At 38.2% G+C, this 205,771-nt stretch overlaps 1 protein-coding gene across 8 annotated transcripts; it reads left to right on the top strand.

The window, feature by feature from the left end:
* The first annotated feature begins 31,624 nt into the window (after positions 1-31,624).
* On the top strand, positions 31,625-203,438 carry RGS7 (regulator of G protein signaling 7). Of its 8 annotated transcripts, XR_004593070.3 has the most exons (20): positions 31,632-31,973; positions 33,056-33,181; positions 116,852-116,948; positions 143,197-143,247; positions 156,701-156,807; positions 158,196-158,247; positions 171,250-171,314; positions 173,462-173,538; positions 173,646-173,727; positions 180,322-180,396; positions 183,442-183,540; positions 185,303-185,364; positions 185,579-185,689; positions 186,367-186,492; positions 190,978-191,164; positions 196,044-196,133; positions 198,936-198,989; positions 199,386-199,466; positions 200,204-200,249; positions 202,751-202,830. XR_004593070.3 is itself a non-coding variant. In XM_034428270.3 (19 exons), exons 2-18 carry the CDS (start codon positions 33,104-33,106, stop codon positions 199,458-199,460), a joined length of 1,488 nt encoding a protein of 495 aa, XP_034284161.1. In that variant the 5' UTR covers positions 31,625-31,973; positions 33,056-33,103; the 3' UTR covers positions 199,461-199,466; positions 202,751-203,438. The 8 variants fall into 8 exon arrangements, 6 of the variants coding, with proteins under 6 accessions (XP_034284161.1, XP_034284162.1, XP_034284159.1 ...); XM_034428270.3 differs by lacking the exon at positions 200,204-200,249 and having other exon boundaries at positions 31,625-31,973; positions 202,751-203,438; XR_015731461.1 differs by lacking the exon at positions 198,936-198,989.
* Positions 203,439-205,771: the final 2,333 nt, after the last annotated feature.

The raw sequence follows: 205,771 nt of genomic DNA, 5'->3' as shown, positions 1-205,771 counted from the left end.
CTCAGAGTATAAAAAGGAAACAAAACTAAGCCTTTTTTAACAGCTGTGCTTTGATTATGAAAGGTTGCTAAATCCTGCTGGAATTAAACATTTAAAAATTAAAACTTGTCTCAGTAATGAAAAGCAACACCCACTCAAACAAACAGGAAATGTGTTGATAAATGTGTCCAATATAATTGAGCCCTAGGGAAATCAATGTCAGTATATGATTCTTTCCTTGGGGACTAAAAACCAATTCCTTTAGAAGACACTTCACATTTCTTGACATTTAAAGATTTCTGTGCATACATTTCTTTCTTATTTCTTTTGTTTTCCATTTTCACTCCCAGACAAATCAGGCACCAGGAGATTAAAAAATATTTTTGTAAATATTAATTTACACACACCAAGAAGCCACCAAGACAAAATATGTAAATCCGGATGCAACAACTGTAAACGATTGTAAACACACACAGAAAACATCCAAATCCTTTAAAACCTCTGTATATTTTGAAAACATCTCTATCTTCAGTTTTAAAGTTGTTTAAAATCACTTATTTTATATTGTGAATCATGACTGGGGCAAAGCTTTGCTATTTTTTACATGATTACAAATCATGCAAGGAATATTCAGTTTGTTCCCCAATCACTTATCTGGCAAGAAGTACGGTGTACTTTATTCTGCTTTAGTTAGATCCCACTTTAGGAAAGATTCAGAGAAAGGGGAAAGACTGAGGAATAGCAAGGATGAGTAAGCCCTAATAAAAGAGATAGGAACAACTGGGAATGTTTACCTTTGAGAAGGCTGAGTGGCGATATGATAGCACTCTTAACACCTGAAGGGATAAATGTCTATGGAGATTTCCAGTCATTCAAGTCATGGTTGTCCCAAAGGTGCTTTCCTCAGAAAGTCCAGATACATTCCAGAAAGTCCAGTTGCCTCTTGAAAAAAGCACCTTTGGGACAACCTGAAGGGATAGTATATAGCAGGTCAAGACCTTTTCTCTATCATTCCAAAGTGCAGAACGTGATATAATAGATTTATGGCACAGAAAGATAAATTTCAATAGAATGGCATGGAAAAAAAAATATCCTAATGGTAAGAACAGATCAACTGTGGCATCAATGTGCAGCATTCAGTATGTGATATCCAAAAATGATTCAGGACATGCAAAGATGCAAACATAGCAAAACTTGCTCTAGAGCAGGTGTGTCAAACTGGCGGCCCATGAGCCAGATGCATCACATGCAAGCCACTCCCACCCCAGCACTGCAAAGGCAAAAAACATTGCTCTATGTCATGATACGTCATGTGACTCAATAGAGTTTGACACCCATGCTCTGGAGCACCTGTTTCCATTAAAATCCAAAACAGTGCACAATCCTAGAGCCAATATCCCAGAAAAATGGTGGATTAGACAGATGGAACAGCAGATTACATTCAGTGACCTATATGGCCCTTTACAACTATAGGATTTTAGGACAACTGTTGAAAATGGCATATATGATAATTTCCCACATCTTTCCTGCTAATAAGAATTGCAGAACTTCCCTTAGGATCAATCACAACCCACAGCGTATATGTTCTTAGTTTCTTCCATAGACATCACAGGATAATAAGAAGTGAAAGAGAGAAACCAAACCCATAAATAAGCTTATGGCATCTTTCATTAACTTAAGGTCTAATATCCATCTTAGATGAATAACATACAGTAAATGCCACTGCTTACATGGATATGCGCATGCAGCTCTAGCAAAAGGTTATATTTTTACCTACGTAGTTACAGAAGAGCCCATAGCTGCACACTGTTCTCAAGATATCCATCAATTAATTCTTCTATTGTTATTTATTTATTTATTTCAGTTTCTAAGGCCACCTACACATACATGACTCTAGGCATCTTGCAAGGATTAAAAACAATAGAATGGTTGTCCTTTAGCTAGAGAGATGTAGAAACATAGTTTTGACACAAAAAAGAGCCCAATTTTACTTTTAAAAAATGACATACAATATACAATTCAAATTCAAATGGATATTCTTCTACATCTTTTCTTTTACTTTGAACTGCAGCCTTCTGCCTATATGGAACTAAGGACACAATACTCCTTTTTATTAGCAATGGGAGGAAAATACATTCTATTCTATTCTATTCTATTCTATTCTATTCTATTCTATTCTATTCTATTCTATTCTATTCTATTCTATTCTATTCTATTCTATTCCATTCCATTCCATTCCATTCCATTCCATTCCATTCCATTCCATTCCATTCCATTAACAGAGATTCCGGGAATTTTTTTTAAAAAAAGCATGAATGTGTAAAATGTTTTATATGTCAGAGTCCTTCAACCATTCAGAGAAAAGTCCTTGAACCGGATCTAGCAGTTGGTTTACAATTTCTCACATAGCATGCAAGAATAACATTCTCATATATGTTTTCATGGAAATCATTGCAAAAACACTTCCAAAAAGATTGCCTCTGAAGGAAATTTAGACATTTTCCTTTGGCTTTATGAAAGAAACATGGAAAATTAAAGTTGTAAGTGATATAAAGTGTCCAATGCTTATCAACAAATTTTTCCAATTGATACACACATTTCTGCAAGACAGATGGCAGCAATTCAATAATATTGATACAAAAAAAGTGCTAGGGTTCCAAATATATTCTCAAGGTCACATTGATTATGAGTTCTGGGAAATGCAGTCCCAACATAACTAGAGGGTATTAGCTTGGGAAAGTCTGATAAAGACTGACTTTGTGGAAGACACTTTTTAAAAATCCATTTCTAATATTAAGAATAGAATAGAATAGAATTCTTTATTGGCCAAGTGTGATTGGACACACAAGGAATTTGTCTTTGGTGTATATGCTCTCGGAGTACATAAAAGAAAAGATACATTGTCAAGAATCATAAGGTACAACACTTAATGATAGTCATAGGGAAACAGTCAATATAAATCTTTAGGATACCAACAACAAGGTTACAGTCATACAGTCATAAGTGGGAGGAGATGGGTGATAGGAACGATGAGAAGATTAATAGTAATGCAGACTGAATTATTCAAGCTGAAAGAGCTGTAGTGTTCCCTTTTTCACCACGTACACTTTTTTTTTAAAAAAAATCATTTGGCTTGAACAGAAATCAGTGGTCAGCTTTGTGCGTTTCCTCGTAGGCAGCATTTGCATCAAAATGACAGAGAAGAGATACATCAGGTTTATACAGTAACCTGCTTTTCAATTAAACAGAGGTTTCATTATGCTGATTTATCAAGAGTTTTGAAGGAAGAAATTAATTACAAGGCTATTGATTGTCATATTCCACAAACACTGCAATGTTGCATTTTGACAATCTTAAACTGTTTTAAGTGGATGAGAGATTAGAAGAGAATGATCATTCTTATCCCTCAAAGGGAAGATAATGTAGAATCAGGCTGTGGGCTGAAGACAACAGGAATCCATTGTACAAAGGCACTGAACAATATTCTGGAATTTTAGGGACTCAACTTTCATCTGCAGAGTTTTTCACTGGGACAAATAGTAGGGGCAGCTTTCATTAATCCTTGAATGAGGTACACCCATTACGAAATCACTTTATCGACACATTTCCAAAGCTGAAGCATGTTTTTCAAATCATATACATTTTAGATCCTGACACTGTGAATCACAGAAACTCACTGGGAGAGTATGAGTCAATTCCTCTCTCTTCCAGCTTAACCTACTTTACAGGATTCTTCAGGGGAAAAGGAGGAGGAAGTACTGTGTACTACAGTATGTGCTTCTTGGCTTGAGTTCATTGCAAAAAGTAAGATGTACTGTAAATCTTGTAAAGAAAGAAATCACGTACCTGATTTATCAGTAGGGCTGGAACTTTCCTGCTGTTTTAGACCTGGGGGTGCTTTGGCTTTTTCCTTTGTTTTTAAATTTGTTAAATCTGCTATAGTTTTACATTATAGTTTTGTGTCTTTCTTAATTTAAAATGTCAGACCACTGAAATTTGGTGGCGCATTTAGAGAAGATGTCAGGCTTGTAAATTCCCAGTTTAGGAACTGTATGGGCCACGGGGCGGCAATTTGCTGACCATTCTTCTAAAGGCTTGCCAGATTCTTTGTCTGCTGACATTGTTAGTAATCTTATAAAAACTTCTAGACATATGATCAGACCTACAAGGCTGTAATTCTGTGGTTTCCAAAAATATCTGTGAATAATCAAAAAGTACTTGCTGTTCAGACTGTAACAAAGGTCCGCCGATATTCCTGTTTGAATCTTTTGGAGAACAAAAGAGAGAGCTGATGAGAAGATTGACTGCCAAAAACTTAAAATATGTTCTCAAGTTCCTTCTGGAGAAGCTAGAGAAAATACACATTATAAGAGACAGTAGAAATAAATTATGGATCATATCCAATAATTAACTATCTGCTGAGGAAATGAATCAATTGAATAATTATTTTTTCCTCATGTTGTATTTCCCAAATCTGTTTTAGTATATTGAGAGAGACTACAATATGAAAGAGATAATCTGGAAAATTCACTGGACCAGCTCAAAAAATCACAATACTTTTCCAGTATTTCTAGGCGAAGGTTATTACATAAACATTGAAAAAAGGCCTTGTTATTCTTTGCAGAATGAAGTTGTTCAGCATCAAAAAAGCATTGTTAAAAACTAGCAATGAAATGGCATGACCCAGTGAGGAGAGATGGAGAGCATTGGTATGTCTTGAAATGAAAAGGTGAAAGGCAACATGACTGCCCTTTTCAAACAGCTCACCTGCAGAGGGGAGAAGGAATAGAGTCCCAAGTGCCAGGGAAGAAAATTCTATTAGCTTGGGGTAAACACCTTTTTTCAAGGGAAGTAAAATCACACCTCAAGTCCAAGTTGTGTTTATCATTCCAGAGTGCAGGATACCAAATAACAGGCTTATGCTACAAGGTACACAGAGTTCTTTCAGTGTAGCTAAGAGTTAAAGATGAAGATGGGTGTAGCAACCAGTAAGAAACTTAAGATCTCGAGAAAATTATAAATGCTCAAGTATGGAAGGTACTTAGCTTGCATTGTCAACCATTCAGTTGTGTCCAACCCTCAACCACTTTATGGATCAGCATTCTCCATGTTCCTCTGTCTCGCACTGCCTCCTTTACATCCACCATGGTTATTCTGGTGTCATCCTTTATAGGGTCCAGCCAACGGGTACTAAAGTGGCCCCTTCTTCTTTTTCTGCTACTCATTCCAGCATGGTTGACTTTTCAAGTGAGTCAGCTCTCACAACATGAACCAAAGTGTGATAGCCTCTTTGGAGAACTTGGCTTTAAGTACTACTGGTTTCCCTGAAAATAAGGCTCTGTCTTATATTTTTCTGAACCCTGAAATAAGCACTTGGCCTTATTGCCATGCACTCAAAAGCCTGATTGGGCTTATTATCAGGGGATGTCTTATTTTGGGGGAAACAGGGTATTTTTGGTGAGGTTCGGTCTAGAACTTCTTTGTTATTTTGGCAATCCATGGGATACTTAACAGTTGTCTCCAGCACTACAGAACGCAACAAAGAAAAATTTAATGGTTATATCAGTAGGAAAAGAAAAAAGAAAAAAGGAAGGTGTGGGCCCACTGCTGGAAGAAGGTAAGAAAATAACGGGTGGGAGAACAGAGCTCCTCAGCTTCTCCTTTGTTTCATACTTTTCTCTAAAGGGGAGTTGTGTTCGAATATTCAAGAAGAATACCTTATACAGCTGATAACGCTTAGTTTCCTTGAGCCAATTCAAGTCTCCAGAAACACATCACTTAAACAAATTTTTAAGGAAATTGTGAGAGTCCCTTTTTGTAACCTTTGAGAAATCATGGAAGATTGGAATGTCAGAAAATTGGCAAAGCAAACACTGTTTCGGTTTTGAAACCAGGAGGGGGGGAAAAGGACCCAGGTGTTATAGACTAGCCAGCTTAATGTCAATTTCAGGCAAAATTTTGGAACAGATGATTAAGCAGTCAGTCTGAGCATTTGGAAAAATGCTTTGCTGGGCAGGAAACAGCACGACATTATGAAGACTAAATCATGCCAAATCAAATAGATCTCTTTTTGATAGAGTGACTAGTTTAGTTAGCCACACGAATGTGGCATGGACACTGTATCTTGATTTCAGCAATGCATTCAGTGTTTCCCATAAGATTCTAGAAAAGAAAATGGCAAGATGTGGGTTAGACTTTGCAAGTATCAAGATGGATGGAGAACCGGTTGGACAATAATAGTCATATATCCATGGCTGTGCATTAAGCCAGGAGAAAATGCTGAGTGCATACTACCAGGCTACAACCTGGTGCTGTTGAACATACTTGTAAACAACTTGGATGAGGAGGTAGGAAATATGATTATCAAACCTGTGGAGAGCACAAAGATAGCTAACACCCTAGTGGAAAATATCAAGAATCACATAGGGGAAAGTATCACAATTCTAGAGCAAGTCTGAAGAGCTTGTAGAGCAAGGGTGTCAAACTCAAGGCTGGGGGCCAGATCTGGCCTGCAAGGTACTTAGATCTGGTCTGTGGGGCTGACCTGGAAACAGCGAAAGACTGACCCATGGTTTCTCTGCCAGCGAAAATGGAGCGGGCCTCCCGAGCTCCATTTTCACTGGCAGAGGGTTGCAGGAGGCCATCAGAGCTGAAAACGGAGCTCAGGAACCTGTTTTCACTGGCACAGTGCTCAGGCCATCACACACACACCCAACACAAGTGATGTCAAGCTGGCTACATGCCCCCCGAGGTCAAACACAACCCTGATGCGGCCCTCAATGAAATCAAGTTTGACACCCCTGTTGTAGAGGGAAAAGGGCAACATCAAAAAATTAAAAGTAATTGCAAGCCATAAGGGAATGTCTGGTGCACCAATCAGCTAATTGATGGTTAGCAGAATGGTGGTAGAATAGAATTGGCAGAGGCAATTAAGTCTGGAGGTGGTGGCAATGAGGCTTTTGGGGTGGTATCAGTGAATTTATTGGATTTTTAAAAATGTTGACAGACTGCAGTAGGTGCTTGGTGGGCCTACTATAGAAGATTCTCCCAAGTTGGAAAAATATACATAAATAGCAAGGTGAGTTTCAGCATTCAGCATTTCTCACATTTGGGCAAGAAAAATCTAAGGCATGATTATAGTATGCTGGGCAATGGTGGGTTGCTACCAGTTCGCCCCAGATCAGGCGAACCAGTAATGGTGGTGGCGGGAGGCTCTGCCCACCTGCCCGGATGCTTCTGTGCATGTGCAGAAGTGTTGCGCATGCGCGAGAATGTGCACGTGCCCACAAGTGAACCAGTAGCGATGAGATTTGCAACCTACTACTGACGCTGGGAGATCATATTCAGGAGCAGTAGATGCAAAAAATATTTGAATCACAAACTGAATGTAAACCAAAATTAAGAAAAAGCTACAAAAAAGTTATAGTCTTAGCCTACATCAAGAGAAGTACAATGTCAAGATTAACAGCAATTAATCTTACATTGCTCTCAGTGCACATACAAATACCCTAATTCCGATTACTGCATTTTAGGTAATGGCGAACCGGAGTATGTCCAGAAGAGATCAATCAATTATAAGAGTTCTGGAAGGAAAAACCTGAGTATCAGGTGCAAGAAACCAAGAATGACACAAGGATTTATTTAGAGTAATTTCTTCATTGTTGCTTGCTCATAGGAAACTTGCCAGACTAAAGCACAATGTGCATAACTATTAGATATACTTTGTAAAAGGTTAGGCAGGGTCCATTCTGGGCTTCTTCCTGAATACCAAGGATTCCAGGCAGATTTGCCTCTTAGCTCCTTGGGAAAGATTCACTCCCTTCTGCGACTCAGCACCACATTCCAACACAATGAGGAAGAGTTGGCGATGACAAATAAGTTTAGTCTGGAAAAAAGAAGACCATGGAGAGACTTGATAGCTATCTCCAGACATCTGAAATGCTGTCATGTAGAAGATGAGGCAGAATTGTTCAAAGTTGTTCTACAGGTCAGGACAAGAAATAATGGACTTAAATTACAAGGAAGTAGACATTGGTTGGACATCAAAAAAAATATTTAACAGTCAGAAATCAGTTGAGAATATTCATATCCCTGTGTAGGTGTTGGAGTCAAATTGTCCATATGGTTTCTCCAATGATTAATAGAACAGCAGGTATGAGGTCACTGGTGTTCTCTGAGCTTGGTTGTTTTCTTGCCAATGTTTTATTACTAAACTAGATAACATCACAAGAGCACTGATGTTACCTAGTTTGGTAATGAAATGTTTGCAAAAAAACACCCAAGCTCAGAGACCACCAAAGACCCCACGTTTCAACCCTGAGCTAAAATATTTGCTTCCATCACTGCAGGTATGTGTAAATGTTTCATTAGTTGCAAAGACACCTATAGTAAGCAAACCCATCACAACTTGTAAATTGGGCAACTCAGGAAGGAAAATAGCCCATTTACAACAGTGATACAGACTACCTTAGGAGATGAAGGATTCTTCTTTGTAAACAGAATAGGTATCTGTTGTTGTTTTAATAGTGTAATTCTGCAGTGGGCAAGGATTACCCTGTTTCCCCCAAAATAAGACATCCCCTGATAATAAGCCCAATCGGGCTTGGCAATAAGGCCAAGCGCTTATTTCATGGTTCAAAAAAAATATAAGACAGGATCTTATTTTCAGGGAAACACGGTAGACTATATGAATCTCCAAGGTGTTTTCCACCCTTTATATAATTTTGAAAGTCAGATTCCTAAGAAAAACTCACAATAATAGGAATAATCAACTTCAAAACCAATTACCCAGCGAGATGACGGCTCCTGACGCTGGATATGTTCAAGCAGATGCTAGATTAGTGCTTTGAGTAGAATGTCTGTGCTGAGAATGGGATTGATGATTTAAATGGTCTTTCCCAAAGCAATGGCTCTATGGTAGTCTCTCTTACGTTGTTTAGCTGGTTTAATATTGGCACATAAAAATGTTAAAAGGAAGTTACATTGCCACAGTAACAAGTAGACTTATACAATATCAAATGAAATTAGAATATTTGACAATGAAAATATGTAGCTGTACTCAGGAAATTATTATGTTTTAAAGCAGGGATGAGCATTGGAGCTCTGGACTGGAGGAAAAAACATTTTTGAAAATTATATGCCAATCGGGGTGAACTACTCTGAAGTCTGCTACCGGTTCACTTTGCTATTGGTTTGCTGCGTGTGGGTGCATGTGCGATGTGTGCCAAATGCACACTTCGCATGCACATGCACAGTGCATGCCAAACATGCACTTTGCATGCATGTGCACTGCAGGCCTACTGCGCAGCGCTGAAAAAGGAGGAAAGCCTTTTCTAAGTAGAACAGCGCGGGGGGGGGAACAGCTGTACCACACGATTTAGATTCGCTAGAAAGCAGGATTTCCTGCTTTCTAGTGAATATAAATCGCACGGCACAGCTGATCATCGGAAATACCAGTTTGCCCGAACCGGTAGCTTTTATTACTACCGGTTCGGGCAAACTGGTAGCATTTCACCCCTGATGCCAATGTAGGCAGTGGCCATCATTAAAAGTGAGTGGGGACAACGAACCCCTTTTTCTATGTCATTCTTTTTCCTGTTATGTTCTGCATAGCAGGCTTTCAAGAACAGAACACATAGCTTTGGCCAGATGTTTAAACTAAACATCTGGCCAGAGTATTAGGCCATTGCTTGGTTAATACTTTCTTAGAGTTTCTGGTTTATTAAAAAAAAAAGAGACCTTGGATATCTTTCACTCAAATATAGATCAAGTTTGATATGATAGCTACAAAGCACTGTAGGCACATATGGCAAACTTTTTCCATCCTCCTGAGTCTACTGACTATCGCTCAATCATGATTAATCCCATGTTTCTCCCCTTGATATTTTGAACAGAATATCAGAAGGCTTAGCCGGATGTCCTAAACGCCAGACGCACAGGAAAGCACTGAAAAGCAGCTGCTGTTTGGAATGCTTACATTAGAACAGTTTGATCAGGCAGCTAAGCTGAAAGATATAATTACTGGTCTTCAGTTTTTCTAGCTGAAGAGACTGAAATACTTGTGCAAAAGCACTGAAATCCATTGTATATTTACAATTTTTCAGAGTTATTTACTGCATAGCATCCTCGCTCATAAATATTCTAGGGCAGGAAGAGAATTTTTTGGGGTGTGTATGCTCTTAATGAAGGTGAGGACATCAAACATGTAGGAAAAACTTATTTCTTTCAAGTATTTTGAATCTGTTCTTCTTTTTTCCTCTTCTAGGACTTATAGTACAAATTTTGAAGTGCACCAAGATAGCAATAGCACTTAGACTTATATACCGCTTCACAGTGCTTTACAGCCATCTCTAAGCAGTTTACAGAGTCAGCATATTGTCCCCAACAATCAGGGTCCTCATTTTACTAACCTTGGAAAGATGGAAAGCTGAGTCAACTTTGAGCCATCAGGGAAACCATTCATTTATATCAATTAGGGTCAGGGGAGTCTCCAAGAGCCACAAAAAAGGTACATATGTCTGAATCTGTAGGTTGCTTACAGTAGCAAGAAATAGTCAGGGCAGGAAATTAACTTTATTGTAAAGCTAAACCTAATTTTATTGAAGTTAGCTTTAACAACAGACTCTTGCAAGTGTGATTATGGTATACTCCTTCCACCTTTTTATACTCCAGGGAAGTAGAGAGGCATCTGCTAGAGCTGCTTTCAAATATCATTTCATTCTGGATTTTAAAAATATTTCAGTCTCTTTTGCCTAGGTAGATTCCTGCATACTTCCATCAAAAATTGTCTTCCCTACTCTCTACAATGCAGAGGTGGGTTTCAGCAGGTTCTCACCAGTTCTGGAGAACCAATAGTGGAAATTTTGAGTAGTTCAGAGAACTGGTAAATACCACCTCTGACTGGCCCCACCCCCATCTATTCTCTGCCTCCCGAGTCCCAGCTGATTGGGAGGAAATGGGGATTTTGCAGTAACCTTCCCCTGCTATGCTCACCAAGCCACGCCCACAGAACCAGTAGTAAAAAAATTTGAATCCCACCACTGCTACAATGTCACAGTCAAATTGACCATGTAAGTACAGAGTCTAGAGACTAGATATCATGGGTAATCCTACTGCAAACTGCTGGGCTAACTGGATCGCAGCAGAATCACCAGCCTCCAAGGCTCCTCCACTACCTGTCCTTAAAGGTCCACAAGAGGTTCTGTGTTGGGATATGAAGAACATCACTTTCATCAGGGGTGGGTTCTACTTACCTTTACTACCGGTTTGCAACAGGAGCGCGCACACATGCTTGCTTCGCTCGTACGCATACGTGCACTTGTGCGCATACACAGAAACTTCTGCACATGTGCAGATCACCCTTGATGATGTCGGGGCGGGTGGGTGGAGCCTCCCATCGGTTTTACTACCAGTTCTATAGAAACGAACAGAACTGCGAGCAACCCACCACTGAATTTCATGCCCTCTTAGGCAGGTGTCTAAACAGTGAACTGATGAAGAGGCGGAGGCAACATCATAAGGGTATCATTTGTATAAATGGTTGATGGGTGTTTTCATATTACAGCAAACAAGACATGTCGATGAGCCTAGGTGAACCAGAGGGATTGATTCAGAGTTTTCCATTAACCCCTCTCACCCAGTAGAGCAAAACTTGATGAACTGCATATTTTATTATCAATGAGCAAAATTAAACTATTGGAATAGCCATTTAAATCTCAATACCCTTGACAGAAACATGCATAAGATGATAAAGAAATTTGTTTCTCATGATGAGCAAATAGTGAAAACTAAGACATTTACATAAATCAGCCACCTGTTGGGCTGCTTACAACACATCTTCAATTTGTCCTCCAATATTTTATCTGGTTATTTAGAGATCCAGAAAAATAACAATGACAAGAAAAAGAGTAAAAATATTGAACTGTTTGAGAGGCAGGAAACTAGGGCAAAACACATTGTGACTGGAGGCAGATTATTTTTTAATGTACAGAATTTGTTATGATCCTCAACACGTCTATGTTTTTCCAGGGATTATTGTACAGTTTTCCCCCCCAAACCCAAATTTTAGCTGGAAGTGGATAAGAAGAGATCTATTTAAATTCTTCAGTATAATTAAATATTCATTGAAAGAAGTCATCCCACTTTTCAATATAAAATTCCCAATTTTACTTCCTACAGATAGTCCTCGACATTCAGATCTGGAATTTTGGTTTCTAAGCAATGTGGTGATTGAATAAGTCATCATGTTGCTGGGCCTGAATTTACAACCATTTTACTGTGGTCATTAAGCAAATCACATGATCCCTAAGCAAATCTGGCTTCCCCCATTGATTGTTTTTGCTTGTTAGAAGCCGTCTGGGAAGGTCGCGAAACATGACCATGTGACAGCAAGATGCTACAACTATCAAAAATGTGTGCTGGCTGCCAAGTGTCCAAATTATATCCATGAGGGTGGTCTGTCAGTTCTAATTTTAAGGATGGCCCAAAATCCACTTTTTTCCCCTGGTGTTAAACAGATAAAAGATTATCTATGATTTATAAATAAATTGTATATATTATACAACTAGCTTTTCTTCTTCAATTTATTCATTAAAACTTGCCAGAGCAGACATGTTAGTAATTCTAGAGCAACTGCATCATAATGAACACATTCTTTAACAATGTTTTGCCTTTTTAAAGTGTTTGTGCCCCAAATAAGCAAAAATTCATGCTCATTGTGATATTTAAGATTCCCAGGAAAGACACTCAGGTAGGATCTCTATGTATTTTCCTGATCCCTCTGCAGCATGGATTTTAATTTCCAACATCCCAGTGTAAAAGGAAAGATCCTCAAAATGATGAACCAATAATTTGCATCAGAGCCTGAGGATGGGCAATTTTTTTGTAGAATACCATCCCTGCATTAGATAAGATACTTTCATTGTAGACTATCACCTTCAAAGATCCTCATACACTGCAGACACTTTGAAAAAGAGCTTCATTCTAACCCATTTTTCTCTTGAAATTTCCATGATTTTACGAAAATTTCTATTCAGTCATAATCTTACAAACTCTTCTGACAACTTTCTATTGGCTTGGATATATTATTTGGATACAATTCTTTTGAAATGTGTATGGTGGCATTTCAGAAAAAGAAATATATTTTCTGTTCTGACCTAGGCTCCCTTAACAAGCAGAAGGCAGGAATTGGTCCCAGCAAAACCTCTTTTATTTACACAACTGTGAATTACATTCATTCACAGTCAGCAAGTTTTGTCCAAACAGTTTTACAAAGGAATATTTCTCAACACACCTTATCTCATTTGGCAAGCTGCCACGTAACTCGTTTCCAACCATAGTACAAGACAGAGCCTGGATAGCTCTGCAGACAAGGCACTGTAATTTAACACCAGCTGTCTGCAATTAAAGTAAATTCGAATCTTGCCAGGCTCAAGGTTGACTCAGCCTTCCATCCTTTCTAAGGTAGGTAAATTGAGGACCTAGTTTGTGGGGGCAATAAGCTGACTTTGTATAAAATATACAAAAGTATGAAGGCTATTGCTTAACGCACTGTAAGCCGCCCTGAGTCTCCGGAGAAGGGCTGCATATAAATCAAAATAAAAAAATAAAATAAAATAACCCGGCACAGAGTCTCTCAGAGTTATGGAACGAATGAATTGTTTCCTACAAAGCCCACTCCCTGTTCGCTCCTCTTTTATTTCCTATGGGAGGGGCCAATCACCTCCAAGGTATGGCTTTACTCCCGAGTCGACCCTGGTTTCTGAGTTGTTCTTGTCTTCTGGCAGCTCTGCGCATCCACACACTGGGAACGGGTCCAGCTGTTCCTCTGCCTTGCTGCTGTCTAACACCCTCTTTGCCTCCGATGCAGAGCCCTCGTCTGAGCTTTCCCCAGCCCCCAGGACTGGCCCAAGTTCCTCCCCAATCTCCTCACTGTCCGACTCTGCTGCCACTTCTGCTGGCTGCCAGTGGGCCACAACACTTGAAGTGACAGATTTGTTCTGAGACAATAACCCAGTAAGAAAGGATGACTTGACTGAAGACTCATCTCTGAAACAAAATGTGGGAAAGAATGTCCAGAAAACATCTGGCCCAGCCCTTCTTATTTGATATGCTTAGTTTCTCTTTACAAATAATATTTTCTTTCATGGCAAGAAGATCTTAAGTCCTTTGGTCTACAGCCTCTTTTATTATTTCCTCACATGCCATCTGAATGAGCTTGCTCTTCTTTGCAAAATTCTGTCCTGAATTCCCCTCTTTTCATCATGATTTTCCAAAAAACAAACAAAACAAAAACAAAAACAAAAAACAAAAAATACCAACACCTTGCAAAAATGCACATTTCCAAAAAACATCCTGGCCTTTAAGAGACTAAAGAGCTAAAATGCACAGGAAATAGTGAACAAGCTCTTTCGGCAATATTTTTAATTCAGATCTTTCCCTTGTAAGCTAGTGAACCAATTCCATCACCAGTGTAAAACGTACGGAGGCTTGCTTTTGTGCAAATATGCTTTTATTTAGTCTCAGATGATGCTTGAATGCCAAACAGCTTGGTCCCCAGATAAAATATGTTATACCACCCCAGAGGATTAGGCTTAAGCAAAATGTCAGCTACTGACAAACACTTTAAGGATAAAATGATATGTCATTATTATTTTTGCCTTCTTGTTAAGAGGCTTTGATTTAAGGCCTTGACATATTGAGATGACAAGCAATGCATTTAGCCTACAGTCTAAGATGCCTATTAGAAGGAGGCTATCTCTGCCCAGTGCTCCAATTTTCCTTTTCAGACTTTTCATCAAGATTAATTAAAGGCTAATATTATAAAGTAGGAACAGCCCCAGACATTCAGTGACCCACCTGGTCAAGCAATGTCTATTTTCCTAATGGCTGCAGGGGGTTTACTATATTATTGCTCCCAACAGAAAGTGATTAAAGCCAAACAGGATTCTCACAGAGTTTTCTTTAGCAAGATTTATTGAGATGCGTGGATGGAAATACCAGCATCTGAATATTTTCCATTTATAACCGATTTACTCTCTACTAGATTAAACTTTTGAGCATTTTCCCCCATCAACTTTGCTGTCACCTGGCAGGGAGGAAGGCCTTTTCACTAATAACTGAGAAACTTGAAATTTCAACAAGTCAGGGAAGCAATTATTACAATTTTTCCCTCTACCAGTTTTAAAAATCACTTTAATTCAGGTATGCACTAGTAATAACTGACTATGGTATACACAACCTGCCAACCAAACATTGTGGCTTAGCAGGAGCTTGTTTACATTTTTAGAGAGCAAAGTTAAGAGTTAGACATACCAGATTTGTGTCTTGATATCTTGGATCTTAATATATAAGGAGGAAAAACAATATTTTATAATGATTTCTATTTTAAATACACAGTATAAACTTCTTGGAGTGCTCACTCATCATAATAAATTATCTTTATTTAGCACAGCTTTTGCTGCAGATACTATATGAACTTCTTACACAGAAATAACATGTGAAGAAAACTAGAGTACCGTGCCTTCATCCTGTCTCCCTAGACAGCAAAGCCAAGATAAAGTCTGTGATGCCCCCAAAGGGCTACCAGTACCTTGTCCAGAGCAGCTCATATCTATCATCTTTCAAAATCACATTACCCTGGAAACAGTGGTGAAATCCAATTTTTTTTACGGTTCTGTGGGCGTGGCTTGGTGGGTGTGTTGTGGCTTGGTGGCATGGAAGGGAAGGATACTGCAAAATCCCCATTCCCTCCTCACTCCTGGGGGAAGGATATTGCAAAATCTCCATTCCCACCCCACTCTGGGGCCAGCCAGGGGTGGTATTTGCCGGTTCTCCGAACTACTCAAAATTTCTGCTACCGGTTCTCCGGAATTTGTCAGAACCTGCTGGATTTCACCCCTGCCTGGAAAGTCATTGCGACAAGTCAACTACTCATTCCTGTACAGACGTAGTAGAGAAAACTTGGGACCCCCAGAACGTGGCATTATTTTTCACAGCTGTCTTTCTACCCTATACGTATAATTCAGTGGTGAAATCCAAATTTTTTTACTACCAGTTCTATGGGCATAGCTTGGTGGGGCATGGGCGTGGCTTGGTGGTGTGGCAGGGGAAGGATACTGCAAAATCCCCATTCCCTCCCTACTCCTGGGGGAAGGATATTGCAAAATCTCCATTCCCACCCCACTCTGGGACCAGCCAGAGGTGGTATTTGCCGGTTCTCTGAACTACTCAAAATTTCTGCTACCGGTTCTCCAGAACCTGTCAGAACCTGCTGGATTTCACCCCGGTGTAATTATGCTACTTTTTCCATCTAACTTTCTAACCAATACAACAGTGAAAAGAGCCGATTGAAAATAATTAGAATTTTCTTGAGTCAGCCAAGAGGTAGTTTATTGCCAGCACTAATTATGAAAGTGCTAATGTTAATTAAAATCTATTTTCAAATATGTTTCACAGTTTTGAGCATGGCAGGAAGTGTTAATCATGTGAACTTCCATACTGTATTCAAAGGGGAAAAAAAATCAGGCAAGGCTTTTAAAAATCCACTTGAAAAGAAAAAGCAAGAAGTAGGAAAGAATACCCAAGTTGACAATTCAAACATCTCAGATAATTAATATGTATGTGCTTGAAGTGCTTATCATAACTTACTGTTCTAAGTTATTTTCTGAGATTTCCTGGTTTCTGGATTTCCAGACCACTCCTGATGATCATCTCCAGGAGACTATGCACTATATCAGGGGTGTTAAACTTGTGACCAACGGGCCGGATGCATCACATGCTGGTCACGCCCACCCCCTTTACAGCAAAGGGGGAAAAAGTCACAATATGTCATGAGACGACCACATGACGCCATGAGTTTGACACACCTGCACTATATTATCTACTCTGGCCGTTGAACAACATACCATATTTCTTGGAGTATAAGACACACTGGAGTATAAGACGCAGCTTAGTTTTTGGGGAGGAAAATAGGGGAAGGGGGGAACCTGCCTACCAGGTAGCATCCTTTGTCTGGTCAGCTTCAGCACATTAGTTTGCTGGTTTTTTAGCCCCTGCTTGGGGATAAAAAACAGCTTCTAAGGCACAGCTGAGAGGAAGCAGCAATGACAAAAGCAGGCAAAGAATGGGGAGATCGCTTCACTCGGCTAGCGCCTAGTTAGGGCTGAAAAAAAGCTTCTAAAGAATAGCTGAGAGTCAGAGCAAAGCATGGAGATCGCTTCTCTTGCTAGCGCCTTGTTACAGCACAGCGTAGAGTCAAGGGAGCAGGCAAAGCTGGGAAGATCGCTTCACTCGCTAGCGCCTTGTTAGTGCCTCGTTCAGGCTGAAAAAAATCTTTGAAAAAGCTACATTCAGAGTATAAGACACACCCAAATTTTTAAGCCTCTTTTGGGGAGGGGGAAAGGTGTGTCTTATACTCTAAAAAATACAGTAAATAGGGTAAACAGGGTTAGACTTTCATCTAGTATTGTTGTCAGGAAAAGATCACAAGATCAAGTTCAACCTACAAAACTTGGCACCAGGGACTGGTTTCGTGGAAGACAAATTTTTCCACAGAGGAAAAATTTTGCTCACTTGCCCTCAGCTCATCTCCTGCTGTGTGACCAATTCCGGACAGGCCACAGACTGTTACCCGGGGGTTGGGGACCCCTGGTCTATAGTATGATTGAAGAAATGTTAAAAACTTCTTGTTCTCCTTTCTAATAGTAGGTTCAGCAACAGATGACCCAAGCTCTCTTCTAACACTCAATGGATATCCCAAGTCCCAAGTATATATCTGCAGGAAAATGTGTGACTGATGCAGATTAAGAAGCTGAAGCTATAGCTGACAAAGCTCTTGACTCATTGGAAACAACCAATGTATATCAGTCAAAGGGGGCTCTGTTGGTATAGCAATTTCATACCTAAATTCAGTGCCCAGTGTAGAGATCATCACATATTGTCAGATGCATTTTTTGCTCCATTGGATACAGCTTCAACCTATAATCAACTAATTATTTGGGATATTATCTGAACTAATGATCTAACATGGAGAACTACAGTTAAAGAAGAACAGAAACAAACACATTAAAGAGCCAAAGTTCTAGCAATTGTAGAGCAAGGAGGATGGGGGGAATGGACAGAGTTCAAATTAGAAGAGGAGAAAACCAAGTGAAATTATTATTTTTCAAATGGTTTCTTTCACAGAATTGTACAAGTCTTAGCTACTAGGGTTATTCAAGCATTCCTACTTAATTTATTTATTCACTTAATTTCTATGCCATCCATTTCTAGAATGACTCTGAGAGATTCACCAGATTATAAACACATTTTTACCATAAAATAACACATAACATAATGTAGAACACAAGTGGCATATGTGAAATCATGTGGTATAATTCCATGACACCAGCAGCTAGAAGAGGACCCATCCAAGTCCCAAACCACCTAATCCCAGTCTTAGGGAGGGGGAGCTATTTAATGATTGCTTGTAGGCAGGTAAGGTAGGGGGTCATACGGATCTCCAAAGGAATACTCTTCCAAAGGACAGGTGCAGCTGCCAGACTGCAGCCCTTAAGAGGTACTCCAAACAAGAAGCACCATAATGCTTCTGATTATGGTACTAACACTACCTTTAGTGTAAGGTTTCAGTAATGGAATCTTGTTAGTCTCATTGCACATTTCTCTCCCCTTGCCTTTTCAATCCAAGGAACTAGGAAAGGTCCATTCTTGCTTCTGCCTTTTACCTGACCAGACTGCTTAGTCTGCTGCTGTCCTCCTCCTCCGCTCTCAAAACTGGTACACCTTTCTTGTGCTGCTGCATTCTAGACTTATCTCTAGAATGATGCTGAAGGGCAATCTCATGTAGAATGCAATGAAGTAGTCCAGCTGTGAGGCAGCCAAGCTCTGAATAACCATGAGGGAGGAGGACTCTTGACTCAGGAATGGGAGCACCTAGCACGGAAGCGGAATCTATGTAAGGCCTTCCTGAATACAGTTGTCACTTGCTTCCTGGACAAGAGTAGAGAGTGTAGGAAGACCCTTCCATCCAGATCACCCACAGGCCCCGAGTGGAGGAATGCAGGTTCATTCTGGACTAGAGATGGAAGATCCCATAAGCACCAAAAGCCATAAGCGCCAAAAGTCTTGTTTCTCTTTATAAAGGAAAAAAAAAAAAACCCAAGTAGTTTTATATAGGAAAGCATTAATGAAAAGGGGATGCAACTTACTTAAATTAGGGGTCTTTTTGTTTAAACAATCAATCAACTAGCTTTTAATGCCTCTGAATTCTATGAGACTTAGAGCAATTTAAGCATATACAGGATTGTCCTGTAAAGCTCCAGTATTCTTACTTATGAATTGCTTTGCAATTCTATAGAACTTACTTTGAATAAGAAGTGTTTAGGCTGCAAAAAAAAAAAGTATAGTTTTGTACTATAAAGTTTGCAAAGTCATTTTATAAAGAGCCCCTGTCTTTAGTATAAATGATGAATGAAACATATTGTTTCCTTCTCTATAAAATGAATACAACAAACAATAAAAGGGCTTTAAAAGATGGGCTTATGGGATTTTACTGACAATACTGAATTTTAAAAGTGATTTATCATGTGTGGTGCTGCTTAGCCAAGAAGAAACAAAAGCCATTATGATGATTTTCTATTTATTCAAGACAATACTTCAAGTTTGTCTTTGAAATATCAAAGAGATAACAACTAACTATAGAATTATCATCTTGTAGCATTCAGCTTACAATTGTACAGTATTAAGTTAGTACAACTTACTGCCATTGGTATTAAAGTCCCTAAATCATACTCACATAGGGAGGTTTTTTTTCTCCTCAAAAGACAAAAGTAACTACAGTACTTCCTTTTAGGCCAAGATTCAGAATAAATCTAGTAAAGTGAATTGCCAGGAATACAACTGAGCCATAACACAACTTCCACTTACTTCAGCTGGACATAGACAAGAACCTTCTTGCTGAATCCTCATCTTAGCAAATATGCTTATTTCTTTGTATAAGTGGCACAAAAAGTACTGTACCTACAGTACTGAACTAAAACCATAATCTTCTGCAGCAAGAATGTCCAGAGACGTCAAGTTGGGAAAATTTTACTATTTCTTCTATTTGCCTTCTTTTTAGTTTAAAACAATGGATCTGGATTTTTATATATGAAAATTAAAAAAATATGAGATTGCTTCAATTTATAGCTACTGATTCATAGCCTCAATATCCCTGTGAGTCTAATATTAAAATGTGACTCTAGTATTTTGTAATGCTTACAATCCAATACAATTCATCTCTCAAGGACTTCTTCAATCGGTAGCAAGCTGGTTAAAAAAAGCCTACAAAATCCTTGGTTATTGCAAAGGAGAGAATGAATGAAGAGGAAGGAAAGAAGAGGGACAGAAGGGAGGAAAAAAAGGGACAAAGGAATGAAGGAAGGTACAAGGAGGTGGAAAATGGAGGGAGGAGGGAAGGATAGAAAGAGCAAGATGGGAGGGACAGAAGAGGGAAGGCAGGCAGATAGGCAGGAAAGAGGAGGGAGGAAAGGACAAAAGAGGAAAAGAACAAGGAGGAAGGAAGTGGGGAAAAGGAAAGGAAGACTATTTCTGATACTCATTTTCATTTTCTCATAAGGAAACTCCATAAGGAAGAGATAGGAAGTTGGAAGTTGCTCTCGCCCCCACTAATTTTTTGCCTGCCTATGGTCCAGTGGTGAAATCCAATTTTTTTTACTACCGGTTCTGTGGGCATGGCTTGGTGGGCGTGGCTTGATGGGCATGGCAGAGGAAGGATACTGCAAAATCTCCATTCCAACCCCACTCTGGGGCCAGTCATAGGTGGTATTTGCTGGTTCTCTGAACTACTCAAAATTTCCACTACCGGTTCTCCGAACTGCTCAAAATTTCTGCTACCGGTTCTTCAGAACCTGTCAGAACCTGCTGGATTTCACTCCTGCTATGGTCATTCTGCTCCTGTTTAGATCAGGAAATATCTCTGAAATGATAACCCAATGGTCACAGGTTGTTTAGTAATTTCCTAAAATCAAAGTTCTAATTAACTCTATTTATTCCAAAGTTCTTAAGTTTATACCAGTAGTTAAATTTTTCTTTTGTTAAGGATTTATTTATTTATTTATTTATTTATTTATTTATTTATTTATTTATTTATTTATTTATTTATTTATTTGGCAGTATTTATATGCCGCCCTTCTCCTGAAGGACTCAAGGCGGCGAACACAGGTTAAAAACATACAATGATAAAATAATAAAAACCCATTAAAACCAAATTAAAATCAATAAATAATAAAACCCAAGAATCAGCATCAGCCCATTTGTTGAAATAGCCAAGTCTTCAGGCCTCGACGGAAGGAACAGAGATCCAGGGCCGTCCGGAGCTCGGTAGGTAGTTCATTCCAAAGGGTAGGGACGCCCACAGAGAACACTCTACCCCTGGGCGTCACCAGATGGCATTGCCTGGTCAACGGTACCCTGAGGAGAGCGGCTCTGTGAGAACGGACAGGATGGTGGGAAGCAGGCAGGAGATGGTCCTGAAAATACCGCAAGCCTAAGCCATGTAGGGCTTTATAGGTCAATACCAGCACTTTGAAGTGAATCCGGTGGACCACCAGTAACCAGTGCAGGTCGTGCAGGAGAGGTGTTACACGAGAGTAACGAGGAGCTCCCATAACCACCCGCGTAGCCGCATTCTGGACCAGCTGGAGCCCCCGGGTGCACCTCAAGAGCAGCCCCATATAGAGGGAATTGCAGTAATCCAAGCGGGATGTAATCAGGGAATGAGTGACCGTGTGATAGTCAGCCAGCGTTTTCAGACTTGTGGATCCAAAGTCCTCATAGTTGAAACATAATTAAGCAATTTCCACATATGATTAGAAAAGGTAGTATGCAAACTACCTTTACCATCCTTTTAAAGTCACTGACTAGAGTTTGAGCAAGATGGCTATTCTTTTGTCTTTCATTCCTCAAAAGCTATCAGAAACCCGTAGTTGTGCAGTCTCCTCCCGAGGAATTTATAGATTAAAAAATAATTACAGCCCAGCTATATCTGAATAGTACCCACTTCTTCTCTGCTTAAAAACAGCAGGACATGTTACCCAGCATATCCTCACCTGCCCAACTAACGGCTTTGAAAGGGGTGTGCACTTTTCATGTTTTTTTTTTTTAATTTAGTACTTGTGTGGCTTTAGAAAGAAGAGTAAGGAGAAAATGTACAAAAGGCTTGGAGTCAGAGTTGGCATATAGTTTTTAAAGGCTAAGGATGACATGCCACCATAAATACAAAGCTGAATAGTCCTGAACAAGTAGTGAGTTAACTGTGTTTTTTTTTTTTTTTTGGTGTGCCTTTGAATCAGCCTTGATTCCTGGTGATTGCTTGGCTTAGTCCCTGCAGTTTTCTCGGCAAAATTGCAGAAGTTGTTTTCCTTCACCTGCTTCTGAGTGGTGAGAGTGACTGGCCCAAGGTTACCCAGCTGGCTTTGTGCCTAAAGAGGACCAGAACTCACAGTCTCCATGCTTCAGTCTCTGAAGTGCTACACACAGGGCCGGATTTAGATGAAAAGAGGCCCTAGGCTATTCCACTTATGAGGCCCTTTCACCTATAGTGAAAGTGTAATTTTAATTTTGCTAACAATTTGAATGTAGGCCCCTCTTGATCTTGAGGCCCTAGGCTGAAGCCTAGTTAGCCTATAGGAAAATCCGGCCCTGGCTACACAAGCTGTTTCTTCCTTACTGGGTTGTTAATACCAAGCCACAAATCAGAGCATCTTAAATGAAAGAGAGAATCCAAACGAGAAGAAAAGAGAAGGAGTTTATTCTTTTAATAATAAGTGCTTCTTGGTCTAGCTTTGCATTTCACAGCATGTAATAAAACAATATAGCGTGAGAAATGACATAAAATATTTCCATTTCTTTAGTATATTCATTTGACCTGCAAGAACTATTCTGTATTTTATAACTAATTCATGTTTGTTTGTTTGCTTGCTTTGCTCGTTCCAGCCCAATCATAACTAGTTTTGTCAACAAACGTGATCTTCAAAGGGCGTTTAAGGAGCTCTACTATTTTCTTTTGAACTCCTTTTAATATTATTTAAAAATATCACTTAGCATTCTTTCGGGGCTCGGGGGAAGAATTCGTTTCCCGATTCTTCCTGGAGCAAGTTCAGTTTTCCAGAAAGAGAAAAGTGGAGTTTGCATGATCTGTGACTTCTGAAGATTTCTTTAGGATTGAAATGCTACATTGATCCCCATGTGTTTCCTCCTAATCAGTGTAGCTGAAAATACATGGAGGATATGCACAACGTAAAAAGGGATTAATTCTCCCCCACCCCACAAAAGGGGAAGGATAATGTAAAGCCACTCTACGCGGGGGGCAGGACATTAATATAACAGTTCTATCTCTCTCTCTTTATAACTCTCCGAATGGTAGATAGCTTCGAGATTGAAAGGGATGCCATCCAATCAGCAAAGATCAGGAAGGTAAAATGAATTGGAGCAGCGGCTGCGCGTTATAAGGACTGAAGCCAAAGCTGTTGCCCATTTTTTCTCCTGGGGAGACATTCGGAAGAATCTAAATAATCTGCTGCCCTTCTGCAGGAGAAGGGCAGCAGATTCCGGGATCCGAAGACAGGATTTTATACAATCGACAACAGGCGTTTATCAGTCATTGTTTACATATTTTAGAATTCGGCCCTGAGATTGAAAATAATCAGCATATAGAAAGTCGTTGATTCTAAAAAGGGAAGTTATAGTTTCCCTCGGTCTGGATGCCAGGATCATCTCTCCTCAAAATATTTTAAGGATGCTCTTGAAAAAAAATCTCTGGTCCTGTTTTCATTAATGGATCAATCTCTACATATGGTTGCTGAACCCACATAAAAAAAAAAAATCCCACATCTTTATGTGCTATTAATATTGAGCTTCCTCATGTCCTGGCTCTTTACAGCTCAGAAAGTAAACAAGGTGGATTTTTGTAACAGCTGGGAGGAGTTAGGAATTTTAAAAGTCTTCATCCAAACTCTTGTTCAAATTCCACCCTCTTGCTCCTTCTATTTCTTCGCTTTTAGAGATCGCTGAGACTGGTGGTCTCTATATGAAGAATGGAGAAAAGATCAGGGTTAGGTTTTTCTGCTGTTGCTATTTTCTTGATAAAAGTCTCCACACAGTTACAGGACAAGACAATCATCTGGCTCATCCTGTATATTATATGAAATATACCCTTTCAATACTAAAATACTCATTGTAAGGCTCCAAGTCTCATTCAGGGAGATGCGAATACAATCACTATACTGCAGCATAACATCTCAACCAACTGTCTCTGGGAAGCTTACAGTTCTAAAATAATAAAACAGTTAAAAACAATGAAAACAAAATAAATATATAAGCAGCACAGATAATTGACCAATTAATAATAAAACTAAGAGATGGGCCCATAACATCTTTGGAATTCCAGGTCTGGACACATAGGCAAAAACCTTATCCCTGGTATGTCCAAATACCCATAAGTCACACACTCCTGATAAGATTGAATCGGAGCCCATTTCACCCCCTCCAAACCCCAACTGCCTCCAGACACAAGGATTTTGTCTGACAGATGCCAGAAATATTCAGCATAGCAAAGCCATAAACCATTAAAAAGGTGAAATAACAATTGCAGTAGCTCCTTTCTCTCTTTAAAAATTAATTTGACTCACCAGACTCACAAAAAGGTAGGGGCCTGTTTGACCATGTTTCTAAATCTAGCATAAAAGAGCTTGGTTGAGCTTTGATTTTCTTTTAAAGTCAAGGTCGTCTTCTGTAGACTTGTCATTTGATTCACTTTTCTGCCAGTTATGCAATAGTACATCTTGCATCTTTCTTTATCATGAATGGGAGCTACACAATTGAATGGGATCTTTTTTCTTTTTAAAATCTTACTTCCTGTGCATTGACTTCTCTTTGAAGGCCTATTCAAACTTCCTTCAATAGTTCTGTACATTGTTCTGTGGTTTTATGTTTTCATTAATTAGGTCATTGTAGCAAAGCCTTTCTTTCTATACTAAGAAAGTGTAAATTTTTATGAGTCGAGAGAATAATTTAAAAAACCCTCTAACAATTGGTGAAGTCACTATTAATAGTCATACATTATAGGATAGTTTCTTAGTATCACACTTCTATTTCACTTTCCAAATTTGACACTTACGAATATCATTAACACCCAAACGTTAATCTTAGAGCCCTATCAATGTGTTCTGATTCTTTACATAATCCTGGTCTTTCTCTGATGTAAATTGGCTTTCAATATTGTAATCACTCTGACACTGAAGATATGTAAGAACATAAGAAGTGTCAATGATCAAAAACTGAGAAGTGTGGGGTGGTTTTTATGCCAAGCAGGTGATGCATATAACATACTTTTGCTTTTCAGCAGATCATAGAGAAATACGGGAGTGGGAGAAAAAAAAGTTTGTGCTATACTGATTGAGAAAGCACTAAAGTGAATAGGCTTAGCTTATGGAATGTTTTACATAAATATAAAGTTGTTAGTTGGTGACTGAACACTGGTATTTGATGTAAATAAAGTAATCACAAGAATAAATTGAATGTAAGTTCAATACTAAGCAGTGAATAAGGCAAGGTGTGCAATATCTTTTTAGATGTTTAATATGGATAATTAAAATATAATTATGGATGTACAAGAATGTTTGTGAGATGTCAAATGTATATTGATTGGAATGTGAATGTACTTTTGTATGCAGATAGCCAGACACCAAATTTTGCTTGGCGTAATCTTTCTGAACAGAGATAGTGAGATCACCTATTTACACTCGGGACAATTGCTACTCCTGAGGAGACCCTAGGAACTGAGATTTTTGCAATTGACCTGTGAGTTGAGTGGCTAGGCTAAGGATTTCAACCAAGCTCACAGCCATAATGTACAGGTAATCCTTGACTTACAACAGTTTATTTAGTGACCGTTCAAAGTTAAAAGGGCACTGAAAAAGTGACTTAAGACTGTCTTTCAATTACAACCATGGCAGCATCAGAGGTGGTATTCAGCAGGTTGTGACCAGTTCTGGAGAACCGGTAGTGGAAATTTTGAGTAGTTCGGAGAACCGGTAAATACCACCTCTGACTGGCCCCGCCCCCATCTATTCTCTGCCTCCCAAGTCCCAGCTGATCGGGAGGAAATGGGGATTTTGCAGTAACCTTTCCCTGGAGTGGGGTGGGAATGGAGATTTTACAGTATCCTTCTCCTGCCATGCCCACCAAGCCACACCCACCAAGCCATGCAGACCAATCCACGCCATGCCCACCAAGCCATGCGCACAGAATCGGTAGTAAAAAATTTTTATGTAGCATCCCTGTGGTCACGTGATAAACATCCAGGTGCTTGGCAATTGACTCGTATTTATGAGGGTTGCAGTGCTCTGGGGGTCATGTGATCACCTTTTGCGACCTTCTGACAAGCAAAGTCAATGGGGAAGCCAGATATATGGCAGTGAAAACTGAATGTATTCAGGAGAAACAAAAGTAAATGCAGTAGGATATCTTAGCAGTGTTTATATGTATACAAAACTGGATGTCCAGGACAAAAGAAATAAGTATTTTGAGGGAGGTTGGTCATATAGAGAAAGTGAATGTGAGTCAAATTGCAAAGCAAAAATATAAACGAAGAATGAATGCAAGGCAAAGTCCAAGAAAGTCATGTTTGGATGAAATTCAAAAATGGATTTTCAAAAAGGAAAAAGAAAAAAAAGGCAAATTATGAAACAGTATGTGAATGAAGTGGTTGATTTCCAAGAATAGAAAAGTATGGCGAGGCTTAGTTAATTGTGTTGGCATAACCTAAATTTAACTATACTTCCTTTCCTTATGTCATTCCTTTAATTTCTTTGATTTACTGTTTCTGACTCCCGTTTATTTACCCTGGAAGGGAAAATCATATAATGGTGGATATCTAGGTATGTATATATTTATTTAGAAAAAAAGAGCAGCATTCTTTGTTGGCCAAGATGTGCCCTTCATCTTTCGGGATGGAGAGGAAGAAACAATGATGCAAAGCAAATCCATATTTATATGCTCTACATGCTGTTTGGGGAAGCCTGAGAAGTTTAAGTCCACACACTTTAAAGTTTCTGAGGCTCTGTAGGCTAGTCAAATATCCATTCAGGATACCTAACAGTTACTTTAAATCACTTGTTCAAGACCAAATGGATTAAGGAACAATCAGTTTTGTGAGAGATCCAAGAATCTTCTTCTTCCTAGCATTATTCCTGCACTCTGGCATGGTCCACTTGTAGGCAAAGCTGTCTCCATTTGGGTAGAGCCAGGGCATCTTCATGTCCTCGATGAAATCCATCCACCTTTTTTGGGTCTGCTACCGGGTCCAGACTCATGGCTGTCCTTGCCACCGAGTCTTCTTTACCGCATACAATGTGTCCTTACCATCAAAGTCTTCCTTCCCACAACTTTGCTATGATTGGCATGACTCCCAGTTGACATCGGATGTCATTGTTCACAGCGTGGTCAAATTGCATTAGTCCAAGTTAGCACCATCGGAGCAGTCGCATTTCCATCACATGTATGACTGCTCATGCTTTGCCATTGCTGGCCAGCTCTCTGATCCATAGAGGGTGACTGGACTCACTACTTTATTTTTATTTATTTATTTGGTTTGTCGATCATGTACTAGATAACAGGTATAAGTATAAACATGGACATGAACACAAGAAATGAGTACAAATAAATGGGGACAGTAGGCATGCTGGTGCACTTATGCACTCCCCCTTTACGGACCTCTTAGGAATGGGGTAAGGTCCATGGTAGACAGTTTAAGGTTGAAGCTGTGGGGTTTGAGAATGTAACAACGGAGTCAGGTAGAGCATTCCAGGCATTGACCACTCTGTTGTTGAAGTCGTATTTTCTGCAGTCGAGTTTGGAGTGGTTTACTTTGAGTTTGTTTGCCTGTGTATTGTTGAGGTTGAAGCTAAAGTAGTCATTGACTATAAGTCTTTGTCTTGAGGTATAGGAGCAACCAATGGATTTCATTCACCTGGCACCACTTCATCCAGGCAGTGTTGACACAGGCGCTGGCATCCGGAAAGCTATCACAATTGCTGAATATGTGGGAGCTGAGGTACTTGAATTGCTCTTCTTTCTTTAGGTCTTCTCCATCAATGCCGATGGTTCCACGAGTAACAATTCCATAATTGCGTAATATGGAAATAACATGGAAAAGAAAACTCTGCTACTGTAAGCCAACTGAAAATAAGATTATGATATTTCAAGACACCCCCCCCCCCATGCCTATAATTAAGTTGCATTAATTGCATTAAATACACATGCATACACACCAGGCATCCAGGACACTTTTCCATGCCTGCTGATCACGTTGAGAGAAAGAAATCCACCCTTCGAAACCTTTCTGTAACAGTATTTTTCTCTTTTGCTATTGCAGTCTGTCTTGACTCAACACAAAAGGTTCCTGCAGAGGCTGATTGAAGAAAAATAAAGGCAGTTTCTGTAAACATAAATATTTTGTGATGGGAGGGGGGCTGAAAGGGATTAATTAGTTTTGGAATCAAATCTCATAATGTAACTAAAATCCTGATTGGTTTTGGAAACAGTAATTTTTAGCAGCATGAATAATTACTGTTTTAAGCATGCAGTGCAAGTAATAACACATCCCTGCTCGCATTGCCTGGATCTAAACCAAGACATCAACTAATAACAATAATGATAATTTTGCTATTGCTGCTCATTCAGTCAGAGAGATGGTGATCTTAAGCATTTAATCAGGGTTTCTGGGAATACATTAAAGAGGTTTATTTTGTTTTTCTTTTGCTGCATTGGAGAAAATCAGTTGCAGAAACATTTAAAATAATAATGGTAACTAGTCTTTAAAAACACAATCTCCTATTGTGTAAGAATATGTTTATTTTAAACATTTAATAAGGCACCTCTACCTTTGGATGTATTATCAATAAGCATATGGAAGCTGTGTTTACTAGATACTGAAATGGAAGGTCTGAAATTGTTCGAAGCAATGTCTACCTTTGAAAATTATTATATAAAAAAGAGACATGAGACATCACTTTGAAATGTTGCATAACATCTTAAATTTAATAAATAAATAAACATCTTGAACTGCCCCTTTTGTTGCAGCTCTACCAGTTTCCTAATGAAATTATTAGCTTGAAAGCAAGTATTTTTGTATCCAGTAAGTTTACTCTCGGGAAATTATATAAAGCATCCCACTGTAACATTATCATCCTACAGAGTGGATAAATTAACGGGATAAATTAAATCCCATTGAATTCAATTGACCTTATTTGTAAGTAATCAGACTGAAGTTTAAACTGGAAAATGCCAATCTTAGCTACTTGCTGACTCCATGCCAAGGATTTTTTAAAAAATGAGGTCAAATCTTTTTGAAATCGGTAGAATGTCATCACAAAGTCCAGGTCTTGTTCAAGAATAGGTCAATCCACACTTCAAGAAGAGGGGGGAATCAGTGTGTACAGAATTATGGACTATTGGAAGTCCATAATATTACTTTGCTTTTCCTTGAGGGAATGGAACAAAAATAATTCAACATGGAGAAAAAAAAACAGCTAGATGCATCTCAACTGATATAGAAGCCAATGTCTTATTGAAGAAGGCTATGAAGTGTATCTGGCCTCACGGGAATTAAGGCAGTGTGACATTTCACCCTTTTGAGATCTTTTAGACTAAAGGAGAATGAAAAGTGAATCAGAGGTCAGCTTGTCTACCATTATTCCACAACTGACTTTCTGCATATTGGGTGGCAAGGATATGAAATGGAAATGATTCCTGAAAGATACTGTACTTTTATCTCATACTCATAACATATGCCATAAATTATAATCCCTTTGTTTTATTCTGTTTTGTTTTTAACAGTACAGCATCCAATTGTCCCAGCATCACATATCTTTTTCCACAACCAACCATGGTTCTTTGTCATTAACTTTCTTGAAAGAAACTATGGCTTAAAACAGTAAATGAGCCTGATTTAAATAAAAGGCTCTCAAATTGGTCTCCCACCCAGGGAACATTTGAAAAAGCCTCATGGTCTTACTTCTTTGTTGTTTATAAAGTAGAAACATATCATTCATATAACATAATTACCCAAATTGTGGTGTTGGAGATAGGGCTTTTAAATTATCTTAATAAATAAAATAAAAATGAATAATGAGAGAGGGAAACAAAAAGATAAATCATGACAAACAAAAACCCACCAACAACTTCTATCTATCTATCAAATATTTTCATCAGATGTCTAATGAGTTTCTAATTATACATTTTCTTTAAAAAGATGGTACGTTAATGTTCAAAAAGTCATAAAAACTATGCCAAAGAACATCATACTGAATCATATTTTAACACTGCCTTTTCAAGATAAATTATACACATACTGAATCCAGTCCTTAATATCAAGAATATCACTACTATTCTAATTTCTCAATATAATTGTCTTAATGACATCCCCAGCCTGAAATAACTCCTAAAAAAACTCCCATCAGATTCCAATGTTTGTGAATATAATTCAACAATCACCCAAAATGTAAAAAAAAAAAAAAATGTGCAACTTAATCTAGGCTACCGGGAAGGGCCTCAATAAATAATGTATCATCTCCATGTTTTATTATGAAAGTCATGAATTATGGGCCAGAACCTCTTTACTGTATTTGAAAATCAGGCAGGGGTCAAAATTGCCTCATCCCTGGGGAGAGAGGAGGTGATCAGGTTCACTAAGCATACAACATTCGAACCCCACTTAATTGATTTGTAAGCCACATTTTGGGAGCTTTTAGTATTCATTCCTCAACATAACATTGCTTGCATTTAATATAATGAACACTGATCCATTATGGAAGCTTATGGGATAAAGATGCACATTAATCTCTAGAATGTTAGGATCTTTAATTTTAGAGGAAAGTTGTGATATTATCATAATGCCCTTTGACCAGAGGATTTGAAATGGGGAAGAGTAGACCACAGGACCCTCATCATAGCAAGGAATTCCACAAGAATTTTTATTACACGATAAATCACCCTTCTCTGCCACACGTTTATTTTGCAACGAAATGTTTTGACGTTATTCTCGATTGTCATCCGGCTCAGACACTTTCTCAAGTTTTCTCGGAATCCTAGATTTTATTCTTTTTTTGTCCCCAGCTCTTTCCAGCCTATCTCCACGTTTCGCTCTTTCCAGCTCTCCACCCCTCACCCCGCCTGCCAAAGTGAACTTCGCAATCATTGCCAGCCGCATTTAGAGAAAATCGATGCCTGCGGAGGGCTTTCTGAACGAGCTTTCTAATCGGGCTCAAGCGGCCGTTTGGTCTCCTTTCAAAGGCGGGTTTGATGCAGATTGACTTAATTTCCCGTTGCGTTTCGGCGCGCAGATGAGGCTTCTTTTCAAAGGCAGGCAGGTGGCCACAGAGGCTTCTCTCGCTTTCTTCCCTCACCCTCCCGCTTACTTGCCCAACCCGCAGTCAATGTCAGTCATTTCTTGCCGTCCGCCCTCTCCGTCCAATCCCACCACCCCCGCGGGAAAGTCGAGCGCAAAAAAAGGGGAGCTTTTTTCGCAGTTGCCATGTGGCGGCGGCGGCGGCGGCGGCGGCACCTTTGACGTTCCACTTTCCCACGTGACAGACAGCCTCGCTCCATTCCAGGGAGGGAGGGAGGGAAAGAAAGAAAGAGGGAGGGAAGCGCTTCTCGCCGCTGCCGCTGGCTCCGCTTCAGCAAAGCTTTGAGGGAGTTGCAAACGCCGGAGGAGCGGCGGCGGCGGCGGCGGCGGCGGGAGAAAGCAGTGCAGCGTGTGTGTGTGTGCGCGCTGCTTGTGTGATGAACGAGCCTCGCTTCCTGCCGTCTTCTGCCGGCTGAGACCTCTTGCACAGGGCTTTGGGTGGGTGGTCCAAGGAGCTGAGGAGAAGAGAGCCGCCGCCGCTGCTGCTGCTGCTGCTGCTGCTGTGCGCCGGGTGACCTTGGCCCAGGAGGTAAATAACGCCAGGCGGTGGGAAGTGGGGGAATTTTGCCTGGCTGGCTCGGCGCGGGGTTTGCGTTCGGGTGAAACCAGCCGCGGGCGGGAGAAGGAGGAGGAGGAGGAGGAGGTGCCCGAGGCGCTGTCCTCGGTGCTGAAATCTCAGGCAGCTTCTCCGCTTTCACTGCAGGGCAAAACAATCTCGCGCGCCTGCCATTTGCTGCCGAAAGGCACAAGGCAGACGCCCGCCTAAGAAGGCTGCTCCCAGGAGGGGGCGGTGGGAGGAAGGAAGGGAAGGGCAGGGCTGTTTGAGGACCACTGTAGAACCGAGCCGGCGAGCCAAGGACTGCCAAGCAACCTTTGTGTTGTGACTGTTCGGGTTTAGAGGGGGCAGGGCCGTTCTCAGAGTCGAATCGGGTCCCCCAACTCACATGAGAAGAGCGAGGCGCAGAGGGCTGCTTCGCCTTGGTGAGCCGGCCGGGTCATGGAAGAGTGTGGTGGAAGAGGAAGAGGAAAAGGAGAGGAGAGGAGGAAGAGAACAGGTCCATAGATTGGTCCTGCCAGGGAAGGATGTGGATTTGAAAGCAGGCACGTGGCTGACTGTCGCAGAGTCAAAGGCGTTGGATCGTTTCTTTGTTTTTCTTTGTTTTTCTTTTTAACGTGGCACAGAAGTAGGTCCACTTTGAACAAAGCTGCGGGGAAGTGGTTGAAACTTAGGGCGAATTTTGTAGTCCAGTGGCCAGTTTTGTTTTGCTGGGGGTGGGGTGGGGGGAAAGCAACCGTTGCTAGAAAAGATGCTTACATCACTGTGATGCTGGTTCTAGGATGTTGATGCTAAAGCCTCCTGAATGGCAATTCAAGCAAACTCTGCTGGGTTAGCCAAGAATGGAGTGGCAAGATGAAACTTCCAGTGGCCGCTGGATGGTGCTGGAAGGAAAATTACTGCGTTGGTTTAAGGCAAGAGTTGGGGCAGGGCCACAGGGCTAAGTGAAAAGGACACTTCCTGTTAAGGAACTGGGAAAAAGTTAGAGCTGTCTACTGCGGACATGAGCTGCTTACCAAAGAATATCTGACTGAGATAACTTTCATTCTTCACAGAGGCTAATTGCTCTTCAAAAAAGTTACCAGGAGACCTAGCCTTAAGACATGGCACAAGGAAATAACTATGGACAGAGCAACAATGGGGTCGCTGATGAATCCCCAAATATGTTGGTGTACAGAAAGGTAGGCAACTGGATATGGTATAACAATGATTAATTTACCTATTAGATTGATCAGCTGCCTTTGTTTTGAGAACTCAGCACAAGTACATTGAGGTCTCCCCCCCCCCATTCCCAATGCCACAGCAACAATGCTGTGAGTAGGTAGGTTTGAGAGAGAGTGACTGGCATATAGTAAATATGAAACATATCATATTTCAATCAGTCACACCACATTTCAATCAATAAAGCTAAAGTCCTAATCTTACATCTATGTTGCTTAGCTTATCTGAGTGGTCCATATAGTGGAAAGAGAGAAAACAGCAATGTTGAAATTCTTGATTTCATTCACTCTTCATCTATAAACTATGTGGAAATACAAGGGCACTTTTTTGCACACAAGATTTAATTTGATAGGAGGTGGAACATCTTAACAGTTTCAGCTTCAGTAAACCCTTGTATTCTTCAACAGAACTTTTAAAATCATCACTCAAATGAAACTCCTTTTGTTGGGAAATGATGTAAGATATTAAATAGAGGAAGATATATGGCAGTGATGGTGCGCTTGTTGGGGGTGTGCTCCAGAAAAGCCGAACTTCCGGGTTCTAGCATGCATGTGCGCCCGACAATCAACTGGCCGGAAGGCATGCGCATGCCGGTTTTCAGCACTGCCTGCGCAAAGGGATCACACTTCAGAAAAGCCAAACTTCTGGGTTCTGGCACATATGCACACCCAACAATCTGCTGGCCAGCATGCATGTGCACACCAGTTTTTGGCACTGCTGCATGTGCGAAGGACAGCTGATTGTCGGATGCATATATGCGTCAGAAACCTGGAAGACAAACAGGCAAGGCCGTGCGTGCCGGGTGACATGGCTTTGCATGCAACTTTGGGCACATTCCAAAGTGCATGTTCAAAATTCTTGTGCCAATGCCACTCATTTTTACTGAGCTCTATACCCTTAAAACTGTCCTTAAAAACCCAATAACTACATTAGCATAGCATTTTTATTAGGTTGTGTTACATTTTGTTTTGTGGGGAGGAGGGTTTAGACTAATATGTAAATTTAGCTTGTTTGCTTAGCTTATGTACAAAAAAAATCTCTCACCAGCAACAATGGGTTAGAAAAAAGTTAAGTATATTTTGTTAATGCAGAGAAAATATATGAAATACCTTGTGTCCTGTTTTTTTATAGGATTTTTATAGTATCATTGCAATGAGAATTATATTTAATAAACAAACTTTTAAGCACTAATTATATATAACTAGGGCTTTCTTAATGAAAAGCCTTTTATTAATGCCAGGGCACTTGATTTCCAACAGCTTTTCAACATATTGCAGTTGTAGGCATCCTAAATACTGTCTGTTGATCCTCCTTCACCAGTATTTTCTTCTGATAAACTTTCATGGGATGCTCATGCTAGTTGTTGCTGTGTTCCAACAACTATACCTGAGAGAATTGTCTTTTGGAGCCAGAAACTATAATTAGGACCAATTCATCTGCTTGACCAGACTGCATGTGATAGAGTGTCATACACACCACAATAGCTTGTTTAACTTAGTTGATAATGCTTTGTCTATAATGTTTGCACAGAATTTTACTGAAATATGTTACTACAAAACATTCCCAACACAAATTAAAACATCAGTGATCATACTGTTATGTAATTGTTATAGAAAAGCTAACAGAGTTGTGCTTATATTAAGCAATATAAAACAAAAAGGTAGCTAAAATTAATTGTGGCATTGCAATTGGTGTGTAACTGTATGTACGTAATTATAATTTTCATCCATGAACACAGTAATCACAAACCTGCTAAGAAATACACAGGGAACCCACATGGACTTACCTCTAAGCAAATATACCTAGATTTGCACATTTTATATAACAAATGTTGTATGAAATACACAAATATACATTTAGATAGATAACATTGCCTCTGATGATAGTGCTGTATTTATTATGACTTTAGTGCCTGCATATTGACTGTTTTGCAAATATGTATAGCATTTTGATATGTCTTGAGTCCTTCACCACCTGCGAGAGATATGTATTTGAGTTTGGTGGACATTATTTTGTTAACTGTACTTCCATTTGTGCCAAGTATAAATTATTATTGCTAATGAATGAGTAGATTTAAAAAAACCCAGTCCAAAATGGTCTCCTTCAATTCTAACTTCACTCTTTCCAGAGGTTAGTGGACAACTGGAAGGCAGATATGAAAATGTAGTCCTGGAAAGAGAAAATAATTCCAACAAGGAATCAAATCACCTTAGAGGATCTCCGGGTAGAAAAACCGTCATGCCTGTGTTTTGCTTTTGTAGGAAGCATCAGAAATAGGAGCCATAACAGCATTCCAGTAGTGTGTTGGGTTGGTTGCTGGAGCCAAAGTTTTTACAAAATATTTTCTTCTGACTGAAATGTTGATGGCTGCCACAGGAGAATTCTCTCTGAAATCTTCACCAAGTGTGTTTCAGGAAAATAATTTATGCTTTGCAATATTTTGCCATTTTATCAGGCTGTGATGTTAGGAGTTGCTCCTTCAGGTAAATGATCTCAACTGACATATAGCATTGTGGAGCATTATAGGTCCTACAAGGCAACCTTGAAGTCAGATATACTGTACTTCATAACTGACTTCAGTTAACATTCTGATACATCATTCTGAACTAACTAAAGGTTATGAACATTCTTCAGAGGCAGCACATGTTGGAGAAGTAAATATGTGGCAGTGTAACCGCAGTCATTTCTGATAGGTCCAAGTCATTATTATCGATCTCCTTAAGTTTGAAGAACTAAAGAATTCCTGTAACTGGAGTTTTACCTGCTGGATAACGAATGGTTGTGAAGCAGGAAGAGAAAATTTGGAATAAATAAAAACAGTGGCAGAAAGTGAATGTGCAGAAAAATGAATATGTCTCTCCCCACAATGCTCATCTCCCACCCAAGATCTCTTGTGCTGCCATTTACTTGGGAGAAGCATGACAGCCCCACAGGGAGAGAATGATTAGCTCACATTCATCATTTACTTCGAAAATTATTTATTGGTTCAATTTATATGCCGCCCTTTTCCGGAGACTCAGGGCGGCTTACAATGCGTTAAGCTATAGCCTTCATACTTTTGTATATACCTGCTTAGTAGGGCTTTCGGGGGGCCCCAAGCGGTGTTCTTTTTTATACAAAGTCAGCTTATTGCTCACACAAACCGGGTCCTCATTTTACCTACCTCGAAAGGATGGAAGGCTGAGTCAACCTTGAGCCTGGTGAGATTTGAACTTGCAGTAATTGCAGGCAGCTGGTGTTACTTAACAGTGCTTTAGTCTGCTGCGCCACCAAGGCTCTTGAATGCAGTTCTCCTATTTTGCATGGAAATGCAACTGGCAATGCCCATGAAGGCAGTATTGGACTTGAGAACTGAATTAGGCACTTAAAATGTTAGCAAACCATGCAGCAGTTTTGCAGAAATTTTAATATATATTATATCCATCTAGCCTGCTTGTTCTTTCTCTTCCATTCTTTGTGGAACTTTGAGAATCACATTGCCACTTGTAATGGGGCCTTGCCAGAATTAGCCCTGATTTGCAATCTATTGCTTGTACTATTCTCTCAGAGGCTTTCACCTGGATTTGTGGCACTTCAGCAGCTGGAATTCTTTCCAAAGGGCTTTCTTACTTGCATTAACCAATTTTCCTGAATCCCTGTTGAGGCACACAAAAGCCTCATTTTGGTATATGTCACATTAGATAAACTTTTATTTCAAAGCTGAAGATGTTTAGATGCAAGGAGGATTGTGCCTGGAGGATAAGTTTTTCTTTTAAAGAGAAGAACAGTTGCGTTACTCTGATAAAATGTTGCCAAGCTGGATAAAATAATGCTGTTCTATCTTTCAAAAAATATATATATCTTTATTTCTTTGCTTATAATTTGGAAGGACATAAACATCCTAAGACTATTTCTTTCATTTTATATTAAATTCTTTCGAGTATTTAAAAATGGACTGAATTTTAGGAATCATGACATTGCTGAATGCTAGGATAATTTGCATGGCAATCTCATTTATAGATTTCCATACCTTATATAGTATTTGCAGGTATTGCAAAACTGAATATAGGCAGGCAAACTATAATTTCTACATGTTAGGAGTTTTGGACTGGTATTTTTTCAATAACAAGAAAAGGTTAAAAAAAAGGTTTTTGTTTACTGTTTTTTGTTCTTTAGTGTAGATCTATAGTGACCTTTTACTTCACTGAAAATTATGAGATATGATTTATGATTTTGTTTGCTGTTCTATCAGTTGGTCAGACTTTCAACTAATCTCTAGATATTTAATGGCATGGTCACACTTATTTGTTCACCAATAGCTTCATTGTCAATTTTGGCTTTGGTTCACACAGAATTTGCTACCACTGAATACATAGGCACATTACAGAAAACATAAGCCTATAGAAATCAGTCAGCTTAAACATATTTTAATTCCCAGTCCTTTAATGGTTTCTTAAATCCATTCCAAGAGTAGGAAATACAATACCTAAACATATTAATATGTGTTATCTGCCTGTATAGCTAAAGCTGTGGGGGTGCTGTCTGATCTTGGTGTTTGCTTGGAGACATTTGTTACCCAGCTAGGTAATATTATCAGTGCACTCACACTGATTATGTTGACTAGCTTGCATAAGGAAACATCTGAAAGCTCAGAAAGCACCAAGGATTTCACAGTTCAACCCTCAGCTGCTGATATTCTCTTCTATAGAGAGATAAATCTACTTGACTAGGAATTCTGAGAACTGTTGTTCCAATTGTTGTTTGGAAGATTTGGAAGATTCTGTTAATGATTTGGAAGATTCTGTTAATGTAGTCTTACAGTAAAGTAGAAGTAGCTCAGCTGGTCATGATTCTGGGAAGGCTGACATTAATCTTGCAAGTCTAACTATATATATTTCCTGCCATTTTTTTTTACAGCCTTAGAAATTAGAGATGTTCCCTTCTGAGGTTTTTTGTCTGTTATGCAATTACAGGCTATGCCTTCTCTTATGTTATCATTTCCTAGGCAGCATCTTTTTCTCCTGTCTCCCAAGATTGTTCCCACATACCATGGGTGTCAAACTCGATTGCATCATGTGATGTCACATGACATATTGTGACTTTTTTGCCTTTGCAGAAGTGGGGATAGGTGTGGCCTGCGCGTGATGCATCTGGCCTGTGGGCTACCAGTTTAACACCCTTGCCATAGTTTTATAATTTTTGTAATTTTTATTGTAATATTATTATTTTTAATATTGTTTGCCACTCAAGAGTCACTTGTTGAGATGGGTAGTTACTAAATTGTTAAAATAAAATAATAAAAGACACAGCTAAAAAGTGTCACAGCAAAAATATAAAAAGGCTGGGAAAATGAAATATCTTTACCAGTGACAAATGAATTAACTCATTGACATATAATTAATGTGATTCTCTCCTATTCTTCAATAATCTCTGTTGTGTCACTCTATACTACATATCCAGACCTAAAAGTATCTCTCTATTATAATTAAGCTTGATTATTCTTATAGTTTAACTTAATAATAGATAATTAAGAAATGAATGGGAAACAGAAGACCGAGTCATCTGTGGTCACTGACTCCGATATTGATCCTATGAATCTTTAACATTGACAAAAAAGAGAATACAAGCTATTAGAATTGTTATGGAAGTGTAGTGTCATAATATTAGATGATGCACCTTAAGTTATTGTGTATGGAGATTCTCAGTCACCCAGGTCATGGTAATCTTAAATTATTGTGTAATCTAATGATATATGGCAGTGTATCATCATACATGCTGTATCTGGACAACAAATGTAAATAACTGCTGGCTAGAAGATGGTTCACCCAAAGATCACCTCTCCATGTGCCAATAACACAGATTAGGGAATGTGCTGAAAATCAGTGATTGCTGCATTTTCAGTCTCCCCATATGTTACAAAGAAGGTTAAGAGATTCATTTACCTTTCTATTGTTGGACATCTTTTCTTATTTAAATTAGATTAAACAAATGTAGGTCATTATACAGGTCATACTGAATACACATATTTCTGCCCCCCCCTCATTTTTTAAAAAAAATCATATTTCTGCAAGGGCAGTAAAAACCAAACTGGGCACAGAGATGGCATGCCTAAAAGAGCCACATTTTGTGGGATCTCTTTCGAGCTTCATTTTGATTATTGATCAGGAGAAATTCATTAACCTTCTAGTCAGCATTCAGGTGACACATTTGATGGGGCTGATTAGTTTAATCCCGAACAGACAAATCTATTTAAGGCTAACTCTAACTCCTTTAGGTTTAATTGACTTGGTCAACTGATTCAGCGTTCTTCACACCCCATGATCTAGTTAATGTGTTGTACAAATAAAAAATATTCTGTAATAGAAACAAGATGTTGATAGATGGATGGGATCTGAATCTCTTATGTGTGCCACCTGGGTGGTTTTTTTGACCACAAAACTATTGATATTAGCACTATATGAAAACCAACAGGTAATATCCATTTGCAAGTAACATTAGAGAATTGATCTCTATATGTTATTTCAGAATAGACCACATGAACAACCACATCTATGCATTTTGAATCTACATACATGTAGATTTCATTGTAGTAAAAATAAAGAAGACTCAAAATATTGTACCATTACATCTCATAATATAGCACACGCACTTTGTCTAATACTTTATCTCTAAAGTAGGTTTATATGTGTGTGTTCACCTTCAGAATGCGGATGCAATTGATGTTATGGAAACAAAAATGATACTAGTAATTCATCCAATTAAGACTTAAATTATAATCATTATTTCCATAGTTCTACAGGGATTTGTGTGGAAATGGTGGAATAAAAAAGGGTGCTCAATTATTTCAAGTTAGAGATCACTATTTGGCTTGAAAGATTTTGTGTGGGCAAGATAACTAAAATTACCAATGTGCCATGTTAATAAGTGTGCTCATCTCAAAACATGCTTCTGAAGAGAGTTTTCTTTCCTTCAATTAAAGTGTTTAACCACTAAAATGGAAAGGCTAACAATTTGATATTTTAGAAAGATCATTAGTCTGTTCCAGAAATAGCTCTTAAGCTTAGTTTTCCATATAAAACAGTCTGAGAAATTTATTTCTAGCTGTTAGCCCCTGATGTAGTTATTTTGGAATGCTGCCATGGTTATCTATATTTTAAGATTTATATTAGTATTCAAAATTTATATCTAATTTCCCTCCCAGAGGTTATAACTTCATATCTAACAAAATAACCTTAGAAAATGGAAAAAAGCTAAATGTATATATTATTTGTAGTTCTAAATGTACTTTCCTCTTAAAAGAAAAAAAAAGCATACCTAATTTTCTACTTTTTCTTGTAATTGTTACCTAAACATGGAAGAATTCTAAAATCCCATTTTCATCTAATTCAGAGGTGGTATTCAGCAGGTTCTGACCAGTTCTGAAGAACCGGTAGCGGAAATTTTGAGTAGTTTGGAGAACCGGTAAATACCACCTCTGACTGGCCCCGCCCCCATCTATACTCTGCCTCCTGAGTCCCAGCTGATAGGAAAGAAATGGGGATCTTACAGTAACCTTCCCCTGGAGTGGAGAGGGAATGGAGATTTTACAGTATCCTTCCCCTGCCACGCCCACCAAGCCATGCCCACCAAGCCATGCCACGCCCACAAAGCCACGCCCACAGAATCAGTAGTAAAAATTTTTGAACCCCACCACTGATCTAATTGTCAATAGTTTCCCTCCACCCCCGCTCATGATTATTTCTCTCAGTTCATATTATTTCAGATGTTGCCTTATTTATTAATGCACAATCTTATGTGGTTTATAAATTTATACAGAACAACCCATGATACTTCACCACAAAGGAGATAGAGCTAAGCATAAACAAGAAAAGGATAGGACTTTTGGAGCAGTGATGTTCTTTCTTTAATAATAATAATAATAATAATAATAATAATAATAATAATAATAATAATAATAATAATAATAATAATAATAATAATAATAATTTTATTTCTATACCACACTTCTCCCGGAGGACTCAGGGCGGTGTACAGCCTATTAAAAGCACAAAGACAAACATCAATTAAAAATAATTAAAATTGTTAAATAGTTTCGGCTCAAATTTAAAACCCCCAAAATTTAAAACACTAATTTAAAATCATTGCATTGATAGCCCAGCCTGGCAGAACAGCAGGGTCTTGAGGGCACAGCAAAATACACGGAGGTTGGAGATCTTACGCATTTCCGGGGGCAGTTCATTCCACAGGGCAGAGGCTCCCACAGAGAAGGCCCTCCCCCTGGGTGTCACCAGCCGACATAACTTGGCTGATGGCACCCTGAGGAGGCCCTCTCTGTGGGAGCGGACTGGCCGGTGGGAGGCTATTGGTGGCAGAAGTCGATCTCGAAGGTACCCGGGTCCTATGCCATGGAGCGCTTTAAAGGTGGTAACCAGCACCTTGAATCGCACCCGGAAGACCACTGGAAGCCAGTGCAGCTTGCACAGGAGGGGTGTCATGTGGGCACAACGAGTTGCGCTCATAACCACCTGCACGGCCGCATTCTGGACCAGTTGGAGCCTCCAAGTGCTCTTCAAGGGGAGCCCCATGTAGAGAGCATTACAATAGTCCAGCCGGGAGGTGACAAAGGCATGAGTGACCATGCGCAAGGCGTCCCGGTCCAGAAAGGGCTGCAACTGGTGAATCAGGTGAACCTGATAAAAAGCCTCCCTGGCCATGGCCGTCATATGCTCTTCTAAAGATAGCCGTGCGTCCAGGAGGACACCCAGATTGCGAGCCCTCTCGTGAGGGGCAGAGATTCACACCCAATAGTCAGCGATATGTCGTGCCATTGAGAGATAGCAGAACACATGTTTTTCTTTGAGGTTTGCACACATAATGTACTCAGCCATTTTTGCATAGTTTGGATCATTACTCCTCCACCAAGATGACTATAAAATGGGTGGATTTCCATTCCCAGAATTTCCCAGCCAGCATGAGGAACTGAAAACCATCCATCTTAAAGTCACCATAGTTGAGAAACACTGGTTATATAATCCAGCAGATTCCTGCTCATAGCTTTTGTTACGGAGATGAAAACAGGGGTGGCTTTTAGAGACCTAGCAACTCTGCTTTATTCTACTGTATATACTTGCTTCTATTTTTACAAATAGGGCATTGGATTGAGATGTCAAAAACCATAATATGATGGAAGACTGGTTGCCTCAAATTAGTAACTTCAGCTCGTGGGGAAGCCAGTACTATTGGCAGCCCTAGAATGAACTAAATGAAACAAATGAATCAGATGTTTATTTCCTGACTGTATTGAACATTACTCTGCCAAAAAAAAAAAAACATTAAAAAAATCCCAAGTGATAGTTGGAAGAGAAATCATAGGCCTGATGTCCATATACAAATGTGTCATTGATTTTCTGTGCTATAATTACTGTGATGGAATCAGGATAACTTCATCTGAAAAGCATTATCTGGATTTGTTAATTGCACCAGGTCAAAAATTGGTTTCTTTGCTCTCTCACCTTAACATAATACGTGAACTCAACCATGGAGTGATGGTCTGTGCAAGTTGAATCCAAGCAATTATTTTTTCATCCAACAAATCCTGGTTTAAAACTTCTGGCTTAGTGTTTTATCTATGTTCACTGTTGTGCTTGTTATTACAATAAATGTTTCATTAGAAGTCTTGTATATGTACTGCCCTATTCACTTGTTTAAGTTATTCATGTTTAGCCATCAGGCAACGGAAGCATAAATGAGAACTGGCCCATAGCCAATATTCAGCCTATTGTATAACAAATGATATTTTTCTTCTATGGCTTTAGTTCATTGTCAGGTCCCATGCATTTATATTTACCCAGTGTATACTTGCTTTTTTTAATCAGAAATTTAAATGACCCATACATGCAAAATTAATTACAATTCAAAATGTATTCTTGCGTAAGTCTGGCAAACCTAGTTTCCTTGCATGCTGATTGTGAATGAGTCATAATTAGCCATAATTTAATCATCATGAAAAGAAATGCTTGCATTATAGTGCATTTGCATTCATAATAAAAATCTTTTTCTCAGCCAATTATCTGAGAAATTAGGACATTTGTCATTGTGAAGTATGCCATTCACAAGTTAAACTCTCCTGATTGTATTCTACACACACACACACACACACACACACACACACACACACACACACACACACACACACACATGCAAGATAAAAATAACTTGATGTTCCTGGAACTCCTGAGATTTTATTTAGCATAAAACATGAGCAAACTTACTTGCAGAATTTAACTAGATGTTAACTGGCATACATATATCTACATACTGTCAAGTACACAGGTATATATCTCATTGTATGGACTCCCCCCCCCAATCACAATGCATATTGTATAAGCAGAATGAATACACAATACAATTTTTGTAAAGCAGGGAACAAAAATAACTACCGTATTTTTGGAGTATAAGATGCACTCCCCCCCCTAAAAGCGGGTGAAAATGTTGGTGTGTCTTATACACCAAATGCAGCCATTTTTGGCCTCCCGAAGCCCCGCCCCACTCGTCCCATTTTTGCAAAAAATGGGCCTGTTTTTTTGCAAAAACAGGGTGTGCAGAGGGTTTGGGAGGCCTGCAGACTGCTCCTGGGGGCTGGGGAGGACAAAAATGCCCCTGTTTTTGCAAAAACACCCCCATTTTTGCAAAAAAATGGGGCACAGGTTTGGGAGGTCTGCAGAGTGCTCCTGGGGCCCAGGGAGGGCAAAAATCTTTTTTTTTCTTACTTACCTCTTTGAAATCTTGGTGCTGTCAGCCTTGGAAGCCATATTAAGCCGGAAGCTTCAATGCTGCCATCCCCTCATGTGTGGGAAAATAGGAGGGGGGATTTAGGAGAGGGGTGTTAGTAGACATAATAACAGTTTTTCATATCGGTCAAGGTCAGGGCGGTCCAGCATGTGGAGGAGGAGTGGTCAAGTGCTGGGCTGAGGTGAAACTGATGGTGATTGGAGCATGTGACTGAAAGAGGAGAAAGGGGTTGGTTTTGGAAGCTTTGTATTAATGAAGGAAAGCCCGGGTTTTTCAGATTCGGGATTTCCCAGATGTGCTAGTTTACCTATTGCTAGTAAAGAGAACTTTGGAAAATGCCTGCTTCCACGTCGTTACTGGGAGTCGGGGGTTTTCTGGAACGCTGACAGGTGCGTCTTATACATCAGTGCATCTTATAGTCTGAAAAATATGGTAATATCTTTTTCAATAGACTTTCTCCATTTACTGTAGATTCTTAGAATTCATTCAGGTTACACATGACAGTTTTTATTTAGAAAAATAATGTTCTACTTTTGGATATTACTTCCCTTGAATTTTAGTTCTATTTCCATGTGAAATAATACTAGCCACCAATAGAATTGTTTCCCCAGTATTTAGTATGTAGATAAAGCCAATTTCAAAGAACATGAGAAAACAGATTTGAGAATATCAGACCATTTTGTTTGGTATACCAATTTTAAAAAGTATAGTATTTTAAATGGTTATTAATAGACATGTTTACCATTTAATTTTTAACTCTTTAAGGGTAATTTCCTAAGTTATTGTCCACTATTGTTTTTAAATGTCTATGGAGATTCTCAGTCATCATGGCCATGTTTGTCCCAAAGGTGCTTTTTCAAGAGGCAGTTGGACTTTCTGGTTTTTCTTTGAAGATGTTTTGCTTCTTATCCAAGAAGCTTCTTCAGATATAAAGAAGCTTGTTGGATGAGAAGCGAAACGTCTTCAAAGAAAAACCAGAAAATTCACCTGCCTCTTGAAAAAACCCCTTTGGGACAACCATTGTTTCTAGTACATTAACAGTTTTCTTGTCCCCTTTTTCCAAATTGTAAGTGCCAATAAATAGAATTGAATAAATCTGAATTCTTATATTGCTATTTTCTCTATACTTTCATATATTTTCACATTGTTTTGGTGGTTTCCTCCATCCTCAATTTACCCAGGTATAAATACTTGTGTTTGAATACATGGATTATTTTGATTGTCCTGTTCTGCACTTTTCCAGTTGAGTGGTAATTATTCTTAAAACCAGGGTTTCATGAGGAATTCCAAATGGGGTAGCAGCAAAGAATTAAATAAAGACCATATGAACTCAGGTTCACCCAATTCTTTGACAATCCCTTTGAATTTTTAATAAGATTAATTTATACTTTTAAATTACAATTTAATCCTTAGATATTTGCATAATATTTGCCATATGTTACTAGAACCTTGATCATTCAAATAACCTGATTGATGGGAGAACAAAGTCAAACAGAACAATATGCAGTTTATTCTACATACAGTACTACATAATGGTAGTTAGCAATTTAAATCACTTTAAAAGGAACTGAGGGAAATTTACAGATGATAAGGCAATTAAGCACTACCAGTCATGTTTTCTACCCTTTACCTCCATTATTAAAGGCTGTATGTTCTGAATACCAATTGCTAAATAACAGAAGTAACTGGTATTCTTTACTTAAGGAAGTTGTCCTCAAAGTTGGCCCAGGAGCTCCCTGGCCACTGTGGGAACCAAAACTGCTCATGGTATAATTTAGCAGGTGCTACACTTACCCAAGCTTGCCTGGCTAGGAAGTTATTCAGAGTTGGGCCTGGTTAATACTTGGATGGGGACAGCAGGGGCAGAGGTGGGTTTCAGCAGGTTCTGACCAGTTCTGGAGAACCGGTAGTGGAAATTTTGAGTAGTTCAGAGAACTGATAGTAAAAATTCTGACTGGCCCCACCTCCATCTATTCTTTGCCTCCCGAGTCCCAGCTGATCGGGAGGAAATGGGGATTTTGCAGTAACCTTCCCCTGGAGTGAGGTGGGAATAGAGATTTTACAATATCCTTCCCCTGCCATGCCCACCAAGCCACGCCCACCAAGCCATGCCATGCCACGCCCACCAAGCTACACCCACAGAACTGGTAGTAAAAATTTTTGAAACCCACCACTGAGCAGGGGGATACCTTAACCTTAACCTTAACCTTAACCTTAACCTTAACCTTAACCTTAACCTTAACCTTAACCTTAACCTTAACCTTAACCTTAACTCATAGAATAGACTGAGAAATAAAAGAAAAGGAAAGCATCCTGAGAGGTCTGTTGCCAAGAAAGTTACATGAAATCCTTGGAGCTGAGCTCATCTCAAAAGGAAACATCACCTTGTTTTAATAGGTAACAGCACCCTGGCTAATCTTGTCTGAGTTCAAAGGTTATGTCAGGAGTTGGGGTTTTCTGGAACGCTGACACTGTCCTTACCACTCTCTGTATGGACTTTCTATCTGAGGCACTGCAGCCACCAAACCAAACAAACTGGTTAGTACTTGGCTGAGAGACTACTAAGGAATGCCAGGGCTGTAGACTGGATGAGGAAGTAGAAAAAAAAAAAACCCACACCCCCAAATGTGACTGCAGCAAACCATTCCTACAACCTGGTTCTAAATGTTAATGAAACAAAGGAGATCATTGTAGATTTCAGAAAGAGCCGGCATGGTCATACTCCACTCAGTATCAAGGATGCAGCTGTACAGGTTGTCAACAATATTAAGTATCTGGGTGTGCAGATAACTAACAATCTGAATTGGTCTCTCCACACATCATCTTTAGCGAAGCGTGCAAACTCAAACTGTGTTGGATGAAGAAAGCACATCTTTCTGTTTCTGTCCTGGCCACTTTTTACAGAGGCACGATTGAAAGTGTTTTGGTTTGGTGGCTGTAGTGCATCAGATAGAAAGCCCATACAGAGAGTGGTAAGGACAGTGTCAGTGTTCCAGAAAACCCCAACTCCAATTAAAAGCTCTGAGGCAAGCATTTCCTCAGAGTTCCATTTATTAGAGTAGGTATACTGGCACATCTGGGAAAACCCGAATCTGAGAGTTCTGGGTTTTCCCTCAGTAAATCAAAATCCCCAAATCCCATCCCCTGCACCCATCAGTCCATCACATTGTCTAATCACCATCCCTCCCATCTCGAGATATCACTCCAACCACTCCTTCTCCAGATGCAGGACTGTCATGACCTTGACTGAAAAGAGGAATGCTATTTTGTCTAACTACATTCCCTCTACTAAATCCCCCCTCCTACTTTCCCATACACAAGAAGGTGGCAGCGTGGAAGCTTCCGTTGCTAATATGGCTCCCAAAGCTGACAGACAGCTGAGAAGATTATAGGAGTCTCTTTTCCTGTTATTCAGGATACTGCTCATAAGCGCTATGTGCTTAGAGCTCAAAGCATTGTTAGAGACCCCACACACCCACTTTACGGTCTGTTTCTGTTGCTCTCTCCTGGAAGGAGGTTTCTGAATATTTCTAGTAGGACTACCAGTTTCTGTTTTAGCTTTGTTCCCTATGCCATCCGTCTGGTAAACTCACAAGATTCGTTTTTCTTGCCATGTACATGTATATATCCGAACTAGACTGTGTTGTTTCTCTGTGTCATACAGTATATATGGGTATATGCATAATTATGTATGTATGTATGTATGTATGTATGTATGTATGTATGTATTTATTTATTTATTTATTTATTTATTCTGTCATGGTTATGTAGTGCATATTGCACGTGAGCTTTGAGAGCTATATGCAACGAAATTTCATTTTAATGTATGCTGATTTGTGGACATTCAAAGTGACAATAAAGTTATTCTAAGTACAAAGACTGCTTTTCACATAGGAAAGATATATCAGGCCAGGTATACTCTGATATACAAATAGTGGTTTTGTTGGCAAATTTTTGAAGGGGGAGTACCATTCCAACTCAACCGCCCACTTGTAGTGCAAATTTCCATAGTCCAACAAGAACAGCAGCATGAGATTATTACTCTATCTGTTGGCTATGAGGATCTGCTTTATAATACTCATGGATATTGGTGTGATGAATTGAAGATGTGAAGAAAATAGAATTTGTGGCTGCTGCTGTTTAATCACACATTTCTCTGTGTGAGGAATAATGCAAAAAAGCTGAAATACACAAGACTCTTGGGGCAACTCATTTGGAAAAGCCAGATGACATTTGTAACAATTTTCCCAATGATTTGGCAATTTTGGCCATTTCATCTTCTTAAAAAAAAATCAGTGGAAAACTCATATGTTGAAATGAGCAAGTACAATGGAGATACTGACCTTTTACTGATAGAATGAAAATCAGTATCTTGTTTCGCATAAGGGTGATCTTTTTTTCTCTCTTAATGCTCATAAATGCTTTTATCAGCAGTTAAAATACTTTCATCAAGACAATTCCCCTTTCCTTGCAAATGAAGGATACTTAAAAAATAGGGAACATTTAGTCCAAATATGAAACATTGGAAAAGACATTAAGGAAAATGAGATATATTGTGTAACCGCCCAGAGTCACCTTTGGTGAGATGAGTGGCTACATAAATTTGATTAATAAATATATTTTTTTAAAAATGTAAAAAAAAAAAAAATCAGCCTGAGAAATGTTATCCACAAACATTTTAACAGATTATTAAACACAGTTACCTTTAATTCTTATGGCTTGATTTTGCTTGGAACCATTATGTTATTTCAAATGGCAATTTCTTTTAAAACAATTTACCTCAATTTATGGATGTCTCCAAGCAATCAAATCCAGTATTATTTATGGCAAAGTTATTCCAATTATGACTGTAATACTGTAATTTTTTCTTAAATGAGATCTTGTGGTATTTTAGATTTGAATGGCACAATCTGATGAGAGGTTAACATAGTTTGTGGGTTCATAAAATCTTGGGGATGAGATTTCTGGCAAGACTTGATAATCTCAGAAGTTTGGGGCATTTTTTTAAAAAAAAGTTGCTGCCACATAAGGTGATAAAACAACCTCTTTGTCTGAAAAAGTGGCTAGCCTCTGATGTTTTTAAATTTATGTTAAAATTTGCATGCACCTGAATTCAGGATACTTGACCAATATTGTGGTACATATTGATGGTACCATAGTTTTTCCAAAGCAGGGGTCTCCAACCTTGGCAACTTTAAGCCTGGCGGACTTCAACTCCCAGAATTCCCCAGCCAGCTTTCTGGGAGTTAAAGTCCGCCAAGCTTAAAGTTGGCAAGGTTGGAGTCCCTTACTCCAAAGAAATCCTAGAAGATATATTATTATTTTTTTAAAGTTATAATAAGACCCATCTTAACCATGAAAGCCAGCTGGGTGACATCGGGTCAGTCACTATTTCTCAGTTGGATATATTTATCACCATAAGTTATTTGTAAAAATAATAAAGGAACAATACAAGTAAATAAATAAACAAACAGATATTTATGGTATGTTTACTTAGTTTAATTCTCACTGAGTTCAGTGGATATTATTCCCTCATAGACTTATTTAGCCAACAGAAGAGAATATTTATAGATCAGGGTTCAATTGTGGAACCTTTGGTGCTCTGTGAGCTCAGTGGTTTTATGCACTAACCATGTTACCTAGTTTGGTAATGAAACATCTGCAAGAAAACCACCAAGCACAGAGCACCAAGGACCCCACAGACTTGTTTAGCCCGAACACTTTACGAATTAAGTCTCATTAGAATCATTGGAACTGAATCCAACAGTTGATGTCTTAATTTTATATTCTGACTGAATTTTCTCAAGACTTTGAAACTGAATGTTCCAAAATCCAGTGGTTCTTTAACATTTAGGTTTTCAATAAGAAGACTACACCACGCAGTCCCACACAGAACAGTTTAGTATCAAATGACCCCATATAAAACACCTTGTGCTGTTTCCCAATCTCTATTCTGTAATTCTAGATTTATTTCAGGGTTGTCAAACTGGACTTCTTCAAGGGCTGGATCAGCATTGTAGTTCTTTCCGCGGGCCAGTTGGGTGGGGGCGCGGGGGCAGGGGTGGGGGGAGATAGGACGGATGCCTCCTGCAGCACCCTGTTGGCCAAAATGGGGCACGGCCCCCCCTCTGCCCCATTTTCAGCCTGAATGGCCTCCTGTAACACTTTACTAGCCAAAATGGAACACGGGGGGGGGGCATGCGTTTTGCCCTCCATGGCCTTCAGCAGCACTCTGCCAGCCAAAAACGGGCCTCTCTGTGGTCCGTTTTTGGCAGGCAGAGTGCTGCAGAAGGCCAGGGAGGCCGAAAATGGGCTGTGGGGCGGCCGCACGTGGCCCGTTTTGGCTGGCAGAGGCACTGCGGGCTGGTCCTTTGATATTTCCAGGCCGGCCCTGTGGGCCTTGAATTTGACATCCCTGATTTATTTTATGCCAGCTTTTTAAAAAAATCCTTCTGCATAGTGATATGTTGATAGTGAAATTATTTCAGCTAGGAAGCTGATAACATTTCTGTCATGTTATGATTTTTTTCTAGCTATCTATTTTGATGAAACTAAAACCTTCTGAATTCTATTTATATACTTATTCAGCTATGTTTTTCTAAAGCAGAGAAAGGCATTTCAGGAGGAACACAGTGCAGTGAAGTTCTCTTTGCCCTGAAATGTCTGCACAGGCATTTTGCTATTTTGCCCCTTGCTGACCCAGCTTGTGTCTTTTTCATATAGTGCAAGTTATTCAGCATTAAAGTTTTATGTACAAAATAGATAAAACAATGGCAAAAAACTTCAGGTAAGCATTTTTGAGCAAACAAATCAGAGAAACATGACAATTCTCTTGCTAATTTTTTCTGCTTTGTTAAATGAAAAAGTTTGTTGTCACTCTGTTTTTAAATATCTGGACATCTGGAGAACATCTGGAGAACCTTTTTAATAGGGGTCCTGCAAATATAAATAGTAAACTAAACAGATGGAAATGCCCAAACTATTATACTTTTTGTGTGCTTATCATAATTGTCCAAGTAACTGATATTTCATTAATGCAAAAAATAACAGGTAAAATGGCATGTTTCTTCACTTCTTAGACAATAAATAGCTAGAAGTGTACAGTACAACAATTCAAGGTGGTGAACATACCTAATACTCCAGAACAACAATATTTTGAGATGAGTAGGGCTGAGAAATAATGACTAATCTAAAGTCACCCAGATGACTAAGCAGGACTAGAACCCACAATATCTTGATTTCTAGTGTTGCCTTAACCACTAGATTCAAATTGGCTTTAGGATGATCCTAGATGTCCTATACAAAACATCCTTTGCCTGGGACAAATTTTAGATCAAATACAATACACTGTTCTCAGGTAACAGGCCGGAATGGTTTGTAATTGGGAATGACTTCAGGAAACTAGTGTAGTTCACAGTGACTGACTTCACAGTGAGTATTGAAGATCAACTCTGAATAAAGTTCAGCAATCATACAATATTGTACCATTAGGTAAAACTGCTTTTTAGAAGTTGGGCTAACCTTGCAAAGGCACCAATGATGACTTCATGGTTATCTTTCAGTTCTGTTCATACTGCAGCTGAGTTCAAGAATAACACACACACACACACACACACACACACACACACACACACAATTCTGCAATATATATTGCAAGTTGAAAGACTATGCTGAGGAAATCCTATAGACCAGTGGTGTCAAACTTGATTTCATTGAGGGCTGCATCAGGGTTGTGTTTGATCTCGGGGGGGGGGGGGGGAGGGCAGGGAGGCGTGGCCAGGGTGGGCATGGCCAGCTCGACATCACTCATGTTGAGGGCGCCTGTGGTGGCCTGATCACTCTGCCAGCAAAAACAGGCTCCTGAGCTCCATTTTTGGCTGTGACAGCCTCCTGAAACCCATTGCCAGTGAAAACGGAGCTTTTGCTGGGAGAGGCACCATGGACTGATCCTTTGCTGTTTCCAGAGCGGCCCCATGGGTCAGTTCTAAGCACCCTGTCGGCCGAATTTGGCTCCTGAGCCTTGAATTTGACACCCCTGCTATATACACACAATATTGTATGCTGCTGAGGTTGAATTATTTAAATTGTCCCTATCTCTTAGTTAAGCACTCTATTGCATACAGAAGTCTCAAACCTCCTGTGACATGTAAATCCAGACAAACAGCCCTTAGTCCATTCAGAAAAAAAGAGGTGTCAGTCTGAAGTAGTTGCAATATAGAGCTATTGCTGAAGTAGCTTCTCCTATCTTCTGCTCATTTTTGAGGTTAAAGATTCATCTATTGAGGAACAAAGAAGTTGAGGGAAGAATTAGTTTTCAAACCCTCTGCTTGTAAAAGCTCTACCTCCATCCTTATATATAAAAAAAATACTGTAAAGGTGTCTTCTCTGGCCATATGTTTAAAACACTACCTCTGAAGGAAGGCAGTTTTCCAAATAATTTAGTGCCCTTAAAAACAATTTAACAAGTTTAAGTAGGTCCCATATAGTTCTTGGGGTGAATTTTATAGCCAATTTTTTAACATTGACTTTTGTAACATCCTGATAAATAAGAAAGCACTTACTTGTACTTACTTGCTTGAAAGTTCATCATCTTTTGCACGTAGACAATGATTGTGAAGAATCGTTGACAAAATGCTGTTCTCACTCATGAAAATAAATTTAGACCAGAATTTTCTGGTATTAGAGAATATTGAAGCAGGGAAACCTGGTTTTGGTCTCATAACATTTGTGGTGCTGTGAGAGCAACTTCAGTGCAAGTGTCATTACTTTTAACAGATGGATAAAGTGTTATTATGAACCACAGAAAATTATTTTGTAAAAGCTGCCAAGCTGCCACTGCAAGCAGGAATTAATACTAAAGATTTTTTTTTAAAAAAATTACAAGATATTGTTTCAGAAACATCATAACAGTAGCACAAACCCATATTTCTCAGACTCCATGTGTTGAACATGACTTAGGAGAATTGAGGATTAAGGCATATGAACAGCACTTGGTAGGGAAAGCTGGGTCTAGAATATAACTGGAATTTGTTTCTTGCTTTGCCAAAGAATATTTGCTATTGCTGTAATGACACCTAGTGATATCTAGTGGTGGTATTTGGACCGGTTCAGTCGAATTGTTAGTGGCGACCCGCACCCCCTCCCTCGGCACTATGCCATCCTATTTAGCTACATTTTCTAAGTTGTGTACATGCGTGCAAGCCGCACGTGTGAGCAAAGCACATGTGTGGAAGATGTGCGCGCACAATTTTGGTCCGCGGCGAACCGGTGGTAAAATTATGTGAAACCCATCTTTGCACATATCCTATCTATGATTTGATAAATTTAAGGACAACTAAGCCTTATTTGAAGGTAATGTTTATTAGTCAACTTTAACATGAAGAGACTGGCACAATTCTCCCAAACAAATCTACTCAGTTCTACTTTTATATTTGAAATGAACACTTTGGATAGTTCTTTGAATTGGGACAATAGGCACAAAGGACAAATAAGCACAAAGCAACAGAGCTCGTCTTCCATGAAACTTGTTTTTATAAATATAGCATTTCATTTCTAGGTCCTTTTTCCTTTTTTATCTTACAAGAGACATCAGCTTTTGTAGTTAAATTACAGTCCAGAATTCCAGGAAAAGAAATAGAATGACTTTTTATCTTATAGCCTTATGAGCTGATTTGCTTTGCTGAGTGCTTTCAGTTCCCAGCATTAGTCAAAGTATAAGAATACACTTTGATGTCTTCTTAATGCCCTGTATCTATTTTTGGCCTCTTTGGGGAAAAAGTAATATACTGAATTACATTATATAGCTTTTGCTGCCAAAATCTGCCTTTGAAAACTAGCAGTTTCCAGTTACAAGACTGGAGGAAGTGGGATTAATAGATATTGACAACATTATACATCCTAATTTAGGAATATTTAGAGAACCATGCAAAGTAGAAAGAAGAACAAGGAAAAGGCCAGTTCTCACTGTGGGTAAGCAAGTGATTTTAATAGAATAGAATAGAATGGAGTGGAACGGAACGGAACGGAACGGAACGGAACGGAACGGAACGGAACGGAACGGAACAGAACAGAACAGAACAGAACAGAACAGAACAGAACAGAACAGAAAAGAATAGAATTCTTTATTGGCCAAGTGTGATTGGATACACAAGAAATTTGTCTTGGTGCATACGCTCTCGGAATACATAAAAGATACATTCATCAAGAATCATAAGGTACAACACTTAATGATAGTCATAGGGAAACAGTCAATATAAATCTTAAGGATACCAGCAACAAAGTTACAGTCATACAGTCATAGGTGGGAGGAGATGGGTGATAGGAACGATGAGAAGATTAATAGTAATGTGGACTTAGTAACTAGTTTGACAGTGTTGAGGGAATTATTTGTTTAGCAGAGTGATGGCGATCAGGAAAAAACTATTTTTTTTTTAATTTGATTTATATGCTGCCCTTCTCCGGAGACTCAGGGCAGCTTACAATGCATTAAGCAATAGCCTTCATACTTTTTGTATATTTATACAAAGTCAGTTTATTGCCCCCACAAACTGGGTCCTCATTTCACCTACCTTAGAAAGGATGGAAGGCTGAGTCAACCTTGAGCCTTGGAGAGATTCGAACCAGCAGTAAATTGCAGGCAGCTGTGTTAATAACAGGGTGCTTAGACCACTGTACTATCAAGGCTCTTTTGTCTAGTTGTTCTGGTGTGCAGTGCTCTATAATGTCATTTTGAGGAGTTGAAACAGTTTATGTCCAGGATGCAAGGGGTCTGTAAATATTTTCACAGCCCTCTTTTTGACTCGTGCACTATACAGTATTAATATTGGCTTATTAGCCAATGTTTTTTTTAATTCAAAGAGTACTTTCAGAAATGTTCACATTTTTTCCCCCAAGTATGCTGCAGGAAAGCTTAGGGAAAAAAATTAAGTGGCACAATGGATTACTGTTTTTATGATATTACAATTCTGTACTTCTTAATTTCTAATTCATTATTTTTTATTTATTTATTATTTATTTATTTATTTATACATACATACATACATACATACATACATACATACATACATACATACATACATACTTTTTCAGGTGCATGAAAGTTATCAAAAATGAAAAGGCTGCAAGAGAATATGACAGAGGCTACCCTTTCAGCATATTCAGTTTTTTTTTTAAAAAAAAGTCAGAATGGTGGCCCAAATAAAAATTTGCAAGAATAAACAGGATGGTGATTGATCTGTGGTAGTGTAAACACTCTGCTCATAATACAGCTTCATAAGGTCAGATTGTGAGTAGTTGAAAAACGTTTTAAATATTGTGAAACTCAGCATGGATCTGTAATTCTGTATGGCTCTTTTCCATCATCTGGCTGTTGTCCAGATTTCTGAAGCCCAGGCATTGTAGCTCTCTGAAGGATGGCAGGTCAAGTGGTTTTGAAGTGTACTAAAGGAGAATCTCATTTTCTTACACAATTGTTACCTGTACACAAATACAAATAACAAATCCAATTAAAGCTGGCTTCCTGAAGTAGCCAGTGCTGTTAAGAGATGACAGAAGGAGTAAGATATAATGATTCTGCTAACCGACTGCTTTATATATTGGAGTTGTCTTGACACAGAACTGAAAATGTTTACTGAGTGACAATTGGAGGAATTAAGGGCACTATGCACAAGCATGTGAATCAATGCAGGCTATGTGAGTTTCCTGAAATACTTTCATCATGGCAGAGTAGGAAGAAGACAGTAGTAAGACGTGAAGCAGTTCTTTATTTCATATGAAATTGAATATTCATCTATTCTTTCAGATCCCTTGATCTGTAAGAAAAAAACACACCTTGAGTTCCTAATTGGATATGCCACTATATTTTTAAGTTATCCAGTAATTAATAATCATTCCCTAAAACATGGGGTTTGATGCTGTATTATGAAATAAGAGCAGGGAACACATTTGTACTCGTTTGCAGTTTTGAGGATCTGCTGTTGTTTTCTCTTACAGCCGCTTTGGATGGGATAGGTTCATTTGGGAGAATTCTTCACTAATATTAGCAAATATTTTAGCTTTAGAAGCGGGATTCTTCACAGTAGGAGAGAAAAGGATTACATAGTTTTTTAATAATGTGGCACAGTGGTTAGAATGCAGTATTGCAGGCTAATTTAGCTCATTGCCAGGAGTTCGATCCTCACTGGTTCAAGGTTGACTCAGCCTTCCATCCTTCCGAGGTTGGTAAAACGAAGTCCCAGATTGCTGGGGGCAATATGTCTCTGTAAACCGCTTAGAGAGCAGTATAAAGCACTGTGAAGCGGTATATAACTCTAAGCGCTATTGCTATTGCTATTCTTTCCGTATGCCTGCTCTGAGATCAGTTTGTTATCAATACTTCCTTGCAATTTACTTTTGAAAACATCTGCAAGAAGAATTTAACCTCATCTATAGTTTTACCTTTCATCCCTAAGTGCCTCTTTCAACCTATACCATGGAATTGTTTTGAGCAGAAAAGATAAGGATCTGGCAGTGAAAGAGCAGAGGGGGCAGAGTAAATAGATAGGGATAGTTTGTCTTGTCATTAATATAGGGCCACCATAACTGGGTTATGGTGGCCCTATATTAATCTGGACCAGTGGTGAGTTTCAAATTTTTTTACTACCAGTTCTGTGGGTGTGCCTTGGTGGGCGTGGCATGATTTGGTGGGTATGGCAGGGGAAGGGTACTGTAAAATATCCATTCCCACCCCAATCCAGGGGAAGATTACTGCAAAATCCCCATTTCCTCCTGATCAGCTAGGACTTGGGAGGCAGAGAATAGATGGGGGTGGGGCCAGTCAGAATTTTTACTACCGGTTCTCCGAACTACTCAAAATTTCCGCTACCGGTTCTCCAGAACTGGTCAGAACCTGCTGAAACCCACCTCTGATCTGGACACCCACAAAATGGTAGCAAAGAGATTCCAAAACACCTTTGCCATCTAGTGGTCATCTTTATTTTTGCAGCGCACAGTCAAAAAGGTGGATGGAATAGTGTGCTGGTTAGCTAAGTACCACTAATGTACCATTCAAATCTGGCAGCAAAAATCTGGATGACACCTGCCTCCCCAGGAAAGCTTGAGAGCTTTGTTTTTACATAGCTTTAGAGAGAAAGAGTACTATTATAACCAGCCTTTTTCTTTAACAATTTTTTTTGTAGTCGTCATTCTGAATGATGTTAAAATGTGGACATGATTGATTAACAGAAAAGGCCATTTCTTTGGATGGTTATAATTCTCTTCTTCTTGGTACCGTCTGCCCATGTCCCTATTAACATTGCAGTAGAATCTCATCTGGTTAAGCTAGAGAAAGCTCCATAAGGCTCCAGGGAAGCCGAAGGCTTTGGCAGTCTTTAGTATGCAGCTGCCACTGTCGATGGAAGCTGGCAGGAGTTTCCTTCTCATGATGTTACATTTTGGGAAAAACACAGGGTCTTTGAATTGCATATCTAAGAATGTGCATCACATATGAGGTTGAGTAGTGATGGGAACAAGCTTAATTATTATATATCATAGCTGTAGGGATGCATGAACACTACTCTCTGAGCTCTGCATGTGTTTATTGTAGGAAATTGTTGCCATGTGAGTTTCAGTAGCTAGCTTAGAAACAAATCCTTCTCAAAAGAGACCCGTGTTCAGTTTCGCAGTACATTCAGTGTCAATTTTATGAAATCTCATATAGTTGAGAACTATAGTGGAAGGCAATCCAAATAGATATTGTTACTCACAATATATAGATTCATTATATATTACATGTCTATGCAGAATAAGAAACCAATGAGATAAATATTAGACCACACAGGTGGATGAGCATAAGAAGTTCAGTTAACATAACATGCTGCATTGCATCTCCTTCCACTTATGACTGTATGACTGTAACTTTGTTGCTTGTATCCTTATGATTTATATTGATATTGTTTCCTGATTGCTTATTTGTACCCTATGACTATCATTAACTGTTGTACCTTATGATTCTTGATGAACGTATCTTTTCTTTTATGTACACTGAGACCATATGCATCAAAGACAAATTCCTTGTGTGTCCAATCACACTTGGCCAATAAAAAAATATATTCTATTATAAGGAATTATTTATTTGTATATCTCAAATATTTTTTTATCATTTTCATCATCCCTTTTCCCATCATCATTCCATATGTTCTGGCTTGGTGTCCATTTTGGAATTTAATATATTTTGAACAAAATGATTTTTTGGTATCCACACTGTATTTTTGCATCTGTGTTCTGAGTTTTGCTTTCTTGGCCTTCTTTACCAACTGCACCAAGGAACAGTTTTTATTTTTATTTTTAGTTCTGTTATTGTTTGATCTAAAAGCGAAACATAATTGAAAAAAGAGAATGGAATGAAAATAGATTAGGGATGAAATGTTACCTGTATATAACTGACACCATCGTGTTATATATGGGTTAATAGCACAAAATGTTTACAACTGTTGTTGAGTTTCTGACAGCAGGATTAATTAGATCCCTGCACTTCATTCTTATAGATGAAATTTGAAGTGATGTGGAATCTCGTTTTCTATATAGCAAATGTGATTTTCTAGAACATGTGATTTTCAGTGTTGTTTGTTGCTTTTCTTAGCATTTGTCCTGTATGACTACACAACCCATTTAGTTTTGCAGAGCATTTGTCTACTTCTTACAATGAAACTATCAATTCCTGATGCAATGAAGGGTTTCTCTTTGAGCTGGCTTGTCCCAGAGTCTGACGCTGATTAGACATGAGAAGGAGTGTCTGATCCAACCTCCAGTGGTGGGATTCAGCCAGCTTGCACAACTTCTGGAGAACCGGTTGTTAACTTTCTGAGCAGTTTGGCAAACTGGTTGTCGGAAGAAATCATTAGGGCAGAGAACCGGTTGTTAAATTACTTGAATCCCACCACTGGGTGTCACGTGATGTATTGGGACTTTTCCCCCTTTTGCTAAAGCAGGTTTGGGCATGGCCAGCGCATGATGCATCTGGCCCATGGGCCGGGAGCTTGACAGCCTTGGTCTAAGGTCACACTGACAATCACTGCTCACCTGGAATTGTGGCTGCACTCAAATGTTTGCCTTGAAAAGAAATATATAAATATTTGAAGCAGTTTTGATTTTTTTTATTTTCAGTTCCAAGAGTTTTGGTAAAATTAATTCTAATAGTCTTGATTTATTTTCCTCACTTTAATCAGGAAAAGTCGAATTATATACTGAAATATCCAATGTTGAAACCAGGAGTTTATTAAGGTGGGAAACCTATCCTGAAATATATTTAACAAAGCTCTACATTTTTCTTGAAGATAAATTGGTTCTACTTTTAAGGTAATACATTAAATGGAAGATGCTTACCACTCTAATATTAGACGATGTTGGTGGCAAAGATTATGAACTAATACTTTGGAAAAAAAAAGCCATCAGTAAATGCACATTCTAGGATAATGGATTATTTTTATCAAGTGAACTAATCAAAATAATGGCTATGATCTCTCAAGTAGGTATATTTTATGCAATGCTTTGGATTTGATTAAAATCCTTTAGAACACAAAGTGTACTGATAAGAGTACACTTGGTGGTGCAGTGGTTAGAATGCAGTATTGCAGGATAATTCTGCCGACTGCAAGGAGTTTGAGCCTCACTGGCTCAAGGTTGACTTAGTTTTCCATCCTTCCGAGGTTGGTAAAATGAGAACCCAAATTGTTGTGGGCAATATGCTGTAACTGTAAACCACTTAGAGAGGGCTGTAAAGCACTGTGAAGCGGTATATAAGTCTAAGTGCTATTGCTATAGCACTTTCCTGCAACCCTTTAAAACAGCCATGTGTTTACAGAGATCTTGTGACAATTGCAATGGACAGTTGCCTAATCCTGAGAAAAGATGCAACTGCTCTAAAGAGTTATAGAGAGGTGCTACATTCATGCTCCCACATACTTTGAGGCATCTTTTTGAAATTGAATCCAAAATGCTGCACAATTCTATTATATCTATTCCAAAGGTTTTCTTGTTTCATCTAAGTACTTATTTTTTTATTTTTTTATTTATTTGTCAAGTATATATTAAATAATATATACAAGAATAAGCATGAATTGAATACATAAAATGAATACAAATAAAGGGAACATTAGGACAGGGATGGTAGGTACCCTGGTGCTCTTATGCATGCCCCCTCCTTTTTTTAATTTTAATTTGATTTATATGCCGCCCTTCTCCGGAGACTCAGGGCGGCTTACAATGCGTTAAGCAATAGCCTTCATCCTTTTGTATATTTATACAAAGTCAGCTTATTGCCCCCACAAACTGGGTCCTCATTTCACCTACCTTAGAAAGGATGGAAGGCTGAGTCAACCTTGAGCCTGGTGAGATTCAAACTTACAGTAATTGCAGACAGCTGGTGTTAATCACAATGCTTTTAGTCTGCTGAGCTACCAGAACCTTCAGACCTCTTAGGAATGGGGTGAGGTCAACAGTAGACAGCTTCACCCATTATACAGCCATTGACAGTCATCTTGATTTTTTTTGAAAAATAACCATTAAAATTGGATAATGTGGATTGGACTGCTTGTAGGGAAGTAAGCTATCCATAGGTGTTCTGCCCCAGCTACGGACCCCAAAGAACGCAGCACACACAAAGTCTGTACAAACCTTAGTTTACTAAAATAAAATCAGTTTTTTCTTCAAACAAAGGCTGTTTGTTCTAATTTGAAAGAACAGGCAGGGAGACTGAGGCAACGGTTAACAGGAACGGTTTATTAAAATCTTAACAGCAACAGCAAATGTCAGAACTAACTCAACTCTCTTTCAGTCACAGCCGCTATTTATATACCGGCTGGTAAGAGCAGCAGCCAATGGCATCTCTTTAATTGTCCCGCCGGCTGAGCTGTCAAGTCTCAGCCAATCGGGAGCGCTTCCGTGTTGCCGGGTAGCGAAACATTGCGTCTGTAACACTCCTTCCCCCTTGGACGGCACAAACGTAATCCTTAAGGAAATACGGATGACTGCGCATTTGTCCTGACCGACGGAGTTCGCTGTCCAGGGATGGGGCTAGTTCCGGACTCTCAGAGAACGTCCCTGAAGGTTGCGCTAGCCCCTGAGACATTGGAACTACCGGCGACTGCGCGGATGCAGTAGCAGGAGGCTCAGAGGTCGGAAGAGACACCGATTCATCAGGAAAACAGGATGGCCGTGGCACTATTGTTGGTGAAGCATCGTGGGCCTTATTGTCCCATGGGAGTGGGGGCGAGGTCGTCTCAGGCGGATGGTCCATGGTCGGTTCCGCATCTTCCGGAGTCTGGTTGGTAAGACGACCCCTTAATTGATCTATATGGTGCCGCCAGGCTCGTCCATCCTCGAGCTCGACTCTGTAAGAACATGGCCCTGTTATTAGAATGATGCATCCAGACAGCCACGGAGGGTTGCCCCCATAGTTCCTGGCATACACACAATTGCCAACCCCGAAAGACCGGGGGCGGCTAGATGAATCTACGGGGGCCTCAGGCGTGAAGCACGGGTGTAGCCTGTCCAAAGTGGTCCGTAAACGCCTGCCCATAAGGAGTTTGGCAGGGCTTCGATTGGTCAGCGGGCAAGGGGTCGAGTGTTGCGTCGGGCATTTTTCAAAGCCTTATGGAGCGATTATTACAGGGAATCCCACCTTCGTCGCCAATGTTCTAATTTGAAAGAACAGCCAGGGAGACTGAGGCAACGGTTAACAGGAACGGTTTATTAAAATCTTAACAGCAATAGCAAATGTCAGAACTAACTCAACTCTCTTTCAGTCACAGCTGCTATTTATATACTGGCTGGTAAGAGCAGCAGCCAATGGCATCTCTTTAATTGTCCCGCCGGCTGAGCTGTCAAGTCTCAGCCAATCGGGAGCACTTCCGTGTTGCCGGGTAGTGAAACGTTGCGTCTGTAACACTGTTAATTAACTTTCTTAACAGCCTGCAAGAATCCAAAGAATAAATAATCTTAATCTTACTATGGTTGGCAGAAAGCCCAGAAGCAATTTGCAAAGAACTAAGATCAAGGCACGAAGGTATGTGAACTAAGTTGTTCCGTGCAAATTGCTTCAGTCGGCGTTCCTCCTTAAATAGCCTAAGGGAGTGGCCAATTAGCCCCAAGCCTTACTCTCGAGGAGACCTCCTCCTGAGGAGCCACTCCTGCCTTTTGACAGCTCTGTGTGCCCATGAATCGAGAAGAGGCTCCTCCTCTTCGTCCTCTTCACTTAAGGGAGCTTCTGGAGGTTCTGAAGACCCTGGCTGAATCCCCGCTTTTGACACCACATCTTCTCCAGCCTCATTGTCCGACTCGAGTGCCAGCTGCACAGGCTGCTGGCGCAGCACCACAACAGGCTCCTTGCTGTCCAAATCAGCTGCCACCAGCCGCAAGGGCTGCGTACGGGCCACAACAATAGGTAGGCTTAAATGGAAAATAATTCACTTAAGAAAGTTCATAGAAGGAAAACTTTCAGTCTCTGTTCCAGTAACTCAGTCATCTAGAGATGCTTGCAGAGCACTCCACATTTGTAACAAACCCATTAAATAACTTGGTATGTATATCCAAAGGTGTAATTCAATTAGTAATGTGTAATATTAAAAGATGATAATATTGAAAATGATAATAAACATAATTTCTTATAAGGTAACATGTTAAGTTAATAGATATTGTTGCAAAAGGAAGCCAACTTGTTACCAAAACAAGTTGAAATATTTTTTTTGAGAGTAACCTTCATAAAGGTACAGAAGTAAGAACAGTTTGAAATACAAAAAAAAAAAAAAACTTTTATAAAAGGATATTTTATGCAACGTGACAGTGAATTTAACAAGAAAAGGCAAAAGACAATACAAGTGAAATTGTCCGAGATTTTTTTTTTAAAGGAAAGTTAAAAAGTCCCCAGAAAGGACAACTATTACCCACCAAATTAAGTTTCTGCACAGGTAATTATCTATGGTAACAGGGAAGACATGCAAATAAAAATGAATTATGCAAAACAAAGAAAATTCGAATTTGCAGATAAAGTAGAGATATATATATATGTACATTTCAAAAAGAAAAAAAGAAAGTCAGTGGTGGGATTCAACTGGTTCTCTCTGGATCGCATGAACTGATAGTGGCGACTGCGGGAGGCTCTGCCCACCTGCCCGGACTTAATGTGCGGCTACTGCACATGCAGAGAAGGCCATGTGCATGTGCAGAGGTGGCGCGTGCGAGTGAAGGGAGCATGCTGGCGCAGGCGCTCGTTTTCGCAAACCGGTAGGGAAGGTAAGTGAATCCCACCTCTGAAGAAAGTGATATTAAAGTTCCATAAAGAAAATGCTGTAATAAAATATGAAATATATGAAAAGTGTTTTATTCTATTCAATATAAAGGTCAAGATATGTCTTAGAAAAAAGTGGATGAATATTTACATAAATGGAATTTACCAAAAATGACAAAAGAATCGGAGAGTTATTTTGAATGGGCTTATAACAACAAGGGACATTTGGGATGCCAATAAAAATACTAAAATAGGAAAGCACATGATCCAGATGGTGTGCTGGCCTCTTACTATAAATGTTTTGAGAATGAACTTTTACAACCTTTATAACAAACAATAAATATTATTTTACCTAATGGGAAGATTCTTGACTGTTGGAAAGAGGCTAGCAAAGTATTAATACTTAAGAGGCTAGGACCTGACTTTAACAAGAAATTATCAACCAATATCTCTACTCAATGCAGCAATGAATATAAATTGTTTATCACTATTTGGCTGAAAGGTTGGAAGTAATTTTGTAGGACTTAACTCAAGAAAATCAATGTGGGTTTTAACCTAAAAGTTAACTATGAGATACTATTAGAAATGTGTTGGCTTTTCTGGAGTATTTGGAGAAACACAATGAAAAACAAATTGCATTGATCTTAAGAGCCAGAGAAGATCTTTGATAATTTGGACTGCATTTTTATATTTGAGTTCTGGATCATATGAACCATGGAGATAATTTTATTAAGTGCATAAATTAATTTATATTTCACAGAAAGTACAAATAATTGTAATGGAGAACTAACCAAACTTTGGGAGATTCAAAAAAAAGAAAGAAAGAAAGAAAAAATCTTTAGTTTCTAATCATATTTCACCAACAGCTTGTAAATTAAGTCCCCCTAAAATGTTCTTAATTTTGCCCTCAAATTCAGCATATGGTAATATTTTTCTGAGCTCCATTTTCACTGGCAAAGGCACTATGGGCCGATCCTTCGCTGTTTCCAGGGTGGCCCCGCAAGCCAGATCTAAACACCCCGTGGGCCGGATCCGGCCCGCAGGCCTTGAGTACCCCTAGGGGATACAGCTAGTCTGGCAAAATTCGTATAATATAGGTGATCAAAAATAAAGAAACTGCTTTGGCCTATTCATGAAGTTGTTTTGGTTCCTTGAGCCTGACCGATGATCTCTTATAAACACAAGTTTCCATTTCTAACAAACCAAAGATATTTGTGCAAATACTCCCTCAATATAATAGCCCAATGATAAAGTGATTCAGTCCAATTTGCAATCCAAATTAAGCAGTTATCGTGATCATTGGCTTTGAAATTTGGTACTGTTAATCCACCACATTCTTTCAAAGTTTGCAAAATCTTAAACCTGATTCTCAGTCCTTTATCGGACTATATAAAGTTAGTTATCTGTCTCTTCCACTATTTGATATGCCGCCTTTAATGTTCATTGGAATAATATGAAATAGGAAGTTAATTAATTATTCTTAAATAAATGTTTTCTGTTAACTAAATTCCCAGGTACCTGAGCTTGTTAATAGTGATATGAAAGACTGTTATTTGTTACAGATGTTCCTTTTCTTCAGGTGAATTCCTTGTGATAGAGGATAATTGCTGTAGCATTTACAAAGCAAATGACAAGCATCCCAAAAGACCACTTAGCTGGATTATTCCATCCCTCCCTCCCTCCCCTTTTGGCTTGTTATACTCAACAAACCCATGGGAAGAATCTCTATGGGAAAGATCAGAATGCAGGTGACAATTACTACCATTTTAGAACTGTGTTCAGCCTGCTATTAAAAAGAGGGAAAAGACTCCCGCCTGGTGGAATAAAAAGGTCTTAAGAGTGCGGCGGAAGGTGCACAGATCCGGGATCCTCCATATCTCCGGGGGGAGCTCGTTCCAGATAGTAGGTGCCCCCACAGAGAAGGCTCTCCCCCTAGGGGCCGCCAGTCGACATTGTTTGGCTGATAGCACCCGGAGGAGCCCCTCTCTATGAGAGCGTACCGGCCAGTGGGAAGCTATTGGTGGTAGTAGGCGGTCCCGTAGATTTTACTTTTCTTGCCATAGCTGTTAAGTTAGTACCATGATTGTTAAGTGAATCTGACTTCCCCATTGACTTTGCTTGTTAGAAGTTTAGAATAGGTGTTCACATGACCCTGGGACACAACAACTGTCATAAATATGAGCCAATTGTCAAGTGTCTGAATTTTGATCATGTGATCATGGGCCGTATGGTCATAAGTCACTTTTTTCAGTGCCATTGTAATATTGAATGGTCAGTAAATGAACTGTTGTGAGCCAAACCTGTATAAACTATTTACTGTGGCATGAGCTTTCAGGCAAAGATGGTTCCTGAGCAGAATACCTGTGCGTGTGAGAGATTGGTTTTGTGTTTATGGATTCTTTCCGTAGGATAGACCAAAATATTATGCTCTGCATCTATATATTGTAAGATGACACTCCTATTATATATATAAACACCCATCAAAATGTATTTCTATTTAGTGGTACTACACCAGAGGTGGGTTTCAGCAGGTTCTGACCAGTTCTGGAAACCGGTAGTGGAAATTTTGAGTAGTTCAGAGAACCGGTAGTAAAAATTCTGACTGGTCCCGCCACCATCTATTCTCTGCCTCCCGAATCCCAGCTGATCGGGAGGGAATGGAGATTTTACAGTATCCTTCCCCTGCCACGCCCACCAAGCCACACCCACCAAGCCACACCACGCCCACCAAGCCACACCCACAGAACCGGTAGTAAAATTTTTTGAAACCAACTAGTGTACTACATGCAATATTGTATTGCATCGGAGTAGGACAACGTTCACTTTTCATTTGGTTGCAGGTTCCAGGCGCCTGCTACCTGAGATACCTGCCTCACACTTGTATTTTAACAGGACTGATTCATCTTAGCACAAAATAGGAGCCTTGATAGTACAGTGGTCTACGCACCCTGTTATTAACACAGCTGCCTGCAATTTACTGCTGATTCGAATCTCTCCAAGGCTCAAGGTTGACTCATCCTTCCATCCTTTCTAAGGTAGGTGAAATGAGGACCCAGTTTGTGGGGGCAATAAGCTGACTTTGTATAAAATATACAAAAGAATGAAGGCTATTGCTTAACGCATTGTAAGCCGCCCTGAGTCTCCGGAGAAAGGCGGCATATAAATCAATTTTTTTTAAAAAAATCCTTAAAAAACTCTAAGTATCTGTGCTGCATCTCTCTTTCTCTCCCCAAATATTGTTTGAGAGACTTTGATGCTTCCTAAGAACGATACCATAATTGGATGAAATATCTATTTTAATTAATATTTTATCTTTTAGGCCTTTGCCTTCTAAACTAACCCCACCATTTGTTTGATGATAGATGGGAGCCATCATTTTGTCTAACGCTGGCAAAACCCATTTCCTTTCCATCTTTGGATAGAAGGCCAGATGTTGAACCAAGCAGTGCCGCCTGAGCATGCAAAGTCTTTCTTTGTGTTACAGCATTATGTGTAAATGATACACATTATTTCATTTGTGTCATTTGCACAATTACATTATGGCACACAAGATGCCATTTGCCTGGTTCATGGATTCTCATGAGAATTCCTTTTTCAAATGGATTTGTAACAATAGAAAACACTCAAGTCACTCAAGGCTCTGTAAGTTCATTTCTTCTTAAAATAGATGCTAGCTAATATATTAAAATATATGCAAATATATAACAGGCAATATTTGACCACTGTGAATAAGAATTGTAATTAGAAACACTGCTTGATGCATTCTGAATAATTATACATTCTGCCCTTCTCTCCTCCTAAGGAGTAAATTGTGATGAGACTTTTATGATATTATGGGTAATATCATATTACAGTTTGCTCCAGCCAGATGGAATTTGGCTGTGCAAGCTTGGCCTAGTAAAAGCATTTTACTTGGGGCAAAATGACCTCAAACTGTACATAATGTCTTATAAAGGCTGAGAGTAACATTCATTTTACAGGTGCCAATCTTAGAGTCAGACTAACCAAATATGCTTTCCATGGACAACACAATTGTTTCAGTCCTTAATCATACCGAGGCCTAGTGATTGGGATCTCTAGGAATGTATGAAACAGTACTGCAATCAAGCTTGCTGGAGTGTGAAATAGCACCGTGACCCAGAAAATGAAGGCACTCCTTGATTCAACCAGTTGTAGAGCTAAGATGAAGTGTTTCCCCCTGATAGATATTTATTCTGTTCTTTCCAGCAAAACATTGGCTTTAATGTCCCACAGGGGCTTTTTCAAGAGGCAATTGGACTTTCTTGTTTTTCTTTAAAGACATTTCACTTCTCATCCAAGAAGCTTTTTCCTCTCTGACTGGATGGTGGGGAATGGAAGGATTTATATTTCTTGAAGACAGCTGGTCATTTCCATTCTGTTAGAGAGTCATTGAGGCCACCTGGAGATTTATCTGTATCCTCAGGGTTACCTGAGTAGTGCAAATGGGCATGGAGCCTTCTTGGAACTATTGAAAGGACAGTGTTGTAGACTGTAGATAGATGGTGTCATATCTGTCCCCCTCTGTTAGGAGAGGGCAGTTCAATTTTGACATAGATGGCCTCTTTGATCCGTCTTTCAAACCAGCGGTCCTCTCTGTCCAAAATGTGGAGTTTGTTGTCTTCAAAAGAGTGGCCTTTGTCTTTTAAATGCGGATGGACTTCAAAGAAAAACAAGAAAGTCCAGTTGCCTCTTGAAAAAGCACCTTTGGGACAACTATGACCTGGATGACTGAGAATCTCCATAGACATTGGCTTTGATGCTATGCAGTAGTTCCAATCAGCACCTGGAAGAGAGCATCATTTCACATGGAAGGGTCTGTTTGTTTAAAATTAAATTGGTAAAACATCTCTTTGAGTTTAAAATGTATCACAATTGGTTTGTATTACTCCTTTACACTCCTTAGTGATCTAAATCACAGCTTGTAGCAATAGCAATAGCACTTAGACTTACAGTATATACCACTTCACAATGCTTTATAGCCCTCTCTAAGTGGTTTACAGAGTCTGCACATTGCCCCCAACAATCTGGGTCCTTATTTTACTGACCTCAGAAAGATGGAAGGCTGAATCAACCTTGAGTCGGTGAACCTTGAACTGCCAAACTGCTGGCAGTCAACAGAATTAATATACAATACTGCATTCTAACCACTGCACCATCACAGTTCTTGTAGCCATGTATCTTGTATTATTCTGAATGTGCATAAAGCAGGCCACATACTGTCTCCAACAAACTGACTCCAACATTGTGTAGTTGAAATGTGATGAAAATAGTACCTGGTAAGGAATAAAGAAAACAGTTATGTCTGAATAATAAAAAAGTTTAATTCCCCAGACACAGGTGGAATGAAGCAGTATATGGTAGATGGCTGCCTCTAGATAGATGGCTGAGATGGCCGGTGGTTAAAGATGCTGAGCTTGTCTGCTGAAAAGCTGACAGTCTGGGTTCGAGACCCAAGTGTTACACAATGGGGTGAGCTCCCGTTACTTGCCCCTAGTTCCTGCCCACCTAGCAGTTCAAAAGCATGCAAATGCAGGTAGATAAATAAGTACCCCTTTGGTGGGAAGGTAACAGTGTTCTGTGCACCTCAGTGTATAGTCATGCTGGCCACATGACCATGGAAGTGTCCTCAGACAATGCTGGCTCCCTCTGCTAAGAAACAGAGATGAGACATGACTGGACAGGGGAAACCTTTACCTTTACTTTAGATACCAAAGAGAAGCACAAAGACTACCTTTAATTAAACTTCAAACACACAATACTTCCTTTTTTTAGAGAGCACCTAAACATTGGGAATAACAGTTGCTTGATTCTGTTGGTGTGTCATAGAGGGGAACAAAGCATAGCATTTTCAATTGTGGGTATGAGTTATATGCAGCAATGCTTCTTTGACTTCTGATGCATGACTCATAAATCGGCTTTCCACTTCGTTTTAAATCTAATGACTGCCACTTTGTAAGCACTTTTCAGGCCGTATTTACAGTTCTCACTTGCACTATGACATCTTTTCTCATCCTTATATGGAGGGAGAGGGAAGGAGGGAAATAAGAGCGTAAGTGGAAGAGCAGATGCCTTGCATGCAAAACGTTCAAATATCCAGGAAGATCTGAAAAGTCCTGAATGCGGAAGCCCATCAATACAGAGCAAGGTGATCCATTGAGCAAACTTGTGATCTTCTTGTGTCTCTAAATATTTCCCTTGATTCAAGGTGAACTATCTTTTGCAACAACTGCTTATGTGTCTTTGATAACTTTATCTGTTCAGTATCCTGATACTGTGTTGCATTGATACAAAATCATGATTCAGTACATTGTGAAACTTCAGTCAGCATTTTCCTGGTTGCATTTGCTTTTTGCATTGAAATTTGAGCAATTCCACCCTAGCAATGCCCTGAATACTCATGACATCTGATCAGATGCATTTATTGCTTAGGAAGCACATTTCTTTTCTTTTCTTTTGAGCTGTTTCATTGCTTAGAGATTGAATTGACAACCCTGAAGAAAAGATAAAGGACTTGCTGAATTCTCATTATATAGAGATGCAATTAAAACTTACAACAACAGTCGAGACCAGGATTTCCATCGTTAAGGGATGTGGTCATAAAATAAGGGTGTGCAAAAAGCACCAGTCGGGAAGGGAATTCGAAAGACCGGTGGTAACCACCATTCAGTGCCATTGTAACTTCAAATAGTTGCTGAATGAATGACTGTAAGTATATTAGAGAAACAATTTGTGGCCATGTCTTATTAAAATAAGTTAAGCTTCTGCCACATATATTGCCCTTTTTGTCATGTGTGGACCATCTCTGCAAGTTGAATGGAAATGGGTCTTCATGTAAAAATTATCATGAAATGGTTAACAGGCCTAAAGTTGATTGTAGTTGGTTGTTAATCTATAAAAGCAGATTCTAATTTCCTTAAATGATTTTCATAGTGCATGGATAAGCTTTATAAAACTTCATAAGTGCATGGATAAGCTTTATAAAAAATATTTTATTAAAAAGATTGATGAGATTTCTGGTGGAAGCTCCTAATATTAAAGGTGTATAGACCAAATGTGAGTTTTTAACCATTCTACCATTAAAGATTATAATACAAGTTTTCATAGAGGATAATGATCAGCTGTTGAGGTCTGTATTGTTATAGTACATTGTTCTATATTGCTCTATTTAGCTTAATTTAAAAAAATTGATTGCAAAAAAGTATGTACTGTATCATTGTATATACGCTATTGGATTAGGAACCTCATGACTCTTCCCCCCAAACGATGGTTAGATTTTCTCCTCTATAATATGGTGTGAGAGCCTCATTAGCTCAAGCTCACTTGAAAAGTAAAAAGAATAGCAAAGTTGTTTATATACATAAGCACTATGATTGGTCTACTGGCCAATATAGGTGGATTATAATGCATTATTAAATTATAAAATTAAATATTTGAGGGGAGAAGGCAAGATATATTTCTTACCCTCTAAAATGGGAAGAGCATATAATACATTGGTTGCATTAAACCTGTGTGGTGGTGTCCTTACACAGCTTCCAAATTACATGAGATGATGCTAGTTGATAGATGTTGGAGCCAATTTTTCCCAAAACCTATTTCTAGAGGTTAACTTGAATATTACCTTCAGATTTGTAAAGGCCACATACAGTTCGTCCCTGAATATGAAGGGTAGTCTTCAGCTAAATGCTGGGAGACCAGGCAAAAATCTAATATTGATCATCACTCCTTGAAGCCAGCTCATTCCTATAACATATTATTCTGCAATAATCAATTCTCTATTAAGTTGTCTCATGTACAGTTTGCATATAATTCTTAGCAGGCTGATAGGGTGATAATTCAAGGCAATGCCCTTATTAATTGAAACATAAGCATCCCATTGCAACCTTATACAAATAATTTGCATAAGATATTCCCAAATTTTCATTTTCAAAAAACATTGTACTATACTACAAAAAGCTCTTGCATTTGGCCACAGGTAATACATAAACACACAAAATATTATAAGCCAAAGAAGAACAGATATGCAAAAGATAAATAGGTTATGTTTTTCAATATTTTGAATTTTTGACTGAATGTTATATTGGTAAAAGTTTGAGATTGATGTGGATGTCCTTTGAGAATTAACTTTCAACTCTAAATTCTTTTTGTGGTTGGTGTTAGCATGAGTCACTCTGATGCAATCTCAAACCTATTGAAGTACTCTTGACAGTCAGCAATAGTGTGATAAGGGGAGTTAGGCTGGCTCTAAAATGTGCACTATAATCCACAATAACTCAACCTTATTGCTTCCCAATATAGAGGAGATGGAAGTAAGATGTGTGTGTAAGAAAGAGACAGTGGAAGAATCTTCAGGTTTTAGAGCCAGTCTGAATGAAACATAGGCTGTTTCCAGGTGGTCCAATATACATAACTAGTAATTTCTCAGGATAACCAAACCTATTAGTCCATTTTTTCTCTCCATTCTCTTAAAAGGGATCAGCAATTCAATTCTCCAAACATTAAACATTTCCTAATGGCCTTCCTCTCTCCAATCCCCTCCCTCTCCTTCTTCCTATACATGCTTTGTTAATTCCCCTGAACATCCTAGCAGTTGTTAATCTGTTGGGGGATTTTTCTGTATACTGGTACACCTATATTTTTGAACATTGGAGCTTGGAACTTTGAGATAAAACTTTGCCATTTTAATTTTGAGAGTCATTCTGTGCCTGGCTGCTACCTATCTTTTACCTTTTGTATTCAGACCTCAAAAAAGAAAAAGACCCTCTCTGTGTTACAGAAGTAGGTAGTCTAGATGGTCTATCAGCAAAAATTCATATTTCCTTTCATTTGCAAAGGCCTCTCTGCTAGCATTGAAATTCAATGATTGAATATGAGAAGAAATAAATGCACAATGCAATTATCAGTTACATAATGTCCAAAACATTGCTCTCTTATGGACACTTCTATATTTAATAGTATTTTTTTTCCTTTATGCATTCATTTGCAGTTCCACATGCAGGATAAAACAGAAAATCAGTAATAAAATGCCAAGAAAACACACATCTGTATTTAGCTAAAGAAAGTGGTTTCACTTTAGTCTGTAAAGAAACTCACAGATTTTTGAGGCTAGCTGGGTCCTAAAAATCGACTTCATTGGAAGCAGTGAACTTAGGGACGTACATTGAAATAATAATGCAAGGACTCATTTTCTCAGCTGATATATTTGTAAAAAAATGAAAACATTGCAACATGTCTTATTGTTGTTTTCTATGGAAACAGAGTTTGTTCATATAATAATGGTTTCTATGTGGCTAGTATATATTTCCACGTTTATGCTGAGGAAAAATTCCTCCAAAAGATCTTTCCTTTGGAAAAGTCTTCTTCTAAAGAGTAATCACTGAGGTTACTTATCTTAAAATAATGAGATCCCTAGATTTTTGTTCCTTTCCATGAGGTCTCAAAACCTTTGAGGTTTTATTGGTTTGGAACTTCCAATGCTTTCCAAATAACTGGAATGGAATGGACTATATCAAGTTTGATTATTTGAATTCATCTCTCATATTTCAAAAGTCCTGATAGTTATGGAAATTTCTGCTTAACAATCTTTCTTGTTTCCATTCCACCTCTACTCTTACTTTGCTCTTTCCTTTGAAGTCAGTGGTTTTATAATAATAAAACGTTGTATCTCAAATATAGTTCCATTTTTTTCCTTTCACAATTTCAACTCAAATTCAGTGTTCAATTTTTAAAAATTATATCCCTGGCTTCATTTTATCTAAAATATCAAAGCAATTTACTAAAACATAGTCTACATTTTTCAGTAAGGAAATAAAAATAATGTTAAACTACTACTCCAGCCATTCATAGGATAGCAGATGATTGCTCAGGCAACTGGGAAAATGTCTTTAATTGTCTTTAATTGTCAGTGTAAAACACTTAGTAGGGGAACTTTTAAAATCTCAGTGAGATTCTTCCAGATTGCCAGGGCCAGATTTATAAAGGCCCTCCTCACTGGCATCACTAACAGAATGTTGCTAAAACATTGGATTTATATCCTCTTTGATGTATGTTTATTAGGGTAAAGCCAGCCATAGGAGAAAGCAAACTATGGATACAAAGTGCCCAGGTTTGTAAGAGGGCAAAACAGCCTGATAAGAACTAAGCATGTCTGGTGACTCTAAAATAGTCATTAACCATTTGGGAACACAGAGTCTTGGGAAGTCTTTGACTTCAAGGAAAGCAGGAAACAGTGGCTGAAAGCCCTTCACATGGCAACCACTTACTGCAAATCCCATTTACCTGCATTGCGAGTTGTATATTTGTTCCCTTGTGGGGGAAAAAAAGGGCAAATAGTTTTAACCAGGGAGAAAGCCAGGGATCTGGAGTTGCTGACTTGAAGTCAGTAGATTCTTCCTTTATGGCAGGGATAGGGGTGACATGCATACTGTTTTCAGTCTGTAATCAGCCATGAATCATCATGTACAATGGCTAACATATATCAGAGTAGTGAAAGCAATATGAATAAATCAAAGGTCAGAGCATTTAAATAAAGTTTAATCAAATGAGATAAAGGGTCTTTGATACTGCTCGGAGCTAATCACAGCACATGGTTATTTATTGATGTGAAAATATGACAAGCTATCATAACAAGAAAAGGCATGGCTTTAACAAAATTAAATAGTTCTATCTGTCCTCTTATTATAAATAGCCCCTTCTAGTTAATAAATGCCTGTAATAGTCAGTTGAAATCATTTCCTAAATATTCCTGTTGCTATAGCACCAAGTGCTGATGATGACATTTACATGCAAAGCACTAAGTGAGAATATTTGCTGGAAAGTCATCGAAAAATGGTCAAGTTTATCAGCTTGTTCTCAGCCCACCTACAAAACAGTTCATTATGCAAAATTGAAGAACCAAAAGATTTGTTGAAGCTGTACGTCCAGAGGTGCAATAGAGAGAAAGGAGCCACTTTTATGGCAGCCAATCTCAACATTGTAAACTTTAATAGTGTGGGACAACAGGTCCCATGATCCTCAGTCCTGTGAATATATTGGCTGGAGAGAATGGGATTACAGTCCAACACATAGGTGGACTGTAGGTGGAGGAAGACTCAAATAAAATATATTTTATATTGAAGATTTTATTTCTAAGAACATTTCACATTTCTACCTTTTTTTGTTCACTAGATTTCTTTCGAATAATGAAAGTTCTGGGGGAAATGTCGATTAAATCAGTTGTTTTCAAGAAAAGACATGCTATAGCTGGTCTGTTATAGTAACTATAACATAAATCAACCTGATGGGCATATTTATTTTATTTATTTATTTAATTTAATTTATATACCGCCCTATCTCCAACAGACTCAGGGCGGCTCACAACAATAAAATCCACAACAACCACAGTACAAAGTTAAAATACCTAATTAAACCAGATAGAAGTTGAAAACCCATATAAACCCCATCAGTCCAGGCCGGGGGACTTGAATAACCAAGTTTTTAATTCGCGGCGGAAAGTGCGAAGGTCAGGGGCCAACCGGAGCCCCATGGGGAGTTGATTCCAGAGGGTGGGCGCACCCACAGAGAAGGCTCTACCCTGGGGGCCGCCAGCCGACATTATCTAGCTGATGGCACCCTGAGCAGGCCCTCCCTATGGGTGCGAACCGGGCGATGGGAAGTTGTTGCTGGCTGCAGGTGGTCCACCAAATATCCTGGGCCTAAGCCATATAGGACTTTATAGGTCATCACCAGCACCTTGAATCTCACCCAGAGGGCAACTGGCAACCAATGCAAGTCGCGCAGGAGAGGTGTTACATGGGAGTATTGGGATTCTCCCATCACAACCCGCGCAGCTGCATTTTGTACCAGCTGAAGCCTCCGAGTGGTCCTCAAGGGCAGCCCCATGTAGAAAGCATTACAGTAGTCAATACGGGAGGTGACTAGCACATGAGTAACTGTGTAGGGCATCTTGGTCCAAGTAGGGATGCAACTGGCGCACCAGACGGATCTGGGCGTATGCCCCCCTGGTCACGGTTGTTATATGGTCTTCTAAACTCAACCATGAGTCCAGGAGGACACCCAAGTTGCGTGCCCTGTCTACAGGGGGTAAAACTTCACCCCCTATAGCCAACGATGGAACCTCTCCTTCGGACCGAGATGCCGGTACCCACAGCCAAATGTTGATTAAATCAGTTGTTTTCAAGAAAATACATGCTATAGCTGGTCTGTTATAGTAACTATAACATATCTCAACCTGATGGGCATATAAAACAAGGGTCAAAAAACTATGTGCAAAGCTATAGTGAGTGACATTTTTTCTTTAAGTTTCTCTAGCAATCATGAAACCAAGGTTACTTTTTTTTTTTACAGTCGCTTCTTCTCATTTCGACTCCATTTTTCTTTTTTTGTGTCCAATCTGTTTTCCAGTCTGTTGATTCCACCTTCTTTTTATCCAGTTCCACTCAGAACAGAAAGGATGACATAATATCCATTACTCTTCTCTTCTTCTACAACCCCTTTTGTTGCTTTCCTCCAAAACAAATCAGATGTGGGGGACTGCAATGAGAATTGACACAGATCAATCTACCTTCTTTCTACCAGCAGAGTCATCCACCAGATCAGCAGTGACCTATAGCCAGAAATAACCCATTTGTTTGCAGGTACCTTCACACCAAATCATTTGTATTCCCCACAGCAGTTAGGAGCAATCTCCAGCTGTCTTTACAGTGCTGAAAACAGTCAATTAACGCTCACTCTCAGCTGACAAATAGGAGAGTGGAAAATAAAAGTTAACCAATCTGCATCCTGACCTTTAAGCTATTGCAGATAATAGTATGAAAAAAAAAATCCCTCCAAGGGATGAGGAATATAAACTAGGTAAATTGTGAATGCCCCCCTCCCCATTGTCATGTTTCTACATTACTATAATGAAGAGTGCAGACTCCTATGCCTGAAGGTCCAGACACAAATGAATTAAATAACATTTATATCTGGTCCTGTCAGTCTAGAGCAAGGGTGGGGAACTATGGCTTCTTTTATGACTTGTGGACTTCAATTTCCAGAATTCCTGAGTCAGCATGGCTGGTTAAGGCTGCAGGAGTCATGTTATTTCCTTTTCTACCAACTTTCATTTAATTCCTGGGCCTTAATCTGCATAAGCTTTGTATCCCCTTGTAGAAGCACTACTTGCATTCTAGCAGGAAAACTCTACGTTGCTAAACTGCAGGTTTCCCCCCACTTTCTTCCTCCGCAGAAGCAATGTGCACAGATGGACTTTCTCTAGAATCAAAGTGAAATAGTGGCAGCATATCAAACAAGCTCTTTCCAAGAATGTGGGAGGAGGATCTAGGTCAGTGTTTCTCCACTTTAGCAACTTTAAGGTGTGTGGACTTCAATTCCCAGAATTCTTCTGCCAGGATGTTGGGATCTAGATACTGATCTTAAGACTGCCTTGCAGAACTAGGGAGTGGAAACCAGTACATTCCTAGGCATACTTGCAAGCAGCAATGCTCCCATAGCAATTCATTTAATGCTTTCCAGTCTCTTCTGAGCTGCTGCTGAGAAACTTCTAGACTGTGAACAAGCTAAACCTACATGCATTTAAAAATTGTGCTCACCGTAAAGGAGAGATAACAGTATTTTTGCAACCAGGTAGTTTCCTCAACATGTGTTGCTAAAAGGACTGCAGGAGGGGGTGGAGAGGTGTTACTTAGAATGCTTGGAGACACCAGGGAAATGATGCTAAAACTCTGGAGATAAGAGGGATAGAGTAATGTTTGCTAAAGGCCAGGAAGCACAGTGAAACACAAAAGAAGATATCACAAACTCTGGAGACATTTTAATATGATTCTAGATACTGCATACTGCAGCTGAATGAGAAATAAGTCAGCTTAGTTGATGAACAAAAAGAAAGGCATAAGACCATACAGTAGCTGTGGACCTACTTCTGGAATGGTGGAGAGCATCCATGGTGCTATGTCTTATGGGAGAAGCTTTTGAGTCCCATCCAAAAATGATTCCATTATTCCCCTATTTCAGCATGTCAACCACAGATTCAGAATGGTTTTTGGAAGCTTCTTCCATTTAAAAACGGTTTGCTCAGCAGTGGAAGCTGTAGTTCAAGAAACACAAGTCAAAATGGAGTGATACTCTTTCTATGGGTCATTGAATCCTTTCAATATAGCTAACATCCTTAGATTATTAAGAAAAGAGATGATGTGGGGCGTGTATTTATTGCCCACATTTATTGTCAGCACAGTAATTGCAGCCCTTTGTTACGTAGCCAAGTAAGCATATTAATGTTTATTCTCAGGGTGGCTGTACATACTTTATTCATGAGTGCAATTACTACTACAAGATGGGGTAGTATGACACAGTGACTTATGTATAGAGGAACAGAAGGGTCAGTGCAGGAGATTAAAAAAACCTTAAAGTTCTAAATGAGAATCTCCTAGTGGATATATCATATACGATTTATCTAGGCTCTTATGCCCTTAAGGAGTTCATGATGGTGATGAGCACTGCCACTTGACTTTCTACTAGCAAAGCTTGGAAGGAAAACAGCATCTTGGAGGTAAGTGTGGCTCACTGATTTCTGTAACTACTTAATCCTTTTGTTATTTATTTCATGGATAGATTTATAACACCATCATTCAGGAGTTTAAGAAGGCATATCTGGCATTCCCTCTATTTTTTACCACATCAACAACTCTGGCTTAAGAGAAAGTGACTAGCCTAAAGGAATGCAGAGAGCTTCTGTGATTGAGGGTGGATTTGAATCTTGGTTTCCCCAGCATCTTTTGCAAATCATCGATGTGGCCCTCATGAAAACCTTTCCTCATCCCACAGTATATTTCCATGCAAAGGATATGCCAACAAATTATGCTTGGTGTTACTTCACATTGGAAGCTAGGACTACCTGTGAGTCAAATTTATATTAAATAGGATATGGGGGAATCCTGGAGCATGTATATTAAGCAGGTAATCACAGGCTACTGATTAGTCAGCTTGAATTTCCAGTTTCTCTTGTAAATCTCCAGTTTTCCATAGGGATGGTTATGATTGTGAGATCTTTTATATGTATGGTTTTAATGGCTAATCTATTCATTTAAGCTGTAGATCCCAAAGACTCCCATCATATATTTTTTCAGGTTTATGAAGCTGCTCCATAAAACACTACCACTTGTCTCTATATACACAACTATTTTGCTTTGTAAATTTAGAATAGAATAGAATAGAATTTTTTATTGGCCAAGTGTGATTGGACACACAAGGAATTTGTCTTGGTGCATACGCTCTTGGTGTACATAAAAGAAAAGATACATTTGTCAAGAATCATAAGGTACAACACTTAATGATAGACATAGGGTACAAATAAGCAAATATATTACAAATAATTTGAACCAAGATGCCTCATGCTCCTGTGTATTACAATATATGTATTAAGAATTCTACTTTCAATATATAAAGTGAAGATTGCTGTGCTCTCTAGCCTAGCTTCTAGAGGCTAGAACAATTTGTCATGTAATCTTTATGTCAGAATGCTGAAATCTTATGAAACTTTAAAAAAAATTGTGCAAGATTTCAGTGATCTCATCTTGAGATTTGAGCAATTGCACCATGCCATCAATAAAATATAGCCTCATTAATACAACTACGGACAGTTACAAAATGACTTGGAAAACAGACTGCAGACTTGATGCAAACCCAGAACTTCTCAGTTATTCATTTAAGCAGCTCCACTTTGCTAGATTTCTATGTGAGCCTGAGAAAGAGATGCCACTGCTGTAAAAATGTAATGCAACTCTTCAGGTTACATTGAAAAAAGTAAGTTTTTTTTTTAAAGGCTGTTTTTAAACGAAGGCAATTATAATAATAATAAAAATCTCCCCTCTGAGGTGCTTTAAATATTCAAGGCTTCTTTACTGCCCACCCAGACACAACTTTAGTTGCTCTGATTTACTGGAATAACAGAATAACTGAATAACAGAATTGAAAGGAACTTGGAAGTCTTCAACCCTCTGCTCAAGCAGGAGATCCTATACCATTCCAGACAAGTGGCTCTCCAGTCTCCTCTTAAAAGCCTCCAGTGATGGAGCACCCACAACTTCTGAAGGCAAGCCCTTCCATTGGTTAATTGTTCTTGCTTTTCTCATTTATTAGTTTCCATCCATTGTTTTTTGTCTTGCCTTCTAGAGTCTTGGCGAATAGGTTGACTCTCTTTTCTTTGTGGCAGCCCTTCAAATATTGGAAAACTGCTATCACGTAGAACTCCTAGTTCTTTTTATCACTATCCAATTCTTGCAACCGTTCTTCATATGTTTTAGCCTCTATCTCCCTTATCATCTTTGTTGCTCTTTTTTGCACTCTTTCCAGAGTGTCTATATCTTTTTTTTAATAATATGATGACCAAAACTGGTCATTCTAAGTATGCAGTATTCTAAGTGTGGTCTTACTAAGGCTTTATAAAGAGGTATTAATACTTCATGTGATCCTTGATTCTATCCCTCTGTTAGTGCAATCTAGGATTGCACTGGCTTTTTTCACTGCTGCTGCACACTGCTGGCTCATATTTAAGTGATTGTCCATTAGGACTTCAAGATCCCTCTCACAGTTACTGCTATTGAGCCAGTTTTCACCTAAATGGTATCTGTACATTTGATTTTTCTTGCCTAAGTGTAAAACCTTTCTCTACACTGAACTTCATTTTGTTAGATAGGGCCCAGTGTTCAAGTTTATCAAGATCCATCTGTATCTTAAGCCTATCTTCTGGGGTATTGGCTATTCCTGCCAGTTTAGTGTCATCTGCAAATTTGATGAGTTCTCCTTCTATTCCCTCATCTACATTGTTTATGAAGATGTTGAGGAATATGGGGTCTAAAACGGAACCTTGGGGTACCCCACTTACTTCCCTCCACGTAGATGTAGTTCCATTAAGGACTACACATTGAGTGCTGTTTGTCAGCCAGTTACAAATCCATGTGGTGGTCAATGTTTCTCTTCCAAAAGAACCCAAAAGGTGACTTGCAGCCGTGTCCTTACATTCCCAGAAAATTAACCTAAACTGAGAGGAGGTGGACTGTGTGGGAGAAAGAGGCATACACAGTCCAACGGCCGCTGCTTACTTGGCATGATGATGTCCAGTCCACTTTTTTTTTAAACCAAGAAGTAGGTTGTGGTCTACTTTGTCAAATGCCTTACTGAAATCCAAGTCTGCTGCATATCACTGGTCCACTGATCAGTGACAAATCACTTTGTCAAAGAATGAAATAAAAAACATAATCTGTTTTGGACAAATCTGTGTTGGCTACTGGTTATAACTTTGCTTGCTTCTAGTGTTCACAGATCTATTGCTTGATCATCTTTTCCACAATCTTCCCAAGTATTGATATCAGACTTACTGATCTGTAGTTTCCTGGATCTGTTTTTTTGAGGTGCATCTTCTGGCAAGCGAATATTACTGTACTTCCCTTATTATTGTTTAGCTACTGGTGATGTTCCTCAGGATTAAGGAGCCTTAACTCAATGTCTCAGGTCAGAAACTTTTATATCAGGGACAAGGAAGCAAGGTTCTTTCTCTGCTAGTTTATGGGGTTTGGTTCTTTGATTGCTGATGTTATGAGCCTCTTGGTGTGCCTCTTGGTTCTCCTAAGGAAGGTGACATAGCTCGAAGAATATTGTCATCCAGATCCTGAAAGGTTTATTAACTTCTGCCTTAAAGAATGTATATTGGTCTTCAAGATAATGGTGTTGCTTTAGTCATATGGGTGACATTTAAAATTTTGATAGATTCTGAATAGTTTAGCAAAAAGAGCAAATTTTGTGTGTGTGCAGGTATGTTTGATTTTATGTTGTTCTTGTCATGCAATTTTCTTGACAAATGTCAACTTGCAAAGCATCCCTGGTCTGTTCTCGAGTTGCCATAGGCAAGGGGGATGGGAAAACTAACTCTGCAGCTGCGGTGAGGCAGCACGTCAGTAAAAAAAAAAAGCACATTCCAGCCATATCTCTGTCAAGGTTGTCTCTGTGGTTACCCACAATGGCCAGAGGGGAGTGATCTCTCCAACCCGCGAAATTGCTTCATTGGAGAATGTGACTGATGACACACCTTGGGGGGAGGGGAGAAATAGGGTCAGAGCTGGAACATAAATTATGTGGGGTCAGAGTTGGCTTCACTTGGAACGTGCTGATATGAAGCTCCTAATTAATAACTGGGTTTCTTTTGAAGCTTGACTTGAGGCTCATGATTTAATTAGGGCATTGGTCTGACAGCAAGAGTTTCAAAATGGTTTACTACTGCCTTCATCCTAGGGTTGGCCCAAAGTCATTTAGCAAGCTTTGTCGCCTAAGGCAAGATTAGAATTCATAGTCTCTAGACTGGTGCCTTAAACCATGACACCAGTTTGGCTCTCAAGGTTTCTTTAGTGGAATCAAAAAATTTGCAAGTTTGCATAGTTGAACAAAACATAAAAGTCTAGTAAATTACCTAATAATCATAGGTTTTCAGCAGAAAATTGCTTCGCTTGCTTTGAGATATATAATTATGAGAGGTTGGATTTAAAACTTAGGAAAAATCCTGGGTTGAAAACTGGGACATATGAAATATATAAAAAACCTATTGATAGAATTAGACATTGACTCTCTTTGCAATACTCTTTCATCTCACCAATGGTGGAACTAATTAAGGATATTTCTCTTGGCAAGATGAAGTTTGCATCCTTCTCTTGTGATAAAATCAACAAATATCTTTTTGTTTCTTCAAGGAGATTACTGAGTTTTAAGATCTGAGGATTTATATAATTCTAATGTTGCAGAATATAATGCATTACCTGGAGAGAAGAAAAAGAATGAGGGAACAAGATATAATGAATAATTAGGGCTTTCTCTGTCTAGGCTGCAAAACTCCAAATGACCACTCTATGACAGCAAGGAGATGGAGAAAATCCTTATTCTTCACTGCCTCTTACTGGTCATCTGAATTTTGCAGTCCAAAATATGATATCCCTATAATAACCCAAATCTCATCATATAACAGTCATAATCAATGTTGAGTCCTCCATATGTATGCCATTGTCTGAATAAAAAATAGAGACTACACTATACCATAAATATTCTGACCTTTTGATTTGGTTGGGAGGAATTAGCAAAAATTTCTGGTTTAACTTGCACAAAAAGAAACATTTTCCTTTAAACAACAATGTTAAAGGACATAGTTGTGTAATAAATTTGAACCGTTGTGTACTTAACTTGAATCATTATGTGTTTGTATCATTATGTATTTAACTCAAATTTTGCTGCATTAAGGCTCTATTCTTAAGTGGGTTTTTTAAAATCTTAAATGTTTTCTTAAACTCCATTCTTGATGGGTCCTCCCATAACTGGGGCATTTTTACCCTGAGGAGTGGCTGTATTTTGATTATAGAGTGACATTCTGATTAAATGATCAGATGATGATCATTTAATCAGATAATGATTCTGATTTGCGGGACCGCCTTCTGCCGGCGATAGCTTCCCACTGACCAGTACGCTCCCACAGAGAGGGACTCTTTAGGGTGCCGTCAGCCAGGCAATGTCGGCTGGTGACCCCCAGGGGGAGGGCCTTCTCTGTGGCAGCTCTTGCCCTCTGAAACGATTTGCCCCCGGAGATACGAAGGATATCGGATCTCCGGGTTTTTCGCCATGCCCTAAAAACTTTTCTTTTCCATCAAGCAGGGCTGGCATGAACACCCCCCCCCCATTTTTTAGTCTTTTTAGCTTTTTAAATTGTCAAATGGGTTTTAGTTTTCAATGTTTTAAATTTTTGGGCCACAGTTATTTAATTCTTTTAATAATTTTAAATTTTGTATTAATATGTGTTTTAGTTCTGGCTGTGCACTGCCCTGAGTCCACTTGGAGAAGGGCGGGATATAAATTGAATAAATAAATAAATAAAAAGAGCTGACTTGTTAGCACTTTGCTGTGGGGATGGAAGGTTATCTTACTGAAGACTAAGTACCTTCAGAAAACATGAACTCTATGCTGGCAGGGGTGGGGAACTGTTTGCTGGCCAGGAGCTGGAAGTTCTCTGAAGCTGAACAGAGAGAGAAGGCCTTCTGGTATTGTGGCATTACTGCAAGTAGTGGTGTGATTTTTGCCAATTTCTTTGCATTTTTGGAGTGATTGAATGGCGGGAATGAGTCAGAGGCTTCTAGGAAGCAAGCCCTTCCATTTCCACACATTAACCTCCTAAAAAGCAAAATTGTTGAATTTCAGCAAGATAATTTTGGAAATGGTTTGTCTCCCAAAGGCCTCTTTCATCCAATTCCACTTTTATTTGGGGTGAAATGAAGAGCATTGGGAAATGAATTATTCTGTATTGAATTTATACTGCCTGATCTTCCTGCTGCTGGGAGGGAGTGGCACTTTGCCCATTTGTGGGTTGCATCAGCAGAATATAACAGAATGCGATGCTCAAATCCTTAGGAACGGACTGTATATTTTCAGAGAAAAGTAGGAAATAATTTAAAGTGGGGAACTATTTAACTTTCTTGGCATTTGCAACAAAAATTATGGTGAATTAATTGCAAAAATTATGTATGCATATGAAATTATTTTGCAGCATCAGGAAGGCTAGTTTTCAATTTAGGAATATGTTGGAGTGGTCAGGAGGCCAAAAAACTCCAAAAACCCACCTTCAATGTGTAATTGATTAAAGTCTTGTCGCTGGCAGGCAGCAGGGCAAGTGTGTGTGTGACAATATTAATTAAGGTTTCATAGCTGAGCTCCAGCTGTGCTTGATATTTATTAGAGAGGCACTATGTCACAAAAGCTAATCAGGAAGGGAAACTGAGTAAGTATTAAACAGACAATAATATATTTTAAGGCTATGCCTGCTGGATGGAGGATGTGAGGACAAAAAGGAGGACATATCCTCCTTATACCAGATGTCTGGTAACCGTGCCCGGGTGAGACACTAGAACCACGTTTATCTATAGGAAGGTCTCTGGACCCTACATGGGTGATTGAGAACATTTCCTGAAGCTGGTTTAATGTTTGTAAAATGGATGTTTGGTAACTGCCTATCCTATGTGGCAGTCATGTTGTGCATCCAACGGCATTTTTGAGAATGCCCACCAAATATTCTCAGAATTACCAATACAATCCCGGAGCTTTAACAGTTGTCTTTGCCTGCAATTTGCTAAGGAGTATAAACACAGACATATCCTTTGAACAAGGCATTTTAAATTCCCTGCTAACTGAGAAATAATTTATCCCTTAGAATATATGATCTTTTTTTTCCTGGTGGGTAATGCATTTTTGCTATTTATATGGTTGTGCTGTGCAATGCTATGCTTGGAGGCTATTTTTACCTCCAAGAGCTGAAGAGAGTCTAGCTAATGTTGAAGATATATTACTTGTGTGTGTGTGTGTGTGGGTGGGTTGTTTGGGCATTTTTTTGGAGGGGGTCCTCTTATGATGGTTTGGACCATCATAGTGGGGTGAGTGCAGTTTTTAAAGCACCATGGGAGCATGTCATGCCTCTTTTTTTGCTCTTAAAATAAATACGGAGGTACCAAATGTTGACGGTGCAATCCGAGGATGGTATAATGGTTACGAAAATGGAAACGGGAATGATAGGGGACCTGATTGCCTAGCTTGCTCATTCCTATGATAAAAGAAAATATTTGATGATCTGAAAGTAAAACACTCACACATACACTCAGAGCTAATCTACAGATTATTTATGAGGAAACCTCAGAAAATATAAACAGTTTGAGATTAAGATTTTGCACTACCTATACCATACATATCTTAACTTTGATATAGGCCAGTAAATCTCACTGAAATTAATGTCGCAATCTGTACGATGTATTTAGTATGTAAATTACTTATTAAAGAATCTATTTTTCAACTTGTTGGAATAGCTAATTTCCAGGCATGCAAAGTAAGTCTAAATGAATATGTATTGTAATTCAAAGAATCAGTTCAAAGGTGATCCCTTTGAATCGACACAGTACTTTAAGTTGTATAGGAGAGCACCAAATGAATTAGAAAGTTGAGATCTGGTAGCTTTTTTTTTTTCATTTGTACAGATTCATTTTTCCCATAATTATTTGACAATCTGAATTAGATCATTAATCAAATCAGTTCGAAATGTTTCCATTGAATCAATGTAACTTTTCAAAATTAGTAGGAATTCACACTGATTCTAGACTGATTTGCTCACCCAGAAAAAAAAAAAAAAGTAATTTTCTCTTACAAGTACCGTTTCTTGCATGGGGTGGTTAACATAAAAAGCTTCTGTGACAGAAGAGTCAACGAATAATTTATAGGAACAGCACAGATACATTCAGATATATGACCATTGTGCTGTTCGTATCAGATGAACAATTCTGATTAATTCAGTCCAGTATGTAACCCTGGCGCTTTTTCAATGGGAACCACATTATCATAAAGATAGTTTTATGGTGTATCCTGTTTCTGTTTCTCTCTTTTCTCTTCCTACTCCACTGGGTTTGTGGAACAGCAGGAAGAATTTCAGTCAGGCAGCTACAGGAACTGTTGGTGCTGGGCAGCCAATGAAGCCTACATCTTGCTCTTCTAAATCAAGGATCTCCAACCTTGGCAACTTTAAGCCTGGAGGACTTCTGGGAGTTGAAGTCCGCCAGGCTTAAAGTTGCCAAGGTTGGAGACCCCTGTTCTAAACAGCAGCATTGCATGCAAATCAGTAAACATGAATAGATTGCTGCTTCAACACATTATTGTTGTCATTGTTTTATTGTCAGGGCATTCTTTATACTGTTTTTTTTTTAATGTGAATTGCAAGAATTGTTGCTCTAATTACATGCCATAAATTCAGCCTCTCTTGATGCAAAAAGCAAAATTGGTTAATTAAAAAAACCCCTGCTTTGCTGGCTTCTCTGAAAAGCTGCAGACATTTACTGTCATTGATGGCTTGGCTGAACGAGCTTTCTTGTTAGTCCTGAGTTTCTGTTCTTATTGACATGAATCTGGTTGCTATATAAACTAAGACTTAAAACAAAATTAATGGAAACTTTTCAACTAATTTGGTTCCTTCCTGGTATGATAGTTATCCTGGCTGGGAATTCAAGGAGTTGCAAACGCAATATCTCATGAGGATTTGTTAGAGATATTGATTTGAACAAATGCAGTTTTAGATGTCTAACCTTTATAATGTGTAGGTCAGAGTATGAGCAAACAGAATGATTTAAGCAGATTCCATTCTAAGAGACCTGCCACAAACTGTGGTTTATTGCTCCAAGCATAAATTAATAATAGCAACAGTTATAATTATTTCTCCAGGGAGAAAAGAACAAAGCATTTCCTCCCATTTTAACATCTAAATGCTGTAAGGCAGGGCTGTCAAACTTGTGGCCCGTGGGCTGGATGCATCACGCACTGGCCATGCCCACGCCCGGTTTAGCGAAGGGAAAAAAAATCATCTGATGACGCTGTGATGATGCGAGTTTGACACCCTTGCTGTAAGGCAAAACAAGCCATGTAATAGAACAAGGTTTAAACTTCATGGTCATCATGGCATAAACCATGATTGGTTGTGTTTACACATCATGCTAAATCATAATCCATGGTTTACACAAGTACTGCAACTGGATTTGCTCAATAGTTTAAGCTGCAAATAAGTATGTTTGGTTCAGTGTGAATGATGATTCTGGATAATTGTTTTGTTCTCCTGTTTTGTTGTGCCAAGCCATAATATAATTAATTGGTTTTGGCCTATCCTGTGGTTGATCCAGCCAACCATAGCTTAGACAAATTATAGTTGAACAAATTATGGCATATCACAGAGTGTAAAGCTGAACTTTTTGTTGCATTATTCACATACTTCCACAAGACCTGTGATTCCATATGAGGATTCCTATAACAAATCATATGTAAGAGGTATCTAATAAATCATTAGCTTAACTTAATTAGTGCCACCCAAGAGATCATAAGCACAATTGCATCCTCATGAAACTTCACATCTGAGATTTGCTGCTGAATATACAGCAAATCAAACTTTGTCATCTAAATGCTGCAGAACGAGAGCTGACTTCCAACTGCAAACTTCCAACTCAGCTGCCTTTCCTAAACATTGTCGCTCTTGGAGCACTTCTGACAAATGGGCCCCAAAAGATTTGTGATGCATAAGATGCAGCCAGCTATGAACAGACAGTCAAGTGTTTTCTTAATCTCAGTGGCTCTAGAATGCCTCACTGATCATTTTTAATGAGTTACATAAATGGTATTTTCTGATGGTCTACCTGTGCAGTCTGCTTAGGTTAATGATTTTTTTTTGCAACTTCCATTAGACTCAGATGAATTGCATAGCTGTTCAATCCCACAAAAACATTTTAGTGAAATGGCTTTCTAAAAAGCAAAGTTTTAGCATCTTTTGTTTTTTATGGGGTTTTTGAATGACGATACCAGCATGACTTTCAAAATTAAGAAATGATATTTCATACACGGAAACATACAAACCTATTTTAATTTCCCCATTGTTTATTTAGCACATTTTGCTTCTTTCTTGCACATTTATAAGTAATTGTAAACCCCCAACTGGTATCATTATGACAATTTGCCTGCACTAAATTATAATTTCTTACCTTAAATAAAAAAACATTGGAAGCAAAAATCACATGCTTGCTTGAATAATTTGGATATTTAATTCAAGCATCCCTTTTCTATAAGCTGTTCAGGATTTCTTTCACGTTGTTCCTTTGTTAAATTATATTTTATGTGCAAAAAGAAAAAAAGCCAATTTACCCAAAAGAAGATACTTTTCTTGAATTCTGATCAAAACAAATCTTTGCATAAGTATTCATGTTGTGTCATACAATTAAATTACTAATAATGAACTTTGATTGTTATGAAAAAAGGGAAATGTATAAATCAATACACATTTCAGAATTCTAAACGGTCTGCAATTAAGACTTCTAGCAATGATCAAATATTGAAAATGAGGTACATTTTTCAAACTATTGGATATTCTTTGAACATCAGGTTTTTGTGATCAAAAAAATACACAAGGGGTCTTCTCTACTGATCCTCTGTTAGTTTCCTACCATTGATATATAATTTAATAGAACATGATCAGCTACCAAAAGAGAAGTAGAGATTTCCATAATAACATTAATATAGGAAATTTATATCCAAAGCAGAGTTACTGTAGCAGAAACAGCATCATCTGAACATATTTTCCATCTTCATTCCTCTTCTTTTTGTTTCTGTTCTTTATAAATGAAGTCTTAAATTATAATTTTTTATTATAACCAGTGTCTGTGTGATTAGGAAAGGGTTTAATATTGTAAAATAAAGAAATAAGTAAAGAATCATATGATTCTGTAGAATAGATCTCTCCCTGAACAGCTTCCAAAAATAATGTTATGTTATGTTCTACAACATTTTTTTAGCTTTGTACAAAAAAACATAAGCAGTTCAGGTTGCAAAATAAAAACTGATCTGTGCATTAAAAATCAGAAGGCTTACCTCTTGTTGAATCTTAATAATGTTCATTTTAAATAGTTATATAGCACTTCCAATTTAAACAATTAAAACACTGCAATAATTCTAACAAAAACAATTGGTCAAAATAATTAGTGAACACATATTTTACAAGATTTTTTTTATAAAAAAGAAAATTTAAGCAGTAAGATAAGTGTGAAGACAATAGGAGAAATTAAAAATAACCATTGAACTTCTACTTAAATAATCGAACTGCATTTGAAATTGCATGCCTAGCAAATGTGAATTCTTGGAAATACCTTGCAATTAAGGAATTGGCTTTTATATTAAATTCATTAGTACCACCCACAAATATCTATGATATTAAATACTTGTGACAGTTTCAAAGCATATCATAAAGGTTATTTGGAATGCTCTCGTGCTTTGATACTATATGCTACAAGAACTACAACATCAAGAATTGTTATTTATTTTGTTCCTTCAATTTCACCTCCCACATACATATATGGCAACCACTCCTCACTTTTCAGCCTAAATGCTTCCCCCATTTATCTTGTTTCAGCACATATTATACTAATTAGAACATTACTTTTGAATTGATCATTAAACTGAAACTTTGAAGGTGACATAAAGAGGAGAGGCAAAATCGTATCAGCACTATTTAATTTTTATTTATACTTTTAATTATATGTAAAGGAAATTAAATACAAGTTGTTCTTAAATCCTTATTCAATGCAGTTCTACAGTTTGGCCCTGTCTACTCTAAACTATGGTCCAGACTTTCTAGTCAGTGGGTAACTGTAGCCCACAGTCTGAAAAAGTGTCACCAGTTCTAACCATTTAAATTAGAGGTGGGTTCTACTTACCTTTACTACCAGTTCGCAACAGGGCCACGCACGCTCACGAAGCACAGAAGCTTCTGCACATGTGCAGAAGCATTTTCATGACATCAGGGTCAGTGGGTGGGGCCTCCTGCCAGTTTTACTACTGGTTCTATAGAACCGGTGTGAACCGGGGGCAACCCACCACTGATTTAAATGGTTAGAAGCAAATTAATGTACTTTGCCTACCTTGAAAGTAAAATTTTGGTCTTGGAGAGACCAATGGACCCCAGTGGTCGTTGTGGGTGATGTGCTATTGTGGATGACAGTAAAAGTCTACAGTCTCTCAGCCTTTCCATCCTTCTTCTTTCCAAGTGGACTAAGGCTGCATGCCAGTGGTGAAATATGAAACAGTTTGCCAGCAGTTCTCTGGCCGTGCATGCGCGGTGCGTGCTGCATGTGCAGTGTGTGCCAAACACATGTTGTGCATGCATGTACAATGCACACAAAATGCATGCTGCACGCAGATGCGCGGTGCACACAAAACATGCGGAAAAAGGTGGCTTGGGAAGGTAAGTAGAACAGTGAGGGAGGGAACAGCTGTGCCGTACGATTTAGATTCACTAGAAAGCAGGATTCCTGCTTTCTAGCTATTTTAAATTGCACGACACATCTGATTGTTGGAAATACCAGTTCAGAGGAACCGGTAGTTTTTTTTTACTACTGATTCACCCGAACCGGTAGTTTTTAACACTACAAATTCACCCGAACCACTGTGAACCGGTAGGATTTCACTGCTGCTGCACGCCTGTAGGAATGGGAATGGCTCAGGGTTTTGATTAGCATTTAAATATTAATTTGTAAGATATCTGTCTTGGGAACATGGGCATTAAAAGGAACTTCTTTCTATAATTAAATTAGTATAATTTTCATGGAGATATGCTATTTCACCGTTGCAAGATGTTGTGATCTGGTATGTACCATTTGTCATGGCAATATAATTAACATTAATAAATTATATCAGAATAAAGAGCAATGAACATTTAATTTTACATTTTCAGAGTGCTTTAAAAATATTCAGATCACAATCTCTCATAATGTTCTTCTTGTTTCCTGGAATCAAGAGGTGGCGCTTACATACTTAGCATACACTGTTTCCTAAGAGAGGTACACATAAATTGCTGATAATCAACTTGAAAAAAGGGGCATTTCTAATATCCATACAAAATGATTTGGCATGGGACATTATTGAAATGAAATCATACTTTCAATATTTTACTAGCACCTTCTACGTAATTCTGTTTATGTGTGAATGTCCTGCCCTATTGTCTTCAGATAATATACCAGCCTTCTTTTCTACAGGCAGATGTTATTTAGCGTCCAGACTTCTGAAGATAATTTACCTTTTCTGAATAATCATTTCCTCTGAAACAGTGGAAAAGCTAAATTATCTCAACTTGCTGACAGTAAGTCGGCATATGAAGGAGCAGTTTATAAATCAAAACTGTTTGTGTGAAAAAGATGTGATTTAAAAGATTGCTTCACTCAAGCAGTCTTCTAGTCTTCTCAGCAGAATGCCATCAATCAATCAAACCATTAGAAAAAAAAATCCATACAATACATCATAGTTTTAATATGCGTGGTAATTTTTATATAGTTAAATTTTAAATTATTTTTAAACCTTTTAGATTTATACAATGTTTTGAAAACTGTTATAATTGGCCACACTGTATTATGATTGGAGTCAAAACTAAATAGTTAACTCCAGCATGGGAAATATTTAAATGTTAAGTACTGTACTTTTCGGAGTATAAGATACACTTTTTCCACCCTAAAAAGGATGGAAATGTTGGTGTGTCTTATACACTGAATACAGCCATTTTTGGCCTCCCGAAGTCCTGCCTGTCCCATTTTTGCAAAAAACGGGCCCACAAAAACAGAACATGCAGAGGGTTTGGGAAGCCTGCAGAGTGTTCCTGGGGGCCGGGGAGGGCAAAAACTTTTTTTTCTTGCTTACCTCTTCAAAATCTTGGTGTGTCGTCTTCTTTGCTACACTAAGTGGAACCATCCATAACCAACTAAGACATTCATCCAGAACAATCCCAAACTTAATAGTAGTGACACCTTTCAAGAACTTCAGGAGAATCCAATCATTCTTCCCTTGTTCCTCCTGCCAGTCAAGAAAAATTAACATACTATACTTACACTGTCAAATCGAGGCCTAACTTTTGATTGAATTAGATCTAGATCTGTTTGATCCTTAGGGGCTAATTGTCAGGTGTGAAGAATCAGTTTCAGTTCAGATTCATTCCCTAAGCTATTCCCACAACAATGTAGTCAACTAACAATCAGCACTATATTGGTGCTAGACAACCTGCCCTCTGAAATGAATTGCCCCCGGAGATACGGATGATCCCTGATCTACGTGCCTTTCGCCGTGCCCTCAGGACATTATTGTTCCAACAAGCTGGGCTGGCCTAAACATGAATTTTAACGGTTGTCTTAGTTTTTTTAATAAATTTGGGGCCAAATTATTTAATATATTTTAAACTGTTTTTAAATTTTATGTATATGAGTGTTTTATTGCTGGCTGTGCACCGCCCTGAGTCCCTTGGGAGAAGGGCGGTATAAAAATTTAAATAATAAATAAATAAATAAATAAACAGTTAACGGAATTCAAGGGCTAACTGGAGTTGGAGCATTTGTGAACATGTCATCATGATTCTAAGCTGAGTCCTCTCTTGACTCTGTCTCCAAGCTCTGCCTCTTCTCTTACACTAATTGAAACCAATAGGAGGGATTATTTTCCAAAAAGATATATTTACATCTATGAATATCACCTTTTTTTATAGAAGGCTAAGGCAGCACATGCTAATGTCTTCTTTGTATTATCTTAACTCTTGGAGTTATTAAGGTCAACTGAAATGGGGGGTAGTATTTAACTAAAGCTGTCCTGAGTACTGAAGATACTGATTTTTATTTTATCTTTCTACTCAGTTATTCAGCTGAATTAGAAGAGTTAGTAAGTACAAGGTCTGCTGGAGACACAAACTTGGAACAATCCCTGTACTTAGGCAGCAATTTAACTACTATATCACAACAGCTGTAACCAAGGGAGTATTAATGTTACATAAATCTTATATAATGTTGCATAAATTGTTATGTCCTTGTACTCAAATGCTAATAGTAAGTATTTAGCAAGTTTAACCATCTGCTGGGTTTTCTCAGTATTTCACTAACAGCTTGTGCAGTGTGTATTATCTTATTGTTCAGATCTGAGATGTATCTAATATTGACAGGTATGAGAAAGTTACTGTAGATGTATGACAATCAGGGGCATATGTTCATACATTTCTAAATGCATATATGGAAGAATTCATGGAGCTAATTCAGGTTTCTATTCTGGTCATCAGTACTGAAGCAACAGTGTAAATAGGAAATTAAACTGAATGTCTTGAGAAAGGTAGCGATTTCTGGTATAATCTGCCACCAGAAAAATAGTAATAATAATAAAATAATCTGCAAATTTATTTCAATTCTCATTGAATTTAAAGAACAAGAATTTAATTTACAAGCCATTTCCATTTTTTAAAGAAAAGCATTTCTGATACACTTTTCATGAGAGGTATGTGCCATTCTGGCATCTCTTTGGTTATGAGGCAGCCAAGGCTGTGTGTAGACATCCTCTTGTTCATTGTACATTGGTTTCTTTGACAGGTTGCACCCTTTCTGACTTCCAAACAAATCCCAAGGTAGGGCATTATGAAGGAATCAAATGAAAAAGTGTAGTCAGTCAAAGGGCTTCAGTGAAGTGAGTGTGGAACAACAAAAAACATGGGTGGTGACTAAAGTTTGGGAATGGGTGGTAATCATTACCAAATGAACTGGCTCTAGAAGAGCTACAGTTATGCTAGATATAGTTATAGAAACATGCTCCTTATGAACTTTTATTTGCAAAAATAATGACAGCTGCAGTCCCTTCTAAAGCAGGCTTCACCTCAATCTTCAACTCCAATTTTCATTTTACAAATGGCATTTTCATGGACAGAATTTAAATGTACTCTTAGTCATCCAACTCATTATTGGGAGTAGGGAACAGCCATTTAAGAAAAAAAGGTTGTCCAATCTGTTCTTAAAAATCTCTAGCACCCACAACTTTTGGAGGCAAGTCATCCTACTGATTAACTGTTCTAACAGTCAGGAAATTTTCCTTAGCTCTAGGTTGCTTCTCTCCAATGGTAGGATCCTCCCGGTTTAACAACCGGTTCGGTGATCACGTGATTTGCATGCGTGCAGTTTGAAGAAATCTTCACTTCCTAGTTTCTTTGGAGGAGTAACACAGCTGATTCATGCGGCAATCCGTTCTACCGTGCGAATCAGCTGAGAAGATAAAGGTAGGAAAATAGCAAAGGCGGACGGGCGGGCGGGCCCATCTGATCATCGGGGCGAACCGCTTCACTCCCAGCTGATCATCACAGCTACCGGTTTGCCCCAACCGCTCCGAACTGGTAGAATCCCCCCCCCCCACGCTTCTCTCCTTGATTATTTTCCATCCATTGTTTCTTGTCCTGCTTTCAGGTACTTTAGAGAATAGGTTGACTCCCTCTTCTTTGTGGCATCCCCTTAGATTTGGAACAGTGCTATCATGTCAACCCCTAGTCCTTCTTTTCATTTCATGAGGATATTAGCATAGGATAAGAAAGAAAATCCCAGGTCACATGATCTAAGCATTAAATATGGTTCTTCTGCACAACTCTGCAGAAATATTTCAATAGGAAGGATTAGAATCACTGCAAATCAGTGCCTCAGAGGCACAGAAGGATGTTGAGAAAGCCTCAAAGAGAATTAGCAGGATTATGTACCCTATTTAATTTCTGGTGTTGATCATCCATCAGAGCAATGAAAGTATTCTTAGTACTAGCAGTATTGTGCTATCTGAAGCCAAGACCTATTTACTCTAGTATTTTGTTTTTCATAGTGGCCAACCAGATGCCTGGGTTTCTTTGCAAACAGGAGAAAGAAACGTACCCTTCTTCCCACATTTATTTATTTATTTATTTATTTATTTATTTATTTATTTATTTATTTATTTATTTATTTATTTATTTATTTATTTATTTATTTATTTATTTATTTATTTATTTATTTATTGGTTCGATTTATATGCCGCCCTTCTCCGGAGACTCAGGGCAGCTTACAATGCGTTAAGCAATACCCTTCATACTTTTGTATATACCTGCTTAGTAGGGCTTTGCCCCTCCCCCAAAGCGGTGTTCTTTTTTATACAAAGTCAGCTTATTGCCCCCACAAACCGGGTCCTCATTTTACCTACCTCGAAAGGATGGAAGGCTGAGTCAACCTTGAGCCTGGTGAGATTTGAACTTGCAGTAATTGCAGGCAGATGGTGCTACTTAACAGCACTTTAGTCTGCTGCGCCACCAAGACTCTTAACATTGTTTCCATACAACTGGTATTTAGAAGCAACTGCCCCCCCCCCCCAATGTAGAGATTACAGGATGATTGATTATGTGCCATCCAGTTGAGGTTAGTAACTACACAGATGACTTTTTCTCCATGATGGTAAGTCTCTAACCTAGTTTTTCAGGTCTTCAATGGTATAATCATCAACATTGTAACTGAGTCTATCCACTTTGCTGCTGATCGGCCTCTTTCTATTTTTCCCAGCATAGCCTCCTCCAGAGAGTAAGTCCTAGTTCATAATACGTATGAAATGAAAAATAAAGCACAAGATTCCCTAAACTCTTTAATGTGCATTGCTTTAAGGAAATATGTGCAAGCCAGATTTTGTTCAGTGGATCACTCAGAGTAAAATAATTACAGGCCCATCACATCCTGGACATAAACTGTTTCAACTCCTACCCTCAAAATGACACTATAGACCACTGCACACCAGAACAACTAGACACAAGAACAGTTTTTCCCCGAATGCCATCACTCTGCTAAACAAATAATTCCCTCAACGCTGTCAAACTATTCACTAAGTCTGCACTACTATTAATCTTCTCATCGTTCTCATCCCATCTCCTTCCACTTATGACTATATGACTGTAACTTTGTTGCTTGTATCCTTACGATTTATATTGATATTGTTTCCTGATTGCTTATTTGTACCTTATGGCTATCATTAAGTGTTGTACCTTATGATTCTTGATGAACATATCTTTTCTTTTACAGTATGTACTCTGAGAGCGTATGCACCAAGACAAATTCCTTGTGTGTCCAATCACACTTAGCCAATAAAAAATTCTATTCTATTCTATTCTATTCTATTCTATTCTATTCTATTCTATTCTATTCTATTCTATTCTATTCTATTCTATTCTATTCTATCAGATTTAAACCTGGTTTGATTTTCCTACTGATTGTTGAATCCCTGTTTCCTCTTTTCTCTTCATTATTGATGGCCTCTCTTTGGGTTTACATGTGCTAGTTGGCCATTATAATGGTACCTGCAATCACTAAGTGAGGAAGAAAATTGCATGAATGAATCAAATCAAGCATTTCACAGTAAATAGGCTGCACATGATTACTCTGATTGAACCCAAAACTGAATCAATGGCCCAAATAGCTGCCATATTTGGTTTGCTTCCCATATATTTAACCACTATATAAGTTGTCTATTTATCATCAGCTGTAGTTTACTGTTCGTGTTGGATGGAAATAAATAAGTTGGGTGAAAGCAAGCAATTACATCTGCCCTTATTGTCCTTGCAGCAGAAGGTGAATTATTTCTAGGAAATCTCTCTGCTTTTCTAATAGTTTTCTGCTAATAAGGGTAGACATGCATATTCAAAGCTACACATGAGTGCACAATTCCTTTGGAAAAAATGGCAACAATAATTGACTGACCAGCTCCATGGCTTTGCTGCTTAGGATGCCATAAGGTTACATTAGCTACTTGATTGTGCCATCTGCAAAGGGGAAAATCTAATCTCATTTCTGAAAATGAGAATTGGTGACTCCGGAGAGGGAAGAGAAGAGAACTAGTGAGCTTTGGCCACTTGATAAATCTTCAAACGTATGTAAAAAAAGGCATTTCAAATGAAATTGGCCATTTCATATGACAGATTATTTCACTAGCCAACAACTTGTACAGATAGGAAAATTCCTCCTGATGTTTAGGAGGAACCTTCCTTATAGTTTTAACCCAGTAGTTCTGGTTCTGCCCTTTGAGGTAGGGAGAATAAATCCCCTCTCTGTGGAACAATACTATAGAAAATGTCCATTCTCCCTGAAGGGTAAGACAACTCATTAGATTTCAACTCTTCTCATTCAACTCTTCTCATTCATCTCTCTTTTGTAGGTCAAACATACCCATATGGTTTAATTGTTCCTCATAGGCCTTGATTTGCAAACTCTATACCAGCTTGATAGTGCTCCTCTGAAAAATTTGCCGCTGTCCCTTTAACACTGTAGTGTCCATGACTGGACATAATATTCCAAATGGGATTTTACCACCAGAGTGGTAATATTATGTCCAGTCATGTCCAGAGTGGTACATTTATTTCTTCTGAGTTGGACTGTTAATGCAAGCAAAAAAGAAGAAATGTGTGCCTTCAAATAAGTCTTGCGTCCTAGCAATGGCCTGGACAAGTCTCTGGGGTTATTGCAAAATTTTTGGAAGTGATTTGTCCTTGCCTACTTCCTAGAGGAGGGAGGGACAGAGAGGGGAGGGGAAGTGAAGAGAGAATGAATGAATGAATGATTGATTGAATGAATGAATGAATGAATGACCAGCCCAAGATCACTCAACTGGCTTTCTGCCTAAAGCAGAACTAGAACTCACAGTCTCCCTGTTTTTAGCTTGGTAACATCAATATCACATTGGGTAACAACATTACTTTGGGTATTCCTGCAGAAGATGAGAAATTCTTTCTTAGGGGAGCAAACTATCCAGGACAGAATATAATAACTTATCAGTGAATACCATACCTTTCACTTAACATGTATTTAAGAGGTTCAGTTACTTCATCATAAAAGACACTTAAGCTGATTTGACATCTTGTTCATTAAGCTCATGTTGAGTTTTGCCCAGGATCTTATTTTTTCCCATTTCCTCTTATTTGTTCTAATACTTTTTGGGGATCATGAAGCATCACTATTTGGTTCTTTTTATTTCCTCTCCTTTCAATCTATCTGGATCAAATACAGGATTTATTTTCTTAAATTTAAATATGATTGTCCTTAAACCTTCCCAAGCTAAATCTCTCCAATGACTTCCACAAATCCTTAGAACACTCATCAAAAGAAGCCATCAGTTTGGAAAGAATCCAGCATCCCTTTCAAGCTTTTCTGTAGTGGGTTTCCTTGTGTCTGAATCTGGATGAGTGAATCATTATTTCTACCTAAAACTGTACTCCCCCCGCTCAAATATTCGGAAGGAAAAACATTATCTCCTGTCCTGTCTTTCAATATTCCATATACAGTACTTATGTTCTCAATTATAAATGTTTTTATGAACCAATAATAATGTTCTCTGGATGGGTTATAATAATAGCATCAAGAAGTACCATGGCAAATAATGAAATACAACCAAGATATGAACAGATTTCTAGATCAAAAAATGCAGATGTTATAATGTCTGGGAAAATAAGAACTTTACTGCTGCAGGAAAAAAGTACAAAGAAGTTGCAAGCAAATCTTTTTGAGCAGAGAGAGGCAAACCAAAAAAACCCCCTCAACTCCAACTATTTTTCAGAACATCTTTTTGAGTACCAGGTTTCACCTATGGCTTTCCAGGTGTAGCTTGGAAGGTTTCTCCTCTGAAATCCTGGAGGGGCCAATTAGACCAATAGCCTGGATCTATATAAGAGACCTTCCCATATTCCCTTATTAACTGGACCTAAGCCATTTAGAAATTGATATTTTAAAATCAGTATTTTGAATTAGGTCTGGAAATAGACTGCTATATCACAAAGTATGTGTTTTATTAGACTGAAATGTCCAGATTTATTTTCTCAACTTGCTTCGAGCAAACTAGCTTTTCTGGACAATTTCCAAAAGCAGCAGCTACAAGGCATTGCAATAATCCAAACAGAAGATTATGGAGCATGATTTACCTAAACCAATTTATCTTGTTCTAAGTAGGCCTTAAATTAATAACAAAGGGCATTTAAAAATTAAATTAAAAATTAAAAACCAGCATGGGTTTGTTAAAAACAGATCATGCCAAACTAATCTTATTTCATTCTTTGACAAAGTGACTAAATTAGTAGACCAGCAAAATGCTGTGGACTTAGTATATTTAGACTTCAGCAAGGCATTCAATAAAGTAGACCACAACCTACTTCTTGGTAAGCTAGAAAAATGTGGGCTAGACAACATCACCACCAGATGGATTTATTACTGGCTGACAAACTGTACTCAATGAATCATCCTTAATAGTACTACATCTACATGGAGGAATACCACAAGGTTCTGTCTTAGGCCCAGTACTCTTCAATATCTTCATAAATGGCTTAGATGAGGGAATAGAAGGGGAACTCATTAGATTTGCAGATGACACTAAGCTGGCAGGAATAGCTAACACCCGAGAAGACAAGCTCAGCATCCAAAAAGATCTTGATAAGCTTGAACACTGGGCCCTATCCAACAAAATGAAATTTAATATAGAGAAAAGCAAGGTTTTGCATCTGAGAAGGAAAAACCAAAGGTACAAGTACAGATGAGGTGAATCTTGGCTCAAAACCAGTAACTGTGAGAGGGACCTTGGAGTCCTAGTGGACAATCATTTAAATATGAGCCAGCAATGTGCAACAGCAGCCAAAAAAGCTAATACAATCCTTGGTTGAATAAACAGAACATAGAACAAAATCGCATGAAGCATTAGTACTGTTTTATAAAGCCTTAGTAAAGCCACACTTGGCTTTACTAAAACTGCATCCAATTTTGGTCATCATATTACAAAATGTTGAGACTTTGGCAAAAGTGCAAAGAAGAGCAACTAAGATGATTAAAGACCTGGAGACTAAAACATATGAAGAAAAGTTGCATGATTTGGGTTTGGCTAGTCTAGAGAAAAGAAGGACTGGGGAGATGGGACAGGACATGATAGCAGTAGTCCAGTATTTGAGAGATTGCCACAAAGAAGGGGGGGGGGTGTTCAACCTATTTTCCAAAGCACCAGGAGGCAGGAAAAGAAACAATGGATGGAAACTAATCAAGGAGAGAAGCAAGCTGGAATTAAGGAGAAACTTCCTAACCATGAGGATAATTAAGCAGTGGAACAGCTTGTCTCCAGAAATTGTGGGTGCTTCATCACTGGAGATTTTAAAGAAGAGACTGGACAGCCACCTATCTGAAATGGTATAGGGTTTCTTGCCTGAGCAAGGGGTTGAACTAGAAGACTGCCGAGGTCCCTTCCAGATCTGTTCTGAGTGATCGATTTTTTTTCTTTTTTGGGATGTGTGTTTCCCTTGCTCACTGTACTGTGATTTTTGCCCTAGTTTAGTGGCTGTATAATTTATCTATTTTCTCAGTTTTCCTGCTTCCTCCTATAGGGAGGGAGTTTAGTGTCAGAGCACACCCTGAAGATTCAGTCAAGGATATAAGGTAGTAGAACAGGTCTCTTTGGAAAACTGCTGTCTGGGAGATAGCAAAATACTAGATAGTCAGGGGCATGATACAGTGGGAGCTAACCTTTAATATGTGTTGTGGCCCGTCAGCAGCCTGTGCAGTTAGTAGCTGATTCCGACAGCGAGGAGGCTGGTGTGGTGCTGCGCCAGCAGCCTGTGCAGTTGGCACTTGAGTCAGACAATGAGGAGGCTGGAGAAGATGTGGTGCCAGAGGCGGGGATTCAGCCAGGGCCTTCAGAACCTCCAGAAGCTCCCATAAGTGAAGAGGAAGAAGAGGAGGAGCCTCTTCTCGATGCACGAGCGTGCAGAGCTGCGAAAAGGCAGAGTGGCTCCTCAGGAGGAGGTCTCCTCTAGAGTAAGGCTTGGGGCTAATTGGCCACTCCCCTAGCCTATTTAAGGAAGGACGACGACTGATGCAATTTGCAGGAAACAACTTCGTTCACATTCTTTTGAGTCTTGATTCCAGAAACATTTGATTTCGGCTCTTGTTTTTCTCTTATTAGTTTTCCTGCAAATTGCTTCTGGGCATTCTGCCAAACACAGTAAGATTATGGTTATCTGAAATACTGTGCCTCAGAACTGAGTTATTATTCTTTGAATTCTTGTCAGCTGTTAATGAAGTTAAATTAACAGCTCTTGTTCAGAAAAGACTGATTTAAATTGTACTTGTGTTCGAACAACTACTAAGAAAGCTCATTAGTAGTCCTTAATTAGTAAACTAAGGTTTGTACGGACTTTGTGTGTGCTGCATTCTTTGGGGTCCATAGATGGGGCAGAACAATATGTGACAGTTTTAGTAAACGTAATCCTCCACAAAAGGATCCAACACATATATGTCTAATGAGGATAGCTGTCTCTATTGAAGAAACACAATCTGAAAATGCCTTTTACAGAGCTTGTGGAAGTGTCGAGAGAGAAAGCACTAATGAATTATGGTTTCCTGTTACTATGCTTCTGTGGGAAGTACAAAAGGAGAAGCCATACATCTTTTCTGTAGGGGCAGTGGTAGATCTTGTTAAATGAGTCTCAGCAAGCACATTAAGATTTTTTCCTCCTTGCATTGTCTAAAGAGCATTAGATACATGAAGAACTTGGAAGAATACGGACCTTTGGAAGAACAGAGCTATACAATCAGAGTTTTGTAATTCCATATTTTTTTAAAAAAAAACCCTACTTTTTTTTTTAATTTAATTTATATGCCGCCCTTCTCTGGAGACTCAGGGCGGCTTACAATGCATTAAGCAATAGCCTTCATACTTTTGTATATTTTATCCAAAGTCATTTTATTGCCCCCACAATCTGGGTCCTCATTTTACCTACCTTAGAAAGGATGGAAGGCTGAGTCAACCTTGAGCCTGGTGAGATTTGAACTTGCAGTAATTGCAGGCAGCTGATGTTAATAACAGTGCTTTAGTCTGCTGCGCCACCAGGGCTCTCTTTTTAGCTATCTATTTCTTGCAAACATGCAAATCTCTGCTTGTTTACCTGAAAGCAAGCCTTCTGGGTATAAAATAATTTACCGATAGATGCGCCACACTGCACCGTATTAATGCTTCTGCTATTTACTTGAAAGAGAGTACATTCAGTATTTATTTTTCAAATATTTTTTGAATGCAAAACATTTGGTTTTGGAAGTATAACAACAGTTTAATGTTGGAAAGGTTTAATTTTTCAACCTATCTACAGCAACAAAGCAAAACGTTAATCTGAGAAGAATAGGGTATCCCAAAAAAGTCCTTAAAAAGTTGTGTTAAGCAGGCATTATAGAGAAATATTTTTAACCGGGAAACCAATAATAAACATTATACAGTGTTTTGCTTGAGAAATATGAAGGAACCTATTTTTTATATATTCATGGAGAAAGCCATATTTGTTTTAAACAGGCTGCATTTCAGACAATAAATTGTAAAATGTTTTAAACTAATTTAGCAAAAAACTAAAAATACACTAAAGCCTTTGGTGCTCATTTTATTGATTTCATTTTAATGTATGCCGATTAGTGTACATTCAAAATGACAATAACGTTCTGTTCTGTTCTGTTCTGTTTTGTTCTAGTGTCATGAGATGGAGTTGTTTTATCTATTTTAAGAGGGAGTGGAGATCTTTCAGAACACTAATAAATAGCAGATTCCAAAAAGAATGGTTGACATTGAAAATATGTATCTAGCTGTGATTGAATTCTTGTAGCAGATATTTATCTTTTAAAGGAATTTAGGTATAATAATCACCTTGTTAAAAAGAGCACACCATTGGGTGTTTAACGCTGAACTGGATCATAAAAAGCAAGCAAGCAGTTGATCAATTAATCAACAAAACAAACTGGAAAGGGAAGATAGATAGGAAATTACCTGGCAACTGATTTATATTGAGCTTTTCATTTTCATTGTTAATATTTTCATTTAAAAATAGCCTCCATTAATTCTATGAAACAGGTGCAAACTTACCATCACCCCATCCGGCTCAAATAATGCTATTAGACAGCAGAAATGACAAACAAATTTGCATGACTTGATCAACATATGGCACTATTCTTTAGGAAATTTCAGGATTATATTGCTGAAAATTAGGTCATCTGAAACAAGAAATTGACCTCAATCTGGCCTAGATCTGTTTACCCTGATTTTTTGTGCTAATCCTCATATAGTATTAGGATAGAAGCATTATACCACATGATTATACTGCTCTGAGAATATTGTAACCAGTTATTAAGAAAAAAGACAAAAGCTACCATCCTAAACACATTTCTCAGATGATTAATGTATATGAGTTATCAGCCAGTGCTGATCCTTATTCGCCACCTTCTAGAATGTACATATTTGTCTATTGGGAGTCCTCTTCCTGACTTTCTTCCTGACCATGACAACATTAACACATTCATCGAAGAGCTGTTTGTCATTCCACTTAAGCAACATTCTTTCTTTCTTCTTGTTTTTTGTTTTATTTTATTTTTATATCTTTTCACAATAGTTATTCAAAACTCCTTAAAGTTATTTTTTAGGACAACTTGTTGTATTACTGTAGACCAGGGGTATCAAATTTGCATCATCATGGCGGCATCACTTGATGTATTGGGACTTTCTCCCCCTTTATTAAACTGGGTGTGGGTGTGGCCAGTGCATGACACATTCAGCCTGTGGGCCGCTAGTTTGACAGCCCTGCTGTAGACTATGTTCTTAAGAGTATTGTGAGCCGTGGTGGTGCAATGGTTAGAGTGCAGTACTGCAGGCTATTTCTGCTGACTGCTGGCTGCCTGCAATTTGGCAGATCGAATCTCATCAGGCTCAAGGTTGATTCAGCCTTCCATCCTTCCAAGGTGGGTAAAATGAGGACCCAGTTTGTTGGAGGCTACATGTTAACTCTGTAAACCACTTAGGGCTGTAAAGCACTGTAAAGCAGTATATAAGTCTAAATCCTATTGCTATTGTGGGACCTAAAGTCTCCCTTTGGATTGGCATAAATGAAGTCTTTTTCCCCTGATGAAGTACACGCACACTTGTGAACAAACTTTTAAGCAATTCTAGTACCATCAGTCTTGAGTTCCTCTCTGTAGCTGGCTATGTTCAATTGTGCTTTCAAGGGTTGCACCATTGAGGATCTCTCCAATTTGTACTATCTAGTCCTCAACGGCTCTTCTTCAGGCACAGAAGGGCTGTTTTGAGATATGTTCCACTGGACCATGTTTTAACTATCAGGATAGTCAAAACAGAGACCACAGTGAAGGAAGACTGATAACTTACAAAAAACTGCAGATGCAAGATAATAACTAGATCATTGTCACATGTTATGCACTGCCGAAATATCATTGAGGCTTCCTGCTAACAGCTGGTCATGTGTCTTAAAACTTCTGGTCTAGGAAGTGAGGGAGAATTTTTTAAAAGTGCATGCAGTATTTGGGGCTTTCAACTCATCAGTATGGTGTAGAAATTCTCCTTTTTCCTTCCTGAAAATACGAGTCCATTCAATTTCTTTGTAAATCTCCTTATATTTGGGCTGTTGGTCTGAGCCCCGAGCTTGGCAATTTGGTGGCAAATGTTTCATCATCATTTGAGGAGACATCATCAGTGTCCTTTGAAACATTTGCCACCAAATTGCCAAGCTCGGGGCTCAGATCAACAGCCCAGCTACCAAACTGAGCTACTGATATTCAAATACATTTCAACCTCCTTATATTCCTTTAGTCTTCCTTGAATGATGGACCTATCATAAGTTCCCCTTGTTCCGTGTCATTGGAAAAGTCACTGAATGAATGGTTGTAAATTGAGGATTACCTGTATTGACACCGGGAGACTGTTTCAAAAAGGTCTCCTTCAGATGTGCTCTTCTTTTACCAGGTCTTGGTCCTTACTCTTCTTTTCTTTTACAATTCTAGTTCTCCTCCAGGTTTTAACTGGAGCTATAAATAACTTGAATTCTGCCTTACTCAAATTATTAAAATTAAATAAAAAAATACAGCCAGCTGCACAATTAAAGGGAGAAATGTATGTAGAGAATTCACAACTCCAAAGAATTGCCAACTATAATAAAATTCTCGTCTTGCATATTACAGCACTAGCCAAGAATTAATTTGTATGACAAATCCCCAGCATCTGTTTGCCTAGAATGGGAAGCCTGCACTGATATGATAACTCAGCTGAGCCATTTTAAGCACTGTAATTGCAACTCCAGGAGAAGTCATGGTGATTGCCTTTGGATCAGGACTGGAAACAATAGGGATCAGGAAGTAAAGCTTTGCTTTTGAAAATGGGTAAAATCAGGCTTGTTTTCCTTTGGAGTTTGCCAGGAAGCCTTCTCTGAGGTGTCTGCTCAAGCCAATTCATTCAAAGAATAACATATTTACATAGCCTAGAGGAGTATCTAGAAGAGAAACTGGCCACATCCCCAAAACGTGGCTAGAGAAATTCATGCACATGGCAGCTTTGTTCTTGCTTACGAATAGAGAAACCAAACATGCTGTATCTTTTGGGAGAGTATAAAGGAAATACAAGACATACAATTGATGGTATAAAAAGCAGAATAATTTCCTCATATTAAGGCAAGCTCTTGAATCAATTTATTGAAGAAAAATCGTTCAGTTTTTAGGTCCATTTTGTAATTCCTATTTAGGTACCTTTTCAGCCTCCTAGATTAACCATTTTTTCCTGCATAGTGCCACTAGTTGTATCTTAGAGTTATTAAGGAAGCAGAAATAGTAGCATTAATGAGTATGGTAAGGACTTATCAAAACATAAACAGAAGACCAATAATGCACTTGCAAAGCAACTGATAATAGTACGACTGATGGATCTTACTAATACATAGTATGGCTGATGCCAATTCATGTTTTTTTCAAACTTTAATCTAAGGTTGATCAAATCTGGGTTTGATCAGTAACTGGAAGAGAAAAATTGCCATTTCACTCAAAACATCATGGAAAAATTGCTGATGTTAAACAAGTGATGTTTAATGCTTTCATTTCCTCTTCACCTACATTCTTTAGGGAATGCTTTGTCACTTCATAATGGAAGAAAGAAGTGATGGCATGTGGTTGAGGATACACTCTAAGTTTGGGGTCAAAATTCACTGTTCTTGGGCCCACTTCTTAGTAGAGACTTCACATCTTTGGAATTACCTTCCTAGGGAGGTCATTGTTGTTTTAAATTAAAAACATTTGGAGTCTATTCAACATATGGATTATTTGCAGGCTAATATTTCAATTCTTTTCAATTCTTTAAAATCTGCATTCTGCATTGTTTGTGGTATTTTTGCTGTTTTATATGTTTTCTTCTTTTCTCTTTTCATTGTCAAAAAATTGTTGAAATGCCAGAATGTGTTATTATCTAAGAAAACAATGTTGATGGCAGGATATATTTTATTTATTAAGCTTATATCTCAACTTTATTTTGTATATTTCAAGGTGATATATGTGCTTCCTCCTCTTGTTTTCCCCATAATAACAATTGTGAGGATGGGGGGGTTGAACTAAGAGAGAGAGGCTAACTCAAAGATGCTTTCTAAGCCTAAGGGAGGAATAGAATGTCTTGGTTTTGAGTTAAGCATCTTAACTACAACACCATGTCATAAGCTTAAAGAGTTCAATTTCTTACATTGTCAATTTTGAACCTGGGAACTAGTGGTAAGGGCATGATAGAGGGGGATTGTGCGTGCCTCTTGTTAAATTTTGGACTGGAAAGTTTAATTTTTTAATTAGTTCCCCTCGTGCACCAACTTTTCCCTCCTATTTGAAGTGACATGATGTTCTAGTATATACCATTCAGACTCATCGTTTAGATTTTACAGCAGCAAAAGGACACTGTCAACTTTGGCAAATGGCACCTTACATCCAGGTACAACAATCGTATTTACTACTGGATGGTAGCTACACATATTCATCATAAAACAAGGCTATGACATCATCTCCCTAAAAGAGCAGGGGTCCCCAACCCTTAGTCTGTAGACTGGTACCAGACCGCGGCAGGCCAGAAACTGGGCTGCACAACAAGCAAAATCTCATCCATGGATGCAGGCAGCACCTAAAACCACGCCCCCTTGGTCTGTGGAAAAACTTCTTTCTACGGAACTGATCCCTGGTGCCCAAAAGGTTGGGGGCCACTGTAATAGAGTATTCAGTGAAAGGGTCCATCCAGCCTATAATATACTTGTAGAGTAATCAGATCTGTGAAGATTTTTTTTTTACTTGTAGCGCAACCTTACATGTTTATTCAAAAGGAAAATCCCACTGCTTTCAAAGAACTCACATTCAAGAAACGTGAATTAGAGCTGGCCACATGGGAAAGAAAAACTGGACAACTTCCTCACACACCTCAACAGCTTACACCCCAAAATACAGTTCACCATGGAAACAGAAGTGAACAACCAATTTCCCTTCCTGGATGTCTTAGTCTACAAAAAATCCAATGGCTCCCTAGGACACACCATCTACCAGAAGAAAACACACACAAACCGCTATCTGCAAGCACTCTCACACCACCACCCAGCACAGATCAACTCCTTAGCCAAAACACTCATCTCCAGAACAAAACGCTTAGCTGACGAACAACACCTAAAAACTGAACTACACACTCTCACTAATGTACTAACATCCAATGGATTCCAAAGAAATAAGATTAGCAACCTAATCCAAAAAGAAACCCCCACTAAAATCCAAGACAGAGAACAAGAAAACGGCAAAGCCCTCCTCCCATACATAAAAGGCACCACAGACAGAACCAGCAAGATCCTCCACAAACACAACATCAAGACAGCATTCTGCACCATCCTAAGAAACCCGAAAGACAAAATTGAGTTAGAAAATCAAGGAGTATATGAAATCCCATGCACTGCCTGCCCCACCACATACATCGGACAAACCAACAGAATAATAAGTGCACGCATTGAAGAACACAAGAACTCAGTCAGAAAAGAGGAACCAACTTCTTCCCTGGTCCAACACCTTAAAGCCACAGGACATGAAATTGACTTTAAAAAGACCAGCACTATCGCCAAAACTGAACACTTTAACAACAGAATAATCAGAGAAGCCATCGAGATAGAAAAACACCCACACAGCATGAATAAACAAGATGATACCTCCCGCCTACCAGCCATTTGGAAACCCACCCTTATTGACAAACGAGTCCCTAACACAAAGAATGACACCAGACCCACACTCACGAAAACCACACAGGATGTCACCACCACACATCCACGCAAAAAGCAAACCCACACCGATGAGGCACGACCACAAACCAGAAGCCAGATCACAGCTGCATCATTAGCCACTTTAAACCCCTCCAATCCATACATGAAGCAAACTGACACCCACCATGAAGATGTGGCATGACCACAAACGTGAAGCCAAACAACAGCAACACAGCTCACCAGCTCAAATCCCCCTGCAACTCAGACTAACCCGAGCACAACCAAGCCCCCACCTAAAGAGAACACCCCCCCATCCAATCAGAGCACAGCCAACCCCCCATCCAATCAGAGCACAGCCAAACCCCCAACCAATCAGAACACACCTCCACCCAATCAGAACACAGCCAAGCTCCCACCCAATCAGTTCACACCCACACTGGCAGTTAAAAGGAAGAAACAGCTGCGATCATACATTGCTCCTAGAAGCACGAAGCTGAAAACACCAGCCTGAAGATGACGAATGAGACTTCGTCGAAACGCCGCCAAGACACTTCCAATTTTACGCGGGAGAAAACCTGAATAACCAAAGACCTACATACAAACACCCGCGAAAATCTCAGAAAACATATATATATCAATAGACTTGATGGGACCTTCGATTTTCAAAAATTATTAAAATTTTAATGGGACACCTTAGATGTATCACACTTAAAAATTGTGCCAACTCCTAAACTAGAAGAAGTATAGCCCATTTCTTTGTCTTCTTCTTTTGAGGTCTCTTCATGATTTGTTCAAACTATGTATCTTTTTTTCCCCTTTTTCTACTTGGGACCAAGTTACCTTGTATAGCATAGATTACAGTGTTCCTATTCATAATCTTCCACTTCCTGAAAAACATTCATCCACTCAGGTGCTTTTTTGAGCAGAGGGGGATACTTTTTCAAAAAAAAATTTGAAATTTTATGTGGACCTTAAGCCTCCTTTACAAAAAAAAAAAAAAAAAAAAGTTATGTAAGCTAGGGTCCCTTGTGTTTTGTTCTAGAGTTATTTTCAGGTTTATTGAACAAACAGCAGTGCAAATCTGAAAACAGAATACCTGAATAATACCAGAATTTATTCCCTGAAACCAAACATCTTTGAGACATCTGTAGAGAAGCTCACCTCCCCTTTCAACATTTGTTTATAATATGCAGTTAATCAAAAATGAATACCTTGAGATCCAATTAATTTCTTCATAAAACACAATATCTATTAGCCTATCCTGGTAAATGTGTACATTTAGCATTGAATGAGAGAAATTCAAATTAAATTTGGTCATTTACAAAGCATTTGGTTAGCTTGCTAATAAATGTTAGGATTTTTCAATTCCATCCCCCATCTCTCACAAATGTTACAAATTAGAGCATGTCGAATTTTGAATCTTTGCTAGAGCATCTCCTTGGCTTGTATTGTGGCATGTCTGTGACTGCTGCTTTCTCAGTGATACCCCCCCCCCCATTTTGAAAATGTCAAATTCCCTTATTGGTTTCAGAACTATGATTTTCTTTTTCCTCCCCATGGAAGCTGTTTTGCACCTTCTACACAGGTAGGATTTGTTGTCTTTTAAAAAGACAGAGTGTAATACTGCATTGTCAGAGCGGGTCTGGATGAAACTGATAAGAGATAAACAGACCACTACACAGGAAATGCTGAAGCAAAGCTAAGGAGCTAATTCTTTACTTTGTAGTTTCAGAAGTCAGCAATGACCATTCAGGGAAAGAGGTGACCATGCTAGAAAGCAACACTTGTCTGATTTTTTTTATTATTTGATTTATATACCGCCCTACTCCCGAAGGACTCAGGGCGGTGAACAGCCACAAGATAAAACACATAAATACAAAATTTAAAAGCAAAGTAAAACCGAATTAAACAATTTGGCCCAAGACAGATTTAAAACACCCCAATAATTTAAAACAGATTAAAATTTACATTTTAAAAAGGGAAAAAAGGGAAAAGATTAGGCCAGGCTAGCCTGATGGAATAAACAGGTTTTAAGAGCGCGGCGGAAGATGCGCAGATCCGGGATCCTCCGTATCTCCGGGGGGGAGCTCATTCCAGATAGTAGGTGCCCCCATAGAGAAGGCTCTCCTCCTGGGGGCCGCCAGTCGACATTGTTTGGCCGACGGCACCCGGAGGAGCCCCTCTCTATGAGAGCGTACTGGCCGATGGGAGGCTATTGGTGGCAGCAGGTGGTCCCGTAGGTAACCAGGTCCTAAGCCATGGAGCGCTGTAAAGGTAGTAACCAAAACCTTGAAGCGCACTCGGAAGACCACCGGGAGCCAGTGCAGCTCGTGCAGGAGAGGTGTTACATGGGAATGCCATGTCGCTCCCATAACCACCCGCGCGGCTGCACTCTGCGCCAGTTGGAGCCTCCGGGTGTTCCTCAAGGGGAGCCCCATGTAGAGAGCGTTGCAATAGTCCAGGCGGGAAGTGATGAGGGCATGAGTGACTGTGAGTAAGGGGTCCCAATCCAGAAAGGGACGCAACTGGCGAATCAGGTGAACCTGATGAAAAATCCTCCCGGTCACGGCTGTCAAATGCTCTTCTAAAGACAGCCGTGAATCCAGGAAGATGCCCAAGTTGCGAGTCCTCTCCGTGGGGGCCAACGATTCGCCCCCAATAGTTACTGATGGCGCCAAATGACTATATCGGGACATCGGAAACTACAGCCACTCGGTCTTGGATGGGTTGAGCCTGAGCCTGTTTCTCCCCATCCAGATCCGCACGGCCTCCAGGCACTGGGACATCACTTCAAGGGCATCGTTGGGGTGGTCCGGGGTGGAGATGTACAGCTGAGTGTCATCAGCGTACTGGTGGTACTTCACCCCGAAACCACGGATGATTTGCCTGTTCAGTCAAAACTTGACAAGCATTTCAATTTACAGTATTCTTATTCTTAATCTTTTATCGTAATTCAGCTGTAGCAGATTCTAGGCAATCAGAATAGAAAATGGCTTTAGTACATAAAGTTTGGCTTTAGTACATTGTGACTTTAGTACATTATGTTAGTGAGAACATAATGATTGCATTTGAATAAAGCATACCTTTGTTGGAGATACTGAATTTATCTGAAAGAAGGATGAATTTAAAACAATTTTGGCACCATATTGATCTGGAAAAAAATTAAAAACGTAAATGATTTTTTCATATAAAAGAATGTTCCTCCTATTACAACATATTCAGTTAATCTAAAGATGCTAACTGTTTCTTTAGGAAGTCAACGTTTTTAAGGGGAAAATAATATTCCTTTCGGATACGTTGAATAAAGCAGGAAAAACTGGGATTAAATTAATTGGTAATACAGTTGTGGGTTTCTGTGAACTCAGATTTAATTTTGCAATGCAGAATAAATTCAAGAATTTATACATCTATATACAATTAACATTCTCATTATGACCTTTAAGTGTGTGAAACAGTGTATCATAGGCAACAATGTTACCTCAATTTACAGAATTGTAAATTCTGGGACCCATGACTCTGGAGGGAATAAAATTATGGGAAGTTGTAGCTGCTTCAGTGCTACTGGCTGCTGCTGCTGCATTGCTGGACTGCTTCTGTGATCACATAATCTTCATTTTCAATATTCTGTGACAGTTTCCCAGCCTCTCTTGCAATCCCTTGCTCCCTCTTCCACCCAGCAGTAGTCATTTACTTGTCTGTTGGGAAGGGAAGGAAAAGGAAGGGAGATTTCCAATGCTTTCTACCAAATTCCCACAAGAAAACTCAATGGGGAAACTGACAGTTTCCTTGCTCCTGCTGCTCACATTGCTTTTTTGCCTTAGGTAAGGAAATATCTTTGAAATGATTGCCCTTCAGGTTAGCTAATAGCATTTATAGATGAAGTGCTTGTTTACTGAGAGTCTATATTTGAAGGAGTTCAAGAAAAAGGACAGAATAGTTTGCTCACCTGTCAGAATGGTATCCCTGTTTACGTTCTGTAGGCATTGGTGGCAGCATGCCTTTTGAGATGCCAATGATGGTGGCGGTGGTATTTGTGGTACTGGATTAATTGAGATTTAAAAATATACTGATAGGCTGCACAGGGCTGCTTTTGGGCCTCATTCTGTGCAGTCCTGAACTAGTTTCTTATGAAATCACCTTGGGGAGGATATATTCTCCAAGTTGAGACATTGGTGTGGAAATTCACACTTTTAAATCTCTGCATATTTATATTCCTCCCTAGCATTTGGTTTAAGAAGACCTTAATTTTATATACATTTTAGTTCTTGCTGAACTGTTTTTTTTTGGGGGGGGGGGTGTCTGTATTTTTAATCTGTTTCTAGCCTGCCTGGATATTTTAGATGTTTGTTACCCTTAGTCTCTGCTTTGTAAATTGCAATTCATGCAGCATTCTGTGTTTAATTGATATTATGATAGTATAGTTGTATCTTTTATCTGCATTATCCTCAGGTTTATAGAATTATTCTTAAGCTGAATGAATACATAATATTGATGCTTCTAATGGTCTTAGCTCTGCATGGTTTTTTTTCTTTTAAATTAGCTGTTGTATTAATGGGTTAAGTTTGTTTTATCTTTGTTTGTTCCCTTGTATTCCTCACTTGGAGAACAATTTGTTACAGGAAACTATAAATAAGTGAATGCAAGTGTGAAAAATGGCAACTAGAGACCAGAGAACATGAGAAAAGAAAGTTGTATTGCTCAAAGATGCAATCTTTCCTTTGGAAAGGGGAAGGGCAGGGTTTTACAACTTGATTGAAAATTATTTGCAAAGTGTGCAACTGTAGTTTCAGTTGGCATTTGACTCCCACGTATATTGATATCAAAAACACATATTTCAATGTGTTATTATCAGTCATTATGGATATGTGAGTGTGTGAGTGAAAAGGGAATATTCTTCGTTCTCTTATATTTAAAAGAAGGCTGCTTTGCCTTGATCAGAAAGGAAGACTGAACCATATCACAATGACATTTCTGCAAAAATACACATACAAACAACATGCTATAGAGTTTGGAATACTTTCTGGAAAGCTATCATTCAAATTAAAATCTCTTCAAAGATGAGTCATGTTTCTTCTTTTCAGGCTTTCCATTTTTTAAATGTACATTGAAAGTGGACTGTTTTTGATATAACATCTACATTTTCAGTGTCAAAGGGCTTATCTGAGAATTTCCCCCCAACAAACTCTGCAAGCCAACACAGGCCTTTAATAAGAAATTTTAATTTTCCAGGTTTCAAGTATCAAAGATGCTATGTTTAATAGAAAAAAAATGTAGCATTAAATAATCAACTCTCCCAGTCTGTGATATCATAGAAATAGAGCCGTATATATGACATCCAGTGCCATAGTTACGTACGAATGAGCAAGTCATTTAAGAATTCAACAAAGATGTACTCAAAATTATTAACTGAGAATTGTTTTACTAACTAATCAAACAAATGCTTACTACTATATTCAATACATTGATCTTTGAAGAAGGATGTATGTATGTTTAAGTGCTATTATTTGAAACTTATTCGTTGTGGAGAAGCTGAAAACAATGTTGAGTAGTTTTTAATAACATTAGATGAAATGATTAGCTTGGTAAATAAACTTTGTTCTTAGCCTCATTCCTGTCTCTTCCTTCAGTTTACAGTATCATCAAAGCTGTATTTATGGACAGTTGTCATGATAGCTTTGACCTTGAGCGTTAATTGCCAGTATAGTGTTTAAAGTCTTGGATCTGGTTCAATTAAGAAAAGGGGATCTGGGGAGTGCCCCCACTGTATCCAGCTGGTGACGCCCTCCGGCCCCCTGGCCTCATCCTGCTTCCCCGGGGGTGTAGGAGAGTGGAGCCCTGGGCTCCGGCTGGTGTATCTGAATGCCAGGTCCGTGATGAACAAGGCCCTCCTTGTCCGAGATTTAATTGACAAGGAGGATGCGGACCTGACTTGCATTACAGAGACCTGGTTAGGGCCGGAGGGAGGTGTCCCTCTCACCAATTTATGTCCCCCAGGCTTCCGTGTGCTTCACCAGCCGCAACTCCAGGGTAGGGGTGGGGGGGGCGGTTGTTATTAGAGAAAGCCTCAGTCCCAGGGAGGTCACTGTTCCTCAGATTGGTGGGTGTGAATCCCTCCTTTTGAAGTGGGACCCTGGAGTTCAGTCGGGTCTGTTGGTTATGTACCTATCTCCCAGCTGCGTAGCCTCAGCCCTTCCCGCACTGCTAGATGTCCTGGCCGAGTTGGTGGTTGAACTCCCCAAACTTTTGGTTGTGGGAGACTTCAATTTACCATCGGCCAGGGAGACATCTGAGTCAGTCTGGGAGTTCATGGCATCCATGACGGCCATGGACCTAACTCAGATTGTACAGGGCCCAACTCATAAGGAAGGACACACACTCGACCTGATTTTTCACTCTGGACAGTGGATAAATGATAATGGTAGGGGGGACTTGTCAATCTACCCCCTGTCATGGACCGATCATTCCCTCCTCAGGCTGGACTTTCTCTCCGTCATCCTCCACCGCTGGGAGGTGGAACCAGTGAGATTGTTCTGCCCCAGGCGCCTGATGGACCCGGCAAGTTTCCTGACGGAGCTTGGGCCATTTCCCGCCTCCTTAACCCATGATTCGTCCTAGGCCCTCAGCAGCTTTCGATACCATCGACCATGGTATCCTACTGCAGCGACTCGGGGGGTTGGGGGTAGGAGGCACCGTTTTATGGTGGTTCTCCTCCTACCTCTCGAGCTGCCCGCAGTTTGTATGGATGGGGGGAGAGAGATCCACCCCAAGGCCCCTCACATGTGGGGTGCCTCAGGGGTCGGTTCTCTCCCCCTTGCTCTTTAACATCTATATGAAGCCACTGGGTGAGATCATTCGTGGTTTCGGGGTGAGGTACCATCAATATGCTGATGATACTCAGCTCTACATCTCCACCCCAGATCACCCTAGGAATGCTCTTTCTGTGATGTCCCACTGCCTGGAAGTGGTACGGGCCTGGATGGGAAGAAACAGACTCAGACTCAACCCATCCAAGACTGAGTGGCTGTGGATACCGGCATCTCGTGATCTAGTGGCCCTGTCACTTGTGATGGGAGGGGAGGTCCTTACTCCCTCAGAAAGGGTTTGCAATCTGGGTGTCCTCCTGGACTCACGGCTATCTTTAGAAGATCATTTGATGGCCGTGACCAGGGGGGCCTTCACTCAGGTATGCCTGGTATGCCAGTTGCTCCCTTTCCTAGATCGGGACGCCCTTGCCATGGTCACTCATAATAATAATAATAATAATAATAATAATAATAATAATAATAATAATAATAATAATAATAATAATAATAATAATAATAATAATAATAATTTTATTTCTATACCGCCCTTCTCCCGAAGGACTCAGGGCGGTGTACAGCCTATTTAAAAACACAAGACAAACATCAATTTAAAATTTAAAATTATTAAATAAATTTGGCTCCATTTAAAACCCCAGAAATTTAAAATACCCCAATTTAAAATTATCATGTCGATAGCCTGGCCTGGCGGAACAACAGGGTCTTCAGTGCACAGCGAAATACCCGGAGGTCGGAGATCTTACGTATTTCCGGGGGCAATTCATTCCACAGAGCTGGGGCTCCCACAGAGAAGGCCCTCCCCCTGGGTGTCGCCAGCCGACATAACTTGGCCGATGGCACCCTGAGGAGACCCTCTCTGGGGGAGCGAACTGGCCGGTGGGAGGCTATTGGTGGCAGGAGTCGGTCTCGAAGGTACCCGGATCCTATGCCATGGAGTGCTTTAAAGGTGGTAACCAGCACTTTGAATCGCACCCGGAAGACCACTGGTAGCCAGTGCAGCTCACGCAGGAGGGGTGTCACATGGGCACAACGAGTTGCGCCCATAACCACCCGCGCGGCCGCATTCTGGACCAGTTGGAGCCTCCGAGTGCTCTTCAAGGGGAGCCCCATGTAGAGAGCATTACAATGCCCTTGTTACATCTCGATTGGACTACTGTAATGCCCTCTACATGGGGCTGCCCTTGGGATGCACCCGGAGACTACAGTTACTCCAGAATGCGGCCGCGCAGGTTGTTATGGGAGCTTCTCGGTTCTCCCGTGTGACACCTCTCCTGCGCGAGCTGCACTGGCTACTGGTGGTCCTTCAGGTTCGTTTTAAGGTGCTGGCGCTCACCTATAAAGCACTACATGGCTTAGGCCCGGGGTACCTGCAGGATCATCTCCTGCCATCCTCCCATCGTCCGGTGCGCTCACACAGAGCGGGCCTCCTCAGGGTGCCGTCAGCCAGACAATGTCGACTGGCAGCCCCCAGGGGGAGAGCATTCTCTGTAGGAGCGCCGACCCTCTGGAATGGGCTGCCCACCAGCCTCAGAACAGCCCCTGACCTCCTCTCCTTCTGCCGCGAATTGAAGACGTGGCTTTTTCACCAAATGGGCTGAATCCATAGGGGTGATTTTAAATAATTTTAAATAATTTTAATTAATTTTAAATTGATTTTAATGTTTATGTAATTTTTTATTCGTTCTTGTAAGCCACCCTGAGTCCTTCCGGAGAAGGGCGGCATATAAATTACATAAATAAATAAAATAAAATAAAATATAATCATTAAGATCTTGGATTGGGAAAATCCTGATTCAAGTCAGCACTTGACCATGGAAGTTACTTGTTGCTTTGGCCACGTTATTGTCTTTCTATCTAGATTTTTTAAGAGCTTTCTCCACAGCTTTCTTAATAGCATGAGAATTAATTTTAGTGGAGATTCTTGCGTATGTTGTTTTAAGCTCTCAAGAGAAAATGTAGGATATTAATATAGTTACTGTCAGTCAATCAATCTATCAGAATAATTAAAATTCAGGACAAAATGTGTTTCTTGATACAGGAAATAGTTATCTTAGAATTGATGCCACAAGATGTGATGATGGCCTCTAACTTAGATGGTCTTGATTTAGCTATTATTAGCTATTGTTTATGAAAGCTACATATAATTGCAATATCAGAGGTTATTGTCTTCACTTAGGCATTTAGTTTGGTCACTGTGACAACACTGTACTGAATTAGATCAACTCAAGACTCATCCAGTCTGTTTACTACTCAAGAACATAATATGTTTATTTGTTCCTTTTTTGTCCAGATGGAAGATGTCATAGCTCGTATGCAAGATGAGAAAAATGGGATTCCTATTCGTACAGTCAAAAGCTTTCTCTCCAAGATTCCCAGTGTTTTCTCTGGTAAGATTCAAAATACAGCATTGCTTCATTCAGTACTGGAAAAAATACATGAGAACAATGATAAACTATAAAATGAGTACAGACAAGATTAAAAATAAGTCTGTAGTAGTTTACAATGAAGCTTCATTATAGTAAGTTCTGTAAGTTCCATGCTGGGTTACCATATTACTTTGTGTAAGCATTGGGAGTGGATACTATGCTTCCCCTGCCTCCAGCACTTTCTTCTTTCGAAGAAGATTTGGAGCATCTCAAAAAGCCATGTGTTCCTGGAACATTAATTAATTAATTAAGAGACAAGTGTCTCTTCCTCAGAAAATAGAAAAATAACAAGAAATAAAAAAGACTAGTACAAAGAAGGAGCTTCTGATCTTTTTGACAATGGATTTAAGTGCATTTAAATTTTACCTTCTTTTTCTAAAGTTACATCATAATTTCTTTCTTCCATTAGCTGTTGTTTCTAACTTATAAATTGCAAACTCATTTTTCTTTTTTTTTCCAGCAAAAAGACCATTAGAAGTTTCCAGTCACTTTTGTTATGCATAACTTATTTTTATTTCCATTTCTCTTACTGTTGGCAGTATATCTCTACTTTGTAAACACTAGTAAGCAAATTCTTAGTTATCTAAAACATACAGATTTTTGAAAAATATCTATGGCTTTCAGAAAAATAACTTTCCATCATATTAAATATTTTTTGCTAATTTAACTTGAGTCATTTTAATATCTTTATCAGAATTTTTTTTGTGTGTGGACAAATTATTCTATTCCAATCTTCCATTAAACCCCAATTTCCATATGGTTAACGAACTGATATAACTAATTATATTAGTTAATCCATAATTCCTTGTAAAATGTTACCTTATCCGCCTATATTCCAATTATCAAAGTCCTGGCCCCATGCAAAATAGCTTCATCCCTGACATATACATAATAATCAACAGTCAATTTCAGTTGGGGTCATAATTGGTGATTTATAGAGATGGTGAGATGTCTTCTGATTCTGTCCCTTCACTTTTTATCTTTTCATGGAATAGATTACAGAAAGTAACAGTAGGTTAGGCAGTTTGACTGAGGAACAAAATGGAAGGAGCCAAACAGATGCTACATGATATCTAGAATCTCCCATTCTTTGTGTATTAACCGCATGATGATTATTATGGGTGATGGAGTGCAACTCTTATAGAAGTCTAAACACATATTTCCATTTAATATATGAGTGCTGGAGGAGAGGTGGAAAATTAGGCAACACCAGAGGAAGAACTTTGTATAAATCTGTTATAGTTTCTCTACACAGAATTTTATTATATAATGATTTGTGCAGAGTAATGATTTTTATAGAAAAATGAGAATGAAGTTATTGGTGGAGTGGGTTTGATGAATGAGCCTTTTGTTATTTATTGTACATCAAAATCAGAGTCCATTTTTCCAAGAATATAGGAAAAGCCAAGCACTTGGGGGAGGGGTGTATTTCAGACTTGGTCATAATCATACTTAATCATATGTATGCATGCACACATATACACAGAAACAGAGAAACCAATTTGTCAATGGAAAGTTTCATGGCATGTATTGCACACATTTGATTGTAACTCTAATAGCTGCCTTTGCGCAGCCTTATTATGCAAAGTGATTATTATAATCTGCCATTTTTTTCATGGGAGCACGAATTTAAGCAATTGGTATGTGTTTGCTGAACTTTTGTTGACCTGGAACAATTTCTATTTCAGTTGAATCAGAACTGAAATTAAATGCAAATGTAATAATTTTACTTTGTTTTTGGCTAGTGATGATATTAAACAACTGAATGCTATTCAATATTCCGTGCATCTGTTTTGGACTGTTTTATATTTGCCCAAAAAATCAGTAGCAAATCTGAAAATATAACGTATTTAGTGGGTAGGTATAATTGGAGTCCAGAAGCTCCCTGATAGCGATCTATCATTCATATTCTTCATCATTTGACATAATCAGATATAATCATATTGCAGATTAGATGTGTTCTTGTCTGACACTGATTGAAAGTGAGTATCAGTAATAAGGAAAGCAAGTTGATTTACATTCTCAAAGGTGGTGATTACAGAGAGAATTGTCTAAATTAATGATAAGGTAAGAAAGTCAGATCTATTAATTATAAAAATAGCATGGAAGGGTGCACAATTTTTGAATGTTTAAAATGTGATAAAGAACAGTTGTATAAACATGTTCCCAAAGAGTAACTTTCTATTTCCTCCTGTTTACTTGAGTTTTCATAGCTGGAGCTAAATGTTAAAAAAATTGACCAAAGAACGAGGGGGAAAGAAACAACTATTATAGTCAGTTTCTGCATGATCTGCTTTGTTAAACAAAGTCATACATCCTAATTTATTTTATCCCCATCTTTAGTGAGTGAGGTAAATTTTAGTGAATGATTTTTATAGATGGTAAAAGATCAAAAAACTTAATGGGATCTTTTTTCCGGCTTAATGGTTTGAAGATGAAAAAGTCTACATTTGAATTCAATCATTCAGACACCTTCACTATGGATTAAACTATCTATAATAAAGCAACATCTTTGGTTCATTCAGATTGCGTTCTGCAATATACAATAGCTTTGGATAGCACTTCTGGGAATTGTACTGTGAAAACTATTGGTGGTAATCAACCCCTTTTTGTGTTATGTCAACATTTAACCTGCTGTTTTACAGGTTTGTTGACTTTGACTCCTACAATCTTTCAAACAGTTTGACCTTTGGGAAAAGCTTCTCTAAGCACACGCTGGAAGTTGTCCAGATTCCCTTTTCTGCTGTCAGTACAATTCAAGGACAAGAAGGCCTCATATTGCCAAATAATCTCTGTAATTTCAGGGCTAGGATTCTAGTCAAGCATCTCACCACTTCTGTGGGTGAACCTGGAATAGAGTGAAATGCTGAAACCGGTCAGGTTGCATACATCTCAATATTCCTCCAGTCTTTTTTTTAATAAATCATTTCACAGTCTTTTGTTATTGGATGCATTTTTAATGCAAGCCCACCAAGTTGGAATGTATTGACTCTCTTGAAATGTTAAGATTAGTATTGTTAAGAAGGTAAGTGTAGCCACAAATTAATTTTCTGGCTAGACCATCTGCAATAATGGAGAACACTGTGCTATTTCAGACTCTAAGAGACTGGCTTTTATTGAACTTATTCCCATAAAAGTGTTATATTGGTCGCACTACTGTCTGCCTAGCAGCATTTATTAAAGTGATCAGCATAAATTTTCAGATTTTTCTCTCTGCAATATGTTTCCAACTTACCTTATATTTTATTCAGATAAGTGACACACAAGTCACTGAACTGATTTTATTTGCTTGAATAAAAAGCAAATAAAGATTGCAGCCTTTCATTGTTTTTCTAATTTTCCCCTTTTTCAAGTGAACATTTTTTATATCATTTTTGGTTATGAAATTAACTTTCTTATTAAAAATTTCTTCCACGTAAGAAATTTAAAATTTCGTTCACTTAAGAACTGAAAAGATTTGAGGTTGTCCTTTATGTTTTGTTTCTGCTTTTCTAAGCTTTAGGTTTTTGTTTTTAAGTTATTCAAGAGCTGGGACTAAGGGAGGATTCGTAATAAAAGATTCAGATCACTAAATGGGACAGGCTAAAGAAGAAGGGCATGAATTTACTAGGGGTAGCAATCTCTCAGAGTTAACTTTTAGGAAACTTTTGTTTAAAAAAAAAGATATCCACCAACTGTGGCAACCATTGCTCTACTCACCTCCAAATTATTTCCTGCCTTTATTATTTTTATAAATAACTCAAGGCAGCAAACATACCTGATTACCCCCTTCCTCCCCCTATTTTCCTCACAACAACAACCTGTGAGGTGAGTTGGATGAGAGAATGTGACTGTCTCAAAATCACCTAAGGAGAGATTTATAGTTTTAATTATATAAAATCACTTAAAACACATCACATTTAAAAATAGTTTAATGTATAAGACTCTTCTCACACATTTATTAATAGATGTAACTTCTGCTGATCTAAGATAGATAGTTGTTAACTTGACAGAAATATTTTGGGATTCTGATTTCAAAGTGTTTGGCATTTTGGCTAAGCTTATTTGAGGAGGGGAGCACTGTTGCTTGAATGGCATAGAACAGCAGGAAGACAATAGCTAAGCTATTAGCGATTCTTGATATATGGTAAAAGAATTTGGTAGAGTCTCCGATTTCCAGTAAAATGTCAATATAATCTAGTAGATGCTGATGGATTTGAATCTGATGTAGCCTTTGGCTTCTTATATATTGGAATTGCAAACTCCATTCATCATGCACTGCTGCTAGGAAAAAAACAGATGTCAGAAAATGTGTACTGACATTTTTACAGTAATACTTATAGAAAACATATGTTGCACAATTTACCCTAGTGAGGTGTAGTTCAGATCTTGTAAAGGCATACATTATGTGTAATTCATGCAGATCTGTGATCTTCATTCAATAGTTGTTCAAGAGAGATTTTTTTTCCATGTATGGATTGTTCTAATTTAAAGATTGTATCCAAGTCTGCTTTTTTTAAAGTTAAACTATCCTTACTTTTCATTCCTTACAGCTGTTTTCATTAATTAACTAGTTCTATCTCTACATTTTATGTGTTTGTGTGTGCGCACACGCACTTGTGCATGTGTGTATCTCTCTATGCATATTGTTTACATGCTGCCTTTTTTCTGAAAACCCAAAGTGGCATGCATAAAGTCATCCCTCATTTTATCAGGTTGAGAGATACTACAAAATTACCTAATGAATTCTGTAGCTGATTGGAGACTTGAGCATGGATCTCCTTCTTCTCAATGTAATATTCTGACCTACTTCTATTCCAATCAGGGATGAGAAACTTGAATCAACATTTGAACTTGATGAGTATGTATTTTAACTGTTTCCCATTAAAAACTTGTTTAAAAATTATGTTGCTCTATAATGGTTTACTTCATGATCAGTGGCACTGTATTAATTGCATCCTACCAAGCCATTTTTTTTTTTACTATGGTTTGTTGAAGTGTGGCTAATCCAGTTTGGCTAATCCAAAACTAAACAAATTCTCATTATAATTTAGTGTAATGCAACTAATGTCTTGGTTGGTTAAAGTACCTCTCCACATATTTTAATAAAGTTACTTGTGATGTCAGTTTTATGACATTTTTATATATCACATTTGTTGTAATAAGACAACACTACAATTATCACTTATGTAGTAAGATATTCCAATTTATGACGTATAGCACATTGGGGGACAAATAATGCCATGACTGTTTAACATATTTAGGTCAGGGGTGGGTTCCACTTACCTTTACTACCAGTTTGCAACGGGAGCGCGCATACGCGCTCGCTTCACTCTCTCTCTCTCTTATGTTTCTGAGCATGCGCAGATCACCCATGATGATGTCATGTCGGGTAGGTGGAACCTCCCACCGGTTTTACTACCAGTTCTATAGAACCGGACCGAACCGGGAGCAACCCACCACTGATTTAGGTTCTAAGTAAACCAGCAGAGTCTCTTTGGATAGAGAAATGGGCAACATATAAATTTAATAAATAAATAACTACAAGTTGTCAACTGTGTCTTTACATTATTTGTTATCTGCTTACAGGACCTCATTTGCTTGTTGTAATTTTACACAAATTAGCTTTGCTATCAATATGTTCCTCCACTTCCTTTTGATATCTTTCTGTGTTGTGATAAGCAATGGTTCATTTTGACCATGATTTCTTAATTAAGTCACATTGATTATGTGTCAAGCCCTTCAACTGAACAGCACAATCAGGAAAACACATTTCACACAGACATTGTTTAATGGGTTTTAATGCCAAAAATAATGCCAAAAATTAGTACAGAAAATTAAGAACTGAGATAAGAATCCTCCAGTTCTCCTTTATAAGTGAGTTATTACCGTGGGATTTCTTTGAAACTTTTGAAATTTCTTTTTCACAGGATGTCTCCAAGATGGGCTATAAATCCATTTCTTTGACAAGCCAGTAGCAACCTTTCTGTAAAGGAATTTAGGACTGACCTTGGGAAAGGCATAAAAGAGGAAAGAGCTGGTAAGGAAGGACTTAGACTGGAAATTGCACAGTCCTGAAATTGAAGCAAGTGTAGAAAGAAGCTCAACGTAATTCCATCTTGATTTTTTTTAGTATAGGATGGGGATGGAGATAAATTTGGGCAAGTTCCAAGATTATACTACGATATCCTACAACTATAGAGTAGCATTTCTGGATTCCCTGCATTGCCTGTTTCTTGACCTAGTCTAACTAGAAGGGCTGAAGCTTTCCCTTCAATGATTTCTGGTATCTAAAGTTACTTTTCCTCTCTTGATCTCAAGATAGTATCTCACCATATAGTTGCCAAATTATGTTAAATCAAAATGAACCTCAGGATTCAGTCCTTGACCCGTCACTCTTCAACTAATTTCAAAGACATAGAGAAAATGCCTATCACATTTGCAGATGACATTCATCTCCATTCTTTCTACCTCTGTTCGAGGTATCTGTTTCTCTAGGGCAGGGGTGGGGAACAATGGCCCTTTTATAACTTGTGGACTTCAAGTCCCAGAATTCTTGAACCAGCCATGCTTTCTTGAATTCTTAGGCCCGACAATTTGACTCCCTTCCAACTATGTTATTGTATTAAATATTTTCTCTGGACCTTTGTTTCCTACAGGCATTTACTTGAGCCCCACTGAGTATAAATAAATCTTCAAATTTCCTCTCCCACTGAATCCCACCCTGATCTTGCTAGAAAGACAGTCACTATTTTTCAAGTGGTTTTTTTTTTTTTTTGACTTGCAGCATCAAGTCAAAATCATGGCTGGTAGATAGCAAAGAGGATTTTGGAAGCGGCTCTGGGCTGTTATTGGCTCAAAACTAAAGACAGAGAGATGGAGTATGTGTACAATGGGCTTTTTCTTTCATTGATGGGGAGATTAAGTTTGAGTCATATTTCCTGTCCTTTTCCTGAATGAGAACCTTTAGCTCAGCTTGTTCCCATGGAAATGGGTGCAGTGCTTGCAACATCATGAACAATAAAAAATAATTTGATTTTTGTTTTAATTTTACCTTGAGGGAAAGTGAACCATGAACATATACAATGATTAAATATTTGTTTAGGTTCTTGAGAGTTTCTGTGGAAGGGAGGGAGGGAGGGAGGGAGGGAGGGAGGGAGGGAGGGAAGGAAGGAAGGAAGGAAGGAAGGAAGGAAGGAAGGAAGGAAGGAAGGAAGGAAGGAAGGAAGGAAGGATCTATTCTGCAACTGCAAACCTTCAAACTTCTAATCTAGTAAGAATACATGAGAATTGCTACATGTAAGCTAGCTTTCTGGCCATATCTAAAATCACTACAAACTAATGCTCACTCTGTGCTTTGAAGAATATCAAAACACAAGGAATTTGTGAGTCAGCCACAGATATAGAAACACATTCAGTGTTTCTAGGTAAATGGTGTATCTTGCTCTCTCTGCCATCTGTTCCCTATCTCATGACATGTACAAGGCTGAATCATCCTGTTGATTTTGCAGTTCCCAGTTGTTTCAATCTGGTAAGTGCTTTCCACACATTAAACTACCGGCATGTGGCACAGTAGTCTATATGGACTATATCTAGTCACTAGGAGTTGACACTGACTTGATAGTACATAAATAATGATCAGCTAAATCAACGTGGCACTGTAAGTTGTTATTTCAGCAACCCAGGAAGGCTTCCTCACCTAAGAAACCAGCATTAGGACAATAAAGATGCTTTCAGAATACTCTGAAATTTTAAGCATTTGCTATTCAGATAAACTACTTCTATTCAGAATGATTGTGGAGATGAATAAATACAGAGAATCTTTCCCAGATGTTTTGGTTATACATTACCGCTTTCAGTTAATATTCTCAACAATTTAAGGCTCATCCAAGTATTTTTTAAAAACACAAGTCTTTAATTTGCACTAGATTGCATCACTTTGTTCTATGTGTCCCTCTGGCACTACCTGTACCCTATCCCCCCTGGTCATTTGCCCTGGTTTATGTCATTTATTTGTATTTCCTTTCTGCTCCCCAATTCTTCCTACATTATTAGGGCTCATTTTTTACATTATGTGTCTCCTTCACGTTCTTTCAGAAGTATTAGATTGCAGGTTTCAAGCTTAGAGCAAAAAATTATTTGCAGGATCCAATCTGGGTCACTCACGGGGACCAGAGGTTTTGTCTTCCGAGCTTTCAGGCTCATGCTGGAGCCCATCTTCTCTAGAGAGAAGTTCCCTGAAGATGGGCTCCAGCACAAGTCCAAAAGCTAGGAAAACAAAACCTCTGGTCCCAGTGACCGACCCAGATTGGATCCTGCAACATTATCCTGGGACACACATATTCTCATTCATGAAAAAATTATTTCATGATGCTACCTTCTTACCCGAGGTAATATATACCATTGGGGCTCAGTTGCTTATGTCCACCCAGCCTCCAGAATCAGGGATCCTATTGCTTCATCCCCAGATGGCAGAGGGCATTTATTTCAGAGAGTTCCCATAGGGTCCATCTGAAGCATCTCAGAGAAACCCCAAGAATTCACCCAAACAGTGTCGTGTGCAGAAAAGCATGTGGGCCTGCCACTCATCAGCCCTTTTCCTATGAGAGCATATAAAATTAGCTTCAGAGGAAACGCATGCCTTGAAACTGTAGAAACCTGTCAAAGCAAGCAAGCAAGCAGAAAATCAGCCTTGTTTTCAGATTTAGCCAGGGATTAGACCATGTAATTAGAGGTATATGTTAAGTATTTCAATGTTCTAGCTAACATTTCAAGCCACTTTTTCTTGAAACTATTACAGGGTGTTGTCACTTTAGATTGCTCTCATAGCAATGCAGAAATTACAAGATCTGAATGAATAGTCGGTCCGAGTGTTAGAAAGAATGAGACTACTACTTCAGGCAAGGACAAGGGGCAGCAGCATGTTGGATCAGATTATAAACTGTAGTTCAGCTGCTCCCAAACATTAGTAAGCAAAGGAAGACACTTGCAAAAGCATTGGGGAGATAAGCTGATGGGTGACAGACAGGCAGTGAGAAGTGAACAGGTGAGCAAAAGAGATTAGAAAAAAGCAGATGGAAGTGGAGATCATGAGAAGTCACCAGTGATGGAGGCAAGCCAGTGTGCGGAAAAACTGAAGAGAGCTGGCAGTCCCCATAAGTCTGTGTAGATGTTTTATGGGGCAGTTTCTACCTATAACAAGCTATGTAACTTAAAAGTAATGTTTCTCCAAACCTAATCACTCTAGGTTATCTGTTCTGCCTTTTCACCAAAATAAGACTTCAGTGATTTAGGGCTTCTGACTTGAGTGATCCAGGTTCAAGACCTCTTTCCCTATAAAACTTACTGGGTATCCTTGAACTAGTTGACAAAACTGTGGGATTTAACGGCAGTGTGTGCAGGAGAGGGAACACTAAGTTCCTCAATAGAGAAGCATAATGAAAATATTATACCCTTTTTATCATTTATGATTTTTTAAAATGACTTATGCTTCTGAAACCTGTTTCTTCTCCTCTCCCATTCTGTTTTTCTTTTCAGAACAGTCCTTCACTTTGTTATGTTGCTGGTTTGTGTCTTCTGTTCCTCCAGTACTTAATATTACTTAATAATATGAGCTTGTCGATTAGAAAGGTTTGAATCCCTAGTATAGGTGTCCTGTGTGAGCAAGGGGTTGGATTAGATCAGTGGTGGGTTCCTCCCGGTTCCGCCCAGTTCCGCCGAGCCGGTAGCAGTGACAATATAACGTCACCGAACCGGTTCTACCCCCCCGCCCCTCACCCCCGCATTATTCTTACCTTTTATTTGGCCCCACCCCCAATCTATTGCTGCCTCCTGAGTCCCAGCTGATGGCTAGAGGGAAAAAAACTGTTTAAACTCTTGCTGTGGGGCTTCAAAGGGCCGCCCTACAGCTGATCAGTGTTAAAAGAAAACAAATGAGTAGACCGGTGCCTGCAAAAATAAATGGGTAGACCAGTGCCTGCAAAAATACATGAGTAGATCAGTGCCTGCAAAAATAAATGGGTAGACCAGTGCCTGCAAAAATACATGAGTAGATCAGTGCCTGCAAATATAAATGAGTAGACCAGTGCCTGCAAAAATACATGAGTAGATTGATACAGCTCTGCAAGCAGTTAAAAGCCTGGTAGACCAGTACCTATCTGCTAAATCCTAAATAATTGTCACATGACCATCAAGCCACGCCCACAAAATAAGCCACGCCCACAGAACCAGTAGTAAAAAAAAATTAGAACCCACCCCTGGATTAGATGACCTCCAAGATCCCTTCCAACTCTGTTGCTGTTATAAATGATGCTGAATTCAAACAGCTGCTGTAAGTGGAAAAACCCACTAGTCCTCATTCATTCTTGCCTGTGCGCACCAAGAAGTGGGGGGAGGTTCGACTTATTAGCTGGTTATTAAGAACTCAGAATTCAGTCAAAACAACAGTAGAATGACATGCTAATGGAACAACCTGCTTTTAGCTAAGACAGCTTGTGACCTACCAAGAAGTCATTGTGTAAACCTTGTCTGCAGATATGCTATATCCATTCTGCTATTTTTTTCCAGACTTAGGCAGTTTTATTAAACTCTTGATAGGCCACCATAGATAAATAGTGTTCAAAGGCTGGATTTTCTGGTCATAAACTATGCAGCAGTGGTTTCTCTAGTGTCACGTGAAGGGCACTAATAAGCTTTGAATCATTCTTTAAATTTGAACAACATTGTTATGAGTGGAAGAATAATTCAAGATTGTGCTAGTCCCACAAATGTCAATGCTGCCTCATCTCTTCTCATGTTATCAATCTGCCCTTTAAAGATCTGGTCCTGAATTTAAGATTGTGGGGATGGAGAGTAGAAAATAAAATCATATCTCTTAACCTTCGTTGTCAAACAGGCCTTTAGCTGGCAGCCTTAAAAACTGTAGCACAAATCCTAGAAAATATGGAATATGACATACAACAAAATCTTCAGCAGAAACGAAAAATAAGTCACGTATAAATGAAAAAAGCTAGCCATAAATTGCCATATGAAATTAAATCTCTACCGTTTCCCCTCACTTCTCTCCAGACAAGAAAAATTCTTATTCTTATCTATTTTCCCATTACTTGCAATGAATTTGTAAAACTTGAATGCATATGAATTGCAAAACAGTTCAAATGCAGGCATAAATGATTTCAGTCTGATAGTTTCCACTTTGGGCAAGCTGATAAGTGCAGAGATAACATTAAAAAAACATATACATAGTCTTCTATTTATTTTCTTATTGTTGCTGCAACTAGCTATTTTATTACTGATTATAATTTACCATTATTGTAGGAATTAGTTGCAATGGAATGTAACTAAATCTTTTTTTTTTTTATACTTCGTGTTGTATAAAAGAGTTTGGACTTTCATTGGATTACCAGTAGATATATTTCAGAAATAGCATTTAGTGCAGTCATTTTTCATACGCTGTCTGGCAATTTATGGTATTTATTTGGAAGGATTTATGCTTCATGTCGTGGCTTGTGGCTCCATCTAGTTTTATTTCTGAAATGAATAATAGACAGATGTAATTCTCTGTTACTGTGAAGGCAACTCATTTGGAAGAGGTTTAAGTAATCATTCTGGCTGAAAGGGAAAAGAGGATCAGTGGGTAGAGCTCATTCTGACAGTCAGGTATATGTGATTTGTCCTCTGCTCAGTCCTTTCCTAAACTCTGACATAAAATCCTTTAGTGATAGCTATAAATACAGAGGAGCTTCAGTAGATTCTACTCTGAAAAAGAAAAGGCTTCACTTAATCCTGGTGACAGACATATCTATCTTTTCTTCACAACTAAATGGAAGCTGTTTGCCTTTGGTTACTTCTGGGTTACTTTTTCCAACTTCTAATTCTACAGGAAAAATAATTTCTTTTTTTAAATTGAGTATATTTTAAAGGATAAGAGAAGAAGAAGAATGAGGAGGAGGAGGAGGAGGAGGAGGAGGAGGAGGAGGAGGAGGAGGAGATAAATAGGAAAGGAGAAATTACAAGTGATTTTAAAAAACTCACATTCCATTGGCTGTAATTGCTTCACTGTAAGATTCAGGAAAATCAAATGATTAAAAAAAATATAAGATTTTAGGATGAGAACAATTAATTCCACAGGAATAGCTGTATGGGCCTCTTTATATACATTTTTAAAATTTTCTAGGTATGCTTGAGACTGAACAATACATTACAACATAAAGTTTTGTAGACCAGAGGTCAAGTTATTAAATAGTGTGATTATGTGCCTGATTAAGTTTATATATTGCCCTAAATTAGAAACCATTGGCTTAGGTCACAAAGCCTACTAAGCTATAAACTATGGTTTATAAATCAAAAAGATTGGATTCATACAATAAGCATGCCAAAACATAGTCAATACTGGATAGTGCTATATTCACAAGTTGTTGGCTTCTGCATTGGGTAAACCCAACCATTTGTAATAAATAGACTATGGCTTAATGTAATCTATGAAGCCAATCAGCGAGTACCTACTGAACAGCTAAATTAGATGTTATATTTGTCACAAAACTACTCCTCTTTATATGATTAAAAACATAATGTAAAATCCTCAGTCGATCAAAATAAAGATAAGAGATTCAGCACTTGGGATAACAAGATTCCCTTTCCTCATTTTCTTATAGATCTTTGAAGACATGTAGAAAACTGCTCCATAAATGTACTTTATTGATTTTTTATGGTAATAAAATATTTAAAAAATATTTCTCGGAGCCCGAATGTTGAGGCAATTCCCCCGATTAGCCTAGTTTTAGAAGAAATGCTAACACTTGAATTGGTATTTGATGGAAACATGGGTAATGAGGAAACAAACAAAGTAGTAAGATTGTTATTTTAATTAAAGCTTCATACCCCAGGAGGGACAAGCTCAGCTTCTGCCAGAATATTTCAATCTATTTCTTTTCCAATGAAATATATCTTCCAGATACAAAAAAGGGAAAAAAAAACAGATCCAGGAAACTACAGACCTATCAGCCTGACCTCAGTACCAGGGAAGATTCTGGAAAAGATAATCAAGCAACGAATCACCAAACACCTAGAAGCAAACAAAGTAATAACCAAAAGCCAACATGGGTTTGTCAAAAACAGATCATGCCAGACTAATCTTATTGCATTCTTTGACAAAGTGACAAAATTAGTGGACCAGAGGAATACTGTCGATATAATTTACTTGGACTTCAGTAAAACATTTGATAAAAGTAGACCATAACCTACTACTAGATAAAGTAGAAAAATGTGGGTTAGACAGCATCAGCACCAGATGCATTCGTAACTGGCTGACCAACCTCACTCAATGTGTAGTCCTCAATGGAACTGCATCTACGTGAAGGGAAGTATGCAGTGGAGTACCCCAAGGCTCTGTTTTAGGCCCAGTACTCTTCAACATCTTCATCAATGACTTGGATGAGGGGATAGATGAGAAACTCATCAAATTTGCAGATGACATCAAGCTGGCAGGAATAGCCAACACTCCAGAAGATAGGCTCAAGATACAGAAGGATCTTGACAGACTTGAACATTGGGTGCTATCTAACAAAATGAAATTCAATGATGAAAAAAGCAAGGTTCTACATTTAGGCAAGAAAAACTAAAAGCACAGGTACAGTATATGTGGTACCTTGCTCAATAGTAGTAACTGTGAGAGGGATCTTGGAGTCCTAATGGACAACCATTTAGATATGAGCCAGCAGTGTGCAGCAGCTGCCAAAAAAGCCAACACAGTTCTGGGCTGCATAAACAAAGGCATAGAATCAAGATCATGTGAAGTGTTAATACCACTTTATAATGCCTTGGTAAGGCCACACTTGGAATACTGCATTCAGTTTTGGTCACCACAATGTAAAAAAGATGTTGAGACTCTAGAAAGAGTGCAGAGAAGAGCAACAAAGATGATTAGGGGACTGGAGGCTAAAACATATGAAGAACAGTTGCAGGGTATGTCTAGTTTAATGAAAAGAAGGACTAGGGGAGACATGATAGCAATGTTCCAATATCTCAGGGGCTGCCACAAAGAAGAGGGAGTCAAACTATTTTCCAAAGCACCTGAGGGTAGAACAAGAAGCAATGGGTGGAAACTAACCAAGGAGAGAAGCAATTTAGAACTAAGGAGAAATTTCCTGACAGTTAGAACAATTAATAAGTGGAACAACTTGCCTACAGAAGTTGTGAATGCTCCAACACTGGAAATTTTTAAGAAGATGTTAGATAACCATTTGTCTGAAGTGGTGTAGAGTTTCCTGCCTGGGCAGGGGGCTGGACTAGAAGACCTCCAAGATCCCTTCCAACTTGTTATTCTATTCTATTCTATACTGGTCAGCATAGGTCTTTTGGAAGAAGGAATTTGAAATCTCCAGAATCTAATTCTTGGTCATTAGCCTTCAAACTTTTTGAGCAAAATCATGGTGTAGCTAACAAACAAACAAATTATTGTCAGAGTTCCAAGTAATAGATCCATTGCAAACAAAACTCCAAGGCAGGTAGTTCCCTCAAAGAATAGTTTTATGGAAATATCGTATTGGCAGATATCTGATGAAAACCGATTCTGATGGGTCCCTCAATTTTCACTTAATTAAAAGTGAAAGTTTCCCCCCCCCATCCCAAACAATTGGTCACATGGTCCACTGGTCTGGTGACATCACTTTTCCCTCCTCTGGCCAGGTGTGAGAACGTCCTTGGTTCCCAAGAGAAGTATTTTATTTTGACTACACAACCCCAGCTATCTCTAATCCCCCCTCCCTATCCCCCAGCTCCAGTGTGCAGTACTGAAGCTCCAAGATGGCTTCCGCCAGGCCAGCTTCAGGGTTGACAATTATTTTTAGAAATAGAGATTCCTGAATCCCTATGGGAAGAAATAGTTATATAAAAGTGAGATAAATCTTGTCTTGGTGAGAAGTCTACACTACCATAAACAAATTCAATTTGTCCTTCAGTTGACAAACCCTCAGCCTCTCTCCATCTGCATAGCAATGCTGGAGCAGATAACACTATCTGCTCCCTTTTACTGAGCCAATAAGAATTGAATTGCACTACTTCCATTAATTTGGAGGATAGCCAGGGAGTTGTAGAAAGGCATTCCAGATTGCAATGAAGGCTTCTATTTTATATTTTATATATAACATGGAATAAATCAGACCATGCCAAATTATCAAAGTGTTTACGATTATTAAAAGCCAATAAAGAAACAGAGAATGGTACTGCAGGGATGAATTATATTTAATTCCTATATAATTTAATCCATGCTGTAACAACCTGGCATGCAATCATATTGGGCAGAAGAGATGTAGTCATTTCCATATAAGTTAAATTTTGTGGAAAAGGACAGTAGGGTCACTGTCATGTCCTCCTAAAATCATACAATTTGGATATGTGAGCTTGGAGCTTCTCCAGATTTGAGTATAAATACTACTAAGTTACCACAAACTATTTTGCAAAGCACCTGAAGGCAAGATAAGAAATAATGGATGGAAACTGATCAAAGAGAGATCCAACGCAGAACTAAGGAGAAATTTCCTGACAGTGAGAACAATCAACTAATGGAGCAGCTTTTCTTCAGAAATTGTGGGTCCTTCATCACTTGCCAGACAATCACTTGCCAGAAATGGTCTAGGGTCTTCCGCAAGAGCAGGGGGTGGACTAGAAGACCTTCAAGGTCCCTTTCAACTCTGTTATACAGGAAAGAGATACTAACTAACAGAATAATATATAGAAGAAAACTTTAAAAAAAGGAATTAAGATGTTTATTTATTTATTTATTGGTTCGATTTATATGCCGCCTTTCTCCGGAGACTCAGGGCGGCTTACAATGTGTTAAGCAATAGCCTTCATACTTTTGTATATACCTACTTAGTAGGGCTTTCGTGCCCCCACCCCCAAGCGGTGTTCTTTTTTATACAAAGTCAGCTTATTGCCCCCACAATCTGGGTCCTCATTTTACCTACCTCGGAAGGATGGAAGGCTGAGTCAACCTTGAACCTGGTGAGATTTGAACTCGTAGTAATTGCAGGCAGCTGGCAGCTAAGTGCTACTTAACAGCACTTTAGTCTGCTGCACCACCAAGGCTCTTTTCATGTTCTGCAGTACCTTGTAGTTAGGCGAAGTCTCTATTATGGGAGGCTTGCTCTTTAGAACAATTATTAATTTTTTTTAGAATAATATGGGAGATTTCTTAATCAGTGATTGGGCTAACATTAAGAACTGCTTAATGCAATTTGGAAAGGAATGTTAGCAATCGGAATCGGTAATGCAAAAAGGAACTCTAGATTTTGGACTGTAAGCAATCTATAGATATTAAGATTTTAAATATCTCCATATGCATGGGTAGAAAGATTCTCCTTTTTTTTCCTTAACAGAAAAGATACAAATTTATATATTTATGGTATAAAAACTAGAGCAATAGAAAACCACTTCGAAGGTGTTGCCAAAGAATTGTAGTGATGCCCATGGAATCACTTAGAGTTAAACTTGTCTCAAAGAAATATTTTCTTTTTCATTATGGATTCAGTGTGTGCATGTGAATATAAAACAATAGATATGGCCAAATTATCCTTAAATGAAAAAAAAAAAAAAATTCCATGTAAAGTTTAAGAAAAGCCAAATGACCATTTACATTAGTAAACATTGCCTAATTAAATAATATTATCTCAGTTGTGATTAGAATCACACTTTTTCATTCAGTACAAACTGAATAAAATTCAGTACAAACTCACAACTGAAGCAACTACCATTTATCTTTAGCTGTTTCAATTTTTAAATAGCATTTTTTCCTTTCTCCTGATATAATTTTTCTGGCTGATAGGAACTAGACTGCATTATCAATTATGCTGTTGTTGATACAGTCTTGGATCAAATGTTTCTAGCTCCTACTGGTCACTTTAGAGTATTATGGACTTGATTTTCCTCAGCAGTTGCTAGGTTAGGGTCAAAGTTTGGCCATGTTAGTTTGGCCAAAGGACAGATGGACACTTGGTTTCCACAGAGGCATCTTCTCATATAATACCTGATCAGTGCTTTCTAAAATGCTTGCCAGGTTTGATGTGAGTATCTTATAAACAAGTTCTATTTTGAAAGAGGGCCTCAAGAGAGAACTAGCTGTGTGCAGTAGCCAGGAATGACAAATGGATTCTGCCAGCTGAATGTCACTCATACTGTCACACTGAGTGCATTACAACAAAATGTGCATCACACTGAGTGCATTACAGGGAGAAAAAAACCCTGCTTCTACAAACAAAGGCTTTATATTTTCATTACTTTGAGAGAGTGACATTTTACCTACCGTGTTTCCCCGAAAATAAGACCCTGTCTTATATTTTTTTGAACCCTGAAATAAGCACTTGGCCTTATTGCCATGCACTCAAAAACCCGATTGGGCTTATTATCAGGGGATGTCTTATTTTGGGGGAAACAGGGTAGTACATTCTGGTACCATGGCTATCCACAGGCTATTTCAGGATGCTCTTAGCTACAAAGACAGAACTAGACTTGCTGCCAACCTTACCATTTTTTTCCAGCTTTAGTTAAGAACGCAGCCTAATCACTGATGGTCTCTTCCTCCAATTTCATCCTCCTTTGCTACTGCAAACTGCCAGCAGGCCTATTTGGGGTTTACTGTTGTGCTCAAAAGTAGCTCAATCATGGACACTGAGCATCTTTGCATTTGCAACTCTTAGTTGAGCACCTGAACAGGTAGATAAACACTTAGTTTCAAGCACTCACCTGTTCTTGCTTGCATCTCATTTGATGCTAAGAAAAGTTATTATTGCTTGCTTTTGTCCCAGTAGACAGAGCTTAATAGGAGAGAAAACGAAGTTGGGGGGAATCCACCAATTGTTTTGCTTAATTTGTCCTACATTTTAAAAGTATGGACAATTCCTATCACTAGCTTCATTATTGTGGCCAAATAGGGATCGGCAATCCAGGTAGCAAATTTTATTGCAATGCCCTTTTCTGCTGGTTCAAGGACTAGTAGATACTGTAGCTGTACCCTCTGTTTAATGGGAAATAAGAAATCTTCCAGTGAATATTTACTTTGCAATATTTACTCAACAACGCCTGTTGACTTGATTCACCTAGTACGCTAAAGCAGAATGTGCTTTGCTTACTTGTGGTTTAGTGTGTTGTGTGAAGCATATCATGATGGTTATATATATAAATAAAAAGCATGGCTACTGTGATAAGTGAATAGTGTTCCTGAACTGATTTATACATCTTGTTAAGCCATTGTTTCCTTACCATTAACTGAATAAACAAAACCAAGCCCAAAATATTGTGCCTGAGGACAATATGTGAACCTTCCATAGTGTCCAGTGGGTACTGGTTTCAATTCTGAGTGTATAAGATTTTATTTCTTACCAACAGAATAGAATTAAAATAATTGAATAGATCGGTCTTAATTATATTTCCCAGAGAGTATTCTAGTTAGTTCCCATTATGTATTTATTCTATCAACCTTTTAATTTCCACTGGTAATGTAATTGGCATAATATGTACTTAAATGAAATTTTTGTAACTGTGGTTGAGTATCTGTTTATGTATGATGGAATAATTGTATGTGCCTTAACCCCACATTTGAAACCTGTTCTTTCTTTGCTACAAAAAAAAAATATCTATCTAAGAAAAGAAGCTATCAGGATAAAATTTGTGTTGATATTTCACTCTGTTCTTATGCTCCTTTTTGTTTTGTTTTTTTAACTTCACTGGAATTATTTTGTGCTTTTGAGCAACCTTGGGGCTTTGTTGCTTATTTTGAATAACTCTGCCAAATGCTCAAGGGATCCATCTTCATTTATTCTAAGGAGATTTCTGGCATGTCCAATGTCTGATTTTTCAAAGATTAGTGTCTACTATCATACTTTTGGGTGCTGATTGAAACTATTCCCCTGAAGAATGTTATTGAGGAAGGCTTTTAAAAATTCCACTCCAATTTGAAGACATCTCTTTATATAAACTCTTTTGCGCTTCTCTTGTTGCACTTTAATAATTTTTCAATTACAGGGAAACTGTACAAAAAATATCTGGAATAAAATCAATGAGGAAGTGGTAATGTGAAAAGAGTCCTCCCTGGCTGACTTTAAGGGTTCGCCATGCAGTAGGAAGGAGGGAGGGGTTTAAAAAAATCAAGATGTACAGGTTGTGACTGTACATTCATTTTTTTGTTTGTGTCATCCATGGTTGCTGCAATCATCTTGATCTTGGCTTTTTTGACTGCAGCTTTCTGATAGGTGCCTCTGGTTTAGATCTGAAATCATGTTTGTTTAATTATTACAAACTTCTGTACTTGGCCATTTGGCAGAGATGGGCTATCTAAAACAGTAGAAGAATAAGACAATATTCATGCCCTCTTATCTCTTCCAAGGTGTGCAGTAGTTCTCAGTGCTTTTGCCTTTCCCTGAACTTGGAGTTATTTCCAAATGCTTGGCAAAACATGAGCAGCACTGCAGAAACATTTGTTAATCCACAGAGTGTCATTAATTTCAGTGAGTTTTAGATAACCAGAGAGGCATTTAAGTAAGAACACAAAGAATAGGATAGATATGAAGCTGCTTCTCACTCTTACTTTAAAGTAAACAAATACAAAGCTAGGACCTGGAGCTCAGAAGATCAAGAAGCAGCCCCAAATCCCAGTTTTGTGTAGTTTTATTCAAAATACCAATCTGGAAAAAAGTTGTTGCTCTCTTGGAGTGACTCAACAGATGAAAACTGGGGATGGGCCAAAAAAAAAAAAAATCCCACCAAACACAAGAAATCTGATTTAAGTATTAGTATCAGAGTGATAGCTGCACCTACCTGCTGAAGTGGGAGGAATAGATTTCTGCCTTGTATGGTGGGATGGGGGAGAATCATCTTGATTTACACATTGCATGAAACCACAGGTTGCTTCTTGAGCAGCTGTTGAGTAAATAAAACTTGTCTGGATTCACACATTATGCTACATCATAAACCATGATTTACAAACACAGCAGCTACTTTCACACATTAAGACAAAACCAAAGATGATGTTGCGTAGTGTGCAAACATACTCTGCATGCACATAACCATGCATGAAAGTTGACATCCAGTGCTAGTTCCAACAGCACATCTTCTGACAATATACGGCAGTATCTCAAAAACATTTCACTTTATTTCATACACCTAAAACTCAAAAGGTGAATGGTTTTTGTTTTGGTCTTCTTTTCTACTCAATATATTTATAGACAACGTTTTCTTTACCAGCAAACAATCAAAATGCAATTCAGAGAAACAGATGAAACTAAAGTGCTGAGATGGGATGGATTGGGAAAAAGCCTTGGAGAGATGGGTGACATAGAAGTTTAATAACAACAACATAACAACAACAATAACAACAGGAGATAACATGTTAACACTAAAAGTACAGTTACCTTTGAAAGGCATTTATCTCAAAATATCAGAACCTTTGGAAATCCTTTTTTTTAAAAAAAAAATGGTAGTCTGCTTTTGTAAACGCTAAATTAAAGAGAGAAAAAATGACTCATGGTAATAGTCAACTGCAGTAATTTTTGTCTTTACATATTTCCAGATTGGATATGGTATGGTAGTTGGGCTATTTCTTCATTAATGTGTTACAACATCTTAGAAAGTCACTTTATCATTATTGTGGCTATATAAATTTTGTCTTTATTAATGATATATGGCTGCATCATTAGGGTTACCAAATCTTGTATGCAGTCACTCAATTGGCTGTTAAATGGCAACAAAAATCCTTCTATATCAAATTGCTGCTATCTGATGGTAATATGGACTTCAGCAATTTAGAATTGATAGTCCTATCAGTGATGCTATAAGATGCTATAAATTACTGGTATGGAAATGGCTATGGTGTAGCATTTCTGCACTAGGGATTTATGGCAGCATTCAGCTATCATTAAAGCAACATAAATCTTAATTCCTGATACGTTGTCCCAGTGATGGTAGAGTGACATTATATATTGCTAGTGCTGAAATGCTCTCGCAGTGTTAAATATCAAGCCAAGAAATCTCCGGTCCTGAATAAAAGGAGGTCAGGACGTTTTAAAATAAGGATGGGAGATGAAAAATATACCAGTTTCCCAAAGCAATAAACAGAAAAAGTGCAAAAGGTTTTATTGATTTGTAGGCATTATTTTAAGAAGCCAAGTAAGTCTGAGTCAGGGACTAGAAAATTAGAAATCAGATAAAGCCTCCTGAAAATGAATTAGTCAAAACTGTAGCTCTCCAGTCTAGTTAACACCGGGAGCCAGAATATGATTTGGCTTCACCTGTTGTGTATGAAACAAAATATGGCCTTGAAATTTTTCTTTCTCCATGCAATCATTCATCTAACCAGGCTCATTATTTTTTTTATTAATTACTGAAGTTGTTGGTTGAAATGTTTATTATTTCAACAACTGTCTTGTTTTTATGTTTTCTTAAGCTTGTCATTTCACCTGATATAAACTGTTTTACTTTTTTAAAAAAAATAAAAACATTACTGAATAGAAATACTGGAAGTAAAATAAGTGAGTAAATCCAGCTATGTGGCTTGTTAGAGTGTAACATGATTTGTAAACCTAGCCAGTTTTACCTGATGTAGAAATGTGAAAGCAAACTACAATTTATCATGCTGTGTTAACCTAGCCTAAGGAGGAAATTGAATTACTTTAAGAATTTATCTTCCTTGGATTAAAAATTGTTCACGATGGCACTTCTACCCCTGAAATCAAATGCAAGATAACCTTAGGTTGTACTGCAATGGTTAACAAGAATAAGATCTGGAAAAACAGATATTTTGATATTAATATAAAACACAGGCAAGTTAGAACAATAGTCTTCCCTATAATGATGTATGGCTGTGAGAGTTGGACACGAAGAATGGCTGATTGAAGAAGAATTGATGCCTTTCAACTGTGATGCTTGTGTGAATTATTGTGTATACCATGGACAGCCAGAACAACCAATAGAGAGGTGCTAAATCATATAAAACCAGACACATCACTAGCCAAATCACAATAGTATGTTTGATTTACTTTAGCCATGTCACACATGCAAATTCATTGGAGAAGTCCATGATGCTAGGAATGGTTAGTGGAACAAGAAGAAGGGTCAAGCAAAGAGCATGCTGGCTTGATAACATCAAAATTGATACTAAGATCTTGATAGGGTAGCATCGAGAGCCCTTGCCTATAAAGTTGCCAAGAGTCAGACACAACTGAATGGTTAAAACAAAAGTTAACCTAGCCATTCTGTAAAGTTGTACTCCTTAACATACACATACATGTTGGTCTATACTCATCATATTTTCAATGCAGTTAAGATCCACTGAACTCAATGGCGTGCAGTGTTGAAAACCTTATCAGTCTTGTCTCATTGGAGGGGGGCAGCGGGGGAAGAAATATATCATTGGTTGCAGAAAACAAAACAAACTGATCCAAAGATCCAATTTCAGTGCTTTTACATAAATATTCCTTAATACATTTCAGGCCCAATAGATTCTTCATGAAAAGTGCCTCACCATTCAATGCACTACAGCACAACCAATACAAGCTATGAAAAAGTTAACACTGTCATACATCAGTTACCTCTCAGAAACAACAGATGGCATCACCATAGCACACAAACTAACTGTAGGCCTCCCAAACATTTTAAGTAAACCAAGAGACCCAGCAGCCAAAGAAGAAAAAACATGAATTATCTACAGGACTGTAACAGCCACTATAACAAGTGGCAGAAAACTAGCAGAGCACATTCAATAAATATCAGCAATGAGAAAGCAATGAAACTGCCTTAACTTCACAATATATGGACAGAATCAACCACAATTTTACCTGGCAAACTAGACAAAGCTAAACCTAAAAACACTAGAGAATCCCTGGAAGCTTGGCATTCTAACAAGCCATCAACAGGGACATAGAGATAAACAACATTTAAACACCATTCAAAAATGTATACACAAGAAAATTGACCAGATTCATTCTATATTTAAAATATCCAATCTTTGTTATACTTATCACTTTTTCTTAAATTTAAGAGTCAAGAAAATAGCAAGAGTTATAAAACTATTCTTCCATTCCAATAAAAAAATTGCTTCCATTTCCAAAGATGGTGCAACCTTTTATGCAAATCCAGATAGTAAATGTAATAATTGATGGCTCTGCCACAGCTGTAAAGCATCCAGAACCTGCGTACTATTGAGATTGGTGACTCTGTAGTGAGACCAAATGGCCCTTTGGATTCTCTGCAATTTATCTCGAATGCAATGCAAGTACCAAAAGAGAAATATAAACGAAGATACTGGTACATAAAAACATAACTGTAAGAGATAATTAAAAGATGTTTAGTAATATGTAAACCGTAACTCAGTAATAGAACAAAGCCTTTTAGTACGTAAGTTTCTGGGATCTTCTCAGAACTGCTGGTCATCAAAGCAGGGTAGATGAACAGATTTTTGGCCTGACAGATTCAGCCTTTAGTGACTTAGAGAGTCAAAGAAGTCATGCTGAAATTATCCCAGATATTCTCAATCCTAATTATTAGTTACTCTGTGACATGTTTGAATATTTGATTATTAATAAAGTTTTTCTTCAATGATGTATTTTCCTTTATGATGGTTGGCTTTTACATCGTGTCATTTAGAAGTTGCTCTGGCATAAGAAGAGCTATCAGTGCAAATGCCACTTGTTAAGTTATCCTTGAGTGATTAAAACTCCCTGTTTTGGGAACATTAACAGTCACAAGCAGCTGTTAGCATGTTATGGAAGAGGTTACTGTTGTGCAAATTATAGAGTGTTACTGATGCTTTTTAGAGATGGAGATTAGTTTAGTTTATGTGTGGGATACAACTTGAGAAGACAGAAGAAAATGTGAAAACATGGCACTGTTTTGACACCGTTAATGAAGGCTAATAGAATAGCCTCTGCAACTTAGTTATTGTGTTTCTCAGGCTACCCCCCCCACCCCTCCTTTGCTGAGTTCTTTGCAACTTAGCTGTGAAAATTTGCACTCAGTTAGCACACAGGAGTTGGACTGCCTCTGGGGGGGAAAAGAAATTATAGCACATATTCTAAAAATAAACATGCAAACTCTGGACTAATTGAAGTGCCTTAGCACTTTAAATCTAGCCAAAAACAAAGAGTTACCTAAAAAAATACTGAATTTAAAAGAAATCTTTCTTTAAGGCTACAGAAACATTGTACCTGTTCATAAAAAATGGTTTTTCTCCTTCAGCGTTCTCAGCATCTCCAGTAATCAAGCTGATGCCTTTTCAAAATAAATATTGAAGGAGAGTTTTAGACAACAGCAAGATAAGTTTAGTTCAAGTATCTTTTCTAATCAGATACCAGTGGGAAGATGGAAAGCAATCAACCACTCAGTTTGTGATACATCCTCAAGTATGTACGGACAAATGTTAGGGTGTGTTGACACCAGGGGTGGGTTCTACTTACCTTTACTACCAGTTTGTAACGGGGTCGTGCGCTTGCGCGCTCTTCTGCGCAAGCGCAGAAGCATTTTCATGACATCAGGGTCAGTGGGCAGGGCCTCCTGCCGGTTTTACTACCGGTTCTATAGAACCAGTGCGAACCGGGGGCAACCCACCTGACACTATTTCAAATGAAATGCAGGAAATACATTTAGTTTTCTGCTTCCTCATTGTGAAAAAAAGATACACTAAGTTGATTCCCGGGCTATCACAGAAATTATAGTTGTAAAAATAAATCATAACTTTCAACTATGTGCCTTGAAGGAAAGCTTATCTTATCTTCAATGAAATGGTTGACACTTCTGTAACAATTTAGTAATCATACTATATATTCTTGCTTCCTTATTTATTGTGTGGTTACATAATCAAGGTTTAAATTAGAGTATAACTGAAAGAAGACTTGAAAATTTGGGGGAGATTTTTTAGCCAAGCTTGTGTTACATATTTTGATAATGAGCTATTTTTTTAAAAAAAAAAACCAGATTACATGGTTTGCTAATACATAGATAAAAATCTCAGATATATGAGAAAAACAGACTAGAATATTTCATGACATCTGTGAAATGAGAGTTCTCCAGTGTAAAAGATGCAAAGGAATGGGGCCATGGCAAATGTCTCAGAAGGGACCATTTCTAATTTCTTGGCCCGTAAATGTGAGGGGGAAGAGATGTACTTTCAGACTAGCACAATTCTGTTAATGTAACCTAATATAACCTTCTGTTAATGTTACAAACTCTTTAGCACTAGGAATTGAACACAACTCAAAGGTGTCTTTATTTGTTATAGTGAATTAAAGACATCTTTTTCACATTTGTACAATATAGCCAGGGGTGGGTTCTACTTATCTTTACTACTGGTTCGCAACAGGAGCGTGCTTGCTTGCTTCACTTGTATGTGTGCACGCGCTTCTGTGCATGCGCAGATCACCCATGATGACATCGTGGCAGGTGGGCAGAGCCTCCCGTCAGTTTTACTACCGGTTCTATAGAACTGGACCGAACTGGGGGGGCAACCCACCACTGAATATAGCCTTCATTACAGGAGACAAGAATTGCACTCCAGTAAAATAAGATAAAACATGATCTGGATTAAATTCCCTGAAACAGTTTAGGAATTGGATAAATTAAAGACTGTCCTTTTCCACAGATTGTTGCTAATAATTAAACATCATGATCAGAGACATAGTTATGTGATTCGCTAGAAAAGTTAGATTATTAGACAACAGGTTTTTTCAGAAGATGTTTTGTAATTATTGATCCTTTCTGAGCAAAGTGAGGCTGGCTTCTCTTATTTATTTGTTTGAACTGTTCCATCTCTATGGGGATTCAATAATATGTAAAGTTTGCTCTTCAGTTTTTAACTGTGCTTCCACAGTTAAAGAGACTTTTCCGTCTCCTCTCTAATGCAACCCCCACCTCCAAAATCAACACTGATGTGTTTCCAGCAGTCTGGAGAAGTTCAGAAGACTGGCTGGGCCTTTCCCTTTGTTATAGTGATAAACTATTCAATCTACAGGGGACTATGTTTTTCAGGGCAGCAGCTAGCAAATTCAGTAAGGGATTATTATTTTAAAAAATGCTAATACTTGTAGTATTCATTAAACTGCTATCAGAACCCACTTGTTGCATCTTTATATTATATATTAATAAACAAATCTATCGGGAAAGCCAACTTTTGTGTTGCTTTTAAAATGGCAGTAAATTGTGGCTAATTTATAGCAAGTGCATTTTAATTATATTATAATTTTCTTCCCAGGTTCAGACATTGTTCAGTGGTTAACAAAGAATTTGTCGATAGAAGATCCAGGTAAATGCATCATTTTTATTTATCAATCACTTTCCACTTTGTCCCTGCAAATCTTTTAAACTTGTTCTTTGTGATTGTTTAATCATGGTATGGAATATTGTTTGTTTCAGAGAGTTTGAGGATTCTGGATTTGGAGTTGACTCCAGATTAAGCAGCATACCATTTTTTGCCTTCAGATCTCCCAGTTCCCAAAATGTGGTCCATCAGAGCTTGCTCATAATGAAAGCTGGTGGCTTTAAAAATGCTCCCAACTCATGAATTATGTCAATTAAATTAGCCCTCTCTTTTATATGACTTCCATCTAAAGGACAAAGTTTATGAAAAGATCATATAGAACTTTTCTCTTAATGGTTTTCTACAACTTTATCCCACTGTCAATTCAGGTTGATAGCAGAAGGAACAGAGAAAGTCTTCTTACTAGCATGTCTTCCCATCTCATCCCGTCACCTAGTGAGGCTGGGTTAGATAAAGATAAGTCACTGAATGCATATTATATTAATCACTCAAAGTACTTTGGGATTTTTTATGATGTCATGATTAAAATAGGCACAAGAGAAATATTCAATATAAAAAAATAGCAACACATAGCTAACTTGTAAAATGTAATAATGTTGTAAAATCTAAACACTCATATATGTTTGGGGGAAAAAGTCCCTTAAAGATAAAATTGAGATCCAAAGAGTTTCAATCCATTCATCAAAGATTTCTGCTAATGGAAAGAGTAAACAAACATTTTAAAAGAGAAAATTCTGTTATATACATACTATAGGCCTATGATTTAAAAGAAAACTAGAAAGTTATAAGCATTATTTTAGATATGCCTCTATCCATTCTCCAGAATCCATTCCTAGAGATCATTAGCAAAAAGATGAAAATATTGTTTCTATCCTCTTTTAGCCATTGCTTATTTCCATTCCAATTTCTCCTACTAAATTGTCTTATATTGGATCATTCTGGATCTTAATCTTCTCATTTATTTATATCATGCCTTTATTAGTTTTATGAGGATATACCTAACACTTCTTCCTTCTCCTATTTTCCCCACAACCACAATTCTGTGAAGTGAGATGGGCTAAGGGAAAGTGAATGGCCCAAAGTCACCCAGCTGGCTTTCATGCCTAAAGTGGGACTAGAACTCAATGACTCCTAGTTTCTAGCCTGGAGCTTTAACTACTAGACCAAACTGACTCTCTTTGAATATGATCATACAGAACTCTTCAATTTGAATTCTAGCTCAGCCAGCAGAGTAAAAAACAACCATAGATATTTTACAGACTGAATGTGCTGGGAACTGGGCATAGTTTTAATGGAATTTTCAACAGCAATTCATATAATCAGTGACTAGAAACTTTTTGAGAATTCTTATTGATACTAGATGTAGACACTATTTTTCAGTTTTTTGAGAAGAATGATGCAGTAAAAACTCTTGCTTCTTTCCTGTAGGTTTTCTTAGATCTACAGTGTATATTGTACTGTTTTTAAAATTTCTATATGAAGATACTGAGGAATCTTATCCATAGATCAGGGATTAGATCATAACAATGCACTGAATAACAGCAAATTCTGTATCATTTGAAATGATGCTAAGGAGCCTAAGGTGGAATCTTTGAACTGTACCTTCAATGCAGTGAAGGATTAGAAATGGGGAAGAAAGTGAGGCTCACCCCAGCATGGAGGAAATTCTCTTGAACAGTAGACCAACTAACAGGGTAGTGAGGAATCCAACCCATTCAAGTTAGGGCAGCAGTATCTCTGAAAGGTCAGGTTTCCAATTTGCACATGACTTTGGATTCCTTCAGTCTGAATGGTTGAAAACGCCTTTGCATAGCTTTATTTGCCAGCTGCACACTATTTGGGGAAAAAGGATCTGGCTACAATGACTCATACCTTAATCACCTCTTATTTAGAATAATGTAGGACATGGGATCGCCCTTGAAAACATTCTAAAACTACACCTCATAGAAATTGCAGTAACTAACTGTCTGTAGATACAGTTTCAAGCTTGTGGTTCATTTTTGGCATAAATCAAAGGATTGGTTTTGATCCACATATTCGTAGATTGTGTGTAGGATGCACAGGGTTATCTTCATGAATGCTCCATAATTTACAATCCTCACTGGAAAATCTATAATTAGACTAGATTGTTGGGAATTAAAAATGGGGCATCTTTGATAACGGCACCCTGATTGTTGCAGAGGAGGTAGATTGACTTTACGCTGTTTTAAGCAAGTGATAAAAAATGTTGTTCTATTGGGATTTTGAAGAATGTACATGTGTTGTCATTCTTCAGTTTAATGTTGCTCTCAGGGATTTTCCCCCCCTCTAATGCAGAAAATGGTTTTCTGAGTTCAGAAAATATGCAGTATACAGAGAGAGGGCGGGGGAAGAGAAAGGCAAGAAAACAGAGCTGAATTTAAAATATACCACCAACCTGACAGCATATTGTGGAAGAACATAGAATGTAGAATATAGAATAACAGGGTTGAAGGGACCTTGGAGGTCTTCTAGTCCAAATTCCTACTCAGTCAGGAGGTTATACCTTCCAGATAAATGGTTATCTAATTTCTTTATATATATCTCTCTTTGCAGCATTTTTGAACATAGAGGACTTTGAATCCAAGCTGTAACATGAAACAGTATTACTCTTTCAGGCATTTAGCATCGTAATATTTCTATAATTCCAGTTCTCTTATGGATACAGGGTCAATACTGTCTTGCTGTTTTGGGGGCTAGAGAACTAGGTTTAAGGCCTATCAATACAGATAACTTTTTGGCCTCTGTAAAATTTGCTCTGGCTATTGAGAGAAAGATGGCACTCTCTCTTTTTCTCTGTCTCTGTCTCTCTTTCTCTTTCACACACACAGGATATAAATGTAGATGTAGATATAGATGTGGATATTGGTGTGAATTCCACACAGTGTCTGGCACTATCAGTTCTGCTGCTTCCTTTGGCTATGGAGATATATGTGTTTTCAAATCCTTTGCAGAAGCACCTAGCAGTTGAGCAGCAAGGGTGCTTTTAATGTCAGGGGTGATAGTACCTCACAGCGTGCTGCTTTTTAGGGCACAGAACTGAGAGATCTCATCTTCACACTGTTAAAATGCCGCTGTATGGTGTGAATGTGTTAGCAGCACATATAGCTCTCGTTATTCATATAGCTTGTATTTTTTACATTTAATTTAAAGAGATGCTGCTCTTTTTTGCATTAGAACTAGAAGAACCATTTTATATTCTTTCAGGAGAGAAGTACAGTAGCCCAAGTGAGAAACTCTCATGTTTAACTCTCAGGCCTTAATCTCTTATGCTCCATCTTCAGCAGAAGTATGTGGCTGTGTCTTACTCATCACCCATTTTATTCGGTCAAAAATCGTTAAATTAAAAGATAATTTAAGAATGATGATAAGTATTTCATTGTTGTGGGCTAAGTGTACTAAAGGCAATTGTATAAATCAGGGGTGTCAAACTCAATTTCATTGAGGGCCGCATCAGAGTTGTGTTTGACCTCGAGGGGGCGGGTGTGTGTGTGGCCAGGGGCGAGGCCAGGGTGGGTCAACATCAGTAATCAAGGCTCCATTTTTGGCTGCAACAGCCTCCTGCAGCTTTCTGCCAGAGAAAATGGTAAGGCTGCATGTGGCCCTCCCGGCCTCCCTTTTCACTGCCAGAGGGCTGCAGGAGGCCATCACGATCAAAAATGGAGCCCGGGCAGGCTGTGTAAGGCCCTCCTGAGCTCTATTTTCACTGGCAGAGCCACCATGGGCTGGTTCTTCACTGTTTTCAGAGTGGGCCCGTGGGCCAGATCTAAGCACCCCATGGGCTGGATCCAGCCCCCGGACCTTGAGTTTGACACCCCTTGTATAAATGAATTTCTGTTATTGTGCAATAATGTTCCTTAGCGCTGTTACTAGTTTTCATATGAAACTAAGAGTTGGAAAGTTAGGTTTATTATGATAATTTATGCTGCTTTTATATCATTCAAACTTAATCAGCGAAAGTCATTTAAATATTATCAGAATATTATATATACAGTACATATATATATGTGTGTGTGTATAGTTATATCTTTCATATCCCTTCATATTAAAAAGTTATAATTTAGCATTTTTAACAAAATACAACAAAAAATTGCTTCATGCCACATCATACAGTATATCTATAAACAAATCTTTAAAGTTTGTCATTCAAACTTAATCATGAAAAATTCCATTAAGAGATACCAGAAACAATATATTTTTTTAATTCTTTCAAATAATGCTCCACAAATTAATTTCTTATCACTTTCTCATCATCTCCTCCCAGAAACTTTTAAAGATTTTCTTCCAGTTTTTAACACCATAGCTTATCATTTTCTCTAAAAATACAATACAATACAAAATACAACAAAAAGTCCCTACATCCCATATCATATCTACAGTATAAACAAATCATCATATAGTCCTGGTTAAAAAAATTGTTAAAAACTGCTAGAAAAATTCATATATGAAGCCAACTTTATAATCCTTTTCTTTTTTTTTTTTGCTTTTAAGAGTCTTGATGTTTATTCCTCTTAAGTACAGCCCAAAAGCTAATTTCTTTTCATTCACTCTTTATCTTTTCTCAGGAACTTCTTCATAATATAACACATACTTTTTGTAAATCCAAAATAAAAGAGTTGTCTAAGTTGCTCTTTTGAATTAAAAATCTACCCATCCGTCACTCTTCTGATTTATTATTTGTGTGTCCCTTTTAGCTACTAAAATATCAGCTAGTGCTAGTTTCATAAATCATATGTAATATTTTTGCCAATATCATTCCTGTAACCTGTCATTTTGAATCCCTATTCAAAACAGCCTGATTCTCAGTTATATCTTCTATCTCTTTTGAATCTGTTTTAAAATAACAATCTTAAAAGAAAGTTTTGAGTACATTGTTGCCAAATATCCTTGAATTCTTCCAAAATTAAAGTACTTATTTTGAGCCATGGTGGCACAGTGGTTAGAATGGAGTATTGGAGGCTAATTCTGCTGTCTGCCATGGGTTCGATCCTCAGTGGCTCAAGGTTGACTCAGCCTTTCATCCTTCCGAAGTAGGTAAAATGAGGACCCAGATTGTTGGGGGCAATATGCTGACTCTGTAAACCATTTAGAGAGGCCTGTAAAGCACTGTGAAGTGGTATATACTGTAAGTCTAAGTGCTATTTCTATTCTATATTAATGGGTCTTCTCCTTTAAATATAATCTTCATGTGTCTTAATACAATTTTAGACAAACAAAAGGAAGGATTCTTATAATTAGTTCCAAAATCTTATTTCCATTCAGTCTGGGCCCTTCGTCTATTGATTAATGTCCAAAATCAATGTTTTAATCACCCTTCTGCTGCTTATTTACGAACAAAAAACATTTTCTTTAAATTCTTAAACTTACAGGAAACCTCTTTCACTGAGTATTGAAGGTGACCCACTCAGCATAATGAAACTTGACCTTCTGAAGGTTCTTTGTATCCTAAAAGCAACTTACATTCCATTTGCAGAAGTGATTAAGAGAGGAAGTGGGCAAACTCAGACAGGATTGTTGCAATGCACAGCAGAGAGCAGGAATAAACCGTTGGCTCTCTAGTCTAAGCTTCATAGCTGAACAATGTTGGGAATATGGGCTTCTCTCCACCTTTCTAAATGTTGATATTTATCCCAATGTATATTTAGTAATGACCATGGTGTACGGCAAATGCAGGACAAACACAAAAAAGTAGTTTTGGAGCATTTGTCTTAACCCCTCTAAGAACCCACTGCAAGGGAGTTGCAAAGTCTACAGTAGATTATGTCTGTATTGGATGTTCGCACCAATGTTTTACTATCGTGATATTCTTTGCCCTTGTTAATGCATGCAGTAGTTCCTGTAACTGTGCTTGTATATTCAGTTTTCAATACTTTAGCTGGTAATCTTGCATTTATCTTCCACACGTGTACGAATACATCAATGGCACAGGTGAACGAAGACCTAAAAATTTCTATCATTAGGTACCAGAAGCACCATCTGGGACATCGACTGTACAGATTGTGGTATTAATCATTTTAAAAATATCATTCAATTAATCTTATATTTCTAATTATATGCTAATGCTAAATGTTCTTATGTCAGCTTATGACAGAATTGGAGCAAGGGCTGAAAATTTCAGAGTTAGGAAACTTTTTCAAAAAGATACTATTTTAAAACTGCATACTCCACTTCTATGTATCATGATAGCTCCTTTAATTTGAAATTGGAATCTCTTGCGGCCATGCAATTGATCTATTTCCCATCACCACTTAATGCAATTATTAATTATTATTATTAATGCTAACAATGAATGAAAAAAATAAATTACCCGCAATTTTCAAACTGGAGTTATCCTGCAGCCAGGATAATATTAATGCCCCTGTTAGCCCATCTGTTCAATGTCATGTATATAAACATGATGATTTTTAAAATCAGAGTCATTACATACTTTGGGCTTAGTGTCCTTAATAATTGAAATAATACTGGTTTACTCTTTCATTCTAAAGGCCAATGATTTATCAGGTCAGTCCCTCTTTTTCATCCTGCAATAGCATTGATTTATGCAGTTCAATGAGTATTCTGTATTAAGTGTCAAGGGTATAAAGGGAATGAATTTCTAATTTAGCAGGTATAAAAGATTTATATAGTTCAGATGTAGGTTGTCTTACTTATGCCCTCAAAACTTCCTCAACTTTACGTTTCAAATTTGGCTGCTTTGATTTTTAATTCCATTGTCTTGAGCTGTGTGTCATAATATGACAAGAGAACAGATGCCTTAGTTTCAAATATTTTAAAGTGAATAAATTAATAATGATATATAGGAGAATTAGTGCCTATTCTCAAACTCTTCCTCGGGTAAGAAAATGAGGATTATTTGTCATATACATTTTCTCAAGCTGCACGTGGCTTCATATATTCATTTCATAAGGAGAGAGCCTATTCAATTGGTTCCTATAGCAGAAGAAGGATGAAAATGCTTAAAACTTAAAAAGTTTTCAAAAAGAGATTTTTGAAGAGATAATAATTTGTCTGAAATGGTATAGGATCTCCTGCTCGAGCAGTGGATTAGACTAGAAGACTTCCAAGATCCCTTCCAACTCTATTATTCTATGTTCTATTATGGTGACTTTTGATTTTAACGTCGATTCCACATATCACAAATTGTAAAAATATTACAAGAGGTGAAATTTAAACTCTTCCATTTGCATATTAAAAATACAGAGCACTTCAGTAGGGTACTCTACAAATATGTATGTGTCAAATATATAACTAACTTTATAAGCGGGAAAAGATGGAGGTAAGGAATAACAGCATGTCTTCTTTACTTTAAACTGTCAATCTAGAGAAACAAGTTGATACATGTCATGAACTCAAGCTATACATTCTGTGAATATTGTCACCCACCCACCTCACAGGGATGTGGGTGGATTTACTGTATATGTTTTTGTGGTTTTTTTTGCCACTTACTTATTAGTAAAGGAAGTTGGACTATATGATGTCTAAAACTGATTACAGAGTCTATATGTATCTGATGAAATTCAGTAAGAATGAAACCATTCATATGCTGCCTCCTGTTGATCAGTTAGGGGCAAAAAACACCACAGGAAAGATGGAGGGGCAACTTTAAAATCTATATATTATACTGTATCAACAGTAAAGGTAAGTTGATGAGGCCAGTGATTTTCCTGGAAAAAAAATCTTGAAAATAAACATAAATGTTCTAATAACACAAAAAGGTGAATCACTCAAAGTTGTAGAAGACCACATTAAACAATCCAGGTTAAATAACTTGATGAGATGCCTAACGTCAGGAGGAGGTTTGACACCTGTTCAAACTGATTCATTTTATTAAAAAGCATAAGCTTTTGTGAGCTGTGGCTCACATCATCAGATCCATGGAGTATTAAACTGATGTGGGATTTAAATTATGATGAAGCACGGGACAGGAGGAGAAAGGGTACTTATGCAGTAGTAGGCTACATGAGATGCAGATTACAAATACCCCATTAATTAGTAATTGTAAGGTGTTAAATTCCCATTGTGTTGGTTAATTGTGTGTATGGAGACAGCCTGAAACCTTTTGATGTGTGTGAGTTCCACAGTCTCTTACACTATAGTTTTGTTGTTCCAAAATGATACCTTTAGATCTATAATTGAGCATCCTTGGAAGTTAACATGTTCTGATACTACTTAGACCTTGTAAGTCATGATGGTTTAAAGGAATTTACCTCTAATCCTGTGTGCAAAGTTGTTGGGGTCTGTGATAGTGCCGTTGGGGTACATGTGGGATAAAAGCAGACATCTGGGTTTTCATGTTAGACTCAGGTTTCTATTGTTCCTTGGGATTAACTAGAAAAAAAAATTGAAATGATGGATGAATTCACAATACTAATAGTTACATTTTAGAAATCAGCTTGATAATTAGCAAACTACTCCCCATTATTAAAGCACAAATATCCCTCAACTATCACACCTTTGTAGTTATTCCAGAAGTATTTCTTAAGGACAAATGAAAATTGTATTCCAACAGTTCACAAATATTATGGAATAATAGTAGAGTGGAAGCTTATTATTCAGGGCTTGTTTTTTTCATTCTTGGCTTCATCTTCATCCTATCCTGTTTTGTTCCCATCCAATCTTGGCAAATTCAGCAATAATAATATTCTGCTCCAAAGCAGAGTAAGCAGGGCCCTTGATTTTAGGGCCTGAAAAAATGTTCTTTATCTTTCCCTCTTCATTATGGGTGATAACTCCTACCATTTTTGCTTAGTCATCTTAGAAGAAATTCCACTACCTAAACTTGAATTGGGGACCTTTAACCCCCGTCATAGCTTTTTCTGATTATTTTGCATGCCTGGGTTTATAAACACAATAATATAAAGTAACAGTAATTTCATTGTTTTGGAAGGCTTATATGCCTTTTGGTGCTGCAGTCTTTCTGAGACAATGCACCACTCTCTGGTTAAGAAATAAACCTTGAGCATGAGTGCAACTATGCAAATCATATATAATAAAATTGAATTGTTCCTGACATTTTTAGGGTGTTTTCCACAAATAAAGAACATGACCTGTTGCCACCTGCCAAAAATACTTATCCTGAAAATTGGACTTCAAGCTTTAGTAATGAGATTAAAGGTTGTAATGATTTAGGATCTTAATAATAACTTTATTGTCATTGTACTTATATACACAGTATATTCATACAACGAAATTCACTTAACACCCAAAGACTAGGTCCAACACACATAACAATCCCCAAACACCCCCCCCCACACACAAATTATCTTCTAGTGTGTATTATATTAACTTTGGTTGAAAGAGCAGTTACCACAGTTGGTAAGACTACGGGTGAAGGCTACTCTATCTAAAAAACCCTGGTTTTGGAATGTTTTCTCTGAAAGCCAGACTAGTGCCAGGGTTGACTGCTTTTTAGCTGGCAGTTGAACCTGGCTGTTATCTCATTGTTGTTGTTTTTCTATTGCTGGGTATTATTCTAACAATTTATTATTTTTACTTTAGTTTAATTTTCATCTAATATATTTAAGGGTTGTAACTTGCTCCGAGAATCTTAGGATTGTAGGCAAATAATAAATAATAAATCTAATATTTAAAAAGGTAAAATAAAATAATATGCCTCTGTTATGGGAACATGCACTCTACTTGCATCGTTCAGGTAAATAAATGCCAAGTAACATTGCTTGATTGATTGGAGGAGCACTTGAATTAAAAATCTGCTTCAATGTGTCCCAGAAAGATTGAATTTTTCTGTTCACCAAGTACATTGCACATAAAATATTGAACTTTTAACTGCTCTAGTGAAGCAGTTAGCATGAAGCAAAAGCTATATTTGTATTTTGGAAAGGAAAGCTATATTTATATTTCTGAAAAATTGTTATTTAAAATATGTTCCATTATGTTCAGAATGTCATTCTGGAACTGTAATTGTGATCTTCAGTTCAAGTATTTATTAGTTGAATTTCAATATGAAAAGAACCTATTCTATCTCCTGTTCCAGGTGTTCCTTCTGTGATACCTTACTAAGAGAGAGGTACTTATATTTGAATGAGGAAAACAGACTATTCTCTGCAGCATGCAGTTATTTTAGTAATTTATATGATAACTAATAGCATTATGTGCAATGCTTAGGAAACACAATAAAAAGTTACTAATAAAGATCATAAATTGATTTCTGCTAATAAATGAAAATGAATGGACAAATGACTTAATAAATGATCAAGAGCCATGGGTAGAATTTCTAAATTGTAATTCTGGGGGGAAATGATCCTTTGATAACTTTTCTAATGAGACTGGAGAAAGTTGAGGAAAGACGTTATAAACTCCCAAACAAGAGGGAGTGGTAACTATAAAGGAAATAGAAGAAATACAGATAGTCCTCCCTTAGCGACCATTACTGGGATCACTGACTCTGTTACTAAGTGCCATAGTTGCTAAATGGAAGATAATCTGTTATGACATCACCTCCCATTTCTTCATTAAGAGAAACAACATATGACAGTGATTTGCAATGTTACTTCCGTGTTCTCCATTACTTTTATGTCAACTTTGAACCGAACCTGGCTGCAGCCATCTTTCTGGTCCTCTTTCTGGTTGCCACACAGAGGGGGGAACGAGGTTGGAATGCATTACTAGACACAACAAAGAGCTTTCTCATGAGAACCAAGGTCATATCTACTGACAAGAGATAAGGTTGGGAAAGGAGTGTCTGAAGAGCCTGCCAATTAACCCAATTGGCCTTAACCTGTGACACTTGGGGATGGGGATATTTCCTAGTTTAATTGTACTGAAACCACAGGAAAGATTTAGATTTGGCTTTCCATTGAAGCTATGCCAATATGATGTACTCATTAAAGAAGACCTTTGAGAAGGAGCCAAGTCTCAGAGTTCTGATTTGCTTGGGTTCGTTAGTCGGAGCCTTGACACTTTGCTTCTTACAAGCCAGTTGTCAAGCATACAAATTGTGATTGTGTGACTGCAGGACACTGCACAGATTGTAAATGTGCATCAGTTGCAAAGCCCCTGGATGTTGATCAAATGGGATGCTGCAATGGTAGTAAAATTGGTTACAAAGCTTGGTGGGGTTTTTTACTTTACTGTAACTTTTACTTTAAATGAAGTGGCCAGTAAATAAATATCTGCGATCTGGAAAAGAAATTAAAAGAAAAAAAAAGGAATCTGAAAATTGTATTAGATTGTTTTAGGACTATCCATTCTTTAAGGTTTGTTAACAATAATTTTTATTTCTCTCTGTTGATTTATGTTGGCTGAAGATTAAGAAATTGAGAAAAGCTGCTTTATCATCATCAAAAGAAGTCTAATAGTGAACTGTCTTCTTTACCTGAGATACCTGGGTTCAATCCTGAATCATTTTTGTTATCATTATGAAGATAAGTCACAGAATCCTAAAGGGGAGAAGCCATTAGGTTACTCAGTCTATCCTACTGCTTAATGCAGAGGCTTCACTTAAAGCATCTCTGACATAAATCTAGCTTCTCTATCCAGTGAAGGGGAGCTCATCGCTATAAGAATAATTGATTCCATTCTTGTATTGTTAGGATTCCGCCCTCCCCCCCAACATTCAGTCAGAATCTGCTCCCTGAAAATTTCATGTTCAGCCTTCCGGAACAATGGAGATGGGTCACAACCTCCTTCTGTACAAATTTCCCAATATTGAGCAGTGTAGCTGAAATTGGCAATAGGAAAACTAACCTTTCCATCATTTGAGAAGAAATACAACAGATTCTCCACTTTGGATGAATAATTTCAGTGCTATGTTTTATTTGCTCGCTTGCTTAATTCGTCTCAACGGTAACAGCAAATACGCCTCCAGAGCCTCTTATCTCTTTTCCCACTCTAAGCCCCCTCAAAAGGGGTGACAGCTAAACTCTGCAGGGCTCTCTCCATATGCCCAGACAGGTTTGGAGAAGAGGAGGTGGTGGAGGAGGAGGAGATGACAGTTCTTTTCCCAATCTCTTCTTCTTACAAGCCCTCATGAAACAGATGAACTCTAGATAAGGGAGGGAGAGACAGTAGAAATGGGGGAGGAGCTCCTGTCCCATGCAGTGTGTGCCAGCTGGCTTTGTCTATCTCATCTTTAAAAGAAAGCAGTTACTTATCGCTTTCCTTCCCCTGTGCTTAAGGTCAGAATGGAGAGGACACAAATGGACAAAAGAACAAGTTTCTTGAATATGCTTTGTTAAGTGGGAGTATTCAAGCTTGCTATTAAAAAGAACAATAATGTGTCCCCAAGATTGCTGGCCAGAATAGTCAAAGTACCTTGCAATCAACTTATTTTCTGATAGTAATTTTTAAAAATACGCTCTTACTATAAAAGACTGCTGCAGAAGCCTCATGTAATTCCTTTGAGTTACTCTTTTATCACCACAAAGCTTTTTACATGGAGCTGCCATATTAATGTTTTTGTATCCTCCTCGTCATCATCATTCATTTTTCCCCCTTTGGAAGCACACATGGCAATGTGCACTAATGTTATCCCTACAAGAGCAACCTTGAAAGAAAATAACTGGCCTAATGTCACCCTGTAAGCTTTGTAGTTGAGGAGGGACTTGGAAAATTCAACCTCTTCACTATTATATGACTCTGCCTCTTCATAAGTGGGTCATGTTTGAAGCCGCCTTGTACTTGTGGTGATTTGCAGCAGGGTTATAACAGTGAAGGTCATCCGTGAGGGATTTCTTTAAATAACCTACGAAGAGCAACTATGTGGTAATGAACATTATAATGGATTATCCCAACAGACATAAACTCAAAGAATATCAGACCAATTAATTGACTGCAGAAAGGGCTTATAAATATATTCTTAGAGCACTTTGTTGCTGTGGAATACCAATGTTTGATTTTATAATGTGTTTATTGTTCTGACTTTGAATAAACGATTGTTTATTGTTCTGACTGTAAATAAACCATTATCTATGTTAGTATGTCCAAGGTTTTTTATTCAGAAAAATAAAAAACAGGAGCATTCTTTAATAGAGTTTTTCCAATTTAAATTCAATACAGTGTAATGTTTGATTTCTCTTGTTGCTTCCTGTTCTTAATAAGTGATAAAACGTAAGGATACTAACAAAAAAAATATCATGATTGTGAGTCAGAGCATGAGAGCAAGGGCAAATGACAACACATGCTTTATAATGTCATCAGGAGAATGTCTTTGCATGAGACATCATTGCATAATTACTGCTTGTGCACAGTGATGGCAAACGTTCTTATTTTAATATTATTATCATTGCTATCAATTGTAAGGATGAATTTTTTCCCTATAATTTCTATAACTGGTATTTCATCAGCCAAATTGTCACTGTCTCATGAAAATTCTACCATAGAAAGGGTTCTAACATAATTCAAGTAGAAAAAAAATGCATAACATAAAACATTACTATGTTTTTGTCTCCTTCTGGTATAGTGGAAGCTCTTCATTTGGGAACACTTATGGCAGCCCATGGTTATTTCTTTCCTATCTCAGATCATGTTCTAACTCTGAAGGATGATGGTACCTTTTATCGGTTCCAAGTAAGTTTTTACAGCATTGTTTTTAAAACTTTAACTAATTATTAGAAGTAGAGTTATTCACCCCAAACAATAAGCAATTCTATTCTTAAAGTGATGGTCTAATCCAGGGGTCAGCAACCTATGGCTCTGGAGCCGCATGTGGCTCTTTCATTCCTCTGCTGCATCTCCCTGTTGCTGGTCGGCTCCACAATTGATAGGGCTTTTGGTTAGGACATGTAGAGGAAAAAGGATGCTGCGTTAGGAGGAGACTCTATGGTGGGGGAACTGACTTCCAGTTGGCAGAGGAAAAAGGACACCAGGCTAGGAGGAGACTCTATGGTGGGGGAACTGGACTCCTGGTCACCTCTAGAATTGAACGGGGGCTTCCGGTTAAGACCTTTGTGGCTCTTTAAGTGTTTAAGGTTGCTGACCCCTGGTCTAATCAATATGTACCTCATTCTGTCAGGTAGAGATACTTTTCTTTTCCCCACAGAGAGTCTCTTAATATTATGTTAATGCAATAGTCTTCCCTCATTTCATGCTTCCTAAATGATCTGATCTATAATCACTAGAACTCCTAGAAAATATGACCAGTGGATATGAATTATGGAAATAGTACTATTGGGAAAGTCTATATATTTGGCCTTTCATAATCAGCACCACTTTTTATATTTTAATGTACAGATTATTTACAGGTTTTGTCTTTCTTCTAATCCATAGTTTGATTAATTGTACGAAAAAAGCATAGATTAGGGCAATATGTCAATGAAGATTCCCCAGTCAGCCAGCAAGAGTTGTACGGAAGTTGAGTCAAGGAAACTGGCTTCTTTTCTTTTTTGGTTTCAAACCAAAAGTTGGCATGCCTCAATTTCCAGACATAGGCTAGGACCTTTTGACAAACAGGTGCAACTAAAACCTGGTTTCAAGCTATTCATTACAGTCAGGCAATTCCTTGCATTCAAGAACAGTACAAAGTATTTAGAAAAGATCAAGAATTCCTATTTATAGAAGAAACTGATTTCAGCTTAATATTGGGTTACTTACACAATTTCAGATTGGGGAGTGCTAATAGAAGTGTTTTTTTGTTTTTGCATTTAATGCCCCACCTGCAGCATCTCAACTCTCAACACAAGACTCTCAACACAACAACAATAATATCAAAAATCCATAGCCTTAGCATTGTCACATAAAAAGAGTTGTTGGGAACAAGGTGATATTTAAATTGAATGGAATTAATTAATTAAGCACAGCTATTCAAATATGCAGATTTATTCAATCAATAATTCCCAAGAATAGCTAATTTTATCATATTTTATAGCTGCCCATCTCACAGTGACTCAAAAATTGACATTCAGAATATGTATCATGTGTTGCTTTGTCCAATATTTTTTCTTTGTTTTGTTTTGCAGACACCCTATTTTTGGCCATCTAATTGTTGGGAGCCGGAAAATACAGATTATGGTCAGTGTGCATCTCATTTCTTTCAGTCTGGAGTCTTGCAGTGAATGGACTAATCTGTTAATTTACAGTTTATAATTAAGCAACTCTTAGCTGTATTTTTCAAACCTAGGGTGAGAACTGCTAATGCTGAGTTCAAGATTGGCTTTGGTTTACAAAGTTTACTAAGGCAGAGGTCAAATCAGTGCATAGATTGGAAATACAAAGAATGCATCTCCTTTTGCAAAGCTACAGACATTTATTTAGAAGAAGATTCAGAGACTGCAAATCTGACATTCATATTATGACAGGCAACAGGTTAAGAAGGTCCAAAGCTGAAAACTAATTCAGGGCCAGTCAAACAAGAAGTTATGGGAATGTAGTCATGGATAGCACAGTCCCCATGTGGTAATATCTTACTTATATTATTTAGGCATTAATAGTTATTTAGATAAGTTTTTAGTTACAGAAAAATGTAACAATGTTCATTCAATAATACTTACAATATTCTTACAGTCTGCTAATTTTGTTTGTAATAATATTTATGATATAATTATAGTTTAAAGGTTCTATACATTAAACTAAACATTTACCATGAAATATCTTAAACAAAGTGACCGAGTTATTCATCTAACAATGTAAAATGCAGATTCTGTTTCAAAATACTCATACATGTAACTGATTGTAGACCTATATTGCTCTCTTGTCCATTCATGTTGGACTATGGTTACTGTCATTCTTTGCTTCAGTATGGATTCTAGTTGCAATGAAAAAAGCAAATAGCTACTATTCATTATTGTTTTTAAATGTATATGTGGAAATAAAGTAAAAAATTAGCTGGGTATCAGGGAACTTTTAAAATATGAGTGTCAGAGCATTAAAATTCAGCATGATTAAAATGGTTGATAAAACACTGATAATATATTGAGATTATGCCCCTTCAGCCCATGCTCACTTTATGCTTAGTTGAAAAATCCTATTGCAAAGTTCACATAAACAATACTTTGTTTAACTTGGAAATCCTTGACCTTCTGCAGATACTTGCAAAATAAATAAATGACCAAGGTCATTTGCCCAAAATTTGGTCCTAGCATCAGAAAACTAATTATTTACGCATAGTGCCAATTTTATTGGATAGGTTTTATGTCATTTCCTTACTTCAGTCCCTAAAACATTGGTATGCTATCTTATCCAGATAGAGGATTTGGCTTATCAGTAGTGTACTAAGAGGGGTAGGACAACTATGAAATTGCAATAAATTAAGATTAAACTCTTCCCCATATATTTCATTGTTTTGTTTTCTCAATCCATTAAAATAATAAGGCATTAACTTGAGGCAGGGTGGTTTCTAAAAGATGCGTGTATCCTTGGGCCATCAGACTGTGTACTGCTGCCCTGAACTGTTTTTGTTCTAGAGTGGAGGTGTGTAGTATTCAGATCCAAAATGGACAAAGATACTTTGGATATGGTGTGGACATCTTATTGCACCTATTGGGTGCTTCTTAAAGGACTAGAGGTTTGTCCTGGCTTTGCCTGATAACAATTTGGCTCAGGAAAATACAAAGGATTGCTTCTTCCTTAGCTCAGAATGTATTTTACTGTGCCATCCATATGCAAACTGCAAGCTCTGAAGCACCTTTGTCTACTTCAGATCCAAATTCTGTACTTCACTATTCCAGATCATTGTATCTAAAGACACTTTACCCTAACTCACTGCCCTTGTCTGAAGGGGGAAGTTATACTACATTGTTGTAGTCTAAGATATCTGAAGGGGTCCCACAGCAACAAGGGTACCTGCTTTGGGTAAATTGGCAGCTGGGCAAGTGCAATCTAACCCACATCCTTTTTGTACATGCATCCAATATTAATATATGTGCAAAAAGACTGGGGTTTAGATCATGTTGCCATGACTTGCCTATTTTGACCCCATAACCCTCCGTGGAGCCAATAGGAAAAGATTATTTTAGCGGATAATGCATCAAAACATATGTCATCCAGTAGTATGCAAAACACCTGTACATACTGTTTTCCATAGGATATAATATTTCAATCTAGTAAATTAATTTTTCTAGATTGCACAGCCTGAATAATCCTTCAATCAATTGTTTCTGTGTTTTTAAGTATATTCTGAATTATAGAAACTGACTTCCACACCATGAAAAGCTTCACATATTAACTATTATTAGACGTGACTACATTAAGAATGGCACATTCTGGCTGTTTTTGTTATGTAGAAAGGAACCCAACTGCTTAACATAAGGTAGTGTTTCCTTGTCTTCAAGAATTCATCACTGAAAAGCATATTCTGAATAACGTGGAATAAAGTTACAGGGAAGGAATTAATACTGCTAGCCGCACAGATACTTTAGAGCCGTTTTAGAACTTTAAAGAATGAAGCAGTAAAAATGAGATTGAATGACAATACTATGTGCCTGTTTCCATCAGGACTCAGATTTCAAAGTAGGAAGCATAGCATAGGATTGCATTCTTTGGAAGCTAGCCCATTTTAATGAAATGTTAATCCCAAGAGGGTCCACGTTTACAGAAACTGGAAGGTCAATCTCACATTTATCTTTCTTTTTTAAACAACTGTAAATCAAGGAATTCTTTCTTTCTCTCAAACCAGTTAGAACTGATTTGGAAATAGTCCCTCATCCCTTTTGTGAGTTGTTCTTTGATTTTCACCAAAGTTATGAACAAGCTCTTTCTGAGGTGATATCAAGTGATGCATTCCTTGAAACACATCATTTAATGCTGCTTTGATTAATATCTGTGTATAAAGCAAGGTAGTTCTGCCTGGGCACTCTGAGACTGATTATTATCACAGCAGTCCCTGATAAGCCTGTAAGTACATATCAATATGAGAGACAGACTAAGTCTTCCTAGTCTAGTATTTTGTTTCTCATTATAGCCAACCAGTTGTCTGTAGGGTGCTGGCAAGTGGGAGACAAGAGTGGAGTGAAGGTAGAGGAATTCTACTGTACTTTCAGATGCACAAGCTCTCTAAGGATTAATGGGTGGATCAACCTGAAGGCAGGGAAAATCAAACAGTGAAGAGGCATTCAGGAACTCACAGGCTTGAAATCTCTCTCCTTTACTCTCTCCTGAATATTTGTTATCCCCCTCTTCAAAGCTGGCTACAAACCATAGAACAGTGTTGTTTTATTTTGTGGGCTAGATTGGGGTTGCTTTGCCTAAACCCTTAGTGAAGGGGATTAAATCCCCCTTTTGGCTTGTGTAGGTCCAATTTTTTCTTTATTTTGCAACATAGTCATCTTTTATACTTACAAACGAAAGTGAATACATGTGTCCCAGGATAATGTTGCAGGATCCAATCTTGGTCGGTCACTGGGACCAGAGGTTTTGTCTTCCGAGCTTTCAGACTCATGCTGGAGCCTGAGTCTTCAGGGAACTTCTCTCTAGCAGAATATGTGCTGTTCTGTGTGTAATATTTATAGTGCCTGTTGTAAGTGGCTTTGTAGATGTTGATTGGGTTGTGTTGATGGCTGCCTTTTAAGTCATTAGTTGTCTTTTGCTTGTGCTGCTTTGCCTTCTGAGTACTTGATAGGCTGGGGGTAAATCAGCATTGCTGTTGACTGACGAGGGGCCTGTTTCCCAGGCTTCTATCACTTCCCTGGCTGTTTTTGTGCCTGGTCGTCCAATATTCAACTTTGCAGTGACAAAGATTGTTGCCTTCGAGTCAGTGTTGACTCCTGTCCACTGCTTGGACAAATCCTTGCAGTTTTCTTGGCAAGATTTCAGAAGTCATTTGCCCTTGCTTCTTTTCTAGGACTGAGAAAGAGTGACTGTCTCAAGGTCATCCAGTTGGTTTTGTGCCTAAGGTGAGACTAGAACTCACAGTCTCCTGGTTTCTTACTACTACACTAAACTGACTTTTCCAATTAGTCCTTTCCTTTCCCCCCCCCTTTTCTTTTTCTCTCATCAACTGTCTTCTAGGTCTGTGATATTGCTATATATAATAGACATTTAATAAGCTCAGTAAGCCAGTGATGCTCATTCTGGGAAAGCCTATAACACATGCCTGTCCCACTATAGTAGGGCCCAATATATGATAGCCCATACTTGGGTGTGTTCCATTACACAGAGACATCACTCATCTCCCACAGTCATTCCTTTGAGACTATTTTTTGGAGACATGCTGTCCCCAATTCCAATGTAACACAGTGAGTCTTCAAGATCAATAACGCTCAATAGACTTGGTTTTCTATGAATTTATCCAGTTTTTTTTTAACATCATCCATATTAAGTGGCCATGCCATAAAGTAATTAATGCACCATGTAAAGAAGTGGTTTTCTGCTTGGTATGTATTTAAAGAAGTTCTTACTGTTCCCTTTTATGTTTTTTAACCACACATTCCTCAGACTCACTCTCTCTGTATGTTTCTGTCTCTCTGTCTCTGTTTCTGTGTCTGTCTCTGCATTCCTTAATGTCCCCTGATATTTTTTCTGTGCTTCTTTTGGGTCTTTCTTATTAGAACAAGCTTTCAATTTCCTCAAGGAAGCCTTCTTAACTTTTACAGCTCCTGGGGATTATTAGAAAACTTTGACTTTGGATTAGTTGATCTTTTATTCTTCAAAACAATATACCCTCTTGTTCTTTGATGCACATTTGAAGACAATGATGACTAGATGGAGTAGCAATCTGGTCAAACAGATATTAAAATTTAGTAGGGTGTAATTGTTTTAATGGAAGTAATGTCTAGTATTCTACTTCAATCCCTGACTCAGCTTCCACTATATATAGAAAGCTGTGGGTTTCCTGCAAAGTAAATGCAGATAAAGTATAATTAGTCCACTTGTTTGCTCATAGTTTGGAATCTCATAATTATCTGGTCTCTCCTGGCCAAAAAGACATGCTAAAATAAAAACAAACATATGGCTTTGATGAGCTTGAAGGTACAATTAAGTCGCTGACAGCAGAGCAGAGTGGGAAAGCAAAACATCTCCAAGTAAATCTGAAAAGCGATTGTCGTGTTGGAATGTATTTATAATCTGTTGCTAGGAAAGAAAAAGTGCAGAATTTAAAATATGTTTCTTTGTAGAACTTCTTAATATTAGAGTATTCTCTAACGCACTACAGTGTAATCTTGTTTTTCCATATGAATTTGTTCTTGTAGTCTAGTACACATGTTCGTTATGAAGCAGGAATAAAGTGTGTATGTGCATCCATGTAACTTTACTGGAAGATCCAACAAATCCTGCATACTATCTACAAAATTGGATGCTGTAAGCCAGAAAGTTCATAAAGTTGTTCATACTGATCAAAAGATGGCAGAAGTTAATTCGTGCCTCCTAATCTCATGCATAGTATACAGTGAGAAGCCCATTTAATCTCCTCCTTAGTGTAAATTGAAGATATATATTGGCATATCACGATTTGGGATGACAGGATATCATTGGGCAATGCACAGAGTGCATCTTTGGCATCAATTGATCTATACATCACCTGTTTCTTTAGAAGCAGCCTTTCCTAGCTGTACATAACAACATCCAACACAACCTATTTATTTGTTTAATTATTGATATAATTTGCTTATATTTCTAAGGCAGGGCAGTTAACCTCTTTCTGGGTATTGATTTTTTTTTATTTTTCAAAGCTATTGTTTTCCTCCTCAAAGAGCTGCAAAGTTATGGCAACGATGTAGTAACTGCAGTAGAAAGCGCAAAACGGAATTCCCAACCCCCCTTCCCCCTTTGCATTGTTCTGCTTATTTTTCTTCTTTATAACTAATGTGTAAAATCTGTTAAAGAAAAGCATTCTTGTATTCTTCCTCTGAAAACCATGAAACATTGAGGCTAGTTCAGTTCTGCAGATTGCTATCACATTTGGATGGTTTCAAGGCCTGCCAAAAAAAACAGGAGGTGCTCATTTCTCCATGGGCTTCTATTGTAAGAGCTGAAAGTCCATGGGCTTCTATTGTAAGAGCTCAATGCTTGGCCAGAGGATCCCAAGTTGGGCTCTCTTTTCATTCATATTAGGAGCGAATAATTTTTCAGGATTTGAGAGAGACACCTAACTTTTGAGGAATATGTCAGGTACCAATAAATAAATGAAATTAAAAATAAATAAAGGGATGTGTCAGGAGCCATACTTCAAAAAGCTAATATGGTCAGGACAAAGACACGGAATGAGGACAACTACATTTGTTCTAAATTAAGGTAATTCAGACTAAATCCAGTATAGTTATTCCATTTAACTCTCTCTGTAATCAATACTTTTCCATTATATCACATTAAAGTTACAATTTACTGCGACTTTTGCATAGCAGTGGGACTGTCTCCCCCTAGTTTGGATAATGCATATACACATTGGCTTATATAACCTTTCAAGTAAGATCAATCTTTGTTTTTTATGACTCTGATCAGTTGTAATTATTTATAAACCAAGCTATATACTTTGCTTTTTACCAGAAGGCAAATATACTGATTAGAAAAATGCAACAACAAATCAGGCTCTGGGTAGTTAATATTATAAGGAATTGTTCCGAATATGACGTTTTTTGGCTTCAGACCAGTGACTGAATTCCATGTAATGATGAATAGCCTGTGGCATTCCATGTGCAACTCAATCTGTATTTAAATAAAAATATATCTGGCCAAGTTCAGTGCGCCCTTAAGCACTGCATATTGGCATGCAGATCTCAGTTGCTATTTCAAGACTCATACTACATTTTAGCAAAGTTAACTTTATATTGGGTCTTTTTAGGAAAACAAAAAAAATGTTATTGGCTCTTCCATTCAGTATTTATCTTTCATACAGGTTAAACCCTAGTAGGCAACAACTTTATTTCATTAAGGATGTGCTTGATGCAAGGTAGTTGAGACAAGAAGCACAATCAGGGATATCTTTATTGTAATGTTACATTAACAGAATCTTACAATCTGAAAAATACACCTATCCTTCCAAAAATTGGCAATCCTAGAAATTAAGTGTATCCTTTCTGCCATGTACTCATTCCTTCTCCAGGCTCAGCTGCCTCTTATCTGACTATGGCCAGTCTGAGTGTCTTCATTCTGTCCCCAACTATCATTCCCATATACCATTACAAGATCTCCCCCTTTTTCAGTTTCATTGCTCGTGTCCATACATATCCAACTTGATACCTTTGAAAAGTATGAATGTTTATTCCCAAGAAACCTTAGCTGGGAAATACAAATTCCTTGTGTATCTAATCATACTTGGCCAAGTAAAGTCTTCCCTTCCCTTCCCCTTCCCCTTCCCTTTCCCCTTCCTCTTCCCTTCCATTATTACCTAATGATGTTTTTTTTTTCTCCATTGATAACTGTGGTATGGAGAAAAAGACTATATCTCAACAACAACTATATCTGCAGTTACAATGGTAGCTGAAGCTTTAGCAGAGAGTTTAGCACTTTCCCTAGCATAATCTCATTTGAATAAAGTAATCCTTAAAATATAATCCAGTAGTCATGCAGGCATGAGCTACAGGAGTTGTAGTCTACTGTGGCAGGTTCAGGAAGACTTCACTGAATCTAGTTCAGCTGACATTAAATAGGTGTATGTTTCTATAGGAAGGGGAAACCTCAGTTCCTGCAGTTTATTCAGCAGCTAGCCCGAATGCAGGCGGGTAATCTCATGATCTCTCCTTTATTCAGAAAGATTTGACTGGCCAGAATTATTTCCTAACCACCAACCTCACTGCAATTCCATCTCTGCTCCCTTGGAGGCACCTAGTTTACTATGAATGCTCACTGTGAGTTGTGCGGGTCTGAGTTGAGAAGCTCATACCTGCAATCTAATCTTATGGACACAAAGTTCTGCCGAGCCTCATATTTTAATCAATTTTGGAAAATGCTTATTAGCTGCTTTTCAACTATTAAGAACCTTTCAGCCAACACATTTTATAATGTGTAAGTTTCCTTTAACAAAAGAAGTTTTAAAGATCAGTTTAAGGACATAAGAAACCATCTTTTTTGGAATCAACAGCAAAAGACTGATTAGAATGTTGATTTTGGAAAGTTATGAATGGGTTAAGGATCCAGATAGATTTGTTAAGATTTTGAAATTAATTATAAGCATCCTTCCTGTCAAAAAATGTTGTTTTGAATTCCTAAAAGAAAGCATGATAGCATAGAACTCTGAACATTGGATACTAGAGGAAACCAGAAGGAACTAAAGATTACAATTAAAGGAAAATTTAAATTTGACTTACTAATACAGAATGGAGCAAAATATTTTAACGCTGAACATACTGGAGGATATTTGTAAGGAATGGATCCAGAATTTAATTTTAAACGTATCTGCCATTATAGATGGACTGCTTTTAAAAGATGTCATGGAAGACAATTGTTACCAGACAAAGTTGATCTGAAATTAGATTTAAAAATGACAAGCTACAAGAATGATATGGAAAATGATGTTATACTGGATATACAAAGGAAATCAGATAATGTTTTAATAATTAAAAGGGGTGAACAAATAGCAAAACAAAAGATAACTCAAATAATTTTTCATGTTGGATTTACAAAAGAGATCTAATTTTTTTCCTTAATGAAAAACAGAGTAATTAGTGTATATTTCAGACACAACCCTCTATTTTCTCAGGATGCCTTAAAAAGGTTTGTGTAAGAAATAAACATTTGTGTCTCTTTTTAAAGCTGCTTTACATTTGGTCTTTTACTGTAAGTATTAACATTCCATGAATAGAAAGAAGGCACCAAATCACACTTCATTTATTTGTTTTATTAACACACACACACACACACACACACACACACACACACACACACACACACTACCAAATTTATATTTTGCTGATAAAGAAATAAAGGGAGACTAGTATAGATCTATTTCAAGCTATTCAGCTCTCATCAGCTAGCCATACCCTTACTCGGATTCGAACTTGGTTTGAGTAAGGGTATGGCTAGCTGATGAGAGCTAAATAGCTTGAAATAGATCTATACTAGTCTCCCATTATTTTTTTATCAGCAAAATATAAATTTGGTATAAAATGGTTTGTCATGAATGCGGCTGCTTGAGGGCTCCTGGATTGGAGCTGAAAGATAAAAGGGAAGCAGTATGTTCCCTCACATATTGGGGTAGACCTGGTGCTTCGATAGAAAAACACTTTATATTTAACACTTTATATAATATTAAATCAAGTATGGTCAACATGCAGTGACACCTCAGGAGTCTCCAATTCTAGCTAGGCCAATGATAAGAGGAAATGGTGTATATATAGTCTAACACTAAAAGTTTGCAAGAGAATATGTACAGTCTTCTTAAGTATAGCTGAAAAGGAGGAACTTTTTAAGTATAGTTGAAAAGAAGGCCGTCAGCGCAAAAATGAACTGGATCCCACCAACCTTGGGGAGGGAACTGATAATTTTCCAAGCACTTAACTGGTTTTACTTTATGTTCCTCCAGTGTTTCCTCTGATACACAAATGCAATGACCTTTGTTATCCCATCATAGTTCCACAGTAGATGTCAGAATACCATAGTGTTGGTTGTATTTGTGTTCAGTTTTAAATGGAGTGGTAGTAGGAAGAGGAGAAGAGGTGGATGAGATAGAAAAAAATGATCTTCCTTATGCCAGGCCAGGAGATCAAACCAGAATACTTTGGGTATGCCTACATATTAAATTTTTGGGGTTTTCAATCATAGGATCGGAATCAACCCTTGCTTTAGATATGCTGATTTTCTGAGCTTGAGCAAGGATGTTCAACCTGCAATATGAATTTTTTTTAATGTTTCTAGAACCCAGTAGACAAATTTATTGGTGATTAGTTTGCCTGACAATATTAAAATACTTCTAAATTAATGGATATCACTTGACAGAATAGATTGGGAAATATATGACCACAATGCCTAAGTGACACAATAAGTATGACATCATGTGATCACACCAGATGTAAGATGTCACTTTTCCCCATTATCATTAAATGAGACATCACAAATGTCCACAATTACAATTTTATTGCTGTCTTCTCCATTGACTCTGTTTGTTGGAAGCCAACTGTGACGCTCACAAATGGTGATCATGTGACTTTGGGATGCTGCAACAGTCATAAATGCCCAGTGATTGCACAGCCCCTGAATGATGATCATATGAGGGATACAGGGATGCTACACCAAGAATTGGTCATAAAATTACTTTTCTAGTAATAGCTTCAAACAGTCATTAAACAGGGCAGTCATTGAATAAGGACTACTTGTACATTTCTGCAATGAATGCTAAGGCTTGCAGGGTGAAAGACTGGAGGTCCCAAATCACCTCTCTCAGAGATTCTCTGATCTTCACATTTGATGCCCCACCTACTTTGGAATTCTTGTTACTATCCCTATCTTCTAGAGGGACATTTTATCTGGTACCCTCACCCTCACCCTAATCCTAGTATCAGTAAGAGGTAGGGTTCCTATTTCATCCTAAGGATTAAAAGTTAAAATACAGAAAACAGAGACAGTGCCACTTCCTAGACATGATGTTACAGATAGATGTGGTAACTAGAGGACAGTCCTTTCTTTCCTGATCTCTTCCCTCATAAGAGATAAACAAAACAAAGCTTTATTATAAAGCAACAAAAAGAAAAAAAATGTAATCCTGCTTTTTTAACTATAAGTATTAACATGCGGACCTTCCTTGTGAAAGGAGATAATTACAAAGCTGCCTAGAACACAGCAGCTTGCAAATTAATTTTTAAGAAATCCAGATTAAAAAACAATATTCTGGACAGTTTATTCTGAGCTAAAAGAGAATAGCCCTCTGCCTGAAATAGTACAGATTATAAAAAGACAATTCAAAATATTACACATCCCAAGACACTTACAAAGAAAGAAATGTAAGTTCATGAACACAGGCTGAGATATACATGAAGATGGAACTCACTCAGTATCAAAACTTGTATAAAAGGTAGAGAAAATAAGACTTAGCCCAACACAGAAAATATAACTAAACTTAGTACATTTTGAATATTTGCCAAGGATATAGAAAACAACATAGGGCTGTTTCAGCAGGTTGATTTTGGTCTGCCTTTAAGCTTGAGTTACCAGATAAGAAAACTGGCCGAAGTTTGTATTTACTTACAGAGAAATTTGAGGGTTTTTTTCCCACTGATGTACCTGCTTTTTTAAAAAAAATCTGTTATTGACTGAATCGGGTTGCTAAATTATCCTGACTACTTTTCTTAGATAAGCATTTAGAGCAGTGTTTTTCAAATTTGGCAATCTTGAAATGTGTGGACTTCAACTGCCAGAATTCTCCAGCCAGCATGGGAATTCTGGCAGCTAAAGTCCTCACATCTTCAAGTTGCCAAGTCTGAAAAACATTGATTTGGAGCCTTATATAGGAAATACGTTGTCAAAGGGCCCAGAATTATTTTTGTGGACAAGGTTGTCTATGTGAAGTACTTACTAATGTCCTGTTTCAAAATGTAAGCATATTCCTTCCCACTCTGAGGTTTACTGGTCTGGGGGGAGCTTTGCACCACAAAACCAATATACATTGAAAGGAAATAGGCTGAAGGAGCACCAAACATTAACTCTTTTTTATTATTATTATTAAAAAGTTTTTTATTTTATGAACAAACAGACATACAATATATAATCAATCAGTCAATATATCATCTGAATATATCTTTTTCCATCATACTCCTCCAATAATTATCATATCTTAATATTATCATTTCATTTATTATTACATTTCCCCCTCATTTACTTTTCTATTAAAACATTTATCTATTCAACACTTTTATCCCAACCCAACCTTTATCCCTCCCTCCCCACCCCCCACCCCCGACTTCCCAGAGCGAAAACAGGGTATAACGTTTAACAAGCATAAGCTAAAATATACTAACTACAAGGTTCAAAACTCCCACACACTCTTTAACTCCCCTTACTCAAATTCGTCAACCTCCCTTTTATAAATTCTCAAAATCAGTTGAATTAAATTCATTCTTCCTAAATATAAAAACCTTTTTCTTGATGTGTAATCCAATAATTTAACAATATTACAAACATTAAAAATCATGGATAAGTTTTTACTCTCGTATACCTTTTAAGATACTATAATCTTATATTAAACATTTTAAAAATCTCTTAATACATCAATAAAACATTCTTAATTCATTTCACAAAATATAAATTTCAAAACCTGCAGGAAGATATCTTTCAAATTTTCAATTAACCATTTTAATATCTCCATAACTTTTAAAAAGCAATCGTTTTTATATCCAAAACTAATTGTAAGGGAACACTTCCTTTATATCATTATCTTAAAATAACCTATAAAAATACCAATTTAACATTAACTCTTTTACAAGAACATCATAAACAATAGCATACACTTATTTCTTAAACAATTTGAATCCCTACACTCCAAGTGGCAAAAGCATTTTCACCCTTGAAGTCCTTGGGTTTCAAAGTCACCTCCAGGCATAGGCTGTAAAACTCGCCAGATTTTGTAATTCTTTTTTTGTTTAATAGCAGTGCATTCTTTCTTAAGTAAATGGCAAACACAAAAGCAAACAAACAACATTTAGTTGAGCACTCATTTAAAGACAGACTGCCAGATAGTGGTTAGTTGCTTTTTGACACCTACTGCATTTTAATGCTTTTGGGCAGATCATCATGTTTTGAAAAGAAACACAGGCAAAGCTGTGATGGTCAGAACATTTTTACTCAATGAAACCAGGGGTGAAATCCAGCAGGTTCTGACAGGTTCTGGAGAACTAGTAGCGGAAATTTTGAGTAGTTTGGAGAACCAGCAAATACCACCTCTGGCTGGCCCCAGAGGGGGGTGGGAATGGAGATTTTACAATATCCTTCCCCCAGGAGTGGGGTGGGAATGGAGATTTTGCAGTATCCTTGCCCTGCCATGCCCACCAAGCCACATCACACCCACCAAGCCACGCCCACAGAACCGGTAGTAAAAAAATTTGGATTTCACCACTGAATGAAACATATATTAAAGCTTTAGGTCTTGATGTCTGGGCTTTGAGATAGTATGCAAGATAGCAAGAACTGATTGATTCTTTTTTGTTGTTCCAGCGGTTTACCTCTGCAAGAGAACAATGCAAAACAAAGCACGGCTTGAGCTAGCAGACTATGAAGCAGTAAGTATCTGGACCCTTTTCTAGAAGTGAGATTTGGAAATTGGGTCACGAGACTTGGAAATTCTGCCAGAAACAAAAGCAAAGTTCCCTTGAAACAATCCCGGTCTTGGGAAAAAAAAAAAGATATTTGGAAGCTTCAACTTGCAGGCAGGCATTGATAATGGAGCTTCAAAAGCACATTGAAAAGAATGACAGAGTCTATGGGATAACATTGTCTTTAAAAAGATTGAAGAGCATCATGGCAAAGATAGAGATCATTTCACTTAAATTGCAGAAGACTTATAGTTGTCCCCATGAAGAGCTCTAAAATGTTCAGAAACATTGGTAACAACCAAGGGTTCCATGTGTATGTGTTACAGAAACCCGCTTTGGCCTATGATGACTCTAACTCAGAAAGCTTCATCGGAGAAAAGCTCAGTCTGAACCCTCTACTTACACTGTTTAAAATGGAGGGTGATTTTCTGTCTTTCCACTGCAAGAATGTAGATTGGGAAGTCAGTGCAATTTTATCAGGCCAACCTGTGTACAGGTTGTATCCTCACTTCAAATAGGGGACAGTGTGTTTTTCTATCCCAAAAGAATGCATTTAGTGCTCAGAGCCTATCTATTTATAGCATGCTGCTGTAGGAGGGGAAAAGTGCATTGATTTGCTATGGAACTGAAGAAAGAGAATTGTTGCATCTTTCTTGGAAATAGACCACTATGTGAACACACACAACTTTTTTTACATAGCAATTTTTAGAACCAGGTCTGATCTGTGGGAGAAAAACCACTATTAACTTATAAAGATTTGTGTTGATCCATTTTTTTGCCTGAGAGCATGGATGTGCAGGATGTATAAACCTGTTGTGACCTAGGCTTCCTGAGTCATTAAAACACACGAGTAGTCCCAAAAACCTCTTTTATTGCAACAGCTGTGAATTACGTTCATTCACAGCTGAGCCCCAATTAGTTGCAAAAAGTCCTTCAGGAGAAGTTCTTCGGGATAATCACCAACCTTTATCTCCCTTGACACTCTACCAAAGACCTACTTGACAAAGCCACACGGATTCCAGAATCAAACAGAGATGCAGACTGGGAACAGAATTAACAATGTTGCTTTCCTGCAAAGTGCCCATGTGCCTTTGCTCCTCTTTTAAGCCTTATGGGAGGGGCCAATCATCTCCAGACCTTACTCCCGAGTCGTCCCTTTTGCCTTAACTGTTCGTGCCTTCTGGCAGCTCTGCGCATGCACGCACTAGAAACAGGCTCCTCCTGTTCCTCTGCCTCTCTGCTGTCTGACTCTGGAAGCTCTGGAGTCTAGGCATCGCTCCCAGATGACCCTGGCCCCATCTCTGCCTCTGACACTGAGCCCTCATCTGGGCCTTCCCCAGACTCCAGGACTGGCCCATGTTCCTCCCCAGCCTCTTCACTGTCTAACTCCGCTGCCAACTCCACAGGCTGCTGGCGGACCACAACAAAACCATATTTCCAATAACAAAAGAAAAAAAGTTCCCATCTCATTTAGGACTGGGGAGAGAAGGCAAAATTTGACAGGTACAAAGGAATGCCTGGGGAATATAGGGTCTATGAACTGAAACATTTCAGTGAACAAATTTTATTTCATTTTATTCTATTTTACATATTTGTGCATTAAATTATATTGTATCTTATCCTATAACTATTGTATTTTACTCTACTCTTATTTTAAATTGTTTGTATGGGATTTTATTGGTGATTTGTGTTTGAACCTTGTGTTTTGATATGGCCTATAGGCTAATCAATAAAGCTACTGTATCTAGGAGAGTGAACAAAGACATAGCTTCTTATTTTTAAAATGATGGGTATATCCATCTAGTTTTCTTTACATCGGCACTGAAATGGATGACTGTTGCCTTCTCTCAGGAGGTATCATCACCTCTCCAGTGTAGTCTACAATTGTGAGGTTTTCTGGTGGTCTCCCATCAAAGTACTAACTACAGTATGTCACACCCTGCTTAGGATTCCAGAATCTTGTCACCTACTCAGGCAAGCCTTATTTGGAATTTTGAAATGTCAGAAGAAAATTGCAATGGCTTGGATCTAAATTACATTTATGTAACGAACATTTCAAATTTTCCAAAGTTCTTCCTACTCAAGAAACTTGCTAATATGTACTGTGTTTTCAGGAAAGCTTGGCCAGGTTGCAACGAGCATTCGCACGGAAGTGGGAATTTATTTTTATGCAAGCAGAAGCACAAGCCAAGTGAGTAGCCACAGACATTTTATTGCTTGATTTGTCATCTGCTGTCTTTTGAGGCATTTCAATTTATCTTTTTTATGTTATTTATTTATCCATCTCATCATCTACAGAGTGGACAAGAAAAGGGACAAGATAGAAAGAAAAATCCTTGATAGCCAGGAGAGAGCATTCTGGGATGTACACCGGCCAGTGGTATGTAAATTAAGACTGTCAGCCCTTACATTCAGAAATGGTTGTGTAGTTAGTGTACAGTTTTGGAGATATATTCTTCCCTCCTTCCCTTCCTCCTCCCTCCCTTTCCTTTCTTCCCTTCCTCTCCCCCTATTGATTGATTATATGACTTAGGTTCAAATTCACAAATGCAGAGGTGCTGGCCCCCAAAAGTTAAAAATGGCTGCACTCTCTCCTAGCCATGGCTGCCACCTGCTCCTTGCGCAGGAGCCATGAGTCTAGGAGGACTTCCAGATTGCACCCCAGGTCTCTCTGGGGCAGTGCCTCTCAATTCAAAACTAGGGATGGAAGAATCTTATCTATGGATGGTTCAACTAATGTAAGTTACCACTGGGCAAAAAAGTTGAGCTATAAAATCAGTGAAATAAAATTAATTTTTTTTTAAAAAAAAATGAAGAAAGGACACAAACACTCACAAATCACTTGCTGATCCCATAAGGTGCATCATGATATCACATGATTTATTTACCTGCATCAGCTGTCAGCCTGTAAATACTCAGGGGTGGAGTTTGTGCTTTTATAGTTTGTGCTTATGTTTTCATAGTTCTAACGCCCCAGTTCGCCATAGATGCCTAGGAAGATGGGAAATATATGGATTAATGTGGGTGTCATAGGATTAATTTAACACTTAATTAAATTCTCTAAGTAAATACCATCTGCATTCCCAACAGGGAGTGCACTTATTATCTATAAGCTTATTTATAATTATTACATCACTGTTTCCAATTTCTTGGCTTGGAACTTGCAATGTTCACAAAACAAGCATATTGCCCACTTGAATTCTTCTTCAGTTCAATTGTAATCTGAAACAAAAAAGAACTCATTCTTCCAACTGTTCCTGGCAATGTTTGCACAATACTGAGTTAAAGACTAAGTGGTATGCTTAATTTTGAACTTGTTGTTTTATAGCTTAGTTTAGGTAACATTATCACTGCCAGTGAGTGTGGCATTTGCCTTCTGTTTATACACAGTAGTTTGACTTGTCAGCTTTAGTGGGAGTGTAGTTTTCTCCTTGCTAGTTCTTTGATTAGGGTGCTGTTTTCCACTTGGCATTCCACTGTTTACCTGGCATTAATTCCCCTTATTTGGGTATTTGGTCACCCTGGTCAGCACTTCTTTACTCTCCTACCATCGGGCAGGAGATATAGAAGCATAACAGTGGTGGGTTGCCCCTGGTTTGGACCAGTTCACAAGAACTGGTAGTAAAACCGATGGGAGGCTCCGCCCACTGACCCGGACATCATCAAAATTGATTTGCGCATGCACAGAAGAGCAGGCACACACGATGCGAACTGGTAGTAAGGGTAAGTAGAGCCCACCCCTGAAGCATAGCCAGTCAAATGAAGAGGCTGAAAAATAGCTTCTATCCGTGGGCGGTCAGACTTCTGAATGCAACATAACACCATAACTATTTAGTAGGATAGACTTGCAGGGCCAGCACAATGTGCAACATGTCTACACTGGTGCAATATAATATAATGTAATGTTATGCACATATATGTATATAGGATTGTATATAGGTTTTTTTTTCTTTCTTTCTTTCACTTATGAGTTATTGAGATGTATTTTGTGTTTGGGGGGCTGCACTAATGGAGGCTCCTCCAATCTCATTGTACACGTGTTGTGCATTGATAATAAAGGTTTGAATTGAATTGAATTGCTGCTGGAGGGGATATGTTCTGGTCTTTTTGTTTCCTCCCTACCTTTTTTGTTATCTCTTTTGAATTGTGTGTAAATAGGGTTTATTTTTGTGTTTCTATTGATGGCTGATTTATCTGAAGGCCAAGATTCCAGGAATTCCTTAGCATTTTTGACTTGGCTTGGTCTAGGATGCTCACACATTCCCAGTTGAAATTGTGGTTGAATCTGTCCATGTGTCATAAGATTAAGAAGTTTTCATCCCATGTTCTGACTGCTAGTTGGTGGGTATGTTATGCTAGTCTGCCTGTCTGGCCTACATAGTGGCTGTTATAACCCTTACACCTTATGTTCATTCCTGTTTTTCTTCTTGGGCTGATGGGTCTTTTGACTTAAAATGTTCTGAAGAGATTTGGTTGGTTTGTGATTTAATTGGTTTGGGAATAGACGTATCTTTTTATAGGGTCTCTGTTACTGAAGAAATGGCAGGAAGAGGGGAGGGAAAGCTATCTTTTGCCTTTCTCTCTATAACTATTGTTACAACAGCTAGAGAAAAGGAAAGAAAATGCTTCATGCTGTGGCTATGGAACACTACAGCATTAGAAAATTAGGAGTGAGTAAAGGGTTTGAGGAAAACATAAACTGCAAGGGCAGGATTCTTTGTCCTCCCAGCAACATTATCTGAACTGTGACAGGTTCCTGGGCTTTTAAAAATAGCTGGCCTGAGAAATACCAGAACTGTTTGTAATTTTGAGGAAATCCTCTTAGTTATTCAAGCTGTATCCTGAATCATGCATTGGAGAGATGGGATTGTCTTGAATGAACTATACTGCATGACCTCCATGTTTACAAACATGTTTCTTTTATTAGATACTATTTCCAATATCAGCGGACTCTAAAAGAGTCCCTCTGGTTGATGCCAGTCATCCTGTTCTGTATTCATATATAAAACTAACGTGCTTATTTAACAGAGTGAGACAGCATCAGTTAAGGAAGATATGCCAATCCTAACAAAATGGAATAGTATAAGTAAAAGATTAAAAAGTAACGGCCTATATATGTTACCTCTCTTTTCAAGTTTTCCATTTTTATAAAAATAACAAGTATGTATGAGAATGACCAGTGACCGTTATATTCAAGGATATGTGTCTATCTATCTGCATATAATTTTTTGTATGGGTGGGAGGTTATTTTTTTTTTTTTAATTTGATTTATATGCCGCCCTTCTCCGGAGACTCAGGGCGGCTTACAGTGCGTTAAGCAATAGCCTTCATACTTTTGTATATTTATACAAAGTCAGCTTATTGCCCCCACAAACTGGGTCCTCATTTAACCTACCTTAGAAAGGATGGAAGGCTGAGTCAACCTTGAGCCTTGGAGAGATTTGAACCAGCAGTAAATTGCAGGCAGCTGTGTTAATAACATGGTGCTTTAAACCACTGTAGTACCAAGGCTCTTATATGTTTCCATGTCAATGTAAGACTTATGAGAGGAAGATATATGTGAATAAGTATGGACATTGTGTCTCTCTGTGTGTATAGCCAAACTAGAAGTGGGGGAGGGGTAGATTGTGCTTGTTGCATTGTACAGGTGGACCTCCACAATTGGGACCAGCAATTTGGTTGCATGTATATTTATTTACTATAAAACTTACAACAATGCTAAAGGAAATGCTAACTTAAAATCATATCATATCATATCCAGACTGTGACATTCTCCCACAGAGTGTCTAAATTTGTTTGCCAAACCTTCCCCTGAGCCCCTGACATATAAAGCAGCAATTGCAACAAGAAGATTTAATTAAATTCAATAAAGTAATTACAAATCCATGCTTGTAAAATGAAAAACAGATGCTTTATGGTTACTGATGGGAGCAGTGGATCAATAGCCCTATATTTATTTGCTATTTGATTATAATATTTAATCATGCAATCATGAAGTTAGCAGGGCCCTTTTAGACCTTCAGGTCTAATATCTTCCTCAATGCCAAAAGTTAAATGAAAGATTCTTAATAGAAAGCCTCTACTTGAACACACCCAATGAAGATAAGTTTCTGGGCAATTGGTTCCACTGTCAGACTGCTCTTACTGTCAGAATTTTTTAAACCTCTTATTCAGTCGGAATCTATTCTGAATTTAAAAGTAGCTAAAATCCATTTTTCCATGTTTTGGATGTAGAACAATGACTCATCTTTACCTTTTTCTCTGTAATGTCACTTGAGATATGCCAAGAATACTATTGTGTGTCTCATCGGTTTTCTGTTCTCAAGGTTAAATATTCCAGTTCTTTCACTCTCCTCAAATAACTTAATTTCTAGTTTCCTGATTAACTTAATCGATCTTCTCTGAACCTCTTCCGATTAGTCTGAATGCTTCTTAAAGTAGGCTGCTAAAAACTAGGCACAAAACTCAAGTTGGCATCTGATCAATGCAGAATAAAATGGAACTATTATTTCTTGTCCTTTGGAAGCTGTTATATGTCTATGTGTGTCCTAAAATTCCACGTACGTTTCTTGCAGCTAGATCATGCTGCTGAAACTTATTTGTTTTGCAGTCAATATTATTCCAAAATTGTTATAAGCACTTCATTACCAAAGTAGGTACCCCAGATGCTACACCTATGCATCTCATTTCTGCATGAAGAGCTTTGCAAGTTTCTTGAATTTCATTCTTTATTTTTACCTATTTCTCTACCCTATGAAGATAATTTTAAATTGTATTTCTGTCTTCTGGGCTGTTTGCGATTTCTTGCTTTTTGTTACCATGCTTACCCACAGGGACAAATTCCATTGCTTGTTTTTCCCCATGGAACGTTGCTTCTTCTGTCATGTTGTAATACTTCCTTTGTCTGTCTGATAAATCTTTATATTCATGACCTGAAGTATGCCCATTTGTTGCTATAGTAATAGTTCTTACTTATTCAAGTACAACTGACACTTTATATTTTCTGCAAACATTTGCCAGAATGTTTCCACACAAGAACATACCATATGGCATGCATAGCTTTGTGATATGTTTTTGTTCTTACCTGAAGTGATAGCCACAGATTCCTTTCCATATGACTTTAGTTTTGCCGGTAGAAGAGAATATATGTGGTTCAGGGTTGAACTACCTATTTGGTAATGAAACATCTGCAAGCAAACAACCAAGCTCAGAGAGCACCAAGGACTCCACAACTTCAGTTTTATGTTATAAAAACCACCAGTAGGAGGTGCCCTACTTCGTCTGGGTTTTTGTTTATTTTTTTGTTCATCTTCTTCTTCCCTTCTTTTTGTTCCCTTCTCAAGTTTTCCACTGAGGGGAAGTTTGAAAGGGATTTCAACTCTTTTGCTGTTGGACCTCTGTTCTCAATTCATTCATCCAGTAAATAAAATGTATTTCTTGTTTTGCCATAGATGAGATAGCTACTTTTAAAGCAAGCATGGAAAAACATTGGGTTTCTATGATATAAGCAGTAATTGATATAGGAATTTTATTTACATTTGGGTGCCATCATGAAGGGTAATTTTATATAGATAAAATTATCTATATAATTTTAAGATGGTATTATGTAATATTGCCTGCTTGCTAGGCTACATGTATGGGGCTAATGGGAAACGAAGTCTAACAACATCTAGAATATTTGTGTGAAGACATCTTGAGTTTATGAGACTATTCACTAGCTGAAACTATTCCAGCAAATTACAGAAGCAAACAAAATATCTTAATTTGGTTGTGGATTAAGAACTGTTCATAATCATTGTGTATACAGGTAGTTCTCAAGTTATGACGACAACTGAGACCAGAATTTCTGTTGTTAAGTATGGGCAGTTGTTAAGCGAATCACACCCAATTTTACTACCTTTTTTTGCCCTGGTTGTTATGTGAATCACTTGCAGTTAAGTTAAAAAAAATGTTTTGTTAAGCAGACCTGGTTTCTGCCATTTTTTTTTTTTAATTTGATTTATATGCCGCCCTTCTCCGGAGACTCAGGGCGGCTTACAATGCGTTAAGCAATAGCCTTCATTCTTTTGTATGTTTTATACAAAGTCAGCTTATTGCCCCCACAAACTGGGTCCTCATTTCACCTACCTTAGAAAGGATGGAAGGCTGAGTCAACCTTGAGCCTTGGAGAGATTCGAACCAGCAGAAATTGCAGGCAGCTGTGTTAATTACAGGGTGCACTAAACCCCTGTACTATCAAGGCCCATTGACTTTGCTTGTCAAAAGTCAACTGGGAAGGTCACAAAGGGCAGTCAAATGAAGCATCCAAATTTTGATCACATGAACATGGACATACTGTGATGGTTGTAAGTGCAAATACTGGTTGTAAGTCATTTTTGCCAGTGCCATTTTGAATGGTCACTAAATGAATAGTTGTAAGTCAAGGACCAATTTTAATGATAGTTATAGACCCGTAATGGTGAACCTATGGCACGCGTGCCAGAAGTGGCACGCAACGCCCTCTCTGTGGGCACGCGAGCTGTTACCCCAGCTCAGTTCTGCCATGCATGCGCGCATGCCTCCCACCAGCCAGCTGGCCTTTGGGTCTCTGTTGTGCATGCGTAGGGGGAGGGGCGCATGTGGGGGTCGCATGTGCATGCGTGGGAGGTGTGGGGGGGTCACATGCACATGCACAGGGTGGCGGGGCACATGAAGGGGGCACACATGTACGGGAGTGGGGCACATGGGGTGGCAGGATGCATGTGGGGGTAATGTGCACATTTCATTTGGGGGATTCAGGCGCGTGCTTTGGGTACTCAGTCCAGGAAACTTTAGCCATCACTGTTATAGACTATTAAAACCCTTTGTTCAATAGAGTCAATTGTAATGTGTATACATTTTTTACAATAACACAGAGGAAAAATGTTGAATTTGAACTTTTTAAAATTCAAATGCTAACGTAAAGCAATCACATGTATCTTCATTATGTTTTTAGCCTGGATGTGTAAATACGACTGAAGTTGATATTAAAAAGTCTTCAAGAATGAGAAATCCTCACAAAACAAGAAAGGTATGTTCTTATCTTTAGTAATTATTATATATAAGCATATTTTGCTTTCCCTTATAGTGAAGAAATCCATTATAATAATTCTGGGTATATACATTGATAGAAAATTCTTTAAAAAATGAAAACAGATTTGGATTTATTCTAGACACAAGTATTTTTTTTTCTCAATGGAATGAATGCTTAGATTTTTTTTATGTTTAGAAAAAATATTCTCCAGCCCTTTGCCAATTCTTCATTCTGATTTAGCAAGCTCAACCCTTTTGCAAATAGCATAAACTACTCTGGATCGTCTCAGTAGGAGCCATCCTGTGCACTTCTTCTGTGACAGCAGATGCAACATTGGTACATGACCTTTCAATAAATGGTTTCTGCACTCATGACTCAACTCTCACCTCTATCCTGTTCATCAAGAACAGACCTATTTAATCATGGATGTCACCATCGTGAACATCTGCTGTAAACTCAGGAATTGCAAGTCCTGATATGGCTAGTAACTGGTTGGTCAGCATTGATATTTCTAGTCATGGTGTTCATGAAATTTTTCTGGCAATAGTAATTATATATCTGAAACAAATATAGCAGGTGTGAGTTCCAGCAATATGGCTACATAACTGCAACAGAGGAACTGGCCCTTGATTTAGTCTCTGAAGGAAAAGTAATCATCCTTTTTAAAACAAAATTAGAAAATGCAATGATATAGAGAGATTCCCAGTCCTGACTACAAAACTATCCAACGTGAGAATGAAAAAGATATTAGAATTAAAACTGCATATTTGTTATACTGGATTAGGATTTCACTGTATTGTACATTTTTTGAATGAAATAAAATGGCAATCCAAAATGCAATGTGGTTCAGTTAAAATATTAGTGTTTAAGCCAATAATCAGCTTTGTTACAGTAGGTTATAATGACATTTTGGCTGCTGTATATGTAAAAGAGCGATGCCAAGAATTAGTCACATCTCAAATGTTTGGCATATCCTGAAGATGTGTACAAATAATAGGCCATCACAGCATTTGTAACTTTTTTTAAAAAATAAGCCCACAAGCACAACAGCTGTTTCTGGATCTCTAGATAGATAGAAACAGCCCCACACTAACCATCAACCTCTTCCTTATTGATGTAAGTAATGTTATAAAAGGCACAAAAAAGGAATAAGAAACAGTAAGCCAGACAACTTTAAGATGTGAGATAGGGAAACGGGGTTCCCGTAAATCTGTTAATACCAATACCATCCACTATACCTTTCTAACCCTGCAAACTATACTTCTTTCCCTTACATTCATCTCTTACTTTATGCAAGAGGAATTTATACATTGCTTTTGTTCTTTGAACTTCTACTCTCTTTCTGTCTCAAGACTTCATCCAACTCTGACTTTCTCAGTCTTCCACTTTATTCAATCCATTCACACTATCTTTAAACATTTGTTTATGGTTCTATACACATTCATTCTCTGTATGATCAAACATACTTCTTGATTTTTGATCATTTACATTTTTTGTTCAATTGGAATTCATTTAAGTCTCATTAATTCGTCAACCCATCTCTTGTTGTTTTTCCCCCCCACACCCCATTCAACTTACTTTTATCAATCAATCAAATCTTTATTCATAGACCAACAAATAAAACACTAGAGTGTTCACTTTTCCATTTCATCATTCTACCAATAATTAATGTTAATATAATTCTCACATAGTAGCTCCTTGTAATAGACTTCTTTTTTCCAATAAAGGAGAATGTTTGTAGCTCAAGGTTGAAATGAGGGGTCTCTGAGCTTGGTTGTTTACTTGCAGATGTTTCATTATCCAAACTAGGTAACATCATGAGTGAAAGTGCCCTTGGCCACACTTCTACCAATTACTTCAGCAGAGATGAGAGTACGAGAAGGCCTCAAGTCACCAGCCCCCTTCTTCAGGGGAAGCACAACCCTATTCAGAGTAATGCAGGGCCAATGTTTTTGAATTATCTAGTTCTTTACTGATAAAGAGCAACTCTGTCCAGGGTTTGTTTTGCCTCATCTGATGTGGGCATTTAGGACTTCTAACACTATTTCTGATTTGGTCCAAGGTAGCAATGTACACCTGAATTTCATTCACATATTTTTTATCAGGTCTTCCTGATCTACCAGTTGTGTCCCTTTCTGGACTGGGACTCCTTGCGCCGGTCACTCACGCCCTCGTCACCTCCCATCTGGACTACTGTAATGCTCTCTACATGGGGCTCCCCTTGAAGAGCACCCGGAGGCTCCAACTGGTCCAGAATGCAGCCGCGCGGGTGATTATGGGAACGACTCGACGCTCCCATGTAACACCGCTCCTGTGTGAGCTGCACTGACTCCCGGTGGTCTTCCGGGTGCAATTCAAGGTGTTGGTCACCACCTTTAAAGCGCTCCATGGCTTCGGACCTGGGTACTTACGAGACCACCTTCTGCCACCGATAGCCTCCCATCAACCAGTATGCTCCCACAGAGAGGGACTCCTCAGGGTGCCGTCGGTCAAACAATGTCGATTGGCAACCCCCAGGGGGAGAGCCTTCTCTGTGGGGGCACCTGCCCTCTGGAATGAGCTGCCCCAGGAGATTCGTAGGATTCCCGACCTTCGTACCTTTCGCCGCGCCCTCAAAACACTATTGTTTCACCAAGCAGGGCTGGCCTACTGCTATTTTAATGGGTTGTCTTTATTTTAGCTTTTTCGGCCAAATTATTTAATATTTTTAATTCATCTTTTAACTTTTATATTGTTGTGGGTTTTATCTCTGGCTGTACACTGCCCTGAGTCCTCTGGGAGAAGGGCGGTATAAAAATTTAATAAAACAAACAAACAAATAAATAAATATTGATAAGACCTCACCCCAGTCTGACATTTGACTTCTTTCAGTGATTTCATGTAGATGTTGAACAATATAGAGAAGAGCTCTGAGCCTTCTGGAACCCCTCATGGCGGTACCCATGGACTTAAATGCTTCGCCTCATGACCACTGATGGAACTGCATAGGGATAGCAAAACTCTGTTGTTGTATTAACATCTCTCTTCTACTTTTATATGCAGTCTGTTTATGGATTACAGAATGATATTCGAAGTCATAGTCCAACACATACACCAGTGCCAGAAACAAAAGCTCCAACAGAAGAGCAATTGTGTCAAGAGGTTTGTGAGACTATATTTATTTGATTTACTCACCCGTGTAACAAAACAAAACGCTGAACTTAATTGCATTCTGAAAAATCAAAATATAAAACACATTATGTATTACTTTAAAGGAATGTCTGGAATATTTTGAAAATGTCAGAACTGAATGAAATGCTCCATTCTGTCAGAATATATGGCAGTCCAGATCCATAATGGCTAACCCCAGAGGGCTCCCAGGCTCTCAGTCTGATGTTGCTCTATGCAGATAGCAGAGGAGTCTTGGCTGAGAGTGTTGGAAGCATAGATGGGAAAACATAGATGGGAGAGAAAAGGAATGTCCATCTGGGAATAGCATTGTTTTCAGGGTTTGATTCACAACACACTTAAATATAATACAAGGTGCCATATTTTTACCACCATCACCAGTTGCTTCCATTTCATGCATTTTTCTAAAAACATTAAAGGTTATAATTTTGATCTATTATGTTCTCTAGATTTCAGAGGTTGATAGAGGTAGCTCTCTGTGTGTGTGTGTGTGTGTGTGTGTGAGTGAGTGTCTGCATGCGCAGGTGCTTGTATGTGTCTTTTAACACAAACACACACAGAGCTCTTTCTCTCATCTATCTACCTGTCTACCTGTCTACCTGTCTGTCTGTCTGTCTGTCTGTCTATCTATCATCTATCATCTATCATCTATCTTCATCTATCATCATCATTAGCTAGCCAGCTAACATCTAGCTATCTATTGCATTTCAAGAATCAATCCCTAGGAAATAATCCTATTCTCTAATAGATAGTAACAGCTCTTAGGCTTATATACTGCTCCATTGTGCTTTACAGCACTCTCTGGGTGGTTTATAATGTCAGCATATTTTCCCCAACAGTCTGGGATTTTAGCAGCTTCAGAGGGATGGAAGGCTGAGTCAATCTTGAGCCACGTCAGGATCGAACAATCCTGGAATGTAACCACAGTGCCACCAGGGCTCTGTATATAGATACTTCTAGTTCCAATCTGTGCTTCCATCATTTATTTCAGCCTCTCTCATACTTGGCATAGCGGTCCTAACTTCAAGGTATGTGGTTGGAGAGGACTCTGGATGAGGTGAAACTGCAATTCCTGCCAGCCACAAGGATTCTAGGTGCCCCAATTATTCTCATGGAACAATCCGTAGGCCAATGAACCATACATGTTTGATTGCAAACCCAATATTTCAATAGTTTTCCATGAGCTACAAAGTAATGTGGACTGTTAATTGTATTTTAGGGTATGATCAACTGTACTTAGATACTTGAACTTCTGAGTTATTTTTATGCTCAGACTTGCTTTGAATCCTGATTTTAATAAATATTATGGAACACATCTGTATGTATGACTACAGGGGTAGTGAAAGTGGGGTTGTTCTCTTAGATTGATGATAATCTAATTATTCAAAACGAAACATATTTGTATCATAAATACAGAATAATTACCCAAAACTACATGCATTTTGTATCCTTTTTGTTTTAATGGCTATGGATCTGCAAAAATCCACATCCTTTTAGATTTAATGGCAAAAGTCCTTTCAATATTACTGACCCCGACTGCACTGTTATGAGATCTTTCCTTGAGCCAGATTGTGCTTTCTCTTGACTTAATTTATAAACAGATCAATGCATACGGTCTCATGGTTTAGCATGAGTTCATATAAAATGCTTCATTTTCCTTAGGCCAAATTTATCTCTGTTTACTCCAAACCTTAGACTGCTTTCATCAGTTTTTCTGTTTTTTTGCCCTTTGTAGATAAAATATTGGCAAATGCAGCTAGACAAACACCGGTTAAAAATGTCAAAAGTTGCAGAAAGGTATGTATATTACCATGAATTTGATTAAAGTAAAAAAGCTGCCATTTTCTGTAGTCACGAAAAAAAAATGGGAGGGGAAGGGGGGCAATTATTAAACGAATGATTCCAACATAACTGAAAAAAATGTATTTAATTGGGACCTTCCTTTGTAAAATTCTCAACACTCTTTGTAATAAAAGCATTGTAAAAATGTTAACTGATTGTGTTTTTCTAGTCTATTAACTTACACCGAGCAGTATGTGGAATATGACCCTTTCCTGCAGCCATCTGATCCCTCTAATCCTTGGCTGTCAGATGATGCTACTTTCTGGGAAACAGAAATAAGGTATGTTGGGGGTAAATTTTGTCTTTTTTTTTTTTCAAATAAATAACAGATATTCAGCAGCATTAGTTTAAAAAAATCAGATTGCAAGAAAGAAGGAGAAATAATATTTTTCACAATGTTCCGCCATTAAAGGTTTTCCTTAGTAAAGAACAATCAAGGATTACAGCAGGGACCCAGTTTTTATGTTTCTAAATTCCCTTTTGTCTGTGTTATCAAGCAGTGCTCTCTCCCTAGGATTAGTTGCTAGTGTGAAGCAAGGAAAAAAACACACACAGATAGGCTGGAGGAATTGCACCATGCCGAAAATAGTACAGTTTCCATATAACCATCCGTGTGAATGTGCTAACAACAGAGGCCTAATAATAGTGGAACCAAATACACTAATAGGATTATTTTTCTTGGCCAAAATGCTGAACCGAACTGATGCTATATAGGAGATTAACATTCTTTGAACTTTAGCATGGAAAAAAAAGCTTTAGTTATCTGCCTGTACCATAGCTGTAGTGCGGTACATATTTACTGCAATTAAAGAAATATACAGTTGAAGTAGCCCCTTATGTGATTAGGTTACTTTGCATGGCCCACACCCTTCTTCTCCCAATAGCAAGGCAGATACATAGCCAATCGAGCTATTTCAACAAGTCTGAGGGATTGTTGGTTTGTTTGTTTCCTTTCAGCAAAGAGCCACATCAGCAAAGAGTAAAGCGATGGGGTTTTCGCATGGATGAAGCTCTGAAAGACCCGGTGGGAAGAGAACAGTTCCTCAAATTCCTGGAGTCTGAATTTAGTTCAGAGAATTTAAGGTTAGGTTTTCCCTTCACTCATTGATATCTGGGCTGTCTAAGGAAATAGTATAACTGGGATGAATCTGTTATTTCTCCTCAATGTGCTCAGCAGAGCCCACTTTCCCCACCCATGGGAGTTTTTAAATGAGGCAACAGCAGGAGTCCAATTTCACATCTGGCCTAGCTTATACAATCCTTCTGGGAGGACCTGAGTGATGTTTCCACTTCTCTTTTCCTGGTTAGGAGAGTATAACCAGTAAGTAATCTGTCAGAGGGGAATTGTTGAGCCTTCCTGAGAATATGTATTATTTTGCCAGTGATCATTACCATCATGTTAATAATCTCTGCTGCATAATTATTATTTCTTTCTGAAGCTTAGAACAGGAGAAATAAAAGAAGATGTATTTAAGAACAATGTTTCTACCTGCTTTGTGAAGCCAATTTTCTTTCTACTCCCTGTTTAAAAGGAATTTACTCATTCTAGAGAAAAGTTAAGTATAGGGCAGGGGTCAGCAAACTGCGGCTCTGGAGCCGCATGTGGCTCTTTCACCCCTCTGCGGCGGCTCCCTGTCACTCAAAATATACATTACAACCGCCAATGTGCGACACCCGCCGGCACGCAATTTATTGAGCTTTTCAACCCCTGGTAGGCCAACCATGGATAAATCCAAGAAAAGAAAAGTTTCAGAAGAAAACAGAATGTTTAATTCAACTACATATGCTAGTTTTGTGGCCGCTCAAGAAATAGTCAGGCACAGGAAGGGTTTTATGGCTCCCGGTGTTTTCTTTTCTTTTCTTTTCTTTTTTTGGTAATTTTTTTTTAAGACAAGCAAACATTTAATACATCAATCCTCCCTTCCCTGTGACGCCTTGGTGTTCTTTTCTGTTTTACTTTCATTCCTATAATATTTCTTGTGGCTTGGGTTCTTCATTATCTTTTGGTAATGCTTCTTGCAATGTCATGTCTTTTTCAAGATAAATTTATCTTCCTCTGCCCTTTTGTCCTTAGGTTATTGTCTATTTTCTAATTGTTCCTTGTCCTCTAGGCATGACAGCTCTTTATCCAAATCCAAAACAGCATATTTATTGAAAAATAAGAAGATGCATGAGTCACTTGCCATTTCTTTGTGCAGCAACAATTCCTCTATTTTGAGTTGTTTGCAGCATCTGTTGTTCATCTGAGACTCAGACCTCTTCTTCTGATGCTTCTTTGACTTGTTCTTACTCTTGGCCTCAACTTTGTTGTTATTTTTCATTATTATTTGCATTGTCCATTTTCATTCCAATATGTGATTACCGCCTATGTAACTCATAGGAGAAAGAACATAGAACAATAGAATTGGGAGGGACCTTGGAGGTCTTCTAGTCCACACCCTATGCTTGGGCAGGAGACCCTATATCATTTCAGTTAAATGATTGTCCAATCTCTTGTTGAAAGCCTCCAGTGATGGAGCATCCACAACTTCTGAAGGCAAGTTGTTCCATTGATTGCTCTCACTGTTAGGAAATGTCTTCTTAGTTCTAGGTTTCTTTTCTCCTTGATTAGTTTCCATCGACTGCTACTCGACTTGCTTTTTGGTACTTTGAAAAATAGTCTGACCCCCTCGTCTTTGTAGGAGCCTTTCAAATATTGGAACTCTGCTATTATGTCTCCCCAGTCCGTCTTTTCATTAGACTAGACATACCCAATTCCTGTAACTGTTCTTTGTACGTTTTAGTCTCCAGCCCCTAATCATTCTTGTTTGCTCTTCTCTGCAGAAAAATAAATAAACATTGATTTTCTTGCCACAATATGCTCTGAAATCAGGCAGGCATGGCAAAAACCATAGGAAGCTTAGAAGTGGTACCCTTAAGTATCTGTTTCCTGTCTTCCTTCTTTCTTATAATTTTGATGGATGCTGGGTGCAGGTTCATATATGATGAAATGCAGCTCCCATATCTTCACTGTTATCTTACAATGTCCTACAATGTTAGGACTCAATTCCATTGCATGAACGATCACTACTGCTGAATTTTTCTTGGTATCATTTTTTGTTAGGCATGAATTTTATTTATAGGTAGGTATCTATTTCTTAAAATGTAAAATCAAAAAAGGCAAAACCTGTCCCACACACCTGATAATTTCTCTTAGCACAGCATTGCTGAAACCATAGATGGTGTTTGTAGCCTTCTTGCCTTCCCGACTGGGAGTACCATAAATTGTGATCTTATTGAAAGGCCAGCTGGATGAAGATGCAAGAGATCCTTCGCTTGATGAATACTCCATGTTAGAATGGCTAACTGGAGAGTCAAAGAGAGAGCAGAGGCCTCCACTGAATATTGTTACTGACATATCCTTGTGAGCTGAGGAGGTTATTTAAGGTTGATTACATGAAAGAAATTGTTCTTTGGTGTGAACTATCCTGTTACATACTTTAAATAGATATTTAAATATTGACTTGTTTATACTGTGATTTTCTGCACAGTTTTCTGCACAAGAGTAATTATATTCTTCTAAACCAAACTGTCAGTTACTTGATCCAAAGAATTTTAATCCAGTGACATATTCCTTACAGTCAGTGCATTGGCTTAGTGCAGGGTTCAGCAACCCGTGGCTCTGGAGCCGCATGTGGCTCTTTCATCCCTCTGCTGCAGCTCCCTGTTGCTGGTTGGCTCCACAATTGATAGGGCTTTTGGTTAGGACAGGCAGAGGAAAAAGGACGCCGTGCTAGGAGGAGACTCTATGGTGTGGGAACCAGACTTCTGGTCGGCTCTAGAATTGAGCGGGGGCTTCCAGTTAAGACCTTTGTAACTCTTTGAGTGTTTAAGGTTGCCGACCCCTGGTTTGGTGGAATAAGCAAGAGGGCAAGCTTTATTTTTCATTGCTTCTTCTACTCTCCGAAGTGTTGAAGATTATTTGGACGGGGTGGGCAACCATGACCTGTGGACTTCAATTCCCAGAATTCCTGAGCCAGTTATGAGGTCCACAGGTCATAAAGTTGCCATAGTTGCTCACTCTTGGGTTAGAGTGTTAAAGGTATAAATCCAGGCACATTGATTCTTAGCACTTGATGTCCTACTAACCACAGATAGTCAAGGATTTAATTCTTCTTCCTCCCCCTCCCCCTCCTTTCCTCCTTGTCCTCGTTATCATCGTCCTCCTCCTCCTTCATCTTCTTCCCACAAGTGCAGGGTCTGCTTTTTTCAGATCAGCCCTAAGGTTGCAACAGGAATTAGCCAACTGGCTTGTCAACTAAGCCTGACATCAAGAGAAAGTATGACTGCCATTATCCCAATGGCTTTTGTGCATAAGGCAGGACTAGAATGCATAGTTTCCTGGTTTCTAGCCTGGTGCTTTAACCACTACATCAAACTGGATCTCATCTTACATGTAGAATGTAGGGTGTACTGATCTAGAGATTAAAATGACATCTACCACAGAAGACTGCAAAAGACCAAAGGGATGATGAAAATTGAGCACACTGCCTTCCATGAGTAGAGATATTCAACAAGGAAAGAAGGCAAACCCATCCCTAGATAGAATCTACTTGTTCCCATCTGACTCTATGTTTCATATATCTTTTCTTGGCCTATCAAATTAGAATCCTAAAGAAAACTCTTTAGAGAGGATTTTTTTCAAATCAAACACAGTATCTCTCTTATATTGATATATTCTATGTTTAAGTGTTGATTAACTGTGGATTTAATTAAAACCATGGCTATTTATAATGCCACAATGATTATAATACTATAATTTATCCATTTTTATATTACATATTGTCATGTCTCTTAGTTTTAAAGTATGATTATAGATTACTGAAAGGAGTCACTGAATACAAAATGAGCCAATGTTGCTCATATCTATAGTTCCCATATCTATAACCATAGCACTGATAGATTCTGGTGTTTTGGTCAAAACCAACATGTGCCACCATGATGCACATATAAAAGGGGCAGAGCTTTAATCACAACAATGCAGCTTTTTTTTAATCATTTATCCATTTCTCTTGAATTGTCTCTGTCCACAAGATATGCCTAATAAATAAAATAACAGTGCCTTAAATACAGTTGCCCTGACATTGGAGATGCATGTTCAGTGGCTTTGAACTCCCAACTACAGTAAGATAGTTGCAGACATTAGTCGCTGCAAATTCTGACATGTCTATACAAAATTTACTAGCTCCTTACTCTGAAGTTATTTATCTATCGACTTTTTCAGAAAAAAAAATACTTTAAACATGTATTTAAGTTAATATTTGGAGTTATTTTTGAAACATCTCAAAAGTAATGTGAACACTTTAGGAGAAGAACTATGAATGGGGGGGAAAAAAACCACACCAGAAATATGCATGAGAAATGGATTCATCTACCTCACATTAAAGTGAAATGAGACCCCAGAGAGATGATGCAACGTTCTCAGGCTTCTACATGTATTTTTAAAGGGGTATTTTAAAAATCAAACCAACCTTTCAAGATGATTCAGTATCCAGTCCATTACTGCTGTTTGCCCATTTACTTATACAGGTTCTGGTTAGCAGTAGAAGATCTGAAGAAGAGACCCATCCGTGAGGTTCCTGTTAGAGTACAGGAAATCTGGCAAGAATTCCTTGCCCCTGGAGCACCAAGTGCCATTAATCTAGACTCAAAAAGTTATGACAAAACCACACAGAATGTGAAGGAAGCAGGGCGATATACATTTGTCGATGCTCAGGTTGGTATAACTATTTTCACAGATATGTACCAGTGATGTCTTGATGGAGAAATAGAGCTGTGAAAAACTGTTTCCGACTTTACCATTCCTTTTCTAATATATTCTAGATCTGTATTTAACAAAGAGCGCTATATGTATGCAATATGCTAGAAATTCAGCTTAAATTCTGTTTTAATAACTTGCCCACTAATTAAAAATAGGCTTGTGCCAATAAATCCTAGATATAATTTCCCTGAATCAACAAATTTTTGTCTAATAATAAAGTTTCTTAATAAGCATATAATGTACTGTGGTTTATAGGCTAACCAAGTTCATTTACATTCTAAAAATAACATTCTAGTATATTGCATACATATTGCTATATGTATGTAATATGCTAGAAATTCAGCTTAAATTCTACTTTAATAACTTGCCCACTAATTAAAAATAGGCTTGTGCCAATAAATCCTAGATATAATTTCCCTGAATCAACAAATTTTTGTCTAATAATAAAGTTTCTTAATAAGCATATAATGTACTGTGGTTTATAGGCTAACCAAGTTCATTTACATTCTAAAAATAACTATGTAAGTAATGGAAATATACTATAACTCTCTCTCCCCCCCCTTGCAGCTAGGTGCATATTGATTCTAACCAACAAGTTATTTATTTCTTTATTATTTATTTAATATAACTTATATGCCACCCTATCTCCATAGGACTCAGCGCGGCTCACAACAATTAAAACAAACCAATAAAAACATAAAATACCTACATAAACAAATATTAAAACCCATTAAAATAATCGAAAACCCCCTCAGTCCAGGCTAGGCGCCGCGAACAGCCATGTTTTTAATTCGCGGCGAAAGGTGCGGAGGTCAGGAGCCAGCTGGAGCCCCAGGGGGAGTTGATTCCAAAGGGTGGGCGCACCCACAGAGAAAGCTCTACCCCTGGGGGCCGCCAGCCGACATTGTCTAGCTGACGGTACCCGGAGCAGGCCCTCCCTGTGGGAACGCACCGGGCAATGGGAAGCTGTTGGTGGTTGCAGATGGTCCGCCAAGTATCCTGGGCCTAAGCCATGTAGAGCTTTATAGGTCATTACCAGCACCTTGAATCTCCTAAGCTCCTAAAGTTTTGGGAATGGCTGCAGAACTATTCCAAGCTAACTTTTAATGCAACAGAAGGTCAAAGTATGATGAAGGCAAAGTTGTAGTAATGGAAGCCCTGCCTCTTTTTACAGATGATAGAGCTTGTGTCAAGAATCCACAGTGCTGTTTTTGTCACTTGCTTGCCTCATTCCCTCTGAGAATCCTTCTGACTAGGGAAGAGTTTGATTAAACTGAAATAATTCAATTTAATTTAAAATGAAACAACACTTTCTTTTTATCTTGACAAATGCTCTCTTTGGCTCAACATTACATAGGTCAGACCTGCCCTAATCTGATCCCTGAGGAAAGAAAGACCCTCGATTCCATTTGGTTGAAAGGAAAGGTTCTTTTACTAAAAAAATGTTGGCTACAGTAAAATCAGGCTAGCTCTGGGTTTCCCACACTCAAATGATTCAGAAAGGTTTCCTTCATCCCAGGCCTCCCCCTGTGACTAGTCCGTCTTCAGCCAATTGGAACTCGCTGAAGTGGTTTGAGAAGGCTGAGATGTTTTGGGGTAATCAACATTCTTTCCCAGGGTGCCTGGTCTTGGATTTTGGTACAACTGGTTCTGGGCTTCTCTGATCTTTATCACCTGCCATTCCCACATCTCCCTGTTTCCCATCGTACATACACAGCTACATTGCCCATCTATCCTCCCCTACCATTCTAGTCTTTGATAGTAGGATGCCTGTGAGGTGCCAAGCCGAGCCTGGTAGACCTTACAACATATTAATCTGCAAAGAAACAAATTTTCTACAAAAAGTCAATTTTCATAGATGTTCTTTCAGCCAAAATATTACCTATTATTGAGCTTTGCAATAGCAAATTGTTCTGGAATTGTATTGTATTGTTTTGGATTTGGTATGCTTATTTGGCACTGAAATTACCTATAAAATTTTTAGGCTGTTCTACCCCAAAATGTTACATGCACAAGAAACTGAGTACAAGGAAAAGGTAGGACCTGACTTCAAAATATAAAATCTGTAGTTTACTCACATAGCTTTCAGATACAAACTGAATAATTGTTTTATAGAAAGCAAGCTACTTAATTAATCCAAATCACCCTAAATCACTTTCACTAACAATTATTTATTTCCTCAAACGAATTGGAGAATCATACCCAAATTCAGTCTTCTTCAAGTGTATAAACTAAATCAACATAGTAGTGCATTTCCTAACTTTAGTAGTTGAACTTTAGGCAGCTGTCCAATGTCTTGAATTTTATCTTCAACTCACAATAAATTGGCCAGAGACATTGGCTGCAGCTGCCTGCATCTTACAGACAAGGCCCAGAAATGTAGGGTGACACAGATTATTTAAAAATGCATCTGAATTTTTCTACTTGCTAAAATCTATAGAGAAAATGCTAATAATTTTTCACACCACTAGATGGCTGTCTATATACGTATTTTCTATACCAACTGCCTTGTTGGTCTCCGGTAGGTTTGCATTAGTGGAAGTGATTGGATAGTGCAGTGTTTCTCAAACCTGACAACTTTAAGATGTGTGAACTTCAACTCTTGGAATTCCTCAGCCAGCATGTCAAGTTGTCAACTTGTCAAGTTTGAGAAACACTGTTCTATCTTTGTTTTTCTGAGATACAGCTTTGTGTTTAAGGCTGTGGGCTGATGTGAGCTGTGTGCTTGAGCACACTTATTTTAGTAGCTGTGTTATATGAAAAAATATCAGCTGGCAGCTGTCTAAACAGAAGTACTACTGTTTAAAATTGAAGAGGTCCTTTATGTACTTTTTATCCTGTTACACCTTTAAAGATTATAGAAATCCTCAAATGTTGACTTAGTGGGTGACTACTTGGAAGCAAGACTTTTCAGTAGCCATTTCCAAATTACACTATCATTTGTTATCTTTTCAGCACCAGGGAAATACTTAAAAAAAAAATCTCGTAGTCTTTTAATGCTTTGTAACTTTATCCTGCTGCTGAGCCTTTCCTTCCATTTTATTATATGATGTCTCTTTTAGTCTCTGTTTCTGTTACTGAATTATTTTATTTATTTTATAATTATATAATGCTCTGTATACTTACTCATTTCAAAGACTCCAAGAAACTTACAATACAATGACATTAAAAAGAGACCCATGGAACTAGAAACCCAAATGTACCAGCATCCAAAACCTCTACAAAATAAAATTGATTTTATCCACTTGAAAAAGGCTAAGGTTTTTTTTTTTTGAGGTGGGGTCAGCCACAGAGAGGATAACTTTGTTTCCTTCAGCCCTCATCGGTTGGGGACCTTTGGCGTCCCCCTGTGGGGATAACCACCTGGGGCATGTGATTGGGAAAAAATGCCTTGCCGTCACAGATTATTACTTTTTGATTTATACAAAATTTTATTTATATTTTTATGATGTGTATCACTTAGGATAACATTAGCTGTAGGACAAGTAAGTAATCCTAGAAATAAACAAATGTTTTTATAAGCCAAATGAACACTGTTTGTTTTGTTTTATTTATAAAATTTATAGGCCGCCCATCTTTTTTTTTTTTTTAATTTGATTTATATGCCGCCCTTCTCCAGAGACTCAGGGCGGCTTACAATGCATTAAGCAATAGCCTTCATACTTTTGTATATTTATACAAAGTCATCTTATTGCCCCCACAAACTGGGTCCTCATTTCACCTACCTTAGAAAGGATGGAAGGCTGAGTCAACCTTGAGCCTTGGAGAGATTCGAACCAGCAGTAAATTGCAGGCAGCTGTGTTAATAACAGGGTGCGTAGACCACTGTACTATCAAGGCTCTTTACCTCACAATAATTCTAGGTGGCTGACAATTATAAAGCTATATAAATTAAAAACATAAATAAGATAATACAAAGTCCAAAAGTCCAAAGTCCTGCTCAGGAAGTCCCCACCTTCCTGAGCAGTAAAAAATTCTAGGAACAAAAACTCTTCACCTCGGTTAGAAGAGGTTTATTTGTAATATTTGGTTTATTGGTAAGTGAAACACAGAACACTGAAAGTCTGTAACTGCTCAATGTCCTGCAATAGGGTTGCCGAAGAGAGGTTTCTGATGAGCCAACTTCCAATCAAACTTCTGCTCTGACTTGATCTTCTGTGTCACATTGTGTTGTCTCTCAGTCTGCTTTCAAAAAGCACTCACTTCTCTCTTTTTCTTTGTTTGCAAAGGATTCATTTGCTTCTCCCATATAGTTGCTCCTGTAGACGTGACAAAGATGTCAACAAAATATTCAGCATTATTAACTTTTCATTCATAATGCAATATGGCATCAGACCGAACTGATTGTGATGACCCCGACTCAGTGATCCAGCAAGAATCTCTTTTGCTTGTAGATTTTCCTTAAACAATCATTAGTTTGAGAATATCACAGAGCCAAAGTTCTTGAGTATCCTGACATTTTTGCACTAAATTTTACACTGGTATAAAATTAACTAAATCATGCAAATTAGATAAATGGCCATTCAAAGCCTCTTTTTGCTGAAACAAAACCCTTGTACACTAGTTTGTGCAGAAGACTCTCATAATGCTTGGATTGATGCCAAATCTTGTTAATTTCTTTAACTGAAAACCCTAAAGTTTACAACTTTATTAGAAATCATTTAGTAAGCACTGTATTAACAGAACCAGATTTCTATGCTACCCTAGGAATGAATTTCACATGTACATAATAATCTGCACTATTTCTCTGGTATCCTCTTTTTTATTTAAAAAAAATTACTTTCAAAAGATCAGATTTCAAAAGTGAAAACTTTTCTATATTCTTTTATTTTAGGAGCACATCTACAAGTTGATGAAAAGTGATTCATATCCACGGTTTATACGATCCAGTGCCTACCAGGAATTACTGCAGGCCAAGAAGAAGGTATTATTCCATCTTTTCTATGTATTTCTATTCTTTCAGCAGTGGTTCCTATCTATCGTTCTCTCTTTGGGTAAATGAGCTGTATATCTGGTAGGTGAAGAGTTTAGTTCAATCTGAGCATCCCATAATGATGGTGGGATCCATGCCTATATTTATTTTGCATCTTTGCATGAGCAAATTAATTTCATGTTGACATTTATTTTGTATCATTTTGAAAGTAATTGTAGGACTATAACTTAGGAAAACAGATAAGAGCAGGTCAAAACATTTTAGAAAGTTATATAAGTATAGTCGATGTAGTATGATTTCTTTACTTCACAGCAGATATAATTTAATTGTACAAAGTTACAAACACTGAATTTGTTTCATCTAAGCTTTTTTGTAGTCAAAGGTAAGTTCCACTAAGAACTCAAACCATACCTAATAAATGCATGAAATTTTAGAGCGATAAATCCTTGGTTACTGGGAATTCTGTTTTCTTCTTAGTCTTGTTCAGGATCTGTGTCTGGAAAAAAAAAAGAGTTCCAGTAGGATGGCCTCCTTAGAAAGATAGTGTTGTAGTCTATCAGCCGCCAGCCCCTCTAGTAGCTGAATCAGATGACGAGGAGGCGTGGGAGTCAGAGTCAGCATCAAGGCAATTTGAGAGCTCCAAGGGGGAAGAGGGAATGGAGTGTTACAGAGAGAGAGACAGAGGTGGAGCCTGGGCCGTTCATCAGCCCTCAGATGGAGAGTCAACAGTCTCCAGGTCTGGAGGTGGCTGATGAGGAAAAGGAGGAACAGCTGGGTCCAGTGCCTGATGCGTGGATGTGCAGAAAGCAGAGGAAAGGAGAGCAGTGGAAATCTGTGGGCTGATCCTTGGGACAGAAGAGCCACTGCTGCTAGCAAAGTCTCACCCTAGCTCTGGGGATAAAAGGCAGGGGGCAGAGATGAATAGATGTGTCAGACAACTATTCATCTACCTGCCAAACAGACTTGTTAGCCTTCAGTGAGAGAGAAACTTTTTGCCGAGGCTGCTGTCGCTCCTAATAAAGGAATCATTGATTTAACTTCAGAGGGTTAGTCGTGTTTGGGGAGCTGGGTCAGAACAGGTAGATAGTGACAGTAAGGAAGGAGAATACAATGAAAGAACAGTGAGCTTAATGTTCCCAAAATATAGCAATAACTAATAATTTTAAATGTGTACTTACAACACATTTAGGCTCTACTTTTTATATTTCTTCAAAATATTTATTATTACTATAATATTTGTTTATTATTTATTATTACTATGACTATTAATTTTGGACATCCGTGGATGTCACCTAGGGTGTTATGGGCAGCATAGTACATACAGGCTCTGTGTTACTAATTATTTCTTTTACTACTACTGGGTGAACCCATCTACTGGGACGCTCATTTGTGTAAGCCCCTGTAAGGACATGGATGCACAGAGAGAATTTACTTGGGCTGTAGAGAATGGGTATGCATGGATAACCTGCTTCCACTGGTCTTACACACTACATGGAGATCTTAAAAATAGGTTCAGTTAACTCTGATAATTTAGAGCTCATAATTATCAGATCTCTGGATTCAACATAATGTACTTATGTAGTTTGTTTCAGATCCTTGTGCTGAATGTATAAAGATCCAGTGGGGGGGGGGAATAGTGCAGAAACAATGGAGAGCAGGTTTAATGAATTTAATGAATAATGCTTGCATAGGAATGATTTGTTGTGTCAGTCTGTAAAGTTAGGAAGACAAAAGATAAGGAATCCAATAGTGCAAATTCATAATCCAGTTTTGTAGTTAGTTAATGTTCCTTCCCTTAAAAGGTTAAAAGCAATAGGAACCCCCCCCCCCAAAAAAAATTAAACCATCCAAACAGCAAGTGTGAGAAGGCATCGCCTAGGAATACAATAAAAATAAACTCCCTTCCAAAACTTGCCTTGGCTCTGAGGACTAATAGCAATATGAAGGGGCATCTTATTGGGCCTGTGGCAGCAGAGAAAAGAGATAACCAACTCTCTGTACATCAAGGTTCTGATCCACCTGTGCTATTTAGCATTTTAAAAGATACAAGGAACTTAAAGCAATGCATTGCCCTAACATTTAATGGCATGTGTTCTTTGAAAACTTTTTAAAATCAACACTCCTCCTTGCAGTTGAGATACAGTAAATAAATGGAGATTTTTCTTAAACAGAAGAGGGCTAGTCTTTTATTTTTTAAACAGTTTATGTTCTTTAGATTGTGTAAGTGGTCACGTAATTGGCAGAATGTGCAGGGCTCCTTGTCCTGTTTTAATTTCATGTTTTGTTTTGTATTATCCCAGTTTGACCGGCTTGGCAGTTGATTCTAAGCAAGCCTCAGATCTTGTACGTCAGTGCTGTTCTTCACCCAGTGAATCAGCACTGTCAAAGCTGACCCAGGCAGACATCCATGTAAGGGGGTGGGGGTGGGGGATGGATGAAGCATGGGACAACTGCTCTGGTTGCCAAGTGTGATTCTCTCTGCCCCGCCCCTTCCAGCTCCTCTGTGCTCCTCTGCATTCCTAAAACTACATTCAGGTGGGCAACCTATGCCCCTCTGTGCACTTTGATTCTCTGCCTCAGGAGAAAATTGTAGGGGAAAATATATTCCCCCTTCTATTTCTACGAGCATTTCATCTTCCGCACTTGCTTTTGTGTTGTGGGTTTCTTTTTATGACTTTTGTGTTTTAGCAACCCATTGCTTCATTGTGCTTTTATTTTCATGTTTTGTTTTGTTTTGTTTTGTTTTGCTTCTTTTGCTTTTGTTTCCCCTTTATGTTTTTTTTCTTTCACAAGTTGGGAAATACACTGGATCGCCGAACATCATTTGAGAAATTCACACGGAATGTGGTAAGTTTATAACCTCGTGAGCCTTATGATTGACAGATTGTCCTCTGATATTATGTGGGTTTTGTTGATGCTGACCTCAAGCTACCAGGCGATGTTACAAGTCAGGCCCTGCTAGAAATAGTTTAAACAGCAGGAGCAAAGAAGCTGTTTTACAATGCCACCTCGGTGCTGCCCCAGAAACCTTTTCTTTTAAGAAGAGAGAATATGACAACTAGAATGTTATTAGACTGGATCCATTTCGCCCTACATTTTCTTATCAAAGCCACCTTTAAAAAAAAAAATTAGACTCGGGTCTTTGGGTTTCTTTAACAATGTATGTGCCAATGCCTTTGGATTCACACTTTTCAACCTTTGCACCGGTTCAAACTAAAGCATTCAACACATTTATTTTTGTAGGGCAGAAACATCCCAATTTTTCCCTGCCATAAAAACTGTACACCAACACTGAGGGCGAGCACTAACCTGTTATGAAAAGAGGTAGAAAGATCTTGGCTTCTACTCCAGTTTGTTGACCTTGTCCGCCAAGTGGTGTGCATTCCTGTGCGCACATGTGGTGTGTGTGAGTGTGCATAAGTGTGCTGTATTGTGGCTTTTGCTGTTGCAGTCAGTTAACAAAACTGTGTGTACTGAAGTGATAATTTATGAAGACCATCAGCAAAGATCATGGTTTTTGTTTTCTGTGTCTTCATAAAACCAATTCCCTTAAAAATTTCTAAATAAGCAACATTTTAAATGTTTTTAATATAATGATAAGAACCCCATAGCAGACATAGTATATCTCTATTACGAACAGTATGATTTTAAGTACTTTGAATGCTTGCAAGGAAAATTAGGTTTTTGGAGAATGGGACTTAGAAATTGGATATTTAGGGGGAAAGAGTCGAACCTAACAGTAATAGAATGAAATATAAATTTAAGAATTTACTGCATTTGGGGTTTTGTAATCCTCTCATCCAGATCCTCTTATTTTTAAATAACCTTGGAGATTAAGAATTGTTTGAGAATTGTACCCCTGCTTGTTGGCCAAATAAACAACAACAAAAAATAGTGGAGAGTTTGAAACAAAAACCCCTATTTTTGCATGGTGGTTTCACCACAGCATGTTACATTGTGAATTCTGTTATTGTTTGAGAGCAAAAAGGACCTAGAAAAGCAGCACATTTGTAGATGTGTAACTGAACTCTCTATTATAACTATAAAATGATCTCCTTCAGGTCAAATTCAACCCTCGGTGGCTTGCTTATTGGCAGCAGTGCAGAGGTAACTTGCGCTATTTTAGGGATTATTTTTTTTGTTTCAATTCCCAATGTAACCTAGAGAAGGCAGCCTGTACTGGAACGTTGTGTTGTCTGAAGATCTCTAAGTACTAACCAGGTACAATTCTGTTTAGCTTCTGAATCACGACAAGTTCAGATGCTATCATCTGCTGAGAATTTCTAACTCGTGCAATCATTAAGCCCAAGTCTTAAACAGAAGATTGTCACCTCTGAACTCTGAAAAATATCCTCTTTGGCAATAGCTATGAGAGTTTTCAAAGCCATAACCACACATCCGCTGTGCCATTGTAACAAAACTTCCTGTATTTTTCCTTTCTTGCTAGCATATATGATCAAGTTTCAACAAACTCCAGGCATGGCTTGAGTCCATCTGAAATCTGAAAAATAGCTATTAATTCAGATGAGACTTACGGGAACTACTAAGAACAGGGTTTGGATGTCCAGTCTCCTCACCAGAAGTATAATTGGGATTTGATGAGATGTGACAGTAAGGATAGAAGAAAGGGGTAGGTTGTTGGGAGTTTTATATTAGCCAGTTCCTTTGCTTGTCAGGATGTGAGAACCAAATGTAAATTATGTATCTTTATGCTAGTGGAAGAACTAACACAATGAGAAATTCTAAAGATGGTAACTCCACCCACTTATTAAAATTAGTGTATCAAATGCATAAGCTCCAGCAGGTTTTCCTTATAGAATGTTTCCAGCAGTGGATCAACAGCAGACGTTCAGTGAGAGAGAAAGTATTGAGGTGTATGAAAAATGACCCTTCTAATACTATGTATGTCAGTAGGAATTGTCTCCTTTTTAATTAACACAGTGTTTTCTTCCTTTAATCAATCTATTGATCATGAAGTTCTAAGAAACATGAGGAACATCAAATAACTAATTAGGTTTATAAAAACATTCCACTCAATGAAATGAATACCATTTTAATCTTATTGTCCTATTGTTTACTTTCCTTTGCAGATATACTTGTATTATATACACTGATGCCCATTCTCTGATTACTGGGCTTCTGTACAATTGGCTACTATTATAAAAACCAGATACAACTTTATCTGATGAGGCAATTTGGTAGATAGCATTACCAGCTGACATGGCATACTAACAGCAAAGGAATCTCCCTAGAGTTATCTTTTGGCATCACAAGATAATTTGAGTGTGGACGTGGTTTATTTCAGAATTTGTGAAATGGGTGTGATAGCTTCAAATATCTTGTTGATCTCAGTGTCAAGAAAGTATAGTTTAGTGTAATTATATATGAACTTAGAGTAGAAATTAGAAAAAGGAGAGTTATAGAAATTACCTGGATAATTTCCATTAGTGACTCTGAAACTATCGGGTTTTGGAACTGTAAAACCTCTGTGGTTTTGTAGAAATATATAAATTGGTGCTGCCCATTGCTTTCAGCTCTACATTCTACATCATATGAGAAATTCAAATGATTTTGTTTTTCTCATCATAACAACCATTTGCTATATCATTGAGATGTCATTAATACTTGGCATTATTGCTAATATATACAAGTGATAATCATCAAAAGAAAGGAAAGATCGGATCTGATGATTTTATAACAATGTAGAATTGATGTTGGGGGGATTATATGCATTTAATTATCATCATCAATATAAATGATGGATTGCATTTAAAACGTAAGCCATCTCAGCAATAGTGCATAGTGAATTAGCCATTTGATTGTTTCAACTCATTGCGTTAAAATTCAGGGTTTCATAATGAAGCTTAGATCTTCATTGCTGTCTTCAGAACATTGAACCTGACATTTGGACATTAACATCAGATAAAGGGAAATCTGAAAATGTGCAGGTGAAATTGGATGTTTTTTAGAATGTAATTTTAATGGCTTCCACCGGATGAAGTGTGAGAGTTCCAAGAAAGTGGTGGTTTTTCAATCAAGCCTGTGTTGATCAAAACAGGTCTATCTCCCCTGAGTTCTTTGCATTTGGTTCTGATTCCCTTGATGATGATTGGAAACTGGTTTGGTGAACCAATTCCAGTGAATCCCCTCCAGAGGTGGGATTCACTTACCTTCCCTACCGGTTCACAAATGTGAGTGTGTGCTTTGCTTGCACAAGCCACCTCTGCGCATGTACACAGCCTTCTGTGCATGTGCAGTAGTCGTGCATTATGTCCAGGTGGAGTGGGCAGAGCCTCCCGCAGTCACTGCTACCGGTTCGTGAGATCCGAATGGAACCAGTTGAATCCCACAACTGATCCTCTCATTTTAGGTGGTCCAAAGTTCCACCTATGCAGTTGTGCCTGAAATAACATGAATGTCTTGCTTGATAGTGCAGCCACCAAGTGATATGCTGCTCATATCTGAAAGAACCCAAGGACAGGCAACCCATATTTAAGGTGAAAAATTGTTAGCTGGACAAGTAGGTGCTTGGTAATGAACTGGGTTTTCAGTGAACATGCCTCTGTCTTCTGTTTTCTTCTGTTTGTTTGTTTCTATCTTTTCCTCAGGGGAAATCGCTTACATCAAAGAGATTAACCAGTCTAGTGCAGTCCTACTAAAAGGATCATCTTGTAGCATGGAAGCAGACTCAGTCATTATACATACTTCGTAGCTCACTAATTGCCTGAAATCAGAGGACAATAGAACAAGATGTTGCATGAGCAAGGACCTGACCTATTTTCTTTTGTGTATATCAAGGCATTACAGACTCCAAGGAACTCACTACTGTAATCTTTTGATGCCTCCATTTTGAAAAGTCTCTGCTCACTTTCGCCTTCATATCAAGCTGGATCTGTGTCTATTTATTTTCTGCAATTTCCAGTACAGTTTTTTTTTTTTAAAAAAAGCTTCTGTTAGGCACAATTTATTTACAATGCTGTCATTCACAAACTGGAAGACATGTACAAAAAAAGAATATATTAATAAATATACCTAATATGGCATCACAGCTATTGCACAATAAATTAGCACAGAAGGTTCTGTCTCACAGATGTTTTCACATCAAGAAAGAAAGTCTGTGTCTTTGTCCGTTGTCTGTAAATTCTGTTAATGTTTCTTGCATTTATTTTTATACCATATTTTAAGGGGGAAAAAAGAAATCCTTTTATTCCAAATGTATTAAAACTGATCTTTTCTCTGTAAATTTGTGTATGTTTATATTGTTGTTTTATCTTTCATTAAAATATGCAGAATCTCTTCTGTTTGGCAGACTTAAGCTTCTTGACTTGGTAGAAACACAAATGAAATAATTCAAAATATTTCATTTATTTCAGTGATGTTTAAAATGCCTGATTACAAGAGGACTGCGGAAAACTTAAGTTGATTATAAACAGGGAAAGAGGAGAGTGAGATTGATAAATTACATTAAAAAGTCTTCCCCTTCCCCATTATTCACATATTATTGGACCTTTATTTTCATTGGAATTCCAGTGTAATGTTCATTGTAATGATTTTTTCATCCATGCCAGTGAGGTTAAGTATTGTAATGAACAGAAAAATGTTTAGATTCAGGATTTAGATATAGATGCTGTAAAACATTTGATGTAAAACATTTCTCAAGTCTTGGAAGTCTGAGATCCATAGGTTTTATTTAAGGACCCTCAAAGTTATCCAATTAGTGTTCTTCAAAGTCTAAATCTAAGCAAATTTATAAAAAGACAAAATAGATTCATTGTACATTAGGCTTTCTGTCACAATCCAGATGACGTCTTACTATGTGGCTTTCCATGTAATTTTACAGAGGAGCCTGACATCACGGTGTCTCTGTTGTAAGCCTATTGTCTTTTCCCACTTTTGCTTCCTTTTTTTATATTTATGTTACCAGAAAAATCCTAGTCAAGGTTCTTTTCATCAGTAATGTTGGCACTCTCAGTTACAGTTTTAGCAATGTCACCTGAAAAAACACATAAGCTAACTTGGAGGTACGGTAGGGGTATTTAACCCCAATAACTTTTGGCCATACATTCATTTTTTTCAATAATGGTCACACTAAACCTCATTCCTGAAAGGGATCACAGTAAGGAAGGCAGCTGTCAACAATATGATAAAAACACACGTAGTGACAATTATGGGGTTCTAGAACTGTAAACATCTGCCAGCATGGTGGGAGGAGAGACAAGTAACAAAATGTCTGTTGCGAAATAGAAACACAAACTCCATCCGTTATGTACTTGCATACAACATCCATGCAAATATGAAGGGTGGAACATGTGTTATGTCACACTGCTTGTTTCATCTTTTTGGCATTGCTATGGTTAGGAGTACATGTGTTTGTCTGGATTCAACTCCTTGTATCTTGGTCCACCAATTCACAGAATTAGGCCAACATCAGTTTTGTTTCCTTCATTTCATTTGCTTTGGAAAGCTGCTGCTCCTAGTATTTTATTATAAACATTACAGTGATAAGAATTGATTCAGCAACTGCTAAAAGGAAAGCCAGTTCAATTGCACAAGCAATCTAAGTGGTTAATTGAGCATTGCAAAAGTTATGCTTCAACACCACCTACAGCAGTATAAAGGATAATCTTATATTTGGACCACTGCAGTCCTGAACAGAACAGGAATGTCTTGTTCAAGATGTAAAGCATGAGGTTGACATCCCAAATCGCAAATGGAAATATTCTGTTAGTATACATTTGAATCTATTTCTGTCCTTATAATGTCCCCTTCTGGTGTCTTTACGTTAATCTCTCCCAAATGGTCTTGAAAGAGAGATGTTTTTCTTACCAAAGACTGTGTCTCTTAAAGCCTGCTGGATGAATTACAGAGGTTCTCTGCCAACAATGGTATGTGATAATTTCCAGATGTTCATACAATCAGTATAATCTGAAGTTCTCAGAATGCCAGCAAACAAATTGTATGAGTGGTCACTTAGGAGATTGTGGAGGGACACATTGTTAGAAAACAAAAACAAATTACTAGGAAAAGCTTAAAGAAAACCATCCATGACAAAACTCCTAAACTGATTTCACCCCACCCTCGAACTGTTTGCTAAGAAAATTCAAGGTTGCTGCTTCCAATTATTCTTTCATATTCAGATAATGTATAAATGTGACAATCATATTTGGGACAATGTTCATGATATGGACATTCAATAGAGAGCAATAATGCACAAGTTTTGGGGTCATCCATATACCCAAAGTAACAATCTTAGATTAGTTGGTATATAATGCATAAAAGGAGAAATCTTTTATTGTGAATGTGCTGTACAATTTCCAAATATACTGAATACATCTGAAGTAATATTAGGATCCTGAGCATAAGGGCAGAGCTCCTATTCCTCAAACATTGTGGAGTTCTTGGTTTTATAGGAAATCCACTGATAGTGTATCTAGCCCCACAAGTTTCTCTCCCCCTTTTGGGCTTTCCTGCTGTTGATCAGCAGGATGATGTTTTCCCTTGACCAATAGCAGAAAAGCAGTTTTGGAGTCTCAGTAAGCTTTTATTTCTTTAGACACCAGACTTTTATATCAGACCAGTTTGCAGTCAAAGCTTTCTCCATAAGAGTTTGGTTATTTTTCTTTTTTACC

The sequence above is a fragment of the Pantherophis guttatus genome, chromosome 1, assembly GCF_059756535.1.
Source record: "Pantherophis guttatus breed Tessera chromosome 1, ASM5975653v1, whole genome shotgun sequence".
Classification (NCBI taxonomy): domain Eukaryota; kingdom Metazoa; phylum Chordata; class Lepidosauria; order Squamata; family Colubridae; genus Pantherophis; species Pantherophis guttatus.
Note: the sequence above shows the minus strand (reverse complement) of the source record. Positions and strands in the feature narration are given on the sequence as shown.

Bases quoted from the DNA above. Each gene is read 5' to 3' on its own strand.
- RGS7 (XM_034428268.3), top strand. From the start codon at position 33,104: ATGGCACAAGGAAATAACTATGGACAGAGCAACAATGGGGTCGCTGAT. The intron at 143,248-156,700 runs GTAAATGCATCA...CTTCTGGTATAG, and splicing joins TTTGTCGATAGAAGATCCAG to TGGAAGCTCTTCATTTGGGA. The intron at 191,165-196,043 runs GTTGGTATAACT...CTTTTATTTTAG, and splicing joins ATACATTTGTCGATGCTCAG to GAGCACATCTACAAGTTGAT.